This window comes from Chaetomium fimeti (assembly GCF_033439085.1).
Source record: "Chaetomium fimeti strain CBS 168.71 chromosome Unknown B0H64scaffold_4, whole genome shotgun sequence".
Classification (NCBI taxonomy): domain Eukaryota; kingdom Fungi; phylum Ascomycota; class Sordariomycetes; order Sordariales; family Chaetomiaceae; genus Chaetomium; species Chaetomium fimeti.
Window position 1 is genome coordinate 316,345 of NW_026944332.1, and position 228,695 is coordinate 545,039.

The window sequence follows — 228,695 nt, forward strand, 5'->3', positions numbered from 1 at the left end:
GCGAAGTCCGAAGCATCAGCCTCGACTTCGAAAGGCGTACTTGGATCGGGCAGCATGAGCACCGGGTCGGCGATGATCGCATCGCGGATCCGCTGGAAAGCCTGCTCGTGCTCCCGCCTCCATTGGAATGTGGCATCCTTCTTGGTAAGTTCGTGCAGAGGTCTCGCGAAGTCGCCGAAATTCTTGATGAACATTCTGACGAAGTTGGCGAATCCGATGAATCCTCTGACCTCCGTGGCGTTCGTCGGTGTCGGCCACGTCTTGACAGCTTCCAGTTTCTCAGGTTCGATCTTGACCCATCCCGGGGAGATTTCGTAACCCAGAAACACTGTCTTCTTGACATGAAACTCGCTCTTGTCCTTGTTGACTGACAATTTGTGCTCGTGCAGTGCGTCCAGCACCTGCCGCACGTGTTTCTTGTGCTCTTCGAGTGTCTTGGAGTAGATGAGAATGTCATCCAAATAACAGACTGCAAATTTATCGAGGCAATGTCGAATTGCGTGGTCGATAGCGGCTTGAAACGTCGCTGGTGCGTTGGTCAACCCAAACGGCATGACGAGGTACTCGTAGTGTCCGTAGGGTGTCCGAAAAGCCGTCTTCCATTCGTCTCCTTCCTTGATGCGGATGTGGGCGTACGCTGTTGGAAGGTCGAGACGCGTGAAGTATTGTGCCCCTGACAGCTGGTCTCGAAGCCTTGAGATCAGTGGCAGTGGGTAGCGGTTCTTCACCGTCTCGTCGTTCAACTGTCGGTAGTCCACACACATCCTGAGTTTCCCATCCTTCTTTGGAACGAAGAGGACTGGGTAGCCCGCTGGAGATGTCGATGGTCTGATGTGTCCTATCTCGAGGTTCTTTTCGAGATAGCTCCTCAACTCTGCATCTTGCTTCTCGTTGGTGTGATACACCTTGAAAAACTTCAACTGGGCTCCTTCCTTGAGTTTGATTTCGTGATCCCAAGGTCCGTGGTCTGGTAGCCCTGCAAGATGTTTTGCCGTGAACGCCGGATGTCCCTTGTAATCGTCTGGGATCTGTCCCGTTTTCGCGTTCTTCGCCGTGCCTTCGTAGTACGCGAACTTGCTGTTTCCAGGCTCGATGCTTGCTGCTTCGAGTTCCCTGACTTCTTCTGCTGCCAGCTCGATGCTTGCCGCCTCGAGTTGATTGACCCATTGTTCGTGTTTGAGCATTCCGTGCTCGTCGACTGAGACGACGGCGATGGTTCGTTCCTCCCGTGTCTGCTTCTTTCGTCGTGTGCCGCTCCTTCCGGATTCCAGAGTGCGTGGTTCTGCACTGGCTGCTTCCTGCGGTGGGCCCGTAGAGGGGGTTCGTTCTGACCCGCTGCTCTCCCGTGGCTCCTGTTCTGCGCGTTCTCCCATCAAGTTGGTCGGATGCTCCCGTTGTTCCCGCGGTCGCAGATGGCCATCTCCCTTCCAACTGATGTCTGGGTCGTAATCCTCATGCCATGGGCGTCCGAGAATCATGTCTTTCTTCGGCCCCATGTTCACGATGTCGAATACCACTTGGGTGGTTTTCCCTTCCACCTCGATGTCGAGTGGTTCTGTTTCCCGTCGTACCCATTGCGTGTCGAATGGTCCTTTGACGACGTGTGGTTGCTTCTTGATCCTCCATGGGATTCTGAGTTGATTCACAAATGTGGGCGAGATGAGATCCATCTGCGCTCCACCGTCCACTAACGCGAGGGCTTCGAATTTCCCCCATCGCGCTGTGATCCAGAGTCTATTGTCTGGTTTGGTGCTTCGTACAGCAGCTACTTCGTGTTCGTCTGCTGGGAGGTCGTTGTAAGGCTTCTGTTTGCGCCAGTTCTTCCTGTACTGCGCAGCCTGTCTCCGTTGCTGTGGAGTTAAAGACTTCCGGGCCCCCCGAAGGGCCCTGAGCCGTTTCCCAAGCTCTCGTGGTGTTTCAAGGCGTCCCTGTCCGCACCTTGGCTTGCGGCGTCAATCGTCTGGTGTTCTTGGAGCCATTGGGCCGCCCATGCCTCAACTGGGCGCCTCTCGTTCCTTCGGGACGCTCTCGTCCTTTGGTGTGGCTTCTTCTGGGATTGCTGTTCCATGTATCCCCGTATCCTCATGTCGGCGTGCACTAAGCAGTCCTCGCTGTCGCAAACGGCGAATCTCTCGTTTGCCAGACAGTGTCGGGGCCAGGCGCGCTTGGGCTTGGCCCTCAGTCTTCCGTCCTTCGTGGTTCCAACGTCCCAGAGAAACAGTGCTGGGGCGTCTCCTTGGTCGTACACCCATGTCGTGGGCTGCTCTTGACCGTTGTTGTCTTGGTTCCTGATCGGCCAGGAGCCGTTTCGCAATTTGTCTTGGAAGTGGTAGCGGCATTCGTGGGCCACGCACTGGAACCATGGGAGGTAGACGTGATCCTCCCTGCGGGTGTCCATCCTTGGGTGGTCTTTCCCCATCAACCGGAATGCACCGGCTACACCCCGCAGTCCTTGTATTTCCAGGTCCGCTGTGCATCTAGCGCGACCGATGTACTGGTGCCGTGACCAATACTTATCCCAACTGTGGGACTTCTTCCCCGTGGCCTGTGCCCGGTCCTGGGCGTAGTGGAAAAGTTGCTCGGGGTATCGTACCCCGTTCAGACACTCGTCCGTCGGCTCTGTCGGTCCGTCCCACGGTGTGTGGTGCGGAAGTACCTGGCGGATGTCGTCCTGCAAGGCCTGTGCTTCCCTTAATGTCTTTTCGACGTGATCCCCGGCCCTGTTGTTGGCCTCGGTGATCTCTTGGACTCGTTCCTTCGCAAATTCGAGCTCCGCGCAAAGTTGTCCATACTGGTCGTTCCTTTCCTGGAGTAGTCGTTCGAGCCCTTCTTTCTCTCTTGACAACTCCTCGATCCTTTGCCGTTGGCTTAGGACCCTCTGTTGTAGGAAGATGAGGTTCGGGCTGACTCCTCCTTCACCCTCGTGGGTTCGCCATTGCCCGTCCTCTTGCTGAACCAGGGTGATGCCCCAGTCCTCAGCGACTTGTCGGATGTACCGCGGGGGAGCCAGTTCTCCCTCGTCATCCGTTTCGATGAAAGCGTGATGGGCGGTGTCATTTCCCTCCTGGTGGTTGCTGCTCATCAAGTCTTCTTGATCCGAGTCGGTGAGTTCATCGTCCTGCTCGATGACTCGGTCAATGTCGATTTCGAGGTCGTCCTGCGTGTAGCTGGCGGCTGCGACCTCCAGAAATCGGGTTCTTCTTCCGACCGTGTCTTGGTCGATGGTGGCGGCTTCCTTCCCTGGAACCGGTCTCCACTCTTTCTTGCTGCGGCAGTCACGTTTGAAGTGACCCTTCTTCCCGCAGTTGTAACAGGTGATGCCTGATTTGTCCTTGGCACCATCTCTCTTTCCTGCCCATTGTGCCTGGGCAGCGCTGACGTCCATGGGTCCCGAGTGAGTGCCGTACGCCGTGCTCTGGTGCTGGCGTTTCTTTTTGTCGTTGGGTTTGTGGTAGCCTGCGGATCGCTGAGTCTCGCTGCCCTTCTTCTGTTGTTTGCGGGCGAACTGTCGGTCGTCAATCTTGACAGCCATGGCGATGTACTCGTCGAGCGTGTCAGGTCGGCTCTCCTTGTAGAGCTCGTCCTTGACCTCCTCCTTCAGTCCTCCGTAGAACAGGTGCATCAGCCCCTCGTCGTCTATCTCTGCCTTCATGGAGTCTTGTCGGAAAATCGTGGCGTAGGCGGTGGCTGACCTAGTCTGCTTCAGCCGTCCTAGCCGTTCCTGGGCGTGCAACTTCTCGTCCTTGTCGCCGAACACCTTCTGAATCTCACTCTCGAACTCGGAGTAGTTCTCGAAGACCTTTTTGGTGAAGGGTTTGTGGATTGCTCCGCCGAGGAAATCACTCAGTGTTCCCGTGAACCACTTGAGGGCCTTGTCCTTGAGTCGGGTGGCGGCGTATCTGGTCTTGGATTCCTCAGTGGCGAACTGGTGCGAGTTGTGGTCGAGATAGTTCCGCATCTCCGTGATCCAACCTGGCAAGGCTTCCTGGTCGCCCCCGTACTTCTCGGGTTGCTCCAATTTGACCTTCGTCTTGGCCGGGTCCTTGGTGTGGACCTCGGTCGCCGCAAGTCGGGCTGCCAATGCCGCGTTGCTGGCCTTGGTCTTCGCAAGCTCTTCTTCAGTTTCATCGAGTCGTTCGGTGACTCTCTGAAGTGCGGCCGTGATCTGGCCCGGCGTCGGTTGAGTTGCCATGTCGTTTTACCTTCGAGCCTGAACTGTAACAGATCAAAGGGAGTTAGCAACGTGTGACGAACCTGTCTCTGGACCCGTCCTGTTAGGGTTCAGTATCGGTCGAAGGTATTCTCTCAAGGGTGCGTAGGTTCGGTGCAGCCAAAGGGTGCACAACAAAGACTTGTCTCAACAGTAGGCTCTCGAGCTTGTAGCGAACTGTAGTTGTGATTGCTAACTGGAGAACTCCCAGAGCTCTCCAGAACGAGTGACTATATACTATCTAATTTCTGGGTGCTTAGTCTGCTCAGTTGCTGAGCACACTGAGCACACTGCTCACCCTGCTCAGTCGCTGAGCACACTGAGCACACTGCTCCCCCTGCTCAGTCGCTGAGCGCACTGAGCACACTGCTCCTTGGTCATGTTAATGATTGGTCCGGGGCGCCCCGCGCCCCACTCCTGTGCTTCCAGCTCAGTGGCCGTGACACGACGTTTTTGAATTTAACGCCCTTTCTCTCTTATTCTATTTACATTGTTAGCCCTACCCTACTCAAACTAAACGGTCCACTTTCCAATAACTTATTTATATATTAGTAGTATTGCTACCAGAATCGCCCAAGGTATTGCTGCTAGGGGCGGGGGTATTGCTAGAGCGGGCGGGGCTTAGGGGAGGCTCGCGGTCTAAGTTACCGTCGAAGTCTGCAAAGGGGTTAGATATATTTATATTAACTATTCTAGGTAAGTTATCGACCTTTTTAATATAATATACAATAATATACTAACAAATGAAGGTACCCGTAAGCGAGGGAAGTAGCGTTTAATACTATTAGTATACCCGAATTAGTACCTATACTATATACCTATATTATCCCGAAACAAGCTTATAGAAAACGGCCGGCTACTTAGAAACAGCTTAGTATAAAGATCTAACTACTTATTAGCAACGCTTATACTATAACAGCTACTACATCTACTTAATACATATAAGAATGTACCTTTACGTAGGGGGAGGCGTAGATCGTCTGAGAGCTATATAGTTAGCGTTATATAGAACTCGAACAACGCCGGTCACAGTACCCAGGCTAGTTATAGCAGCTGCCGCTTAAACCTACAACGATAACAGCACCGGCCGAAGAAATGTATATAGTCGGCCTAGACTATAACGCAAAGAGGTTAGCCCCGGTCTTTACTATCTCTACTGCTATACTAATATTCAAGTTGTATAGGTGTTAACCTACAACATATCTAACGCAATGTGACGAACCTGTCTCTGGACCCGTCCTGTTAGGGTTCAGTATCGGTCGAAGGTATTCTCTCAAGGGTGCTTAGGTTCGGTGCAGCCAAAGGGTGCACAACAAAGACTTGTCTCAACAGTAGGCTCTCGAGCTTGTAGCGAACTGTAGTTGTGATTGCTAACTGGAGAACTCCCAGAGCTCTCCAGAACGAGTGACTATATACTATCTACATCCTCAGGTACCTCTGTACCTGGATCGAAGAATATTCTCATGATCCTGCGATCCGTCCTGGATCATTAGATCGCTTCTCGATCCAATGATCCACTCCTGATTGGTCACTCCTGGATCGCGGCCAGAGCTCACGATCCAGCTCTCATTGGAGAAGGCCATTCCTTGCTGATTGGCTCGGGGCACTGCCAGCGTGCCCCGCCGGGCCGTCTGCATGCGACCATATCCGTGACACGCAAGAGGGGAGGCCTTAGTAATATCGGAACCCTATTAGTAAGCACCATAGTCAGTATCAGGTTCACTTATTTCAGTAAAGTAACAGTAACAATATACACCGATAGGAGACAGAAAGATTGAGGAGAATACTACAATACATCATTTTCTTATTAGCCCCCTATATTTTACCGGCACAACACCTCAACTTCAATTACAGTAGTACACTAGCAGCCAAGACCGACTAGACTCGGAGGACCGGGAACACATTATTATATACCAACTACCGATTAGGGGGGATAAACTATCGATAATCTACAGTACAATACAGTAAGTATTAATCTATCCAGGAATCGCAGCAATATCAGACAAAACTTAAACCAATTCAACCTTACAGGTTCCAACAGTTGGTCCAAGTTAACACTACAATTAAACTCGCAGTCTATAGGCGAACTAACCTAAGTTGGAACCGCAACCGGGTTACAGATTGGAGGGGAAAATACTACCAAACATCAACGTATTAAGTTAAACTTAGATATCAACTTACCAGGTACAATACAAAAAAAAAAGGTACAGGCAACTTCAAGCTCAATGTGACGAACCTGTCTCTGGACCCGTCCTGTTAGGGTTCAGTATCGGTCGAAGGTATTCTCTCAAGGGTGCGTAGGTTCGGTGCAGCCAAAGGGTGCACAACAAAGACTTGTCTCAACAGTAGGCTCTCGAGCTTGTAGCGAACTGTAGTTGTGATTGCTAACTGGAGAACTCCCAGAGCTCTCCAGAACGAGTGACTATATACTATCTACATCCTCAGGTACCTCTGTACCTGGATCGAAGAATATTCTCATGATCCTGCGATCCGTCCTGGATCATTAGATCGCTTCTCGATCCAATGATCCACTCCTGATTGGTCACTCCTGGATCGCGGCCAGAGCTCACGATCCAGCTCTCATTGGAGAAGGCCATTCCTTGCTGATTGGCTCGGGGCACTGCCAGCGTGCCCCGCCGGGCCGTCTGCATGCGACCATATCCGTGACACGATGCCCCTCCTCCACGTCTTCCGTCCCGGAAGACTCGCCAACCTTCCTGTTCTTAAGTAGCGCCAACAGCCCATCCTTAGGTGCGCGGCCCTTTCCCCCTTTCCGTCGTATGCGTCGGCTGACATCATGTCGTCTCGTGTAAGAAAAACAACACCGAAATCCATCGCTCCCCACCCTAAAACTGTCGATCGCGATCAGCTCCTGGCGGCAATGTTCGACTCTTCCGTCCCAGTAAAGCATCCTTGCTCTTACTGCGAGGACCATAAACTCCCCTGTGAAGCCTCCCCTTCTGACTCAAGCCGATGCCTTGAATGCGTCGCCCATAATCAATCGTTATGCGACGCGCAGGGTGTGAGTGTGCAACATCTGCGCAAGATTGCGTCCAACTTCCGTCGGCTGGAAACCGAAATGGAAGAAGCGGAGGATGAGTTGGCCGTGGTGGCCGCGAAGGTCAAGCGCCTGCGTCAGCAGAAGCGGAAGTGGTCGGAGAAGATGATTCGTGCTGTCTCTCGTGGGGTCACCTCGGTCGAAGAGCTAGAAGAGTTGGAACGTCAGGAGGCGGAGGAGGCGAGGAGACAAGAGGCGGAGGGGACTGCGGCCCAGGCTGCCGTCCCGCCGACAACGGACCCAGTCCCCGACGAGCCACTCCTCGACCCTTCCTGGATCCAGAGGTTCGTAATCCGTCCCTTCTTCCCTCACCGATTCCTGACGTATTACCTAGTTCTTCCTTCGTCGATCTCCCCGCTGGGTTCGACTGGTCTTCGATACCTCCCTTGGTCGATCCGGGTTCCTCTGGTGGAACTCCTGAAGTTTCTCGGGGCAGTTGAGATTTGTAGCTGGTTGCCATGAATTGTCTTCTGGGCCAAAATCCAGCCACTTGACCAAATACTCTAACTGTCCTTTCGTGATGCGTGAGTCTAGGACTTCCTCAACGTCCCATTCCTCCTCTTCGTCTTCTGCCTCGGCGTCCTTGTCGAGTCGTGCGTTCTTGGGCGCTGGTTCTAGAAGCGAGATGTGGAAGACGTTGGTCCGTAGTCGCATTGTCAAGGGTAACGCGAGTGCGTAGTTGTTCTCCGAAATTTTCTTGTCGACCTTGAACGGTCCGACTTTGCGAAAGTCGAGCTTCCTGCTTGGTCGTTTTGTGCGAAGATTTCGAGAAATGAGGTAAACTTTGCCCCCCTCTTCTAGGCGAGGTCCCTCGAGCCTGTTTCTGTCGTAGAACTTCTTCATCCGTGTTCGTACGAATTCGAGTTCTTCCTTGAGCATCGCGTGCAGCGAGCTCATTTTGTCGGCTTTGACTGCCGCTCTGGGCACCGAAACTTCGGGCCCTTGTCGCAAATCTGCTTCGTAGCCGAAATTCGCGAAGAATGGTGTGACCCTGGTGGTCTCCGTGACGGTGGTGTTGTAGGCGAGTTGCGCTGTCGGCAGCAGCTCGACCCAGTCATCCTGCTGGAAATTGACGTACAACCGTAGGTATTGTTCGACGACCTGGTTGAGTCGTTCCGTCTGTCCGTCCGTCTGTGGGTGGTAAGCGGTTGAGAGCTTACTTTTCGTACCCAGTCTCGTCATCAGAGCCTGCCAAAACTTTGATGCGAACTTGGTGTCTCTGTCCGTGATCCATTCCTCCGGCCAGCCGTGGACCGAGGTGATGTTGCGGTAGATCACATCTGCGAGTTGTTCTGCTGACCATGTCTCCTTGTAAGGGAGGAAGTAACTCCACTTGGTGAGTCTGTCCACCATCGTGAGGATGCTGTCGTATTCTACTCCCGTTACTGAGTCCTTGGAGGCTGGTAGTTTGGTGATGAAGTCCATCGTCACCGAACTCCATGGTCGTTCTGCGACTGGCAATGGCTGTAGTAGCCCGTACGGCTTGTGTCGTCCTGGCTTGCTCCGCTTGCAGAGGTCGCATTCCGCCCGGACCTCTTCTGCCGTCTGCTTGATTCCTGGGAAGTCGTAGTTCTGCTTGACTTTCGCAATTGTCTTGCTGATTCCCATGTGTCCTCCGAGTCTCGACTCGTGGATCTTTCGAATGAGCTCCTTTTGGTCACCCAGCCTGACATAGGCCTTGTCGTGGTACCAGAGTCTCGTTCCTTCAAGTCGCAATCCCGCGATCTTGGATTCTGGCTCTTCTTGCCATGCATCGCGTTCGTCGTCCGCGATGATTCCTTGGAAGTCTTGTTCCAATCTTTGTTCTCTGAAGGTCGCACAACATTCTACAAACGGCTGCAGAGGCCTGGCTTCGGGATCTTCCGACTGCTGCTGAAGTGCTGCGATCTCGTAGTCTTCAGTCGGTTGGGAAGCGTGCCGTAGCGATCCGTCTGTCTGTTGATGTAGCAATGGTGGTGAGGCTTCAGACGTGTTGTCGTGGTGATCCGCTCTCCTACTCAAGGCATCCGCTCGTGCGTTTTCTGAGCCTTTCTTGTAGTGGATCGTGAAGTTGAATTCGGACAGAAATTCTGCCCACCGAGTTTGTCGTCCGTTCAGCACCTTGGTGGTGGTGAAGTACCGTAAGTTCTTGTGGTCCGTGTACACCTGGACTTCGTGTGTCGTGCCGCTGAGGTATGGTCTCCATTCCTGGAATGCTTCAATGATTGCGAGAAGCTCCTTGTCGTGGATCGGGTAGTTAAGCCTTGGCCCTTCGAGTTTCTTGGAGAAGAACGCAACTGGATGAAGCTTGCCGTCCTTGTCCCTCTGACCAAGTTGTCCTCCGATCGCGAAGTCCGAAGCATCAGCCTCGACTTCGAAAGGTGTGCTTGGATCAGGCAGCATGAGCACCGGGTCGGCGATGATCGCATCGCGGATCCGCTGGAAAGCCTGCTCGTGCTCCCGCTTCCACTGGAATGTGGCATCCTTTTTGGTAAGTTCGTGCAGAGGTCTCGCGAAGTCGCCGAAATTCTTGATGAACATTCTGACGAAGTTGGCGAATCCGATAAATCCTCTGACCTCCGTGGCGTTCGTCGGTGTCGGCCACGTCTTAACAGCTTCCAGTTTCTCGGGTTCGATCTTGACCCATCCCGGGGAGATTTCGTAACCCAGAAACACTGTTTTCTTGACATGAAACTCGCTCTTGTCCTTGTTGACTGACAATTTGTGCTCGTGCAGTGCGTCCAGCACCTGCCGCACGTGTCTCTTGTGTTCTTCGAGTGTTTTGGAGTAGATGAGAATGTCATCCAAGTAACAGACTGCAAATTTATCGAGGCAATGTCGAATTGCGTGGTCGATAGCGGCTTGAAATGTCGCTGGTGCGTTGGTCAACCCGAACGGCATGACGCGGTACTCGTAGTGCCCGTAGGGTGTCCGAAAAGCCGTCTTCCATTCGTCTCCTTCCTTGATGCGGATGTGGGCGTACGCTGTCGGAAGGTCGAGACGCGTGAAGTATTGTGCCCCTGACAGCTGGTCTCGAAGCCTTGAGATCAGTGGCAGTGGGTAGCGGTTCTTCACCGTTTCGCCGTTCAACTGTCGGTAGTCCACACACATCCTGAGTTTCCCATCCTTCCTTGGAACGAAGAGGACTGGGTAGCCCGCTGGAGATGTCGATGGTCTGATGTGTCCTATCTCGAGGTTCTTTTCGAGATAGCTCCTCAACTCTGCATCTTGCTTCTCGTTGGTGTGGTACACCTTGAAAAACTTCAACTGGGCTCCTTCCTTGAGTTTGATCTCGTGATCCCAAGGTCCGTGGTCTGGTAGCCCTGCAAGATGTTTTGCCGTGAACGCCGGGTGCCCCTTGTAGTCGTCTGGGATCTGCCCCGTCTTTGCGCTCTTCGCCGTACCTTCGTAGTACGCGAACTTGTTGTTCCCAGGCTCGATGCTTGCTGCTTCGAGTTCCCTGACTTCCTCTGCTGCCAGCTCGATGCTTGCCGCTTCGAGCTGATTGACCCATTGTTCGTGTTTGAGCATTCCGTGCTCGTCGACTGAGACGACGGCGATGGTTCGTTCCTCCCGTGTCTGCTTCTTTCGTCGTGTGCCGCTTCTTCCGGACTCCAGAGTGCGTGGTTCTGCACTGGCTGCTTCCTGCGGTGGGCCCGTAGAGGGGGTTCGTTCTGACCCGCTGCTCTCCCGTGGCTCCTGTTCTGCGCGTTCTCCCATCGCGTTGGTCGGATGCTCCCGCTGTTCCCGCGGTCGCAGATGGCCATCTCCCTTCCAACTGATGTCTGGGTCGTAGTCCTTGTGCCATGGGCGTCCGAGGATCATGTCTTTCTCTGGCCCCATGTCCACAATGTCGAATACCACTTGGGTGGTTTTTCCTTCCACCTCGATGTCGAGTGGTTCTGTTTCTCGTCGTACCCATTGCGTGTCGAATGGTCCTTTGACGACGTGTGGTTGCTTCTTGATCCTCCATGGGATTCTGAGTTGATTCACAAATGTGGGCGCAATGAGATCCATCTGCGCTCCTCCATCCACTAACGCGAGGGCTTCGATCTTCCCCCATCGCGCTGTGATCCAGAGCCTGTTGTCTGGCTTGGTGCTTCGTACAGCAGCTACTTCGTGTTCGTCTGCTGGGAGGTCGTTGTAAGGCTTCTGCTTGCGCCAGTTCTTCCTGTACTGCGCAGCCTGTCTCCGTTGTTGTGGAGTTAGAGATTTCCGGGCCCCTCGGAGGGCCCTGAGCCGTTTCCCAAGCTCGCGTAGTACTTCAAGGCGTCCCTGTCCGCACCTTGGCTTGCGGCATCAATCGTCTGGTGTTCTTGGAGCCATTGGGCCGCCCATGTCTCAACTGGGCGTCTCTCGTTCCTTCGGAACGCTCTTGTCCTCTGGTGTGGCTTCCTCTGGGATTGCTGTTCCATGTATCCCCAGATTTTCTCGTCGGCGTGTGATAGGCAGTCTGCACTTCGGCATTCGTCGACTCCTACGCCTGTCATACAGCGTCGGGGCCAGGCTGCCTTGGGCTTGACCCTTAGCCTGCCCTCGTGAGTGCGTTGGGTGTCCCACAACATGCTTGCGGGAGCGTCGCCGCTGTCGTATACCCATCTGATGGGCAGGGGTTGCATTCCCTTTTCTTCTCTTGTGGGCCAGAAACTGTTGCGAAATTTGTCCTGGAAGTGGTACCGACATTCGTGCGCGATGCACTGGAACCAGGGCAGGTAGATGTGACTTTCTTTTCGTGGGTCCACCCGCTCGTGGTCTTCTGGTAACAACTGGAATCCCTCCGTGTTGTTCTCGCCCCGGAAACCCCACCATTCGAGGTCGGAGGTTTGTCGTCCGGCGCGCACGATGTGCTGATGTCGCGTCCAGTATTCTTCCCAGCTCTGCTGTTTGCTTCCTTTCGCCGCATTCTGTTCCTGTGCGTAGTCGAAAAGTTGCTCGGGGTACCGTACTCCGTTTTCGTATCCTTCCGCCTCTTCGGTGGGTCCATCCCACGGTGTGTGGTGCGGAAGTGCCTGACGGATGTCGTCCTGCAAAGCCTGTGCCTCTCTTAATGTCTTTTCGACGTGATCCCCGGCCCTGTTGTTGGCCTCGGTGATCTCTTGGACTCGTTCCTTGGCGAAATCGAGTTCCGCGCAAAGTCGTCCGTACTGGTCGTTCCTTCTCTGGAGAAGTTGCTCGAGTTCTTCTTTCTCTCTTGACAACTCCTCGATCCTTTGCCGTTGGCTTAGGACCCTCTGCTGTAGGAAGGTGAGGTTCGGGCTGACTCCTCCTTCACCCTCGTGGGTTCGCCATTGCCCGTCCTCTTGCTGAACCAGGGTGATGCCCCAGTCCTCAGCGACTTGTCGGATGTACCGCGGGGGAGCCAGTTCTCCCTCGTCATCCGTTTCGATGAAAGCGTGATGGGCGGTGTCATTTCCCTCCTGGTGGTTGCTGCTCCTCAAGTCTTCTTGATCCGAGTCGGTGAGTTCATCGTCCTGCTCGATGACTCGGTCAATGTCGATTTCGAGGTCGTCCTGCGTGTAGCTGGCGGCTGCGACCTCCAGAAACCGGGTTCTTCTTCCGACCGTGTCTTGGTCGATGGTGGCAGCTTCCTTCCCTGGAACCGGTCTCCACCCTTTCTTGCTGCGGCAGTCACGTTTGAAGTGACCCTTCCTCCCGCAGTTGTAACAGGTGATGCCTGATTTGTCCTTGGCACCATCTCTCTTTCCTGCCCACTGTGCCTGGGCAGCGCTGACGTCCATGGGTCCCGAGTGCGTGCCGTATGACGTGCTCTGGTGCTGGCGTTTCTTTTTGTCGTTGGGCTTGTGGTAGCCTGCGGATCGCTGAACCTCGCTGCCCTTCTTCTGTTGTTTGCGGGCGAACTGTCGGTCGTCAATCTTGACAGCCATGGCGATGTACTCGTCGAGTGTGTCGGGTCGGCTCTCCTTGTAGAGCTCGTCCTTGACCTCCTCCTTCAGCCCTCCGTAGAACAGGTGCATCAGCCCCTCGTCGTCTATCTCTGCCTTCATGGAGTCTTGTCGGAAAATCGTGGCGTAGGCGGTGGCTGACCTAGTCTGCTTCAGCCGTCCTAGCCGTTCCTGGGCGTGCAGCTTCTCGTCCTTGTCACCGAACACCTTCTGAATCTCACTCTCGAACTCGGAGTAGTTCTCGAAGACTTTTTTGGTGAAGGGTTTGTGGATTGCTCCGCCGAGGAAATCACTCAGTGTTCCCGTGAACCACTTGAGGGCCTTGTCCTTGAGTCGGGTGGCGGCGTATCTGGTCTTGGATTCCTCAGTGGCGAACTGGTGCGAGTTGTGGTCGAGATAGTTCCGCATCTCCGTGATCCAACCTGGCAAGGCTTCCTGGTCGCCCCCGTACTTCTCGGGTTGCTCCAATTTGACCTTTGTCTTGGCCGGGTCCTTGGTGTGGACCTCGGTCGCCGCAAGTCGGGCTGCCAATGCCGCGTTGCTGGCCTTGGTCTTCGCAAGCTCTTCTTCAGTTTCATCGAGTCGTTCGGTGACTCTCTGAAGTGCGGCCGTGATCTGGCCCGGCGTCGGTTGAGTTGCCATGTCGTTTTACCTTCGAGCCTGAACTGTAACAGATCAAAGGGAGTTAGCAACGTGTGACGAACCTGTCTCTGGACCCGTCCTGTTAGGGTTCAGTATCGGTCGAAGGTATTCTCTCAAGGGTGCGTAGGTTCGGTGCAGCCAAAGGGTGCACAACAAAGACTTGTCTCAACAGTAGGCTCTCGAGCTTGTAGCGAACTGTAGTTGTGATTGCTAACTGGAGAACTCCCAGAGCTCTCCAGAACGAGTGACTATATACTATCTACATCCTCAGGTACCTCTGTACCTGGATCGAAGAATATTCTCATGATCCTGCGATCCGTCCTGGATCATTAGATCGCTTCTCGATCCAATGATCCACTCCTGATTGGTCACTCCTGGATCGCGGCCAGAGCTCACGATCCAGCTCTCATTGGAGAAGGCCATTCCTTGCTGATTGGCTCGGGGCACTGCCAGCGTGCCCCGCCGGGCCGTCTGCATGCGACCATATCCGTGACACTCAACAAGTCAAAGAAGAAAGAGGATAAGATCGGGAGGGCGGGGTACGTTAAGCTGGTTAGCATATCGCATACAACCTAACTCCTAAGGCACCCATCTACAGATACACCATATCGCTCGCTCAATTTTTTAGGCCGCAGCTACCTACACAAATGAGCGGCTGCCCAAATAAGCGGCTTACGCATTATAAGCACTTAATAAACCCTTACGTTACAATAAGCAGCTTATAAAACACAAACAGCTCATTACAAGAAGCCGTTAGCATTAAGAAGCCAGTCCGAGGATTAAAGACTATACGTAGTATACACTAGCAATTCATTACATTCAGCTACTCAGACGATAAGCAGCTACTATAGCAAACAGCTCTTCACGAGTAAGTTCCTTGTTTATACTTCGTTGTTTTTAAGTTGCACCGTAATTCCTCAACACCCGAATCAGCTTATAGTCGCCGAAACGTCTCCCCAAGGAGCGGTTTTTATATGGCTCATACGACAAGCTACTCATATTGGAAAACGTTTACCATAACGCGCCCCTCAATTGAATCAGCGGTTGAAACTCCGCTCACACGCGATGAGCTATATAATACCAGCTTACAGAACCCCCCCTTACTCCGGTAAGTATCGAACGCAAAGTGCGGATCGGGGTGAATATCAAGAAAGGCCTCGTGGACCTCCCTTGCCTGGCTCCTCCAGAAGACGTCGATGGGTGTCTCCTCGTTGCGTTTGCGTTTGAGGACCATGGACCGTCTTATCCTCGACCCGTCCTCGTGCCTTTCCAGCTCGCGGGCAAAGTTCACCACCTGAGCTTGGAGTCCCTTGCACTCCTTGGCCCGATCGGCCAGCCGCTTCTGTGAGCTAGAGAGCTCCGCCTTGACCGTGTGGAGCTCGGCATTTGCTGCCTCGCACTGACTTCGACACTCGGCTAGTGCTTGCTGCGCCTGCCGGTGGTCGGCTTCCACCTCTGACAGCTGCGCAGCGTGCTCCCGCTCGTCGGCACTCAGCGCCAGGGTGGTGTCTTCTCGGAGGGTGTCAAACGCCTCTTCCAGTTCGAACATGCGTGTGTCCATGGAGTCTCGGTCGGCGGCCAATTGGACCACCAATGTGCTTGCCATGGTCGCAAAGTCCTGAGCTTCGAGGACAAACGCTCGCCTGAGATCCGCATGCATCCGCGTGATGCCATCATGGTCGAGCCGCACCAAGCGGGCCTGCAGTGACGCGAGAGCGTTGTTCAGTTGCTCCATTTTGTGCGTCTTGTCGTTTGGGATGTCTTGTGCACAATTTTCAGGCGAGTCCACCTGGTGCGGGACATTAGCCCTATACTGCGAGCATTGCGCCTTCCGTATCTGGCGCGTCGAGATCGAGTCTTGGTGGCTTGCCGGCCGGGCCCCGGTGTGCATCGCGACTTCCCCATTAGAGAGCCAAGCCCCTCCCAACGGGTCGACTCGACGGCTGACAATGGAGCCTGCAGTAAAAACGTGGACCTCTGTTGATGCAGTCCATTCGACATTCGACCCTGGCAACGTGGTGGACGGCAAGCTGTTGGAACTTTGCTCCGGGGAAGTGGATGACTGCCAGTGGTGGTAGGATCGGTACGCGCTTGACGAGCTGCGCGGCACACAGAGAGCTCTAGCAATACCTCCTAGCCCCCCCCTGGCAATGCTCTCCCTGGTGCATCCCTGGCAGTGGCTCTCTGACGGTGCTTATGAACGGATTGAGGGGTTCGAATTTTGGAAGTCGGCCGCGTTAATCCGGCAGTTGGTTAGCGAAAGAGAGTGGCATAATTAGAAAAGTCCTCCGTCATCGGCACTACCGGTTCCCCCGGGAGGGCCCGGGAAATCTTGTGAAGTGGGTGTCGACGGCGTGGGTTAAAACATCTCCGTCATGTTATTTGGGAGTGAAATATAACCCCTAGGGGAACGAGATCAACTGCACGTCCATCAACGACAGTAGGCTTGCACCAGCGGAGCGTGAAGATCCATCGCATAGGCATCAAGCCGGACGATATAGACGACCCAGCTTCAGCGGACCCCGCAGGTGGAGGACAGTGATATCAGGCCAGACTATTAGGGGCTTAGGGTTGTGGCCTGTCCCGGCTGTCCGCCGTTACGAGGTGGGAACACAGTCAAGACAAACGCAGGTGGAACAATGAAACTCGCAGTATATTCAACTAACTAAGACAGAGCTCGCGAACCAGGGAGCTAACCTCGTCCTGTACATTCATCTGCCACACGTTCCAGGCATTGTACATGGCCTCGGTCCGCTCCTTGACGGAACCCAGGTGCCCATCTGGGTTTGCCTTGACCCAGTGCTCCATGGCATCGCGGATGGTCGACAGATCGCTACACGCCTCGTCGACAAACTCGGTGGCGGCAGCGGGGAGGAGGGCATGAACGTAAAAGTTCACCACCGGCAGCGATGTAGGCACCATGCGGTGCAACGCGGCAATGGCCACGCGGTGCAGATATGGCTGGGGCAGCAGCAGATTCTCTGGGTTTTGCTTAACCCAGTGATCGATCGCCCCGAGCGTGCCTTCGATGCTGCCAAAGGGACCCCGGGTCCGCTCGAGAAGCCGGCGGACGACGTCGTCGACGATGGGCATGCCAATTCGGCGCTGCCTATACAGCTGTTCGATTTCCCGGGCCTCTGCTGCGTTGGGAGGGCGTCGGCCATCGATCGTGCCGTTGACGGCGTCCGAGTGCCACATCGACCAGCCAACGTTGCGATAGCGGGCTTCGTCCAAGCCCGTAGCGGCGAACTGCTCCGTGACCCACCATCCCTCGAGTCTGTTCCCGATGATATCGTAGGAGTACCCGCCCGTGTCCCGGTCCGTCGGCAACATGCCCAGAGCGCGGAATCTGTTCGCGGCGACGGCGAGCTTCTCGGCTATGCCGACCGCGCTCACTAGGCGGCGGAGGCTAGACGCGTCACGGGGGACGGCATCGGCGCGCGTCTGCGCAGCCTTGTCAATCCAGGCCGGCAAAGCAACAGGGGCGCCCGCGAGCAGGTCATAGTACCAACCCACGAGGTCCATCCATGCCTTGTGGGCGGGGGCTTTGGGCACGGCGGCGCCCGCGCGAATCCGGCAGCGCAGCTTGAGGGAGTCTCTCCCTCCCTCCCGGCCAAGAACAACAACAAAAGACCGCTGACGCCACGGCGCCGCGACGCTGTCAACGGCGCCAGGCACGAGGGTGGCGACGGGACGCCCAGCTGTAGGCGGCAGCGTGATGGTCCACTTGGTGATTCCCAAGTCCTCCAGGCCCTCGAAGCCCTGCTCGGGCCAAAACTCGTCGGGGATGTCCTCGACTTTGCCCGGCTGTTTCGCCTTGGGCTCCGTCTTGGACGCGGTCGGCTTCCCTGCAGCAGACGACTTCTTCGCCAAAACTCGCCCTCGGTATGGCTCGTACTCGGGGCAGCTGGGCCCACGCATGACCGGTGGTTCGGCATACTTCGCGCGGAAATCGGCTACTGTGCGGTCGACTAGCAGACAAATACGTTAGTTAGAAACGGGGGGTTAACAGTACATGTCGGTAGCAACTTACGATGACAACACCACAACGTTCCATCGGCCAAGAAATGCAGGCGATCGGCGTGGAGAGCGACCGCCTCTTGGTCTTCTCTCATCTTCAACGCCATCTCCTGTGCCTCCAGCAGCGTTTCTTCGAACTCTGCTTTCGAGAGCGGGCATCCCAGTTCTGTGAACTCTTTGAGGATGGCATCGCGGCGGGCGAGCGTCGCAGCAGAAGGTTGTGACGTCATCTTTGCGAGAGTCTTGGTTTTGTTTGTTTGTCGTTGCGAGAGCAGCGGGGTTGAAGATCGGGTCGAAGCGATTTTTGAGAGTCGCTCCGGTCTGGTCTCGATTTGCAGCACAGTGCGGCCAGACAGTGACAAGAGGGAGTTAGGTCCGAATATCAAATCACTTAGTCTCCGAACTGAAACTTGAACACTAAGGTAGGTAGGTACCTATCCATCGGCTGCAGCCAGGCGCTGGAAGGGTTGCGAGCTGCAGCTTACACTTAGGGATGTAGCTCCGCCTAGTTGGCTTGGACGAATGCATAGACGATATAATGAGAGGGTGTTTGACTGCACCTGCATGCCATGCCACCGCTGAACCAGAACCAATTCACGAGAGACTCCAGACCTGCTTTGCCTCCTCGCCTTGCCTTGTATCGAAGCCTCGTCTTACCTCCTTGCCTTGCCTCGCCTCGCCTCGCTTCCTCACCTTATTTCCTCGCTTCGAGGCTTCGTCCCATAGCCCCTGATGTACCGCGGTATGCTTTGCTCAAAAATACAGCTTAACGGGGACCGGTTTCCGGGTTGGGGTGCGCTCTCGGCGGGCGAGATCGGGGATGCCGCGTGGTGCCAGGGTCTCCCGTCTTGGCATCGGAGATCTGCACGAGGGAGTGGGCCGCACAGAGCCTCAGACGACCACCCGTCCCGTTTGGCGGCACGTTCGGAGTGGGTGCATTAACTCTAAGAACCTATACTCGGTTAGGCCGAGGGAGTCGGAAATAGTACCGACGCCCGTCACTGAGTAGGTACCAGAAGCTGCCTTTGGGGCCCCAAGTGCGAGCATAGTGAAAAGGTCGACCGGATAACGGGAACGGGGGATAATATTCCATGATTTCCATCTGTCGACGTCGATCAGCTCGTTTGTCGCAAATGGGTCTCGACCATTCACGAGTTCCTGCTCACGGCGCACTTTAAGGGGAGTGACACAATTGGTTGACAAACTTTATTACTAATTACAAGACACAACATCCAGACAGCCACACTGCCTACATCTCATCATCACTGTAGTCGATGAGGTCCTCCTCCTCCCTAACCCCAGCCTGAATATTGGCAGCCCCGCTCGCGCTACCCGTTCCCGCATCCTTCTCCTTATCAACGTCCATGGCGGCGGCCGCGGCCATGCTCCTTGCCACGGCTTCACTCAGGACGACTTTAGGCTTGTTACCCTTCTTGTCGCCGGCGGCATTGCCACCCTCGCCAGCAGCATCGGCCCCATTGTCACCGGCGGAATCGGCCATGACGGTGTCACCTTCCCTCCCCTCGATACGCCGGGGTTCCGGGACCGGTCGGCGGCCTCCGCGGCCTCTGGTCTGCCCGCGATTGGGAGCTAGGTGCCGGCGAGTGCCCCGGCGGCTCTCCTCCTCGGGGATGATCGACTGTACGAAGATGCCGAAAGACGACACCGACGGATTGTGGGCATTCGGGCGGGCGGCTTCCGCCATCGCGTGGATGACGGACGTGGGATGCCCCCTCGCTGCGTGCGCGCTGACGCCGTCGGCGATCTCGAACGACGTGGAAAAGTCCCGGTTCGGGTTCCGGGCGTCGACAGGGCCGTCACTAGTAAACGCAACGGCGCCCGGCGCGAGCCTCGGCAGCACCTGCGGGGCGATTTCGCGATTCCGCGATGCTTGAGCTGCCAGTTGCAACTCATTGCCGAAAAGGCCGGAACCGCTATTTGCGGCGTTGGGGCGGGCACGTTTGAACTGGCCGTTGCCAGGCTCTTCGTCGTCCTCGTCCTCGTCGTACCTGCGCTTAGGCGGGCGGTTATCACCCTGGCCTGGATGCCGGCCACCACCGACACCGAAGTTACGGGCGCCGCCGCCACGGGTGCCGCCGCTACGACGGCCACCACCACCGCCACGGCCACCGAAGTTACCGCCGCCACGGCCACCGAAGTAACCGCCGCCACGGCCACCACCACTGCCACGGCCACCGAAGTAACCGCCGCCACGGCCACCACCACCACCGCCACGGTCTCCGCCGCCACGGCCACCGCTGCCACCGAAGTCATCGGTGCGAGCGTCAGAATAGTTGCCTGTCATCTTGTCCGATGAAGCAGGCACGAAAGGTTGCGATAAAGGCTTCGATTTGAAGATTTGGGCTTGTGTTGGGCAGTTCGCCTTCACAAGTTGATCGCGTTTTTGTTTGAAGTTTTTCGAAGTCGGTCGAAGATTCGCGAAAAGCGCGGGGTATTATTATTGACGTGAATCTGGCTGAAAAGATTAACACAGTGGGAGAACGTTGTTGTGGGCATGGACACCTTCCCGGTTTCTTCGCTAGTTCCCCGGCCAAATTTAACGGAGAGTCGCTGCTCCAGGGGACTTTACCGTTCACTTGGAATATCTGACTGACATCAGTCGACGGTGACATCGGCCAGTGCCGAGCCATCGCATCTGAGCTCTGGTTCTCTAGATACAGCCTACAGTACATCACCCAAGTGCTTCCAGGGGGTGGACAGTCGAGTCAGACGCACGTCTACATAGGCGTCGTTCAGGCCCTGGCACGGCCGCCGTCACTCCAGGTTTGTTTGACGGCGCGGCATGGCGGCCCGGCTGCCCTCGCCCGCACAGGCAGTCCATCTCACCGTGGGTGATGGCTGGCGAGTGGGTTTGTTCAGGGTTGTGCAATAGGGGTAAGGGGCGTTGGGTTAACGTGGCGGTGGTGACAACCCGGGAAGGCTATCGAAAAGTAACCCAACTGGGGAGGGCGTCTAGGGTGTTACTCCGAGTTTCATTGTTCTACCTAGGCACGCACCTTTCGAATCACCATGCAGGTCATGTGTTCATGGCAACATGGAGAATTCGGATGAACGTAACCCTAACTAACCCTTCATCTAGCTCCCTGACCTGATCCCTCGAGATTCACAGCACAAACCAGCACAAGTCTGCCCACCTTACCTAGGCAAAGTTGCTGTGGTCCGAAGGCAGCGGCACTGGGTCGCCCTTGGACCACAGATCGGTTGCTTGCTTGATAAACGGGGTGCCCATCTTCCGAATGGTCTTGTAGAATTCTTGGCCGTCCGGGTTGGTCACGGCCTCGTCACTGAAAGAGTATGGTGCAGGCGAGTTCAGTCCCTTTTGGAACGCTGGCCGTTTCGCCAGCTTGTCCTTCCACGCCTCGAGATGGGGGAATTCGTGGACATCCAACCCACACCACTTGCTGGAGTGCACGAATATGAAGATGGCGATGTCGGCAATTGTCAAACGGTCACCGGCAACGAATGGACTGGTGGCCTGGGAACCGAGGGCTGAGGTTAGTTACATGTAGGGTGTTGTGTTCGTCATGAACGAGCTTGGGGAAGATGAAACGTACCAGCTGCTCGTTCAGGGCATGATGCAGCCGTCGACATTCCGACGTAAAGCGCCAGGAACCGTACGGCACAGGCTCGACTGCATACCGGTTGAAGTGGGCTGCTTGGGCCATCATCGGGCCGTAGCTCGCAACCTGCCACGTGAGCTATGTGAAGCAAGCAACCGTCAGTCGTAAGAGCCCATGTTAGAATTCCTCGGTGAGTACTTACCCAAGAAATTTGTGTCCAGTACTCAGGAGCTCCGAGCGAGTACGAGATATTTTGCTCCTTGTCAAACTCGCTGGCAAGGTAGAGCAGACACGCGCCAGATTCGAAGACGGTCTGGGTGCTGCCGTCCTCTTTGACGTGGACGATGGCTGGCGCCCGCCCATTGGGGTTCATGGCGAGGTACCAGTCGGATTTGTGATCGTTGGCGGTCAGTTCCAGGTTGATGTAGTTGTACGGGATGCTGTTCAATCATCATCATTAGCCACGCGTTTCGCCAGCTTCTAACAACAAAAGCTTAATGGGTACCTACCCAAGCTCCTCCAGGGCAATCGTCAGCTTGTATGGATTGACGGCCTGGCAGCCATAGATATTGAGGCCCGGCTTGGGCGCCTTCTCCTCTGGGGGGGCAGCCATTGTGCTGAACGTTTGACGAGACAAGATGAAGGAGACGGGATGTGAGTGAACTGCTAGCGAATTCTGCTCGCGAGAAGAAAGGAAGCAAACAACAAAAGGGGGTCGCAACTTGAAAGTCGGGGGCTCACCGAACGCAGTTGGCTCGGATAACTGCTGTTTCTGCTGCACATTGGCTGTTTGGGAAACCAATCGGATTGACGTTTCAGCACGGCGTGTTGGTGCAAGAAGCAAACATTGTACTGCGGTCAAACCAACAACACACCGCTTCGAGAGCCATAACGGGAAGGTATTACCGGCCAGGAGATGCCCTCTCGCCAGGGCAAGGGGCGGCAGTTCCGTCATTGCCCCGGATAATCCCTTGGGGTGTGCCCCTATAAAGATACCTCGGTACGTACCATTTGCAGCCGCATATCGGGGGCCTGTTGACAAACTCGGATGACCGGTGGCCTAAGGGTCTCCATATACAGAGTACTTGTCAGGTACCGCAGGCATGCATACGGCCATTGCGCCCCAAATACAGCTCCAACCACATGTAACCTTGCAGGATAACATTGAACTCGCGAGATGCTACGTACACTTAGGGATACCGAAGCCTCCTTCGCTTACACCAATCTACCGTTCAACAAGCTTGAACCTTGGGTAGCATTGAAGGAGCCGTCCGCTCCTGCCCTCTCAATTACACAGTACGTCTCTGTCCTGTACATGTAACCAGAACAGAACTTTCATGTCAAGATCGTGAGAGCAGCGACCGGATAAAGATGACTACGACACCCACCCCCACCGTCTTCGTCACGAGCGCAACCGGCAGCCAGGGCGGCGCGCTGTGCCATCTCCTCCGTGGGATGGGTTGGAGCGTTCGCGCGACGACACGGGACGCTTCCTCCCCCGCAGCGAAGGCTCTGAACGACGCCGGCGTGCATCTCACACCGGGCAGCTGGGACGACGAGGACGCCCTCCACGAAGGCCTTCGCGGTTGCGACAAGCTCTTCCTCTGCCTCCTTCCGAATCTGACCGACTTCGATCAAGCGCCGCGACGCGCCGAGCTTATTACCCGCCTTGCCCGCGAAGCCGGAGTCGACCACATCGTCGCGTCCACCACGCTCGGCTCCTTCATGGTCGAGGAGGGCCACGTTCCTCCTGTCAAAATTGGCCCGTTCTTCAGTGCCCACATTCAGAGCAAGAAGCGGGTCGAGCAGGCTGCCATCGATGGCGGCTTCCAGTATTGGACGGTGCTGCGGCCGGGCTTCTTCATGGCCAACTTCGTCGAACCCAAAATCCAGTTTGGGTACACTGAAACAAAGAAAGGCACCTGGACGAACTCCATGACGGCCGATTCGCCGCTTGGACTTGTCGATCACGTCGATATTGCCCGCTTTGCCGCAGCGGCTTTTCAGGACCCTGGCAGGTACCATGGCCGGACGCTGGGAGTCGTAAGCGAGGAACTCCCCGTTCAGGAGGCAATGGACCAGCTTGCCGAGAGTATTGGAGATGGCAGGTCAATTAAGGCTGTATTTATGACGGACGAAGAGGTTGAAAGGGAGCAGGCAAAAGGCTCATGGCTCTTCTTTTCCTCGGAGCCGTGTATCAGATACATGTCAAACTACACCGACCTGGGAGAGCTCAACCAATTTGTTCCTGAGCTCATGACATTCAGGAAGTTTTTGAGGAGGGAGGAAGAGGCCGTCAAGGAAACGTACCTGTCTTAAGGAGCAGAGAGATAGAATAGGTAGAAGAGTCGCGCGGTATACTTTGCTACGGAGAACTCGCAGCTGCCGAGCCCCGGCCTGTTCTACCACGCGCAAGAGATGCAGAACCAGTTAAAGGGGATGAAGTCAGATCTCGATCCCGTAGGATAGGGCGGGACTAGGGTGAGAGCCCATGAGCAAACAAGATAGAATCGCAGCAGGGTGCGGTCAATCTCGTTGCCAGTGGCCCGGTCCCGACTGCAACGCCAAAAAGCGGTAGCCCCCTTTCAGCTATATTGGGCCGCTGGGGCCGTCCTTTAGTCGAACGATACCTCACCACCCCCGGGCGCCTCGGCGGCACAGTCATGAGCCTATACGTGCAACGGGAGGGCAGAGTAGTGGGAAGGGCTGCGACTGTTTCGGAACCTGGCCTGCGGTAACTACCTCGAACGCAACAACGCTGCCTGCAGATGATCCATACGTCGTTACTATATTTTGAATATTAAACTATAGGACTAGCATCTCCCTTCTCGCTTCCAGTTTTCTTTTTCAAGTTCCCCTTCTTCTTCTCGCGGGTGGCTTTTCTGTTGCCTGTCGTCTTTTTCTCCTGGAAGGCAACGGCCGAACACGTTGACAAAAGGGCGGCTCAATCCCGATCTGCGTCCCAGATCACCTATAGATCACGGTCTCCTTCTCCATCCACCTAAGGTTGTCGTTCTGGTGGCTGCCTCACGCAGAGGCCGCGTGGGCGCCATGTCTCCCGCCGGGTAGAAAGACGTCAAAGCTTGTGGTCAACCTGTCATTGCCGAGCTGCACTACAGGGGGGTCCCAGCGAGACGCGATTTGGTACCTGCAATGACAACGTCCGAGAACCAGAGCTCAGACATTCGACGGCTCGGCACTGCCCAATGAGAAGGGTGCGTTTGAAGTCGGAATACAGTCACAAACCGACGACGCCACCGGGACCAGTGCCTACCTACCTACCTATACATACTCAGGGCCCCCCCTCCGACGGCAAGCCCCAAGTATCCCAGTATTTCCAATTGTCGCTAATTATCCCCATTTACATTTCACAATGAACCTTTCCAGGATTTGGCTTTCGCTCCCGCATGATATGACGGAAGAGATATTCTCCCACACCGTCGACACCCACTTCTTCGCCGACCCAGCCTACACCTGGACACAGCTCCGCCGGCTCTCGGCACACCAGAAACGCGTAATCGAGCGCCGCTTCCGGGAGTACTGGCTTCCCAAGTTGACCATCACCGTCTATGCTGGCTCCTCCCGCAGATACGATTATGCTTTCGCCGAAACTCCCACCACCCCCGAGAGCGCGGATCGTGACAGCGTCATGTTTGTCCTACAGACGCAGATCCAAACCCCACTCATAGGTCTCAATCAGGACTTGAACGTGGCCAAGAAGCATCTAAAGAAGGCCTGGCATATGTACGACCCAGCAACGTACAGGAATATCACGGTACGGCTGGGCGAGGGGGTCCTCAGCGGCGGTTGCCGAGGCGGATACACCCTCAACGACACCCACCTGCCCGGCTTGAAATTGCTAAAGTCCGGGAATATTCGGTTCAACTGGAAGGAGGCGATCAGCGAGCTACTTCGTGAGGAGATGCACATGCGCACGGCGGGAAAAGAAATGGTAAGCATTTTCTATGCTAATCTAGATGAGGCCCAGTTAGCTGGCCTTTCCCAGTTTGGCGACGCTTGCTCCAAGTGGCTCGCCGGGCATTCCGAGGTCCTGCAGTTCCCGCCCCTGGAAGTCCAGCTCGGACCCTGGCGCTGCCACGTTCAACCAGCCCGCCGCGTTGCGGCCTTCAAGGACCGGGTGGAAAAGTCCCGCGGAACAGGCCGGCCGATACAACTAAAGTTCCGCGGCCGGTCGAAGTGGTTGCATAAGCAGGAGCCGGATGATGACGATGAGATCTTCGACCATCGTTTGGGGTTCTTTGCTCTTTGTCGACGGCAACCGCCCGACATATTCGAGGTGGCGGAGGTTGAGGAGTCGGTGGTGCCGATGATGGAGGTCTCTCAGACCTGGGTTCGGCAGCAACTCCGTGGCGGTAAAGTCACCCCTGACGGGAGCGGGATCGCCAAGGGCCACGAAATTGCTGATTTATATCGCAAAGAGTGTGCCTGGCGCATCTGGATCGGAGAGTCGCTTCCACTATCACCAAAGGAAGGGCCCCCGAAGGAGCTAATCCCCGACGAGGACGAGCGTGGATTGGAGCTCGTGCTAGGCGACGAGAAAATTAGATGGGTCAAGTATTTTGGGTAGGAATAGATTAATATTTAATAATACATAATTAGAGCTGGAATTCAAATTTATTAACCTGGTCTCATCTCGTTCGAAAACCGCCAAACCTACCTACACAGGGAGAAATGTAGACGATGTCAAGTTAAAAACAAGCAGCTACAAAGCAACTTACCTGACCACCGGGTAGACTTGACGGCTTAGATAATACCTAAGAGTGGAGTAAATGAAAATAGCATGACAGACTTATAGCGTCTAGCTCCGCAGTCTGGCTGACCGCGGACATTAGGGAGATGTCCTCAGCGCCGAGCAAGGGGCGTCGGAGGAGCACCAGCATGACGGTGCCCTAGTCGGTTCGCGCATGGTGGGCTATAGCGTCTGGCGATGTGTATCCTCTCTGGTTCCCCTGTGGTGGATATCCGTCCTCTCACGGATGAGGAGCTTCACAACGTCGTGTTGAACCCATGGTACTGCCAAAGCGAGAGGGGGTGTAGTGTTGGCATTCGGTTGGTTGACGATCCCTAGGCGTGACTTTTTTGCGGACAGAACTCGGGCTTCGCAAGACCCCCATTTTGCGCCAACTCATGAATAGAGGATACGGCAGTGGTATTGCGCCCTGTCTGATGATGGCGGGTTTCAAGAAAGAAATCGCCAAATGGTATTGATCCGTCCACCCCCATACACCGGGATGACCGAAAACGGCTGAGCGGTTCTCGATGGCTAATCGGAAGCTAGCCATCGAAGGCAGCATACACTGAACAGTTTTGAATGCGGACGCATGCCTCCTTATGGTAAGCCGTCCGTATTTGGGGAGAACACCGCAACTTGGTGCATATTGTGCCGAGCTGAAAAGTGATGCCGCGAAAGACTAAGAGCTAGAAGTTAGAATGGCTAGGCTGGAAGTAGATACGTCGGCCCCAGAGTGTGTAGTTGTTTCTATCATGCTACAGAATGGTCCTCTTTTGCAAATATTACAACTCAGACCACAAGGCACAGGTTGGAACTCAGGCTACGGGCTGGGATCCAGAGCACCCAACAAGAGGCCGGGTACGGGTTGAACCTAGGGCACAGGGTACTAATCAAACCGAGAGCACCTCGTGAAAGCTAGGAGACAGGGTAGGTAGTATTTGAACCTAGGCCCAGATTGGAAAGTCAGGTCATTAGAGAGAAGCCCATAGATTTGCGGTCACCACGGAGGTTCTGCCAGCAATGACGTGTCTCCTAGAGTGTAAGCGTAGTGTCGTTCAATTCGGCCTACTAAGTTCAGGGGACAGCCGAGTCAGACGCATGTCTACATGTGCCTCGTTCAGGCCCTGCCACGGCCGCCGTCACTCCCGGGGGCTACTCCGGGTTCGACCACGCGGCACGACGGCCCGGCTGCCCTAGTCCTCATAGGCGGTCCGTCTCATCATGGGTGGCGGCTGGCAAAAAGGGATGGGGGGGGGGGGGGGGGGGGGGGGGGGGTGCGTAGAGAGGGTTGCCAGGGCTAGGTACTTAGGTGGGGTTGCATGATAGGGGTAAGGGGCGTTGGGTTGGCTTGGTGCTCGCGCCACCCGGCCGGCTATCGAAAAGCAACACAAATATGGAGGCGTCTAGGACGTTTCTTTAACCTTTATTGTTCTGCCTACCTTTGTCTTTACGTTGGTTGGGCCGTGTTCTGACTTGGTCACGGCGAACAGGCAACGATACGGGCCACTGGGTCCTGATGCAGCGGAGCCCTGATCCATTGCGGTATTGCTACCGGCTACGTTCTAGCCGAGCGCGGCACGCAGCTACAAGGGACGGTGACCGGCAGCCGTCCAAATACCTCGATGACGACGAGGGGGGAATCTCGCGTTGTACATAACATCATCAAGACTGATGGGACCTCAGCCTGGTAACTGTCGTCTTCTTGGCTCGCGCCCACGGTAAACACATCCTCATCTTCGCCGCTAAGCACGATACCAAGTTGAGGAGGCGATCAAGTGTGGAAGAGCCGTTCTGCTGCTTCTCTACGAAGATAACTCAGAACTGCCGATGCCCGGCCTCGTCTTCTACGCGTAGAGGGTGCCGGTGGTGGCAACGCGGAACTAGTTGATCGGGTTGAACGGGATGAAGTAGGATCTCGATCGGGTAGGATGGGGCGGGACTCGGGAGAGCTCATAAGCAAACAAGACAGAATTGCAGCAGGGTATGGTGAATCTCGTTGCCAGCGGTCCGGTCCTGACTGCAACACCTAAAAGGGGTAACCCCTTTTCAGCCAGACGATAGCGCCTCACCACCCCCAGGATCCCAGCAGCACAATTATGAGCCTGTACGTGCAACGGTCGAGGGCAGAGGGTGGGAAGGGCTGCATCTGTTTCGAAACCTCGCACGCGGTGGCCTCATCGAACGTACCAACGCTGTTCGCGGATTATTCGTACGTCGTTACTGTATTTTGAACATTACAATGGCACCATGTCTAGCCTTTTCCTTTCAGGATTCTATCTGGCCCTGTATTATCAGCCGTTATCCGCCATGTTCCCCCGTCTTATAACTGCAAGCCCATCTTCCTCAATCTCCCGCCGTATTTGACTAGCAGCAGCGGGACCGGAATCATCAAAACGCAGATGAACCCCAGTAACGAATTCCCCCAACCCAGGCCAAGATTCTGGTACATAGACGGCCCGGCCAGGGGCAGCAGCATACCCACCAGGCTGCGAAAAACGGTGTTGGCGGCGATGGCCGAGGCAGCATACACCGGGAAGGAGTCCACCAGGTATGTCATCAACGGCAGGAAGATGCCAATGACGCCGAAGGAAAAGGGGAACAGACCCAAGACCGGGACGATCCAGTGGGTGCGGTAGTAGGTGGACCAGCCGTACCAGAAGAAGGTGACGGGCAGGAAGAAGCTAAAGTAGATGCTCAGGGGTAGGCGCATCTCGGGTTCGAAGACGCCGTTGTTGGCCCGGGTACGCTTGACCACACCGCGGTCCGAGGTCGCCGTGATGACGGCCCACCCACTCACGTTGCCGACTCCTAGGCATATGTACACCAGCCCGGTAATGCCGACGCTCCAGCCGTACGTCTGTTGGAAGACGGTGGGGATGGTGGTGAAGAGCAGGTAGAGCGTGCCGTAGGCGAAGGCGAGGTAGAGGGAGATGAAGAAGACGGTCGGCGACAAGAAGAGCATCTTGGTCGGGCGGATCAGGCCGTTGATGAGGGTCTGGACCGGGGTCTGCTTCTCGGCGCCGGGGGTCTCGTAGCAGCTGCGCAGGTCGGTGCGGTTGAGCTCCTTCTGCAGGCGGCTGACCTTGTGCTTGATGAGGATGCGCGGGTTGGTCTCGGTAGTGAAGAGCTCGAACAGGCCGACGACGATGACCGAGATGATGAAGACGATCCAAAAATCCCAACGCCAGCCGATGGTCTGGGAGAGCCAGCCGCCGAGGACGGGACCAATGGTCGGGCCTGAGAGGGTCAGTCAACATCAGTGTCGTTTCGAAAGAGGGGCCAGCGAAGGGGAATGGGCACACATACCGATTAGCGGCCCGAGGGTGTACATCCCAATGGCGGAACCCCGTTGATCGACCCTGAACACGTCCGCGATGATACCCGCTCCGAGAGTCTTATACTGGTCAGTCCCAACTCCTCATACGCCACTCCCATTCAAACACACGTACCAGACATCCAGACCCGCCAATGCCACTAAAGAAGCGGAATACGATCAACGACTCGATCGACGGCGCCAGCGCACACCCGATCAACCACAAGCAGAAAAATACATTGGCGACGGCGAGCACTGGGCGGCGGCCGTACAGCTCGCTCAGGGGGGCGAGGAACAGTGGCCCGATGACGTATCCAAGCAAGTACACGCTGACGGTCATGGCGCCGATGACCTGGTTGGTGTTGCCAAACTCGTTGCTCAGGGCGGAGATGCCCGGGGCCAGGATGGACGAGGCGAAGGGGGTCAGCAGGGTGATACCCGACAGCAGACCGACGATGAGCCACTTCTTGCGCGCCGGGAAGTTGAGCGGCATGGCCGGGTCGTCCTGCGATTCCCAGCCGACGACGCCCTCGTCGAGGTTGGACAAGGGGATGGGCGCGTGCGGTATACGTTCGCGCTCGGCGGTGCGCTTGCGCGAGATGATGCGCGAGATGCGCGACCTGGTGCTGTTGCGCGTGTTGCTGCGGGAGAGCTCGGCGGCGCCATGGTTCTGGGGGAGTGGTGAGTGGTCTGCTTCGGGGATGGAGGAGAGAGACCAAGGGGTGGCGGTGAAGGGCGAACTCACTTGCGCGAGCTCTACGTCGAGATCGTGACCCGGGACCGCGACCTTGGTCTCTTCGTTGTCAAAGTCCGGGGGGCTGAAGCCAGCATCGGGATGTGTCGACCTAGATTGGTCATGGTCGCTGTCGGCTAGCGCGCTCTCCTTGTCGGCCTTCGCTGCACGGACTGATGCCGCCGTGGAGCTCGAATCGGAGAGCGATTGCTCGCGCTTCTCCTCCACCTTGCCCGCGTTTGTGTCCTGCCCTTCTTGGCTTTGAGGTTTCCCGTTTCCCGCCATTTCGGGCGGTTGGATGTTGTGTTGTCGAAACCGCCTTCTGCGTCTTTGGTGCTGCAGGCCGAGGTTGACCGTTGAAGCCAAGAAAGGCCAAGAGGGGGCGCGTTCTGGAGTTTTTCTGGGACAAGCGGGAACAGCAGCGGGAATGTCGAGAACCCGAGGATGGCGTGGGAGCAAGGGTTGTGGGTGATTGACGTTGCATTGAAGTCAGCCTGCAGACGGATTCAGTCAAATTCGCGTGCCGATAATGCCGAACCGGAGATAGCAGGGTAAGTCCTGAACCTGGACAGGAAGCCGTTGAAACTTGAGCCAGGGGAACGAGGTCCGCGGATACGACGGCGGAAGGGGTTTCAACCTGAGGTTAACCGAAAGGGAATGGCAGATTAGAAATGGCAGCGTCACTTCCCTTGCGAAAGTGTGCATTCGCAGGCAGGGACAGCTTGCCCTCGAGGGCGAGTGGTTCAAGTCACAGGTCGTTCCTATGGCATCCTCTCTGTCACAAGCACGCCATTAGGCCCCAGCCATGTTGGGATGAGAGAGCCCGCTTTGAGAATGCTATATTCCCATTGACACCCAGAGGATGTGAACAGAGGCCGGTGAGTGCCTTCCGTTGGGCCGCCTTCTCCAACCCGACCTCCCCGCTGATCGGCGGGAGACCAAAGTCCACAGGGACGCCGCGGACGCCCGCAGCAAGCTGCTGTTGGACGATAGTTATTGATTTAGGCAGTGGCATTCTGTAACTACACCGCTCAAGTCCGGGTTCTCGCACCAATGTCTATTCCGGAAATAACCTTCCCGAAAGGCAATGCTGATTCACCTCCATTGCACCAACTACGGCGCCCCGTGAGACAGAACCGAACAAGGAAATGTTGGTTGATGAGACATCGGAACCCCACACGATTCTGCCGTACCACATGCTCGCTACCAACCACCAACATGGTACCAGCTGTTGGCCCCGTCTGCCAGGGACCCGGGGATTAGTACCCGTGAACCTGGGGCCCGTGATGTGTGCTGCCACCGCTGTGCAACGGTTGCACGGCATTTCCAGGGTTCTACTACGACTGCCTACCGAGATAATTGTACATGATTACCGGTTTTAGTCTTCACCACGACAGGATCAACCAAGCAAAATACCAGCTATAAACTTTAGAGACTCATATTTTACCGGGAATGACTGGTCTACCGGAGTTAAGCGGCCGTTAGGGTATATAGGTACCTTTAGTGGCCTCCTTACTCTTCCGCTCGTCAGTTGGCCCCGTTGACGCTGGTTAAACGGTGGGTCTTCGGGTGTCGCCAATGGACAGCGAAGGAACAGCTACAATCGGGCGAGAATAACCCAAGTATCTTGTGGTATCAGCTCCCTAGGGCAACCCGAATTGTATTTCCTTCCCATTTTCCTTCCTGTCTTCTTTCCTCTTTCCTGTCTTCTTTCCTCTTTCCTGTCTTCTTTCTTCTTTCCTGTCTTCTTTCTTCTTCCTTCCTTCCTCTTTCTTCCTTCCTTCCTCTTTTTTTATAAAACACAACCGCATAGGTAGGTTCACAGCCACACGACTCGTCAACCTAGCTCATCCCTTCACCCCAAGAACCAAGCAATTGACATCCCCCATTCAACCGGCCTTCGCCCCCTCGGGGTCATGCGCCACCACCTCGATTTCCACCCTCATTCCGGGCACCCCCAGCCCCGCGACCGCCACGCCGGTCAGGAGGGGCCGATGGTCCTCGCCCGCCCACTTGCGCATGCACGCCGCCCACGCCGTGAAGGCCGCCTCGCTCAGCTCCGTCGTGTACAGGTTGACCTTGTACACCTGGCCCCAGCCGCGCCCGCCCGCGCTGCGCAAGCAGGCGTCTACGTTGGCGAACGCCTGCTCGATCTCGGCGGGCAGGTCAGCTGGGATGGCGCCCGTTTCGGGGTCCCACCCGCCTATAATGGCGTTAACTACTACCGAGCTTTAGGGTAAGGGGGGGCGGCTGGATCCGTACCCTGGCCGGAGCACTCGATTCGGTCCCCTAGCCGCACCGCTTGGCTGTAGTGGGACTGGTCGGAGAGGGTGCGGGTGAAGGGTGAGTAGTCAAGGTATTTGAGAGAGGACATGATGGCAGCTGAGCGTATTGCTGTTAAGGCCAGGGATGGCGTGTCGAATGGTTGATAACGGGCAGGAAGCTATTGGGTTGAATCATGAAGCTGGTGGTGATTTTCAGTGGCACAAAGTCAGGAGAATTCGACCCTTTTATACCAGCTATGCGGACTGGACTCAAGATGCTCAGTTGCCTTACAAAGATCGCAGTTCCTGCCGATCGAACCCATGTTGTCGCGGAGCAAGGCATTCTCGACTTGTACCGACTCGCTCTTGATTTGCTCGCTCGGATACTGGGTTAGAAATCAACAACAGCCAAGCTTCCTTTCGTGGGCCAGGAGCGGAGGTCATGTCTCCTTGGCGAGCCCTGGCACTGGTGATTCCGCACTCGCTTATCTGTTGTCAGCTCCGGCAATGCCATCGTTTCTTGGCTGCATTGGAATTCCTCCGTGTAGGGCTGAACTCCGGCTCGGGACTGGAGTTGCTCCGGGTACGAAGTAGTCAACGTGAGAGTGCACAGTGACACGAGTCGAGGCCTCGGACAACCATTCTTGCTTCGGGCCGATGATACGGAGGGCACGACACCCTATACCTGGGCTGAGCTAGCTTTGATAACACACCAACGATCAAGTTAACAATAATGCCCCAGCACAAAAGCCAATGACAAAATACGATGGAACGCCCTGGACGTTGGGGAGTAAGTTTCTACAAAACGACTAGCAGCGATATCTACGGGGTGATCCAATTCATTTTGGGTCATCATGGTCTATTAGTGCTGTCTAGCTAATTCCAAATAGTCAGAATCAGACAGTCCAAGCCTGAGCCGGACGTGAATACTTCGCCATGTCATACTAGGGATCTCCCCAAGTGTGAAAACCACTACCCACCCAGTATGACCGCGAGAAAGACATGAACAAGACCAATGATTCGCTACGCCGCAACCGTCAGTGCTCTCTTTGATCGTCATCGCAAGCTCTTCGGCTCGCTTGGACCTGCGTAGGGACGTCAGAGGCAGAGGTTACGCCGCGAGGCAAAACGCTCCTGTCTCATGAGCATCCGGAGCAGTGAGCTCTCATCATCCGGTTGTGCTTCGCTGTTTATACCATCAATAACAAAAGCCAAAAATCACTGCTGCCTATTTCTTCTTCCGCGTCGTGGTAGACACCAGTCTCTTCTTGACCGCCTTCGGGATCTTCTCCTTGCGCTTTTCCCGCTTCTCCTCCTTCACAGCCTGCTTGTGGGACCGCTTATCGTCCTTATCCTCATGCTTCTTCCCCCTCGGCGCGCCCTTGTCAAAAATAAACCATTCTTCGTCGCCGCTGCCTTTACCGCTTGCGGCAGCGTCGTCGACTGAGCCTTCGTCCGAGCTCTGGGACCCCTCTTCGCCGGCTTTCTTATCGGCGACGACCCGGTCTGCCAGCATGTGCTTGTACACCAACTCATCCACAGGCTTGTCGGCTTCCTTCTCGATGTCGTACAGTTCGTCTAGAGTCTGCGGGATGTACTGGTTGCGAAAGACCTCATTGTCGACCTCCATCTCGGCGACGGCCTCGTCCGTCTCTGCCGCGGCGGGACGAACTTCGTACAGACGCTCAATGGCCTTGGACAGTTCCGGCTCGCTGACGGGACCCTCGGGGACCGTGATGAAGTTGAAGATGGTGCGGTCCAGGAGCGTATCGACACCCTGGCGGCGGAAAAAGTCGTTCACGTTCTTGATGTCCATGCGTAGGAACTCAAGCGAGCGCGGGTGATCGTGCTCCACAGACTGGGATACGTCGATGATGTACAGCTGGTTGTCATTGTATAGGATGTTGTACTCGCTCAGATCGGCGTGTACCAGGCTGCAGACTTGGTAGAGGCGGCGCATGATGCCCAGCAGCTGGACGTAAAGGTTCTTCCACTGCTCGTCGACGTCGTCGCCCGTGAGACGCGCGTCCCGCAGACGTGGGAAGGCGTATCCCCGCTTGTCGCCCAGAAACTCCATCACCAGTACGTGGAGCTTAAGCCTGAGCGGTTCTGGGCAGGCGATGCCGGCGGAGTGCAGGCGACGCAGGTTGCGGAACTCCTTCTCGGCCCAGAGCTTGACCATCTTGCGGTTGTTGCCCTTCTCGGAGCCACGCTTGAAGCGGTGCTCGCCCGCGATATAACGCTCACGGTCCTTGAAGACCAAGATGGCTGTCTTGTAGACCTTGATGGCACGCTGGATGGGGGTGCTGTCGTTGTCGAGATACTGCACGGCACCGTAGACATTGGCTTCCTTGCCAGTGCTGATTGCACCGTGAATCTCACTGACCACGCCCTGGTTGATCATCTGCAGCAGGATCATGCGAGTGCGCTGGTCAAGCACCAGCTCGGCGGTGGCACGGTCCGCCTTGTCCTTGTCACGCTCCTGCGTCTGCTTGACATTGTCGAGACGGATCTTGCCGGCGTGCTTGGACAGCTCGGCGACTTGGTCGTCGACGCTGGCGAATGTGTTTGCCGTTGGCTTCTGGGTGCTGGAAGCGGGCACACCCGCGGCAACCTTGGACGCGGAGCCATGAAGCTGGGATTGGCGGTTATAGGCCTTGTTGAGATCCGAAGAGGGGTTGTGCAGCAAGTCATGGCCAGACTCATCAGCCGAGTCGAAGATGTCGTCCAGGTCTTCGTCTTCATCATGCACGTAGTCGGCAGCTGGTAGGGCGCCGACGGCCGGTGCTGTGGATTCCATGACTGGGGATGGATTGTACACGTTTCCGTCCTGGGGTCTTTGGTTGACAAGCCCTTGGCGGGCGAGGTCTCGACGATGACGCAGCTGTTGACGGCGGCGCAAGTCGTCGTTGGCACACCAAACAGGAGGCATCTTGAATTAATTTTTGGCGGGGTGTTGTCTTATCTTATCGATGCGGGGTTGGTCTGTGCTTAATTGGAGAATGAGCTAACCAGATTGGGAACTTGCGTTTCGAGGTTGAATGTCAGACTTGCAAGTTGACAAAAAAATAAATTGGACAGAAGGAGGATGCGCCAGACGAGGGCGGACTTTAGCAAACCGGCGTTGAGTTCGGACCTCCTTTGTGACTCATCCCGTGGCGAATTCGTCACCAAGTGCATTATGAGGTTATCACGAACGGACGCGTTTTGCCCGTGCGAGATGCTTGACGACTCGATGTACCGAGGTACCTCCGCGCCGATAGGCATGGATGTAGGTGCGAATCAGCATCGCGTCCGAATAACTCACCTTCGGGCTGTCTTAAATTATCGATATGCTAGAGTGATTCTGTCTCGATTCCCAAATATGTACGGGTTGGAATTTCGGATTTTGGAAATCTTGCTGCGCGGTACAGATCTGTACTTCGAAGCATGGGTGCATCTCTGCATGCAGCGGGTGAAACGAAGAGTGGGTCCGGCCTGAAGCTGGGAGCTGCAGAGCTGACCGTCTTCGCCGGCAAGGCTTCCTCAGCTTCCAGGCCCATGCCCCATTTCAAGCCTTGCATACCTCATCACGCGGTTTTGCACCGCAACATCGACAAGGATGACGTAACAGCGGTCGCAATTGCTTGCATTCCACATTCCACCGCCCATCAATGCTGCCAGCATCCTTCCATCCCGTCATCCCCCGCCCGCGATAGAGCCATGTCCAGACCAACCTCGTCCGGCGAGCCGCGCTCGCGGCCAACATCGTACCATGACCCGCCCTCCCCCGAGTTTCACGCCGATGATGTCCCAGTCGAAGTCTTGGTCCAATACCTTCTCGCCGCCAAGCAATCGCTATCGTCGATGGCGCTCGTCCTCCGCGCCAACGACCTGTCAACCAACGCCCGCCAAATACACGAGGAGTCCGTCGTGCTGAGCGCCCAGACAGGTTTCCTACGCCGACTGATTGACGATGAAGTGCGGGTGTTGCAGAAGCTCCGGCGGGGCATGGAGCGTGCGCACAAATACGGCCGGCGCGAGTTCGGGAGGCTCATCCACGCCCTCGATGTCTCCAACGAGAAGCTCGAGAACACGATGCGGATGCTGCGCGAGACGCGAGTCGACCCCGTGTTTCGCCCACCAGGGGAGGAAGGGAAATTCCTGATAGATTTCGCCGATGTGGATAGCGTCGAGGCGATGCGCGATACCCTAAAAGGGAGCATCGCCGAACTACAGGTGAGTCGCTCCGAACGACCTTGGAAACACCATTTGCTGAACGGTCTTGATGCAGGCCACCCAAACATCCTACGACGGCGACCTTTTCCGCTTCGACGAGGACCTCCGACTCCTCAATAAGAGCACGGTCGCCGCGCCCTTGGTCGACTCCCCCTCGTCTTCCGCCGCCTACCAGCCGATCCCCCACCTCCTCGCCGCTCTCGCCGACCATTCGGAGGCCATGGCACAACATTTGGCTTCCCTCACGAATCATTTCGACATGTGCGTCAAAGCGGTCCGCGCAACCGAAGGCGGTGCCGCCCTCGCCCGCCGCCGTGCAGCCGAAGCCACCGACGACGGCGAACCCGTATCGATATCCGGTTTCATCACCGAACAGGAATCGCACCTCACCGACCTTGAACCGATGGACCCGCAGGAGCTAGCCGAAATCGTACAAGTAGTCATGGAGGACGCACCCGAGGTGGACGAAGTCGTGGCCGAGATCCAGGCGGTGCTGCAACAGGCAGAGCAGGATTTCGAGACACTCAAGGAACAAGCCGACCGGATCAGGGACGCGTGGGCAGCCACGCTTGGTGCCTTCCAGGTGCTCGAGGATATCGGGACGCGGCTGCAGAGCTACGTGGCCGCCGAGCACGAGTTCGAGCAGCGCCGGGACGCTGAGAAGGACGTCATCTACGCGAAGCTCGAAGAGATGGATGGACTGAAGGTGTTTTACGAGGGGTATGCGAGAGCCTACAGCAGTCTGATGCTGGAGGCGGAGAGGCGGCGAGGCGTGGAGGCCAAGATCCGCAATACGCTGCGCAAAGCCAAGGAGAATGTGGACAACCTTGTCGAGGCGGACAAGAAGCAGCGAGAGTACTTCCGGCAGGAAGTAGGCGAGTTTCTGCCGACAGACCTCTGGGTGGGTATGAACAACCCGTTGGCGCGGTGGGAGCTGGCGCCAGTCCAGGAGGGCGGTGCTGCTTCGGGATCGCAAGACGAGCTTGTCACGCCCACGGTGGCCAGGTCAGCTAAGGGCAAGGCACCGGCACGGTGACCTAGCAGGTGGGCATTCTCATCATTTTTATCGTTTTTAGGGACAGGCTGGATGGCGGCGTTGGTTTTGGAATACTTCCTTGGGCATACCCGGGTGGGCGGTCCTGGAGCAAGTTGGAGCTGTAGTGTACTGTATTTTGGAATACCAATGTGATCCCATCTTTCCAGTTGGTTCTTGCGCCCCTTGGCTTCTATCATTTACTTGTACACAGTTGGGAACAAGTCGGCTCGGTTGGTCCCCGGAGACCACGCCGACAACATCCTGGACGCCCCGGAAATTGGAGAGATCCACACCGCCGTGCGGACCCACCCACATTCAGCTTCAAGCCAACTCTCTACCCTCAACAGCACACCACAACCACAACAACAAAAGTCCCAACTCTGACCTCACCGCCGCAAATTCCAATCTCGACTTCACACCAACCAACCGATAAAACACCCACCAAAATGCCTCCCCACACCACCACCAAATCCCCCCCGCCCGCATCCACACTCTCAACAACAACCCTCCCATCAACAATGCCCTCCTGGTCCGCCACCTCCCATGGAACCCCCCGCCAAGCACTAACCCTCCACCCCGCCCGCCCCCTCCCCTCCCTGCCCCCCAACTCCCCCTACCTCCTCCTCCGCGTCACCCACGTCGCCCTCAACCCGGCAGACCTCGTCTGCCTGAGCCTCCTGCCGGCCTGGCTGCCCTTCCGCCGGGGGGCCGTGCCGGGGCTGGATTTTGCCGGGGAGGTGGTTGCGCTGGGCGGGGGTGTGCCGACGGAGGCCGGGCTGGCAGAGGGGGATCGTGTGGCCGGCGCGGTTGGACTGACGGGTGTTGCGGCGGGGTGCGGGACGCTGGAGGGCTTTGTGGTGCTGCATTGGGGGTTGGTGGCGAAAGTGCCTGTGGGCTGGGGGGGTAAGGAGGCGGTTGGGGTTATGGGCATCGCGGGGCAGACGGCGTGTGCCATGGCGCGGAGGGTGGTTGGAGGGGTGGGGGGTTTCCGAAAGGGTGACGGGATGAAGGGGAGTAGGGTGTTGGTCAATGGGGCGAGTGGCGGCGTTGGGACGGTGCTGGTGCAAATTTGTAAGGGGATTGGCGCGGAGGTGGTAGGTATTTGTTCTGGGGCAAATGAGGCGATGGTCAAGGGGCTGGGGGTCGACGAGGTGAGTCTTGGATGTGGGAGGCCTGCGGTGGGAGAAACTAACCGGGTAGGTGATCGATTACCGGGCGCATGACCCCCTCGAGGGGCACCTCGCCGAGAGGTTTGGGGAGCAGCAGTTCGACGCGGTGCTGGACTGCGTTGGCAACCAGGCTCTCTACACACACTCACCAAGATATCTGAAGCCGGAGGGCAAGTTCATCAACATTGTGGGCGGCTGGTCACAGGGCGTGGTGCCGTTTGTCACTAACAAACTGAGGCCCTGTTTCCTTGGCGGAACACCCCGGAGCTACGAACTTTTCCTTCTTAGTGCGACAGGCGAAGCTGCGAGGGAGGCTGCGGCGCTGGTTGACCAGGGAATCATCAAGGAGGCGCTCATTGACTCGGTGTTTCCTATGAAGCAGGCGATCGAGGTGCGTCCCAAGCGTGATTCGCCTTACGGACATACTGACATCCAGCAGGCATACGAGAAACTCGCGACTGGAAGGGCTAAAGGGAAGGTCATCGTCGAAGTCGATAATAGTTGATTCCAACCAGCCACGGTGCTATTCCCGCCACTCAGGCAGACAGATGCCTCGCATCCTAGCCCCCCATCCCGTATGCGATAGCCTCTTCGCATCAGGACTTTTTGAGCGAACTATTCGCACAAGTTTGATGGCTTGTATCAGTTCCGTCTCAAGTCTGCTCATCGAGTAGGCGTCATGCTACCCAATCATCGGGTAACTCGAGGACAAAGGCGGAACTCGAACACACTGTCACTTCACATTCACGAAGCAACAACAAATACTTAGATGGAACAGATAGTTAGTAATAGAGCGGACAGTAGTTGATTGTTCGATTTGCAACGACTTGGGTTTACAAGCACTGTGTGCCGTTGTTCGGATGGACTGTATGCAGGGTTCGTCTCAGGGCGAATACCAGCGCGTCAGACAGTGTTTCTCGTTCGCTCGGGTGCTCGATTCGCACAGTCCCCGCTTTTCACCTTGAGTCCAGTTCGCATTCATTTTGGGCCCTTTGCATTGTTTCAAGCCATCAATCACCCTCAGACAACAACCGCCCCCATCAACTGATTGCCGCCCTTGGTCACGTAGCTACATATCCGACGTTACATTCAGATCCAGAAGAGCACTATTTTGATCCATATCGTGGCACAGTGCTCGACCATGGATCGAGATGCAAATGCAGCCGACAACCTTCAAGGTCAGTCACTGATAGTCAACTTGGAATCGCAGAGTGACCGTTGATCTTGCCGTTCCAAGCACACGCTCTGGGTTTCCGATAACATCACCTAACCCCAAGCCCACCGGAGGAGCAGAAACCCGCTAACTTCAACAGAGAGGAAAAACATCCTCATCGCCGAAATCATGACCTCATTTCGCGACCTCGTCAACCACGCCGCCGCCCCAGTCGACAGCACAGCCTCGACGGGCCAAACAGCCTACAGCAGCATGGCCATGGGGACCAAAATGAGCAGCATCGTGCGCGCCCTCACCCCAACCGCACCACCCCCATCCAACCCCCACTAACCGTGCTCGAGCGGGACAGATAAAATCAACCGAGGACCTCCTCTCCCTGACGCGCAAGATCCGCGAGCTCTGGGTCATTGGCGCGCTCAAGCCGCCCGGCGCCCACGACGCCGAAGCCGAGCAGGGCATGCGGCAGGACGCGGAGCAGGTCCTAACCATGCTCAACACCCTGCGCGACCGCCAGCGCCAGGCCATGCTGCAGCACGCCGCGGCCGTCGGTGGAGGCTTCACCTACGAGCAGGGCGACATCGACGGGCCCGCGCCGCCGCTCCAGCCCCAGATCCAGTCCCAGCAGGTGACGGGTGTGGCTGCTGAGGGTGGGGGTGCCCAGGCGCAATAGTTCAGTGTGCCACCGCCGTCTATGAAACAGCTTTAGGGGAGCAGATTTCTTCGGCTCGAGGCGGACTGGGCAGACTGGCCTTTGTCCGGTTCGGTGGATGTGGGGTCTGTATCGGGGAGTGGGAGCGGACTTGGAGAGCATGGGGGTTTAGAAAAGGAGGGGGGAGAGTATGATCCTGAAATTTTAGAGATGATCGCGGACGATCCGAGCTCGTTGGGTCACAACCAGACCTGAGAGAGCAAAGACGAAACCAAGGCAAAAATGGTAGTGGCGAGCGAGCGTGTACAGTTGCTGCCCGACGCGGCATAATAGGGGTATCAAGTTCGGCAACCGGCCGTCCTTCTCGCCGGAACTAGTCCTGTCCTAAGTAACGATACATCGTCCGCCAAAGCGTTGAATACATGACTTCAATTCTTTTCTCGCTATGTTCCCACTTCCTCCACACCATCGGCGTCGTCGCCCAGCTCGGCTTGCAGGGCCTTGGGCACCTTCTCCGTCCTGTCGGAACGCTCGTGCGATGCCTCGACGCCACCGGCAGTCACCCAGAGGAAGTAGTCGGTCCGGAAATTGTCGACTTGGTTGAAGAAGAGGTGAAACCTGCACAGCGTCAGCAGACAGCATCATCACAGCCCGTACGACACAAAAACTCACGAGTTCTCTTTCTCTTCCAGCTCAAACATCCGCCGATAGATGTGTTGGTCTTTAAACTCCTCAATCTTGGCTTCCCACTTGGCAAAGTCGATGGCCTCCTTGCCCAGCCCTGCTGCCTTGTTGTTGTACCCGGTAAACATGGGCCGCTCCAGCATCAGTCCCAGCCCGGGGGCCTTGGGGATGCTGATGCGCCGGGGGCCGTAGCTCTCGGTGATGGTAGACAGCGGGGCGCCGCAGCGAACAACCATGACGGCCATGGCGACCATCTTGCGGATCTGGTGCATCATGAAGGACTGCCCGTGCACCTTGAGCGAGAGCCACTCCGTGTCGCCGATCGTGATGGGCGCCGGGTTGACTTGGAACGACTTGATGTGCCGCATGGCTGAAGGGTCTTTGTGGGACTTCATGACGGTGTAGTTGTGGTAGTTGCGCGTCCCTAGGTAGGAGTTGAGGGCTTCCTGGAGCTTTTCGATGCGCGCTGGGGTGGCGCGGTACCGCCGCTTGGCCGCGACGTAGGCGGCTTTGACTTGGCGGAGGGCGAATTCGGCGGGGGTGAGGTCTTTTTCGGGCTTGAATACTTTCGGGAGGTCCTGCTCTTGCACGTCCTTCATCTCGGCATCCTTTGATACGACCCCGGGGTCGGGTTGCGTCGGTATCCCCTCGTCGGTAAGGTCCTGGTCTTGTGTGTCGTGGAGTTTCCGCAAGACCTCCGCCTTGACATCGGCATCTAGCCCCTCGAGGATCGGCTGGATGTCGTTCTTCTCAACCTCGTCCCAGAAATCCTTGACATCATCAAGGCGGGCGGTGTACTCGTCGTATACCCCTTGCTCCTTGGCCGAGCCGGCGAGCTTCTTGCCTAGAAAGCTGTGGGGCTGCGGCGGCAGGAGGGAGTAGCTGGGCATGAGATATTCGTACCAGCGCGACTCGCAGGCCTGGTAGGAGCTGAAGCCATTGCTGGTCCGATGAATTCCCCATATCCTGATCTGTTCTGGCAAGTGTTGGTTGATCTTGTCGACGATGTCTTCGTCCTCGACGATCAGCTTCAACGAGAGCACATTGCCGGCCGCATGGACTCCCTTGTCTGTTCTTGCGCACCGCACCAAGCTTGACTTCTTCGGGTCGTCCGCGTTCGCTTTCGAGATGGCGCCGGCGGCCACAAAGGCGGAGAACAGGTCGCCCTCGATCGTCTTTTCCTTGTGATTGATCTGGATTCCGTGGTATCCGGTGCCCGCATATCCGATCAGCACGGCCACCTTTCGCTTCGGGCGGCGTTCCTCGGCGGCGATCTCTTCGGGGGTGAAAGCGATGCTCATGTAGCTCTTGCCCTTGTTGTCCTCGTCGATCACCTTGCGGCGTTTCGCATCGCGGTTGTTCCGGACCTGCTGGCGCTGGTCGGGAACATCGCCCCTATGAACTCGTCAGTGTCGGCATTGAGAAGCCAGCAAGATATGGCGAGACGCGACGGCCTACTTTGCGCTCCCGAAACCGCTGTGCTTTCGCTTTTGCTTGTCGTTTCCACGGTCTCTGCCGCCACGTTTGCCACGGTGCCCATTGCTCTTGTTGGTAGCGTCGGTAGGAGGCGCCATATCGGGGGCGCTCGGGGGGTCGTCGGCCACGATGTTTGGAATCTCGTTGGCTGCCATTTTGCGATATGGCGGATTGGTTTCATGGCGGTTCGATGGAGCTGCCGCGAATGAAATTTTGGTCGCGAAAGCCGTTGCAACTTCGCCCGCACGCACCAATTGTTGCGGGGTTGAGTGGGGCCCTGCGGCCCTGGGAGGGGCCTGGCTTGCCGAGCTTCCTGCCGTGCCTGCTTGCATCGAATTTCAATACCACCCTATCCTGGAGTCCACATGTTCCATTTTCGGTTCATCGCCAGCGCCGGTCAACGGTCACATCCATTCTCCTCCAGCTTGGAGGCTCTAGTCCCTTGTCCAGAAATTGATAATTTCGCGCTCACATTTGAGTTACTGAGGTCTCTTATTCGTTCTTCTCCCGACCAACTGCTTGTGCTAAGCGTGGCCTCTTCGACCGGTGAGGAAATATTTATGGATGAATGCTGGGGACTGTCCAGCGCAACGGTCTTAGGAGTCCTGCCGGTAACAATATATTGGCGAGTATTCGTATATACGAAGTACACCGATTTATTCTGCGCCCAGATCCTTGCTGACTGACCGTGGTTCAGTTTTGACAAGCTTTGATGTGATCAAGCTTCAATTGCTGGCCAGTGTGCACCTTGACCAAGGGACCCTGTCCGGCTCCGGCCCGGGCCCGAGACGGCCGCGGAGTTGATCCACACCGACAAAAGCGTCGATCAAGCGACCGGTCTCGCCAAGTCATTCCGTCGGCGGCACAGCAGACGCAGGGGCAAGGAACCGGTTTGGCCGGTGAGTTCACTGCACGAGTGAGTGCCAGTGGATGAAAAACAATCCAACATCGCCCTGAGCACCGGCCGAGTCTTCAAGCCCCATTCCACTCTCCACTACGGCAAGCCATCGAACCAACTTGGTCCGCTGTTGTGTTCCCTTGCTCGCCTTGTCCAACCCCAGCACCCGACAACCGAGTCTCATGGAGAATGGGGCCAAGGAGATGACCGCCCGCTTCGCCCCCTGGCAGAACGGCGAACTGGCGTGCTAAACCTCTTGGCGTAGGATTCTCGATGAAACCATGCAAGGCTAGTGAAGCCCGAATCAACCAAAGATCTCCTCATGTTGCATCACACGCGGGGACCTGGCTGGGAGAAGCCCCCATCCAGTTTGGCATCTCTTTTATCCATGCGAGGCCCCGCCGGGCAAGCAAATCGATCATCGCCATTCTCCGTTGTGCATTTCTCTTCCTGTTCTCTTTCACGTGTGGTTCCAAACGGTCGGGTCGCGGTGTTCAGGTCGCCAAGCATCATTCGCTTCTTCACTGCGCAGCCTGCCACCCATGGCAGCTTCGAAAGGTCTGGGCTCGCTCGGCCTGCTCTGTGCCGCTGCTGTGTCGACGTTGCCGTCCATCTTTCTATCCGCCTCGCTCTACCCGGCCGCCGTTAGCGCGGCGACGGATGATTCCTTGCTCATCGACTGCTACCGCTGGGACGGGGCCGTCACGGCGAACAACACCAAGTGTCCCAATTCCAATGCCTGCTGCGGACCGACGGCCACGTGTCTCTCGAACCGCCTTTGCGCCAATGTCGGGGACGGGCCGAACCTCTGGGTTCGAGGGCCTTGCGCAGTGGAGGGCTGGGATGCCGATTGTGCCCAGATCTGCAAGTACAGTGAGCCTCACTAGGTGCCAGCGTCGTTGTGTTTCCCCAACCGCGTAGTAACAAGGTCCCCTTCTCCTGTAGACGAGACCACCGGAATATTCCCCCGCGTCACGCCGTGCGGTGATGGCAGCCTCTGCTGTAACGACGATCCGCAATGCTGCCAGAATGGAAACGGGATATTCCTAGACGAGAGCGGGAATAGGGCTTCTGCGAAGGCGACGGCCGCCACCACCAGCTATCCCCCAGTCAGCGACGGTCTCCAGCGCTTCACCGTGACTCCGTCGACCAGCACGACGAGCACCACCAGCACAACCAGCACATCTAGCACCAGCCCTTCCGACGAGTCATCCACAGCAGGCGCCGGGGCAGGTGCGGCAACCTCGTCCCCCTCGAACACCCCCACACCCGAGCCCTCCTCGGACTCGGACGACTCGATGGGGCTAAAAGTCGGGCTGGGTCTCGGGATCCCGCTTGCCGTCATAATAACTGCCCTCGTCGTCTATTTCATCCTGCGCAAGCGAAGGCACCGCGCCGACGAAGCCGTACCGGACCAGCAGCAGTACCCCCCCTACACGGGAGAAATGGCCCCGACAAGCGGCTACCCTGCGAGCGGCTACCCATACTCGGCGGGGACGGTCTATAGCGGCGCCACGAAGTCGCCCGCGTATCCACCGCCGCAGAAGTACCAGCCCGTGGAAATAATGGGGCACAGCGCGACGGAAATGGACGGGAGCCAGTACGGGCCGCGAGAGCGGTATGAATTGAGTTAGCGCCCTAGCGGTGTTGGTCGTAGTAATGAATAAACGGGCATTTTATCACGCGGCTGATCCCCATCGTGATGTGACGAGAGTTACTGATATGTTGTCCGTCGCCGTTGGATTCAATGAGCACCCCTTCTCAACGACATTCCCAAAACGCCGATAACTCGTGGCGCTCTTGTTCCTTTTAAGCGCTCACGTCACCCGCGTCTTGAGCAGTCGCAGCAGCGCCACAACTTCCCGACGCCCTTTGCGCCCACCAGCACTGCCCCAAGTTGGAAACATGCGGGCCCCGCCTCCAGCTGAAGTCGTTGACCGGGGTCGGAGATGAGTGAGTGGAGTGGCACCCGACGCTCACCTTTCCCGGCTCGTCCTAGGGCTGACCCCCTTGACGATTCGTGTATGTACTACCGACAACTGTCGTGCACAGTCACACAGTCAATAATGGCATTCGAATATTGCCGAGATCCAGGTAGCTGAACATTGAAGGTAACCGTAGTGCTTGTGCCGCTGGCGGGTTGCCCCGGAGGAATATCCTGATTGGTACGGTAGGGAGGCACATCAGGAAGGCATCCTCCATGGAGGTACCTCGTATTCTTGGTCATTTTCACGGCTGAATTCCCTTTCCATTGCCCCGCTCCCTTCCGATTCTTCTCCATATATTCCTGGTTTCAAAAGCTTCCCTCACACTCCACGCCGACCATGGTAATGATTCCCCAGCCCGGCGCGTTGCGGCGTGTGGTTGCCACATGTGCGGGGTTGCCTTTCATTCTATTTCTCAACACGTCGTACTCGATCGGGGCCAATGCCCAGCTCATCGACTGTTACCGTTGGGATGGTACAGCCGTGGCAAACAACACAAGATGTCCCGGCTCGAACGCATGTTGCGGGACCGGCGCCGTTTGCCTCTCAAACCGGCTCTGTACGGCAGATAGCAACCCCAACTCAAAGGCAAAACCTGTACGGGGACCTTGTGCCATACAGGTATGGGACGACAGCTGCCCTCAGATTTGCATGTATAGTAAGCCCAGTTCTCGATCCCCTCATCCACGGTCCGTATAAACCGCCACCGAAGCTCATTCAAACATCGTCTGTCTTTCAGATACAGGAAAACGATTTCCAAGGGTTGGCACTTGCCCGGACGGCAGTCTTTGCTGCGATGACGACCCAGACTGCTGCGAGAAGGGGTTGGGCATTTTCTTGGATGAGAGTGGCAATCAGGTGTCAACCAAAGCCACGGCCTACATCACGAGATATCCTCTGGTGGCCGGGGGAGTATCAAGATACACATTGATGCCATCGCCCGATGTTGCATCGACAAGTACGAGCACTTTACTTGGTGCAGAAACATCATCCGATCCCCCGGCAACCATTACCCAGGCCGACGATGTGTCAGAGACCACTCCCCCAACGCAACCCTCAGCAGCCCCCTCAAGCCCCAACGATTCGTTAGGATTTAAGCTCGGCCTCGGGCTTGGTATCCCCGCGGCGATGCTCGCCACAGCCGTGGTAGTGTACCTCTGGTTACGCCGACGGGGCTACCCCGCTGGCAGTGGTGCGGCTAGGGGCGCGGCGGAAGCGGCACCGTACCAACCGGCCAGTCCGGCCCCAGGCTTCGGTCCAGGAACCGAATACGGCGGCGCCCTACGGATGCCGCAACCAATGTACCGCATTGTTAACCCGTATCCCGTGGAGATTGGAGAGCAGGGCCCGAGCGAGCTGTTTGTTCCCAGCCCAGGGGCACACCAGCACTTCCCGGTGCCGAGTACGCCAAAGCTCCAGGAGCGGAGGTGGGAGTTTCAGTAGCGGAGGTGGGAGTTTGGTAGTGGATGAGATCAGAATTTGGGGGGTGCATAATAAGAGGATGGATCGGGAACGGAGCATAAGCTGGGTATTCATGAGCGAGGCATATCAGTGTCGACGTCGACTCCCTTCAGGCTTTGGAAAATATGGACGCTCCTGGCTATTGAACCTCGGTAGCTTTCCTATCCATCTATATCTATAACGATAGGTACCTCCTCACGCCTGGGATCCCCTTTTGCTCTCCCTTTCAAGCCGGCGCTGCACATTCCAAGTTGCTCGTAGCCCAATCCTGCACCGTCGTCTCGGCACACCCATAGCAAGCGCACAGCTAAACGCGTTGGTTAGTACCTAGATACATTCGACTTTCTTGCCGCGGCGGCACCCACCTGCTCCTCGGCCAGGGCCGCGTCCTGGTGGTTAACGCACTGGAGCACCTGCTCCTTGGTGCCCGTCCTGATGAAGGCGGCAAAGCACGCATTGGCCTGCAAGACGGGACGGCAGGTCTCGCTGGAGGCGTCACAAGGCCCGTCGCGGGCTGTGAGCGCGTGGGAAGCGGTTGCGGGAGCGCCGAGGGCGGTGGCCATCAAGGTCGTGAAAGTGGCGAGAAGGGTTGGGCAATGCATTTCGAATTGCACTTGTGTGGTCTGGGAGAGTGAATGTCGGGGCACGGTTTGGTAGAGCAACAGGTAATTAACGGTTCAAGTCAAAGATTCTGTGTACGATCTGGCTGCTTGCTCGTCGACAATACGAGAGCGCTTTTTATACTACCTCCAGCTCGATCATGAGTGGACCCAGGTTGCAATCTTGTTTCTTCCCTGGCTTCTAGAAAGCTCGTTCCGCCGATGATCAACAAGAATGTCACCCTGAAGGCGTGGAAAATGAAGCGGCTCTCCCCTGCATGAACCCGTTCTGGTGTTCTTTGAGGATTCACAGTCTTGGGGTACTCTACGGATAAACATCCAAGACCCAATCCGCCTATCATGAGGAGCAGTGGTATTGCTCGGCAATATCCAGATCATCATACACCCCACGGCAAAATTACCTCCCCTCTCCCCTCCGGACCACCCGTGGGGGGCCATCAATTAGCCAACCACGAGCCACTTCTCGTGCTTGGGGGTTTCAAGATCTTCATCGTTACCAGTGTGATATTTCCGGTTAAACTACCTGCTTACTATAGTTCCACAGCATGCTCTCTCATTTGGCAAAGCGTCAGGTCACCGTATGTGTCCCGGTCCACGGGTTTCAGGGGAAGAGGAGGCGGAGCTGTTTATGGGCCATCCCGGGGCGGCCGTAGTTGAGCACGTAGGCCGAAGCTTGATTTGCGAGTCGGAACCTGGAGCTAGGATAAAGGGCGCGACCATGATCACACGGTTGCCCTCTTAGCGAACTGCGTTCATATCAATGCAGCCCTCGGCCTGGTATTGAACGAAACGGGGAACTGAAAGTAACGGTACAAGTCGTTTGCCAGCTACGGAGATGTCACTGGCTGTTCCGGAATCAGTGTCGCGACCCAAACATCCATACTTCTCACCTTTCTAGCGCCCCCGACCGAGTCCGCTGCAGCAATAGTCGCATCCCTCGCAGATGTCAAGGCCGCCTTCACTCTCTCCTCCTTAACCTCCTTCTCTACCTCTTCCGCAAACTCCTCATCCACTACCGTGCCCGTCTCCCAGAACCCGTCCGACAGCTCAGCGCCCGGGACGACCGTCCCTTCACTCTCAACTTTCCAACCAGCTTGCCCCACAACGTCCTTTATAGCCCTTGGGCTCGCCGGCATCTGGATATTCTCCGTGCTGTCCACCCGGTGCGCCTCAAACGTCGCCCGCGCCAACGCAGCGAGCACATGGGCGACCGCAGCCGGCTCCGTCGCGTGCAGCGCCCACTCGGCGAGACACACCCGCGCCACGCGACCCCGCAGCGCCGTGAGGGTCTGCCGCAGCGTGTCTGGCGAGCGGAAATACCAGACGCAGTGCGCCAGCACGGCCACGTCCCACTGCGCGTCTGGGTTGGCGGCGAGAAAGTCCACGGGGTCGGCGCGGTGGAAGGTCAGCAGCGGACCCAGCGGCCCCGCGGAGAGGTGAGACTGCGCCTGGGCGAGCGTGAAGGGGGCGCCGTAGTCGGGTGCGCCGGGGTCTACGGCCGTGATGTGTCCCGAGCTGGCGGGGTGGTCGGGGGAGGAGACGGCCTCGGCAAGAGCTTGCGTGCAGGTACCCTGGCCGCAACCGAGCTCGAGAACGCGAGTGCCAGGGCCTATGGCGGGAGCCCAGGCGTTGATAAGGTTGATACGGTGGACGGCTTGACTGTGTTCGACGGCCAAGGAGGCCGGCGAGGGTTCGGGGCCACGGATGGCGTATGACGCGATCTTTTCCGCGGATGAGAGAGATAGTGACATCGTGATGGATGTTGTTTTGTTTTCTATTGCTAACTGGAGGAGGCCGTAGAGTTCAAGTGTCCGTTTCGGTTCGCCTGAGCCATGGACGGGCCATGACTTTTATCCTGTGTAAGCCACCCTAGTGACTTTCCGGTTTCGTATCGACCTGCTATTCTAGGACAAGCAACGTGGGGACCCCGCTGAGTGACTCAGTCCCCCGCTCGTCATAAGCCCCGGCATTACCCAGCCGCCCTGCGGTGCGACGTAAAGTCTACGCGGGAAGCCGATTTGAGGGATCTCAACGCGCGTTTACGTGCAGTAACAGGAACACGATGTGGGATGAATCTTTGTATGTACCCCTACTCCCTACCATTTATCGAAAGGTCTTGCTCCGAGACCCTCGTCCCACTATGACAGCCAAGGTGCGGTTAAGGTGCTTCCCTTACGGTTCTGAAATTACATCTAGGAGTCTTCTATCCAGGTCTATCTAAATATCCAAACAACCCCCCTTGTCTCACTCCTTCTTGCCGTTCATCTCAGCCAGTATGGCAGATGCGGCAACCTCAACACCCGGTGTCTCGCCACACAGTGCCGCCAACTCTTGGACCTTCGTCCTCATCGGCGCCGCCTTGGGTCCCAGCACCGCGTTAATGACGATCGGCGCAAGCTCTCGTGGGCTGGTAAGCGGCATGGCCTTCTTGTTGCCCCAGAGGCCAACACCCAAGAATTCGGCCCTGGAGGCAAAGTCGTAGCAATCAAGCCAGCCAGGAAGGACCACCTGGGGAACGCCAGAGCTGCAACGGGTTAGTTGACTTTCTCACCTAATTAGTGCAACGGGGTGTACGTACGTCAGGGCATCGTGGAACGAGTTCGCTCCTCCGTGGTTGATGGAGCAGATGACAGTCTTGACCTGGAGGACAGCCGACGGCTGGGGCTTCACCCAGTCGACAATCCTAACCCGGTCGGACTCGATTTCAGCCTGCAGGGCGGCGTAGACCTTGGTCCCCGGCCCAGTCCCGTACGTAGCCGCCGCGTCGAGTCTCGTCCTCTTCAGCTTCCACAGCACCTGTACCTTCCCAGGGACCCCGGCAACATCCCCCTTGTGCTCCTCCGCAGCCTCCAGCAAGTCTGTAATTACTGCTGCCATCCCCAGCGCCTCGTCCTCCTCCATGTTCCTGTGCGTTCCGAGGCTGATAAACACCGTTGGCCCGCGCTGGAGCCACGCGTCCAGCTCGGCATCGACATCGGCCACGGCCGGGACGGGGCGGATCACGGGCCCGCACGGTGTCAGGTGCTTCGGCACCTTGAGCGGATACTCGACCTCGGCCCGGTTGGAGACGAGGATCTTGAGCCCCGGCGGCGGGCTGGCCATGAGGGTTTGGAACGTGACCAGCTCCGCGCCTAGCTCCTGCTTGACGTGGGCGGCCACGGCTCCCGACTTGTTATCCCTCAGGGAGTAGTAGATCAAGGCGAAGCAGTAGAAGACGTTGGCGGGGATGGACTTCCAGGGCACGGGGAAGGAAAAGGCGGAGCCCATCCTGCGCTGCGGGTCAGCAAGCGGCGGCTCGGGGAAGGGTGTGGGGGGGGGGGGGGGGGGGGGGGGGGGGGGGGGTTGATTGCTTACACAGGGAACTTCCAGAACATAGCACCCCGCGGCTGAACGGCGGCGGAAAAGTCCTTGAGCGTGTTTGGCGAGAAGATGATGTACTTTAAGCCAAGGTGCTTGCAGGCTGTGGTGGCCGGACCGAGGAGAGAATCGACGACGACCAGGTCCGGCTGGATCTCGTCCACAATCCGCACGAAGCTCTTGTAGACCTGCACGAACTCCGGTCCGTCCCAGGGCGACATCAGACTCATAACCTTGCTAATCACCTCCAGACTGGACGAAAAGTTTGGGCGTTTCTCCAAGGCTTCTATGAGCCGGTTCGTCGCTTCGTGGGCGTCTACGGACTTCATGAAGGATGGACCGTCCAACAAATGGAAGTCCCATGGCTGTGCGCTTGGCGTAGATTGGACTGAGTACTCCGAAGCAGACGAGACATCCTTCGATATCTCACCGAATGAGACGAAGTGTATCTGGGTCTCGGGGTCGAGGGCCTGGAGGGCGTGGCCTACGGCGAGGAAGACATTGGCCTGGCCATATTCGGAGTTGACCGCCAACAAAACTTTCTTCATGGCGGCGTCAGGACAATGAGTTGTTAGTGTGGCTTCAACCTTGAACAAGGGCGTGACGCGGTGTAACCTGCGTGTGGGTAGTATTCAATATGTGCGAGAAGAATACAAGAAGCGCCCACCACGTCTCATCCTCGAGCAGTTGCACAGTCGCCTCTTATGCAACGCAGTCGGCTCTGGGTCCCCATGGCGAAATCAGCTTAGGATGCAACATCGGACTTGAGAACTTTCCGATAAGCCCGGAGATTGGCAGACGCAGCATTCGATGCTGACGCAGAGTGGGATTCTTTGGTAACGCTCTCCAGACCCCGGTGGTTGGTTGTGTGAAGCTTGGGCTGAGTGAGCGACGAACGGGCGATAACTGCCTAGGCCACACATAGAGAGATTCTTCAAAATTGGCGCTGAAAAGGGAAACCGTGCTCCAAACGAACGGAAAGCGAGGTGGGTTGCAATCAATCTTTCGGTAAAGCGAATGACGTGAGATGAGCGGCATTGGACGGGGGCCACGACCGGGCATAACCATCGTTACTTCAGGGGTCTTGGCAAATTAAGGATTCGTAAGAGCTTGGAAATTAGGGTCCCGTTAAGGGGAAGAAGTTTCGAACTTGAGTAGGCTCAATATGGAGTTGAGGGTTGGGGATCCTGGACACATCCACGTGTTGGCATACCTACATACCTACCGATGCGGTGTAGAAGAGTCGGGACGTAGGGTTACACCAGGCATCAAGTAACAGTCTCTATTCGTATTCGCATTCCTTCTTCAAGAACCGACTCATAGCTCAACCACCAACTTCTCGCCACTCACCCCCTTTCTCAACACATCCAGCCCCGTCTGCAGCCCATCCAGACCGCCATCGATAACCCTGACAGCGCCCGGAACAATATCCCCATTCTCCAACCACCCGCTCAGCAAGTTATTAAACACCAGCACCGACAAATCCCGCCTCTGGCCCCAGATTCTGAACCCCTGCACCCAAGCCGCCTCGACGTCCTCCGGCTTCGCCACGCCCTCCGGCCACTGCAGCAGATGGGCGACCTTCTTGGGGCCGTCAAACTTGGCTAGGAAATCCACTACCAAGGGCAGAGTGTCCTTCGTAGAGATGGAGTCGACAGCGAAGATGACCTTGACGCCGGCCTTCTTGGCCGCCGCCGCGAGGTCGTCGACGGCGGTGGGCGAGCGGTAGTCGACGACGGCGGTGGCGCCCAGCGAGCGCACACGCGCGTGGTGCTGCGGGCTGGCCGTGGCGAACACCTTGAGCCCCGCCAGGCGGGCGAGCTGCACCGTGCCGGCTCCCGTGGCGGACGCGGCGCCCCATACCAGGATGCCCGTGTCGGGCGAGGGCTTGGTGTCGCTGTCCGGGGTGGGTAGGTCGAGGACGTCGAACAGCGCGAGGGATCCCGTGCTGACGGCCGTGACCGTTGCGGCCCCGTCCTTGAAGGACACCGCGTCCGGAAGCTTGGCGGTCGCAGACGCTAGCAGGACAGTGTAGGTTTGGTAGGCCGCGTTGTCGGGGTTGCCCGTGCTCATGTCAGAGGCCGTGCCGATGACACGGTCGCCGGGCTGGAAAGAGGTCACCCCAGAGCCCACCTCGGTCACGACGCCGGAGATGTCCGAGCCGAGGACGGCGGGATAGGAGGAGACGGCGATGCCAAAGTCCACGCGCTTCCAGTCGATGGGGTTGAGGGCGATGGCATGGTTGCGGACCAGGATCTCATCGGGACCGGGGGAAGGGATGGCGCGTTCTTCGACGACGAGCTTGCCGCGAGCGGCGGGCAGAAGGGCCGCGAGGTTAGGGGTTGTTTGGGACATGGGGTTTGAACCGTTGAAAGGTTGATACTGGCTGGTGATGTGTGTGACTGTGTTGGTGACTTGGTGCTTTGTTTCCAATGATGGCGGATGTTAGAATGTAATGGCTTGAGCTGAAGACCGAGGTTGTGAGCTCCGGAATCCATTGACCCCTTTATACACACCGTCGTTGAAGCACGCCATGGCTTCAGTATTGTACATAGCATCAGCTATACATAGAACTATGTGTTGACGAGCTGGGCCACGATGAACGGCCACTGGTTGAAAATGCCGATGCGGACGATTAGGGGCCGTAACTCCGGTCCGCCCCCGGTTTTTACTCATCCGGTCGGCCATCGCATGGGCCGTCGCCGACAGCTTCCAGCCCCCTGGTTGGTCGAGCCTCGAGAACAGGGGGTTTTGAGAACCGAGCTGACCAGAATTTGTCAGCTGCTTTTCAATCGCACAGGCAAGATGACAATGCAGGAAACTCGCCCTGCTCTCTCTCATGTCAACTGTTGTTGAGTTAGTTACGTGCTGACCGATACCGTGACGCGTTCGAGGGAACAGGAGGCAACACGATGTAGACGTGTTCGTGCGCCACGCTCCGACCCCCGAGCGACGGGGTGCCCTCAGCGCCTCATATCACCCGTGGACGGTGAAGATGAGCTCATCTACACCATTTTACACGTGTTTTGGCCCCCAGAGGCGGGAGGCTAATTTGGCGACGGCGGGTGAATGAGTCAGGTACCGAACTGGGAGACGGTTTCCCATGGGGCTGGCCCGGTGTTGGGCATGGGCTGGAACTTTGGGTAGAACTTGGCGGTAGACAAAGGCCAGAGCACTAACGATATCGAGACCCTCGAGACCCAAAGGCAGGTGAAAGCCATATTCACATTCTTGGTAGAGATGCGGAGTTGTCCCCGAATTTAATGGTTCACTCCCAATTTGTCCTCGACGTAGCATCTCAGCGGAGCCGAATTAATCTATTATGTGCTATTTCCATCCTTTGAGTTACAATCAAGTCGATAGGCTTCGAGTTGTGCGACAGTAAGCCACGCACGCGGGGACATGTCTTAAGCCGTATCGTTGCCACCGACTCGTTCTTTGGTTCTGTCGTTTTGAGCGCATATTAACAGTTCCCGCAAACTAATCTTTAAGACGACCACACTCACAGCTATGTTTCCAATACTTCTTGGCTTTCTGGGCCTCTTCAAGTTGGTAACCGTGGCCGATCCCGTGGCGTCTGCTACCATTCTTCCCCAACTCAGCAATGTCACCATCACCTCGATTAGCGCACAAGGCACTGGCTGCCCCGAGGGCACCATGTCAACAGCCTTCAGTTCCGATCGAACCACTATAACATTTGGCTTTGACGACTTTGACACGTATATCGGTCCCGGGATGTCCCCGGCGTCCAAGAGCAAAACCTGCAACATCACGCTGACGCTCAGCCATCCCCTCGGATACAGCTTTGAGATTCTGGACGTGGTCTACCACGGATTTGCACGGCTGGATGCCGAGTCGAATGGAATAATCGTGTCTTCTTACACGATAACCGGCAACGAAGAAGGCAACGGCGTTTTCCAAACGCGATCCAACATTGCCGGGGAGCCAGTCGGGGTCTATACACGCACCAACGCCATCCCCGAACAATCGAGGCTTGCATCACGGTGCGGTGCAGGCGAAACTGGGCTGCAGATGGAGACGCGGGCCACAGTGAGTTCCGGGTCCTCGTCCAATTCGGGCGGCTGGGACGACGAGCCTCCGTTTTCCCTTACAGTTCAGCAAATTCACCTCGGATGGTCGGCGTGCAAGGAATGAACTGCGCTGGATGTAGCACGATTTACAAAGTGGTCTTCCGTACACTCCCAGAGAGCACCAAGAAGACGCAGAAACGTGTGTGAACAGAGTCCCGGCCCATCGCTCGACGTTACACGACTCGTCCTCCAGCAGGCATGGAAAAGGAGCCGCCCGCCCCAGAACTTCCGGAAAACGGCCCAACCAGTGAAGAGGGGCCGCTGTACTCGAGACCGTCCGTCATGTGGCGAGAGTGGTGACGCTTCCAGATTGGCCAGTTCGAAGGGCGGGCAGACAATCTAAATCGTGCTTCCAGACCAGGCTTCATGTTCCTGTCTCATTCTCTGCATTTGCTCGTCCCAATCTGCGTATGTGTCTTGTGACTCCTCGTGCTCCTGTCCCGCGCTGTCCCGCGCGGTCGGGTTGGTTGCGGAAATCCAAGACCGGTGGAACCTGAATGGAATTCGACGCCCAAGCAAAAGACGTCAGCCCTATGTGTGACAACAAGCTGGCCACCTGTACAATCAAAAGTTGAGTGCTGTTGGGTCCGAGTCGGAGTCGCCGCCGGGTCTGGGCCGGGTCGTCACTGAGAACCATGTGCTCATCCTCCAAAGTACGAACCACTGAAATAAAAGAAGAAACCAGTCCGTGAATTTGTTCGGCATTGATAAGCTTAAAATGCTTCAGATGACCGCCCCAGGATTTTGCCGGTCCTCCCAACTGGCTGGCCCCCTTCCCAATGGCTTGTGGAACATCAGATGACAGCCTTAATTGTGGGGGATTCTGCCTTGAGCCAACGACAGGGGTTGGAAGACGCGACCACCCAGGTCGTGCCAGGCCGCAGCTCTGCCTAGCCCTGCCACCACCACGGTCCCGAAAGGGCAGGGCCGCCGTGGGGCGTGACTCACAGGGCAGGATGCACCAATCGGGCCCTGTCTCAGCCCCCCAACACGGCGGTTGAGGCCTTGCCCGGCGCATCATGACTCCAGCATTGTCACAGATGAGGCCAATAAGCGGCCCGAAGGTCAACCCAATGCGCCCTATTGTATAAGACAATGAACCCTTCTCCCTTGTTCTGGCGTCTTCCCCTCGTTTCGGTCAGACACTTTTGACGATTTGCTCGCATCACCGGCGAGTCCTCACGCAATTAGCAGGCATGAGCAACAGGCACACACACACTGCCTCACAGTCACCGAGTTTGACCGGCGAAACACAACACCGAACACCTAAAGGCCAGGTTTACAACTTTGTGATCTAACGAGATAAAAGCCCACCATGGGGCTCCCCCTCCGAAACTCCACCTCCTTCATCTCCCCCAACCCGGGGGCCCCGTCCCTTGGCGGACCCTCCACGACCTCCGACTCCGACATAGACCCGGACCTCTCCGAACCGTTAAGTTACCACTACCACACCCGGTGCCGCCGCACCAACCGCCCTAGTCGACTCCATCCGCACCCTGCCTCCCGCCACAACCTAAAGGCGGGCTCGGAGCCGAGTCCTCACTCCCGGTCCAACCCAAACCACAACAACACCACCAACAACCACCACCGCAGACTCCACCGCCACCGCCTCCGCCAAGCCCACCACACACACCACGCAAAGCCGCGCAGCCCCTGGGCCGCCGACGCCGACGAGGGCCGCGCTCTAGCCCGGTCCGCCATCCAACTACCAGGCGAACGCAGCAGCAGTAGTAACGGCGGTGGCCGGGGAGGTGGAAGGTCGAGCAGTCGGAGCAGGAGTACCCGGAGCAGCAGTAGTAGTGGTGGTGGTGGTAGGGGTGAAGATGGAGATGGGAGTAGCAGTGCCAGCTCGGCCGCGGGGCGACGACCGCCGTCGCTGGAGCGGCAGGACGCGTTTCGCGACGAGAAGACGGCGAAGCGGAGGCGGCAACGGCAGCAACGGGAGTGGGAGGACGAGCAGGAGGATGACGGCGGTGGCCTGAGGGACGAGCAGGCCGAGGTGGCCGAGCTCTACCGCATGGGCCTGCTGTACGACGACGAGCACGAGCGGGGCGAGGGCTTCTCGCTGGACGGCATCGTCCGCGACGAGCCGGTCTACTCGCTCCGGGTGCGGCCTGCGAAGCGGGCGAGGCGGGAGGAGAGGGCGGCGGATGGTCTTTCTTTGTCGGCGGTGGATTTGGCGTTCTCGGCGTTTGGCGCGGACGAGGCTTGGGCGGGGTGGCTGCTTTCTGGTTCTGGTTCTGGCTCTGCTTCATCAGATACCCCGGCGTTGGAGGAGCCCCGGCCTTGGATGGAGACTGCGCATGATACCCCCCGGTTGACGGTCGTTTACGAGCTGGTTGATGACGCCGTTTCTGCCATGTCGGCGGATGATGATTTCCTTGATTCCATTTCTGTTTCGGAGATTTCTTTTTGTGGCGGAGAGGACAGGGATGAGATGGCTTGGGCCATGCTCGATGGAGATGGAAATGCACTGTCGGCGACGATGGACGTGGTGGAGGCGAACGAGGAAGTCGACCCCTGGGTTGTGCTGGGCCGTGACGGCTCGTAACAGGTCCGCCACAGAGATCCCCGACTGCCCTGGATTTCGGCCGCCTATGCAGCTGCGCGTTGCGATCGGACTGGCCCTCTAGGCGGCCTAGCACACCATGGGGGTGGCATGGAGTTATTTGGGGAGGTAGTCAGGCTGTGTGCTCGTGGTCATGACCGCTTGAGCTCGCTTGTTCACGGGTTGAGGGACGGTTGTCAACATTTGTACCACCATCATGATCCATCAGGAGCGGGCGATGCATTGTCAGGAGCTTTGTTTTCTTTTTCATGTCTAGATGATCTCTTTTCCACTTTACGATGTTATGAACTATTTAAGTTTCTCTCCAATAATTAATGACGACAGAGCGTGCTTTCATGATCGTCTAAATAATACCCTTTCGTTGACCCAAGGCCTAAAATGCGGTGCGAGGTTCGTTTTCCGAAACGGGCAATTTGTACTGGGTCCGGCGTGAACATCACCAGTCGCCAACCCCACGCTCAAACGCGATATCAGGCATTCTCGGCCTGGGAGCCAGAACCGCGCCCTTTGATACACAGGCTTACAAAGTCGGGAGGGCCAAGCGGGGTTCAGATGTGTCAGCAGCCCGCAGAAAGCTCCGAAGCCCGACGGGTTCACACGGTTTCTCCGAGAAGCAAGGGAAGTATAAAGTTAGCCGCCAACGACGAACGAAGAGAAACAGCCTTCCTTGATTTCCTTATATTTTAGCCCACTAAGAACTTATAGACCACCCTGTCCATCTCAACCACCATTAGCACTCTCTCAACCACCATTAGCACTCCCACTTCACAACATCAACCCCCTCACCATGACCACCCCTTCCATCACGGCCCTCGCGGCCCAAGCCAAGACCTTCAAAGCCCTCCACGTCCCCGGCAACCCCCTCCTCCTCGCCAACGTATACGACGCCACCTCAGCTCGTATCGTGGGCTCCCTTCCAGGATGCCGCGCCTTAGCATCCGCAAGCTATGCTCTCGCCAAAACCATCGGGGTGGAAGACGACGAGCTCACGCTGGAGCAGAACTTTGCGCTGCTCAAGCCCATCGCCGCCGTGGCGCACGAGTTGAATCTGCCCTTCACCATCGACATCCAGGACGGCTACGGCGACCGGCTGGAGGAGGTCATCCGCCGCGCCATCACTGAGCTGGGCGCCGTGGGCGTTAACCTAGAGGACTCGTTCCTCCGCACCGGGAAGATGATGGACGAGGCCGAGGCGCTGGAGAGGGTCCGGCGGGCCCTCAAGGTTGCGGTTGAGGTGGGCGTGCCGGACTTTGTGGTCAACGCCAGGTCGGATACTTTCCTCAAGGGCGGGGAGTTGGACGTGTCGATCGAGCGGGGAAAGAAGTTTTTGGACGCGGGGGCGACGACGGTCTACGTCTTTTGGCCCCCGGTCAAGGAGATGGTCGAGGCTGATGTGAAGCGCGTGATTGACGAGCTGGACGGGAGGACCAACATCCAGCCGCGCAAGGTCTCTCCGGTGCAGACCAAGGCGTTGACCAGCGCCGACCTTGCCAAATTAGGCACAGCGAGAGTGAGCGTTGGGCCAGGGTTGTATCTCGCTGCTGCGAAGCTGCTCTCGGCGGCAGCAAACGAGGTGTTTGCCGTTTGATTCAGGGGTGAATGTCGATGGTGGTAAATCAAAATCAGCAAAAGAGAATCATACCTCTCCCATCAAACCACGTCTAACTCGGCTCGTAACGCCTATGTCCATACTTATTGGGACTCCCACAGCAAACAGGTGGGGAGCAACCACGCCGCCCAGCGGCGTTGCCGGTATGACTCGCTACATCGACAGATGTGGGAAACAAAAAGGGGGCCAGCCAGGGTTCGAACCTGGGACCACTTGCAGAAAGGAATCTTATCCCAAAGCAAGTATGCTAACCACTGCACCACAGGCCCGAGTTGCTGCAAGAGTTCGAAAATATCGCACCAAGTAGAGCTTTATCATTGGGGTATCCGCCTCTCCACTTACAAGGTGGCACCCAATGGGAAGAGGTACCACCGAGTCCTTCGACGGCTATGTTGTATCATGCCGTGTACCTGAGCATGCTACCCATTCAAGTTGTGATTGTGAAGGTAACCCCTCCATCATGTGCCGGCCACTTACCTTAAGGTAGCAGCCCCGCGTTGAGCTCAGGGGTTGCCCACCATGTCACTCGCAAGCGATGAACTGCCCACTTCCACGTTCCAACACCGGATTCGCAGAGATCGATCATAGCATTTTCGACAAGAATCGCTTCACACGATGCCATTCTCCACATCACCTACTTTCCATCGAACTCCAACTCCCTGAAACATCCCCGAGGGTAAGGTCAGCACTGCTCCAGCGCAGTTCCGGCCTCCAACTCAGCCAGCATGTCATCGCTTGCCTTCTGCGAGATCATAAAGGTCGACACCGCCGGGAAGACACCCGGGATCCTCGCAAAGGCACTCGCGTCGATCACCCTCAGCCCGCTAACTCCCCGAACCCGGAACTTGGAGTCCAGCACCGCCATCGGGTCGTCATCCGCGCCAATCTTGTTCGTCGACGTCGGGTGGTGCCCGAAAGTCTGCTTGTGGATCCAGTCCTCGTCCTCTTTGCCACAGTACCCGTTCGCATCGGGCCCCGCGGCGCACGGCGGCTCGACGGCCGTGATGCCCACGCGCTTGTACACGGTGCGGATCCAGGCGACGGTGTCCTTCATGGCCTCGAGGTCGTACTCGGCGCCGGCGGCGTAGTGGTTGAAGTTGATCTCGGGCGTGTCCATGGGGTCGGCGCTGCGCAGCTTGACCCAGCCCTGGTTGTTGACGCTCGACCCCTTGACCATGCTCACGCCGTAGGGCTGGCGCGGGTCCGCCGGCACGCGCACCGGGTTGTCGGGCCAGAAGCCGCGGAACAGGAACCCCTGCCCGCCCATCAGGAACATGTCGCGCTCGCCGTGCGCCGGGTGCTGCGTCTTGTACATGGCCACCCCGGCCATGCCGCTGCCGCCGCTGCCGCTTCCCACGATCGGCATCTCCTGGTTGTCCATCAGGTTGCGGCCCACCCCGGGCAGGTCCTTGACGAGGGGGATGTCGAACTGGGCCAGCTCCGTCGCGTTGCCGATCCCGCTCAGGAGCAGCAGCTGCGGCGAGTTGAAGGCCCCGCCCGAGATGATGACCTCGCGCCGCGCTATGGCGGTGCGCTTGACCCCCTCCGCGTTGGCCGCCCGCCGGTTGTCGGCCTTGTACAGCGACTTGCCGAACAGGAACTCGACGCCCGTGGCCCGCGGGGTGCTGCCGTCGCCGCACTCGGACCCGGTCGTGTCGAAGAGCACCTTGGTCGCGAGCGAGGTGAGCGAGACGGTCAGGTTGGCGCCCGCCTGCACGGCCTCCTGCACGTAGTTGCGCGAGCTGTAGCGGTTGCCGTTGGCGTACTGGTGGTTGACGAGGCCGTAGATGCTCGACGTCTGGTCGCGCGTCGCGCTGATCTCGTTGGGGTCGCGGATCAGCAGGTTGGACATGGACATGGTCGATTTCCAGTCCTGAGCGTAGGCCGCCATGACGCTGTTGCCCTGCAGCGGGCCCGTCTGCTTGGACTGCTGCATCGCGCCCATCTGCGTCTGGAAGTAGCCGTTGAAGCCGTGGTTGGCCGTGCCGGCCGTGGCGTAGTTGTTCTTTTCGATCTTGGTGAAGATCTTGTGCATGTTCTCGGCCCTAGAGTAGTGAGCGTCCTGCTGCGGTTTAGAAACGTTTGTGAACGTACCTCCAGCTGTCATCTCCAGTCACTTCGGCATGGTAGTTCCAGTCACTCTCGCTCGGAAGCCAGCACACCATGGCGTTGATCATGGAGGACCCGCCAAGCGTCGCACCGCGCGGGTAGTAGACACCTAGGAGCTGGGAGCCCGCCGGCGCGCCGCTCTGGCCGACCCAGTAACGACCCTCGGGCGTGAGCCAGGTCAGATGGCTGTACTGGTTGTCGCGGGGGTCGCCCTCCGGGTAATGCTTGACGTAAAAGTCCCAAGTCACGGTCGGAGTGTAACGCCCAAAGCCCTGGCCGGGGTTGTTGTCGCCCGCCTCCAGCAAAAGGACGGAGTGTCCTGCTTTGGCGAGGTTGACTGCGACCACAGCCCCGCCTGGGCCGCTGCCCACCACGATGTAGTCGTAGACAGCACCGTCGGCAGGGGCGTTTTGCGCTACCGTCAGCGGGCTCTGGGCCAGGAGGGCCAAGGAGAGGAGAGTGCCGAGGGCACCACCTCGTTCCTGGTTTCGGAAAAACTTCATCTCGAGGACTCTTGACCGCACAAAGGTCTGTCCAAGTAAAACTGTCGAGCCGGTCCTAGGCGCGAGAGAGGCCCTGGGAGGTCACACCGTTTTGTAGCATGAACCACTGCCGCTCTTTTCTCCCTGCGGAAGAACTCGCCTCCTCCCTCCCCCTCCTCGGCAACTTGGAGCCGAACCAAATCCGCGAGGTGCCTATGCTGTGCTCGGGTTACGTTCGTAGATTATCGACAAGTTTCATCCAGGTCCGCCAAGCCCGAGACAACCACCGGGCCACTCCCGAGAGGGAGGGTGCGTGATATCAGTCGGCGGAGTGGGGAGGCAAGGAGAATTGCCGATTGGACAATAGGAGGCGCCGTAGTTGGAAACCATACTGAGTCCCTTGGCCGTCTCTGCCGGAGCAACGGCCAGCAGGGGTTATATGTGGTTCCATTGCCATGTTCTCTCTGGGGGTACGGTTTAAAGGATGCGGAGATGAGATCATGCAGAACCCGTCTTTCTCAGCAATGACAAGTTGCTCGGGCTTGACCCGTCACATGGTACCGTCCCTCGGCATGCAATCAACCGCTGTGGATTCTTTGAAAGCTTATCCAACGGCCGGGAGGAATAAGTGGGGAGAGAGTCAATTCCTTCCGGGTCTGGAGGCTTGATCCCGTCCCATGTTGCAGCGGCTTGGTTGTTCTGGGTCTGCCACTCCGAGTTAGAGTTGAAGATCCGGGGGGAAATAGCCGGGCCTCGAATGGGACTCCAAACTCCAACCCCCGGGGAATATTAACCATGCAACGAAAGTCTTGGCTTCCGCTTTGAGCAGTCGGTCTCGGGGCGAGTCGTTATTGACTGAGGAGTCGCCAAGAGAGACAGAGGATGTCTGTCGACGGAACGGGTGTGGCGCCAATACGGGCGAAGACGACCGAGGGGCTCCCTGAGTGGTGTCGTCTTGCGTCCGACCGGCAGTTGCAGCGGCGGCATGGATCGTGAAGCCCGCTTTGTCGTTTCTAACCGCATATGGGTGCTAGTGATGCCGAGGGGGCGGGGTTGTATGTACGTACGACACTCTCCTGGTCGCCACACGAGCAGGTTGGAAAGGGGGGAAAGGGAACTTCTTGTACTAAGGGTGAGTGAGCTCACCAACTCTGAGAGATCATAATAATACCTAGACTAAAGTCAAAATCAGCGTCTCAGCCATATCTCTGCCATCATCGTTTCCCAACATTGTTCGACTCCGGCTCCTATTGGTACCGTATCCCATAGACATGATGCCAACCTGGCGATTAAAAAAACGCTACAACATTGCTCGCTCCGATAAAACAGCAATCAAAAACCAGACAACGCTACTTAGCAATATTACCAAGAGCAAAAAAAGAAAAAGACGCCATCGGCGTGTGAAAATGACTGCTCAAAGATGAGATAATCCTGGCCGTTCATAATTCATCCCTAAAAGTCCGTCGATTAGGTCCATCCATGAGATGAGCAAAATAGAAAATGGGAAACGCGACCAAAATCGAAAAGCAACGTCACTCATACGGCGTCAGTCAACGTCATCACCTCTCCCTCCTCCGCCGCCATCTTCCTCACCGTCGTCCGCGTCGGGATACTCGGACCCGTCACCCTCTAGCCGCGCCATGTACTGCTTGACAAACCGCCCGTCGGGCGCCAGCCCAGCGTACATGTGGGGCGTAACCAGCAGTGCCATGCCGTCTGGCCCATTGCCCGCAACGCCCGAGGTCACCTGCGCCTTGATAAACGCGAGCTGACACCCGGCTATCTGCCAGACAAATTTGGTGCTCATCCTGTAGTACACCTTGAACGCCAGGCTCGCCTTCAGCAGCGCCCACAGGCTCGTCGCGCCCGCCCCGCGCTCAACAAGGTACGGCTGCCCCAGCAGTCCGGCCGTCTTAGAGTCGATCACGTTGGAGCCCGTGCTGCTGACCGAGGCGAGGTCGACCTCGAGCCATTTCGCGTAGACCCGCTTGACCTTGTCCGGGTACCCGAGAGTGCCGTCGCGGTTGCTCATGAGGAGCTTCCACTCACGCTCGACGCCGCAGATCGCGTTGGTTAGTGCGTCTAGCAGGCCCTTCAACGAGCGGGATGACTTGGCGAGGGTTTTGAAATGCTCATAGTGCATGGCCAGGTCTGGGTCCCACCAGTGAGCCCCTTCTCCAGACGCTTCAGCCGCGGAGCCTTTCGCGGCTGTCATGGACTCATGGAATGACTGGAGCTCACGGTCGATGGCCGGTTTGGCTATGAAGAACTTGAGGTAATCGATAATGTGGCGCGGCTCTTCTGTGCCGCCCCAGCCATCGCCCTTATACGCAGGGTCCTCGAGAAACATCTTGCCGTGGAAGTAGTCCCTCCGCAGCCGATCCCAACTCTCGGCGTTAAAGATGATGCCTTGCTTGCTCTGGTCGACCAAGTTACCCACCAGGCTGCTCAGAAGGACGGCAGCTCTGTTGTTGACGCTGTTGTTGTGGTAGCATACGCGCTCCTTGTAATTGGTGCAGATTCCCAGATAATTTGGTTGCATCGCAAACTGGAAGCTCTTGTTGATCATGTCGTAGACCGCTTCGTAGCGAGCATGGTTGCCGGTCTGCCCCGTTTGGCGCACCAGCTCCTTGAAGGTCGTCTTGTCCTTGCCCAGGTACGCGGAAAGATCCGGCTCGACCGGCATGTCGGCGTTGACAAAGTTCTCGACAATGTCCGGATCCCAACACACCCAGGCCATGTCGCCATCGTAGTCGCCTCCCGACAGCTTGTCGGCGAGCGGGATGTTTCCCTTGGCGGAGAAAACAATGACATCCTTGAGCGCGTGCAGCTCCGGCTTGAACACGGCCCTGACCTTCTGGACGTCGCTGACAAAGTGGGCTGGTGAACGAGCGACAAGGACATCGCAGTCCGCCAGGAGCGTGTATGAGATGTCATCTGATTCATCCCGGAATTTGGACGAAAAGCCGACATGCACCTCGTTCTCCTCCAAAACACCCCAAAAGTCGATCACCATGTAGATGTAGGCGGATCGGCCCACCTTGATGTTGAGCTTGGTCCGGAGAATATCACACTTTTGCTTTTGCAGGTCCCACGCCAGATCCTGCAGGTACTTTTGCGACTTTGGGTCAAATCCACTGTTTAGGAGGAAGTTCAGAACCTCGCCCTTGTTGTCGGGGAGCCCACCCAAGAATGGGACTTGTCCGTGTTTGACGCGATCCGTCCGGTTGTTGGAGTTCTCGCTGACCCACTGTCGAAACTGCAAAGGGCGCTTCAGGGCCGTCTTTTGAATCTCGAACTGCTTCTCCAAATCGTTCGTGAGCCGCTGCCCGATCGCATGCTTCATACGCCTCTTGTCTCTGGCCCTGTCCTCCAGGACGGGCAGGAATTGCAGGTTCAGACCAGCCGACTTCAGCTCCGAGGCCACACTGCGGACCTCGAGTGTCCTATGGTACGGATCGATATAATCGCAGTTCCATTTTCGTTGCGACGGGTATGTCTCGATCCAGTCGCTATCTCCGGAATCGGTCACGTCCATCAACCACATCCCCTTGGCGGAGCCCATCCGCCCTTGGAGAGCGGACGGAATGTCGCTCAGCCCGAGGGCATCTCGAACTTTCTTCGCCACGCTACGTGACATGCGGCCGATGCCGTCGTTCATGACTTTTCCGGTGGGCGACAGAATGTCCTCGGGGTGGTGGAGGATCTGTTCGGGCTCGAATTTGACGGCCGGAAACGTCTTGCTCAAGCCCAGCTGGATGCGCGAGAAGAGTTTCAAGTGGGGCTGCCACTCGTTTTGCTCTAGCTGAAGAAGCCAGTCCAACATGTGGCTAACTTTGATCTGAGCTCGCTGCTGCGCCGTGTCGGAAGGGATGTCGTGTCTCGAACGGATGGCGGTAGGGCGAAAGTTGGGGCCGTTCTCAGCGAATAAATGCACTCTTTCCTTGAATGTGGCTTTGGCGTCCGGGCCAAGCTTGAAATCCTTCGCCGGCTTTCGGTAGCCTGCGTCCTTTGAGTAAAAGGCTTGCCATTGCCGCCCAACTAAGGAGTGTGGCTTCTGAGTCAGCCATCGGATGAGCTGATCTGAACCTCCGTCCGTGTCCTTGATGATCGGAGGCGCATTCATCGCGGTGGGAGATGGGATGAGGACCTCCAGAAAGCGATCTGGGCCGAAGCGCCGTGTTAGCCTGCAGCCTTCGTCGAATCGAAGCGGCTTCATGTCCAGCAGAAACAAAGGGCCGGATTTGCTCGGGTTGAATTCCAACGCGGCCGACATTACCACGGTGTTTCCCCTCGTCTCAAAGCCCGCCAGGGCTGCCGCGAACACTTCTGCCGCTGGGCGCTCGGGGAACGACTTCCCGCGGAAGGGTTCGAGCTGGCTCAAGCTCCGCCAGATGCCGAGCATGTCCGACTTGGCCCACCCGGGATCGTACTTTACGGTGTCATCGTCAATCTCGACCTTGCAGTGGAGGCAGATCCGGGTGATCTCCCATGCGACGGCGAGGGGCGCGTCGCGGAGCCAGCGCGGGAACTTGGCTGTACGGCGTAAGAAGACGAAATCATCTCAATCACACGGTTTGGCTGACTTACGCCAAATGTTTTGCAGCCTTTTCTGTATAGGGGTGGGCTTGCTGGTATCCAGAAAATCATCCACCTGGTCCCAGGAAGGCTCCGAAGCCTTATCCAGCGAGGAACTGCTCAAGACGGACGAGTCGGAGTAGACAGTGCTCACAGTGGCAGTGGACGATCGGGGGGACGATTTCGGAGCAGTCTCGGTTAGGCCGCGGGACCCAGGTGCTTGGGGAGCAGACCGATGGGCGATACTGAACTGCGTGGAGGGGCGTGCGGGAATCGGAGTGCCGAGAGGGCGCTTCGGCTCCTGTGAGGCCCTGTCCAGAGTGGTCTGGGTCGACTGCTGCCGATCACGATTGCTAAAGATGCTCGACACCTTGCTGCTGTCGGAAGTATCACTGGAGTTGCTTCGCTCTTCGTCTGGCCGTCGCCGCTCGTCGGGCCGTCGCCGCTCGGGAGTCCAGCGCTCCGGAGGTTGGCCAAGGTGCCGGCGGGTGGGCACTTTGTCTAGGGCATGAGTGAAGGCCGATGGGGTCGGGGATGGGCCGCGGGAGCTTGCGGGTGCTTTCCCTCTTAGTCGCTTGGCGCCGTGGTCATCGTCGCTATCGTATGACCGCTTGGAGCCGGGGGACTCGGGGGATTCGGCACCCGATCTGGGTGAACCAGAGGCCCCTTCGTCACCGGACGCGAGAATTGGCGCGAGGCCAGCAACGCTAGTACTGCCATTCGGTTTCGGGACCAACAAGGTAGGCCTCATGAGAACCTTGAAGTTGTCAATGACGCTGATCAGGATGGATTGCAAGTTCCACTGCTGGCCGGCGGTTTGCGCCTTTGGGGGTGTTGTTGATGAGGGAAGCGTTCCGGGTTCGGCGCGAGGCTTGGGCACCCAGCGCAGGCTCGCTGCCTTGGCCTCGTTGAAAAAAGAGGCGAGTGCCTGGTCGAGCGTGTCGCCTCGCTGGTAGTAGAGAAACTGGATTCCGCTGCAGATGCGGTCCCACCGCGCGTACTGCTCGTCCTCTTCGCCGAGCTGCTTGCGGCGCGACGGGCTAAGAGTCGGGTCGGGAATCTCAATGCCGAGTCCGTAGTCGCTGTTCAGTTTGCGGATCTCCTTCTCGACGGCGATGTTGCCCACCATGCGCCTATTATTCGGTGTCACCGGGATCGCCGGGCCTGGAGTCGCGCCCATGACTTTCTGCGATCAATTGATCAAGCGCAATGTGAAGCAATATGTACTTGCAAGTTCCACGGGCCATGGGAGGTCTGCGCAAAGTTATACTGGTGCAGGGGAAACCCTGTAGAGAGCAGTCGAGCGGCTGCAGCGGATCGGGAGCTCGCGAGATAAATTATGTTTCATCAAAACACTTCAAGATCTGGTGGGCCTCAAGGCGAGGGTGCACGGGCCAGCCTTCTTCTCGCGAAGCCCTTCCTTTTTGGGAGGAAAGGTCAGATCAAAAGTTCAGCTCTTGGTGGTTGACACATTGGGTAAATGCCTCGCATTGGGGCTTTGCGATTGTGGTGGTCTCGAAAAGTTGCAGGCCTCGCAGGTCTTGCAGGCCTCAGCTGCAAGAGGCGCGTTCCACCGCATCGCATCCCCGCCAAGTTAGAGCACCCAGCCTTCGTGGGGGCATTTCCGCAACCGTCACATCCATTTTCGCAACCCCGAGTCGTGCTGTTGATGGCATCCCATGCAAACATAGCAACCCAAGGACGGGATTCCCTTCTCTAGTGATGATAGTCGGGTCGGTGGTTGCTAGCCTTCCAAGGTTCCCGTCCATAGGTGATGGAAGAGCGCGTTGCCCGAGGTGGGTTGGAGGAAGTTGCAGAACGCAAATTGCCGTCAGCGCTCTAGGGCACTCGGCGCCCTTTTACTCTTCTGGTGGGCCCCACAGTGGTCCCAGCTTTGAAGTCAAGCTTTGCCGCCAATCCCGAACTTCCCCACTCCCGCTCTGACCGACTGTGGTCTGTCGGCTTCTTCTTCGCCTTTTCAGACATTTCGGATTTGCATCGGTATTCAACATCCGGTGCTCGTTATCCAGGAATTCTTGTCATTCGGCTTGGTAATGCCCAACATCCTCCCCCCCAACGTCAATTAGCCCAGCGACCCTCCCTTATCGCCCTTCCAACCCCACTTCTCCAAGCGGGACAGACTCGCGTCAGTTCGACTGCCGACGGGGACTCCTCCTTCGGGCCTCACTCGGATTCCCTTCCCGGCGCCCCCATCCCCCCCATCCAACGGTCCTACCCGTCCGCTCCCCCCGTCCGACGCCCCGCCCGATCATTCTAGAAAATGTCGGACACACAAGAGAGCCCCAGTCTCGAGGATCTGACACCAGAAGAAGCAAATCGCATCATCCATTCGCATCGCAAAGTGCGCTACGGTATGTGGACCTTGCTTGTCCCCGAATACCCCGAAGCCCCGCCAGGCGGCCAGACCCCCGAGGCCAAGTGGGTTGGTTGCCATCCGAGTTATCTTAGATGTCGTTATCAGCGCTACTGGTCTCTGGGGTCGACCTGCGCCGCCGCCCAATCGGTGATAGGAATAGGTTACTCAAACTACGTCGTCGTGACAGGTACCGCGTGCTGGCCGTGCCGCCAGCGGAAAGTCAAGTGCGACAACAAGAGCCCGTGTGAGAACTGCATCAAGAGGGAGCATCCGCAGCTGTGCTCCTACAAGCCCAACAGGTCAGCCACCGGGAAGAGCATATCGAGCACGTCGGAACACCCTGCGTCTGGGAAGAAGAGGGCGCGTTCCCCCGAGGAATCGGAATCAAGGAGCCAGAGCAACGAAGCCCGGGAAGCCATAAGCGCGTACGGTGAGTGAATTTGCGCACCCGGATCGTTTAACCGCGGCCATGTCTCACCCGCCTTGTGTCCTGCGTGTAGAACCCGACAACACCGAGACGACGCGTTATGTGGGCCAGAATAGCATACCAGCCCTACTTCGAGAACAAACCTCCGCCAGCGAGCCCCAGGAGGTCAGCGGCATCCGCCAGGACATGCGCTCCCTACTCGGCCTGGACAACTCGGCGCCCTTCCCGCTGATGTCCTCGCGCCACCTGGACAGGCTGACCCTGGACATTTCGTCTGAACTGCCGTCCGACCGGGAGGTGATGAAGTGGGTGATGTTTGATTATGGGGAAGGGGTTTTGAGAACGGGGAGCGGGCTGACAAGTTGCCAGGCTCTTTCGAACATACAAGGAAATTCCGCAACCGTTCTGGGGCTTCGTTATCGACATCGACGACCTTGAATCCCGCCTCATGGTCTACCTCGAGGACCGAGCTAAGAATGCCAAATCCTCTACCAAGTCCACAAAGGCGGTATCGGCGTCCTGGTTATCGATACTGTTTGCTGTCCTTGCCGTCGGCTCCCAGTACCATGACTCGCCTTACCATGTGCGGACGAGGGATTCGCAAAAGTACATTCAGATATCGTTCCACTTCCTAAGGATTGGGAACTTTCTACTGAGGTACGCACACTCTTGATCCCATTTCGAGCTCCACTGACCCCCCCAGGCCGAATCTGGACTCCATACAAGCCCTGCTCATGACCAGCTTCGTGCTGCTCAACGACATGAAGGCCGAAGCCTCGTGGGCGTTGCTCGGCCTCACCTGCCGGCTCGCCCAGTCACTCGGCCTGCATCGGGCACAACCGCTGGATGGGCGGCAGACCCCGGATGCCGCGAGAAAGGAAGTAGCCAGGAGGAAGCTATGGTAAGCCGCCTGGACCCGACGACCCTCCTGCCGGATGCTGATGTTTCCAGGTGGACATGCCTCTGGCACGATACGCTCACGTCCTTGTCTTTCGACCGGTAAGCCCCCAGCCAGATGAACAAAGTTGGCTAGACCCCTGACGTTCGCCAGCTCTCCCATGACAAACATCCCCTGCTGCCCAATCCCGATGTCCCCATCCGCGAACACCGAAGGATGGGCGTACCTCGAAGCCATGTTCAACCTGTGCCAAATCATATCCCAGAGATTAAATCCCGATACCATCGCAAACGCCACGTACGCTGAGATTCTCGACAACTGCGAGGCGGTCGAGAATATCCGCAACAACCTGTCGATCCATCTGCGCAGCAAGGAGGCGTGCAAGTCAGCCATGGACAGGCTCCAGCACTTCGCCATACGGCTGCACACGTCGTTTATGATATCGGTGTGCTGCCGACCTGCCTTGATACGGCGAGACAGCAACCATCTCGAAGCAGGGCAGAAGAAGTTCCTCGCGGATAGGTGCAAGGCGAATCTGACCGAGACCGTGCGCATGTTCCTCGCGATGCACCAGCTGTCCGTGATACCGACCCGCTCCTGGGCATTCACCTACCACGGCCTGTCGTCGGCCGTCCTCTTGGGGATCCTGGGCGAGACGAAAGCAGACCCCGAGGTCCGACAGCTGCAAGGGGACCTCATTTCCGCCCTATCGGCGACCGCGGCCAAGGAGCAAACCTCGCCCCACCCCCAAATCCGCAAGTCGGACCTGGACATCGAGCTGTCCGGTCCGCTGTCGCGAGCCCTGGCGGCGCTCAAGAACATTTACGACCACGGGTCTGTCGTAGGTCCCCAAATCAAAAGGGAAAGGAGTATTTCCGGCACGGCGTCAGGCACACGCACGCCGCTGCCGAACCTACCGCCGACCGGGCTTCTCACCAGTGGCGGCACTATGGTCCAAGACCCGCGGTCTTTGCCGGCGAGTCTAGATCCGCATCAGAACGCAGCGCTGGCCATGACTGAGCTACAACAGCAGAGCGGCGGCTCGGTGGCTGACTTCTCTGCCGGGTACGCGTTCACAATCCACGAATGGCTCAATCGCTGCTAACGGACCACATAGCATCCCTTTCACCCAGATGCCGCCTGGGTCTGGTGCGCAGCAGCTCCCCGAAATGGCATTTGACCCAGCCAGCTACATGTCACCGATGGACCTGTATGATTCCATCTTTTGGGGTAAGTTCAGTGACTGTTCCTCTCAGTGCCCTGGCTGACATACTGAGAATCTCCCGACCCGTTCAATACCGGACTAGACTCGATGAACTTTGACTTCCTGGCCCACCCACCGCCAGGGCAGCCACCCCAGCAACAATTCTATTTTTGAGATACCTATGGAGGGATTCCTCGGCTAATATACACATCAAACAATACAATATCTAGTTCCTGATCTACACATGAACCTCCAACGCTGTTCCTCGGGCATCGGTGTTCTCTCTGGGTAGGCGTAGTGTGAACAATCTCCAGCTTGATGATTAGCCGCTAAAGATTTGACATCACCTGTCCTCTTGACTACCTACTGAGTACCCGATATCGTAGGCGTGTTTTGTTGATAATGCACCCGGTACCTAACCTGGCACCGACGATCCGATGGTTTCCAATCATCCCTCGGTCTTTCGGGCAATGACGCTCTCAGGACCGTGGGTTCGCGAGCAGGTACGACCAGGCAATCGTAACACCTCCCTCCGAAAGCTGAGTGAGAACACACGGCCCGCGTCACTTGAAACCCCCCTAGAACTACAATATTGACTTTGTGCGCTTTGCCATCGCTCTTAAATGAAGCTCTTTGCATTCCTTGGCCTTCTCAGGCTCTGCTTATCCATTCCCACTCGTTCTCCCGTAGTTAGTGATCCCCGTCGTTTCCCCGTGAACGGATGTAAGCACACCCTCCCTCAGTATCCCCAAGATTCCCGCATTCAAACCCTCTTTCAAAAAGCTTACATCAACGGCCAGCTCTCGTCTCGTCATCCTGGTTTAACAAATACCATGACTACCAAGCTCACGTTGAGTACCTCCACGACCTTTCAAAACTGCACCGTCGGCGGTCGGTCATCTTCACAGCGGGAAGGTCCTTCGAAAAGAGGAATATCTAGGGAATCCATCTTTTTGGGAAATCCGGTCCTGGTATAAAGCCTGCCGTCGTCTTCTTCGGAACTATGCATGCGCGGGAATGGATCGGCACCATGGTGACCGAGTACATCGCGCATAACCTCCTGCAGCTGTACGGTGTCGATGGGGATGTTAAGCATGCGCTCGACAGCTTCGACTTTTACATCTTCCCCGTCGTCAACCCAGACGGTGTGTCTCAACTTTCTTCTGTCTCTCTCACAACTGACCCGGCCCAGGGTTCGTCCACAGCCAAACCGCGAACCGCATGTGGCGCAAGAACCGACAAACACAGCCCGACAGCCCCTGCGTCGGCCGCGACCTCAACCGAAACTGGGACATCCATTGGGCCAGCAAAGGCGGCGCCTCGCCCCGGCCCTGCCGAAGCACGTACCGCGGCGACAAGCCCTTTGATGCGCCCGAGACGAGGGCGTTGGCGACAGAGCTAGAAGCTATAAAAGCCCGGCAAGGCATCAGGCTGTTTATAGACTGGCACGCGTTTGGGCAGCTAGTCATGTACCGTACTCACCCCAACCCCCTGAGTCCCTGAGTCCCCTCCACCCACGCCCCAAGCAAAGCCCTCTCTAATCCCACCCGCACCCAAACCACACGCACTCACTAACCAACCAACCCATCCCTCCCCCCCTCCACAGCCTACAGCTACGCCTGCGACAAGCAGCTCCCACCCTTCTCCGCCGTGCGCTGGCTCGGCGCCGAGCTGGCGGGCGCGATGGGCGCGGCGCACGGGACCGAGTACCGGGCCGGGGCGGCGTGCGAGCTGCTGTACGCGGCGTCGGGCGACAGCGCCGACTGGGCGTTCGAGGTGCTCGGGGTCGACTACGCCTACACGGTGGAGCTGCGGCCGGGGTTACGGGGTCGGGGGCCCGGTGGAGCGGCGGGCGCGGCGGGGTTCCGGCTGCCGGAGCGGCACATCCGTGGGACGGCGGAGGAGGCCTGGGCCGGGGTGAGGCATGTGCTGCGGTTTGTGCATCGGTATTGAAGTTGTGTGGGGGGAGGGGGGGGGGGGGGGTGGCTACTGGGCTCTTTACGAAACGGTCATGACGTGTACGGTCTGGGAGGGGGTAATGCCCAAAGTTGATTGATGTATGGCAACCGATTACTATTAGTCTAGGCTCCAGGTTGGTATCCTTTTCAGTTGAGACCTTCACGCTTGCTTGTCTTCCCCCGGGCGACCTTCCTTGCTCGCCCGGCTGCATGAGTCATCGCTTGACACTGGCAACGATTCAAGCACACTTGGGAAGTGATACAGAGCAATAATAATTGGTACGTTCAGTATGTCCCCGTTATGCTTTACGCGGTCGGGTCGGTGAGCTTCTCGTACTCCTGGATGAGGTACTTGAAGGTCTCTGAGAGCTCGTCGGACAGGGACTGCCAATCGTTGTTTCTCTCATCGACAAGGGCGGCAGTGTGATTGCCGAAGGCCTAATCGGGCGTCAGCTTTGTGTGTTTGAAACCGAGGCGGGGATCAGGAGGCCGCTGGCATTGCAACTGGGGTATTCCTCACCTCGTAGGCAAGCTTAAGCTTGCCAACCGCGTCAACCATCGGCGGGCCGGCAGAGGGGGTCTCCTGGAGCTCGGACGCCTTGCCCATCAGGATGTTGGAGAGGACTTGGTGCCGACGAACAAACTGGTACCGGTCAGCGATGAAAAACATGGCAAGAATATGTGAACACCCCGTACATCGCGGAGGGCGTAGAAAACATCGTCGGCTTCTTCGCCGTCGGGGATCGGGGACGATCCCTCCAGCTCGGCATCGGCGTCGTTAGTGGTCGAGGTCATTTCGGCGAAGCCTTCGAGCAGATCCTACACGAGGTCAGTTGCGACATTCCGGAGGGGATAAGCAAAACTAGTTAGGTATGTAAACTGACTTGGAGAGGGCCCTGGCGAATAAGCTGCGAAAGGGCATTGACCGGGTTAATCCTATGGGCGACCTCCTCGAGAGATTCAGCGCTCGCCTCCAGGATGTTGAAGGTCAGTTTGATATCGGCGGGCTCCATGGCTGCCATGACCGGCGCCGCGATGAGGGCGACGCCAGCGATGAGAGAGCGAAGAGAAACCATCTTGGGGAGTTGGATTTGGAGGTATACTAGTGGAGGGTAAGGGGATTGATTATGAGGATGAGGATGGACAGATACGGCTCAACCCTGAAGGGAATCGAGTCTGCCTTTTATAGACAACCGCCGCAGCCTGTCTTCCCCCGTGGCCGATCGAATCGGGATCTCCGTGCCGGGCACTGAAGATCGCTGTGACAGGAGCGCGAGACGGGACGGCAAGGGTCTCTGAGGCAAGGCTCGCCGCAATTCAAATATATTTGATTTGTTTATTCAAATTCAAATCCAAACAAACCAATTCGGCCACCCAGTCAATCAAATATCAGGGCAAAATTGATCAATTATATTTGAATTATTTGAACTAGCCACAACCAGCCCAGCCCCCGCCACAGCCACCAACCTCTGCCCTGTGTAACCTAGACCCCTGATGGCGCCACCACAACAGGGCCCGTTTGCAGGGACATTCGCATCGCTAACCAACCAACCAGCCCGCCCGGAGCCCAGAGACGGCCCAGCCAGTCAGTCAGTGGAATTTGAAACCCCCCCGCCCGCGCAAGCGTTCCCGGCGGCGCGCACCCCCCACCCACCATTGAACGCCAGATCGAGGCGTTGGGCGGTATAATTTGACTGCGTTTTGCGTTTGTTCAAGTTGATAGATTGGCGACTGCAAGTCAGGAAGGCCAAAGGCGCGGGGGAGGGTGGGGGTTAGGGTTATATATGGGGCTGGGCAATTAATTGATTCCTGTCAAACAGATCAAATCTAATTAAGCGCAATCAAATATTAACCCAATCAATTCAATTACGCCTTCAGATTTGGATTGTTTGAATTGTGGCGAGCCTTGCTCTGAGGGACATCCTGTGTACACCACCAGTGACCGCATCGCATCGAGTCGCCAGCCGGTCAGGGAAAGAGTGTCATTTGTGAGTCCCAGTCTCGAGCAGCACCAGCGAATCACGACCTCGACCTGCCATCTGACTTGGCTCGTTGAGCAGGCCCCGAAGGGACCTCTTCCGAACCAAAGGCTTGCCTTGGATATGATTCGCTCTCCCTCCACAACATGGCACCGTCTGGCCAAAAAAAGCCGAACTCGAAAGGAACCTGCAGGGTAATAAATCAAGCAAAAAGAACGAATAAAAAGAAAAGGGATATAGAAGAAAAATAAATGGAGTAAATGCTGTTCCTCTGGGCTTTAGGATGGCTTTCATTTTGTTCCTACAGTCGAGGACTTGAAATTTCCATGGTCGACATTTGCATATGGAGTTCAGCATTTTTTGTCCATGAGGTGCATGGCAACCGTGAAGGGTGCTTCCGGCGGTGTTTGAAGTTCGAGCCCCGGACACCGGGTGCTGTGCTCGGGCTGGGATCGCCCCAAAACCAGACATTCAGCTGCTCCCACCCCAGTCAAACCCCGGCTAGCTGATCGATCGGCGTCCGGGGTCAAGAGATCTCCCGCGCCGACACCGATGAGAGATCCCCTTCCCATCCGTCACCTTCACATTTCCATCACACCAGGCCATTTTGTAAGTAATCCCCCCGACGACGTTCCGAGAGACGGCTGGCAAACGAATGTCACGGTCCATCCGGGTGCACAGAAGCCGACCCGTTCCGGAAGCCATGCAACATTCACCCACCGGTATGCCACCGTCCAAGACCAGCTCGTCCAGCTCCGTGGAGCGGCCGAGCCCCCCGGTTGGCTGAACCGGCTTGGTTGGTAGTGTGGAGTTACTTACTTAATAAGGGTGAGAGAATTCGAGATATCCCAGGGTCACCTCTGACGAACAGGTCCGGGTGTCCAACTATCATGGGAGGGTGGGTATGGACGGTGACACCGAGTGGAAGGTGAGCGCGTTCACTACATACAAACTAGCGCGACACGTCGTCGAGAATGGACGAGCGTTGCGATGTCCAAAGAGAGATCGTTTAGACACAAACGCTGATCGATATCGCGGCATCACGCTCATCCCTGCGCGCCCATCACTCGCAGTCTGCAGATCCAGCTGCACCCACACCCAACCAATCCCTCGGCGCGCCACCGCGCAAGCGGTGTGAACAAACCCCCCACCTCACGCACGCAGAGGACCGACGAGACAAGAGGCGGGGGAGTGTAATTCCGACGAGACGCCCAGGCTCCTACTCGGCGAGCTTTGTCCCCCTCAGCCAGATTCCAGCGCGCACCGTGACACCATGCCCGACGTCAAAGTCTTTCTCCAACTTCATGCCTTCCGCCCCGAGAACCTCGTCGAGCTCCACCGCGACCGACCCCGTCTCGTTCTCGGCGTCCATTAGGGTGATCTTGACTGGCGCGCCGCCGCCAACCATGCCCGACTTGACCGGGAACTGGAAGCCCCGGTCGAAGGACGGGTTCTCGATATCCGTGCCGGGCGCATCCGTCTTGACGGCAGTCCTGAACAGCTGATCGCCCCACTCGACCTTGACGCTCGGCTTGAGGTCTTCGCGCCGGCCCGTGATGCCCCGGACCGACGCCACCAGCACGGTGACCAACCCGAGCACCCCGTCCTCCGTCCCCGAGAGGCTCGCGGCGTCGGGGACGAATCGATGGAACTTCCCGCTGAGCGCCAGCTTCCCATCCGTCTGCTCCTGCTTGTGCACCAACCTCAGCTCCTGCCGTCCGCCAGCAAGGAGCAGCTGCTTGACCGTCGTGGCCGCGAGGCCAATGTCGTCGTCGCTCGCCGTGTCGTCGTCCTTGACGTCCACCTCGATCGCCTGGTCGTGGTCGGCGACCAAAAAGTCCTGCGTCTCGTTCCACTCCGGGTGGTGGTTGTTCTTGACCGTCTTGGTGCGCCACTCGGGCCCGCCCGCGACGTTCACGTCGACGAAGCAGTCGGGGACGTCGTGGACGAGCTTCTTGAGGAAGTTCCGGGTCTGGCCGAGCTCCTCGCCGAAGTTGGAGCCTGACTCGACCGTGAGCCGTAACACGCCGAGAGGGTGCTGGTAGGTCTTGAAAAAGTCGTTGGCCGGGTCCAGTTTGACAAGGAACCGGTTGGGGAGAACGGCCATGGACGATATGATGCTCAGGATCACGTTGCGCAGGGCCTTGTCGAGAACACCGAGGCTGGCAATGCTGGCGGCGTCGGTGTAAGTGACTTGGAGGTCGGGCTTGTTGATGAAGGCGACTTGGAGGGCGCCGATCTGGGATATGTTAGTGGGCCAGGGTTAAGGGGGGCGGGGGACAGAAGGCAGAGGGAACAGGGCGGAGGGTCATATGGTAACTTACACAAGGGAGAACATTTGTCAAGGGGCATAGAAGGACAGACAGTCTCCCGCGAAGCTTGACGTGCTCGACTCCCTGTGGCGGCATCAGTATAGAACCACTAAAATTGTCGGTTGATCCCGAATGAATCACGGCTCACAATCTTGGGCATCATGTTGGCATCCAACTCAATGTCGCAAGTACCATCCCAGAGAAGATCCAGGTCTAGCTTGATGCCCTCGCTGTCGGAATTGTGGACATCGATGTTCTCGACGTGAATGGGAATGTGTCCCAGGTCCATCTTGAGGAAACGCAGGGTATTCAGGGGCGAGGGCAGCATCGACGCGAACATGGGCTCTGCAACACTCTTAACCGTGCGACCAATCGCGACAGCCAAGTTCGGCCATAGTTGCTTAATGAGGTCATTCACAAAGCCTAGCCACTCCTGTCAGCTATTTGTTATGGGAATTCCGAGTTTGAAAAGGGGGGAGGGGTTGTGGGTTCGGGGGATGCTGACCTGGTGATTCGGCACCGCCCGAGGCAGTCAAGGTTTCGACGAGTGAAGACATGGTGAGTTGAAAATATATTTCTCCTGATACTGCAAAGTTCCTGCTCGGTACTCCGGCAACAATTTCAACAATTTACTGTCGAAATCGAAGGAAGTTCAAGCAACTTGGAAATTCTGGCAGCGCACCACGGCGGGGTTTTTGAGCCCAATCTCTCTTGGCACCTCACGGAGGGTGATGTCATTCCTGAAACTTAGTACGCAGTAGTACAGTACCCAAAGGATGCATAGTGGCCCGATGGGCGACAATTCAACCTATCATTCTTCCCAGAGCGTGGGACGACTTCAGATTAGTTCCGTTTGTTTAACGAGCCTGGAGCGCCCGTCAAGGTCCTACCCCCACAGACCAATGAGGGACAAGAGAACGAGCAATGTGCACCGCGACATAAATAGGATTGCGGGGATGGGGATACTATGATACCGCGGGGCCGCGGAGACTCCTAAAAGAAAACAACGCCTGTGGTGCCTAGGTAGGGAGGTACTTGGGGATGAACACCCAAGCGGACCATAAGAGCAGCAAGCGATATTCAGCCTTACTCGTGCGATTGAAGCGATCCCGCACCCAGGAAAGGTTGCCGTCGGCACTCGGCAGGAGAGGGGCTAAGGCGAGCGAGTTCTCCTAGAACACATCGACGGTCTCGTACTACGTGTAAGGACGGGAAAGTCTCAAGCTCCTTGATCGACCCCGTGAACACAGATGAGAAATTTTGTAAACGAAAGGCATCCTGTTACTTGCAGCAGAACCTAATAAAGCAGAAGGAGCTCGCCGATTCCCACAGCGACTTGCTACAGCTGGTGCCCACACCAGCAAATCTTCCGTAGTATAGTGGTCAGTATGTGAGCTTGTCATCACCGACTTCGCTCGAGACCCGGGTTCAATTCCCGGCGGGAGAGATCTTTTTGGTTGTGCCGTTGTGGCTCCCAACCTTGGCTTTGCGTCTTTTGTTTCGGTTCCCGGATCAGGCGACAGCCCTGTCAAGGTTGCATCAACGTCTGGTCAGCCTGCGGCTGTTCTCGGCTTCGCCACGAGGGTCAATTCCTATCGGCCATCGGCGACTGGCGGGTTCCCTCGATGGCGGGGTCGGGGGACTCGCCCCATGTGAGCTCTGGACCTGCTTTTTAGGTGCATGCGACCGTTCGGTATCCCTGGGGTCTGTGGAGGAGACCTTCCTGTTTGGGGGTTCTTAACGGAACAACTCCATCGCCAAGTAAATTCCAGGCTGTTTTCTGGACCGAAATTCAAAGTTTGATCCGGGACTAGAACACTCACTCATCGTTCATTCACGACTCGTGAATTCCGCGGATCCAAGCAACACACTCACCTTAAGCCGACTGCGATCAGCTCACATCCAGAACCGCAAACAGCATGTCGGCGCAAGAACTATCGATGGACCTCCCGGTCATCGACCTGGACATCTTCCGCGGTCAACCCCGCGACTCGCCTGCGGTGCAGGCCGAGTGCGTCAAGGCCGCCGACGCCCTCATCGCGTACGGCGCGCTAGTGCTACACGACTCGCGCGTGTCGGAGCAAGACAACGACACCTTCCTGGACCTGCTCGAGGACTACTTTGCGCAGCCCGAGGCCGACCTCCGAAAGGACGAGCGGCCCGAGCTAGCGTACCAGATCGGCGTGACGCTCGAGAACACCGAGAAGCCCAAGTGCGCCGTCGATGAGCCTTGCCTGCAGGTCATTGAGCGGCTGGCCCCTTCGGAGCGCCCGCTCGACATCTCGGCACACTCGCCGGACCCCAAGTGCCGCTTCTTCTGGCGCATGGTCGAGCCGCCACCGTACAAGACGCAGTTCCCAACCCTAGGCGCGGACAACATCACTCCCGATGCGCCGCACATCAGGGAGCGCTGGGGGCCGGCTATGAATCAGTGGGGGACATCAATGAAGAATGCGTGAGTGGACCATGACGGACCGACCGCTCGTGAGCACCGAAGGTGAATGCTGACTGACAAACAACAGTGTTGAAGGCCTCACCCAGATGGCTGCCGTTGGCTTGGGTCTCGAGGCAGATACATTCAAAGATGCGGGCCGATACGGGTAAGGGCTCTCTCTAATCCCCCCTTTCCATGCAACGCGAATCCTAACCATGGCAGCTCCCACCTCCTCGCGCCGACCGCATCCGACCTCGCCAAGTACGGGCAAGAGGGCACGATCCTGGCGGGCTTCCACACGGACCTCAACTTCCTCACCATCCACGGCCGGTCGCGGTACCCGGGCCTGCACATCTGGGCGCGCAACACGGGCAAGCGCATCCCCGTCAAGATCCCGCCGGGCAACTACCTGCTCGTGCAGGCCGGCAAGCAGCTCGAGCACGCCACGGGCGGGCTCGTCAAGGCCGGCTACCACGAGGTCGTCGTCAACGACCGGACCGTGCGCGTCATCGAGGACCGCCGCGCCCGCCTGCCCGAGCGGCCCCTCGTCCGCATCTCGTCCACCTTCTTCTGGCACCTGTCGTCCGACCACGACCTGGCCCCCATCCCGGCGCTGGCCGAGAAGGCGAGGGCCGTCAGGGCCCAGCAGTTCAACCTAGGCAAGGACGAGGGGGAGGAGGTTCAGTATCCGCCCATGAAGGTGGGCGAGCAGGTGCAGAGGTGAGTTGTGTTTTCTTGTTCCAGGCTGTGGGTTGTAAGCTGACATGTGAGCGCAGTGAGCTCAAGCACATTGCCCTGATGGCAACAAGCTGAAGGGGTTGAAGTTCGTGGTGTCTCAGTCCCTCGTTGCACAGCATCAGTGCCGCGTCAAGGTGGGCTTGTACTGTTGGGCCCAATCAGAGAGAGAGTTGATGGGTGTAGCTGAGATATATGACGGTAATAGTGTGTCTGACTGTGGCTGGAATATGTACCTAGCGATAGCAGTGTGTGTTGTATCGATAGAAGAACTAGATGCCCCTTGAATTTCAAAGATGTTAAACCAATTCCCCTCGACTTTACACACCAAGCCTTGGTTGAATCAAGTATATGTAAAGACATGCGGGTCGAGAGACGTGTCAAGAGTTTATAATGGCTCTCTCAGCCCCTGCCTCCAACCAACCAGCAGCTACAGCAGGTGTCCACACCTGTAAATCTTCCGTAGTATAGTGGTCAGTATGTGAGCTTGTCATCACCGACTTCGCTCGAGACCCGGGTTCAATTCCCGGCGGGAGAGTTTCTTTTTCGTTCTGCGGCTCCGAGGAACTCGTAGTCGACTTTCCTTTTTCATCTCCTAAGAGCCGCGACCATGCCCAGTGTTGATAACCCATATGAGCCGGGAAACCGGTGGTTGGCTAGCAAGGAGATCCTCCAACCCCCAAGGGCCGTTGAGGGAGCGAATGTACCCAAGCAGTTTGCCGATCTCCGCAATAGTAGCGCTTGGGTACCATCTTGGGCTCCATGACCGTCGGCAGGCCATAGCCAAGAACCCTGCAACCTCCTCGATGCTTACAACACCCCTACTCGGACACCGAACGAATCGTCTCTGCCAAAGAGCGGTGCGGGGGTGCCATGGTTTCTGCAGGCGAGAAGGTTGCTAATCAGTGTAGTGGCTCGGAGACTACGTCCTCTACCGAGTGCCTGCCTAAGCCACCAATGAGATGAGGGTTCCGGTAAAACCGTATCATCCTCGACAAGGTATGATCAAGGAACGGCTAGGTAGTTCAGACCATATCACATGCGAACAAACCAGTCCAGTTTATTGGAACCGGGACACTGCAGACGAGCAGAGCATAGAAGAAGACAAACATGGCGAATAGGTGATCTAGTTGTTGCAACCGCCAAGCAGAAACCCAGGCCCAACAGCCAGAACGAGGAGTAGACGGCACTTCAGGCGAGCAGTGTTTCCTCACGTGGCCGTGGGTGTTTGGTGTCGACTGGGGAGCTCCCGCGAGAGACTAAGGACCCATTCGAGTGCCAACCGGCCGAGACGTGCCCGACTGGGGATGTTAGGGCAAAGAGATTCTACAGACCGGTGGGCCGGCGGGTGCGGCGTAGAAGATGCTAGAGGAGCAGGATGCCAGTGTGCGCTGATGTTTGGCTCGAGGCGGCAATGGGGTGGCCTTTACATCCTCACCACCGCGCCAGGTCTTTGGAAACTATAAAAAAAGGGACTCTAGAGTTCTGAAGAGGAGATGGCCTTCGGACGGCTAGCTTACTGCTTCTGTTCCGGCCACTCCTCTATTGGACTGTTGGTCCCAGGAGTACGGGTCACTCTGTCTCGCTGCAACAACAACACAACGTGCTCGTTAACTGAGCGAGTTGGTAAGCTCATTGGCCACCAACGCTTACGGCTTACCATTTGCGGCGTCGACGGCGCTGTGGCGGATCTGTGAAACATGGCAGACGAGTCCGAAACAGAGCGGGGCCCGTGGGGCCGTGAGCGGCATCGGCGATGTGGGCCCGCCGTGGCCATGGATATCCCGGCAAGACGGGACACTGGCTGGGGGATCTGCTGGTCTACCGTCGTGTCTCCTCCCAAGCGCAAGTGTCAAGATATGGTGGCCGTTGTTGGGGCGACGTGTCGTTTTTCAGTTTGCGGCCAGTATGCATCGGATCCGGTTCGAGTGTACGCTGCGGTTGCAACTCGCAGTTGCACTCGCACCGCGGATTCGCGTTCGATCTTGTGTTCCCCTGTGGGACCGGGATGCGCGAGACCGGCCTTGTGCTCCTCAACGTGACGCTGTCTCTCTGGCTAAAAGTTGATAAAAGCGGCAACCATCCCGGACTTGGGTTTCGCGGTGGTGCGGCGGGCTGCAGAAAAGCAGCGAGCCCGGGGCTGCCAGTGACAGCGCGATGAGGTTGACATCCTTGGACGGGTGGGCACGCGGGGTACGCGGTCAGCAGCGTGTGGCCGACTGCGGGAGTCACACACCCGAAGAAAAGAGATTGTCTCGGGCGTTGCAGCAGTGTCGCATTGAACCCTGATCGCCGACGAGGCCCTCTCAAATTCCACTCACACTTCCGTGGATAGGCGGCTCGGTCGGATGAAGGATGAGGCTGATAAATGGACGTCGGCATTAACGCAGGCAGACACGCCGTGAGGGCAGCCGACCCCAGGCTGCCACCCTCCATTTCGGGGCGGGTCGGGGAGTTGTCGCCGGAGCCAATCGACGCCATCCGTCAAGCCACCGCCGCGCCGAGACCCGAAACTGGGGGAGGCACGAGGGCACATCGAGAGCGAGAATGACAACCGTCAAATGCCTCGAGATCTGCAATGTTATTAATATCTCAAAACTGTTGACTCCCTGAAGAGAATAAGCGACACGGTAGTGCGGTCAAGAACGCCGCTGCGCGAGTGCCGTGGGTTGGGGACGTGGAAGAAGTCGTCAGCAGAGCGGTCTCCACGACTGTGTTGAGAACGTGGCACCGTTGCGCCAACGCGACACAATGTTGTTGAGGACTGGTTGATGAATCGGGGATTCAGACGAGAGCCTGCAGCGCTGCGCAACTTCAGGCACACGCTGGACGCACACAGGTCAGGCTCTCGATGCGGGGCGGCAGAAAAGAGCGGGTCACCTATCGCACCCGAAAACCTTCAGAGGCGAAATGTTTCAACAGCACAGAAATTTGAGGAGAGATACAAGATGCTGCGAGGGAACCGGCAATGCCTTTCTGGCTCGGACCATATCATTGCTCGAGGGACACAACATCGAGCAACATGCCACACCGTTGGCAAAGCGTCGCCGAACGCGTTCAAGATGGAGGTCGGGGTTGAGCGGTCTGACAAATGAATCGACAGCCTGAGTGGTGCACAAGATGGAAAGAGGCTGATGAAGTGGATGCTCCACTCTTGTTGTGATGGGGAGTTGGTGGGGCTGACCATCCCCGATTGTGGGGGTGGGCCGCTGCCGTTCGCTTCCGCCTTTTGCTGCCATCGACTGGAGATCGCTGTCCGCCTCACTCTTCTCACTGGAGAGAAATTGTTCCTCGCGAGCGACCGCATTCCGTTTTGTGCCGACGAAGGTCTGCTGCAGACAATCTCCGAAGGGGTGCTGCACTGATCACCGACATGGACGCATTCACTCAATCTCGACGGCAAAGTTGCGGAGTCGTTGCTTTTTCTGCCTCTTTCGCGCCACAGCCTGGTGGGCCTGGTCGGATCTCGGAGAGGCATGTTCGAGCCCAGACAGTGCGATCCGGATTCCTCCCGGCGTTTCGAAACCTGCACTTCCTTGCGTCTTGTCGATGACTCTTGCCCACATCTTGCATTCGCCGCAGCGCGGGATGAGAACCGTGAGAAGTCGGGGCCATCCTGCAACTCCGACAATCCGAATACTGTGTAAGCATTGTCATTCCATGGCGGCTCTGGGATGAGTGGTGGTTCGCGAAACCGACCTAGCGCCTCGGTGTGCCTATCTATCGACAACGTACCCATCGCGTGTCGAAATGCGGTCCTCGTCTTGGCGCGGCCGACGTGCGGCGAAGCTGCCCCTACCCGGCATCAGCTTGGACGAGGCTGGATGAGGTGGCCGTCGTGGCCGTGGTGGCTTACACGCAAAATGGGGTCTGGGCAATTCGTATATACCCAGCCGGGGCCTGCGTAGGCGTCCCATCACCGCCTTTCCTCCCCGTCCGAACGACATGTCGATGTGTTCCTCCGTGTTCCTTGTACTGTGAGTGCCACCGATCAGTTCCTGCGTTTCGTCCCGTCTATCACCGCCCTCCAATCCCGTTGGCTTGCTCCATAGGGGACTGGTCGATCGTTTCGAGAAGACATGTCTTCCCGCCACCGCTCAGACCGAGGCCGGCCTCTCGGGGAGTCCCCAACGGGCCAGCGCCGCCCCTGACCCTTATTGCCTTTCCTTTGTCGGGAGACCCTGGGAACCGTCCTGCTCACCTTGCCTCCCACCAGATAAATAATATTTCGGCTCTATATTCCGTGCCTTTGCTCGACTTCCTTCCTCTCCGACCACCGATTCCGTTTGCCAAATTCGCTCCTTCACCCCCCCTGTCCGCCTCCCCAAGACACTCGCTGGGTACCATTCACCGCCCTTTCCTGAGCGTGTTGCCGCCGCCCGTCGCCCGCCATGCACGGGTACTCGTCGTCGTCGGAGTCGGACGATGAATACAACTACCGGAAACACAAGGGGACCGTACCCGCGACCACCAACGCCAACGATGCCAACAAGAAGAAGAAGAAGCGCAAGCTGCCGCCGCAGCAGAGCATCAACCGCATCTGGAAGCGCTTCAGCAACAAGCGGTTCAACAAGGCCCTCTCCGTCTTGCCCTTCGACCCGGTCCTGCCTCCCATAATCTCGGACCGGTCCAACGAGCTGGTAAACGCCGGTTACGAGCGCGCCGTGGAAGAATGCCGGCGCAAAGTCCGAAAGATCATCCAAGAATGCCGGAGAGTGAATACACGATACCGAGACCCGGGCTGGGACCTGGTAAGTCCGTGTGCTTGCATTTGTGCGAGTGGCAAGGTTGCGCTGATACCGGACGATGCTAATGTGCCCGTAGGACTGGGACCTCAAGATGGAAAAGGGCCATTGTCTCAACAGCCTCGGCCGGACCAAGTTTGATCTCAGCATGTCGACGCTGATGAACCCGAGCGCCGTCGTGCCAAAGGCGGTCAAGCGCGTTCACGAGATCTACGAGAAGCCGACTTTCCTCGAAAACATCAGCGGCAACGACGTCAAGCAAGGGAGCCTCGGTGACTGCTGGCTGATGGCCAGCCTCTCGGGTCTGTGCAACGTCAAGGATGGCATCAAACGCATGTGTGTCGAGCACGACACCCGGATCGGCATCTACGGGTTCGTCTTTTATCGAGGTAAGTCAGACCTGAGACCTCGTGCTTAGCCGTGTCACGCGACTAACAAACTTCAGACGGAGAGTGGATCTACTCGATCGTTGACGACAAGCTCTTCCTCAAGTCGCCGTGTTGGGACTCGCCGAGCATGCAGCGCGACCTACTGCAGCAGATCGACCGCGAGGACGTCGAGCGCGTGTACCGCAAGACATATCAGACAGGCTCCAAGGCGCTGTTCTTTGCGCAGTGCAAGGATCAGAACGAGACCTGGGTGCCCCTGGTCCAAAAGGCCTACGCCAAAGCCCACGGCGACTATGCTTGCCTGGCTGGCGGCTGGATCGGCGAGGGTCTGGAAGATCTCTCTGGTGGCGTCACAACCGAGCTTCTCGCCTCTGACATCCTCGACTTGGATGGGTTCTGGGACGCCGAGCTCAGCAAGGTCAATGAAGAGTTTCTGTTTGGTTGCAGCACGGGCCTCCTCGACGGCGGCTATGGTGACCGCGACGGCATCGAGGAAGGCCACGCCTACGTCGTCATGGAGGCGCGGACCCTCAAGAGCGGCACCCGTCTCGTCAAGCTCAGGAACCCGTGGGGCAAGACCAAGAAGGGCATCTGGGAGGGTGCCTGGTCCGACGGGTCCAAAGAGTGGACGACCGAGGCGCAGGAGGAGCTCGGCCACCAGTTCGGCAGCGACAGCGTCTTCTGGATCTCGTACGAGGACCTGCTGCGAAAGTACCAGCACTTTGACCGCACTCGCCTGTTCCGCGACCCCGACTGGCGCTGCTGCCAGCGGTGGATCGGCGTCGACGTATCGTGGAAGCCGCAATACCACGAAAAGTTCCACATCAAGTTGACGCGTGAGGGGCCGCTGGTCATCGTGCTGAGCCAGCTCGACAACCGGTACTTCAAGGGCCTCCACGGCCAGTACTCGTTCCGCCTCCACTTCCGCATCCACGAGCAGGACCGGCCGGATCCCGAGGACTATATCGTTCGCAGCCACGGCAACTACCTTATGCACCGGTCCGTGACCATCGAGCTGCCGTGCATGCTTCCCGGCACCTACAGCGTATTCATCAGCGTCGCCGGTGAACGCAACACCGATGTGCCCAGCATTGAGGACGTCGTCAAGCGCGAGTGCAAAAAGCGGGTCGAGAACGAGAAGTTCGCCCAAGTCGGGTACGCCTATGACCTCGCCCACAGCAAGGCCGCGGCCCACATCGAGGCTGTCAAGAAGGCGCGCAAGAGGGCCGACCAGAAGAAGGCCAGCAACGCACGCCAAACGGAGCGTCACCGCCTGTGGGAGAAGCGGCACCTCAACCGCCAGATCACCAAGAAGCAGGGCCGCAAGAACAACCAGAAGCTCGAGGCCAAGCAGGCAGCCCGCGAGGAGAAGAGGCGCAAGGCCGAGGGGCTGAAGCCCAAGGACCAGGGCGTGCAGACCGATGAGGTCAAGGAGCAGCCTGTCGAGGCTAAGCCGGAAGACAAGAAGGCCGAAGAGGGTGCCGACAAGACCAAAGAGCCACCCAAGGTAGAAGCCAAGGCCGAGGACAAGACTGACGACAAGACAACTGGAAAGGAACCCAAGGTTGACTCCGAGCCGAAGAAAGAAGAAGCCCAGGCCGCCAACAACGCAGACGACGAGTCGTCGCCCGACGGCACGCCGATCGCCACACCTCTCGAGACTCCTACGACCGAGAATGGTTCGCAGCTGTCTATCAACTCGGGAGAGGCCCCGAAAGACGGGACGCCCAAGGATGCCTCCGCCGAAGAGGGGAAATCGGAGGACAAGTCTGAGGACAAGTCTGAGGACAAGCCCGCGTCCACGACTAGCTCCTCCACCGGCACCCCCACTCCTACTCCCAAGAGCGGTGCCTCCACCCCCAGCACCGACGGCAAGGACAAGGAGAAGGTGCCCATCCCACCCGCCGACGCCTCCAAGGTATCCGGCGGTCCGCCGCCGCCCGCCCCGCCACCGGCCAAGAAGGCGCCCAACATGTACGTGACGTCGGACGGCGAGTCGAGCGCGTCGCCGACTGAGGACTGGGAGGCGCTGTACAGCAGCGACGACATGTCGCGCAAGCCGCGGATGGCGGCGCCGCCGCCGCCCAACGCGGCGACGGTGAGCAGGTACCGCGACGACACCGAGGACGAGAACGAGCCGGACCCGTGGAACGCCATCGCCGTGGTGGGGCTGCGCGTCTACTCCAAGGACGAGGACCTCGAGCTGCGCGTCGTCATCGAGGGCGGCGAGCTCGAGGAGGGCGGCATGGGCGAGAAGGGCGGCGTCGACCTGGATAATGCCCAGGCCAACGCCGGCGGCGCCCGGACGGCGCGCGTCGAGAAGAAGGAGGGCGAGGCGCAGGACGACGACGCCGAGGCGTACGAGGGCGATAGCGAGGTGGAGAGGAAGAAGGGCCGGGCGAAGAAGGGGAAGAAGGACGGGGAGAAGAGCGATACCGAGGTGGAGAATAAGGAGAAGAAGGAGAAGGAAAAGCAGCAAGACCAAGAGGAGGAGAAAGACAAGACGGATGACGGGCTGGCGCCGTATCCAGTGATTGTCCAGAAGGGCAAGGGCGACGAGGAGTACGAGACGGCCGTGGAGTCCATGCTGGACTAGCCGCGCGTGATGAGATTTGACGACAGCATGCGGATACCCTACAACTAATGCACTAGAATGCGAGACATAGAGGAGAGCGGGACAGCGTTGGGTTGGAGTTTGGATTGGAAACAAGGTCATTGGGTTCTTGGTTACCTGTTTCTCGCCACTTATTTTGGTCGGTCTGTATACGAAAGACATGCCACTCGGTTGGATGCGTACATTCGTCTCAGTTCTAGAAATACACATTTGTTAATCTGGCGACCGGGGCACGCGGATCTAACTAAGCAGTTGCATTATGTGAATGTGCTGAAGACACTAAACTCAGACCAAGGTATCATGAACATGACGCCAACCAAGGGAAAACACGCCCGACAGAAGCCAACTCCCAAAGTAACCCTCGCGCGCGTTGGCCCGCAGGCTCAGTTGGTCTTTTTCTTGGCCCCGGCCCCATTCGTGACGGCCGGCTTGCGGGCCTGCTGTGGCTGCTGGACGAAGCGCACGTATGCGTAGCCCGCGGCGGCGAGAACGGCGAGGATGGCAGCATTTCCTGGGAGGGGTTCAGTCAGTAATCGGTCTTGTTCCATGATGCCATGACAACAAAACGCGAGACATCGTACATACCAACAACGAACTTCCCCATCCCTCCGGCCAGGTCGAACACGCCCCTGCCGATGTCGCCAACGAAGGCGAAGAAGCCTGCGAACAGGCCGAGGATGCCACTGACAAAGGAGTGGACGATGGCATAGGCGGCGCTGAGGACCGAAGATAGCAGCTCGCCGACGGACTTGACGAGGTCCGTAATAGCGCTTGTCACGGCCATTTTGGGAGGCTGAGTCTGCTCTCGGGCAGGGTTTGGTGGTGGTGACGGTGTGGTGTTGTTGGTATGTGGTTTAAGGGCGGCTGTGATGGCTGTGACGGTTGTGATGACTATGATATTTACAACTGTAGCCAGTTCAGGTTCTGGTGAGAGTACGACAATGAAAGGTATGGCACAGATGCGGACTGCGGTCTGGATCACGGGTGATTTATAGAAGCAGGTTCCGGCATGTAAGTCGGCCGTTGACGACGCGGGTGGTGAATGACGTCAACCCCTCCAACCATTAACCGGCGCGGTTCGCAACGGCTGGTAGCAGAGGTGGCTTGCCGTGCCGGCAATGCTCTGCGGCGAGGTACCCCGATCTGGGAGGACCGTAAATCTAGCACAACAATGAACAACGGGTTGGGCGACATTGTTGCAAGCTCATGCAATGACGTTGCTTCGGCAGAAGACCGCGTCACGGAAAGATCGCATCGGGAAAGAAAGTAAAGCGGCAGTAGCAGCATATACAAAAGGGTATCTCCATTAGAATTACGACTAGTACATGGTGACATTCAGATCAGTTTTCGTCCCGGTCCAAAGCCTTCCCCTTGCCCTTCGGCGATGCCGGTGCCGCAGCGCTAGACTCTGGCGCCGAGCCAAGTGCCTGCGTCTCCTGTTCTTGCGAAAGGGCAGACACAGCCACTGATGGGCGGTTTGAGTTCACGGATGCCGTGGGCTCAGGAGGCGTGATCGGCCGGGCGAGCTGCGTCCCTAGGGCTGGGAGTTGGGGCGCCGGTGTTTGTGTCTGTGCGTGTGGTTCAGCCCCCTCCTGGATGGACGGTAGAGGTCCTGGCGGCAGAATAACCGAGCCCCTGGTGTTCTGGGACATTTGCGGGTTCGTCGACGCGGCCGGCGGGGCTGGCGGGGCCTCGTCTTCCAGGCCCTCCTCGTCAACCTCCTTTGCGACTCCCTTTTTGCGACCCGAACGGGTACAGAGGATGATGCCCATGATAATGCCGGCGAGGATGAGCACGCCGAAGGTGACGCCGACGCCAATGGCAACCCTCTCCCAGTGTTCGAGCGCTGACTCGCTATCCGGGTAGCCATACCGCCCACCCGAGCCCGAACCAGAGCCCGAGCCCGAGCCCGATCCGGAGCCGCTGTCTGAGTCGCGACAGTAGCTGCTGGTGCACAACTTGGACGCGCCTGGGGTGTAATCGCCATAGCTCGCAAACGCCGCAAGATCAGACGCCGGGGCCTTGGAGCCAGAGGGAAATTTGACAGGGGCAACGGCAATCTCCTCGTTGGCTAGGTCGACAACAATGTAGCTGCGCCGGAGAAGGGAGCTGCCGAGGTTGAAGTTGTAAGACGAGGAGCTGCTCGAGGAGCTGCTCGAGGCCCACTTTTGGATGCCAAACATGCACAAGTCTGACTCCTCCACATAACTGGAACCTCCGTAGCCGTCGTAGGCACTAATCGGCAGTACGAGATCGGCCGTTTCGACGTTCAGCTTAGGTCCGCCGGTGCCACCGAGCTCAAAAACGAACTTTGTATTGTTGGTCTTGCCGGCCTCGCACGAAATCATGAAAACCTCGGCCGTTTCGTCGTAGGTTGCACCAGCCATTTCGGCAATCTGATTGGCCAGCCGCGAGGGTAGGTACGAGAAAACCTCGCCCGGGCCGACGGTGACATCGACAGGGAAGTCGTTGGATCTGATAGCTGGCATGGGATCCCCCGAGGCAGTGGTGCCGTTGATGCTGTTGACCGTGGTGACAGACCCGTACGAATAGTACGAGTAGGAGCTGGAGGACGAGACGCGCACGAGATCACCCGTGTACCTGGACCGGTCGACGGCGCCAAACAGCAGGCCGCCCGAGGTCCCCTGGGCATCGTCCAACCAGATGCTGTAGGCGGGGCTCGCAATCTTACCAGACGAGACCATGCGGTCCACGATGTTGTCGTAGCTGCCAGCCAAGGAGGAGCTATAGTAGGAGCTTGCCGAGTTGTTGGGGCCGAGGCCGAGCATGCCGATCCAGCGATAGGTGGACGAGACTAGGCCCATTGGGTAGTCGTCAAACTCGAGGCCGCCAAACGCCAGCTTGTCCGTCATGTTGTCGCCGGAAGCGCGGTTGGTGTCGATGTAGCTGGCTCTAAAACCATCGTAGCGCGAGTTCGGGGGCAGATAGGTCGAGGACAGAGTCTTGTTAAAGCTGCCCCACGTGCACTTGGCCTCGGGGATGGATGCATATTCCATATCCTCGTCGTCGTAACCATACTGTTCCCGGTAGTACCACTCGGGGGAGCATGCGCGGGTGTTTGCGTCGGGAACCCACGTGTCGCCGCTGGAGGTCGAGATCATCAGTGACACCTTTTGCGGCGGCATGCCGACCGTGGCGTCGATGACGTAGGCATATTCGGCCGACTTGAGCGTCGTCTGTTTCGAGCCGCGCGCCGAGAGATTAATGTCGTTGTTGGTGTGCTGGGAGAAAGGGAGCAGCACATGCTGGGCGGCGGCGGTTGTGGCCGCGAGTGCGCCGATCGCGAGCATGGATAAGCGAGTGTGGAGCGCCATCGCGAAGGTGGGCGCAAAAAAAAAAAGAGCGACTCAGAAACAATTAACAGACAAAAGATTGGACGCCGATTCTATCTCGACATGGCGGGCGGCAAATATATGGACAAAACAAGCGATGGCGAAAGACCGACCAGCAAAAAAAGAAGGGATTGAACACGAGAGGTGGGATTCAATGCTGTTTTTACTCTTGCCCCTTTGGTGCCTGGCTCGGGCCTGGCCCCCAATACCCCAGGGGGGAAACCGCCCGTGATGATTGGCAGCGGAAGCGAGTTTGTTTGCTCGCTGCTCTCCGAAATTGATGTCTTGGCATTCCGAACGGCCGACCCGCAAGCAATGGGAAGAGACAGAGATGGACAAGCCGAGTTAGAAATCTTGTAGACAGCGAGCGAGTAAGGACAATATGGCGGATAGCTAAGTAAAGACCCGTTGTGAAAAGAGATCAAAGACTAAGGTACCTATCTGCGAGGAATCGATTGTCTTCCGCTTTCAAATTCCTTCTCCAGGGTACCAATGCCTGCCTACCAATTATGCTGGGAACTTTTGCCAGTCATGCTAACCACAGCAAGTCCATGACTCTGCCAATAGTGCCGTTACCCGACACAGGAGATGACCCAGGTTTGCTCCTCAAGCCGCATCCACTTCGCATTCGCTTTGCGAAGAGGCGAGTTGTGCAGAATCCGTTGTTGGACTTGGGAGAGAAGTCAACATCAATCGCACTTGCAAGTACCTTGGGTAAAAATAGAAAACATCCCAACTCGCATCAGTCTGAAAGCCAATGGCTCGCAGCTCTCCCCGCTTACTCGATAGGGAAGGTGGGCCAGGCTCCCACGTTCGAGGCAGACATGGCGGGGCCCAAACAACTCTCCACGACCTGACGACCTCACGGCTTGACGTCGTTCCCGTCTTTGCTTCGAGCAGCTCCCGCTACGTCAATCAAACTACGAGGTCACGATGCAGTCCGGCATCTCTGGTGCGTGCTCGGATTCCGAAAATATAAACCTCAGGAAACTACTAACGCACCAGCTGCAGCATCGCAGGAGCTGGTCTCCCAATTCAACGACCTACTCTCGTCCGACAAACACTTCGGCCTCCTCGTGACCATCGCCTCCGAGCAGCTGCAGCCGTTGCAACTCTTGACGCCGTCGTCTCCCGCATCCTTCGATTCCAACGTCGAGTCTCTGCTGGGGCCGCACATCAAGCCCAATGAGGCCCTCTACATCATCGTCCGCAAGCACCCGTCCGCACCGGCCCTCGTGGCTGTGACATACGTGCCCGACACCGCTCCCGTGCGCCAAAAAATGTTGTTTGCGTCGACACGCCTGACCCTCGTGCGCGAGCTCGGGAGCGAGCATTTCCGCGACACCTTCTTTGCCACCATGCCCGAGGAGCTCAGCCCGGCGGGGTTCAAGAAGCACGACGCCCACAGCGCGCTGGAGGCTCCACTCACCGAGGAGGAGAGAAGTCTGGGCGAGGTCAGGCGCGCTGAGCAGGAGGCGGGCATGGGTACGGGAACGCGCGAGATCCATCTGAGCAAGAACCTGGCCACGCCAATCGCCGAGGATGCCCTGCAGGCCCTGAAAGAACTCGGCGCTGGGGATGGGCGGACATTGGTCATGCTGGTGCGTACAACACCGCTTCGTTTTCTAATGCCATGCGACTGACAGATGTGCTCTTGACTAGAAAATCAACCCGGAGTCCGAGTCTGTTGAGTTGGTCACGGATGACTCCGCCCCCACGTCAATCCCCGAGCTGGTGCAGACCATCTCACCCACAGAGCCCCGTTTCACATTCTACCGGTTTACGCACACGCACGAGGGCACCGAGTCTAGCCCGCTGCTGTTCCTCTACACGTGCCCGACCAACTTCAGCACCAAGGCCATCAAGTTCCGCATGATGTACCCTCTGATGAAACGCGCCGTTCTCACCATTGCTGAAAAGGAGGCCGGCTTGCAACCGGACAAGAAGTTCGAGGTGGAGGATGCCACTGAGGTCACGGAACAGGGCGTGATGGAGGAACTGCACCCGAGGGCTGAGGTGAAGAAAGGGTTCACCCGTCCGAAGCGGCCGGGTCGGTGAACACCTAGTGTGATAGCTTGAAACGCAAAGACCTCGTTTACCCTTGTCCCCGTGCGGTGCGTGGTATGACCAGAACTCGCCTCTTCAAAGACCTGCTGCTGTCTGCAAAGGCCTCTCGTTATATCTCCAGCCTGGTGCAGCCAGGTCCAGTGTAATTCTCGACGCCTATGGCGATTGCCTTACTGCTCCTATTTCTTGAGCAGACTGAGGCCCGCGAAGTCGCTGGTTCCGTCGCCGAAATACTGCTGCACTTCCCGCCCATCGCCACCGCCAGCTGCCCCTCATCTCTCGCCATGGGCCCCGTCAAGGTGTTGTACGGCCACCTCCTCCGGGACCTAGAAGATGACGGACTCTTCATCCGCCTCCTCGGCCGCGGGACCTCCTGCCAGACTCAGCTGATGCACAACTACACTACTAGCAGGACCTGCGTCCGGAAGACCCTCCGCCGCCCCGCCCTGCCGACCGGGTTGACCCGCGGCGCCGTTGAGCAGTTCGACCGGGACGTCCGCGTCGCTCGACTCCTCCACGCGGCCGCCGCCGAGGACGGCTTCGACCTGCGTGTGCCCGAGCTCGTGTCGGCAGCGAGCACTCCCCAGGGCTACAGGGTCTCGTACTGGGGGCTCTGCAACGGGGGCAGCGTCTCCTCCTTCCTCGAGCGGTGCTCGAAAACCGGCTCAGTCCTCCCAGTGGGCCTCGCGCTGCACATCCTAGTGCAGACGCTTGAGACCCTCGACTTTATGTACACGAAGCTGGACACGGTATGCACCCCCCCCCCGTCCCCCCCCTTGGCATACACGCAGGCCTCGAAATGGCTAACACCGTTGTCCAGCCCATCTTCCACGGCGACCTGCATGGGGATAACCTCATGCTGCACTTCACCGCTGGGCACGCCATCCCGAACGTGTACGTGATCGACTTCGGCCTCGCCACCCACTGCCCGCCCGTCCCCGGGGACCCCGCCAGCTCGACCGTCGTCCCAGACTGGGACATCACCGACGTCCTAGCCCTGCTGTGCGACCACCTCGCCCCGCTGACCCTACCGCAGGCCAAGGTCCGCGAGCTCCACGCCGCCGCCGAGACCGCCGCCACCGTCGCAGGGCACGAGCCGCCACCCCACCACACCACCATGGCGGCGTACCTCCGCCGGCCACCCGACAGTCCAGACAACGACGACAGCGACCATGCCGCCCTCCGCGCCGCCTACCGCCAGCTCCACGAGCTGCAGCGTACGTTCGACGCGCAGCAGGCGGCGGCGCTGGACACCGCGCCCAACACTCCATCCTCCAACGCGCCCAACACGGATCTCCAACAGACGACACCGACATCGACATCGACACCGACACCGACACCGCCGCGCATGTCGATCCCGTCACTCCAGCCCGCCATCGCCCACCTACGGCGGACCACCGCCACCGCGCTGCGGGACGTCGAGCACGCCGCGCAGCACGGCGCGTTCCGGGAGGGTGTGCTGCGGCCCGCGCGGGAGGGGGCGCTGGCGCTGGGCGCGGCAAGGCCGAAGCTGTGTCGGAACGTGGGCGATCTGCTGGCGTGGCTGGGCGGGCCGGATGGGGTCGGGGTCGGGATCGGGGCTGGGCCGTGGGATGTTGTTGCCGTGGAGGAGGGGCAGGAGGGGTTTGTGGTGCGTGAGGTGTTGTTGGGGCTGGTGGGGGAGGGGGAGGAGGGTTGAGGTTTGGGAGGGGGAGGAAGGTGGGTTTGCGGTTTGGTGATGGGAGTGGTTTCGGTGTTTGGGTTGATGGATGATGAAGAGGCTTTTGGGTTTGGGTTGCACTTGAGCGAGCATGATGATACCATTGACGGGAACCTAGGGCGTTTGATAGAAGAGGCCTTGGGTTTGGATATGCTTTGGTATGCCTGGGACATGATGGAAGCCTTGTTTCCAGAGAAACAAATGATGTGAGGCCGTTGGTTACCGCAGCCCCTGACCGGCGCGATGAGCCTGGAATTTTGAGTTGTGGCAGCTCGACAATCTAGTTTGGGATTTGGGCTAAAACTCAACCACAGTTAATTTACGACTTCATTTCTCGCCCTTCTCAGTCAGCGTATGTCAGGATACGTCTCCCGTTCGGCCGAGATCGATGGCGAAGAATATCAACACTAGCACACTCCCATGCGATGCTACCAGACCAGAGCCTGGAGCGAAGGACGGCTGCGGAGAACAGCTTGCTGTAACCACCAATAGGACTTATTTCCGGCCAAAGGTGGATCTCATAAGCATGGTTCCCGTCTTGGGTTCCAGCTGGGCCGCACCCCAATTGCCGAGACCGTTCTTACTCTCGTCCGGTGTTGTTGATTCATGTGGCTGTTACTGTGAAATAAGTCGCTGAAACCACACATCCCTCTTATAAGTAGTTAATGAACTGACCTCCAAATGTCACCCCCCCCATCCCTTTCATCGAATCCAATCTCAGCGCCGCCACAGAACACCAGTGATGTCATTTACACCAGGGACCCGTGCCTTGGGCTGGCCGTGAGCCTGTTGGCCCTCTGGGAAGGCATCAGCTGATCCACTCGGACCTTGAATTACAGCCCAAAGCCGAAATACATATAAAGCCGACCCCAACCCAGCCGAGGTAACCCTCCTGGCCTAGGGGGCAGGTCAACAACACCATCGGGTCATTCAACATGAGCCCAACACGCCTCCAGCCGCCGTTGCGGATCGCCATCCTGCTCAACTCGTACCGCTCGCCCTTCATCACCGAGATCCGGGACTCGTACGTGCGCTCCACCGGCGCCGTCGCCGGCGACGACGCCGAGCTCACCTTCTTCCTCCCGGCCGAGAAGCCGGACGACTTCCCGGACCCGGACGCCTTCGACCTGATCGTGGTCGGCGGCGGGAACGCCGACCCGCGCAAGAGACACCCCTGGATCCTGCGCGTCCACAAGTTCATCCTCGACGTGGTTGCCAACCACCCACGGACGAAGCTCTGCGGCATATGCTGGGGCCACCAGACCATCTCGATGCTGTTCGGTGCCGAGCTGGTGGACATGGAGACGCCCGAGGTAAAGTAGAACGCCGACCGGGAAGTTGTCACGGAGAACGATCGGCTAACGCTTCACAGTTGGGTGTCACCGACGCCAAGCTGACGCCGGTTGGCCGCCGTTTCTTTGAGAGACAGAGCGGCAACGGCGCCGTCCGGTTACAGCAGCACCACCGGCGGGGGGTTGGCACGCCTCCCAGGGGCTTCTACGAGCTGCTCGTTGGTCACCAGGCCTTCCTGAGCCACAACCGCGCGATTCTGACGCTGCAGGGGCACCCCGAGAAGGATGCCCATTGCGCTAAGCTGAGGGTGCGGGATGCCACCCGGTGGTTTGGCGTGGACGAGGGCGACAAGGCCGCTCTTTTGCAATTCGAAATGGCCATGGACAGAGAGCACGACGGCCCCGAGGTTTGGGATAGGATTTTTGAGTGGGCACGGGAAGAGCACCCTGGCCATGGGGTGCGCCTATGACCCAGAGATGAGCCATAGGAATACCAATACCAACCTTGTCACTTTAAGTCAAGGGGCAATGCATCCACTCCCAGAAACAAATCACACAACCCTACAGCATCAAACTATTCGCAAAATGGCTTGTATTGTGGGGACCAGGTGTGGTGGAAATCAAGCTTGCATTGTCACAAGCTAGCTGAACGCCGTCCCTTTTGAGTCCCATGCATCAGACCCGAACCCGAATCCCAAACCCAAATCTGACCTCGGTGCGCCAGCCCACAAACAAGCCCATCCTCCCATCTGCTCACGCCTAATACTCGGCGGCGCTGGTCTGGGGGAACTCGAAGATGACGCCGCGGCCGGTGAGACGGCGGTAGACCTCCGAGTAGGTGTCGAGCCTGTAGTCGACGCCGCCACGCTCCTTCTCGTCAAGGATGACCTTGAGCGTCTTGGAGCCGTCCTCCTTGGTGCGGAGGCGCTTGCCGACGATCTCGACGGGGAAGACGAGGTCGGTCAGGATGGCGTCGTGCACCGCGGTGAGGGTGCGCGAGCGGGGGCGCTTCTGCTTGAGGGTGTTGCGCGAGCGGCTGGAGCGCTTGGGGCGCGGCAGGATGCGGCGGGAAGCGAGGATCAGGACATGGCGATCCGAGAACTTCTTCTCGAGCTCGCGGGTGAGGCTGCACACTCATCAGTATCGGCCGTCGCTCGTGGGAGAAGGCAACTTACCGCTGCTGGACACGGTGGAAACCCTGCAGCGAAGGGACGGGGACAAAGATGACAATAGCCTTCTTGCCGTGGCCGACTTCGATCTGTTCCAGATCCAAGTCAGCATGCGAGCTCCAGGATGACACTGCAATCCTTGGACCGCTCCCGTCCTATTCCGCGTGCTGTATGGTATTTTGATGTTATGGCCGCCGAGCAGGACGGGTCGGCGCCCGAGGCCACCGCCCGCCTGCCCGCCTTCCCATTTGTGATCAATCTTCCAATGCGACGACGCCCGACGCGCGGCGATGTCTCAATCGCTCGGCAGTCGGTGGAACAGGACCCGGGCGTGGTTCGGATGTCGCAGGTGCGGGTGTGCTTCACGGGCGGATTCTCACCTCACGGGCCGAGACGAACTGCAGAGGGCGGAGGGCGACCTTGAGGTCGGCAGTGTTGGTCTCGAGATCGTACAGAGCGGTGGCGATGCCCTGCTCAAGTTCCGACGGGTTCTGGCGGCTCGGGCTGTTAGCCGCGATCTTGTTGAGGGACGGCGAGCTCATGTTGGCGGTTGTCGACGGTACCGGTGGTTGACTTCGAGGCGATTCCGAGAAAGTTGGAAGAGCTGCGCGAAAAGTCGTCCAGTTGAATTGGGCGGTTAGGGTTTGCAGCCCTCAAAGTTTTGGTGGGCCCAAGTCAGGTGGAAAAGCGGTGTGGGCAGGCCGAATGTGGGGCGTCTGCAACCCCTGTCGTTCCTGCACGGTCCCTGCTCCTCCAACTCACACCGTGAACGCGTCGCGAAGACCAGTTCGTCCGTTCCCATTCAACCCACTGCGTAACGACGACGGCGACAACGAAGCACAAGATGGCCGCCACCACTCAAGCAACCGGCACGGCCGGCTTCACGCTACCCCTACCCTACCGCCTTTTTTTCCTACTCGTTGAACCGATCGCGACCCTCGCTGGCGCGTACTCCGCCTTCTTCACTCAGCGGAGCTACCTTGAGCTGACACATGCTGCCTCCGCGCCGTCGCCCATCCCGCTAGGGACCTCGATCGCCATGTCGCAGCTTGCCAACCTCTACTTTGCGTTTGCCCTCAGCGAGGCCCTAGTGCTGCGGTCGACCTCCGACCTCCGCGTCTGGAACGCCGTGCTCTTCTGCTTGCTCGTCGCGGATCTGGGCCACCTCTACACGGTCAGCGTCCTGGGCCCACAGATCTACTGGAGCGTCCTCGAGTGGAACGCCATCGACTGGGGGAATATCGGTTTTGTCTACCTCGGGGCCTCGATGCGGATTGCGTTTCTAGCCGGGATCGGGTTTGCCGGCAAGGGCAAGCTCATGAAAGCAGCTTGAGCAGCCAATTCACGTATGGGTGCGGGAAAGCCGGCGCTGTTTTCTGCACGACCTCTTCGCTTGACCACTCGCCCGCACCGACATCAGGCCTCTGGCGGCTACCAGGGCTCGGCATCGTTGGGGAGATGCCATCCCGATGCCTCCCGCTGAGGACCCGTCGCCTTGTTGTTTCGAACTCGTGTTCTCAAGCCCCAGCGTCTCGAGGTAGGGCATTCTAAAGCTGCCGAGGGACGGGTGCTCCTTCGAGGCAAACCGATACCGGCGTGGGCGGATAAAAACGTTTGATGTAATCGCCTCTTGCTTGTCAATTCCCTCAATCTTCAGCTAGGTAGAACCCACATATTCAGAGCATAACCGGGCGGAGAAGTGTGTGAGCCCAAGATCTGCACAAGCACCCCGCCTCCTCCCTTAACCCAACCTCAAGAAACAAACATATTCTGCCCGCATCACCTTGAACTCGGCTCCGATTTAAAGTGGACGTCAGTGAGGCGCCCCTTGACCTTTTCACCTCCCACGTCCCGCGGCTCACCCATGCCGAGATTCCCGCGGCCCCGGGGCGACCGGCCGGCAAGCGCTCTGATTTGTGGGAAAACCCGGCACAAGCTCTCTCCAGAGTTCGCCCGGTCCCGCACGCGCTTCACCCCTGGCGCATGGCGGGGTACAGCGGGGATAACGGAGGGGAGCAGCATCGCCGTCCTGGCGGAAGGGGGGTTCCCCAAAACAAGCCCCAGATACGGCCAATTCACCAATTGGGCCGTTGAACGATTCCTGGATAATATCACGATGCCCCAACCTCGAGTGGGGGACGCGGGGTGCCCCTCCTCACCTGGCGTCTTGAATGGGGCCGTTTAAAACGCGAGACCCAGCTCGTGTTCCAGTTTATCCCGAAGTGAATCTGTCATATTCTTGCTCCTCTCTCGTTGCTGCTTGTTGAATTGCAAGGCTCGATCACCGCTGAATACCTCCCAAACCGCAAGCCGATTCATCATGTCGTACCCTGAGAAGTTCACCGGGTTCCAGGTCAACGGGCCCGACACCTGGCTGGAATTCAACAAGAACGAGTTCCAGCCCAAGCCGTTTGGCGACTACGACGTCGACGTCAAGATTGAGTGCTGCGGCGTTTGCGGCAGCGACCTCCATACCATCAGCGGCGGCTGGGGCGAGCAGAAGTTCCCCCTGGCTGTCGGGCACGGTAGGGCTCTCTCCTTGCTCACGAGGAGTAGTTCGGCCGCTGACAAGGCGCAGAGATCGTTGGGACGGCGGTCCGGGTGGGACCCAAGGTGACGCTGGTCAAGGAGGGGCAGCGCGTGGGCGTGGGCGCGCAGAGCTACTCCTGCCTCGACTGCCGCCAGTGCATGAACGACAACGAGACGTACTGCAAGAAGCAGCTGGACACGTACGGCGCCGTGTGGCCGGACACGGGCATCGTCTCGCAGGGCGGTTACTCTTCGCACGTGCGGACACACCAGCACTGGTCCGTCAACTATTTGCTTCTTCTCCCTCTCGTTGCCACCCCGGCGCGCGTTTGCTAACTGTACTACCAGGGTGTTCCCCATCCCCGACGGCCTCGCGAGCACCGTCGCGGCGCCCATGCTCTGCGCCGGCCTGACGGCCTACTCGCCCCTAGTGCGGAACGGGTGCGGGCCCGGGAAGAAGGTGGGCATCGTGGGCCTGGGCGGCATCGGCCACCTCGGGGTGCTGTTCGCGAAGGCACTGGGCGCCGAGGTGTGGGCGATCAGCCGGACGCATGCCAAGGAGGCGGACGCGCGCAAGCTGGGGGCGGACGGGTTCCTGGCGACGGCGGACAAGGACTGGAACGCGGCGCACGTCATGACGTTCGACCTGATCGTCAACACGGCCAACAGCTTTGACGGGTTCGACCTCGACGCCTACCTGAGCCTGCTCGACGTGCACGCCAAGTGGGTCAGCGTCGGGCTGCCCGAGGGCGACGGCATCAAGATCCGCAACCAGACCTTCATCGACAACGGCTGCTTCTTCGGCAGCTCGCATCTCGGCAGCAGGAAGGAGACGCTCGAGATGCTGCAGCTGGCGGCCGACAAGGGGATCAACACGTGGGTGGAGGAGGTGCCCATCAACGAGAAGAACCTGGCCGACATCATGCAGCGGCTGAACAAGAACGACGTCAAGTACCGATTCTGCCTGACCAACTACCAGGACCAGTTCGGGGCCTGATGGGCCTTGAGTGAGTGGTCGGCGGTGGCGGGTGTTATACATACTGTATTAGAGAGCAAGACAATACAATCCTCAACCAAACATGCATGGTACAACTTGAAATGCGAGACCATGCGATGCCAACATGACTTTTGGGGTATCTAAACTTTACTCTAGCCCTACGTATAGCATCCCAACTCCACACAGCAGCACTACGGCCGGATGCGCCCCAGCCCCAGCACGCACCAGTAGGCCAGCTCGCGCTTCTCCCTCGCCTCCCTGTCCCTCGTAGCAACAGAGCCGACCTCGTCCCCGCCGGCCTCGCCCTCCCACTCGACGCGCACAAACATGGGTATTTCCAGGATATCCTCGTCCTCGGTCAGCGGCGCGTCCCCCGGCTCGAGGCGCAGCGACGCCGGCACCACCTCGACCACGATGCTGACCCAGTTCCGGCCGCGCTCCCAGATCTTGCCCACCTCCAGCTGGTTCTGGTGGTTGATGTTGCTCTGGCTACCACCACCACCACCACCACCACCGGCGGCCCCGTCCTCGCCCCTCCGCCGCCGCCTCTCTCGTTCGCCACCACCACCACCACCAGCACCACCAGCACCACCGCCACCGCCGGCCCCGCCCTGGTTGAGCGCCTCGTCCCACACGTCCGTGTTGGCGTCGATCTCAAAGTCCGGGCACAGCACCGTCACCTTGCTGGCGAGGCGGCCCGGGGTCTTTGCCGGGGCGCCGAGCGTGACCTTGATGGTCTCGAAGATGGGGTTCTTGAAGGTCAGCAGGTAGTGCGCGGGCCGCAGCGGCTCGAGCAGGGCGCCCGGGACGGCGGGCCCGGAGGCGGAGGTGCCGCCGCCGCCGCTGCCGCTGCCGCTACCGAGGGCCAGGGGCCGGATGGCGATGCTGGGGATGTAGCTGCCCGCGACCAGGCGGATGCGGAAGCGCGTGGCCTGCACCTTGGCCTCGGGCTTGCTGATGATGTGCCGGCAGACGGGGCAGCGCTTGGAGCGCTTGGTGCGCAGGAGGTAGGGGATCGGGCGGAGCCCCGGCGTGAAGCGGCCGCGGCCGTGGAGGTGGCCCTCGCCGAGGTTCGGGGGCTGGTCGGCGAGCTGGGCGGCCGACGCGGTGCCGTCGTGGCCCTCGGACCGCAGCGCCTCGATGGCGGCCGACTCGTCTAGCCTGGCCACCTGGAAGCCCTCGTTGGCGTCCAGCGCTTCCCGCATGGCGCCGACCCGCGACTTGGCCTTCTTGTCTTGTAAGCTGCCGCCGGTGTAGATGCTCATGATGCGCGAGAGCGAGGTCGGGGAGGAGAAGCCGAGGTCGCCCAGGGCCGTGAGCCCGGTGTCGGCCGAGTTGGGGTCCACGAGCTGGCCCTGGTGGAATGCCTTTAGGTTGGCAAACTGCGTCTCGAGGTCCAGGTCCTCCGTCTCGTGCGGTGCGCCTGGGCCCTCCGTTGTGTGCTGGGAACGGTAGGACGGATCCTTACGCCGCTCTTTCCGCTCCTTGGCCGTCAACCTCGTCGCGCCCCCGTTCCGCAGCTTGGCCAGCTGGGCGTGTATGCCGTTCTGCTTCTCGAATTGGATGCCTACCTCGGCCGAGCTCCAGGCGCAGTAGGAGCAGGTCAGTGCGTACGGGCCGGCGTGGGGGGCGGCGGCGTTGTCCGGGGCGGCCAGCAGGCTCGGGTCGGGTTTCGTCTCGACGCTCGTCACTGCGAGCGGGCCGATGCATACTGGGCACTGAAAGCAGCTGCGGGTGCATCTGAAAAGCGGCTCGTTAGCTAGTCGGCCGACGACCAGGACGAAAGGCGACGGGACTGACCTGTTCCCTTCGCTCTTGAGGTTGCTGCTCGGCACCTCAAACAGGCAATTTGGGCAGTAGTAGGTCACAATCTCCTCGGCAATACAACGGGGGCATCGGATCTGGTGGCAGTCTTCGCAGTACAGTAGGTACTCGAGTGGGTAGAGGCTGTAGTTTGCACGCGGGGCACGGGGGTCAAAGGTGCGGTCGTCGTCGCCGTCGTCGTCGACCTCGGCCTCGGTGCCCGTCGGTGGGTTAGGGTCTGATGGCCGGCCGAGCGTCGAGAAATCCGAGCATGGACATTGGATATACGTGTATGGAGTCAGCGCTGCCATCGCGACTCTACATTGTTGGGGGGTGGGGGGGGGGTATGCCGTATGCCAACGATCGAGAAAGTGGGAGCTTGACGCGCCAAGTATTCCGTCCCTCATTCAACGCGCCCGCTCCCACTCTGCCACTGCACTTTATCGACCCTAACCCTGTCTGCTCCAAACGTCACGCAAGCACGCAAGCTCAAGGGGGCAAGTCATGTCGTTTTATTAGGCAGGTCGTCTACACAGTCTTGGAGTTCTGTCTAAAGTCTCCCGGGTTGTCTTTGGAGGCGGGGGGGCTCCTCTAAGAAAAAGCACCAAGTGCAAAAAAGAGGTAAAGAATGAGGTGCTCTGCCCGTTGTCAACAACTTGAACACTGCATTGTGATCCAATCCAGTCATCGGATGCCTGGAGGCCCAGCGAACTGGCTGGCTAGGTAGTGTCTTCCCCGAGCCCGCCCGTGGCGAGCCGTGTGTGTGTCTTGCTGCTACCGGTCGACCGACTGCCAAATTGTTTAGGCCAGCTGTTAATGTTCATCTCGGGCCTCGAAGAGAATTCTCCGCTAAACCTGACGCATGCCCCCGTTGATCTACCTCCGTCAAAGTCAGTTGGCGAAACTAGGAGTCCAAAATAATGGAGAAGAAGGGGGTTCACGTCGCGCCAAAGTCTATACCGATGGTAAGCCGCAACCTTCAACTTCTTCTTTTCCGGGCGTGGAGACGAAGTTGAGTCCATCATCATGATGTGCCGGCGTGTAAGCTGTGGGAGCATTCGTAACGAAGAGATATCTCCGGACACGGGCGGGGAAAGCGTTCAAAGTAAATAATAGAAGTCGCTAGAGCTGTGTTGGTCACTTTCGTTTGCTTTGAGTGAAAAAGAACTCCTCCCATTGGCTAGCATGGCTCAGATTCCAGCCGCTCCTTTGGAGGCGGGGGACCCCTTTGTTTGTCGTGGCTCCCATGTTAGCCTGTTATTATCCGTCTGTGTCGCTGCATGACCATGCCGCAACCATTGTTGCCTTGGAACTACAACGCCACGAGAACCCCAGGCCCGAGTCTCGCTGCCGCGTCCCCAAACACACCGGCAATGGCCAGGAAGCCCAAAGGCTCTAGGAAACGGGGGAGTCGTGGCCGCCAGGCTCCGTCGGCCAAGCGCAAGGCGTCATCCTCGAAAAAGAAGACACAGCACCCGGCAGCAATACCCGGCCCACCGAATACTCCCCTACCAGATGCCAGACCCGGCACGGCCGACAGCGTCGAAGTCATGATCACAGAGGGATCCTCTTCCCAACCCAATGCCGCCCCACCACTCGACGCCGCTGCGCCCGGTACAGTCGATATCAACGAGGACGTTGTAACGGAACGTTCCTCTCCCCTATCTGATGCCGCCGTACTACCTGATGCCGCTGTACCCGGCACAGCCGATAGCAACGAGGACATCATCACGGAGGGATCCTCTTCCCACCCTGATGCCGCCGTACCGCCTGATGCTGCTGCCACACTTGATACTGCTGCGCCGCCTAATACCGCTGTGCCCGGCACGGCCGACAACGATGAGGACATGATCACGGAGAGACCCTCTTCCCGACCTGATGCCGCTGCACCACCTGACGCCGCCGTACCCAGCGAGGCCAACGACAACGACAACGACAACGGCCCAATCCTCCTGGATAAACAGGAATACAATGAGTTCTGTGGGGGCAAAGGACCCGTCCTCCGCCTTAACAAGGAGCAGGACAAAAAAACGGCCCGGATTGGCCTCAACTCATGGAACGATGGCGTACTCACCGGCTTTAGCAACCCTTGGAACCATGATGCTGTCGGCACGTGCTTCGACAAGTTGCGTAACCGCATTCTCGCCCTTGCCAAGTCCATGGCCGAGGCTGTAGAATGGGTGACGCTCGACGTCGAAACTCAAGACATGCTCAAGGCCTGGGCGCCAAAGGCCAAGGGGTACCTGGAGACTTCAGGGGGGGCAGAAAGTAGGTCAAATTCCCGGAATTGTTCTTTCGGAGGCGGCGGCTGACGAACGAACCTGCTCCAGTTATCTTTCAGGGGTGGCTGTGGCGGATCGTCGTTGACGACATCGTCGATGGACCAGGCGACCAACCACACTGGAAGTCGTATCGGGAGCTCCTACGCGTGATACAGTGTGAGTACAACCCCCCCCCCCCCCACCCCGCCATCCCCCGCTTGCCGCCACGGCTGTTCTTAACGCATGGATGGCATTTGCTCAGCTCTCACCGACCTGACGCCCGACGCCCTGAGAGCGGACCAACGGGAGGCCCCCCATGTCAATCCCCTTTGGCGAACGGTGGTGGCGGACCGTCTCAAGAACCGGCACTTGCTCTGGCGCACTTTGACAGTGGAGCTTCTGAGGTCGGCCCGCGGCGGCAGAAGGTGTCGCTATAACCTCGAATCCGTGACTGGGCTTCTCCGCCAGAAGCTGGGCCGCTGGCTCCGGCCGGTCAAGAATGGAGTCCGATGGAAGACTCTAGACAGGGACGTCAACGAGCTTGCCGAGGAAGCAATCCGTCTGGACTGGTATGTTGTCTTCCCGGCCTCTGCGGGGAGCGTTCGTGGTTAACAGGGCGGCAGGTATATACATTGCGGCCAAGGAAACTGGGAATTTAGCTTCACGGACCCGGAGACAGGCCGAGCACACGGCTTCCTTTACAAAAGGCGGAAGGAAGTCAAGCCACACTTTGTCAACTGGGATCCGCGCTACCAAGAAGGCTACCCAGTGGACCTCGTCGTGACCCCGTCTCTTCGCGCCTGGGGTGATTTCATGAAGCCAGCCGGCGATTGGGGCGTTCCTGAGATGCAAGCACCCATAGAGGTGGTGATTGACATGCTGCCCAACGAAGAAGAGGAGGAAGAAGAGGAGGAGGAGGAAGAAGAGGAGGAGGAGGAAGACGCCGGGGAGTGCGGTGAGGACTTGGAGAAAAGACCTGGCGCAAATGGAGCCCAAGACGGGGTTCAAGATTAAGGGAACAGGGTGGCGGTTGGGATGGGAACTGATTAAATTGATACTGGGTACGGTTGTTTTTTTCGTGCAAAATTGTTCGATCTAATTGACTGTGAAGTTGTCGTCAGATGCACATTGACAATCCCAATGACAAGTTGGGGAAGGGGGAGAACCGTACAGATAGAATGCCTAGGTACCTACTCGGGGACCCGAGGGACTTCGTGCCGTCACTGCCGTGCACAACTACCTAGGTATGTACCTTACCCAAGGCAATACATGTCTTCAATTCTGCTTTTTTGCCGAGTTTGTTTCTTGCGTCAACCCCGTGATGATTTCTTCACCCATGCCGAAGATCATGAAAACCAGAGGCGCAACGATCCATGCACCACTATACACATCTTAGCCTGCGAGCCTACTTTGCGGCGCCTACAAAAGGTCGGGACTTACTTTGGGATAATCCACAGAAAGAAGAGGGTTGAGGCGTCGTTCTGGCCGATGTTGTCGAACCCAGAGCAATACTCAAGCAGCCCTACGTGAGTAGCCAACCCGAGTCAGCTGAGCCCTGCCACATACCAACAAACACACAAAGGCCAGACAGGAGGAAACAAACTCACAGTACAACACCGTCTTGCTAACCGTCATAACGGCAGCGCTAAAACCCAACAACACCGCCAGCGCCCCGACGCGCCCACCCACCGCGCGCCTCGCCCCGGAGGCCGGCGTGCTGCCGTAGGCATACCACAGCGCCAGGTAGGCCAGGTACAGCAGGGTCTCGGCGAGGTTCATCAGGCTCTGGGTGGCGGCGAAGGGGTTGCCGAGGTTCCACTGCTTGAAGCCGTACATGTGGTCGACCTCGCCGTAGAGCGCGTACGGCACCCACAGCGGCTCGTGCAGCCACCCGCCGGGCATCGTGTGCGGCCGCAGCAGCATGTAGGCCGTGTCCCACGCGACCAGCGGCAGCGAGACGCCCATCCAGAGGAGCGTCGCCGTCGACGGCGTGTGCGACCACCCTGTGGGGGAGGCGACGGCGGGGTTGCTGCGCGGGGCCATGGTGGAGGGTTGCAGCTTGCCGGAGGGCGGTGACCGATTGGGTGTGGGTAGCAGTTGGTGGTTTGGGCAGTACCTAGTTAATTCGATGTTGCTGGTAAAGAGGCTACGGTGAGAGGGTCTCTTGTTCGCTGTAAGTCAGAGGATCCGAGGACGCGACCGGGGCAACGTCAAGATGTGAGACCATGTCCAGTTCCGACCGGTTGCCACACCTTCAGCCTGGGTGGTGACATTCACCCCCGCTTCCCCGGCTTGGATTGGTGGTGACTGGTCAAAAGCTCAGATCGCAATCCTTGTCCTTGGTTCGGAACGACTCCCCGTGCACCCTCTGGCCAAAAAAAGCCGAACTCAAAATAAAGGTAAGTGAGAAGAATAAATCGAATAACAGAACAATGGTAAAAGAAAAAGTAAATGGGGCAAATAAAGGTTCTCTGGGCTTCAGAATAGCTTTCGTTGTGTTCCTACAGTCGGGGACTCGGGGTTTCCATTATCGACATATGCGCTTGGAGTTCGGCTTTTTTTGTCCACGAAGCGCCGTGCCCGGGCGCCGCGAATCAGGTCGAAAGTTCCGGGCTTTTTGTCGCCGGGGGATGCCCGGGAAGACGGACACCCGTTAGGATAACGTTCGCCCAACTCCTGTCTCCAAGGACACTGAGACCCCCATGCAAAGAAAATTGACTGTGCAAGTGACATCGTCCAGGCCATCGATCAAGGAGAGAGAAGCCGTTGTGGTGGCCGGGTGCCTGCCGCGTCTAGAGAGTTTAACCTGGCAGCATTTCTCATGGAACGCCGGGGAAACCGGTGACTTGGGAATTGAACGACAAGCCGCCATGTGAGCATGGCGTGGGCGGTCGCACAGGGCCGATTAAGCCACGGCCACAAGCTGCGTGATGGTTCCAGCGATCCGAAACGAATATCCATGCGCCAAGGAACAGGAACCGCGCCCGCCACATCGGCTGATGCGAGTGGTGTATTCGGCTCCTGGCAGCACTCACGACCACGGAATGATAAGGGGTTGATACAGGCTGGCTACGGTGAAATAAAAGGACAAAGCTCGCGGTGGCGTCACACAGGCTAACAAACATGCTGCGACGCACGGGGAGCATGCCTATGAGGTTCCCAAGCACGGCGAAAGAGGGCGACGGAACCGCCAAATACTGTGTATGTTGATCGGAGTGGAGTAACCTGGAGTTGAGACTGAAGTTCGAGGAGCGTGTCGTGTGTCGTCTCCTTGCGAGAATCGCTCCCAGTGATAAAACAAACATCACCAATTCCGACTGTTCACGGTGAACAGATTATGGTCCTTCTATCAACGCCATACGCCTTCCCGATGTTGAAGAAACCTGGGGGCATGAAGTTGTCTCTCTCTTACGGCACCCTCGTCTTCAGCTGAACACCATGCCACTCCTTCATCAGGTCCCCCAGCGCCGCATTGACGAGGCGCTGCTGCTTGAGCATGTTCAAGCCGCGAAACTTCTCCGAGCTGACCTCGATGCCATACATGGACCCGCAGCCTCCGGAGATGTCTTGTACCACGAGCTGCGTGGGCGCAAACTCAGCCAGCAGTATGTCCCAGATCTGGGATTCGCCTTCGGAGAGATATGTCGGCTTTTCTGGGGCGGCAGGAGAAGCGGCCGCAGGTTCTTGTGGTTCCGTCGCGGCGGAAGCAGTGGGGGCGGACGTGGAGAAGAGCTGGCGTTGGGGCCGCTGTTGGTGAAGCTGAGCCCGAGAGACGCGAGGGGCCACGGTTGCCAACTGCAGACCCGGGGCGGCCGTTGAGAGCGACCGTCTTTGCGCCGTCCGTATTAACCCTGGCGCGAGAAGAGCTTCGGAGGGGAAGACACTCCCGGCACCCCGGGCTCGCAGACAGGCTCGGCAGACCATGGTCGGGTAATTAGATGCAATTCACGGATCTGTCAGAGCTGTACGTCAGTGCCCAGCTGCGATTGATGCGGGTACGACGGACGGCGTCGGAAAGCAAGTTCTTACAGGACGAAAAAGGTCGTGATCTCGGTAGGTCGGCTTTCGCGATGCTCAACCGTTAAGGCGGTCCGGACTCTCCATCAATCCGAGCCCAGCACAAAAAGTTGGAAGCCGTGGGCCGGGTTGACAATCAGGCAGCAGGTGATTGGCTCAGTAGCGCCACTTTGTGGGGGAAATCCACATCGCATCTCGAGAATCTCTTGGCCCATGCCATCGTCCCAAAGCCGCGAGCCCGCCAAACAAGCTGCAACAGTGAAACGCCAAATCTGGACTCCGAAATTCGCATCGAGAAAACTCGCAGCAACAGCTCGCTCAGGGTAGTTGACGTCCGAGGAGGGGGGGTTGCGATCCAGCCTCGCGGGTGGGTATCATGGAGTATTTCCTACCAAGTAAATCGCAAACATTCGAACAGGCCACTCGTGTTCCCCCAAACGCCCGCGTGGTTCCATGGCGCGTGAGTTTCCTCAGATACCTTTCCGGGCGATGGGCTTTCGGGAGAGAGTCCAGACCCGTCGTTTAAGTTGGGCCGCCTCTATGTAGTTGCGCCCGGGGTTTCTCTCGTGGAACCCAAGACGGCTGGCGACTTGCAAAGGACCCTACGTGGAATGTTTGCGAGACGAGAAATCTCCCCGATGCAGCTGCAACACGCGGAGAGCCGCGTCCGGAAGGATTTTATGTGCTCTGCTGCATCGGCGGGCAGCAGCAACAGCAGAGCCACCATTTAGGCGCTGCAGCCTGGAAATGACCATAAAGTTTGGTGTCGGCATTTTTGCGGCCGGCTCATCAGGAACACGGCATCCGCTGCCGAGCCGATCTCTCGACCCAAGCTTCTTTCTGGCTTCTCTACGGTACACAATAGTTTGTGATGCGTGGCGTTCCGGATGGAGTGTTGCACAGCAGAAAACATGCGCTTCCCGGATAGATGGTTAACTAACTCGATAACTACCTACACAGTTGGTGTTGCCCAACCGCTTCGCACCAGATCAAACCTTGCACGTGCCTCGCTCCACGACCCTTCCTCAGCATGTCGCACGACCACAACGATGGTTTGGCTTTAAAAGCCCGGGGTGAGCCCTGGAGGCGGCCCCATCGGCCCTGGCGATCATCCAAGGGGAGGGGCGGTGCGGGGAGCCTCCGCCAGGAAGGTGACATCTCCCTGCAGGAACGCGTCGATGAGTCTCGTGGCATCCTGCAAGGCACCAGAAACACACGACGAGATGCGGGCTGCCTTGTCTCCGTGTCTCCTTCCGAGACCGCACAGCTGCGAGAGAGGACACTCACACGGAGTGTTCAACCCGTCGCTGACGCCATGGATCGTCGGCATTCACCCCGGCCAGGCTCGCTTGGCTGGAGACGCGCCGTCGGCTCTTGAACGACAGGGGTTCGCGGTAGTTTCACGGATTACCGAACAGAGTCCTCACACCGTTTCCAAGGACCACGAGCAGAAGCCGAGATCGGAAAGAGAAGACTGGAGGAAGAGCTCTCTCACAATAACTATTCGGACCCAGCTTCTTCCGCTCTTGGGAGCCCAAAGTTAACGAGCGTCCAAGGGCACCATCCCCGAAGGGAGCTGACCTGCCAAGCTCAGCCTAATTCGGATCATCCAGGCGCAGGGGGGTCAGCCCGCCCGCTCCGCGCATCAGCACCCGTGCGATGCCGTGGTACCGCACTTCTCTCGCGGCTGTGGTTCAAGGACAAGTACCGTGGGCCACGGCTACACAAATTAAAGACCGCTTGGCGAGAGATCTCATGCCCGACGAGGTCGCATTCCACGGTTGCGACATGGCCGACCTGCCTTCTCGAGCAAGGCCGCTGTGGGACAATCTGCTCAACTTTGCCCAATGGCGAACCCCAATTGCGCCGGTGATAAGAATTTGGGTAAATTCGGCCGCAACCTCGCCCTGACGGGCTGGCTGACGCGTGGGGAAGCGAGACAACCCCCTGAACCCTCCCGCTCCCGCGAGCAAACGGGGCTACATATAAGTGCCATCATGGCGCCAGATCGGCCTCGCGATGCCTCTTGGCCGAGTTATGGACCGTAGTTAGTGTCGAGTGCCTTTCTTTTCACTCACCAACTGCGTAGGTCCTCGTCACTCACTTGAGGTTCCGCTCCCCTCCCCGTACGGTCCCCACCGAATCCGAGTCCCACGCGGCAAGCACCATGGTCCGCCTCGACTTGGCCACCGTGCTTCTGGCCGTCACGGCCGTTGCCCGGGCCGTGACTCCGAGCACGCCTTCCATCGTCCCAGGTGCCTACATCGTCGAGTACGAAGAGGATCAGGTGGGTAGCTGCCCCTCTATGCCTAGGTCGCTCGGCGCGGCGTGCTGACCTACCAGGACTCCAATGCGTTCGTTAGCAACCTAGGAGGCAAAGCGTCGCTCCGCAAGGACCTCCGCTTCAAGCTGTTCAAGGGCGCGTCTATCCAGTTCAAGGACACCAAAAATGCGGACAGGATGATCGCCAAGGTGGCCACCATGCCAAAGATCAAGGGCGTCTACCCGGTCCGGCGTTATCCCGTACCGCACCACGTCGTTCATTCCACAGGCAGCGATGCCGTCGAGGCCGTTCTGGCCAAGCGGCAGGAGGAGGGTAACGACACGTTCACCACCCACCTGATGACACAGGTGAACAAGTTCAGGGACAGTGGTGTCACCGGCAAGGGCGTCAAAATTGGCATTATTGATACGGGTGTAAGTCAGGCGGGGTGGCGCATTCCAGCGCGTGCCGGACGTGTCACTGACGGAACAGACCGACTACCTCCACCCTGCCCTCGGTGGCTGCTTCGGCGAGGGCTGCCTGGTCTCGTACGGCACTGACTTGGTTGGCGACGACTTCAACGGCGGCAACACGCCGACCCCGGACGCGGACCCGCTCGATAACTGCAATGGCCACGGCACCCACGTCGCCGGCATCATTGCGGCCCAGGCAGACAACCCGTACGGCATTATCGGAGCCGCCCAGGACGTCACGCTTGGGTCCTACCGCGTCTTCGGCTGCACCGGCGACGTCGGCAACGACATCCTGATCGCCGCCTACAACATGGCTTACGAGGACGGCAGCGACATCATCACGGCTTCGATCGGCGGCGCGTCTGGCTGGAGCGAGGACCCGTGGGCTGCGGTCGTCTCCCGCATCGTCGAGAACGGCGTGCCCTGCGTGGTCTCGGCCGGCAACGACGGCGCGGCGGGCATCTTTTACGCGTCCACCGCTGCCAACGGCAAGAAGGTCACCGCCATCGCGTCTGTCGACAACACGGCCACGCCTGCGCTGCTCAGCAACGCCTCCTTCGCGATCAACGGGACATCGGATTTCTTCGGGTACACCGCTGGTGAGCCGGGCGTCTGGGATGATGTCCGCCTCCCTCTGTGGTCCGTCGGCTTCGACACGAGCGACCCGGCCAACGGGTGCGAGCCCTACCCCGAGTCGACCCCCGATCTTTCTGGCTACATTGTGCTCGTCCGCCGCGGCACGTGCGCGTTTGTGGACAAGGCAGCCTATGCCGCGGAAAAGGGAGCCAAGTACGTCATCTTCTACAACAACGTGGACGGGACCGTCAGCGTGGCGGCAAGCGTGGAGGGCATCACCGGCGTCGCCATGGTCACACCCCAGCAAGGCGAGACCTGGGTCCGCGCCCTCGAGGCCGGATCGGAGGTGGTGGTGCACATCACGGATCCCCTCAAGGCCGGCTCGTTCCTCAGCTACTCCGAGAACGCCCTGACGGGAGGGTTCCTGAGCGACTTCACCAGCTGGGGCCCCACGTACGAACTCGAGGTGAAGCCCCAGTTCTCGGCCCCCGGCGGCCTGATCTTGTCGACCTACCCCCGGGCTCTCGGTTCGTACGGCGTGCTCTCCGGGACCTCGATGGCGTGCCCCATGGCCGCGGCCGTCTACGCGCTGCTCATCAACAGCCGCGGCACCAAGGACCCCAAGACGCTCGAGAATCTCTTGTCCGCCACCGCACGCCCCAACGTATTCCGGCTGCAAGGTAGGTCTCTGCCAGTGCTCGCCCCCGTGGCGCAACAGGGAGCCGGCCTGCTCCAGGCCTGGGACGCCGCCCACGCGACGACCCTCCTCAGCGTGTCGAGCCTCTCGTTCAACGACACGGACAACTTCAGCCCCGTGCAGAACTTTAGCATCTCCAACACGGGCGAAAAGGCGGTGACCTACTCGCTGAGCAACATCGGCGCGGCCACGGCCTACACCTTCAGCGACGAGACCTCCATCAGCCCCTCGGCATTCCCGAACGAGCTGACGGCCGACTTTGCGTCCCTCGCGTTCAGCCCCAACAACTTCACCATCCCCGCCGGCCAGCGCAAGATCATCACCGTGACGGCGACCGCTCCCAAGGGCGTGAACGTGAAGCGGCTACCGGTCTACTCGGGCTACATTGCCATCAACGGATCCGACAGCTCGGCGCTCTCGCTCCCCTACCTCGGCGTGGCGGGCAGCATGCACTCGGCCGTGGTCCTCGACCCCCAAGGCGCCCGCGTCAGCGCCTCCCGCGACCAGAGCAACTCGCCCGTGCCCGCCAACTCCACATTCGTGCTCCCGCCCCGGGGCTTCTCCAACGACCCGTCCTACGGCAACCGCACCGAGCTGCCCAAGCTGGTCGTCATGCTGGCCATGGGCTCCGCGGTCCTGCGCGCCGACGTCGTCCCCCTCAGCAACTGCACGGCGGCGGCGCGCGTGGCCGGCACCGTCTTCGGAACCAAGACCATCGGCCAGCCCGAGGGCCTGCCCGCGCTGTGGAACCCGCGCGGCCGGTTCGAGTACCGGTGGGACGGCAAGCTCGACGACGGCACCTACGCGCCCGCGGGGCGGTACCGGTTCGCCGTCAAGGCCCTGCGCATCTTTGGCGACCGCGACGTGGCCACCGAGTACGACGCCGCCGAGACGGTCGACTTCAGGATCCAGTACCTGCCTGACCCTTTGGGCAAGGTGAGGAGGCAGGATGAAGGGTGCTAACTCACTAGTTAGCGAGGTGGAATGTTGAGGCGTTGAGGCGGCTGATGGCACGTTGCCAGGGAACGCAGGTTTATTTGTGGAGTGGACCAGAGCGTAGATGGCAATAGAGCGTGATACGAGCACTTGGCGTGTTTTGGCGGTGACTCCTTTTGACATGTTTGACGGGTGATCTCGGTTCTTCAGGGGGGCATGCCCATTTCCCAGCTTGCAGCCGGATGAGCGGCGACTCGCCTCGCTCGGGGGGTTGAGGGCCACGTGAAATGAGGTTGGATATTATCGCAGCGCCGGATAGGGGTCGGCATGCACAAATGACAGACCCGAAACCCCCGACATCCGCCGGCGAGAGGGGATCGACAGTGGTTGGGTCCCAAACCCAGAGCCTTGGGTTTCCATTTCTGGCAACCCTGCACTCCCTGGTCACTGTCACCTGAACTGGACGGTGGTGACTCGCAAAAACAGGGAAACCCTGCGGCACGCGACAAGCAAGGTGTGGGGGATCCAGGAGCAAAAGCCGCTGTCAACAGCGATCGCAGCTCGACGGTGTGGTTTGTGGGGAAAGGGGCAAATGATGGCCCCCTTCCTTCTTATCGCTTGTATCGATTATTCCAAGCGGTGAGACATTGCTTTTCGACCCAAGTCCAGACCACAACGTCGAGTGTCTAAGACACAGACGTTGGCAGAGCACAACGAAGGAATTCCAAGACAACGCGTTTGCTTTTTGTTTGGCACCGTCCTTCAGCCGCACGCAAGGAAGGGCACCCATTTGTGGCCCGCAGTTGTGCTCCCCCAATCCGAACCGTTGCGTGGTGGCTTGCATCTGGTTCCTGCGTTGGACCGCCGATCGTGATGGAGACCCATGGGAAAACCTTTCCCAACCCGTGCCTGTTTGCGTCGCACGAGCACAACGGTTGGTGTTGAGGCCCAGCTGCGAACCCGGCTGGTTTCATAACCAACGACATAACCTTGAACCAGGGGTGAATGACAGCGGAAGTTGCCATATCAGGCCTCCACTGCGCAGGGTTCCAGGCACAAGACTGCCGAAGCTTAAGAATGATCGGCGCTAACCACCCCCCTTGGCACCTGGGCACATTTGACTGCTCAGATACACTGTCACACTGTCCTTGATGCACAACAAGCTCTCTCTTGCCGGCGAGGCGGGATCCAGAGGGGCCAGGCTGGGAAAGTGCAGAAAAGGAAGGGAAAAAAAAAAGAAAGCTGGCTCTTAGTTAGTCGAGCGCTATCAAACGCACGGCGTCGCCTTTGCCAACGCAGGGAAAACGCCACAGACCATGTCCAACGCACAGCACGCCCAGCATGCCCAGCTCGCCCAACGGCGGTGCAACCAGGTTACCGCTTCGAGTCATAGGGCTGGCGATCACCCGGGTACGTGGAGCCCGGTGCAAGCTATTGGGATCTGCGTGCAACACCATGCTCAGAGCGGAGAGAATACCCCCGGCCAAGTTGGAGGGGCAATATTGAATATGCCTGGAGGCCAGGAAAACTCCCCGGCAATGCATGCCGGCCCCGGCCAGGCGGAGATGGGTGGGCGGCCATCACCATGCAGCAGTGTCAGGGCGAGGACATTGACAGCCGGAGGAGGTCAGTCGTCGACGGGTATTAATACTGCGTCGTCTCCCGTCGTTTGGACAATCTTCTCACCACCACGCTCATCATCAGCTCAGTCAGTCCTTCATTTACACCTACCTCTTACTACTTAATTACCAGACCACAGTCACTCTTTTAAGACTACCTTTTTATTCTCCAACCATCAAAATGAAGTTCTTCAGCACCGCTCTCGCCGCCTTCGCCGTTGGCTCTGCCATGGCCGTCCCCGTCCTCGAGGCCCGCACCGTCCCGACTCCCTGCCCGTGCAGCGGCAACGACAAGTCTGGCGTCGAGGTCCCCCCCGTCGACCTGCCCGGCGCGTGCAACGCGAACGGCATCAAGACCCCCATCAAGAACCACCCTTCGACCGGTGACGATGAGTCCAACGCCGGTGGCGATGAGGTCAGCGCCGGTGCCGGTGATGTCGTCGTTGTCGTCGAGACCCTTGTCACCGCTGTCATCGACGTCGAGGCCAAGGTCCACGCCAACCTCGACCTGATTGGTAAGCTTTGACCGCGATTCCATGAAAGCTCCTGCTAACCATGACTCCTAGCCTCCATCGTTGCCGACGCCAAGATCGACGCCCAGGCCCTCCTCAAGGTTATCGTCGACCTCGAGCTCAACCTCCAGGAACTCCAGGACTGCGTCCCCACCCTCGATGGCCTGGTCATCGACGCCGATGTCGTCGTCGCCGCCGACCTCGAGGTCGTCCTTGACCTGGTTGTCCGCGTCCAGGCCCTGATCGCCGAGGTTGAGGTTTGCCTCAAGGCCCTCGTCGTCCTCGATGCTGGTGAGTCCCATTCTTTCAACCGAGTCATCTGAACACCCACTAACAGAACCAGACATCCTCCTCGTCATCGGCGCCAAGCTCAACCTCTGCCTCGGCCTGATCGTCTCCATCGCCACCCCCGTTGTCGACTTCGCCCTCGCTCTCGTTGCCAAGCTCACCGTCATCGTCGACCTCAAGGTCATCCTTGGCGAGATCTCCGACTGCGCTGGCAAGATCACCAACACCTGCGACGGCCTCACCAGTCTCCTCGCTCCCGTCCTCTCCCTCCTCGGCCTCTAAGCTTCTGGTTGATTTGAGAAAATGGAGGCGTAGCGTCCGGGGGACCTGCGCGGGACAACAGAAAAAGGGGTGTATCATTCTACTGTACCTAGTTAATGTATAATGTCAGGCCGCTCGCGAGTTTGCAACATCCTAGGTGCCCAATGAAATCCTTCACCTAAAAGTTTCCTCCCGTCGTGACTCCCAACTTCTGTGACTCCCTGATCGCAAACATCGTGACATGCCCCGTGCCTCACTCTGTCCCATTCCTCTGATTGTTCCCATTACCCATTCCACATCATGTGACGAGAGCTCTGCTTCGATGCGATACCGGTTGCAGGTCCAGGCTTTTGGTACCATTACGCTTCAAGCCAGCCTGTCTGTTGTACATCAAACGTGAACCGCATAAGATTCATTTACAAATCCATTGAACCTAGAGCGCCTTGTCCCAGTCACTATTTGACAATTAACCAACATAGTTAAATACCTACTCACCATCATCAGCCCGTAAACAATCCTGCTCCTACGTCGAAGGCGTCACACCAGCCCCAACCTCGCAGTCTGTCAGTGATGCTCAGTGGGAAACATCACACGGTCAGAGTCTTGAGTGGTTCGTGGTACACCAAGACAGCTGAGACCTCACACAAAGGTTAGAGACCCTTCGGCTATGTCTGACAGATTTGTACGAAATACGACCCATGTCGGAAACCCTTGTGTTCGGACTCAGTCCCGATGTTTGCAGCTGCAGGGTTGTTTTCAAACTTGGGCGCCCCTGGAGAACAAGATACTTCGATAGGCAGATGCAACGTTCCGTCTTTTTTCCCAAGGCATTCGAAGGAACCAATCAATCTCAATGTCCGTCCATATGATATGAAGGACCAAGCAGCAATCTACCAGAACTCCAGACCCGCATCTCATCAACCTGTCATACCATAGTAAACTCCCTCGAGGTGAATCACGGTCAACCTGACATCGCATTGCCAGACTCAGACGAGTATCCTTTTCCCTCCTTCCAGAGAAGGCAATAAAATGGCAAACCATTACACATCCCCAGCCTCAGAACCAACTCTACACGAGGACACGGCTCGCCACCGACCTCTTCCCACGATTTTATTTATGACTTGTAAAAATCCGTACTGTTCTTCTCACCGTGTCTCCTTAAATTTCAACGGCATACGCACTGAGGACAATCTCTTATATCAGCTTACCCAACATTGAATGTACAGCCACGTCAGGATTCAGCGCTGATGATTCCCGCTTTCTGTTTGGCTGTCAGGCACAGTGAAAGGATCTTTGGTTGGCCAACGGCAATGCTACGTGGGATGTCGACGTCACAAAACACGAGGTATTTCAGCGGATCACTGCTGGAACCGGGCGTCCAAGTTCAGGCGGCCCGTCCGGTCTTTCCAGTCACACGGTACAATGTCACGCCGTCTGGCCGTTAAGCATCGCCCACAGCACCGAGTGGGTTATTTTAGGCATTGTCGATCCTGCATTCGTCGGGAATACGAGGACCGCCAAGCCATCTGACACAATCCTGTTCCGGGTTGCTGGCATCGCCTCCGGGGCCGTGGGTAATCGTCAAAAGTATAAATGACCAAGAAGACACGGCAGGTTGAGAAAGTCATGTTTGTCGCCAACAAGTTCAACAACGCACTTCCAACCAAAGCCAAAGCCAAACCAACCCAAACTCAACAAAACACCGCCAACATGAAGACCTTCTCCTCGGCTGTCCTCTTCCTCGCCGGCCTGGCCGCCGCCAGCCCCGTGCAGCAGCAAACCCGGCAGTCCGTCGGACCCTACCAGATCGCAGAGTTCTCCGCGAGCAAGCGGCACAACAGCGGGTACTGCGAGTGAGTCCTCCCTCTGAACCTGCCTTCCCCGGGCCGTCCTTGCGAGTACTGTAGTACATGTAGTTGCTAAACCCTCACCTCTTCCAGCTTCGCCTTCGACGTCTCGGCACCGGGCCTGGAGGGCGCCGCGCACTGCACGGCCTCCCTGGACGCCGGCTTCTCGGGCGCGACGTGGCTGGCCAACGTGTACGAGGGCGCGGGCAAGTGCGACGACAGCGCCGTCACCTGGACCTTCTTCCAGTCCCACGCCGAGGGCAGCGGCGCCTCCCTCAACGTGACCGTCAACGGCGTCAAGGGCCTGCGCGACATCCCGCCCGAGGACATCTCGGTCCGCCTCAACGACGAGGCGAACCCGTTCGACAACGACGTCGCCTACGCGGGGCCGAAGGCGTTTGAGATTACCGAGTTTGAGGAGACCGAGTGATTGGGAAGGATTGGGTTGTTCATTTGGTCGTGATTAGATATAGACGATTCTATAGAGGAGGGTTTAGCATGGGTGGTAATACCTAGTACCAAGTCTTGATTCTACAATTTGTATTGTTTTGCGCTCTTCGGGGTTATGATTTAGTACCTTACACTGCATGTAATATGACTGCGCCGACTTGGTCGCTACAATAGCCCGACCTATGTACTACTTGCAAAGTTAATGAACAGTATCAACTAGTCTAGACCATGACTAGTTGCTGAGCAATGATAATGCATCAATCAAAGTTTATCAATCGATTTGCAACAACTTGACTTGATCAAGTCTCTTCGCCTTCCAATCACTGATGTCGGTACTGACTTGGAAGCCGTCTGGTTAAATTTGTTTTTCTTTTTCTTTTTTTATTTCCTTCGCTTGTGCAACAAATGACACCAGTCACTCACAGCGAGATACATATACAGGCCACTGGTCAACCCCTTTCATGCGTTCGGGAGTGGACTGGTGCCTTCCTTACACCCATCAGCGTCCCGGCGATGTAACTGCCTCTTGAAGAAGGCCAGGTGCGGATACGGACCATCAAAGAACACGGCATCACACCGGTCACAGTGCTGGAGAGACTACGCTCAACGTGGTGGGTTTAGCAAACGCACATGCAGTACTCCCGTCCAACAGGGAGACCAGGAGAGCAGACGGCAAAGTGGATGTGGGACGGACCTTGGCGCGGTCGAGCAACTCCTGGGGAGTGTACAGGCCCCTGATATCGTACGTGTAGACTGCGTACAGTCCCATGCGCCGAGATGGCGTCCTTGTCCGGGTGGCGTTAATAGAAGGGTGGCGTGCCGTATGTTTCGTCAACCCCGTTGGCGGCGAGGAAGGCGTCGAGGACGGCGGGAGAGACTTTGAAGCCGCGGAGGATGGTGGTTGAGCCCATTGTGGTTTGTTATTTGACCATGGGGAAGGGTTAAGGAACTGGAAGGATGCACAGGGTATTTTATATATGTACACTCGGTGGTCTCCCCTCTGTGTTGTTGAGTCAAGCTGGTTAGGTAGACACCGAGGGATGAGACAACGGCTAATGGCATGTGTGCAAGTGGTGGGGGGTTCACGTCTTCGTACACGGGGTTACTTTTCGCTACAATATCGGCGGGATGTCCAAAAAAGAAAAGCTTGTTATTTTACACGACCTGGCTGGGTTACCGCGCTGAAGGCATGGGTTTAGGGCATATCAGATCCCCTACTTTCCGCTCAAGACACTCCCCCCAAGTCATGACTTCACTCAACGCAGCCGGTCCAGCTTATCAACTAACAAACCACACGTTCCCAAGGTGCTCACAGAAGAGCCGCTCCTATCAGAAGCATCACTGCGGTGACAGCAAGACTGCCAATTGGCAGACCGCTGCCCCGCGCGACCAGGGAAGGGGCCGCGCTCCCCGAGGTGGTCTCGGAAGGGCTCGGGCTGGTCGTGGTTGAGGCGTCTAGCAGGGCGGAGAGGTTCGGGTCGTCGGTGAAGGTGGCGGTCACGGACCCATTGTTGCAATCGCTGGGGGAGGCGTTGGCGCCCGAGACAAAGTTTACGGCGGCGCACTGCGATGGTCAGCAAGGAAGATGAACGGGTGGGCGGTGATGAGATGAGGACCGACCTGGAAGAGAAGGCCGTCTGGGGCAGCGCAAGCAATGCTGATGATGCCCTTCTTGCCGGCCCACGCCGTCGGGGCCTTGACGGCAGGCTGGCAGAACTCGCCGCGGCCGTCCTGCTGGATGACGGGGTACATCTCGGTCCAGTTGCCGGCGGCTTTGGAGTCGAGGGTGCCGCGAATGAGCCAATTGGCCTGGGGGTGGCCCAGGAACCAGCCCACGGCATCGCCATCGACGTGGAAATCGACGACCTCGTTTGTGCTGAGGTCGGCGACGCCACCACCACAGGGCGCGTTGGGTTCGAGGTCCTCGTTCATCTGGTCGCCCTCGAGCGAGGGCGGCTGGAGGAGCTCGAAGTGAGCATTCGCGGCCGAGAGGAAGAGCACGGCGGCGGTGAACAAAGACCGCAAGGGCGCCATGGTTGCGGTCGGGTGGGATGGATGAGAGTGGGCGATTGGGACTACGTATCTTCGAGTGTTCTACCTGGCAACAGAGCGTTTGGGATGTTCAGACGAGGGCGAGGAAAGAGAAACAAGACGGGAAGGATGGGACGGTGAAGCGAAGGAGCAACGGGGGGAGCAACGAGGGCCGTGTCTGGCGAGCGCGATGCTGGGGTCAATGGCTTTATACCTAGAGGTAAGCTAACTGCGACCGTTTTCCTGGGTCCCTACCTCAACCCAATTCGTTCATTGACGTAGCGCCAGCTCGGGTGGGAAGGGGGGTTTGCGAGCAACTTTTCCGGACGGGTTCCAGGTTGATGACTTGCTTCTGATCCAATGCGGGTTGGTCTTCCCAGGCTCTTTGGTGCCGTGCCGACTTGCAGTGACTTCCATTTGGTGTTGGTGCATTTGCGAATGCGGCTGGCCTGCATGGCTATCCCCAACGGACCTGCATCAAGTATGAGTATTTCACATGGATCGACGACCCAGACTTGCGGATTCTTGGAGACCGGGTGCAGTTGAGCCCGCTGTCGGGCGAATCGCTCGGGCATTTCTCGCGATGCAGTTTGCAACTTGAACCCCGCCGTGCCCTCAAGGTCCTCCAGCTCTCCAGCTTTCTGGGTTCCACACCTAGTTTGGTTAGCACGCTTCCCCACCCACCCCGCCATCTCCCGCGACAAGCAACGCCAAGCTTTGTTGCCAAGCGATTCAGGGCTCGAGTGTTTTTGTGATGCGACGGCATTGCAGACGGGCTCGAACAGCCAAGTTCACCCTCAAGCCATCGAGAATACGAATATATGATCAATGAGGTCCCAGGTCGTCAGCCTCCCGCTGAATCGTCAATGAGCCACCACCCAGATCGAATCGCGACCACACGTCATGAGAACCGAACCAGCGCACGGCGCCACTGATTCTGCGGGCGGCTGGCTAACCGCATGCAGCATCGTTCTTGTGCGAGCGCGGGTTTGAGCAAATTGTCGCCGCCACACCCAACTTTTCGTTCCCGCCAGCCAGTCACAACCCCGCGCTCGCCTCCAACATGCTCGAAACCGGCTCGTGGGAAGCCGCAGTGTGTTGGGGGTCCCTGGGACGCATGCTGCCACCATCGAACCTCCCAAGGACCTGTGCGGCAGCTTTGGCTTGTGGATTCCGACTGAGCAAGATGGGTTTTGTCCAGACGGGATGATGGCTGTCACCATTCCTGCCCGTCCTGCGGGCCCATTTAGCCCCGGTCGGCTTGCATTGCACTGTATATCACTCGTCTCCCATGCCGCGATGCTTTATCCGCCACGGCTAGACCTTCTTGACTGCTGACTGCTGCTGCCAATTCTCAACCAAGCTCAAAACCGCACACGGGGTCGAACTCTGGCAAGTTCCGACTCACCTTTGGATCCATCCGATCGCATATTGAGCGCACCTGAGATTTGCCGTTGCCTTGTTCCGCCAAAACCACGGCCCGTAGCGGTAGCACCGCACTTCCCGTCTCGGCCGGAGGATGACGTGGAGCCGATCGCGTCGGCCCCCGAGTTGACACTGGCCCCTCGGCGGCGCTATCGTGATTCGACATCCCAGCCAAGCGCTACGCCTTCAGGTTCACCTTGAGAGGCTGCAGCAGCAGTACTAGACCGGCAACATGGCGCATGTACATGGGACGAGCATGTTCTCCCCGCTCAACACGGACCTGGCCCGCCGATACTGGTACACCGTCGCCGGGTTCGTTGGGGCTTTCATGCTGATTCGAGGCGTCAACTTCTACAAGTCACAACAACGGTTAGTGCTGCCTCCAGTCGTGAATCACCGCTGAGGTTTCTGCTGACAGAGAACAGGCTGCGGAGAAAGGCGTCAAACTCGATTGAATCACCCACCAAGCCGAGCAACGGCTTCCTGGAGCTCTGGGCCACCTTGACCGCCGTCGTCCGCGAGGCTAGCGCGCCCCAGCTACACATTCCCCTCCGCGGGCTCTCATGGTTGACGCCGCCGCCGCTGGGCCGGATCATCGCCCTGCTGGTGTATTGGATCCTCATCATTTACATGATGACCACGGATGTCATCGTGAAAGACGCCTTCTTCTGGGAGCGCATCGGCTACCGCAACGCGTGGGTCACCATTACGCAGGTGCCGCTGCTCTACCTCCTTGCGTCCAAATGCAGCATCGTGGGCTTCCTGATCGGGACGAGCCACGAGCGGCTCAACTGGCTGCACCGATGGGTCGGACGCACCATGTTCGTCACGGCCTCTGTCCACGGCTGGCATTTCTACACCGACTGGGTGCGCGCCGACGCCGTCGAGTACCAGATCAAGATGATGCCGTCGATCAAATACGGACTCGGGGCCTGGGCCGTCCTGCTCTGGACGCAGGTCTCGGGCCTGGCGCCCTTGCGGCGGATGGCCTATGAGATTTTCGTGCTGCAGCATCTCCTCAGCGCCATATTCTTCCTCTGGCTGATCTCCGTCCACGTCCCGCCGAGCGCGCAGTACAACGTCTGGTTTGCCGTCGCCGCCCTCTCCTTTGACAGGGTTTGTCGCATTGCCCTGCTCCTCTGGCAAAACGTCAAGGTGCTCCCGGACAAGTCGAAATGTAGTGGGGGACAGCGCATCGGGCACCAGGCTCAGATGAAGGCGGTGGGCGACTCCATCACCGTGGTCACCATCAAAGACGTCCATTTCAAGTGGCGGGCCGGCCAGCACCTCTACCTCTGGATCCCTCGCGTCGGCCTAGCCGAGGCGCACCCGTACACGATTGCGTGCGCCCACCAGCTGCCGGACACGTGCATCTGCAACAGCATTCAGCTGGTCGTGCGAAAGCACGGTGGGTTCTCGCGCCGACTCCATGATTTTGCGACAAGGGCAGGGCGGAAAGAGCACTCAACTGTCTTCGTCTCGGGGCCGTATGGTGCGCCGCCCCGGTGGGATATCTACGAGACCATCATCTTGGTCTCGGCGTCGACCGGCGCCTCCTTTACGCTGCCGATCCTGGAGAGTTTGCTGCGGTCGAAAGCCACGAAATGCGTCAAGAGGGTCGACTTTTTACTAGCGGCGAGGCAGGGGGAGGAAATCGACTTTTACGTCTCTCGCCTCCACGAGCTGATTGAGCGCGCTAGGGAGGTCGGCATCGAGCTCAGCGTGCATATCGCCGTCACCCAGGGGCCCTCGCCGTTCGCCAGAGACTCGGGCGCCGATGTCAAGACCGTCGATGCCGCGTCGGCCTCGTCCTCCGGAAGCAACGTGGGGAAGCAGACGGGCGAGAAGGCCACTGCGTCGCCGGCCGATATCGAGCAGCCCGTCCCCACGGTCCAGAAGAGGGCGAGCCACGCGAGCACTGATTCGCACGTGTTCCACTCATCGGTCCGGCCGGACGTGGACGCGTTCATCCGGGGCCCGGTCGAGGAGACGGGCGGGGAGACCAGCGTGGTCGTCTGCGGCGGCCCGTCTTTGGTCGCGAGGGTGAGGAATTGCGTCGCGTCTCTGTCGGACGAGAGAGCGGTGCACAAAGGGACGGGGGCGCAGGGGATACATCTGTATGCCGAAGAGTACAGCTTTTAGTAATTAGTAAATATAGTTCAATCCAGCTTGGTCGAGAGTTGGAATGATCAAAGTGACCAGCGCGATCGAAAGTTGAAATGAACGTGAATCCCTGCACTTGGCCCATGCTCTGGTGAGTCTGGCGGGGCTCATCCGGCTCGCGAGGACCCCGCCAAGGTGCCTGAGTGAATCCGCGCTTCCTCCCCCGTCATTGGCCGGACCTGAGCTTCCTTGCCCCGCCCCCTCGAATTTTTGGTCGGGCGTTTTCTGAGTCAACAATGAAAGCCGCCTGATGAGTGCCGTCGTGTGCCGCAGGAGTCCCCAACGGGTCGGTGTCATTGAGCTGCTTGAAACGAATTGTGACTCAATAAAGGACGGAATTGGTCGAGGCAAGCCTCCCCATGACGCTTAGTCCGGCATTTAACTCTCGCTTCTTCTCTTCTCTTCGAACGTCTGTTTTATCAACCAAATCATTCTCTCGGGCTCGACGTCCTCGATTCCTTCCCCACCCCGCCTGCTACCCCTCCACTCCCGCTTTCGATTTTGTCATCCCACACGGCAGCGCCGTTCTCCAGACCAACACCCTCGGCTTCAAGTTCCAGACTCGTGCATTCGCGACCCAGATATCCTCCTCCCCGATGGAGCAGCTCGCGCAAAAGGTCGAAGGCATGAGCCTCGACGCCATCGCCGATGCCTACCCCAACTGCCACCCCGAGCTCAACCCCTTCGACTTTTACCGCGCCCACATCTCCAATATCCTCTCCGGAATCTCGGGGGTCGATCCTAAGATCATCTTCTCGGCGCTGTCCTGGACCGCGAGTCTCGACAAGGGCGACCTCATACTGGCAGCCCCAGCACTGCGTGTCAAGGGCCAAAAGCCCGACGAGCTAGCCAAACAATGGGGCGAGAAGGTGGGTGAAGGAGCTCGCATCCCATGTGCAATAACCGCTGCGCTGCATGAGAAGACTGACGGTGCCGCCTGTAGTTCCCCGACAATGACCCCCTCTTCGAGAAGCCGACCGTGGTCAACTACTTTATGGCCTTCTTCCTCAAGCCCGCCCCGGCCGTCGAGACCGTCATTCCCCTGATCCAAAAGCACGGAGCCCAGTTCGGCTGCAACAAGTTCCACGGCCTCAAGGACCCCAAGGACCCCAGCAAGGGCCAGAAGCGCATGATCGTCGAGTTCAGCTCCCCGAATATCGCGAAGCCCTTCCACGCAGGCCACTTGCGCAGCACAATCATCGGCGGTTTCTTGGCGAACCTCTACCAGGGCGCGGGATGGGACGTGGTCAGGATAAACTACCTGGGCGACTGGGGCAAGCAGTACGGTCTCCTCGCCCTGGCCTTTGAGAAGTACGGCGACGAGGAGGCCCTCACAAAGGACCCGATCAACCACCTCTTCCAGCTGTACGTGCGCATCAACAGCGAGATGTCGGCCGAGAAGGAACAGATCGAGAAGAGGAAACAAGACGGCGAGGACGTGGCCGAGCTGGAGGCCAACAGTCTCGACGAGCAGGCCCGTCGCTACTTCAAAAAGATGACCGACCGGGACCCCGTCGCGCTGGCGCAGTGGAAGCGCTTCCGTGACCTCAGCATTACCCGATACCAGGACACGTACGCCCGCCTCAACATAAAGTTTGACGAGTACAGCGGAGAGAGTCAGGTGTCGGAGGACATGATGGAGAAGATCGGCCAGGAGATGCAGGACAAGGGCATCTCCAAGGAGGACAAGGGCGCCCAGATCGTCGACTTCCAGGCCCTCGTGCCGGGCAAGGAGGGCAAGCGCCTCGAGAAGCCCATCGTCAAGAAGAGGGACGGCACCGCGCTGTACCTGACGCGCGACATCAGCGAGCTGCTCGGCCGCCACGAGAAGTACCAGTTCGACCACATGATCTACGTCGTCGCGTCCGCCCAGGACCTGCACCTGAAGCAGCTGTTCAAGATTATCGAACTGCTGGGGCACAACGAGATCGCCGCCAAGTGCCAGCACATCAACTTTGGTCTGGTCCTCGGCATGAGCACCCGCAAGGGTACCGTCAAGTTCCTCGACGACATCCTGCGCGACGTGGCCGACAAGATGCACGAGACGATGAAGAAGAACGAGACCAAATACAACCAGGTCGAGAACCCGGATGCGACGGCCGACACGCTCGGCATCAGCAGTGTCATGGTGCAGGACATGACGGGCAAGAGGTATGGTCTCTTTTCTCTCGGCCGCTCACCGGTGTCGGACTAACCCTGGCAGGATCAACAACTACACGTTCAACATGGACGCCATGACCTCGTTCGAGGGCGACACCGGCCCGTATCTGCAGTACGCCCACGCCCGCGTGTCCTCGATCCGCCGCCGCGCCGGGCTCAGCGACGAGGACATCGCCAGCGCCGACCTCTCGCTCCTGACGGAGGCCCACGCCGTCAACATCGTCCGCCTGCTCGCCCTGTGGCCCGACACGGTCCAGAACACGCTGCGGACCCTGGAGCCGACGACGGTGCTGACCTACCTGTTCAAGATGACGCACGCCCTGAGCAGCAGCTACGACCACCTGCAGGTCGTCGGCAGCGAGCGGGAGCTGATGAAGGCCCGCATGGCCCTGTACGATGCCGCGCACACCGTGCTGGGTAACGGCATGAGGTTGCTCGGGTTGAGCCCTGTTGAGCGGTGAGTCGATCCGTCCATCTTGGATTGTGCGGTGCTGATAGCTGTAGGATGTGAATGTATTCATGTGCTTGTACAAAGCCGGCCTGCGCCCGCTCTCGGATGACGGGTTCTAGTCGGCGCAATAGACTACGTCGGCCACGGCCTTCATTGAAGGATCGGTTGAGACCAAATTCCGAGTCGGATTGATGGGTGATGCACTGGTCAACCCCCCGCACGTGAAGGCTCAATGACTTGACAACAAACGCTCGATGGTCCTGGGCCTTTCCATGGCACCAGTTTGACCTCGGCAAATGGACATGATGGTTCTGCCGTGATTCCTGCCTACCAATCAAGACCCATCGTTTTCGCTGATGACTTCACCGAGGCCACACGGACATTCTGAATCGTGCCACTCAACATACCTTATATCCAATCGTAAATGACCACCCGCCACGGCCCGGCTGCCCGGCAGGCACGGGTGCAGTGGAAGCGCCTCAGATGGGTTCAAGAGTGCAACCGAGGTTCAGCTTTCTGTGTGGCATGGCATAACCACCATGATTTGCTTGTCCCTTTGTGCGTTAGACGGTAGCCTCGCGTCGCGGTGGCGAGATATATAATCCATGCGTTCGATTCCACCTCGGAATGATCACCTTGGTGATTTTGACCATCGTGGCCAGCGCCTTGGTATGGCGAAGGCTGGTACGACGGGGGCGCCGGCCGCTCCCGGGTCCGCCCGGTAGAGTGCTCCGAGTCTGGTCTTGTCGTTGACGTGTTGCTGATTTGCCTAGGCCCTCCCTACATCGGGCCCGTTCACAAGATCCCGTCCAAGACGGCGTGGACGAAGATTTACGAATGGAGCAAGGTGTATGGGCCAATATACCAGTTTCAGACCCTTGGGACGCTCCATGTTTGGATCGCCAGAGAACCGATCGCTTACGAGATTCTCTCCAAGAGGGCCCCGATCAACTCGGACCGCCCCGTTATCCCGAATCTCTCGGACAACCGCATCAGCGGCCAGTATCTCGCCCTGCTAGGACGGACAGGTAAGCAAATGCACGGCGAGCCCGGATGTCACGGACTACTTACATACGGGAAGACACATGGATACGGCAGAGGAGGCTCTGCGGCATAATGATGAGCATCAGCGACCGCGCGTCTCTCCATGCGTACCCAACCATGGAGCGCGACCGGTTCCTATACCAAATGTGCCGCGACCCGAGCAGCTACATCGAGTGGGTCGAGCAGTTCACCGCCCGCACCGTCTCGCGCCTCTCCTGGGGCACCGCCCGCTCGGCCCAGGTCCTCCGCCACGTCACGTTCGGCCTGCTCGAGACCATCAGCCCGTCCGGGTCGCTGCCCAACAAGGTCAACTTCCTCCGCTACCTGCCCGCCGCCATCAGCCCCTGGAAGAAGAGGGAGCGGGCCCGGCGCCGGATGGAGAGTCGGCTGTTCGACGCCAACGTCCGCTTCGTCATCGACAGCCGGGCCCGGGGCCGAGCGAGCCCCAGCTTCATGGGCACGTTTTTCGACATGAAGGAAACGAGGGCGGGGGACAGGAGGAGAAGGAGGAAGGAAAAGAGGAGGAAAACGAGGGAGGAGAACATCAGGAAAATGTGGGCGGAGGAGATGAGGGAACTGCGGGAGGTGATGAAAATGGGGAAGGAGAAACTTGAAATATGGGAGGAGGCCATGAGGGAAATGTTGGAAGAGTACATTAGGGAATTGTGGGAGGATGAAATGCGGAAGGAGGAACTAGCGGACAAGAAATACCAGGAGGAATACGAGGCGATGAAGGGAGAGGCTGGCAACGTCGTCGGCCTGATGGCCATCGCCGGCGCACTAACCATCGGCAGCCCCATCCAGAGTTTCCTGCTCGCCATGTGCCACCACCCGGAGTGGCAGAGCAGGACGCAGGACGAGATCGACAGTGTCCTGGAAGGTAGGTGCCCCGAGTGGGAAGATAGGGACCGGCTACCGGTGCTGCGCGCCGTCGTGAAAGAGGTGATTCGCTGGCGCCCGCCGGTGCCGACAGGTAAGCAACTCGTCCAGCCCGCGATGCCCACGGCGCTCGACCGTTAACGCGACGGCAGGAATCCCCCACGCCAGCGAAGTCGACGACGTCTACGAAGGGTTTGATATCCCAGCTAAGACCACGTTACACGCGGCCGAGTGGTAATTACTATCCCCACCCTTTCGTATCGTGCATGCTTCCGCACCACGCTAACCAGGCCAGGAGCATGACGCGTCAGGAAGACTACTACCCCGATCCGGAGATATTCGACCCGGGACGGTGGCTCGAGGGGGACTCGCCGTCGTATAGCGAGCCGCTGTGCACCTACCCCTGCCTGGCCGGCTTTTCGCAGTTCGGGTTCGGGCGGCGGACGTGCCAGGGCGTCCCCATCGTGGAGCAGGACCTGTTCCTGACCATGGGCGGCATGGCCTGGGCGTTCAACATCCACAAGATGCACGACACGGAAACCGACGCCGAGGCCCGCGTCCACTGGAACGACTACACGCCGCTGCTCATCGCCAAGCCCGTGTGGTTCCCCCTCGACGCGGCGCCGCGGTCTCGGGACAAGGTGGAATGTATGCGGGTCATGCATAGGTCGGCGAGGGAGCGGATCCAGAACGAGCAGAAGATGGGCGACGTGGACGTCAGCCAGTTTGAGCAGGAGCTGGGGGATCTGGTATATTTCGAAGACGTTGAGGACGAAGTTGTTGAGGACGAATATATATTATGAAAACGACAGCACGGATGGGGTGTTGGTGATTTGAATGGGCGACTTAGTTGCTTTATGGTTCACCTGGCACCACATGGGCAAAAAAAGTGTTTAAGCCGAACTCCAAGTGCAGATGCGACTACGGAAACCCCGAGTCCTCGAACGTAGGAACGACAGAAGCCGTCCTAGAGTCCAAAGGAACTGGATTTACTCCATAGGTATGTTACCCCTTTTTATTAACTAACGAGGTGTGTACAGGTACATACCCCTCCGAGTCATGAGAGCAAGCGATAGTGGCACAGCCACACATTATTACCGGCCCCGTCCGTAGCAATGCTAGACCTCGTCACACGGATCTCGGTGCGTTGTTAGTGTGAGACAGCGCTCAGTCTTTGGCGGTTAGTACCACGGAGAAGTACGGATTTGACTCAGGTTCTGTTTCAGGGGCTGTGAACTTGTGAACGTGTGAGCGTGTGAACGTGTTTGTGTCTCCTCTCAGTGCTATGTGCCTCGTGTGCTCTATCGTCGGCGAGGATCGTGGCAAATTCGCAGGACAGGAGGACGAGGAGGGTTGTACCGGTCTTCTCTTGCAGGTTCTACTCTTGTGATGCTCTGGGCGGTTTCGTGGAATGGCCGTTATGGAAGGGCACAGGGAGTCTGGGGCCGTGTTGCTGAGAGTGTTGCTGGGTTGTCTCGACGGTTGACCACCCCCCCCGATATTCCCCAACGTCCATCCCCCGACATCTCAGCCTCCTATGCTCCCCTCATCATCGACAATATCCACCATGGGCACCGCTCACAGCTCACTGCAGAAATGCATCGACGGAGTTGGTAACAACAGGGCCGGCTTTGCGGGTTTCCCCAACAACCCGCTTACCTACCAGCCGGTTTGGGTGCACGCATATAACCTCGACATCCCCATCACTCCCGCTGCAGTCGTCCGCCCGCAGACTGCCGCTGAAGTATCAGGTGTCATCAAGTGCGCGTCCGCACATGGTGTGAAGGTGCAGGCCAGGTCTGGCGGCCACTCGTATGGGTTGGTAGACCCCTTCCAGTTTCCGCCTGATGGTAGTCCTGACGATCCTAGGAACTATGGGCTCGGCGGCGAGGACGGAGCCCTCGTCATCGATTTAGTGAACCTCAAGCAGTTTAGTATGGACAACAGAACCTGGCAGGCCACCATTGGCGCAGGCACCAAACTAGGGGCCATGTCGAAGAGCCTACACAGGGCAGGCGGAAGGGCCATCACTCACGCTGTTTGCCCTGGCGTCGGCATCGGCGGACATGCTACTATCGTAGGGTTTCCCCAACGTTCATCCATCCTGGAGAGCTTCCTTGCTGACTGCCAACAGGGAGGCCTAGGCCCGACGGCTCGCATGTGGGGATCCACGCTGGACCATGTGGTTGAGGTCGAGGTGGTGACGGCCGACGGCGAGATCCGCCGGGCAAACAGCTCTCAAAATTCAGACCTCTTCTGGGTATCTATGCACCCGCCCGGGATTCCCCTTCTAGGGTTATGAGCTGACGTCAACAGGCACTCAGGGGCGCCGCGTCGGGGTTTGGCGTCATCACCGAGTTCGTCTTCAAGACACAACCTGAGCCGGGCAACATCGTCCAATATGAGTACAGCGTCAAGTTTGGGAACCCGGCCGAGATCGCCCCATTCTACCTGAAGTGGCAGGCCATGATCGCCGACCCGGCACTCGACCGCAGGTTCGGCACCATCTTCATCCTGCTCCCGTTCGGCGCCATCATCACCGGCGACTTCTACGGCACCAAAGACGAGTTCACGGCCACCGGTATCCCTGGTATGCTACCGCAGGCCTCGGAGAGTAGTCTTGTCATGAACGACTGGCTGGGATCGCTCGCACACGGCGCCCAGAAAGGAAACCTGTACTTGTCCAGCCTCCCGGTGCCCTTTTACTCCAAGAGCATCGGCTTCAAGAGGGAGGACGTGCCGACGGCCGACAAGATCAAGGACCTTTTCCAGTGGGTGAACGACCAGGACAAAGGGACAGTCGCCTGGGCTGTCATTTTCGATGCCACCGGCGGTGCCGTGGGCGACGTGCCGATGAATGCCACCTCCTTTGTGCACCGCGACAAGATTCTCTACTACCAGTCGTATGTCGTCGGGCTCCCGCTGTCCCAGAAATCCAAGGACTTCATCGGCAACTTCCATAACGAGATCCTGAGCAAGTGTTCGCCCAAAGCATACGGAACATACCCTGGTTATGTCGACCCGGGGCTGCCGAGCGCGCAACAGCAGTACTGGGAGTCAAACTTGCCGAGGTTGCGAGAGGTCAAGGGGATCTGGGATCCGGCTGACTTGTTTCACAATCCGCAAAGTGTTAAGAAGGCGGAATAAAGCTTTGCTGGGCTGGGATGTCGTTCGCGGAGGTTATTTTACTTTTATTTCTTTTAATACTGTCGCGTAGGGAGTTAACCCACAAGATTGATGCTAGCTACCATTTGAGTTTGATATTTATCACTTTCCAACTGCCTTCCTCACTGCGTCACGAAGAGCCCCCCCCTCGCCGATTAATGATCCTCCACATCCTCGTCCTTGCCCGGATACATAATGTCCTGCACGACGACAGCACGGACGTGGTGGCACAGCACAAACAGGTACGTCAGCACGAGCACGATGGACATGGCGGTGGCGAACCACAGGATCGGCTCGCTCTGGAAGGCCGTGCCCAGCGAGATGGTGGCGAGGGTGAAGCCCGTGTTGGGGAACACGGCCGCCCACCAGCCGAGGTGGAAGTAGCGGGGCGGGCTCTGGACGACGGCCAGCAGCGCGATGCCGAACCACCAGAAGCTCAGCGCCCACAGGAACCCGGCCCCGATCAGGCCCATGGTCTCGATGGTGGCCGCGTCGGCCAGCCCGTCCATGTCGTGGTCGAACCCTTCGGGCAGCGCCCTCGCCATGCCGAGGAAGGCGAGCGCGGTGAAGGCCGGCGGGCCCACGCACATGAACAGGCCCGTCCGGTGCTCGCGGTTCGGGAGGCCCGACTGCATCAGCCGCCCGACCATGTGCGAGTACATGAGCACCGCGACGGCGATGCCCAGCCCCTGGCACGTCAGCCCCGCCACGAGGATGGCGACCCCGGAGGACTCGGGCTGCGTCTCGGAGATGACGGACGCGATGGTGCCGGACAGCATGATGGGGAAGATGGGCAGGATCCACGTCGGCATCATGGTCTGCAGGCCGAGGCTGTGCGCCGAGAAGACGTACGAGTACTGCCCGACCGCCACGCTGGTCGTCAGCACCACGTAGGCCCAGAAGGCGATCTGGATCGCCCACATGAGCGTCCCGGCCGTCGCCCGCGCGGCCTCGGGGTCGTCGGGCACGCAGTACCGCTGCGTGCAGGTGATGAGCGTGGCGATCGACAGAAAGAAGGCCGGGAAGAAGAAGCCCTCGCGCGGGTGCGTGACGGACCGCACGAAGGTGCCGGGGAACAGACAGAAGCGGGCGAGCAGCGCCGAGGTGACCAGCACGAAGAGCAGGATGTTGATGATGAAGACGACCAGGCCGATCTGGAACAGGCCCGGGAACTGGTGCGGCTGCGAGCGGAGGAGCAGCGCCACGCCGCCCGTCGACATGGTCAGCGTGTACCATGCCCAGGTGAAGTGGGCGAGGCGCTGGCGGATGCCCAGCTTGGGCCGGGGTGCCTCGGAGCTCGCTTCGTCGGCGCCGGCTGACTTCACCTCCATACACCGCGGTTCCGAGGTCTTGTCGCGGTCGCCATGGTGGTTTCGTGTGATGGACCGCAAGATCTGAAGCCTGAGCGAGGGGACAGTATGGATGGGGAGGCTCTTCTCGATGTCATCGAGGTGGCTCTCGTTGTACTCGGTCGACGATCTGCCGGAGGAGCTTGGTGTGTCCACATACGACGACTGGCGAGGTAGGAATCCGCGTTCCCCGTCTCCAGGGCGCGGTGGGTGGTTGTGTAGGGAGCCGGGTAGCTCTGGACGCGGGTGACTTTGCTGATCGGCGAAAGGATTGGACTCTGGGCGGGAGTACACAGGGCCGTCCGGCAGCGGTGCTGACATACTCTTGACTGTAGGAAAGACCGGCCAGCGGTTGAAATCATTAATAAACGAAAGAAGGAGGGGGGGGGGGTTGGAAAGACAACGAAGGAAGCGGCTCAGACAAACTCGACGGATTCAAAGGAGATCGGGTTCAAGGCCGGCTATAGATTTAAATAGTTTGTTCCCGATCCCCTCGTCCGAATCGTTCTAGAAGCCTGGCTCGATCTCACAACTTTGCGATGCTCTCCACCATGGCGTTTCAGTAAAGGGTGATGTGGCGATCGACTCGGAGGGTTATACGCTGCTCCTGGCTGAGGCTCAACTGTTTTGGAGTTGCCACGGCGCCGTTGTCCCTGAAGATCCGAGTCAGGTTTGCCTCGGTGTCAACACGTTCCCACCCCCGAGGGACTGTGAGAGGCCAATGTCGAGTTTGACTATGACCGCAGCGAGGTAGGAACGCGTTTCCCACTCCACCGGGCAAACACAGCCTTCTGGAGTCGTGCTCAAAGTTTGATAAAACACGTCGCAGTGTCGTCAGAAGATCCGGGAGGGATATCCATGGTGACGTGATAGGGCTGGGGCATGGCAAATACCTCTTCCCCACTGCTGACTCGTCAGTTACGCGGGAGTCTGTTGGTGCACGATTCAATGCACCAATTAGTATCTTCCAAAGTCACGATTGTATGTCGTGACGTGATAGGTATAGTCCTGATGGTTGGGATGCTGGGAGATTATTTGTTCAGATAGAACTACCTAGGTATCTTGATGCATACATAGCCTCCAACCTTCCAATGCACACATGCTATGCCTTCCGTGACACCAAACGCCGGGCTTGATAGGAGAATCCTCTCCGTGACCTTGAAACACGAAACTCAAACAAAACACTGACCTAAAAATAAAATCCGTAACCACGGCAGCGGATATCACACCCGGTATCACATCATGCCCTCACCCCCGTGGCTCTCCACGCGCCTCGGGGCCTCGGCGCATTTGTTGCGCCAAAGTTGTGGAGCCGCTCGCCGATCAGATAGGCCTCGTCGCGGATGCGCACCTGCCATCTGCGGCACACGCCGACGGTGCTCCACAGGGCGAAGCCGCTGAGGATGGCGAGAGCCACCATGGGGAAGCTCATGCGGTAGATGAGCACCACGCACGCCTCGTACAGTGCTCGGTCGGGCGGGCCGTGGGCCGGCACCATGCCGTGTTCTCTCATGACGGCGTCGGCAAACCCGTCGGCGACAGCGAATCTGGCGACCAGAAGAGGGGTGACCACGGCGGCCAGCCATATCGACAAGCTGGGGACGACGAAAGCCCGGGTGAGGATGGCGGCGTCGGGATCCAGCCACCCACGACGCAGGACCGCCCTCGCGGCGTTGGACACCCGCGAGCCCCGGAACCAGGTGTTGGTGATGCGCATAGACAGCTTGAGGTAGAGTAGGCCGATGGTCCAAGTCTGGACGACCGGGACCGTGTGTACCGGAGCCGCCGGCTTGGCGGTGCCGGCGGCGAGGGCCTTGGCGAAATCCGGCTTGAGCACGGTGCCGTACATGAGCTCGTTGAGGGGCACTAGAGCATACAGCTCCATCAACGACGCCACAAGCAACGGGGCCACCACGAGGACGAAGAAATAGGCGTACAGGACCCGGGCGGCGCGAGCGACAATACCCCGCATCCGCCGGAACATGCCGTGTGCGCCATCGGCGGCAACAGCAGCCTCGACGTATGCCCTGGCCGCCTGGTAGGCCGCTGGAGCGCGGAGGAGCGCATACACTGCCGAGCCGAGGACGTGGATGCCGATGCTGAATGCGTAGATGTCGTTGGCGCGGACGTGAGCCGGGATCAGCTGGCTGAACATCCACCTCCCGAACACGAGCGGAAGGATGGTGATGCTGACACCCGTAGCAGCGGCAAAGATCCAGATGAACAGGATGAAGAGGAAGATGCGAAGGCCAAAGTCGGGAGGCAAATAGACGAACTGGTACTGCTCGGTCGAGTAGATGTCGGTCTCGGGCTGGTCTGCTAACTTGTCTCGTCTCGTGTTGTCCTCGTTCACATCGATGAACACGCCGGTTCCCTTGGGTATCTTGACCTGGTCGGAAGCCGGCGTCCGGACGAACCGCCCGTCCGGGATGAGCTGGCCGGTGAACACTAGGGCCTCCTTCTTGGTGTTGTACGACGTCATGTGCTCCGTCCTGATAGCAGGACGCTTGGTCGCGCCGCCTTCCAGGATGCCGCGCCACGACCTCGCCACAACGCGGCCGCCGGCATCCACCTCGAGGAACCACTGCCTCCAGGCAGGAAGCTTGCGGTCGGGCGAGTTGGGGGCGAGGGCGAGCCAGCCCTCCTCGTCGAGGCGCCGCTCGCCAAAGAGGAACCAGGTGATGCGCAGGGCACGGGCACAGCGGCGGAACCACCACCTGTACATGGCATGCAGCCAGTGGCTCGGCTTGAAGAAGCTGATGGCAAACGGCATGAGGAAATTGTAGAACAACAGGTCGATTGGGAACTCGAGCACCGGCTCGTTAGACGAGTTGTGGATCGGTAACACGGGGAGTGACAGGGACAACCCCCAGACCACGCCACCGAGACACACGATGACCAGGGCGCCGTAGACAAAGGCCGAGAACAAGATCTTGCGCAGCTGTGTCGTTACGCTGCGCTCCAGCACGTCTCGGATCGGGTGGAAGTCCGGGTCGTCCGGGTCGCGGATAAAGTAGAGCACGCCCTTGCGCATGATCTTGCGGCACATGGACACGAACAGCGCAAAGTGGAACATATACCCGGTGCCGATGAACCAGTGCACAAAGATGGACGTGACCGGGTAGTTGATCGTGAACATGAGCCGAGACTTGAAGGTCGTGTGCTCGAAGAGCGGGAGCAAGGCGACGTCGAGCAGCATGCCGCAGTAGAGCGGGAAGACGAGCATCTCGATGCTGATGATCAGGAGGACCTTCATGACTCCGCTGGCCTGGTTGAGCACGTCCATGAGGACCGTTTCCCACTGCTGTGCAGCCTGGTTGGTGGAGAAGGGCGTGCCGCGGCGCAGGTAGAGGGCGGCCATCATAGACGTGGCGACGTAGCCGGCGAGGATGGCCCAGAACCGGTCGGTCCCACCCCAGTACGCGAGTTCGGTGTCGATGGCGACCGTAGCCGCGGGCAGATTCAGGTTGAGGACCCAAGAGTTCGGGTCAACAACGGTGGCGGGGAAGGCCGCCAAAGACTGCCAGACAGCTGGCAAGACCTTGACGGCCACGGCGGAGGCTGCTGCACCCTTGGCGGTATAGTCGCCGCCGAGAACGAAGTCGAGAAGACGCCAAATCCCGGAGAAGGCCGCAGCGACGTAGCCCTTGAGCGTGAAGAGGGCGGCGTGGCTGATGGCGGAAAAGTTGCGCACCTCCGAGGCGGATACAAAGGGCAGTTCGGTCACGAAGCTGCCGCCGATTCGCTTGGCTGCGCCGACGGCCGTGGTCCACGACGTGTTGGCGACGCCCATCGAATGCTCGGCGACGGACGGCAGCATCAGCGCGCGGCTCACCAGGTGGACGAAATCGGACAGGATCGAGGATGCCAACCCCAGGGCAAGCAACGCGCAGTCTTGGACGAACTTGGAGAGGCTAAAGAAGATGCGCGCGATGCGCATGGGGTTCGCAAGGGCCCAGATGGTGACGCGGCCGGTATTGTAGGGGATGAAGACACCGAGGAAGATGGTGATCGAGACGAGAAAGGCGCAGAAGATTGCGTTTTGGAACAGGCCGACGACGGGGCCGCGCATGCCGACGAGCTCTAGGATGCCTTCGAGGTCTTCGGCGTCTTCGAGTGCCTCGGCATCTAGCGCTGCCGCGACGGCCGGATCGGCCGCGGCTGCGTTTTGTCCCGCCGGGTTAGGCGGCGGATTTCCGTGGCCGTCCTCCTCCGGGTCGTCTTCGGCAAAGTCACCTCGGAAGTTGACGGGAGCGAGATCTGCCTCATCGATAGCGTCCACTCGGCGCCACATGAAGTCGGCAATCCGACCAGCGACGCCGGCGGGGGCCCGTCGTGCGGGGGGTGGCGGGGGCGGGAGCACCCGGCCTAGTTCTATCTCAACCTCCAGGGGCGCTCGGTCTCGGTCCCCAGTGTCTGTTTCAACTTCCAAGGGTGCCGGATGGTCCCCGGCGGACGCCGTCGGGCTCGGGGGCCTGGCTGCCTCGGTTGGAGACTCGAGAGCAGGCCAAGCAGGCGGCCTTTCCGTGGGTGGGGTAGGGAGACCTTGCTGCGTGGGGAGAGGTGGGAAGTTTCCTTCATAGGTCCAAGGGTCGCTCCTCATGGGGTTGACGCCGATGGGGCGCGCAGGGCCCGCCCCGTCTGCAGACGCCCTTCGCTGCCGGCCGTTAGCGAGGGGCCGGTTGGCAGCTGGACGGTTAGAAGGCCCAGCTTGATTTTCGTCAAGCCCTCTGTTCTCCTGTTGGCGGGCAATGAGCTGCAACCAGTAGTCCAGTCTGTCTTCTAGACCTCGCTCGCGAGCGATCCTCATCATATGGTCCGGATCACCGCCCGCCTCGCGGTAGACGTTGAGATACTCGTGCACCGTCGCCCGGTCGAATCCCTGTGGAACCTCTCGCTGGGGACGCGTCTCAAACTCATCGGCGGTCTCGCTGGCGGAATCATCCGAGGCATCTCCTGCCCTATCAGGAATATCCTGGAGCTGGACGTGGGGCTGAACGTGGGGCTGAAGGTGCGGGCGGCCTGGCTCTGCCGGGCCCGGCTGGGGCGGGTTCTCGGCGGCGGCAAAGGCGGCGCGCATGTTGATCTCGGGCTGCTGCTGCACAACATAGTCTCTAACTAGGATGATGAGGATGAAGCAGACTATGACTAGAATCGTAATGATCTGGCCCTCGAGGACGTCGATCACGAATCGGTTGATGGACGGGTGGCGGGTAAGGTTCCGAAGGAAGGTGACGCCGCCCAACAGGGATTGAGGCGCCGAGTCCCGCAGACGAGCAGAAGCGGTCGCGTCCGCCGCGGCGGTGATGGCCGCGGACTTGTCGGCCAGGCCCACGCCGCCAAAGAGGAGCCGCAGGATGGTGGAATAAACGGGATCACTGGAGGTCAGGTTGATGCCGTAGAGACCCTTGACCAGCTTAGCCGAAGCTGGGGGGAGGTTATCGATAACGCCGCCAATCGTGGCGACCGTCGTGGTTGCGGCAAAGAGCGGACTTGACGGGCAGACGTCGGTGCCATATACCGTTCCGGCGAGGTCGAACACGTCCCCGGCTGGGCCCATGAAGGCGGGCCTGCCGCCCAGCCCCTCGTCGCTGATCCAGAACAGAAAGGCCCACACGGTCCGCATGATATACGGCAACCAGCACAGCCAGACATTGGCGACCAGGGCGGCCCTCATCCAGACGAGCAGCTTGCGGAGCACGTATTTGGTCGTGTGGCTGATGAAGACGTGGGCCGGGAGCCCCGTGGGCATGTTGGGGTCGTAGAGTTTGGTGAAGCGAAACGACGTCTTGCACAGCTCGCAGTGCTTCTTTTGCGAGTGAGACAGCCACTCCATCAGGCAGTCCTGGTGGACATACTTGATGCTCCCGCTGCACTTGCACGGGAAGAAGAGCGGCTCGTCGGCGGATCCCTCTCCACGGCATATCCGGCAGGTATCGGGGTCGAGCTTTGCAAAATGGTCGGAGGGTAAACCGCCCATCACGGCGTCGAGCGTCGAGTCGGGCGGCTGGTGGATAGGCACGCCATTGAAATTCATGACGGGGGGGATTGATTTCCCATCCGAGGGATGATTTTATGGCCGATCGCTGGGTGGCAGATAATTAGGTGATCGCGTGGTCGGTGACCGAGTGGTTGAGTGGCGATGGTTCGCGAGTATGGTAGGCAATCGAATTGACGATGGCTGTGATTGCGGAAGTGGACTACGACGAACAACTAGACAACGTTTCGATTTGTCGTGATCTACCCGGGGTAGTCAGGATGGTAAAGACGGGTTATCGGTTGGGCAAGCACAGTCGGCGATGGACAGGTGGGCTTGTCGATGGATTGTCGATGGCTTGACGGTGGCTTGTCGATGGCGAACCGATATGGGTCGCCTGTTTGATGGAGCTGGAGCTCTAACGACAGTCACTGAGCGGTCCCCAAGGTGCTGATTGTTCTCACCAATCAAATAAACGATAGTACCGATATAGTGGGGCGGTCGAGAGGGTGCACGTGCTTGATTTAGTGAAGGTTTTGAGGGACAGGAGAATTACAGATACACGTCATTGCCATGCCATGTCGTATGTGTTTCCTTCGAATACAGATTCACCTCGAGACCCCAGGGCCGTTACGGTCTGGAAGGTTCCGTGTCACCGTACGCACCGGAACCAGGATTAAACATGGTAACGACCGTGCGGGCCTGCTTGTTTTGAAACAGTCGACATTCCTCGAGCATGAAGGATTGGGATGATGTCCGAAGGAGAAAACAAGGAACACCAGAAACCCAGTACACCTGAATTCTGTCACATCTGGAAGCCAAGAGCAGCCGCAGCGGTCGAGATTGGCCCTGGGTTGGAGATGACGTCCCGGAGATGCGTGGGGCTTGCTGCGTCACGCTAAAAGACTGGAGAATCAAGCTTTGAGTTTGGTCAGCTCGTCAGATGGAAGAACAAAAGACGGGCATCAAGATCAATGTTCAATTTTTGGGGGCTCTGTTTGGCAATAAATAAAAACGTTGCATTTAATTACTTCGGACCGTGCATTGCACCACAGATTCCTCCGACCACTGTTTCGTATCTTCGTTCTCTCCCTCCAGGACATCACCCCGTGTTCTTGGCGCCAGATAAGCAGACAGCTCCCCAATCCTCCAGTTTCTTTTTTTCTTGAACCGGCCCATCCCATCCCATCTCTCTTCAGCACAAAGCCTCCCGGCCATCGCGCGACGACAAAACCGACTGTTCCGTCCCCCGGGGCGTGCCTGATCTTCAGAGACCGAGCACACGCAGCTCTCCCGCTCGACGCATTGGCGCGGCTTCCGGTTGTCAGCCTGGCGCTGAACCACGCCGCATCCGCATCTGCATCATGGCCGACGCGAATGGCACCACTGCTACCCTGAAGGGCAAGGCATCGCGGCCGGAAAATGGCATCAATGGCGCGGTAAAATCTCCGGCCAACGGCCACGCGATGAGCCCCAAGTCGAAGGAGGCGCGCCGTCGACCTAGCATGCTCGCCAGAACGTTTAGCATTGCTGCACGGTAAGCCTGCCCTCTGTTGCCTTTGGTTGTGATCTGTACGGTATACCCGCTGACTTTCCCCATAGGCTGCTGACCTGGTATTCTATCTTGTCGATCCTTTTCCGGTGCCCGGCCACCCTCGAAGCCTGCGACGACACCTCTCCGCGCATCTGCAAGCCCTACTTCCAGGTCAAACACGCCGTCGTGCCCCGCGTCGAACCCTACTATGACATCTACGCAGCTCCGTACGTCGAGCTGGTGCGGCCATACTACAACACGGTCGACCAAACCGTCATCACACCCACCTGGAGCTATGCTAAGCAGTATGGTGCCCCACACTTGCAGCAAATACAGGCACTGGGCACCGCTCAGTGGGAGAAGAGCGTCCAGCCGCAGGTCGAAAAATACCAGGCTCTCGCCAGGGCGCAGTACGACGAGAAGCTGGCACCGCACATCGACCGCGTCTCGGCCGCCTTTGGGCCGTACTACGACATTGCGCGGACCAACACGCTGCAGACTTACCACGAGCTGCTGGTGCCGACGTACCTGTACCTGCAGCCGCATCTGCACGAGGGCTACCGCGCGACTTCGGCTTTTACGAGCGGCACTGTGGTGCCGGCATTTGTCTGGACCTGGAACAAGACCTATGTCTTTTTAGACGGCACCGTTGGGCCGCAGATCAGAGCTGTCTACGTGGAAAACGTCGAGCCCCAGCTTGTTAAGATCGGCAAGCGGCTGGGCCGCTACAGCAGCACCGGCAAGAAGTCCATCCCGAAGCCACCGGCCGACTCCTCGACGAGCGCCTCGACCGAGACCACCTCCTCGTTCACCAAGCCTGCCGTCTCGGTAACTACGGCCCCCACCTCTGCGCCGTCCGTCAGTGCCGCCGAGACTGAAAAGGAGCGTGCCTCTTCCGACCCCGCCCGCTCCAGGTCAACGATGGAGCCGATTCCCCCGCCGGAAGTCGACGAGAATCTCGAAAAGGAGGACCCCACGCGCCGCGAGACTCGGGAGATCGTGGCGGCCGATCTCAAGGACTGGCAAGAGCGGTACGCCAAGGCTGCCGACGAGGCCGCCGCCGAGATTGACGACCGCGTGCAAGAAATTGCCAAGACGATGATCCAGCGGGATGCCAGAACCACGGGCAAGTCGCGCCTGGACCAACTGCGAACCACGGCCGTCTCGGAGCTTGTCAATCTCCGCCGCGCGATCCAGCAGGTCGTCGCGACCGTGAACAAGGGCGGCGCCACTGCCGAAGAGGGCCAGGAGCAGATCGTCAAGGCCGTCCGACGGGCCGGCATGGCGGTCAAGGAGAAGGGCCAGGCCGTGCGTACGTGGCGCGAGAGGTACGAGATCGAGATGCAGAGGTCCGTCACGCAAGCCGCCGAGACCCACTTCGTCATCCTCGAGAACATCCGGGACCTGGCCCTCCAGAAGATCGGCATGAAGTGGGCGTGGACCGACGGAATCACGTACAAGGACTGGGCCAAGTACCACCTCCTCAAGAGCCGCTTTGACGAATGGAAGGGTGATCTCCAAAACCACGTCACTAGCCACCCGAGTCTCGAGGCCGCCCAGATCGAGGCCGCCAACATTGAAGACGACGCGATGGGCGTTGCTTCCGCGACCGCCAAGGAGCTCGCCCGCCTGAAGCAGGTCGCCAACTGGAAGCTGACGGCCGGCGACGACACGACAGAGTTTGATAGCACCCTGATGGAACAGGCCGCCGAGGCCGCCGAGGCAGCGAGACTCGCCGCCGCCAGTGCTGCCGAGGCAGCCACGGATGTTGCTGGGGACGCGGAGGGCTCGGTGGTCGACGGCGCCGACGAAGGCATCAGCCATGCTTCTGAAGCTACCCAGGCCACTTTCGGGTCGCCGGAGGCCGAGGAACAAGATGTCATCTCGGAGGGCAGTTCCGCCTCTGGAACCTCGGACCCCTCATCCGAGTCTGCCGTCGAGGCCTCGTTAGTGCTGGAAGACTCGGAGACCAACCCGACCGACCCTGCCCGTGTCGAAGATGCCCCCGAGCCGGAAGTGGAGGAAGAAGCCGAACCTGCAGCTGAAGCCTCTGAGGAGCTCTCTACCGTCGTCGAGCCCACATCCGAGCCGACCCCCGATGCCGTTGATCAACCCGACGTCGCCTCGAGCATGATCTTTGAGACTCCCGTGGTGGTGGGCAACTTTACCGAGCAGGCGGACGAGGATAAGGCCGCACCTGTCGAGTTGCCCGTCGAGGATTCTGCAGAGGATTCCACCGAGGATTCCACCGAGCCTGAGCGTGAGGATATGCAGTCCGATGAAACCGCCCTGCCCGTCTCCGACACCGCGACCGTGAAGCCGGCGCTCTTCGGCGCCGCCGCCCAGTCTGTGCCCAACCGCAAGCCGATCCTCGACGAGGATGATGATACGCTGGACGATATTTCAGCGGCCATGGAGTCGATGCGCGAGGATCTCAAGTCGGCATACACGTCGGCCATGTCGCGTGCCAGCGACCAATACTCGCAAGCGCTCTCGATCGTGTCTGTTCAGATTCGCGGCACCCCGATGCCAGCCCACGAGCAACTACTATCATCCGTCACGGCCGCATACAGCAACGCCATGGCTTCGGCGAGTGCCCAGCTCGACAACGCCATCAAGGCCGCGTCTGGCCAGGTGTACGGCACAGAAACGACCAAGACCGGCATCCTCCCCACAAGCATCCCGGTTCCCGAGGTCCCTGGCTTTGACTGGGCCCAGATCGAGGCGATCGCCTCGGAGCGACTGCAGCAAGGCCGCGCGTGGGCCGAAAAGGAGTACGAGAGCGCCAAGACCGCCATTGGCCTGGCCACCCCGACTCCGTCCGCACCCGAGCAAGTTAGCAGGCTGCTCGACAACGCGCGCCTCAACTACTACGCCGGGATCGGCCTGGCGCATGACCGGTACTCCGAGTTCCTCGCCGCCGCCAGCTCCGCCCTGAGCTCCGCGACCGCCGCTCCCACGCCCACGGACCTAGCCGGTTCCGCCTCTTCCGCGGCTTCTGTGGCCGGCGAGTCGGCAGCTTCCGCGGCCTCGGCAGCAAGCGAGGGTGCTTCCTCTGCCCTGTCTGCTGCCGCCGCGGCCGGTCACGACACGGCTGCCGCTGCGGGGGACAAGGTCGCCGAGAGCTGGGACGTCGTCGTCTCCAAGATCAGCGTGCAGGTCTACGGCGCCCCGGCACCCACCGGCTGGTACCCGAGCGTGCTGAGCGCTGCCGGCGAGGGCGGGGCGGCCGTCACCAGCGCCGTCGACGCCTACGCCTCGGCCGGGTCCGAGGAGGTCGCCAAGCAGTACTCGGCCGCCAGCAGCATCATCTCCGAAGTGCTCGTCGGCAAGGACCCGTCCTTCTCCGAGAGCGTCATCTCGCGCCTGGGCGCCGCCTACGCCACGGCGTCGAGTGTGGCGGACGCCGCCCAAGCGACTGCTGCTTCGGCCGCGGGCCAGGCCGGCGAGGCCGCCCGGAGCGTCGGCGACAGGGTGGCCAGCGCCGCGAGCGACGCCACCGATGCCGTCAAAGACACGGCGGCCAGGGTCAAGGACGAGCTATGAGAGGAAGTGGAAGAAGGCGGATGATACGAGACATGACCATGATTCCGAGCGTTACTTGCTTCATTGGGAGACGCCGGCGGGGGGCGTGTGTGTGAGACGGAGCCAGGGGGGTTAATAAAAGTCAGGGGGGGCCGGGGGTGGCAATCAAATTGTATTTTGACTCTCCTTTGTTGTATCATCACTATCATATATACCCTCTCTTATTCGGTCTTGTTTCCTTGCCGGTTATGATGTTGTCGAGTCATGCAGGTAGCATCTATTCCCAGAGTCACAATCAAGAGTCAGAACGGTGATAGGCAGCTGAAGCAACTCATGTACATGATCGTGAATTATACGAAGCGCTATGTGATGTGATGCAAATACGCTAATTGCAAATAAAATACAATGAAATAATTATAAAAAAAAAAAGAAAACCCGTGGTATCAAGCAATCCACCTCATCATGACGTCCTGCTCCGATAGTTGCATCTCCTGGAAGTCCTTGGGCAGTTCCACCTCGACCGCCTCGTCATAAGAATCATCATCATCATCCTTGCCCACGACACTACCCCGCTGCTGTTGTTGCTGGTGCTGGTGCTGGTGCTCCTGCTCCCGCTGCTGCGCCAGATACGAGCCCCGCTGACTAAACTGCGACCGGCGGTTCGACAGCCGCTTCTGCAGCGGCGAGACCAGGCTCGGCGTCCGCTGCGACTGCTCGTCGTCCTCGTCGAGCTCCGACACCTGCTCCGACACCCTGCTGAGGCCGCTCATGCGGCTGAAGCGGCTCGACTGGGTCGACATGCGGGCGTGGGCGGGGTAGGGGCGGGCCGACTTGCGCGAGAAGATGACCTCGCCCCCCGGGAGCCGGATCTCGTTGGCCTCGAGCGTCTCGGCGATGTCCAGCATCAGCACGTCCATCGGGCAGATGTAGGCGACGCGCTTGCGCTCGCTCCACGCCAGTATGTGCCCGCACACGGCGCCCTGGTCGCGGTCCACCACCCACGCCCCGCTGTCCCCAGGGATGCCCATCGGCAGGGCGGCGCGGCCGGGCGCGGGGGCCGGTGCGGCGGGCTGCTGCGTGCCGGACACCTGGTAGATCTGGCTGGGCGAGACGCGCCCGTAGATCTTGACCGACGCGACCGCCTGCAGCACGAGCCCGCTCTGCAGGCCGCTCGTGCGCGCCATGCACTGCACCTCGAGCCCGGGCAGGCTGGACGAGGGCACGACCGAGGTGGGGTGGACGACGACGGGGTCGTCGGCGGCCTCGCTCTGCCACGAGAGGCGCCTGGGTTTGGAGGCCGGCGGGACGTTCGGGATGAGGTTGCCCTCGGGCGCGCGGTCGTCGCTGAACTCGAACAGCGCCCAGTCGATCTCGTGCAGCAGGCCGTTTTCGGTCCGCCGCCGGATCCCGCTCGATGCGTACACCTCGCCCACGGTGTAGGTGTCAAGGTGGTCTTCGTCCTCGGTCTCGGCGGACGGGTAAAAGCCGTCGGGGACGTCGTCGAGCGCGGGCTGGGTGATGATGTAGCCCTCTCCGCACCCCGGCTCGACTCCGGGGATGTCGCCGGGCTCGAACTCGTCTTCCTCCTCCTCATCGTCCGAGTAGTCGCTGGTGATGGCCGATTCGGAGAGGGTGTCGTCGGTTTCCGAATCCGAAAACTCGCAGGCGTAGTCTTCGCTGCCGCTGCTGTCGGGGTCGTCATCGCCGTGCTGGTACTGGTCTGCGTACCACGCCGCCAAGTCTGTCCTCGGGCCGGCCATGCTCCTCGGCGCGCCGTCTTTCCCCGCCGCTGCCGCCTGGTCCGGGTCATCCAGCATGTGGTGAACCGTCATCCCGTATTGCCTGTCGTCCACCGTGATGAGGCCGCCGAGGCTGACGGGAGGCAGGTGGCGGTCGCCGATCCAGGCGCCGATGCTCGCGCCGTTCTTTGGCCGTTCCTGAAAGTCCGGGTTGGCCGCCATCACTTCCTCCTGGCCGTCGTCGACGGCTTTGGCCATGCTCCGGCTCGGCTGCTTCCGCGAGCGGAGGACCTGGCCCCGGCACACCTTGAGCGCGACGCCCGCGGGCCCGTCGAAGAGGTCGCCCAGCTTCTTCTTCAAGATTGCCTTCACCTTGCCCACCGAGGTGCAGACGACGAGCACGGTCGGCTTGGTCCTCTGCGGGCTCTCGCCGATGGATTCCAGTGAAATCTCGACCGACTCGGGGTTCTTCCGGTAAAAGTGGCGCAGAGCACCGTTGATCTGCGGCATGAACACGGTGTTCCATTTCTCGATGATGTCAGGCGGCAGGGGTATTTGGGGGTAAAGCCGCGTCTTCTTGGACGGCTTCGTGGATTCGTCGACTGCGCCTGTTGTTAGTCCGGCTCGGGGGGTATGCTGATGGACGGACTTACCTTGGCTGTCGGCCCGCGCGATCTGGGTGGGAACGGCGGTCTGCTCCGGTTTGCTCTCGGCTCGCGCTTCTCGTGCCTTGTCGGATTTGCGCACTGAGGGGCCCGCCGTGATCGGCGGCGCTGGTTCCGGCCGGGGCTCGCCGAGGTCGTCGCCGAGCCGCTCCTCCAAATTGCTGACGCCGTCGAGGATGCAGCAGGCCTCGAGGTAGCGGCTCGCCTTGAGCTGGGCGCGCGACACGACCTGCTCGGTTACGAGGCCGCCGGACATCTCCTGGTCGACGGCGTTCCAGCAGGTCTGCACCGCCTTCATATACAGCGAGCCGCAGCGGATGGCGAGCGTCTCCAAGACCGACTCGGGCAGGGTGGGCGACTCCATGTTGGGCACCAGGTTCTCGAGCTTGGTCCAGAGACCGACGGACAAGAGGACCATGGCGAGCGAGTAGAGATCGAACGTTTTGGAGTCGGCATTGTTGGCCAGCGGCGATTGGGCGCTGTTTCTGGGATCGAGGGGGTGTCTGTACAGAGAGAAGGGTCTCGGGGTGTCCTGCGACAGCGGGTCGGTGAAGAGGTCGAAGGAGGAGAGCAGGGGCCGCCTGATGTCGACTTCGCCCTGGGTGATGCCGCTGACCTCGGGGTCGGTGCCGACGGCATTGCAGAACGAGATGTTGTCGCCCACGAGGTTGCCGTGGGTGATGCCGCGGGCGTGCATGTCGAAGACGGTGTTGGCGAGGTTGGCGGCGAGCCGGAACTTGGCCTCGAGCTTGGGTTCGAAGTCGGGGCGGGCCAGCAGGTCGGCCAAGGAGCACAGGTTGTAGAGCGGGTTCTGGGTGAGGTGCTCAAAGGTGACGGGGTTGAAGGTCCGCGGGAACTGGTAGACCAGGCCGAACCTCGCGTTCTCCATGTCCTCAAAGTAGCCCAGCAGGCGCGGCAGGCCCGTCCATGACCCTGGCGACCGCTGCGGCTCCGACTGCAGGCCGGCCGACACCTTCTCGAAGCGCGCCATGGGCGGCGAGATGCCCGTCACGGAGTAGATGGAGTCGAAGGCGGCGTACTCGAGCAGCAGCGGTGCGTGCGGCTGCCTCACGCCCGCGGCGGTCTGGGTGAGCTCGGCGTAGGCCTGCTTGCTCATGAAGACGATCTCGCGGGACTGCGCCTGCTCGGCCCGCTCCGTCATCGGCTCGGCCTGCATGGAGCGCAGGTTGGTGAGAGACTGGGGGTCGATCTGCTGGGGCGTCTGGATCCGGGACGACTCGAACGGGCGGAGGTCCTCCGGGGCTGGGGACGGCGCGGACAGGGTCTGCCGGACAGCGGCCGAAGCTTGCGATGACCGCGTCCTCGAGAGGTCGTAGAGCGTGTCGATGGACGTGGTCAGGTCGCGGATCAGATCTTCGAACCGGTTCTTGTCCCAGACAACCATCCGGATCTTCTCGCCCCGCCTCGGGGCAGCCTCGGGTTCAACCTTCTCGCCCGCCAGGCGGCGCGAGCTATTCCAGAGCGGCTCGGCCTCGGCAAGAATGTCCTTGATAGTCGACATGATGCTGCCGACGACCTCGCTAAGCCCGGCCTTGGAGAGCGACGAGTCGATCAGCACCTCCGCCGACTGGTTGGGGTCGGACCACTCGAGACCCCATGTCACGAGGCGGTCCTTCTGGATGCGCAGCTTGCGGTGTAGCGACTTGATCTCGGGGTCGGCCTCGGCATGGTGAACGGGATCCTTGACAAAGTCGGACGACTTCTTCGTGTCATTGTACAAGCGGCTCAGCCTGCGCTGGAAAGCGGGCGGTCGGACGCCACCCATGGGGATAAAGGCGTCCATGGTGAGGATGAAGCGGGCACCTGTCTAAGATGTTTGTTTGGTAGCGGGTTGGCCGCGCCGGGGCGGCAGTCTGAATGTCGCCAAACCAGGGGGTGGTGGTGGATGATATCAACTCATGAACTGCGAGGGGTAGGAGGGTGGAATTGGCGTGGGTTCCACTCGAGTGAGGCGTGTTCAAATCGAGTAAGGGGTCGAAACAGTGTCGCCGTCTAGTCTAATGGCTAGTTACTTCTAGGGGAAGCGACGTAAGTAAACTAGGGGCGAGCCCTGGGATGTAATGCATGCATGCAGAATGCAGAATGCAGTCGAGATGAGATGCAAGAGGGGTCGAGTCGTTCAAGTCAGACCGGACGAGTTCTCGACAACGTCTTTCGAAAGCGCGGGACCGGCTAGACAAAAGGCAGCTTCGTGCCTGGGTTTTCTTGCAAGGGGGCAATCAGCGGTGCCCCGGGCGACGCAGAGTTTTGGACCTTTTGCGAGCCATCACGACTCTCCTTTGGTGAGGCGAATTGTGATTTCGTTATTTCGGTGCCTATCGCGCCCGCCAAAATTGCCCGCCTTCGGTGACACCCCACTCCTCTTTTGCTGGTTTTGGGCGCCCCGGGATGCGAGCTGCAGGCCGGAATGCTGCTGCCTGGTCTCGGAGCCAATCCCCAGGCACCTGTTCGACCCAAACGGGGTCGTTGAAAGCCGCTGCCTTGGTCTTGGCGTGGGCCATGCACGTGATACGAGTCCGAGATCTGCACCTCGAACGCGCCCGGAGATTATGTGGGACTCCCGGCCCCTCCCGACTCCGGTGGACCCACTTATCCGGGATCCGTGGGCGGTGGCCAGGAGAGGAAGGACTCGGGAGGCGGTCGACTTAATCTGTAACAAACTATTGGAGGTCTAGTTACCAGGTTTGATAAAACGAGTATTGCATCGGATATCCCCTAAAGGCTCTGATTAAGGGCGTGGCTGCCCGACATGTATAGATTAACTAATACAGGTAGTGTTGCAAATGTTCGGACTCGCGCCCGAGGCAGACATTAGAGGACCGCGGGTGGGACAGTTCCAGTTAGCGAGCTGATGCCTATAGTTCTTTCTCCCTCTATGCATGCCTGGTCCGAGTCAAGCATACAAATCTTTTTGATTACAAAACAACCAAAGGCGATTTCCCTTTTTGTCATGTCCCGTTTCGGTGTCCGGGTTAGGACTCGGGAGTCTTGGATCAAACCACTGGCAACCTGCTTGGACATATGGGTGAATGCAGAGGTACCTAGAATTGGGTAGAGTGTCACTTTTGATAGTGAAAGGGAGAGAACATGGGAGATTGGCCGCACCTTGCCGCAATTCTGTTTTGTCTACCTACTCATAAGCTCAATCCCAAGTCCCGCTCCATCGCATTTGACATTCTATCCCGTTCCGAATCCCATCACTAGCCTCCGTCACGTCGTAGGTTGGACTGGCATAAACACCGTGTACAAGCCGCGCGGATCCGCTTCTACCAACATAGCCATGACGCGCTGTATGACGAGGGGATTGCCCCTTGCCACGAACTTGCCGGGACCCAGAGGGTCGGTCATGAATGCGCGACCCGGATTGTTGATGTCGTAGGGCCTTCCGTCCACGTCCCACCCGACTTGGTCGTCTGGGATGATGGGTGGTAGTTCTGTCGCGAGGAGTCAGCAACGAAAGCTTGGAGAAAAGCGATATTGTATACCATCCAGTACGGCCGGCCCAGGTTGAGGGTTTCTATCAGATTCGGCCATATTTATGATGTTGAAATAGTGGGTTGGATGAAAAGTGACTATTGAAGTAGGTTAGCAGGCATATTTGAAACGAAATCATGGCTCGACTTACCGTGATAGTGACTTGGGCTTATGGATGGGTTGATGGATTTTTGAATGCTTGCGGGTCTGAATTTTGAAAGTCGCCCGTATTAATCTGGTAGTTGAGCTTTGTGGATTGTTCAGTGGAAGAGGGTGGGATGATGACGGGGGCAGAGGGAAGGAACTGTTGATTTATCGAGAGGAAGGAAAATCACACAGTGTGAGGCAAGGTGTCACTCTTCGAGGTTCGGTTGGATGGACAGTCAACGATGATTATGCAAATTTATTACTAGTATATTCCACATCCCCCACACGACAGCTACTCGTCGTCTTTCCTCAGCAGAGCGTAGTTACTACGGCCCCTCCGCTTCCACCACCAGAAGCCCGCGCCCGCGAGGGATAGCAACAAGCCAATCGCACCACCAACGGCTAGGTAAAACACCGGACCCGGTCCGGCCGGGAGATCCACCAAGTTCTGATTCGTTTTCACCGGATGCAGCATCATGTTTGGCGCATAAACAGTCCCGTCCTCGCTACGCCAGAGCACGTACGGCACCTCGGCACTCGCGTTTCCGCCCCGAGGACCGCGGGACAGCCAGGCATCGTAAATTTCGTCGGGGAAGGGCGACGAGTACCAGAACGACGACGAAGTCGTGATGTAGGCGTACGGCGTGATCCGGTAGATGGCGTCGCCATGGGCCATGCCGACCATGCCCGGCTTCTGGTGCGACTCGACATCGCCGGGCCCGTTGTAGAGCTTGTACATCTTGTCGAGCGGCCACTGCGGGTTCTGGTACACGGGGTGCGGCGGCGCAACGAGCTTGAGGCCGTGCCAGAGGGCAAACGACGACAAGGTGGCCTCGGAGTGCACTGCGAGATCCTGAGCGGCCTGGGCGTGGTGGGCAGCGTGCAACAGTGTCCTGCTCGCGCGGCCCATCGCTGGCTGGCACATCCACCGGGGCGTCCTGGTGCCGGCCTTGAGCCTCTGATACCAGTTCCGCCACGCCCAGTCCACCATATACTGGACATGGGCACATGGTCCGACGGCGATGAAGTCGGCTTCCTCCCCTACACCCCACTCGAAATTGTCGTCTAAGGGGTCGTTGACGGGTGGTCGTGGTCCGAGGGGCTCAAAATCATCGATTTTCATCCCCCAGCCCAGCCCACCTTGGCCCTCCAGGGACGCGTTGACGGCCGCCAACAGGTCCGAGTAGCTGCGGTGGGACTCGGGCATATAAAACCAGGTACTGCGCTCTATGGCCTGCTTGCGCGGCTGCTCGCGTGCAAAGTCGGACATTCCCATGAGGTAGCGGCCGGCGTGCCCCGTGAATCGAAGGTCCAGCTCCAGCTGCCAGTAGTGGTCAAACTCGGGGTAAAAATGCCCAAACAGCTGCAAAGGCTGCATGACCTGGTACGTGGTGATGTGCGTCTTGATGCTGGGATACCAGCTTTGGAGGAGGGTCTCGTCGAACAGAACGGCCATGCTGCGGAACTCGGCGGGCACCAGCTCCCGGACCGCCCGTCGGTAGTTGTCCTCGCTGGCAAAGATGTCGCGGCCCTTATCCTTGACATTGACGAGGATGAAGACGGTGTACTCGCCGCCGAAACGCAGGGCGGTTTCGGCGGTGGTCGCGCGCAGGTTTATGAGGTCCTCGGTGGTGTAGTTGTATCCCTCAAAAGCGCGGAAGACGATGGCCGTCCGGGGCACATGCCGGGCCGCCTGCGGTTCGACCACTGGCAGCCTCACCTCCTCGCCCGCCTCCCGCATCCGGAATCGTTGCTTGCCAGCATCAATCGGTACCGGCTGTTTGAATCTCTGGGCATTTCGTTCCAGGCATTGGTTCTGCAGCGCCGCCCAGTCTGTCGAGTCCCATGCCACCTTCGTCTTGCCGTATGTTGGCTTGTCGTCGCCCCAGCCGTACGGTCCATAGCGCTCAGCGGCTGTCATCCAGGTTTGGCTCAACCCCATGCTCTCATGAGAGCCCACGAACGGGCGCGGATATGCTGCCATGTGTGGTTAAATACGGACCGTGCCATGACACGGCCAAAGCCGAAGAGGCGGTTCAACGTTTTGCAAACTTACGAATGTCGATGGCGTTCTCAAGCGGGTTGTCATCGTTGTCCTCCTGGCCAAGGTCTAACCCTCTCGGTCCTACACATGGTACGCGAGGCGGTGCGAGGCTCCATTGTTTGATTTCTGTTTCGAGATCCGGGGCGGTGTTGATGTTTGGTCTAGGACCGGCTTTTGGCCGCCCGTGACCCGCAGGCAGGCTCTCGAGACGCGCTTCATCACGGATTAGGAATTGTGTGCCCACGAGCCCCAGCGCCAGCGCAATGAGGACAAAGAAGAATATGCGCGTCCGAGCGGCGCCAAAACCGATCATAGTCGAGTGCGGGTTTGAGTTGCTCCCGACTCCTGCAGTCGTGTTGTGTGGCGATCAGGCCAGTGAACAAAGTCAAGAGAACCGACCGCGCTCAGGGGGGGGTTCACTTGTTCTTCATAGCTCGGGGTTCCACCCTGGCACCCCATTCTCGCCCGGTTGTTCCCTGATTCAGCTTGGGTTCGTTTGTGTGGAGAAGGGTCGAGTGGCAGATGATGGCCTTTTCGTTTCGTCTCATCCATGATCCTTGCCGATCGTCGCGTCGTTGATTTCAATGATCAATGATTAGCGGTGCAAGGCGGGTATCCACGAGCCGGGATATATTCGCTCACAGCAACGAGCCCTCTGTCTTCGGCTCACGATCTTGAGCGGCTTATTTGTTGAAGCCGTTCCTTCCTCTAAGCCAGAGGGTAACCGCTCTAGAGGGCAAGAGCGGTTGTCTAGGTATCGGCTCGATGGAAAGAGCGGGCTGTGGATCGAGCCGATTAGGGGCTCTAAGCCGGCAACGTACCGTTAGCCTCCGGCTTACTCGCCTGGGGCTGCTCTTTTTGCTCAAGCGGGGATAAATTCGCTCAAGACGTAAGCCGTCAATGGTTTTTCAGTCTCGGCATGGGGCGGTAAACTGAGTTCTCGAACGCGTTCTGCATTTTTTTTCGGTAACATGTCGTCCGACACTCATTTTTGGGGAGCCACACATGCATGTCATTTGCCCCGGATTGAGCCACGATTCCTTCGGCCGGGAGTTCGTTTGGTTAGTGGCGTCGAGTGCCGAGCTCAGGCTCCTTCAAGTCACTTTTTCGCAAGGACAAATCTTCCTTTCGCACAACCCCAACCCATGACCCAGCAAGCACAACACCTCGCCCGAAGTATACCGGCCAAGAACCCGTGCGCATTCCCGGACTCGGGCCGGCTCTGTAACGATCGCAAACAGCACCGGCAAGAGAAACCGGAAAGTATCACCTCGGTATTATACTTCGTTTATATTATAATAATTAACACTCTTGGTGACCAGAAGGCTAGGGGACCAGGATTCTCTTTTTTCCGTTTCTTCGTTCTGTTCGCCCGCCTTGCGCGTCCTTGTATTTAATGGTCGGAGGCTCGGGGCCTCTCAGGGGTCATAACATTGAAGGCAGGCAATTCTATTTCTATTTCCGCACTTGCAGAAGTGACTTTTTTTCGCGGCAACTGTGACCGCAGCCCTCTGACCAGAGGGCCACTCGCGAAGGCGAATCGTTACCTCGATCGAAGGATCCTGGATCCGTGGTGGCGATTGTTGTTCCTTGAGCCATCTCGCTTTATACTAATTAACTACATTGACACCACAGCGGGTGTGGACGTTCTCAGCATTTGTGGTGTGTGTGGTTTTGACGTGTATTACCGCTTCACTAATACTACCTAGGTACTACGACGGTATGACAATCCTCTCCCGCAGAGACCGGCGTATTGTGAACTGGAATCGTACTACCTAGTGGATAGTAAGCAGGGTTGTGCTATATTGCGGCGACTCTGTTCTCGACAAACAAAATGTTCCACGCCACTACCAACCGGTATATAGGTACCTTGTGGGGATGACGCTGTGATATAAATCATGATGAATCATGACGTACCAAGGCCCGGGGTAACAAACTCCGAGTCTGCATACGCCTGCCAACCAACCTTCTATGCTTTTTGGCCTTGTCACCCGTGTCCATGTCAACTGGTCGCCTTCAGGGTCGGTTTTAAAGACAACGAGAACATTAGTCAAATAAAGCCCTGGAAGAGATAGTCGGGAATTCAGGATCAGCAGTTCACTCTTAAAGTGATCCTTTGCAACGCTCTAGATTTTTAACCATAGCTATACTGGTACTACCAAACATTCCTGAGTGATATTGATGTCGGCTTCGTTTTGGTCACGATTGCAAGAACGGGGCCCCTTCCCCTCGGAGTTAAAAGACCTGCCCCGCATGGAATAAATACGGTATGTCGGTACACCTGGCCGGCCAAGGGCTCCAAACGGCTGGGCTGCGCCTCGGTCCTACGTCTATGTCAGCCACAGGCGTTCCCCAACAGCAGCCTGAACTCTTTTGGTTCCTTCCAGGGCCACAAAACTCGTTCGGGAAACGCCACGTTGGTAAAGCGGCTTTTGTATCCCAGGCTTACCAGTAACTCATGCAATAAGAGGCACAGATCATTTCAATCATTTCCCTTCTCCCTCACTTTGAACAAAACGAGCGGAGAGAAAGGATGGCAAAGTCAAGGAATCCGGAGGGAAAAGAAGCAGTTCCAACCGCTAGCTTTGAGTTTGAGCCCTTCGGTCGCCTCCCGGCCGAGATTCGAACAAGTATTTGGAGCGCTGCTGCCTCCCTGCCGATATGCACGCCAGGGGTCTGCTTCTTCGCCGAACGGGACAAAGCCTCGGAAGAGGAACCCCGCCTCCTCGTACAAGAACCGCGCAACAAGGCCTTGTTGGAAACGAATACCGAGGCGCGCGACGTAGCCTTGATGTCCGGGGGACCAACTCGCACCTACGACCCCGACAGGGACATACTGTACATCAGCGAAGATCAGATAGCCTTCAAGCACTTCATCAACGGCCCAGAATGGGTTACCAAGATTCGGCATCTCGCAATCGCCTTCTCATGGACGACATGGGGGTTGCACATCTCCATTGCCATGAGGAGGCTCCATTCGCTCGAGACCCTCTCCATCGTGTGGCCGGACTCGTCTGGCACCTTTGACTTCAGGGCTTCCGTCGAGCTCCCGGCCGACAAGAGCGCACCCCTCAGGCGCTTGACTGAGGAGGAGCTCAGGGGGTTGACCATCGAGGCCGACTTCATGTCCAGCACGAGTACGGGTGATTTCCAAGTTCAGTGGAGCGAAAGCGGGTTGGAGAATATGAAGCGGGTAGAGGAGCAGATGGACGTCTATTGCTCGCCGGAGGAAACGGGTGACCACCTCTCGCCTCTGTGGGATTCCGGCGCGAATCGGCTCAGGCTTCGGTACGAGGGGAGGCACTTCCAACCCGTACCCGCACAAGCCAAGTTTCAGAGCCTGAGATAGAAGAGCTGCTAGGTAGCGACCCCTTGGACCGTTTTCTATGATCTCGATAGAGTTTGATCGATCCGGCGAAAGCCCACGAGACACCCAATAATGAGGGGTCGGTTGACTCGTCCCCCGTTGCACAAAACAGCCAGCTACACCTGTGATGTCTTCGTCCTCGGAAGGGCGCATGCCTAGATCACCCACCACACCCCAATGTCGCACCCTCCTGCTAGCAACCCCCCCGGCGGATGGGCTTTTTCTTTCTTTTTTTTTTTATACCTCGGGGGGTCGACCAGGCCACTAGGAGAGGAGACCGGCGATAAAGTTGAACGTCGAGCCGGGATCCTGCCAACCTCAGTATTAAACGACCGACTGTCGTTTGCAGGGCGTAGCTTCAAGGATACGTGCGGCTCCGACACCAACGGTCGTGATGTTACAAGTAAACCATGTAGCCGAAGGTTTTTACCTCGCCGGACTAAAGGTGGGAGAGTTGAGGCCCGGGAATTCCCTCTGTACCACCTTCCCACCTCATGGACAGAAAAGGCCGAACTCCACGTGCGGATGTCGGCAATGGAAACTTCGAGTCCTCAGTTGGAGGAATATAACGAAAGTCATCCTGAAGCCCAAAGAAACTCTATTTACTCCATTTCCTTTTTTTACCCTCTTTCTTCTATTTGACTTAGTTTTCTCGATCTCTTTTCATTTGTTCTTTTGGCTTGATTTCTTACTTTCCTTTCGAGTTCGGCTTTTTTTGGCCAGAGGGTGCTTCCCCACAGGCACCCATGGGCCCGCCAAGGTTTTCTTTGGGTTCGACCCACCGAACCCGAAAAAAAACGCGTTTGGGTGGGTGAGACCGAACTAAGCGGGTCCAGAAACACGTTTTCGCCCTCCCAATGATAACGACAGCTTCTGGTCTTCGTTGTTGTTCAGAAGGTACGGTTTCCTGTCCTCATAGCTACCTACTGGTTCTGGACCCTTCTGAGCAGACACGGAACTTTTTTGGTTAGTGGCGTCGAGTGCCGAGCTCCAAGTCACTTTTTCGCTCGGAACAAAATCTCCGGAAGGAGGGGCACCGAGACTTCGGTCGTCGGTCGTCGTCGAAGCTGAATAAAAACTTGGCACGCGATGCTGCCGCCGCTCTTGGCTCCCACAAATCGCCTTAGCCTCACGACAAATCCGTCGCTGCGTACTTTCGCCGTTTCCCGCCAGCCAGCCATGTGCCCCTTTCCTAGATACGGCCTCATGATGCCGTCGATGACGGGGCCCCGCCTCCTCACATCGAGTCGCCGTCTCTGCGCTTGACACTCGTTGGGAACCCAACATCATCATCATCATGTCCGCCTCTGTGGATAACCTTGGTGCATTAGCGCCGGCACCTTGTCAGGCGAACCAAGTCGAGATATCGGAGCGTGCGAGGCAGCGCGAGATCGCAGCGTGAGTCGCGTCTTCCGGTCGGCGTCTACCCGCTCCGTCCAGTCCAACTCCGATGGGCCATGGCCATTATCGCTAACCCATGATCCCCCTCCTTCAGCTACCTCTCCGCTGCCTCGTTTCCCCCGGGCCTACCGACTGCCTTTCAGAAGACGCCGTTGCTTTGCACCGATCCCACCCTTAATGCCCTCACCCAGTTGGGCGCCCTCCGCCTCAACGTCGACCGTGCGTTCGTTTCCCTCATCGACCGCCAACACCAATATGTCATCTCCGAGGTGACCAGGACGCACTCGTTCGTCGGCATGAAGTGCGCCCCCGGCGACACCGTCGCGATAGGCGTTTGCAAGCTCCGCAACTGCGACGGCGTCTGCCCCGCAACCATGATGGCTTTTATGGACGAGACGGGGGAGTGGGTGAAGACTGGCCCGGATGTCATCGCCAACAGGACGCGCTACATCATCAACGATTTCCGGACCCACCCCGACTACAAGGACCGGCCGTACGTGACGGGCTATCCGCACTTCACATCTTATCTCGAAGTCCCGCTCCTGTCTCCGCTGGGTTATCTCCTAGGAAGCTACTGCGTTGTCGACAGCAAGCAGAACGACTTTGACAAGGACGAGCTGGTCCAGGTCATGAACGAGATTGCCGCCACTATCGTGGCCCACCTCGAAAACGTGAGGATCAAGCAGAGTCGAGACAGGTCCGAGCAATTGATCAACGGCCTAACCGGCTTTATCCGACAAGAGCCACCCATCAGCCCTGGGGCAATCATTGAGGTCGCCGCACTCGACGGAACGGGGTCGGCGCCAGACCTCTGGGACTCGGCCGCTTCGAGTAGGCCGGACAAAGACGGTCCCACTGACACAGCATCGTCTCATGGCCTGGGGAGCCTTGACCAGCGACCAAGGATGGCCTCATTGCCGTCTCAGGAGTCTGCGACTTCCAATTTGTCACTCGTTTCTCCGCAGCAGGGCCGCTCTGAGACGCCCCCGACCACCCCTCGGGATGACCCGGGCGATAATCCCTTGGAAGAACAGCTTCACGCGGCAATCGCTCAGGCAGCCGCAGAGGCCACGGCGCCAGAGCCGCCGAACGCCCCGTCCGAGGACTCGGAGCCACACGGCTTCATCAGCTCGGCCAATATCAAGACTACTTTCTTCAGGGCGGCAGCGACGATCCGGCGCTCCATGGACATGGACGGTCTCATCTTCCTCGATGCCGTACCCAGTTCCTATCTCGACCGACCGGACCAGCCATCGCTCAACTTGAGAGAACTGCCACCTAACCCGGCCGAAGGACCCTTCTGCGCGGCCATCGTCAAGTCTGTGGCGGGCCAGGGGGCCGAGACCGCGACGCATTCGACCCATATCCCGCTCCCCGAGGTGTCGCTGCAGAGGTTCATCCGAGCGTACCCCAACGGCCATGTGTTCACCGCAGACGAGCTCGGTCCGATTGATGACAGTTACGGCATCGGAAAACCCTTTGAGGCTCGGCGCAAGGCAGACCAGGAGGGCTTGCGCCTGCGAAACGACATCGCCACGCTCTTTCGCGTCTTGCCTGCCGCCAAGTATGTCATCTTCCTACCTTTGTGGCACTTTCAGCGGGAGTGTTGGTACGCCGCCACGCTCGGTTGGGTCGAGGACCCCACGCGGGCGCTCAATAGCGGCGACGTCGGCCTGGTCTCGGCATTCGGGAACTCGGTCATGGCTGAGGTGTCACGCCTGGAAGCGCTGGCTGCGAGCCGCGCCAAATCCGACTTCGTCTCGTCGCTCAGCCACGAGCTAAGGAGCCCGCTGCACGGCATCATGGCGAGCAGCGAGCTGGTTCGCGAGGGCATCTCGGACCGCCCGCTGCTGTCAACCTTGGACATGCTCGACTCATGCGCCACGACCCTACTCGACACCTTCAATAACCTGCTCGACCACGCTGTCGTCACACATTCCAGTCAAAGTGGCGGCTCCGGGGCACCTTCCATTTCGGAAATACAGGACACGGACTTGGGAATCTTGGTCGAGGATGTCGTCGACGTCGTCCGAGTCGGGCACCTATCCGGGAATGCCCTACAAATGCAGGCTTCGCCTACCCGCCACAGACTCGCCAATGCTGAACAAGGGCAGTCAGGACAATCGACTCTCATCAGCGTCCAGATCACACGGCGCCCGTGGAAGCTGCCTATCAACGTAGGCGCCTGGAAACGGATTGTCATGAACATATTTGGAAATGCCATCAAGTACACCAGCGCCGGTCGCATCGAAATCGGGCTGAAGGTCGTCAAGCGGACAAACAAGGCAGGCAACGCCTCTGATTACATCTCGTTCACGGTAGAAGACACGGGCGCTGGCATGAGTTCTGACTACATCAAGTACCGTCTGTTTACCCCCTTTTCGCAGGAAAACAGCCACGCCCCCGGCATGGGCTTGGGTCTCAGCATTGTACGGCAACTTGTCAGCGACATTGGCGGCACCGTCAGCATCAAGAGCTCGCTGGGCATTGGTACACTCGTCGAGGTCTTGGTCCCGTTCGGCGAGAATGCTCCAGCCATCACCGACCAGCAAGCCACGGACCGGGTGATGTCGGAGCTCCGTGGACGGACCTTGTGCTTCGTGGGCGCTGATGCCTGCGCGGCCATCGCCGGGGCAGAGTTCGTGGTTGGCGACAAGGCCCGGGACTGGTCAAACACCGCCGAAAAAGCCATCAGAGCCAACGCAGGAGATTTCCTCGGCATGGAGGTAGTGGTCGGAACCGGGGACTGCCCAGCGCCGAGCGCGGACGTCTACATTCTGGATAGCAGCATATTCGCCGAGGAAACGAATGAGCACCGCGATAGGATCCTGCAGGCATGGCATACGCATGTTGCGCCGTTGGTGGTGCTCTGCTCGGGGTCGTCTTCGTGTCTCAAGCAGCAGCTCACGAACGGCCATGACCATGGCCTCCACTTGCATCATCCCGTCGGCCCGAGGAAGCTCGCGGCGGTTTTCCGGTCGGCGTTGCAGGCCAGGCTCAACACGGTCAATGCCCGGGTGGAAAACCAGGTCTCATTGCCCCCGCGGCCATTACAGACCGTGAAGGAACGACCTTTACCAGCGCCTACCGCACCGTCGCTTTTCACGCCACCGCTCAATGTCGCAAACAAGCCGGATCCCACAGAAATGGGTCCTTTACAACCGCAGCCGACAAACACCTCCCATCTCCTCCTCGTCGACGACAATCCCGTCAACCTCAAACTTCTAACACAGCTCGTTCGCAAGCTGAAGCACACATTCGCAACCGCAAACAACGGCCTCGAGGCCGTGGAGCTGTACAAGAAGTCTCTCGAGGGAGATGCAAGCCCCTTCACCCTAATCTTCATGGACATCAGCATGCCCGTGATGAACGGTTTTGAGGCGACCCGAGAGATTCGGCGGATTGAGGTTGCTGTGGGGGCGACGCGATGCAAGATCGTCGCCCTGACCGGTCTCCGCAGCGACGTGAACGGGGCCGAGGCGACCGCGAGTGGTCTCGACTTGTTCTTGACGAAACCTGTCAAGTTGGATAGGATTAGACAGTTGCTGGATGAGATGCAGGCGGTGAGCGGGGGGCAGGCGGGCGTCGTTCAATAACAACCGGGTCGTTACGGATGGCTTGCCAACACGGTGGCCGTTCAAAATGTCAGTGATATTCGGTGATTATGAATGTGGCGGCCACCGGCGAAGCAGAGCAGTCCGGTTGACGAAGCGCTAATATCAATGGCAAGTGACCACACATGTATGAGGATCACGCAAGCCTGGCCTGCCATGGCTACTGCGGGGATACTCTCCTCTTGATAAGAGCCAAATCCTGGTACTTAACATCAACGAGCGGAAGTTGGTTGAACAGTGCTAGACGCAAGTCTAAATCAAGGCCTGGGGTTAATTCGGTAGAATCGTCCTTGCTATGGACGGCCCATGTGCTCGCTGCGTTGGCGCCGGGAACGTTCGAGGCGCATCGGGCGGGCAGTACGGAGCGTCCACCGTTGCGGAAATCTCGGCTTGCGAAATCGCAGCGTGTGTCGACTTTCCGGATACATAACTGACTTCTGCTAGATGAAGGCGGCGGGCTTGCGGATGGAGATATTGACGCATCGATAGAGCAAAGGGGCTGTGATCATGAGTAGAGGAATTAGATATTTGTGTTTGTTGACTATCATCCAGGCCTTCGCTCACTGCAGGTACCGCCTCGTGGTCCTCGCCCATGCACCCGACGCATGTAATAATAATGTTGCCTGCCCTGGCGCCCTCGTCTACCAGACCAGTGTTCCCACCCCTTCAGCGTGATCCTTCAACCGGCATGGACACGGCACACCGTATACCAGCCGCGCGGGTCCGCTTCTACCATAGCCATGATGCGCTGTATGGCGAGCGGATGGCCCCTTGCCACGAACTTGTCGGGACCCAGAGGGTCGGTCATCAATGCGCGATCCGGATTGTTGATAATTATGAGCTAAACGCACCCAACCACGTGCACTCTCCAGTTGAACAACGAGTACGGACGAGAGGATAGCATTGTTTTGGTGGGGGGTTCGGGCGGGCAGTTATGTGTAAGTGGTTTATCTATTTTATTTTTTCTGCACGGAAACCTTGGAATCATTTTACCTTATGGAAACACCCATTCCCTTTCCACACCGCGACAACAAGCACTCCCAAAATCAATCAACGATGGCTTCTCGTTCATGGCGTCTTATCACATCTTGGCCTCGCCGTCTCGATGCCTTACCTTGTCAAGTTGCAACCGCGATTGAAACCGCCGCTCTGACAGTTCGCATGGTCGTCGCTCAATTCAGCGATCCCGACACGGCCATTTCGGAGGTCGCAACAAGCAGTGACCCCCTCCTGCGCTTTGCGCTGCGTCACGACGATTGCGAAGAGCCCCTGTCGCCCTCTGAACAGCATAGACTGGTCCAAGAAGTGTGCAATGCACATGGACTGAACGAAGCTGAGCTATCCTTTTCGTCTCTCATGAGGAGCGACCTCACGAACCGGAGACTATGGGACATCCCGGAGCTTGACATCTTGCGCATCTTCCATCGCCGTGACGAAGACGAGCCCTGGGCTTTAGCCGAGACAACCGGCAACCCCAACGAGGCGAACGAAGTAGAATGGATGGGCGAGGGTACGTTACAAGTAGCCATCGGGGAGCGATCTGGCGAATTCAATAGGTCTGGGGACGACTTCCTCTACTTTTCCTCCGCCACCTTCCCCCCCGTTATTCGCATCATGTTCAATCCGCAAGGCGAAGCCGAAGAGACCATTCATACTCTCCGGTATGTCTTCTTTGAAGGCCTATTTCTGTGGAGAAGCAGCGAGACGGGCAAGCTCGAAGTCGGCATACGCCCGGCCGACTACATTCTCATGGGCGTCATCAGGCACAGGAGCGGAGAAGATGATAATCTTGAGCGCGTGAGGTTTTACGGCGATGGTGGTTTGTACGTCACACCGTCCCTCCCAGACGGCAAATACACTCAACGCCCGTACGTCTCCGACGGATGGGAGCTCGGAGAAGAAGGGTTTATTTACACGCTGCTGTACATTCCCAGCCGCCCGCCGCCCGAAGATACATACCATGACGAGTTCATTTCGGAAGATGTCCTGCAACAGGACGGCATGCCTTCTGAGTTATTTGCCGGCGCAGAACTTTTCCCCCGGCTGCCGGGACGCAGGGCTGGGGCTTTAGACGAGGAGGATCCTCAACCAACGAGCGCCGACTCGACGCAGCTGGATCCAATTGGTTTACAGGAGCTCCGCGCAGAGGTTAACGCAGCTCGCCAGCTCATCGCTCAGCTACACGAAGAGAACGAGCAGCTGAAGGCCGAAAACATTTCGCTACGGGAGCAAGGCCGTCGCCCATCGCCAGAGGACTACTAGGGCGGTGATGACGCCGATCTTCAAGGGAGTGCCCGGGCCGTTCATAGAAAATACTACTGTGCTATTAACCTCATTCATTGTCCTTTCCCCGTCGTGACTTTGGACGAACTGTGATAACCCTGAGTATTATATAATAATCTCCTTCGTAATTCGTGAAATTGGATGCGGAGACCCATGATCTCATCAGGATAACCAGGATCGACATCTCTGGTATCGGAACAGTTGAGACCCGCTACCTGGTCGTCCCACAGGCCCTGAAGCGCCCTCAGGAGGTACAGGGAAAGGAGCTGGAGGCTCTGAACCTTGGGGATCAGGCCGGGACTGCCGTAAGTTCGGTCTACGATCTAGAACTTGGTAGAGTACCGGTTGGTCCCAAGCGAGGCTCGCTTAGCGAGCTCAGCAAAGTCCCTAACAACTGCCCAGTTCCGCAGCCACTCGGCTGCCCCCATGCGCACTACGCTATCACGGGGGGCGGTATGACAAAGCCCAGAGGGAGCTAGCCGCTGCCCAAACCGAGGGCGGCTTCAGGTCACGGAGGCTAGGCTTGTGAGTGCCGAGGTCAAGATTGACGGCTTAGAAGAGAAGCTTAATGTTGCCAACGCGGAGAAGTCTCCCTTGCTTGAGGGTTGACGCGAGTCAACCGAAAATAGCGCAACTCATTGGCTATCTGACCGCCACTCAAGAACAGCTCGCGGATGAGCGGGTAACCTTCGATGACCAGGCAGGAACTTACCGCAGCACCATCCAAGAACTGGAGAATCAGCTGAGTGACTTGGAACCTCAGGTATCTCGGCAAACAGAGCTGGTGATGATTAAGTAGTTGTTAGATGAGATGTAGGCGGTCAGCAGGTGGTAGGCGGGCGTTGTTGAATAACCGGGTTACTAGGTACCTTACGGATTGCTCGCCAGCGCGGGTCGCTCAAAATCTCAGTGATCGTTGGTGATCGTCGCTGCGGAACTGAGTGGGTACATACATACTGGTAGTACCATGTCCTGTAATTCTCTTGTTCTTTACCAACGTGATGAGTTCGCCACTTGATAACTAGGTACCTACCTACCTAACTAACGTAGAGGATGATATTTCAGAGATACGTCAGTAGGTCAACTGAAGACTACGTAAGTCATTACATTCGAGGCAGAGCACAACTTATTAGGTTGATTGACAATCTTGAATTCAGATAACTAGTTACTTTGCGTCCCGACCACGGTGTGCATAAACACTCGAAAATGCCGAGTAAATGTCTGGCGCACCCCCCATCCGTTGGTGGATCCGACGGAGACAGCGGCCGTCGATCAGAACAGTGTTCCAGGCCCGCAGCCCCTCATCGCCGTAGATGATGTCCAACGCCGTAGCGTAGAGACCATGGTTATCGACAAGGCCCTCCATAACGATGGACTCTGTTATTGTGTCGATAAGAATGGCGTCACGGTTGGCAAAACACGTTGCCAGTCTCGTATCACCCCCGGACTGTTTCCAGCTCTTGGGGACCCAAAATAGGTTACTCAACCAAACACGTGCCAGAGCCAGCTGAACCTTGAACAACTCAGGAGGGGTGAGTGCCTTGTCCATGGAGGCGGCCGACTCAGGGGGCATGTCCATCATCTTCTCCAGGGCGACCACTCGTTTATATATGTCGTAGCCACCTTGCAGTACCCCTAGGTCAGCGGGCGCCATCAAATCACCGTGCGTGGACTCGTCAGCGAAGTTGTCTGTCCGGCGCCGCACTGCCTCCCATACCGATAACGCGACCCATAGATGCCCATAGTCGACCATTGTGGCAGCCGGGCCACAAGCCGCCGCATTGAGACCCCGCATCAATGCCCGTGTCATGGGCGGTTTAATTGCGAAGGGAACATCAGCCTCAATGATGGCCGCTAGGCGGATCAGGACGCGCTTTTCGAGATCTAGTGCAGTCTTTTCCACATACGAGAGCAGGACGGCAACACGCCAGTTGCTAGTGTGCGGAAGCCAGGATATGGCTCTGCGGCCGGGTGAGGTGATGCGCCAGCCACTCGCGGCTTGGTTATCCTCGACAAGCATGCCCATGCCTTGAAGTAAGCCGCTAGCCTCTCGCCACTTGGCATGATCCGGAACGCCGAGGTGCACCAGAGGCATTTCGTCAACGGGGATCGGCCATTTCTGGAAGGCAAGGAGGGCAAGGACCAAAAGCTCGGAACCGTATGCGTGCGGGAAGGGCACTGCTGATAGGGTTCGCTGAGGTTCCGGCCCCACCGCTAACACTTGCGGACTTGGAACATCCGGGGCTGGGACGGCGTGGCTTCGATAAACGGCGAACTCGGGTTCGCTGGACCTCACCTCTCGGCGGAGGAACAAGCCCGTGGAGCTGTCAAGCACCGGCCTCCGCGTGTCCAGGGCGTAGAACACCGCGTGGACATGGCGGAACGGCAGAGAGATGTTGATCGACGGATCAACCATGACCACCGCACATCCCTTGAGGCTGTCGATCCACTCGACGAACGACCCGTTGCGGAGGTTAGTGGTGGTAAGTCTGTACACTTCCATACTATGTTGGGTGCCGCGATAGTAGTTCGTCAGTTCTCTCATCATGTCGGAACGCAAGTCGGGAATGCCAGAGAAGACAAGCAGCACACCCCCGCCAGCGTCTTTCATGTCCATCATTATACGGAAGACGGGCTTACCCTCCAGGGATTCGATGTGACGTGGCTCAGGCGCTCTGCTGTGGCCGCCATAATGAATCACGACCGGGTTTGTGAACGGCTCGAGCTTGGTCGGATAGCGATGCTCCATGGCGCCGAGAGTGAATAGGATGAGGCGGTCGTGCCCGTTTTTGGCGCTGTATACCTGCATGGCTTTCTCGACCAGACAGGCGAGCAGGAATTCGCCGTATGCGGTTGGCCCGACATCAAGGTCTAAGCACACCACCATGTTGCCATGTAACGTCTGGGCGGGATCCAGCATCTTGGGCAGCGCATCTTCGAAGCTCCAGAGATTCAGCCGCTTATCGTCAAGGCCGTTCGCCATCGTGGTATCGCCGGACGAACGTAGAAATCTGCCGAGGAGAATCGCCTGAGCATTTGTGGGCTGAATGTACGCCATGGTAACGGACTCGTCGGACTGGATGGCGCGCCAGATGTGGGGGATCACCACCGTGCTCTTGCCGCTGCCGTGCGAGCCTTGAATGTGGGCGACGCTTGATCGACGCGTCGATGCCGCCCGGAGAAACTCGTCGATATCGGAGTTTGCCATCGTTGTGGTGCAATAAAATCGCGACGGATTATTGCGAGTCGTGGCAGGGAATTGAGAAGTCGGTGCGTGGAGGGGAAGGAGGGTCGAGTGTGGATATTGGAACCTAGATTGTAATTAATATTATTTACAGTCCAGATCCCTCAGGCACCAAGGAGCATCTCGCTGACCATCCAGGTGAAGAGCTGCCGTGCAGCGAAATCCCGCCTGCACATACCTGCCCGATTTCTCACCACGAAACGTCATGTCGGAAAACCACAGAGCGACTTTTCGACAACCACCGTGAGAAATTTGCTCTGCCTTCCTATCTCCAACCCTATTACCACAACTCAAGGCGGAGCATCGACGTGCACCACAACACAATGGCGGCACCTCCCCGACCAGACGAAATCACAGCGAGATGGCGGACGACTGCACAGCCTTCTGTTCTTCCATGTCAGGGCCCTTGGCCCCACCGCGACCGCCATCGAGACCACGACGTTAGCCATTCAGACAATCTGTAGCAGACACGATCTGGGGCTCTCGAAACATGAAGCAGCCGAGAATCCCCTTATGCGCTTGGCAATGTGTTGCGAAGACCTAGTGACGCCCTTATCACTGGCGCAACAGAAGAGCTTCTCGGCAGCGTTTGTAACGCCTATGGTGCCCTCGACAAGGATATCTCCTTCGCGGCGCTCATAGAAAGCGAGCTGATGAATCGGATTCTCTGGGACAAGCCCGAGCTCGAGTTTTCCAAGGTCTACACTCGTCCGCAACGATGACCGGCCCTGGACCTTGATCGGCGTCCGTGGCGGCACTGGTGTAGTGAGCAAGATAAACTGGCAAGGCCATGTTGCATTGGAGACAACTGTGACTAAGCTCTTCGGCCACACAGCCATCCCGGGTCGGAAGTCTCAATTTTTCATTGCTGCGGCCTTTCCCCCTGTTTTGCGCGTCGAACTTGACGCCGTTACGACCTCGCAGCCGGTTTTCGATACACTGTGCCGTTTGGGTTTCACAGCAGAGTCCCTCGAGACAAACATGAACTCGGGGAAGTTAGAGATGAAGGAGCGTGATGCGGACTACGTTCTAGTTGGTGCGGACAGACATAGAACCAGGCCTGAAGATGTCGATCTTCTACGACTTTACGGCAACAAGGGTCCATACATCACTCCATCCTTGCCGAGCGACAAGTCCGTATCTCGCCCGTTTACAAGTTCCTTCTATCATGGCATGTCCTCTAATGGATCTAACGAAACTCGGCATCGTCTCCGACCTCATTGCCTCCGAGGTCTTATTATAGTACCAACACCACCGCTTAGTCCACCCGCTCAAACCTTACCAAGACCCCCCTCACGTCAACTCCGCAATTCTCCATGCGGTAGAGCACAGCTTCCTCCTCGGCGACCTTGGCCCAGCCCGGCGGTGTCCCAAACTTGCGGTACGCAGCCATGTGGTTATAGTTCCTGAACCCCTCACCGAGGTTCTCGAGAACGTGTTGCATGTAAAAGGGGCAGAAGTCGTCGATGTCGAACATGACGCTGCGGCGCGCCAGGACAAACACGCGACTCAGCACGGCTTCGAACTGCGAAGGGTCGAGAAAATGCAGGGCGCCGAAGCAGGTGATGTGGTCGACTACCGGCCCAGCAGACAGGCCGCCGCTCTCAGCCGCTCCGGTCCGGACGGCATGTTGCAGCCAGGCCGCGTCGGGGTCCATGAGGACATCCTGAATCAAGCCCCGCTGGGTTGAGTCGTAGTAGCGCACGCACCACGGTCTGTTGAGCATGCGGGCGGAGACGTCAACGCCGTGGACGTAGACGTTGGGCCGCGTCGAGGCATCGCCCGGGCCGCCCACGTTGCCGCTCGCCGAGGATGAGTTGAGGGGTGACTGGCGGATCAGCATTCCCGCGCCCCCCGTTCCGCAGCCCAGGTCGAGAGTGAAGCCGTGATGCGGGAACCGGTTGAAGACGTCGCGCTGAAAGGTCCGCTGCCTGGTCTCCTCTGCTCCGTCTTCGTAGCTATCCGCGTAGCTATCATAGACTTGCCCGATGGTAGCCCCAGTAATCTTAGGATCGTGATATTGACCAGCGTCGTATCCGTTTTCTTGATCGTGGCTGTCACCGCGCACGTCGCCGTCACCGTGGCCGGTGAGGCGGCTTGTAAGCTCCGCGACGGCCGTCATGTTTGCGAGAGACTTTGGAAAACGACTGATGGCAATGGTCTGATGGGGCTGACGGATGGGGGATGTTGTGGGAGGGTCGCTATTCGTGTGGTGGCCGAACCTGCCTTAATTAGGTATCTATCAATCTCTTGTATCTCGAAGAAAAGCAGGGCCTCCTGTACCTCTTGAAAACTCTGCATCGGGCGTCAATTGTCGGCCCGGTGACAGACCCGCCGCCGTACGGCAACCTCCAGCCACAATCCTCCCCAGGGTTGCATGCAGGACTCGCCAGTTTCCTCCCCACATTGACTGGCCCTCGCAAATCACTCGCAGTAAACTGTTATGCTACGAGTGATTTGCGAGGGGCAGCCAATGCGGGGCGTGGCACGGGTAGGTGATGGGAGTTTGTCACGGAAAATACCACATATAGGTAGCTGGGAAGGAAGACGATGTGGTGGTTTGGTGAGAAGAAGATGCCAGAAATGTATATTGAGGTGCATCAGAACGAACCCAGGTATCTCCTGAGCTCCTTTTGTCTTGTCCTCCATGGCGCTCTTTATCCATGTTTCTGTTTCTACACGGCTTTCGGGCCAGTCCTGACCATGGCCTAGGTACCTAACCAACCTGACAAATGTTCACGCATCTTGCGGTGTAGGTCAGTGCCAGCGTCCCCTCAGCGTAGCGCACATTGCCCCCTGCCTTCCTACCAGTCCTTCCAGTCTGGACAGAGTGGGGGATACCCGGAGGTCCTCCAGATCCAGCCCATCTCGGCACTGCCTACATGTAATGACACATCTGTATCCGACGCACCCGACGCACACTTTTACCCGAGTCTGCTTCTAGAATCGGTAATGACAGCAAAGCATAATACAACAAAAGCAGACCGCCAATCCGTAAGCCCAAGAAAAACGCCAAAAGAGATTCTGTATCGTAGTCGCCATAAACAAAGACGATCTAGCGGGCGCTGTATTTTTATATAAACCCAAGCAAAGCAACTTAGAAAAGGAAGGTCCTGTTTTAGCTAGCAAAAGCCCCGCTCGTCGGCTCGCGCCTTGAGGACGGCGCGGGTGGCGAGGCGGGCGAGCTCGGCGACAAAGTCGTCGACCATCTTCATGTGGGTCATCTCGTCGCGGGCGAGGCGGCGCAGGCGCATCTCCTGGATGAGCTGCGGGGCCGAGTTGAGCAGGTCGAGGTCGGCGTCGGCCAGCGGGTCGAGCGGGTTGTGGATGATGTTGCAGAAGATGGTCCAGATGGCTGAGATGGGGTAGAAGACGGCCATCCTAAAAAGGGGGGTTAGTGGGTGAGGAAGTTGGGAAGGGGGCAGGGGGCAGGGCTACGGGACAGGGGACAGGGGAGAGGAGACAGGGGGAGGGGACAGGGGACAGTATGTAGACGGGACAGGAGACAGGGGGCAGGGGACAAACACACCAAAAGACCTCGCCCATGAGGTGGTGGACGACGGCGCGGAGATAGACCATGGTGGAGCGGCTGGCCTCGACGGCGAGGGCGAGGCTGGACCGGACGCCCTCCATGCTCTGCTGGGCGGTCCAGGAGCGGCAGCGGCCGGTGGCCTCGTGGATGGTGGCGACGAGGTGGTGGTACTCGACGTGGACCATGAAGCGCTCCATCCGGCGCGGCTCCGACAGGTCCGGCTGGGGCTGCTCCTCGCGCAGGGCGAGGGAGGGCCGGTAGCGCGCCGGCACCGACATGCGCCAGGCCTCGAGCTCGTCGTCGAGCTGCCGGATGTCGCGGATGACCTCGGCGTCCGACTTGCGCATGGCCTTGGCCGAGTAGAGCAGCGTGTAGGTGCGCGACTTGATGATGTCGAGGCGCACGTCGCCGGGCAGCAAGGGGGCGGCGGTGTCGTCGAGCAGGAGGTGCTCGAACTCCGGGATGTCGTCGACGTACTTGAAGTCGAGGTAGCCCTGGGGGAGGGTCAGGTCGCAGTCGTCGTCGTTGATGGACGGGGGCTGGCCGGTGCGCAGCGAGATCTCCTTGTCGTTGCAGTAGACCATCCAGAAGAGCTTGCGCAGCTGGTTCTTGACGCGCCAGTCGTGGCCGGCAAGGGACGACCAGGGCGGGACGACGGTGGTGTTGGCGCCGAGGGTGAACATCATGCGGCAGGCGACCGAGTGGAAGACGGCGGCCTTTTGCAGCTGGCCAAGCAGGAGGTGGTAGAGGGCCTAGGGGCGTCAGTAGGGCTCTAGACAACAGACTCGGCACGGGCGGCTCACCAGCATGAAACACGTCTGCAGCCCGTCGACCGAGGTCTCGTGGAGCACCTGGGGCAGCAGGTGCTGGGCCTGTACGGCGCACTCTTCGCTGTCGAGCGAGGGCATGGACTTGGGGTACATGTGGTGAAGCGAGAGCAGACCAAGAAAAGAAAAGATACAAGCGCGGGCGGCGACGGCCTCGAGCGAGCAGCGGCCGCCGCGGTCCTCGTAGGCGACGTCGATGGTCTCGCGGAAGAGGATGGCGTCTACGGCGGGCCAGATACGCTTGAAGGGGTTGGACATGAACATGTCCAGAGCCTCCTCGACCACGCGGCGGTCCGGAAGGGCCATGGCCTCGCTGTGGGCCGTGCTGGAGCACCAGAAAGCCGGGTGGACGCCGTGGCGGCGGGGAAGGGATATGGACAGGGCTTGAAGGGGGGCGGGCTCTCCGGTCCGGGAGGCGATCCACTTCTGGCCTTCACTTGATAAAAAGGGGATGCCGTTGTGGAGACTGATGTCACCGAGATGCCGGCCGGCGAAGTGGAGCTTACCAAAGGCCGGCCCCTGTACGGATGCGGGGGACTCGGCGCGGATCGGGGATTCCGCAAAGTGATCAGACAGCTGGTAGCTGGGCGATGTAACGAGGCTCGAGTCTGGGGACCCATAGGTCGAGGGGTTGGTGTCTGCCGTGGATGAGGGTGTAAAGGGAGCACTCCAGTTCACCGGCCCATCCGGCGGCAGGCTCAGGGGTGAGGGGATAGGATCAAAGACCACGGGCGAGTCGTCGATCTCCATCTCGGGCTGCTGCGGCTGTTGCGGCTGCTGTTGCTGCTGCCGCTGCTGCTCGACCTCGACTCGTTCTACAGAATTCCCGGGCCTAGATGGGTAGGTTGTCAGTCTTCCAGTCCCACCCTCATCTACGACTGCATCCCCCCTGGAGGCCAAAACACACTTCTTTGCCTTCCCCCTCCGCCTTGTCGATATTGGGCGGTTGAAGGTGCAGGGTAGATTATGGTGACGACACCAGTCGCAGCGTGGGCTGGCGGCATCGCATTGAATCTTCAAGCAGATGGTCAGATGGTCGGTCCCAAGACTGAGTGATGATCGATTTGATTGAATTCAGGGCGGGAATAACGTGGGTCTGCGTACCTTGCGCTGGTAGCATGAATCACAAGCCCTTTTCCTCATCCTTGTCGTGGTCGTGGATCAGTATGCACAAGATATGCTGTCTGTGGTGTTCACTAATTTCGATAGGGGTCCGCGGCCAACGAGATTTGAATTGCTCTCCTTGACCAGCAGTGGACCAGCGGTGGTGGGCCGCGTTATGGCTGAAACGTGTCGCTCGTGTCTCGCAGGAGTACCAGATGCCGGGGGAACTGTGCCGTCTTTGTAAGCGGAGAGAAGACGAGCCGTCTTTATGCCGCCGCAAACACGCAGCAAACACGCAGGCTGATGACGCAGCTCACTTTGTGACACCAACTCGGCTCACTGCCCAATCATGACCGCAGCGATTAGGTCAGCGGCATGTCAAAAAAGCCACCCGACTTCGCCTACACGCGTTATCCCGAAAGGGGGGTGGTCAGGTCCACCAAGGGGCGGGCATCGGGATATGGGATGCCGATGTAAAGGCACGCTTAGGCAGCTCAGGCAGCTCAGGGGAGCAATCAGGAAACGAGTGCGCGCTCTAAATATCCATCGCACATCCCCGATTCATCACAGCTGCTCTCTCTCTTACGAAATGTATACCATACATGTAAGCTGTCATCATCCTCCAGAAGCCAAGCCGCAACGCTGCAAGCATGCCGGGATCCAGCGGCAGCATGACAGCGTCCGAGGGGGACCAGGGATGGCCCCTTCAGACCATCCAACCAAAGGGTGACCACCTCCCCGACCCGCAGCCGCGGCGCCTGGGCATCACCTGGGAGAACCTCACCGTCAAGGCCGTGGCCGCTGATGCCACCGTCCACGACAACTTCTTGTCGCAGTACAACGTGGCCCAGAAGTTGCGCGATGTCAGGAGGAAACCGGCGCTCAAGACCATCCTCGACAGCAGCCATGGCTGCGTTAAGCCCGGCGAGATGCTCCTGGTGCTCGGCCGCCCGGGGTCGGGGTGCACGACGCTGCTCAGCACGCTGGTGAACCGGCGCCAGGGTTACTCCAGTGTCGAGGGTGACGTCCACTACGGGTCTATCCCCGCTGCCGACGCGGGTCAGTATCACAGCCAGATCGTCATGAACACTGAGGAGGAGCTCTTCTTCCCCTCCCTGACCGTCGACCAGACCATGGACTTTGCGACCCGCCTCAAGCTTCCGTTCGACCCTGCCGAGGATTCGGCCTCGCGGGAGAAGCTACGCAAAGAGACGCGTGATTTCCTGCTGGAGTCGATGGGCATCAGCCACACGCACTCCACTAAGCTCGGCAACGAATTCATCCGCGGCGTGTCGGGAGGCGAGCGCAAGCGAGTGTCAATCGTCGAGTGTATGGCTACGCGGGGGTCTGTGTTTTGCTGGGACAACAGCACGCGGGGGCTCGACGCCAGCAAGTAAGCCTTCGGTTCTCCTCACCCCTATTTTCAGAATCCCTACTAACAGTCCAGTGCCCTCGAGTGGGCCAAATCGGTCCGGACCATGACCGACGCCCTCGGGCTGGCCTCGATCGCCACTCTGTACCAGGCCGGCAACGGCATCTACAACCTCTTTGACAAGGTGCTGGTGCTCGACGGCGGCAAGCAGATCTACTACGGCCCGACCCACGAGGCCCGGCCGTTCATGGAGGCGCTCGGCTTCATCTGCCAGGAGGGCGCCAACGTGGCCGACTTCCTGACCGGCGTCACCGTCCCCACGGAGCGCAGGATCCAACCGGGACGCGAGGTCACCTTCCCCCGCACCGCCGACGAGCTCAAGGCCCAGTACGAGGCCTCGACCCTCTACCCCCGGATGCGGGAGGAGTATAGCTACCCGAAAAGCGACTTTGCCAGGGAGAATACGCGTGCCTTCCGGGAGGACGTGGCCACCGAGAAGCACCGCCTCCCCAAAGACAGCGCGTTGACAGTCAGCTTCCCGATGCAGGTCATGGCCTGCGTGGTGCGGCAGTACCAGATCGTCTGGGGCGACAAGGCGACCTTCATCCTGAAACAGGCCTTTACCATGATGCAGGCCGTCATCATGGGCTCGCTATTCTACCAAGCCCCTGAAAACTCGGGCGGCCTGTTCGTCAAGGGCGGTGCCCTGTTCTTCTCGCTGCTCTACAACTCGCTGCTGTCTATGAGCGAGGTGACGTCGTCGTTCGACGGCCGGCCGATCCTCGTCAAGCACAAGCTCTTTGGCTTCTACCACCCTGCGGCCTTTTGCATCGCTCAGATCGCCGCCGACATCCCGCTCATCCTGCTCCAAGTCTCGGGCTTCGGCGTCATCTTGTATTTCATGGTCGGCTTCACCATGACCGCGTCGGCCTTCTTCACCTACTGGATCGTTCTCGTGGCGGGGACCATGGTGAGCACTGTCACTGTCCCCAACTCTCTTCCTCCGCTGACGCCGACTTTTCTAGTGTATGACCGCCCTCTTCCGCGCCATCGGCGCCTCCTTCGCCGATTTCAACAGCGCCGCCAAGATCTCGGGCCTCTCCATCACCACGGCCATGATGTACACGGGCTACATGATCCAGAAGCCGCAGATGCACCCCTGGTTCGTGTGGCTGTACTGGATCAACCCGATCGCCTACGCGTTCGACGCGCTCCTGTCCAACGAGTTCCACGGCAGGGTGATCGAGTGCTCCGGGAATAGCTTGGTGCCCAACGGCCCCGGCTACAACGACCCGGCCCACCAGTCCTGCGCCGGAGTCACCGGGTCCACGCAGGGCCAGACCTCGCTCACTGGGGACGATTACCTCGGCGCCCTGACCTACAGCCAAACCCACATCTGGAGGAACGTGGGCATCGTCATGGCCTGGTGGGCTCTTTATGTCACCGTCACCGTGGTTGCGACCATGCGCTGGCGCGCGGCGTCCGATGCCGGTTCTACTTTGCTGATCCCGCGCGAGCGCTCCAAGCTGGTTCCCGCCGAGCTGCGGGACGAGGAGGCCGCGGCCGGGGACAAATCATCGCCGTCAGCCGTTGGTGACCCCGAGGCGGCGGAGAAGGTGCTCATCAAGAACACGTCACTCTTCACCTGGAAGGACCTGTCGTACACGGTCAAGACACCCGAGGGCGAACGACTCCTGCTCGACAACGTGCAGGGCTGGGTTAAGCCGGGCATGCTGGGCGCGCTGATGGGCTCGTCGGGGGCCGGCAAGACGACCCTGCTCGACGTGCTCGCCCAGCGCAAGACCGACGGCACCATCCGCGGCTCTATCCAGGTCGACGGCCGCCCGTTGCCCATATCCTTCCAGCGCTCGGCCGGCTACTGCGAGCAGCTCGACGTCCACGAGCCGTTTGCCACGGTACGCGAGGCCCTCGAGTTCTCGGCCCTCCTCCGCCAGCGCCGGGACGTCCCCCGCGAAGAGAAGCTCAGATATGTCGACACCATCATCGACCTCCTCGAGCTCAACGACCTGGCTGATACGCTGATCGGGCAGCCCGGCGCCGGTCTCACTATTGAGCAGCGAAAGCGAGTGACCATTGGCGTCGAGCTCGTAGCGAAGCCGAGCATCCTCATCTTCCTGGACGAACCCACCTCGGGCCTCGATGGGCAGTCGGCGTACAACACGGTGCGGTTCCTGCGCAAGCTCGCCGACGTCGGCCAGGCCGTGCTGGTCACGATTCACCAGCCGTCGGCCCAGGTCTTCTCCGTCTTTGACACGCTCCTGCTCCTAGCCGGCGGTGGTAAGACTGTCTACTTTGGCGATATAGGCGAGAGCGGCCGGACCGTCCGCGAATACTTTGACCGCTACGGCGCCCCCTGCCCCGACGAGACCAACCTGGCGGAGCACATGATCGACGTCGTGTCCGGGTCCCTCTCGCAGGGCAAGGACTGGAGCCAGGTGTGGCTGGCATCCCCCGAACACGCAGCCGTGACGGAGGAGCTCGACCAGCTCGTGGCGACGGCGGCGGCGAGCCCACCCAAGACGACCGACGACGGCTACGAATACGCCACAACGTTGTGGACGCAGCTGAAGATGGTGACGCAGCGGACGAGCGTGTCGCTGTACCGCAACACCGACTACATTAACAACAAGGTCGCGCTGCACACCTTCGGCGCGCTCTTCAACGGCTTCACCTTTTGGCAGATCGGCGACTCGGTCACAGACCTGCAGATGCGCTTGTTTACCGCCTTCAACCTCATCTTCGTGGCGCCCGGCGTCATCAACCAGCTGCAGCCGCTCTTCATCCAGCGCCGCAACATCTTTGAGACGCGCGAGAAGAAGTCCAAGATGTACTCGTGGGTGGCCTTCGTCACGGGCTTGGTCGTGTCCGAGATACCGTACCTCTGCATCTGCGCGGTCCTGTACTTCTTCTGCTGGTACTACACGGTCGGCTTCCCGCACGACACGAGCCGGGCCGGCTCCATCTTCTTCGTCCTGCTCATGTTCGAGTTCATCTACACGGGCATCGGGCAGTTCGAGGCCGCCTGCGCGCCCAACGAGCTCTTCGCCGCGCTCATCAACCCCATCGTCATCGGCACGCTCATGTCCTTCTGCGGCGTGCTCGTGCCCTACGCCCAGATCCAGGCTTTTTGGAGGTACTGGCTCTACTGGCTCAACCCCTTCAACTACCTCATGGGCAGCATCCTCGTCTTTGCCATCTGGGACACCGACGTGACTTGCTCCGCCGGCGAGCTGGCCCTGTTCGACCCCGCCGTCAACGGCACTTGTGGGGAATACCTCGCCGACTACCTGCAGGGGATGGGCCGGGGGGCTCGTCTGCTGAACCCGGACGCCACGTCCCGCTGCGAGGTGTGCCCGTACAGGGATGGTAGTGTGTACCTGCAGGCGCTGAACCTGAATGAGTATTATTACGGCTGGCGGGACGCGGGCATTGTGGTCATCTTTGCGCTCAGCTCGTACGCGTTGGTGTATCTGATGATGAAGCTGAGGACCAAGACGTCCAAGAAGGCGCAGTGATTGGTTTTTTTGTCGTTGTATTACTATCCTCTCTATTTTTATTGTGCTCTCCTCTACGGTGATCGTCATGGGCGGTTCATAGCGCGGCGTTTTTGGATTAGAGTAGACGGGGCACACGCGGTCATGGGCACATTGGTAATAAGAGTGCATTTGCATTGCTGATATCATTTTTAATGCTCGTGTAACAAGTGACCTCGCCCTTTGCTTACGTTGAAACACAACATCTATTTAAAGAGAATTCCAAATTCCAAATCCATACGAAGCTGCATTTATTTGCCTGCTCTGTGTTGAAAAAAGGGGCGGGGCCGACATATTTCAAAAAGGGGTTCGGCCTAGTCCACATCGAGACGGATCAAAGTCGCATCGCCGTATGCAATGTCACAACCTGTCAGCGTACACTTCGAATGGATGCTTTTATGTATAAGTTGGCAGGCCAAAGCAGAGCTTGACACAGCCTCAAAACTATGTACCATTCGAGACTATTATATTACGTATCCAGACTATTCACAAAGAACACAACCCGCCCTAGACCACCGTAGAGGGCCCCGCGGCTCCAACCCCAACCGCACTCCCCATTTATGCATCAGCAAGAATGGCGTCGCTGCCCTTCTGGCCAACCATAAAGGTCGGGAGGACGGGGAAGCCGCCGGGAGCCGCAGGGAAGACGCTGGCGTCGACGACGCGCAGGCCCTTGACGCCGTGGACGCGGAACTTGCTGTCGACGACGGCCATCTTGTCGCCCTTTTTGCCGATCTGGCAGGTGCCGACGGGGTGGTGGCCAAAGGTCTGCTCGTAGACGAACTTGCGGTCCTCCTCGGGGTCCTTGCAGTAGCCGTCGGCGGTCAGGCCGGCGTTGCAGGGCGGCTCCGTCGGCGTGACGGGGCCGTAGGGGGCCGGCATCGAGAGGAAGTTGCGCCGCACCCAGGCGACGGCGTCGATCATGGCGCCCATGTCGACGTCGCCGCCGACGGGGGACTCGTACTGCGCGATGTTGATGTCGGGGGTGACGGTGGGGTCGGTCGAGCGGATCCGGACGTAGCCAGCGTGGTTCTGGACGTTCATGCGCGCCAGGCTGCGCCACAGGGTGTCGGGGCTGTCCATGGGGAGCATGTTGCTGGCCGGGGGAGAAAAGCCGCGGAAGACGCCAGGGGGACTAATGGCCGGATTAGTACATCGGAATTTATGTGGATAGTTTAAAGTCCACTTACGCAAAGGTGATGACGTCGCGGTTACCGTCGGGGCTGTGGTCGGTCTTCAAAAAGGAGCACTCGCTGTTACCAGAGGGCGCGGCATAGGGACCGGTGCCGTTCTGGAACTGCGCAAGGCACGGGTCGCCCGGAGCGCCAAAGGTGCAGGTGGCCCATGCCGGATCGCGCGGCGCGGCGGTGATGTTGAGGGGGCTGAGGCCGGCGACGGGGAGTTCTTGGTTGTCGCGGAGGTTCTCGCCGACGCCGGGGAGATCGACGCGGACGGGGATGTCGAGGGAGCGCAAGAGCTTCGCGTTGCCGATGCCGCTGAGCTGGAGGAGCTGGGGCGAGTTGAAGACACCACCGCTGATGATGACCTCCTTACGAGCATAAGCACGCATCCGCTTTCCCTTGGGAGCGGTGTCCTTGTTGTACTCCCACGAGGCACCATACACGCCGGCTCCCTGAAGGTAGCTGACGCCCTTGGCCTTGGGCTTGCACCCGGACTTGCCCTCGTGGAACAGGATCTTGGTGGCCAGGGACTCGGTCTCCAACGTCAGCTTGGTCGTCTGGGCCATGGTGCTCTTGACGAGATCACGGGGAGTCCAGCGACGGCCCTTGTTGTTGTAGTGGTTCGGGAGGCCAAAAGGCTCCGCGGCCTTGTCCCTGGAGGCGCCGAGGAAGTTGGCATCACGCTCAATGTAGTCGAGCGCAGCCGCTTGGTCCACGGGGTGGCCGACGAGATCCTCCGCGAGGTGAGACAGCAGGGCAAGGCGACCCGGTTCCTGCAGGTAGTAGTTGGAGTCGCCTTGACCCATCTGCACGAAACCGTCAAAGCCATGGCCGGCGGTGGACTCATTAGGTCTGAGGTACAAGTTCTGCTCGATTTTAACGAACACTTTTCTCATCTCCTCAGCCCTGTGCCGAAGGGTTAGTTAACGTGGCTAATAGAATCAACGGGGTAGAATTAACAAATAGTAAGCCAAGCATCAACTTACGACCAAGAGTCATCACCGGCCAACTTGGCAATCTTGTTCCAGTCGGCATCGTTGGGAAGAACAGAGGCCATGGCGTTGACCATGGCACTCCCGCCAAGGGTGGCGCCACGCGGGTACCTGGGTCCTGTCAGTATGACACGAGTCGTGTATGCGCAGCGATCGGCATTGGTGCGGCACGTACCAGACACCATTCAGCTGTGCGCCAGCGGGGGCATCGGCCTTGGGACCAACCCAATAGGTGCCATCGGGCAGAGTCCAGGTGAGCAGACGGTAGCGGGCTTCGACCTCGGCGTCGCCGTGGTGCTTCACGAAGAAGGACCACTGATAGTTGGGGTTTTGGGGGTAGGAAAGGGCATTGACAGAAGTGGCAACATCGTCGCTGGCATCCGCACCGGCCTCGAGCAGCAGAACACTGTGACCGGCCAAGGCGAGGTTGCTGGCCACGATACCACCGCCGGGACCGCTACCAACGACAATGTAGTCGTACGTAGCCACCGGCTGACATTGTTTGCCCGAAGCAGAAACAGAAGCGAAACCAGAAAAGAGCGTGACGGCCAAAGCGGCCCAAAAGGAGCGACCACGGTGAGTAGAGGACAACATCTTGGCAGCCTACCGAGAACTCGAGAGGATCGCCAGTTGCTGTGGACAGAACGAACGGAGAAGGAGAGGGATGGGAGGCGTCGATCCGAGAACCGAGCAAGCGAGTTTTGCGGGAATTTGACTGGCACGAGCACCGTGGGATCCTGCTGAGTGCATGCGAAGCTGTCCACCCCCGTTCATCCATGGTCGTCGAGAAGAGGATGCGAACCCAGGTAGAATTATTGGGGACTAAAATCCCACGACGGTGGGAAATCCCCCAGAATGTTACCAAACTGTTGCCAGAATGCGACCAGAATGCGACCAGAATGCTGCTAGAATGTTACCATGAACCAACATGAACCAACAAATTGCCACAGATTGCTCGATATTGGGGCGATGGGATCCAGACGGAATGTAACACGGTGTCGCCGGGTGCTTGGATCCAATCTCGGGGACTTGGTTCAGCGCGAGAAAACCCGCCAACTAGTCCATTATGAGTTCGTGGATAAATGCCCAGCCAACCCGCCTCACGCAGTGTTACAACTCGCCGGTCTGGGTGAACACTGAACTGGTCTCGGTGGTCTCAACCAATTTCTCCGTTGTGCGGGTTCCACCACTCTGGGCCGTGCTGGAAGGAATATCGGCACCCCATTTCCGCTTCCATCGCCCAGGCTCGGCCAGGCCCTGAGCACCTGCAGAATGGAGCCATAGCTGCGAGTCACCCCTTGTTCCTGCAGCAGAGACGAACTCTCGGCAAACTCTGGGCATGCGGAATTTTTGGGGTCTCCCAGGGAAACTCGGAAAACTTGTCGCCCGTGCGCAAAGTTCAACCCGGAAATCCCACCGATTTCCCCAGTTCCACCGTGCTTCGTTCCTTCCTTTGAAACCGCTTCTTTGGTTCAGTTTCCCAACCGAGCCTAGTTGATGCACGGAGCGGTGCTCGTGTGAGCGAAGCGATCACCCTGCATCCATCCTTCGAAAACTTGAAGCCAAAATAAAAAATTGTGTGTGTTCCTGCCCTTGGCAAATCGTGTTGGATCGCTGCCAGGATGGATATAGATATCCGCAAGACCCTGTGTCCATCCCATCGGGGCCCAGAGATCTGTTCGATCTTCTCGATCTGCTCTGGGTCCGCACGCTACCATTGCGACCATTGGCAATGGCCCAGCTTTCCGGCATCCTCTCGCAAGGGTTGCTGCTGTTGGCCCGACAAGCCGGCGGGCCCGCCCCGCCCACCGACCTCCCGTCGCCGTCGCTCGACTTCTCAAGCTACCCGACCACTGGCCTGCAGCAGTTTGGCTTCTTCATTATCTTCTTCTTCCCGGCAGTCTCGGTGCTGCTCGTAGGGCTCCGTCTCTATGACCGCGCAACGACCAGGCTGTTTGGGGTTGACGATGCCTTCATCGTCCTGGCCACCGTATGATGCATTGCCGTGACCTCTTCTGCAGCGACGTAGCTAATGGGTACCTATCCAGATCCTGGCGGCCGTCGAGGCCTTCTTCTCGTTTGCCATGATGAAGATCCAGTACCTCGGTGTGCACATCTGGCAGATCCCGAAGACCCCTACCGACCCCACGATGAGTGGCATCATCAACTACATCGTGGTGATGCTCTACAATCCCGAGCTGGCGTTGGTCAAGTCGTCGGTCCTGTTCTTTTTACTCAGGCTCGGCGGCCACCAGCCCATCCTCCGCCGGTGCATTCACGTGTTGAACTGGGCAAACATTGGCCTCATGATCGCCGTTCTGTTTGCTTCCATCTTCACTTGCGTACCGGTCCACAAGTATTGGAATATGGCGGTGGCGGGGAGGTGCAACAACATGATGCTGCAGTATCTCATCACCTCGGGCTTGACAGTCCTCACCGACATCCTGGTGCTCGTCATTCCCGTCAAGATTGTGATGGGGCTTCAATTGCCGATGAAGCTCAAGGCCATCCTCATCACCCTCTTGTGTTCCGGTATCGTGTAAGTCACGCCGGCTCCTTGATCGCACTGCGCCCTAGCGTTATCCATCAACGACTGACCGGATGTGGCAAATAGTGTAACCATCTTCAGCATCCTCCGCATGCACTCGCTTTACCGGCTGTACTACCCGCCCCCGGACCCTGGCCCGGATCCGACCTACAGCATTGATTTCGTCTACTCGACCATCGAATGCAACCTGGCCATCATCACGGCGTCGATCCCGCCCCTGCACGGGCTGATGAGGAAATGGTTCCCTCGCTTCTTCGAGATGACGTCGTCCCAGAGCCGCGGGTACCGCAACGGTTACAACAACGGCTACAACAACGGCGGCGGAAGCGCGGGTTTGCAGACGATCGGGGGCTCAGGGGGGGTGGGTCTCAAGGATCTCAGGAGTCCCACGCGGTCACAGCGTGCTCGGCTCGGCAGCCTGTCCAATAGCGAAGAGGAGATTTTGGGTATCAAGAAATAGACGGGGTGATAAATGGACCTAATTGACCCAGTCCTGTCCCCGAACCAACAGTTCACTCTCGTCGACTGCATGCTTGACAGTTTGAAGAGGACACGCCGTGACCCTTATAAGCACTTGTGGCGGGTATTGCGAATTGGAAACACTGTGTGGCAGGCAGTGTGTGCATTTAGCCACGTTCTCCAGAGACCGGTTGAATTGTGCACCTGCAGTTCCGGGTTGGCCATCAGGTCGGCCCCAGAAGTATCTCATCGGCCATCACTTCCAACCACCGACAGAGGCCCGGCATGAATTCACATTGCAAGCCGGGGAATTCACATTAGAAACCAATGACGCCAAGCAACAGTGTCTATTGAGAAACGGTCATGTTCTTTTCGGTACAAGCGAGCTAATAAAATAAATGCACAACGGCAGACACAAGTACCTATGAAAAGCAGTCTAGACAACAAAAGAACAATCTAGACAGGAAAAGCCGAGGCGGCACAACTCGAAAGGCCATCTAAAGAGAAAGTGGTCTGGCCAGACAGCTTACAACCAACCAACCGCCTACAGCCCCCGTTCCCGCAGGACCCGGCGAAGGGTCTCGGCAAAGTTGGCGACGTACTCGGGGTTCAGCATGGTGTAGTGGGCGCCCTGGACGTCGTGGAACCGGACCTCGGTGCGCACAAAGTCCTTCCAGGCCGACAGGCGCGTCTCGATCCAGTCCTTGCGGTCCTTGGCCACGTGGCTCAGCGGGTCGGCCACGAAGATGTCCATCGACTTGACGTTGCCCGAGGGCTCGTAGTCGACCGCCAGCCCCTGCATGTTGCTGGCCAGGCCGACCCACAGCAGGTAGTACTCCTCGCTGAGCCCGAGCTCCTCCCACCGCGCCGCGTCCGAGTGCTGCCGCAGGTACCGGATCGCGTCCAGCCGCCGGCCCTGCTTGTTGAGCTCGCACAGCTGCGTCTTGTGCGTGTAGGCGGTGGCCTCGTCCATGAGGCCGACGAAGTAGAAGAGGTGGATGACGCACTCGTCCCACAGCAGCTCGCGCATGCGGAACTTGATGTGGGGGGGCAGGTTCCAGCTGCCGCAGTAGGCGACCTCGTCGCCCTCGGCCTCGAGCAGCTTGCCGACCTCGAAGGCGACCATGCCGCCGAACGAGTAGCCCGCGATGGCGTAGGGCCCCCGCGGCTGCCGCTTCTTGATGGAGGCGCGGTACGTCTGGAACACCTCGTCCAGCGTCTTGAAGGGCGTCTCGCCCTCGGCCGCGTTGAACCCCTTGGCGCGGAACGCGTACACGGGCCGGTCGCGGATGCGGTGCGCCAGGTTGACGAAGACGAGCACCTCGCCCACGCCCGGGTGCACGAGCCAGAGCGGCGTCTTGGAGCCGTTGGGCTGCAGCGTGACCACGGGGTCGTACTCGTGCGGCTTCTGCTCCGTGTCGACGATGGCGCCCGTCAGCTTGGCGATGCGCACCGACAGGCCCCGGATGGTCGGGTTGTTGAGCAGGTCGGTCAGCTTGATGGGGTGGCCGGCCAGGAGCGGGAGCTTGTTCATGCGGTGCATGATGGCGACCAGGTCCATCGAGGTGGCGCCCGTGGCGAGCACCGAGTCGTTGACGCCAAAGTCGTCCTCGGCCGTGAGCTCGAGCTGGTCGCGCACAATGTCGAGGATGGCCGACTCCTCGTCGTTCTCGGGCTCGCTGCGAGTGGCCAGGCGGTAGCGCTTGACGGCGGCGTCGTTGGCCGCCTGCTGGGCGGCGAAGGCGCCGCTCTCGAGGCCGGCCTTGAGCTTGGCCCGCGACAGCTTGCCGAGGGTGGACTTCGGCATGTGCTGGGCGCGCAGGGGCACGACGCGCGGGCGGGAGCGCGTGTGCAGGCTCACGACGCGCGCGATGTTGCGCTGCGTCTCGAACCGCGCCGCGTCGTCGGTCAGGTCGTACGACGGGAGGTACAGGACGGCGACCGCCTCGGTGTCCATGGAGGCGTCGCGCGTGCCAAAGCAGCAGAAGTAGCTGGGCGTGGCGCCCGGGATCTCGGCCTGCTCGAGCGAGGCGTCGAGCTCGTGCGGCAGGTACTTGACGCCGTTGATGTTGACCATCTCCTTGGTGCGGCCGTCGAGGTGCAGGCAGCGGCCGGCGTCGAGGTAGGCGAGATCGCCGGTGCGGAACCAGCCGTCGGCCGTGAAGGCCTCGGCCGTGGCCGTCTTGTTGTTGTAGTAGCCCTTGAAGAGGATCTCACCCTTGAGCTCGAGGCTGCCGCGCTCGCCGGGGGCCGCCTCGCCGGCGCCGTCGAGCCGGCTGACGCGCATCTGCACGCCGGGCATGCACTGGCCGAGCGAGGCGAACTCGCTCTTGGCCGCCTGGTCGCGGCTGGGGCACTCGGTGTTGAAGATGCAGCCGGCGCACGTCTCGGTCATGCCGAAGGACGGCTTGAAGACGTCGGCCGGGGCGCCGTAGCGGGCCAGCAGCGGCTGCAGGGCGGCGCAGACCTCGATCACGTTGGCCTCGCCGCCCGTGTCGAGGAAGAGGGTCTCGAGGTTGAGGTCGGCGTCGAGGGTGTCCGTCTTGCCGGCCTCGAGCTGCCGGCGCAGCTTGGCGAGGAGGAAGTTGGGCGCAAAGGTGCGCGACACGCGGTGGCGGCTGATGAGGTTCAAAAGCTGGGCCGGGTCGACCAGCACGTTGGCGGCCGGGACCTGGATCTGCGAGATGCCCGACACGATGGCGAAGAGGTGGCAGTGCACCAGGTTGGCGACGTGGTCCATGTTCACCCACGACATGAAGGGGCTGCCGGGGAAGGGCAGGTTGGCGGCCTCGGCCTTGCCCCGGAAGGCGGCGAACAGCTGCTCGTGGCTCAGAGGGACGGCCTTGGCGTTGCCGCTGCTCCCGGACGTGAGCATGAGTGCCACCACATCGGCGGGGGTGGGCTTGAAGACGCGGCGCGAAGAGCCGGCCGCCGGCTCGCTGTCAAAGTCCTCGACGGCGAGCGTGTCGATGCGCTTCTCCGAGGTGTGCTCCTCAAAAGGCTCGAGGAGGGCGCGCTTGGTAAGGCAGAGCGGGCCGTCAAAGGTCCTGTACAGATGGCTGAGATGCTTCTGCCGGTCGGTCTCGTTCTGGCTGAACATGGCCGGGCTGGTGACGGCGGGGATGCCGCCCGCCAGGAGGACGGACCAGTACCAGACGATGGTCTCGAGCGCATCGTCAAAGTGGACGAGCACGACGGAACCGCGCTTGATGGCCGAGAGCTTTTGGAGCTTGCCGGCGTTGGCCTCGGCCGTGTCTAGCAGCTCGCGGTACGAGACGGTGCGGGCCACGGGCGCCTCGCCGGCGCCGGCGGGGGAGTACGAGATGATGCCCTCAGTGGTATGAGCAGCAGTGTGCTTGAGGGCATCGATGATGTTGTCGAAGGGGTAGGTGACCCCTGAAACCGCGAGAGAGCCCATGATGATCAAGACTTTGTTGTTGAAAGATAGTTAAGAGCAGTCAAGGCAGTGTCAGTTGTCACTCGAGGCCCTGGGGTACATAGACTACATTCATCGCTTGGAAAGTGGACGGATCCCCCGTCTTTTAACCACAGGCGAGCCGACGGCGACGGCGACGGCGACGCTCTTGGTGAGGGCTTTGCTCTCCGTCCCCATCACTTCTGACGCAAGTTACGCAACCAGCTAGAGGTTTGGCTCTCAGCCACACGAGCGCATGAGGTCTGCTCGCCGATGTTGACGGCTCGATGCTCGATTCGCAATATCCGCCAGGTCGTTGCAGGGTAGCATTCCCAAAAGAACGCAGGGCTCCAGGCTCCCGCTGACTGCAGGTCCGCGACCCTTCTGGCCTCGTACGAGTCGTACCGCGTGTAACCCTTCAGCCTCAGATATTCTACTTGGCGAGCAGGTTGTTAGTAGTCAGCCCGCAGTTTGTACCCGGATCCTGGGGCTCGATGACCGTCGGGAAAACGTCCGAGCCGTCTGACAGGCATAAATTGCATCTTCCACTCGACTTCGGCACATTTAGAAACATGTTCGGGTCAGCACTGGGCCACTGGCGAGTACGTATCACGATGGGTTAGAGAACCCCTGTTGGTCTGGTCTCTCTGCGGCGCCGAACCAGGTCAGAGATGGGGATGGGAAGGAGCTGCCTCCAGTGGCTTGGAGGTCGACTGATTCGAGGGCAGTCGAGTGAGAGCCCGAGACCGGGTTCGATCGTCGTTCTGTGATCGCCGCTGCAGCTGCCAAGCTCTGATTAGTATGGACTTGCATCTTGGCATGCGGAGGACCATGGACGCTTGCTGCGGACTCAAAGCAGTAAAGAGAGACGAGGGGTGATACGGGTCATGATTCCGCCGTTGCCGTGGATGCCGTATTGGCCTCGGGAGCATACGTCGACTAAGAAAAGCCACCTGGATGCGGTCGGCGGTTCTTGTTGGAGAGTTGCCGACCGCGCAGGAGACTAGCGTAAGATCTCGGAGTTGAACAGGACCAAGTGGGTGCCGGTTTGGTCATTGGCTGGCCGTCGTCGGAGTGCCGTTCCAACTTGCAAGCGGCTCAGGGGCACAGCCCTCAACTGCTCACCGCGCCGAAAGGCAGTGGCAGGATTCTGAGGGGTATTCCTCCAGACGATTCGCCAAGTCAATTAAGCTTTCCGATCAGCCTCAACTTGACAGGATGCGAGTGGCACCACCTGGGAGCCTGGGAGCCTGGGAGCCCGGGACTCGCTGGGAGGCCAACCGTAAGCGAAGACGACGCTGCCGCGCTAAACGGGCCGGATCCCATGTCGGTGAAGGCGACCTCGTACGTCGGGACAATAGCTATGGCGGCGCCAAGTATCACGCCATGCAGCGGGAGGTTATCTGACGATCTCGCCCGGGGACCCCCTTTGGGGGAGGAGTGCTTCAAGCGTGGTCGCTTCGAGAAGCCCACCCGTGCCTCCATCTTGCAGATCACGCCAGGGATGGGACGGGAGGTGGAGTCTTGCAGAATACCACGACGACGCTCTCAGGGGTTTCACTGGTCCCCAGCGGTTCGGGAAGGAGGAAGGTAGTATTGGTTTAGTGATAGTCGAACTCATATGGACTCCGGCCTTTTGGGACCGAGCAGGGGCTAGGTTGGTGTCAAAGCAGTCTACGAACGCAAGCAAGTTTGAGAACAACGTGTGAATGAATTCGCTACCTGTGTACGCGAGCGAAGCTCCATCTGTAAACGTAGGGGAATCTCCAAGTTGTATCTGGCTGATTCTCCCTTGATTTGAAAAAATTGAAAAACCTGTATATCCTAGAATTCTAGGTGTATCCAAAATAACCCCTACCTAGGCCCGAGAGGCTCAATCTGAAGCATCTATCATACATCTAACGGAAAAGCTAAGCTGTAATTTTCATGGTTGTGGGGACGACGGCTTGGGCTGCCTCGGACTTTGCGCTGTTGGCAAACTCGTCCCTCCAGGCGTCGTCGACCAGCTTGGCGATGCGCCGGCAGGCTTCGTCCATATCCGGGTCGCTCACGAGGCTGTAGCTCGCACGCAGCTGGCACGCCTTGCGGGCGTTGGGCAGGAAAGCCATGCCTGGAATGGCCAGGATCTTGTTATCGATGCCCTTCTTGCTCAGGAGCTCGAAGCTGTCGGTGCCCGGCGGGAGCAGGAGCTTCATCCAGAAGAACATGCCCGCCGTCGGGACCTGCCAGGTTGCCCGCCCTTGGAGGTGGCGCTCGGCCGCGGCGGCAAAGCAGTCCCGCTTGCGCCGGTAGAACTGGGCTGCTTTGGCGCAGTGTTCGATGAAGCCGGTGTATCCCCAGTGCCGGAAGAGGGTCAGGGCCAATACCTGCGTGGTGGTCGATGGCTGGAGGCTGCGGAGGGTTAGCGTGGGCCCTGGGCGCTGAGGGGCTGGCAGTTGGTTGACCTACTTGACGTTCTCGGTGATCTTAACCACCTTCTGCACCGCCGGCGTGGGCCCCGTGAGGATACCCAACCGCATGCCCGAGCTAACAATCTTGCTCAGCGACTCGAACCGCATCACGCGGCCTGTCTCGCCGTTGACCTCCTGCTCGAGGGCGAGGTAGCTGCGTGCCCGCTTGGACTGGTCCTCCTCAAAGTTGAGGTAGTAGTACGCGTCGTCTTCAAAGATCATGAAGTTGAAGCGTTTGGCGAGAGCGAGGCTGTTTGCGTTAGCAAGATTCGACAAGAGGTTAGAGTTAACCTACATTCTCGCCTTGTTAGTCTCAGAGCAAGACCGCCCTGTGGGATTTGACCCGGTCGGGACGGTGTAAAGAACAGTCGGGCGGCGGCGGTGCTCCGGCCACGTCGAAAGGACGCGCTCGAGGTCAGAGGGATCGATACCTTCCATCCCCGAGGAGATCTCGACCAGCTCATGGCCGTCTACACGGAGGAACGACGAGACTCCGCTATGTCATGTTAGTCAACCGTGACCCGAGACAAGCAGTTCAGATAGCAAACTCACGGGTAGGCAGGCCTAGTGCTGGTTAGCAATGGTCTTTATTTTTCAAATAGATCACGACTTGACTCACGTCTCTAGCATCACCGGGTCGCCCGGGTCGGTAAAGACCTGGAAGGCCTTGTGGATCAATTCTTGGCTGCCATTGCCGACACAGCAGGTCCAGCTGTCAGAGTTGCCGACCCCATGAACAGCCTGCTGCAGTCCTTGGAACCACTGCTGGATGTTAGCTTGAACTCGATCCCCCGACCGGTGAGATACGAACCTTGAGGAATCCGGGGTGACCAGCTGGAGGGGCGTACTGGAGGGCCTCGCTCAGCGCGGCGTCCTCCAGGACGAGTGTCTTTTCCTCGGGCCCGTTCAGGGTGATGGAGATCTTGGAGAAGGGGAATGTGTCCGGATTGGGTTTGCCTGGATACCTAGTCAGTACCTAGGGGGACAACGAGAGGGGAATCCAATTTGACATACCGGCGACCAGAGAGATCATGCCCGGAATGCCCTCAAGGGGCAAGAGACTGCGAACTGCAGGTCGTCAGCATCACAGGTCGTGCATCGACGGGGCCTCTCTACTGACTGGCTCCCGGTTCCCACCGCTGCACACGTCGTGAGAAGAGCGGTGACGGGTCAAAGACCAGCGCCTCGGGTTCGTATGCCACAGACTCCATTGTTGCGTAGAAGATAGTGTACCTGCGTCGTGAGCTGCGGAGTACTTGGGCGTCCCTGTGAGTCGAAAGGGCTAAAGTGGGGGAAGCTAACAAGTTGAAGACGACGTTGGAGACTTAAAGGAAACGCGCCATGTCTCTTAGTAGTAGTCCAGTGGGCGCCTTCTAGCCTGACATCTCAGCTGCGCCTCACCTCGTCTCAGCCCGTGAGGTCACCCAGTCTCGGGGCAGAGGCGGCGGTCATCTCATCTCATCCCATGTGAGCTCACCAACCATGTGGATGTACAAGTCCTCGACCCATGCAGATTCGACTTCGATCGCATCCACGGACACTGCCATGCAGCTTACCAACTTAGCCTTCTGCGAGGTGGTTTTTCGCGGGCACAGTCACACTCCCGGTGGAGGAGTAACAACGTGCTTGCCCTCTTTAGCGGGTACATTCTCTCGTTGCCTGATCCGGAGCTCCCTGGTTAAGCACGCCGTCGGGATAGAAGCCGCCAAGCATGTGGCCTGACATGTGGCTGCATATCGCGTGAGAACTTAATCCTGCTTCGGTGTCGATTCTCGGTCGTTTCTCGTTTGTCCGGGCCTACGAGTCGTGGAGACTTAAGACTTGCGTAACTGGGCGGGAGCGGGGAGTCTTGTCAGTCCTACCAGCCAGTCCATCTGGTTGGGTGCCAGCCGGGGTGGAGCGTAGGTAGGGCTACCGGGATGGCCGTCCCCGTTTCGGGCCTCGTGTGAGTGGTGGAGAGGCCGATCCGTTGCCAAGTGTAAGAATTCGGAGGTCTCACCCGACAACTGCGGTCGCCTGCGGCCCTTCCTTTGCGGATTTGCGGAAGTGCCTTGGACGTCGGGACCGGTGAGGTGTCGGGTTCGGAGGAAAAAGAGCGAACTTTGCTGACGACCGCTATTTTGGAAGGTTTGGGAACTTTCTGCACATACTGCGTACATTGTAGGGTTGGAAATGACGCGGCGCCGAGTTGGTGGGTTCAGATTCAGGGGGGGCCCAGTCAGGGGTGGTCGAGAGGCCATATCACTGGCGCTTCGTTTTACTCTCTCTGTCTCACCACAGCACGCCCTGCAGAGATGTTGCCATCTATGGGAGTTCCACCGTACGGGAAGATGCGAAAAGACCGAGAACTAATTAACTCGGATGGTTGGGAAGGGGGGGGGAGGGTAATCTTGCCATGTGCCAAGTCGTGTGACAGCCAACGGGACAGACACCCGATGAGCTGAGGCTAAGCAATGCCAACGCGGGCTCTAACGAGATCTTCGCTGGCATTACGCTTGGCACTGTCTCGGCATACTTGGCGCCGAGTCTAAATGTTTAACTTCCCTGTCCTGGTTGCCCTCCCGCGCCACCCCTGAGAGGCGCTGCAACCCTCCATCAGACTGGCACACCATGTGTTTGCCCTGCATGCATGGGACGCATGGCGCCGGCGAGCAAACGCGAGAGGCTGCCAACCGAGAATGACAGAGCGGGCGAGACCTAGCCATCCCCGCTGCGGACGGCAGGCGATAAAAATGGTGCAAACAAACGCGAGAGTACGTCAGCTTGTTTCCTCCTTCGGCACACACATCCACGCCATCTTCCCCTTTGTTGTCCTCAACTCGAGCCCATTAAAACAGCTCGTTCGGCGGCACACCTTCTGCAAGTCAAGATGCGAGGTTTCTTGGCCAAGTCTATCTCGAGAGCAACGCGGTCTGTGTCAGCATCAGCATCACCATCAGCAGTCTCCGCCGCCCATCAGCCTGTTTCCAGAGTTGTTTCCAGAGTTGTTTCCAGAGCCGCCAACTCCAGAACCGCCAACTTTCACACCACCCAAGCACCCAACATGAAGATCGCTCGCGTTACCTCGTGGGGCTCTGCGCCCGTCTACTCCGACGGCCCTGACCTGCCCGCCCCTTCGCCGTCCCAACTCCAGGTCAAGGTCGTGGCGGTAGCTGTCCCGCCTGTGGTGCGCGGACGTGCCCTCGGGAAACACTCGAGCGCCCGTGGTGCCACTCTGCCGTACGACCCCACCGTCGACGGCGTCGTCAAGGACGAATCCACGGGCGACCTCTACTACGTCAGCCCCATGTCCGGCTCTCTCTTCGGCGAGCGCGCCAACGTGGAGCGCCACACGCTCGTCAAGCTCGCCCCAGAGGCCGACCCCATTGCCGTCGCCACGCTCGTCAACCCCGTCGGCAGCAGCTGGATGGCGTTCCGCTGCCGCGCCATCCCCGCCGGCTGCGAGGGCGCCACCGTGCTCGTCCTGGGCGCCACCAGCACCAGCGGTCGGGCCGCCGTCGCCGTGGCGCGCTCCCTGGGCGCGGCCCGAATCATCGGCATGTCCCGCAAGGAGGAGACGCTCGCTACGGTTCAGGACCTGGACGAACGCGTCGTGCTGCAGGAACCCTTCACCCTCCCGGCCGGCCTGGGCCCCATCCACATCGTCCTGGACTTTGTCGGTGGGCGGGCTGCCGTGGGCGTCCTGCAGTCGGCCGAGGTCGCGCCGGGCAAGGATGTGCAGTACATCCACGTCGGCGACCTAGCTGGCGAGGAGACTCTTGGTTTGCCTTCCCGCCTGCTCAACGCTAAGCCTATCCGCGTCACCGGATCGGGCATGGGTGCGTGGGGCAAGATGGATGTCAAGAAGGAGATCGGCGGGCTGCTCGGCGCTGTGGTCAAGATGCCCAGGCCTACCGATGTCAAGGTTGCCTCCTTTGCCGATGTGGAATCCGTCTGGGATTCCGAGGACACTAAGAGCAAGCGGCTCGTGCTGGTCCCCTGAGGATGGAGTCTGTTGGTTACTTGACCTCCTAACTTGGTGTTTTGGTTTTTATTACCGCTCTCAAATCGCATGTAGTAGTAAATAGACTAGCATTTGATTGAAATTCTATCTTTTGCCCTCTGAATAGCCACCGAGATAATTCATTTCCTCTCCTCTGGATATATTCATCTCCCTTTCCCACATATCGAACCACCATCAAAAACCTGCATCTCAAGTGTCTCGCTGAGAACAAAGGCCCGAAGGATCTGAGACCCGTTTCTGACCCCCAAGACTCCAACGCCTGCCAAGGGTCAGCACCGCCTGCGCCGCTGGCCCGCAGTTTCGCATTCTCCTTCGACCGCTGATTCAGCGGAGTGAAGACCCAGTTGGATTGGAGCTCGCCCAGGGGCCGCTGATTCAGCGGATAGAAAAGGGGGCATGCCCGCTGAATCAGCGGTTGAGACAACGGTGATCTGCGTCGGGCTGCACATGCAGAGTCAGGGGTCCCTTGCGAAATGGAATAAAGTTTCGGACGTGACGTTCGATCGGGGCTGACAGACCAGGCTCCGAACCATGGACATGGGTCCTCGCTGCTCACACTGAAATCCGGGGGTCTGAGAACCTTGCCTATCCTCTTGCGGCTGAATGGGGCTACCTATCATCAACATCCAGCCGGAGACCAGAACCAGTACCTTGGCCCGCTGACAGAGAGGACAATGGCTATTCAGAGCTGAGAACTCCTGGTCGCCTCAAAGGATGAATCGTGTTGAGCGTCGGACAGTATCTCTGGTAGCATGGATCAAGCGTTGGAAAGAAGTGCGACTGGGGCCGAATCTTTGAATAAATAGGAGAGCTGTGAGACGCGCACATCTGTCTGCATCTGGATAGAATCAGCACTCGTACCTTGTCTAGATTGTCCCTGACTGTATCCCACCTCAACCATGGCGACCGTTGACACCATCCTTGCGCAACCCCAGGCCGCGCAGACGCAGGCCGGGGGGAAGAAGACGGCCCACGAGTTCTGGTCCGACTACCTGTGCTCCATGGTTCGCCCGCTGCTCGAGGCCTCTGGCGCGTATACCCCTGAGCAGCAAGCACAGCAGCTGCGGTTCCTTGTGGACCATATCGCGCCCACCCTGGGCCCGCTCCCGTCGGAAGCGCGGGCCAAGTACACCATGACTTACGTCGACTCGCCCTTCGAGCCCAGCCTCAACCTGACGGGGACCGGCAAATGCAAGGTCCGGTACAGTCTCGAGGTCGTAAAGCCGCCCGGAGGCGCCGAGAGCCCGGACCCGTTCGGCGAGAAGCGGGCCCGCGAGGTCCTCCTGAACCTCGCCAAAGCCTCGGGTGCCGATACCAAGTGGCTCACCAGCGTCATGGACCTGTTCTACTTGACGCCCGAGGAGACGGAGGCGATGCGGAACAAGATCCCCACCTTCATGCCCAGCAGTCTGGTCGGGTTCGACCTGGATGGCGAGAAGGCCATGATGAAGGTTTACATCCTCACCATGCGCAAGGCCATCGCCTCTGGCGCCATGTCGAGCAACCAGTACACGGTGGAGGCCTTGCGCAAGCTCGAGCCTTGGGGCTACAAGATCGGGCCCGGCCTTGATGTCGTTTCCGAGTAAGTTGCCACAATCAATTTCTCCGTGTGCTCCCTAGCTGACCCGGCGGTAGTTACCTCGCCAACGCCAAGTACAATGTGACGCTCATCTTTGCGAGCCTCGACTGTCTTGACCCTTTCAAGATCACCAGCGCCCGTGTCAAAACCTACTTCCACACCAGCAGCAACTCCTTCGCTGTGGCCCGTGATGTCATGACACTTGGCGGCCGCCTCACGGACGAGACCACCCTCAAGCGCGTCGAGATTCTGCGGTCCCTCTGGCCCTTGCTCCGGAACGAGAAGCCCGGCGAGGGACCGGACCCTTCCGACAGGGACGCGTACGACGCCTGGGAGAAGCCCGAGCGAATCACAGGCACGCCCCTCTCCGGCCTGCAGTACAACGTCGAGCTGAACCCCAGCAAGCCCGGCCTCGAGATGAAGTGCTACGTCCCGCTATTCCAGCACAACGCAACCGCCCAAGAGTCCGAGGCCAACGTGGAGAAGATCCTGAGAAAGCTGCAGCACCAGTGGGGCAGCGACGGGAAGTACACCGAGGCCGTCAAGGCTGCCTAGTAAGTCACATCCCCACGACCCCTCCGCCGACTTGGGTTAACCATTCTATAGCGCTAGTAACCGTATCTCGCCGACCTTCGTGTCCTTTTCCTACTCCAAGAGCAAGGGTCCTTACATGTCGTCGTACCTCCCGGGTGTGCTTGAAGAGGGCGCAGAGCTGAAGTCGACCAACTGGAAGTATACTTAGATAGTGTTGCGTTACTGTACCGGGGTTTGCCTGCGGTTGTACAACTTTCATAGTCAATGCCAGGGGATACCGTATCGATCCATGTGTGACCGGCGATCTCAGGTTGAATAGATTAGCTTAAATTGATCTACTGGTCCAAGACACGGATAATCCTGTTCCACGTTGTATGTGTTTCACCACATGCGTACGTACCCGTGCCCCTGCCCCCCACACACTCAAGCGCAGACGGTGCTCGAGGGCAGACTGTGTCCTTGCTGCTCCGACCTGTCAGTTGCTCACAATCATGTTGAGCCCCTATCAGAAAACACTGCTATCACGGCCCCTATCTTCTCGGAGTCGCCAAGAGATTTCCCTGCTGCCCAACCAGAGGCGGCGCAGGGGTGCGGGAGGGTGACTTTGTCATGACCGTGTCAGCAGCACTAAGACTAGCTCGGCAACCGCTTGTCAGGAAAGAGCCCACGCGATCCCAAAGTTCCACACCATGCATCCTCCCGTGTTGGACAGCTCATCGGTGGGGTAAGGCAGACTCTCGATCCGGCCCCCAATGTGTAGTGTATGTATACTCACATCACTACTTATCGTACTGGCCCCCCACTGGATCCTTAAATCCTTGCCCCGATGTCCTCTCTCCTGCTGTCACATGGAGGATTTGTTGCCCGATGGAGGCACTGGCAGGGGATGAAACGGTATCGATGCTTGATGTGACCTTGGGGCCGTCAGGGCTGAAGGGGCGCATGTGCCGGCCTGCCCCATCGAATCCGGTTATAAGACCGGGTGTCGCCATCCCACGCCGCCCTGTCTCTGGGGAACTCTAACTCACCCCGGCGAGTTACGGAACTTTCCGCCCGCGTTGAGGCCTCAGGATCTAGGAGCTCGCATCAAGGACACGTCGGTTGGTACATACCGTCGTTCATATATGGCTCTATCAAGACATCCTTGACGACATCACCACTGCCACTCACTCCAGCCACCGAGGCAGCCAGCACGGGATGGACCGACAGATCACCGGCCGTTGTTGACAAGGCTCAACTACTTGAGTCCACCCCCCCTCTCACATTCCGTTCAACTACCCTCCTCTCCACATACCCCCCTTCCATTGCACCACCGCCGTCGGGACCATCGACACACCCACCAACATCCCCGCCGCAATCCCCGCCGAGGCCCCGAACCCAACCCGCTCGATCATGTGCGGGAACCAAAACGGCCCGATGAACCCCCACGTCTGCCGGACAAAGTTGATGAACACACCCACACCAGCCGCGTCCTCGCGGTAGCAGTCCACGGCGTACGTGGTGGCGACCGTCGTGACGATCTGGTTGCCCGCCGCCGCGATGCCCGTGCCCACGAGCGGCGTGACGTTCCATGTCGTCCCCGCGCGCTCGACCTGCACGAGGTAGACCACCACGCCGCAGATTGCGAGCAGGTAGCCCGGGTGGCTCAGCCATAGCCGGAACTCGGGCTGCGGCACCGGGGTGTTCTCGCCTTCTTGGGTATCGCTGTCGCTTCCGCTGCTGCCGCTGCCGCTGCTGCCACTGCCACCGGCCGCCTTGCTGTGGCGCCGCCACATCCACCAGTCGCTCAGGAAGCCGCCGATCTGCTCGCCGACGAGCGAGCCGACGATGATGCTGATGTTTTGCAGGCCGACTTGCTGCGGGTCGAACCCGAACCGCTCCGGGAACAGCGAGCCCGTCTCGACCGACATCATGATGTTGCCCCAGAGGAACACCATCGCGTAGCCGACCGTCGGGATGAGCACGCAGGGGCGGGCGGCAAAGGTTAGGGGTTGGACGAAGTCCCACGCCTTGAGGGGAGTCGGGTCGATGCGGCTGAAGGACAGGAGGTTGTGGGGGGGGGATGATTTGGTGGTTGGAGGAATCGTGGATGGGGTCGGGTGGCGGAGGTAAAGGGTTTCACGGCCGAGGAGGAAATACAGGATGAACTGGACGGCGTTGGTATAGGGGGTGGTGGTCAGCACGGCTTACACGACACGACTTTAAAAAGACTCACGATGGCGAGGATCCAGTAGATCCAGCGGTACCCGACGCGGACGGCGGCGAACCCGAGGATGAACGGCGCCATCGGCACGCCCAGCGTCACCATCATGGTCCATATCCCCATGTACCTGGCCCTCTCCTTTTTGAAGAAGGTCTCAGTGACGACGCCGCTCCCGATGGCCAGGGCGGGGGAGATGAAGAAGGCCGTGATGGCTCTGCACAGGCCCATGGTGCCGTACGACGGGCTGACGGCGCACCCGATGTTGCCGACCAGGCTGCAGAGGAGGGAGAGCAGGAAGACGGGCCGCCGGCCGTAGCGCTGCGAGAGCGGCCGCCAGAAGAGGGGGGCACCGCCGAGGACGGCGATCTGGAGCGACAGCATGTACGACGCCTGGTGGATCGGGACGTCGAGGTCGGCGGCGATCTCGGCAAACACGGACTGCACGGCGGCCGCCGTGAAGGTGCCCATCATGGCGTGGAAGGCGATCATGGCGAGGTTTAGGATTTTCTGTAGTCCGAGGTGAGTTGACGGTGACGTGACGGTTCGGACATGTTTACCTTGCTCTTTGGCCAGTTGTACGGATCAGTGTCGGTCATGTCCGGCACTGGCTCGAGATCCAAGGTGCCATGGCGCTGCAGGAGGTACTCCCGATGCTCGGCCGTCAGAGCATGGAGTTGCGTGGGTTCCTGCGTTTGTTAGCCGGTATCGTCTCGATCGGGGGCTTCGGACGCACGCTGTGCTCGACATTCTGCTCGTCGTGTGCCTCCTTGGTCATCTTGCGGTGTTTCTGACCGGCCTCCTGAAGTTTCCAAGGTGTATCGAAGAGAGAATGGGAGAATGTAAGTTACTTTAACCCGCACCAGAGCACTGGAGGGACCCTCCACACTCCCCAGACCCATATCCCCCGTTCCCCAACCTCGGGGTCCCTTCATGTCTGGGGAGTGGTCCACCGCTAGAGCCTCATGTCGGAGCTCGAACTGTTTTGGGTTTCAACAACTGCAGTCAGGAGCCAAGGGGGAGCAAGCATTTGCCAAGTGCGGACAACTCAACGTGCCGTGGTGGGACCCGGGGGGCTTCCCAGGCCGTAGTGGGGGTCGTGATGGAGAAGAACGCGAAGGGAAATGGAGGCGTGGGTCTCGTGGTGGCAACATGGCAAGTGAGTTCCAGAAAGAAACGGAACAGGATTGGGCACAGCTTGCGATGAATCAGCAACGACAGCGAGAGCAACCCGAACTCGAGCCGGGTTCAACGGAACCGAGTGGACACGCCCACATGCCGACGAGGATGCCGCTCTTCTGGCCGTGGGGCAGGGGAAATACACAGTAAACACGTCGGCAGCCTGACTCGGCTTCAGAGATTTCAAGAAGGAAAGAAAAGTAGATTAACCAATTACAATATAGGGAGTAACGCTGTTCCGGACAAACTTGAAACATTCTACATGGGCGAAAACGGCCTGATCCTCCCCGGCGAGTGCAGGGGCGGGCTCTGGACTAGGTTGGGGGTCCTGGTGATGGTGCGGCGGATCTCGGCATCGTCCTCCTCCTTCTCGTCTAGGTCCATGCTCGGCAGCTTGACAGCACGGTCCAGGGCCACGGGCAGGTCGCGGTGGCGGCCGCGGAGCATGACCAGCACCAGCACGAAGCGGCTGCCGGGGTGCCAGCCGCCGCTGAAGCTGTGCGCCGCGTTCGGCAGGCCCATGGAGACCCCGTTGTTGGCGTAGGCCGACACGATCTCGAACAGGATGTTGAACAGGCTGTAGGCGGCCGGGTCCCCGAGCGTGTGGGAGGTCTCGATGATGGTGATGAGGAAGAAGGCGAGGGCGATCCACCAGACGTCGTGCGACAGCTGGCTGCGCACGTGGTGTGAGACGAGGTCCTGCTTCGGGGGGTCGAAATCATCGGCCGAGCCGACGCTGGCGGTGCTGCTGCTGGCCGATGACTGGGGAGTCGGCTGGTTAAGCTGGGGAAGACTGAAATTGGTCTTGTGGCGCCGCATGGGCGCGGCCACGCCGACGCCCTGAAACTCGGTCATGCGCCGTTGCAGTTGCCGGCCGAGCTTGGCACCGCCCTCGCGACCGAGGTTGACGATCTTGTCGATTCCGCCGCGGGAGGCCTGGGAGAGACGCGAGAGGCGAGATGCATTGGACGTGGCCGACATGGGCGTCATGGGCGGCTGCATCCCGGTGGTTGTGCCGGGGTTGAGGAACAGACCGCCAGCCGCGGGAGCGTTCTTTTCATTCTTTCCGTCGCCTTTGTCGTCGCTGTCTTCCGGATCGTCCCCGGCGTAGATGCCGAGCGAGCGCTCCTCGTAGACGTTGGAGCCACGGACTGTGATGGACGTCGGGTATGCCGAGGCGTACATCTTAATCAACCACAGGACCTGCAGGCCATAGTACACGCCAGATATCGAGACAACGGCGAAGCCGGCGGAAAGGATGGCTGGGGACATTAGTTTCGCACCGGGTGGGGGGAACGCAAAGATGTCTACTTACAGGTCGACTGGAAAAGACCATCCATGACGCGCGGGCCCGGAGGGATGCTCTCGATGGTGGGGTTGCCGATGTTGAGGACAAAAAACATGATCCAGTCGAGAAACAGGAAGCCGCCGATCGATAGCGTGAGCATCATGGTCGGCCGCGAAGGGAACATGTTGATATACACGCGACGGGGGTACTGGAGGATGAAATCGAACGTTTCCTTCCACACGGCATGGTTCTCGTTCTTGGTCGAGAAGCGGAGCGTGCGAGAGAGCACCCAGATGATGAAACGCAAAAAGATGGGCGACGCCTGGTTGCCGGCGAGGATGAGCAGGGTGCTGACAATCAGCACAAAGTAGTAGCCCGACTGGAAGGCGGTCATGCCCGCGTCAAGCAGCGACATGCCGCCGCTGGCAAAGGCCGAGATGGCCAAGAAGATGCCGGTCCACCAGGGATTCTGGCCGTTAGTGGTCGCGATCTCGGGCTCGTTGACCGCCAGCCAGGTCCCGAGAGCGATGGCGCCGAGCAGCTGCCAAAGGACGTAGTACATGGCCACCGTGACCACCAGCACTTCGACGGCCCGGTACTCGACGCCTCCGAGATACTCGCGCTCCTTGAGGGTGAGGTTGAAGAACTCCCCGTTCCTGCCCACATTCTTCCTCTTCTCTTGCAGAAAGTTGCGGACCTCGGCGGTCCGGTCCTCCTCGGACGGGATCGTGGGCTTCTTGGCATTTCCGTTTACGCGGGGAGGGGGCTCGAGGAAAGCGATACCTTTGGCGCCAGGCAGGTTGGGCACGCCGCTTTTTGGGGCCGGGGCAAGACCGGCCTCCACGTCGTGTTCCTCCCCGTCTTTCTCCGGGCCCTGGGCTCCCGACTCGGACGGTTGACCGGGAGGAATGCGGGTTCCCAGACCCGGCAGCTTCTTGGTGGAGTCGTCCTTGGACTCGGTCTTGCCCATTGACCTCATCCGTGCCAGCGCAAGAAGATCTGAGAAGCCCGAGTACAACCAGATGGTGGAGCCCGCCTTCAGCTTCCTTGCTCGTTCCGCCTTGACGATGGCCCGAAACCGCTTCTCGAAAACGTGACGGCGGAATAGCACGGTCCAGAGCGAGATGAGGATGGGATGCCCGAGCATCAAGCTGAGGAACAAGATGATCTGCTGACCGAGCGACATCTCGCTGAGATTGACCGTGTTCATGCCCGTCGCGGTGAGCGCCGACATGGTGACGAAGAGGCTGTCGAGGTAGCCGATTTCCGGGGTCGTGGACGAGCCGCAGGCCTGGAAGATGGCCGCAAAGATCAGACAAGAGAAGATGAAGTAGGCATAGTGGAGGGTGACGAAGTTGATCGGGGGGAGGTAGGGCCGGATCTTGGCCACCCACTCGGCTGCGGGGCCCTCAGAATACCGCTCGCGGGCATCTTCGAACCGCTTCTTGATGGTGGATAAGGGCATGGTGACGAAAGCGAAGCCGTCGTCCGGTCGATATTATGCGACTGGTACGGGGATGAGGTCGCAGATGGGGCCGCGGACGGGATGGGCCCGAGATAAATATCACCGGGGCCGCGCCGCAACATCGCACTCCTGTCAGGGGCAAAGCGTACCGCCGACGCCAACTATAGTATGATGGGGGCGAGGCCGTTCTGTTGGAACAAGCCCCGGGGACTCGGTCATGGGTCAAAGATCGTCTTTAGCCCCTGGCGCGAGGAGCGTGAGACGCCGCCGAGTTTTCAAGAACCAACCGCGGCAAAGCGGTAATCCGAGTGCTTGTTTAGCGGGACTTTCAAAGCTTATTTTTGGGCTGCGCCAGTGCAATTTCGTGCATGTTGGAATCCTGCGGCGCGGGCTCACGACGTGAAACAGCTCCGCCTCGGCGGCGTCGGTTTTTGATGACAGTCGGTACTAATGGTGTGGATCAATACACCAGCCAACCGACGCCTCGTAAAGGGGATAACTTGTGACAAAATGCGCCAGGCAGCAGATCCTGTCTCAAGCGTCGACGGCGGCACATTGCCTTGATTTGGTCGCCGTACAAAACGTGCCATCGCGAACTCCTGTAATCCTGAGCCGTCTCGGAATCGGAGCCGGAGATATTAATCATATTATCTACCCGCCCAGGTGAACCGTGCCGGTCAGTGCAGAGGATGATGTTTGAGCGTCGTGATTGGGGTAGTCCCCCTTTCCACAGCAACGCAGTGAAGCCGTCGACCTAATGAATTCACTGTCGTGTATCGCGATGCAGAGGCATGTAAGGTGTTCCGGAATTTGTCGCATGCGAGTGAGCGCCTCGATACACTCATCATTCGTGTCAACACCCCGTCGGCCTTTTTCCAATCTGCGGCGAGCGGCAACGTCCTCAGTGTCCGTCGCCGATGCATGGTAAGTTGGCAGCTAGACGGGGCGCTTTCGAGCCCGAATTACCGTTGGAGCCCTGCTTCGAAGTTTTCCACGTTGGAACCGAATCCATTTCTTGACAGGAGGTCATGTTGTACAGGTCGGTGCCAAGCTTCCCTTTCCTGGAGCTGGCCCGGTAGGATGGCGCCGCTTCATTCTGGGCGAGGAACCGGTGGACTGGATGTCACTGCCGCAGAGTTACCAGTGTGGCACCCGCCGCCAAATTGTCCTACCACACCTCGGCTGGTTCTTGGAGTGCCCGAACATCGTCTCATGTACTATATCCCATGCAGGGTGGCGTCGAGAACGGCGGAGCAGCAGGGAATGTGCTTTGAAATATATTCAAAAAATATGGACATGAAGATAAACCCCAACCGCGCCCACAACCTATGCTTTAGGCACTCCAGATGGTGGCGCGCTTCGCGTTGCCCTTGCCCTTACCCTTGCCGGCGCCCGTGGTCCGGTTGGTCAGGGCCTCGACGACGCCGTCGTAGGCAGGGTGCTTGGAGAAGTCCTCGAACCACAGCAGAGCGGCGCCCTCGCCCTCGAAGACGAAGGGGACCCAGCTGAAGGGGTCGTAAAAGTCCCAGATGGTGACACCGATGCAGCCGCAGACCTGGACGCAAGCGCCGACAACCTGTGAGGGTCAGTACCAACCCGCACGCCGACCACCCGCCGGGGAAACTCACGTTCTTGTAGGCCTGCTTCTGCAGCTCGAGGTTCTCGGGGGTCGCGGGGGTCTTGAGGCGAATGTCGAGCTCGGTCAGGGCGACCTCGACGCCGAGCTTGGTGAAGCCCTTGATGGCGTCGATGTGCTGGTCCAGGGTGGGGTGGTCCTCGGCAACCAGGTGGGCCTGGAGGCCGACGCCGTCGATGCGGATATCGTCATCCTGGAGCAGCTTGACGATGCGCTGGGCGCCCTCGGTCTTGGCACTGGGCCACTCGAGGTTGTAGTCGTTGTAGTAGAGCTTGGCCTTGGGGTCGACCTTGGCGGCGGTCTCGAAGGCCAGCTTGAGGTAGTCCTCGCCGAGCACGTTGTAGAAGACGGACTCGCGGTAGGTACCGTCCTCGTTCAGGGCCTCGTTGACCACGTCCCAGGCGTAGCACTGGCCCTTGTAGTGGCCCATGACGTTGGTGATGTGGTCGACGACGACCTTGGTCAGCTCCTCGGGGGTCCACTCGGTGGACTCGACCCAGGGGGCGAGCTGGCTGTGCCAGACGAGGGCGTGGCAGCGCAGGTACATGCCGTTCTCGCGCGCCAGGGACGTGACGATGTCACCCTCGGTGAAGTTGAACTGGCCCTGGGCGGGCTCGGCAAACAGCCACTGCGAGAGGTCAGCGTGGGTTCAGAGCGTATTCACTGGCACTCTACCCAAGGTATGTACCTACCTTCTGGCCGTTGGTGGGGGTCGTCGAGCCGAACTCGCCCGACTTCCACATGATTTCGTCATACTGAGCGTACGACTCCTCGTAACCGGCGCGCTCCCGCTGGCCGGGGGAGTCGGTGGCGGCACCAAAGTACTTGAGGCCAGCGCGTTTGGCGAGGGCATCGAGGCCGGTCTTGGGACCATTGCCCTTGCCCTTGCCCGCCATGCCCAGGGGCAGGGAGGCCAGGAAGAGGAGCGACGAGGGGAGATGCATCTTGACGTGGTGTTGAAGGTCTGGGAGAGAGTGCCTGGCGAACGCAAGAGAAGCGGCGACACCGCCCTCCTATTTAATCACGGGAGGGCTGCTCGGGCAGGGCGGCGGTCCGCAATCCCCGGGTTCATGGGCCCATCCGGGGTCCTCCACCGCGATGCTGTTGTCGATGTGACCTCGGTTCTTGCGCCCCATTCCCAGGCCATCCCCAGGCGCGTAGCGTGCGGGCGTTTCCCGATATGGTGCAGCGCGGCGGGCCGGGAACCGGGCTGTTGGCGTCTGGCCCGCGAGTGTTTGGTCGAATATTTGGTTGGACCTGCACACGCGCTGCAGGGGCTCATTTCGTCAAGGCGGGAACGAGGTGTTGCAATTCAGCCGGCAGCCGTCGTGCAGTTAGTGCAGTCGACGGCAGGACCCGGTCGACGGCCAAGTCTTCCCCAAGCTTCCAGAGCATCTGAGCGTCAAAGCAAGACTGCCGGATAAAATGGGGGTCGTATTCTGCCGAGACGAGCATGCTTGGCGATTGTTGATGGTGGTTGTCGCGAACCCGATCTTTCAGCCGCATCAGCATGTTGGTTTCTTTCGTTGGCGGGTTGGGATTCAACAGAGGTGCCCTCCGTGGGACATGCGACCTGGCTCGGGCCATCATGGATGGAGATCTCGCGTGCTGTTTCTGTTTCATTGCATGTTTGCAATGCGACGCCCAAAAAGTGAATGGCGGACCACCGCCAAACCGAGTTCCAATGTTCAGCTTGGCAGGCGGGGATGCGGGGTACAACTCCACTGAAAGTTGGAGAAAACGGGTTCTGGATTCTGGAAGGGCGAGAAAGCAAACCATCAACGGAGATTCCCTCCGCGAAAGCGTCGCTCTCAGCCGGGAGTGTCTGGATGTGGCTACCTAGGTTGCGAGAAGAAAGGGAGCTTCCATTCCAGAAGAATTAGCAGGCACTCCATGGCCTGCCCCGAACAGGGACGATTTCAACCCGCGTTTTCCCGGAGAAAGCCCAGAAATTAAAGGGGTTAGGGTTTGCACTCCAGGTTCATGACATCATGATTTCTGCAACCGCCAGACTCGCATCGTCACGTCACAATCCGCCAACTTGTTGGCTGGCACGCCTTGAAATAGATGAATTGCCGTTGTATAATAAAAGCTACCAGGCATTGAGTTTCTGAGATTCCAGTATCGACTTTTAATAATTCCATTGACCCTTCGCCCACTGCGTTCCCTGACTTCCAGTTCATTTCGTCGTTTTGTCACCTTCGCATTTGCATCCGAAACCAATCGACGACAATGTTTACAGCCCGTTTCCCGTCGCGAGTAGCCCCCGCCGCCCGCAATGCCCGGGTCCTCCGAGCGCGGCAAACGCAGCGCCGCTTCCAATCCTCACAAGCCGGAGCGACCGGGCAATCCCACTTCGCATCGGGCGTCGTCGGCGGCGTCGTGGGCGCGGGGCTGCTTTACGGCATCTACCTGATGACGCCCACCGGCAAGATGGCCCGCAAGATCAATGCGGCAGCGAGGGAAACCGACAAAAAATATCAGGAGGCCGCGGCCACGATACGAGACAAGACGCCCACGACAGACGAGGCGGTCAACAAGCTCAAGCAGTTCTGCTACTCTTACGTCGCGTGGGTGCCCGGGGGCCGCCAGTATGTCGACACGGCATTCAATGACCTCGCCGCCATCCGCGAGAGCCACGGCGAGGAGGTGGACAAGATTGTCAGCGAGTCCTACCGCGAGTTTCAAGACATTGCGAGCACCGGGTTGAGTATCGAGTCGGCATCTAAGGCATACGACGCGATCGCCAACCTCGCCAAGAAGATTGCCAACCTCAGCGGCAGCGCGGCCGACCATATCCTCGAGCGTCACCCGCAGCTCAACGACAAGGTGGGCGGGCCGATCAAGCAGCTGAAGGAGATGGGCGCCCAGTACGGACCCGAAGCCAAGAGGTTGGCAGACCAGACATGGACCCAGGTCAACGACGTCATGTCGAGTGGGTTCTCGGCCGAGAACGTAGACAAGGTGCGCAAAATCGTGGAGGAGCGGACGCAGCAGATCCGCAAGATCGGCGACGGCCTCTGGGACAAGGGCCTGGAGCAAGCGCGGCCGTATCTCGACAAGAACCCGCGGCTCAAGGAGCTGGTCACGGGGAACCAAGACCTCCTCAAAAAGGAGAATGTGGCCGGTCTGTTTCAGCAGATCAAAGACCTCGGGGAGCGCGGCGACATGGGCAAGCTAGAAGACTATGTCAAGCAGACGGTCGATAAGGCCAAGGCCAAGGGCTCGGAGGCCACCGGCGGAGGCACAGGGTTTGCGGCATTAACTCAGTTGTTGGGCACGGCCTCAGACGATGCCGGTCGCAAGCTGCAGGACCACATCGGGGTGCTGAGCGAGGTCGCGAGCAAGCACTCCTCCGAGGGCAAGGAGCTGGTGGAGGAGACCAAGAACGAGCTGAGGAATTTGTTGGAGGAGAAAGCCAAGAAGGCACAAAAGATAGCAGACAGCGCCAAGAAGGAGGCCGAGTAGGTCAAGCTCGGCCGAGCAAGAGCCTTCATGGAATGGTTAATGTAGCGTTTGCACCGTGGCATGTTCGCATCGAATAAGCCCCAGACCAACCCTCATGTCTTCTCTCCCTACACTACCCACTCGCCCTAGAGGAATCAAAGCTCGACTCTAAACGTGGGCGTTACTCGTACCAAACCTAGAGTAATTACAGGTACGAAACGAAACTCATCTACCAACTACCTCAAAAGCTTGGTCCATAATTCTTTTTTTTCTTTTGTGTTTTTCTTTTTATCCTGTACTTTTAATTCATTTTCTATTGCCTGATTCTTTTTGCTCACAGTTTTCGGCCCGTGACGTAATTAACGATGATAAGACAGTCTCAACTGCCAAGTTCTGAGGCCGACCACAATTCCTTCCGTCACACACGCACCCATTGCGCCCATTGAGACTACCTAGGTAGGCAGGTAATTACCTGATCATGAACTCATCCCAGCTATAATATCATTCTAGTTGAATTGGGCTTCGCTCTCCTCCCCTCTTTGTCACTTTGGCGCCACGCAATCCCCGATTCCGATTCCCCGCCCCCACCTCGCGAAGTCAGTCACAACCACTCAACTCAGTCAACTTACCTAGTTAACTGTTACTCACTGACCATGGAACAACGGTATTTCACCATCGACCCGCCTCACCCAGCTACCATCGGCGATACCGACCAGTACCTCAAGGCCGCGCTTGAGGACATCGTCGCCAACTACCCCCCACGCAGCCGCTACCCACACGAAGCCCTCCATGGGTTGTGGAGCGGTCCCACGGGCATGGCCTACCTGCTGCTCCAGGTATCAGCCCACCGCCCGGACCTGACCATCGCCAGCCATCCGGCCATCCACTGGGCCCGCGGGTACATGGCCCCGGGCTCGCGCGGGCACAACCTCGGCCTCGGCTCGCACGGCTGCGGCATCGGCGACGAGAAGCTAGCCTACGAGGCCGTGACCTGCGCCGTGTTCGGGAGCCTGTCCGACGTGCGCCAGTTCGTCTCCTCCGTCGCCCAGCTCATGCCGGTCGAGGACTACCCGGACGAGATGCTCTACGGCCGCGCCGGCACACTGTACCTGCTCCGGCTGGTGCGCCGTTGGGTGGCCGGCAGCAACACCCTCGTCGACCCGGCCATCGCTGAAATTTCCAACACCATCCTCAACCGCGGCCCGCGCTGGAAGTGGCACGATCGTCACTACCTGGGCGCCGTCCACGGCGACATCGGCATCATCACCCAGCTAGTGCTGACGACGCCATCCCTAGCTCCCCAGGTGCAGCCCGCCGTCGAACGGCTGCTCGGCATGCAGCAGCACGACGGGAACTGGCCGAGCTCCGAGGAGAGCGGCTCGGGCGGGCGGTTGGTGCAGTTCTGCCACGGCGCCCCGGGTTTCGTCCTGTCCCTGGCTGCGCTGCGGCCGCACTTCCCGAACCTGCACCACCGCTTCGACGCTGCTGTCAGAAGGGCCAGGGAGTGCGTCCGGCTGCGGGGCATGCTCAAAAAGGAGCCGAGTTTGTGTCACGGGATATTCGGAAATGCCTTGTATGTGGTCTCCGAGAGCACGGGATTAAACCCCGCAAACACACTAACACCAGCAGGGCCCTGGCTCCCGGGCCGGAGCGCGACCGCTTCCTCGCCGTCGCCACGCCCGGGAGTGTTGCCGCCATCAAGCGCTCGGATCCTGCCGTCTTTGAACGCGCCGACTACGGCCGTTCCTGTTCTACCACTGCCAGCTACGCGCCCTCGGCCGCCTGGACGTGGCTAGTGTGCCAGGAGGAGGACGCTAAAATGCTCATCTACACTGATGTTTGAACAGGACGCAAATCAATAGACATGTTATAATTACCAAGAGCATAGCGTGGGCTGACGGCGCGTACGCACCGACCGAAGGGTGATCCTGAAGTTTGCATCCAAGGGGCCGAGACAACCGAGCGTTTTCTGTCAGGCTATGTCAAAGACTCAAAACCGCGGCTTGGGTTGCTATTGTAACTGATCTGGCTGCCATTGCTGCGACTACTTCCCCTTTTTCTTTTGACGCTGGTGAAAGATTGGGAGCTCGTGGGTAAAGTAAGTTATTCGAGAGACGAGGCAGATATCTCCTAGAACCCCGCGAATCTAATGTATCCGATTCCCAACTCTATCGACCCAGGCCAAGCTCCTTGATAAAAATATCGGCAGCCTTCTCACCAATTGCCAAGGCCGTGTTGTTCGTATTAGCAGCAACATTCCGCGGCACGATACTCATATCAGCAACCTTGAGGCCCTCAACTCCATAAACACCAAGATTCGCATCCACCACACCCTTCTCATCCCGCGGCCCCATCTTGCACGTACCGAGAGAGTGCCACGTTGTGCTAATGTTCTCCCGCAACCACTTCTCAATCACGGCATCGTCCTCGGCCGAGTACTCGATGGCCGGTGCGTCGGCGGGGAGCGGCCCATCCTCGAGACTGATGGTGGCGGCCTGCGAACCGGGCGCAAAGGGCGGGTGGCACGCGGCCACCTCGCCCCGGTAGCAGGGCATCCGCCGCATGATCTCGCGCTGCTTCTTGTAGGTCCACTGGTGCTTCTTAATGTCCAGCCCGCCGGCGTCGGCGAAGAAGCCCGTGTCGAAGTCGACCGCGTCGTCGAGCTGCGGCCCCGTGATGTGGACGTGCCCGCGCGAGAACGGGTAGACGGTGAAGACCGTCATGGTCAGCCCGGGGTCGCCGGGCTCGGCGCCCGGGTTGCCGGGGAACCCGGCAATCACCGTGAAGATGGCGGTGGGCTTCTCGGGGTGGTCCCTGAACTCCCGGTCCCATGCCTTCTGGAACTCGGGCCCGAGAGCGGCCACCTCGGCGTCGGTCGGCCGGGCCTTCCCCTGGACTTCTTGCGCGTTCCAGCCCAGCATCGGGTGCTGTTGTTTGATCAGTTCTTCCGCGCTCCCCATGCGCCCGTACGCCAGAGCGTCGAGCGTGTCGGCGGCGTCCAGGGAGTTGAGGTATGGGTAGAGAGCCAAGTGGTGGTCTTCGTAGCCGTTCCCGACACCCGGTGCCGCAGCTACTAGGGGGACGCCGGCGGCCTGCAAGATGGTTTGGTCACCGACGCCGGACCGTTCCAAGAGGGAGGGCGTGCCGCAGGCTCCGCACGATGCGACGACGAGTCTGCGGGCTTTGACGGTCTTGGTCTCGCCCGCGATGTTGCTGGCAAAGGTTGGGTTCGGCCTGTACTCGACGCCGACGGCTTTGTTGTTGTCGAACAGGATCCGCTTGACCTGCGATTGGACCAGCACGTGCAGATTGGGGTGCTTGCCGTCGCTCAGCAGAGGGTGGAGATAGCATGTTGCCGCGTCCTGTCGCTTGCCATCGGGGGAGATGTAGCGGTAGGCCCGCCCCACGGCATTCACGGTTTTCAGGTCCTGTATGTCCTCGGCTTCCGACCACCCCACCTTGGCTGCCGAGGCGATGAATTCCTCTTCGATTCTCTTTCGGTGGTATGTGCCACGGGATATATGGATCGGACCATCGTAGCCATGGACACCCTTGTCGTCCTTTCCATGGTATGTCTCGAGCTTCACAGGCTTTCAGTACCACAAGGCTCGTAGAAAGGAAAGGGGAAACTCACCTTCTTCAAGTAGGGCAGCATATCCGCGCCGGACCACCCGGGGACACCCCAGGAGTCAAAGTCGGACTTTTGCGCCCGGCTGTACGTCATGAAGTTGGTGGACGAGCCTCCCCCAAGGATGCCACCGGACGGCAAAATGAGCTCGCGGTCTGCTAGGGCGGCCGACTTGTTGGTCTTGTAGAAGAGGTTTGTTTTGCTCTCGGGCGCGAGACTGGACATAAAGTAGGCGGGGTGCGTGATGGTTGGAATGCCGGCATTGTTCTGGCCGCCTTCAATCATCAGGATCGACAGGTTCGGGTCCGCAGCCGCCAGACGCGAGGCAACAACGCAGGCAGTTGTGCCGCCTGAAAGTTAATGAGCCGTAGCGTGTTGATGGGGCATGTCGATACTTACCGCCGGCGATGATGACATCCACCTCCTGGATCTCATCGGGAAGGTTGGTGTAGAGGCCCATGATGAGAGTTTGAACCCAACCGGTTTGAAAAGAAATGAGGCTTCGTTGACACCGATGGGAGATTTTGGTACGAAGTGGCAAGGTGCCGGCCTTTATTCACAAAATTAAACGCTCAAAGCATCGATGATCGAAGGATGCCTTTCCCCGCGCCAACACGAACAGCAGAGAGCTGAGTTAAGTCAATGCGGGGCCTGCATGCCTTCCTGACAATGTTCACCAATGATGGGAATACCAAGCTCGTACTCTGCAGAGTGAGTATAACGTCAGCTTCACGTTACATCGTTGGTTCCTTGCAATAACATCTCTCGAGCCAACACACTTCCTCCATAGGTACCTATTCACGTATTCAATGTTTCCGGGCAGACTCCAACCGTTGCTCTGCTATAGGAACAGTATCCCTGCTTCAGAACGCAGCAGGTAAGGTGGTGGCCGGCCTTGCGTTACCGATATCGTTACAATTCCTTTTCGCGGTGGTAAGGACTGTACCTATTCCGCCAAAGCGCTAATTCAAAGGGCTTGGACTCAAGGTTGGTACCCAATAATCTTCTTTGGCCTCCCCTTGGCTCTTCTCCTGCAAAAAATAACCCCGACGATCAAGAGAAGCCTCTATATTGATTCGTCTATGTCGTCACGCCTTGGGCAAAGGCCGGACTCTCGGTCGGTGCCGTAGACGTCGACGAAACGTCGACTGTAAGGACGAAAAGAAAAGGCATCCAAAAGCCCGAGGAAACTGCATTCGCTCAATTTTACTTTTTATTTTACTCGATGTTTTTATTCTACGTCTTTTCTCCGCTCTCCTTCCCTTAACCTTTCTTGCTTTGTCATTTTCATTTGGAGTTCGGCTATTCTTTGTCAGAGGTGAGAGGGTGGCTGTCCATCTTCGTAAGCGTTCCTTTCTCTCGGCGCTCATCCCATTATTGTGGTTGGTCCATCAACGGCCAACCACCACAAGCCACGCCTCGTGATGCCTGTGTCCTCCCTTGGCGGCGGTGTCTAATTGTCGCCGGCCATGTTGCTTGAACGCCAACACCCCCCACGCCACGCTACCAAACCCACGCCATCACGACCCATACCCCCCATCCTGCGGCACCGGGTACCCATACCGTCCATCCCACTCCCCCCCCGCTTGAACCCCATGCCCCAGCTTCATCTGCGCCGGAGAACCCAACCTCTCCTGCGGCGCATGATACCCCGCGGTGTACGTCATGCCCTCGCCAGCCCCGAGGTGCTCCTCCACCGCCGCCGCCCGCCGATTCCGCCGCCACCGCAGCACGAAATACGCAATAGCGGCAATGACGGTGACAGCGACGACGCCAGAGCCGACGCCGATGCCGACGACGGCGCCCTTGGATAGCGCGGGGGCCGGGTCGTCGTCGACCTTGAAGCCCATGGCCCAGGCGAGGTTGACGACGGCCGAGGTGGGGAGGGTGGTGTCGGTCGGGTTGGCGGGCATGCCGACGGTGATGGGGGGCGGGGTGGCGCGGCCCGCGAGGGAGCTGAAGCAGGGGGTTTGGGAGGCGACTTGGCGGGTGAACTTGTAGTAACCGCTGCGGTGGTGATGAGTTAGGGGTTGTTTATTAAACGGAAAAGGCCGTGGATGGAAGGACATACTTGGGGCAGCACTGCCCTGAGACAGAGTAGTAGTCCTGCGGGCATCGGTCTAGACTGTCCTTGACGTTGCCCGCTGGCGCCGGGAACTCACCTGGCCGTATGGTGGCCGCGCGACTGTCGTCACCGCCGGAGCCGGGGCTATCCAGGGAGGCGTCGGTCGTGACGTTCCAGGGACAGCACTGTGGCCTGTCGCCGTTGCACCCGACAAAGGCAGCGTAGAGAACCATGTCGCCGCCATCCAGCAACGTGTATGAAGTAGATTGGCAGTCGCCTACAAGGAGCTCGGCGCCGTCGCGGAACATGGGGGTGGCAGTGGGGCGGGGCGGTTGAGAGATGGGCCCGGAGGGGATGATGGTGATGATGGTTCTGCGCTTGTTAGCGAGACTAGCGGGGGTAGCTCCTGGGGTGGCACATACTGGAGGTCAAGCTGGACGGAGGTCCTGGGCCACGTTAGTCTACCGACCTGGTAAGCCATTCCTAATGAAACTTACGGCTGAGGGAGCTGCGTCATGACGGAGCTCGGCGGTGTCGGGCATGACGACTGAAACCAGGAACGCTCGTAGGCATCCCAGTCCGGGACGCCCACAGCCCCGACACAGGTTGACGCAGCAATGGCTTCCGAGACACAGTCGAGGTACTGCATCCCATTGTTGCAGTTGCAGAAGGCCTGTTTGCTGCTAGAGAGGCAGCTACCATAATCGCCATTCGAGCTGCATGTTTGGAAGCCGTTGAACTTCTGCAATAGGCCATTAGCGATGTTTTGTCTGGCGAAGTAAGCTCCAGCTTACAGCACAATCGGATACACGGGCAGTCGTTGTGAGGGTGCTATTCTCGAACCGCCGGATGAACCGAGGGAATGGTCCCTGGGGGTTGAAGGCAGTCGAAACTGGTGTCGCTAAAGGTGCGATAGGCGCGCGGAAGAGAGTTGCTGCCATGGTGACTTTATGGATATCGTCGGTTTCTGCCCTCAGAAGAGAACCGGAGTAGATGAGCGGGGGACATCATGGCCTGGGCTGCTTGGGCAGGCATGGCTTTTGTTTGGCTTTTGTTTTGTCAATAGACATCGACTCTCCCCGCTCACTGGAGCAGTGGAGGCAGCCCGTGGCTAACTTAATGCAAGCCCCTTTCGGCACTGCCAGCTCAGCCATAGGTGCTAACTGCTTGAAAAACGAAAACGCGTGTAATGTTTCGGCGTGGCCAGAGCATTCTGGGCTGGCGTCGGCCGTCTCGTGCGGCTGAGGGAAGCCATTGTGGGGTGGGGTGGCTGATATATCGGCCTCCTGTTGGTCCCGGCAGTCTCCGTAGCCTTTCACGTTCCATGGATTCGGGACACTGAATGTGACGATAGGTAACTATGACGATTGGTTCTTCTCGGGAAGTTGTTGGCAAGTGCCATCAGTGTTGAGCGTTGTCGTGTGTTGGCTGGTCTGATATTGTCGATTGTCTACCTAGAGATTAACAGCTAGTGCCCAACCCACGCAGTTATTGCTGCCTGAAGCTGTCGCCTTTCACAACTGAGTCCAAATGAAGTTTGTTCGAACAGTCAGCTGGTCTCCGAGGGTGGCCGGAGGGGAATCCAGCTTTGTGGTTCTGGACAACAGTCGACCCCCCATGCATGGCGGTCGCGCTGCACTATTGTCTTGGCGGACGATGGCGTTGTTTTGTCCGGACGATTTAAAGTCTCAATAGCGCCGGCACGAGTGGCAGGTCCAGAAAAAAGACGCGGAAAATGGCATGCTTCAACTATCGTCCGCAGATGCCCAACATTGAACTGAGGTGGAGGGGATATTTGAGTTTCAATTCTTTTGCGCACTTCTGCGTCTTCATGGCCCCACCCAAGTTCTCGATGCACGGACTTCATAGGGCTGCATGCCAAGAGGGCCTGGGCCCTGGGTCGCCCCCACATGGTCCCCAGGCACCCTCACCATGACCGACGACATCAGTCTCGAACTCACATTCATCCCGGTATTCATTCAAAGACGAGACCAAGGCGAGAGGTAGTTCTGGACACGCTATTGTTAATAATATGAGCTTGGTTTATCGACGAATCTGTTTTGAAGGTCCCACTCTCAGATATCATTCTTTTCGGATGGATCGACTCGTAAATCTAGATGGCGGTTTAACGATTGTTCTCATCGGAGAAAAAGTCCCTCCGAGTTCCCTCTGAGATCTCCCTCATCCATCCAAGCGGGATTATGGTTTCCACATATTGAAGCTCTGGGGTGAGGTCAACCCTACCACTGTGTGTGGAGCGGGCTGAGGCACGGGGATCTGAGTGAGACCCGAGTACCGGGAGCACCGAACCCCAAGAACGATATAAGAAGGTTACGGTCTTCGCTCAACCACACCATTATGTATAGTTTAATCAACACAGAAGCAAACGCCCTGTCTAAAGCTACTACCCAGGAACCTCCCAACAGACTGCCCTACCTTCCTTGACCATGACACGCCTCGCCCTCCTCCTCGCGGCTGCCCTTCCCCTACTCCCACTCACCCTCGCCGAGATCCAATGGTGTGAATACTCAGCCCAGATCTGCGGCTATCAACTGATCGAGCAATACGGTAAGCAACCAGCCCTTCCCCCCCAGTACCCACCCCAGTACCCCATACCCCATACCCCAGACAGCATCCCACATTCCCATACGCATCCCCATATCCGTACCCCATACCCATCCCCGCACCCCATCCCCCACACACCCCATATCCACCCCCATCCACCCCACCCCACCCAAAAACCCACCCCACTCAAAACAACCACTCACCCCAACCAACCACCACCACACAGGCGCAACAGAACAAGACCTCGCAACCATCCTGCGCTCCTACAGCCAGCCAACCGACCCGTCCCACATCTACGACTCGGTCTACACCTGCTTCAAACAGAACAGCGTGGGCTGGGTGTCGTGGTGCGGCGGCCCCTACACGTGCGAGCCGACGGCCGGGTGGCCGCTGGCGCGGTGCAAGTGAGAAGTGGGACGTTTATATTGTCTGAGTGGTGGCGGGGTCTTCGTGGTGTTGGGAGGGGCGGGATGATCCGTGGGGTTCGACTACCTACCTGATGGGACGGTGTTGGGGCTCGGGTCGGGTTGAAATAAGGATGAAAAGATGGGTGGTGCAGAGCGGATCAGTTTCTACTGTACACAGTCAGGCATTCAGTTTTCTCCCAAAGATCACAAAGTTCAGAGAAACTCGAGGTCGGCCATAACCATACGTGTAGTTCTGTTGCTAGACATATCGTGGCATAATGAATAGAGGCTGATGATCCAAGCTTGCTCGCCTCCTAGGTTGATTATCCTTCCCGCCCCGTCCCAACTTCGGCTCCAGACTCTCCAAGTCTCGTCGTCTGTCGTCCCTTATACAACGTAACTCCCATAGCCAGCGGGCCCCGCAGAAACAATGTTGCGCAAGCAGGTCACCCGCTGATGATGTTTCCTGAACCGACACCTGGAACCTTGACCGAAGAAATAGCCAGGACCGTGAAAGAACCCGAAACCCATTAACTATGCATAACCGAAAACGAAACGCCTTTTCCCCTGTTGATGTCCCAACCCGTATGTGCTAGACTGCAAAACCGAAAACACAGACCGTAATACTGCAAAGAAGAAAAAGCCTAGACGCCGGAAGGACCCGAATAAGAAATATTTTACACCGCCGTTTTCATGCGTCGTCCCTGAAGGAGAGGCACCTGAAAGGCCCCCGAAAGACTGAGAATGAATGAGGAAGCATCAAGACCCGGAAGAGGTGGGTGATAACATGGAGACCGTGCTCCGGGGCGGATACAATCGTTTGTTGCCCCTGTGTCGTTTTACGAGTCACGTCTACGTTGACTCGTCGGTAGTGTGCGAGGTTTAGCCCCTAATCGCCGCCAACGCATAAGTTTCGGGCCCACGGAAGGAGAAGCGGTCATGCGGGTGCTGATATAGATATTCGTGCGGCGACGTACCGGCGAGATGGGCAAAATCCTGCGCGGTTGTCTGTGGACGGGCCGGGTTACCGGCAGTCTGTGCAGGCGATGGGCTCACCGTCTGCCCTAGACCGCGGTCGGTAGGCGAGGGCCCCATATCCCTCGGGCTCGACGACAGGTGGGAAAGGTATGGGTTTACGTCCTGCGGGTGTAGCGAATGGTGCTGCGAGCTACTATGCGAGTGGTGGTAGTTGCCCATCTGCACCGGGCTTCCATCGTAGCTTGCCGTGCTGCTATCGGAGGAGCCGGTTCGCGCCTGCGATGAAGGGGCTTTCGGCTTAGAACCGTACTGCAACGTCGAGTTAGCTTGATGCCTGTGGGGAAGCAGAGTGAAGCTTGCCTCCCATCTGTTCCTGGACGGTGGACGGGCGTAAAGCAAGGCGTGATCCGGGGAAACCTACGAAGCACCACTTGTGGATCATCTCGTCGTACGAGGTGGATGATATTCCGGCGCTCGGTGAGTCCGCAGGCGACGCCGCGGTTGCAGCACCTGTCGAGTCGAGTCTCGGGCCTGGCGCCCGTGTGGCCATGTTTTCGGTCCCCGTGTTCACGGCAATCGGCTTCTTGTTGGGCTTCATGTACAAACCGTCTGACTTTGTCGCGGTGCCGTTCTTGGCACTCTGGATGGCTCTGCTGAGGGAATTGCCAAAGTCGTACCGGAGGGCAAACTGGCCGCTGGGCCCCGACAGGCCCTTGGAAAGATTGTCGCTGGGGAGGTCGCCGGCGCTCTTAACGCCCTTGAGCCGGAGGCCTGTAGAGCCCGACTCCCCAAGATAGTCCTGGATCGACTTGTCAAAGTTGGGCTTTTGATTCCCGCCAAACTCGTCCGAAGCCAGAGATGCCTGCTTTGGCCTTTGCCCGGACCGACGATTGCTCTTGGGCAGCCCGCGGGAAGCAGCGCCGGCGAAACCCTTCTTTCCGTTCTGCGGGAGCATCTTCTTGCGGAAGTCGACCTGGAAGTTTGTGCCGTTGTTATTGTCCCAGTGCTCCTGCCCGTTCACCGTGTAGCGGATGCAGAAGTAGAGCGTTTTGGCTTCCAGGTTGGCCAGATCGGACAGCTTGATGGTGAAGTTGAACCTGTCCTGCGTGTACGGGGTGTCGATACCACGGACCTCGCAGACATACTCGGCCGCGATTTCCGACGTTGTCTTCCAGTAGTCGAGAGTGAACCGACAAGCTACCAGTTTCTGGAACGCCAGGTTGGCCACCGCGATCGACCCAATGAGCGACTTTTGATCATTCGACAGCCATACCCTCTCGAGGCGTACCGGCTGTGCCTTGCGTACCGGCGTCTCGACAGGGAAGTTGGTCATGATGATCTCCCACTCGAATGGAGGGGTTCGCCCGGTCGACCGTTCATCGCCTGAGAAGGGGTACTCGGTGTCGCTGTCATAGTTGTCGACGGGCGACGAGCCGGCGCTCACGGCGAGTGGTCGATCCACCTGGAGGAAATGTCGGACGTGTTCGAGATGCGAGTCAAAGTGAACCACCTTCGAGAACGTTGGAGTACCGGGCATGCTAGAGGGTCGCCTCCGGGATGCGGGGCGCAGGGCGGGCCTGACGAGTTCCCCCGACTTCTTGCGCACCATCTGGGGCTTCCGAAGCCCGTCCTCGTCGGAATCCTCCTCAGACCCCGTGACAGAACTAGCGGCGGACTTGCTGATGGAGATATGGGGCTCGGTGGCCGACCTCGTGTGTGTGAACCGGCGGGCCCCTCCAGCTCTGAGTTCCCCGAGCGACCCCGTGCTGAAGCTGTGATGCATACCCTCGGCTAACGCACTCGCTTGGGCCGGGAGGAGGAGCAAGTCCCCGGCGTCGGGTGCCTCCTGCCCGGCTGCGCCACTACTTGTTGGCAGGTGTGTCCTTTGCTGGGGTATTTGGCTAACCGCCTCGTGAAGCTCCTTGAGGTTCTCAATTTGCCGGCCGCGGACGTCAGGCGGGTCGTCGTCGTCACTAGCCGAGTCTGGGGGCGACATTATCGCGCCGTTGGGCATTCCGCGGGCGCCGGTCATGGGGGGCGGTGACTGCCGCACGCTGCTACTTGCCACCATGCTCTTCAGGTCTTCTGCTGTGGCTTCCGGTGACGGTTGACCCCCGCGAGGTTGTGTCGCCGACGGAGTGCGTCGATGCCTCGTGAGGTACGATGCCGAGCGGGGAAGGGTAGGCCGGGAACCGGAATTTTGTGGTTGATGGAATGATGGACGACGGCTTCCGTCAGGTGATGGGGGACCCGACGAAGCCGGCGAGCGCTGCGAGGGTGGTGTGTAAGGCATTTTTGACGCCCCGGTCTTCGCCTAAGCAAAGCCGACTCCACAGAGAGATGGGTTAAGAGAGGGAGTAGGACCAAGTGTTCCTAGTCTTTCTCAAGCCCAGGTCATGGATGGCAACGTAGATGCTCTGGTAATGATAAGTGGACGACTGTCGACCCCAATCTGTTAGCTTGAGACGCCAAAGTTTCCACGGCAGGAAGCAGAAAGCGCGAAGGATGTGTGTCGAAGTGAAGGCAGGGGGTGCGGGAAGGGAATTGGGCGGGAAGGTTCGGTGGTGTGGCCAACAATGGAACCGGATTGTGTCATCACTCAGAACTGTGGCCAACACCTACCTGTGGAAACGCCGACTTCAAGTCAGGATGGGACGAGAGCTAACTGGGCAATATTCCAGCAACAAGTTAAGCTCTCGCGGATCCTAGCAGCGAGCCCGAGTATCGGTTCGTGCAGAAGTCGCAGGTTGTCCTCGACTGGGTGCGACGAGGTTGCGGGAAAGGCGACAAGTTGGACTGGCCTTCTGTGTCGTTGGCCGTTGACAGGATCGACCGGGGAGGGTACTGGGTCCTGTTTCTAGTTCCGGCCGCGGTCGTTGGCCAATGCACCCAGGTCGGTCGCTGGAATGGCGGCCGAGGGGTGCGTGATCGAAGGCAACGGGGTCCGGCGAGCTTCGAGGTCGACGTCAGCGACGCTCTGGCTGGAGTCCTCGGGCCTTGACTGCGACCTGTCTGTCAGCAGCCTGTTCCTGGACGAGGCTAAAAAACCTCGATGGGCTTGTCGAGAGAAACAAAACACTGGGTGCTTTGGCGGCGAGAGAAGAACAAGTTGGAGCAACAGCGGCGGGGCTCAGCCGGTTTTGTATGGACGAGGGACGGGGCCGGGGAAGGGGGGTGGGGCGAATAATGGCAGGGAAAGTACCGTACTTTCTGGGGACAGCTTGGCTTCAAACGCTGTGGCGGGGACAAGCGAGTCAATCTGGGTTGATCAACAATTGTGTTTTAATGCGGCAGGGGAGAATAAAGGAGCGACACTTGTGTCCATCAGGGGGACCGTGGAAACAAGAGAACAAGAGGAAAGGAAGGAGGCAACGATAGAAATGGTGGAGGAGTCAGCATCGTTGGAAAGTTACCAAGGCAAGGGGGCGTGGTCGTAACAGATGAGCTGCTTCCTGCACCAAGCCGCACCATGCAAGGTTAGTGTGGTGGGCACTGTGCAGCATCCTCGCTCTTTTTTGGCGAGAGCGGGGCCGATGGCAAGGCGACAAGAGCCTGGCCAGAAAAGCCCCCCGCCAAACCAACCAGGCTGCGGTTCCTGCGCGCTGTGAGCGGCGCAACACCCCTGTTTGGGGGTACCCGTACGTTTATATACTGTGCGAGCGAGTCGCCAAAGCGAAATCCCAAGCCTCCAATGCTTCGATCCGATCGAACACCGATGCCGGCCGGCCCTGACGTTGGGGGTGGTAATCTCGACGGCAGCCAGGAGAAGTCGTTTTATCGCTCAATCATGACAGTAGATGACCGGAAGCGTGGGGAGAAACCGGGGCATAGTTGATCAACCTGCCCGGCGAAGCCGGAGCTCGCCATTCCAACGCCGATTGCAAGCACCGATGGCGAAAACAGGGGGCAACGAGTTGGTGGCGCCATGTTTTGAGGCTGGATCCGGCGAGACCCGCAACTCGACCTCTTCGGTTCCAAAACCAAGGTAAAAAGTGCCCAGACCTCGAAACAGGAGCCTGCCGAGCAGTCACTTGTCCGGCTTTGCTCGATACCATAGGAGTTTGTTTGGTTCAGCCATGGGCTCATCATCACTCAATGGTTATTTTGCACTGGGGTCGAGCAAAGCGGGAAAGTGACGACAAACTCTGCGATGTATTACTGTAATTACAGACAGCATCAATGACGTCGGCAGGTTGCACTTTCGTCCAACATCATCAGTTGAGGAAGCCCTGCGACAATAGAAGCGTAATCAGCGTATTTAGTTGGGGATAGGAATTGTAACGAGACATAAACACCAACATCAGAACGGACGTTTATACCAAGGCCCTTGCCCACATACAATTACGTTGCTGTCTGCCCCCAAGGCACATTGCACCACCGTTCTGTTAACCTCGATATGTCGCGTGAAATGTTCACTACGTCAAGTACCCGTTTTCTTTCACTACTTAGGATAACTAACTTTCAAGCCTACTCCCGACACATCAGTTGGTTGGAGGTTGCTTCTCTCTTCAATGTTACAAGCCTGGAAGTTTCAACTTGACCGTCACGGTCGTTTCAAAACGTACGACCCACAACTTTTCTCCCCAAGGAAAATATTTTTGGCCGAGCTTTCTTGGCAGGAAATCCCAGTTTTGTCGCATTGGTCACTCAGACCCTTGACAAATCCCAAGCACAATGTGCCGCCCCGCCCGTCTCATCTTTTGGACTGCTCTTGTTCGCGAAGGCAACTCGAAAGATTCATCGCCGGCGGCCGTTCGAGAACCGAATACTTTAAACGGCCGACGTTAGAGCGCCACGTCGATCTCCAAGTCCAAGCTTAACGGCCACAGGAAACTCCTTGCAACACCAAGCTCACCCCGCCCCAATGCTCCAGTTTCCCCTCACAGCCCGAGCCCGAATCCGGAGATGTGAAGGCGGTTTGGCCACTGGTCTGCAACGCCGCCGCCCTAAACTCGGAGGACGCTTGTTGACAAAGAGATCTCCGTGGTCCAGGAGACTGTGTAAGCGCATCTCCACCTCGTCGAGACGCCGGTACCGACAACCATGAAGCGCACGGCCGTGGTCCCCCGCGCGTCTGCCCATGAGCTTTCCACACCGGTCAGGACACAGGGTTAACCTGGTACAACTCAAAGCGAAGTCACCGCGTCTCCCTGGTGTTGCCAAAGGAGTCTCGGCCGCGAGTCCTGCACCGTTATCTCTGGGGGGACACTGATTTGTTGATGGGATTGGATGCCCAGAACCGGCGGCTCCTGGCGCGTTTCGGGTCCACAAGTGCCGCGAGCGTCCTGTGCCGGGGTCGGTCTGACTTGCATGGATCAAGACCCGGCCCCCTGGACCGTGCCATCGAACAAGCCGCCCCCATCAAAGCCAAGACACCCGAGCTGGAAATTTTTACACAAGGAGCTGGGGCAAACCGCCGAGTTTTGGCTCAGAAACCTCTTTCGCACGGACATCGTGGTGGGATTTCGCGAGCAAGCGTCCTCTTTCTTTGAGCCTCTTGCCTCCCTGGTGTCCTCTCCGCCCTGGCATTTACCCCTGTTTATGTCGGCGAGCAAACATGAAGCTCTTTTCGCATGGGCAAGAGGACATTCCAGACAGCGCAGACAAGGTTTTCTGTGTTTTTGCGATTCGCCCACTGTGGGGTGTTCGCCATGCTGACAAGGGCTTTGCGCAGCAAGAACCCCAGATTCAAGTCTGGAGTTTGCAGCGCGGGTCCCCGGTCTTCAACCAGTCCCCAGCCGCACGTCGATTCCAAGGAAATCGCACTGGGTTGGGGGAATATTTCCAAGTGGAGGAGGGGACTTCTCAGCTGGGCCTGTCTCTGTATTTTCGGCTTCCAACGCTCGTTTGATGGTTTCTGCAGAGCGGCACGGCAACGCATGACCATATCGCGGCGCAGGTCCGTTGGTTTCTCACTGACACTGGCGGATCGTTTCAGCCCTTTCAACCTCATCCGCCCAACAGCACATGACCACCACAGCCACTGCAGTGGGAGCGAGACCGTTTCATAGCTCCAAAGTATTCTCGGCCATGACATTGTGGCGTTGCGAAATTTTGAGAATGGTCTACACTAAACGAGATATCACCCCCACGAAACCAACCCGCGGGCGGTGGAAGAAAACCCTTGGGCCCGTCTCTTGGAGGAATACCGATACGAATCAAGAACCGGCGAAACCCTGTCTGGGTTATTTCCTCGCAGACAAAGAAACCCCACGCTCAGCCGCTGATGCCTGCCTTGTTGCGTGGGGCTCTCGGCTCGTCGCTTGGCCACGATGATCGAGGCGGCTGATACCTCTCCAGAATGTAACGGGGCACAAAATTCTCAGTCGCATTGCCGGTAACCAAGCAGTGCAAACTCTTCCCTTATCATGGCGGCAGTATCACCCAGACAATAAAACGAGCAGCGATTGCCCGCATGCGGAAGCAGAGATCTGCGTTTCCCAGGGCAGCATTCTTATCGCGCCATTGGCCAATCAGCCAGGCTTCTCTCCGGCTCTTCCACACGTGGGAATTCGTGTGCTTGTCAACGGCTGGCCCATGGACGGCCATGGATGGCGCTCTGACCGTGTCAGCTCGTTGCCAAGCACACTGTGCGTCGAGAACCCCCTTCACCCCCTTCCAGTGAGACACATGGGGACCACACATCGCCGGAATCCTGTCATCCAACGCTGCACGCCGCCTGGACGGAACCATCCATTCTTCGCTCACATCACCCCATACAGTAGCGCCGGACGCGCCCTTGATTACGCAATAGCATGCAGCCGTGGAGACGAAGCGCATTCAAGAAAGAAATAGTCCCTCGACCATGACGATGACGGCTTCCAAAACCAGAACTTGCATCATATTCAAGCCAAAAGCCGACATCTCCTGTGTAGTGTAAAGAAATCTTTGGCTCAACTCCCCGCTGACCATGCGCGTCAAGAGCGATAGCAATTGCAACACACTGGCGGTTGGCACCATGTTTTATTAAACCTCAATGGCAGATATTTCTGGCCGATGATGAATTTGTTCGATCGATCGCCTGCAGGTGGCCCCAACCAATCCGAGCTTCGCCCGTCGGAAGCGGTCCCATCGGACGTCGGAAGACGTCGCGCCAAGCAGGTCAACATGGCGGGCACGCCATGGATCACAGCAGGGGGCGATGCACGGGCGGGCGAAGGTCGCATCGGGAAAGCAGGCGTCCGGGCGTCTGCCCTGGCCCGGAGGCTCTTTTCCGCGGCCACGCAACACAGGCACAAGTCCACAACTGGCTCAGAGCAGCATGGCCCTGGGCAAGAGTTAAATCGCCGGTTCGAACTGGGGGGAGGGTGTTTGAGTTTGGGGGAGCGGGTAGGTAAACAAAGCACGGCATTCCCCAGGGATCACCGCCCACGGTGTTGCCAAAGCACAGAGGGTTGCTCCGCTGGCGTCGGGAGCGGCGGCAGCTTGTTCTTAACGAACTTGAACCACGAATGGAATGACCGGGAAGCGAGACATGGGGTTGTCAAAGTGGTGTGGGAATCTCACGATGCCGGTGATGCTATCTGCTATCTGAGGAGAACACGGTGCGTTTCTCCAACCGCTGACCTCCTTTGAGGTGCTTCGGCCGGCATGCAACAATATCCGGGATACGATAGTTGCAATGCATTGTCCTGCCCTCGGCAGCGACCTGCATCAATTTCTGACACCCCCGTCGTCTCCTGCCTCGATAGCGCGCGAGAAAGCCGATAGTAGTGCTATCACGGAGGTGCACATCCCCACTCGACCCAACCAAAAGTGACCATGGTGCGTCCCATTCTTGCGTTCCCTGCTCCGACTCCCCGCCGGCGAGGACGGAGGTGAGGCTGGGGTGTTCCGAGTCTCTGAACGAGAGCAAACCCGCAGAGCCAACCAACCCATCGGCGAGGATGAGAACGTAGTTGGAGAACCCCTCGGGTATGACTACGGCCATGTCAAGCATTGTTTCACCATAAACCTACATACGCAACAAGTACACTCCGGGTCGTGAACCCGGTCGGGCGGCTCGAGCGGCGAGAGTCCTGCCTGTCATGTTGCGGACCATCGCGACATCCTTCTCCGGTCTCATTTTCCCCTCTAGCATCATCTTTCCTCGCAGTATTACATACCGTCTCAACTTTATTAAAATTGACCCACAAGCCACTAAGAGTACGTACACAGCAAAGCATTTCGGTCCCGCGCGGTTGCGACTTTGAACTTTACTCTCCGGATGGGGCGGAGAACATGAGTCGATGCCGTCAACACGCCGTTATCGTGGCCAACCTTGGACTCCATCATCGCGAACTGCCCTGGTTTTAACTCCCGTGGCTTCCGTGGATGAAGACGTGGAACTAGGACATGCCCAGACGCGCCAGGCTCGCGTCCCATGCCATCTACGAATAGAGGAATGACGACTGTGACGACGCATGCAAAATCCGGCCTCCCTCACAAACTTTCTTGGCTCTGGGGTATGACGTCATTGACTACATTTTGTGATTGCATCACAACAAGATCTTTTGCTGCGCTCCGAATAACTAGCAGTACTTTGTAGCCCGTATATGCATGCCAAAAATTGCAAACAACCGTTCACCGTCCATGTCTGGACTCAACGGGAGTTTTCCACCTGAGCCGACTGGTTCGTGCGAATCGAGTTCGTCCACACCGTGTTTCCCACGCATGCTCGTTGACAAGCCCCCGTCGTCGAGAACCAATGATAAGAGCAACGCCTCATCTCTGTCTCGGACTTCTTTCAGTTCCAGGCGCAAGAAGAGGCTTGACTTTGTACCAATTGCCTACCGAGGGCTGTTTGAACTATCGAGGTGGTTGCGCGAAAGCAGCGACCGGGCCATGCTGTGGCCCCAGCGGCCGGGGTGGGGGACGCGGAGACCGGAGGGATCTGGACCGGTCGCGGTAATCTTTTGGTGATCTCCCGTGTGGGTCGTCGCAACTTGAAAAGTTTATCTCGCAATTGCTGAGTCACAATAACATCACCTCAAGCACCTCACCAAAAAGACTTTCTCCTTTTCTTCACAAAGCTATCCCACGCTCTTGGCTCAGCTGCGGCCATGCCGGGTGGCGCAAACCGTTCGACGGTTGGAACAGTCACAGCTGTGCGAGGGGCGTTCGGTCGCAGCAGCCACAGAACAGGTGATCTGCCCCCAATCAAGTGGTGGTGGTTGACCGCGGGGCACCTTGCGGGCGCGCAGTCCTAAACTCGGCATTGGCCAGTCTTCACGGTTCTCGCGGGTTGTGGTTCGGGGAATTTATTGACCAGGTTCCGATCGAACAATTGCTGGATCCAAGTGGTATTGGTGTTGCTGCTCACACGGCGGGGTGGTGGGGTGGTCAACAGTTGCATCATTCTCGACTTTCTGCCCCTCATCTTGGTGGGACAAGAGATTGGCTAATCGAACACGGAGTCCACGGCGCTGAAGCGGGATTGGCCGCCGCACACAACCAGTCGCACCGGAAACAGCGGTGAAGTTATTCTCATTTCCTCGTCACAATCCTTGCGGCGGTAGCTTCATCAAGTTCCAAGCTGCCAAGGTTAATTTTGACAGCTTTCTTCTCCCTTGCTTCACGCGGAGCCCCGCGGGATCGACAAGGGCCAGACCATCAAGTGCCCCCGCCGTCGCCTTGCTTTGCACCCACACCATCCCAGTGCGTCCCCTAGTATTCGTACGGGTGTGCGTGCTACTGCGAGCGCCGATATCGTCCGTCGCCTTCGGGTCCCAGTTCACGCAAGCTGCCGAAGTCCTCATGGAGTACGACGGGGCCGGGCCGGCTGTAGCACCGAGGTCACCACCCATCCACGGAATCGGGAACGTTTCTGCGGCTATCCGGCTCTCCTGGCGCGAATATTCGGAGCCGCTGCGCTGGGACGAACTACTGATTCCTCGGAAGTCATCTCGTTTAGGCAGGAAACTGAGATCGCGAGAATTTTACTTGTCGTCCGGCTTCCCGCAGGCCACCGTGGGAACTGCGTTCACATCCGAAGACCGTAGTGTCTCGTTCGGTTCTGCTCCCACCCAGTCACGAGTGCAAGGAACTACGAACCAGAGACCTAGAAGCCGCGCAACACCACGCAGTCGTCTCGTATCTGCCGCAATACATTCATCCCGAGGAGCGAGTGATTCCGGTTCGAGAAGGGATAGAGATCACACGAGCAGTCACGCCGTCGACTCATATGCTCCGGCTTCATGTCACGACGCGTGTCATGACGTTTGGCTTTCTTAGACTGGCAAAGGGCATTGGCCCTGACAGTGTCGCGGCTGTGGCCGCAGCACCGGTGAAGCACTTGAAGCGGCGGGTGATGGTGCGGTTATCTCGCCCATTGGCGTACCCCGCAAAGCGGCTGCTGTTGAGGCACGTTGCACAACGGATGACGAGCTACACTCTGCTTGCTGTTCGATGCCGAGCCCCGGCATTGGGTATCGAGCGTTTCCCCGCCCTCGGTTGAGCGCCGTCTGACAATGATGACCACAGTCGATGGAAACTGAAGTCCATCAAGATAAGGGTCAAACTCGAATCGCTCCGCGATATCGACATAGTCGTTGATCGGAGTGCCCCACCACCGTTGTCCCCGATAAGGTGGTGCACCCCTCGTCGGCGGATGAAACTGCAGCGCGTCCGTCTCGCACACCGCGCTAGTCGCCGCGTTCTCCCCGCATCGCCCCGTTCACATGGAAAACGAACTCCGCGGACCTCTGCGTTCACGGCCAAGGTCTGTTTTAGGTTCTGCATTGCGTCCGTCCTGCTCGTGCACACACCATCGATAACCTGGGCATTGCCAGAGCCGCGACCCCGCCTCCTCAGTGGGGGGCGTCAAACTGCACAGCTGAGTGGTTCAAACGAGAGCGCCTGGCCGAGAGCTCTGGGATGCGTTTCCTGGGATCCCTCGACAGGGAGGAAGGCCGCATCCTGATTTGTCGAGATTTAGGCCCGCTGCATCGCAAGCCAAGCACTCCAACAGAATCGCTCATGTCGCAGCAAGCGCATGCGGTAAGCGCAGGAGAAACGGTTGAACTCGGACGCCACAAGGCGCCCACGCGAGGAGGGGTTGATTGGTGCCCCTCGATTAAAATTCTTTTTCTTCGCCTACCGGTGGGTGTTTCGGGCAAGGTGCCGTCCCGCGGGCGAGGTGGCGATTTGGCGCAAAAACAGAGATTTCATGATGGGAAACAATACGAGCCGGGAATTGCGTGCGGATTCTGCGGAATCACAAAGATAGCAGCGCTAGTGCGCGTCCGTCAGAATCCGCCTGCGACCTTGCCATTGCTGATGGATCCCGGCATGGCATGTTGCAAGCGGCGGACGACTTGCAGCTCTGTCGCGATCTGGACCCGCGCGCGGTTGACCCCCCCCCCCCTCGCTCAGCCCTGGGCTGGTGCCGAAGAGCCGGACATTGGCCAAGCGGCATGGCAAAATCGATTACTCACACGCCCAGCCGCCACAGTATTGGTCATTGGCGTTTTTAAACATCTTGCTTGGCTATGATGAGCTGATTTTGACATGATCTAATATGCACAGCAGTGGGTTCGTCAGGGCTGGCCACAGGCGGAGCTCGAGTTCGAGGAGATCTCTCAGGGGGTGACGCGGGGCTGAGGTCAGGGGCTGGCCACAGAGATGAGGGAATGGCCCATGTCGAGAACAGGAGGGGGTTTCGGTGGTGGCAACGATTCGTCAATGGCTCACTCTTGACAAGCATGACAAGCCACCTCCGGCTCCGGGCCCGATAGCGGGAGCACAAACCTCGACCAGGTCGGCACGGTCCTTATCGGATCGGATAGCATTGCCTTTCGCGGCCACCAAGTCGTCCTCTCATCTCATTATCTGCGACGATCAACACCGTTTCGCTATCGCGACATTCCCACCTTGCCTCCTTACCCGTCTTCCGCCACAATCACGGCATGGAGGGGTAGCAATCAAGCGTGCTGGTTGCGTGTCCTGTGTAATTTCACATGCGCATTCTGCAAACATCCTTCCGAGAACAGCCTTGCCTCGAGCAGAGTGCTGTGCTTTAACGAACCTGCATGCCCAATGCAGCTCGAGATGGATTTTGCAAAACTATCCGATGGCCGATCCTTGCCATCCGAAATGCGATACCTACATGAGACGAGCCCTGCAACGCAACCACACCTCTCCCGGTCGGCCATGGACGAGACCGCACTCAACGGCCTTGGCCGTGCAGTAGCGCTGCAGGCCCTCTGCTTGCGTAAGCTGCCCGCTCGGCCAATCGAGACGTCGAGGGAGGGAACGGGCGGGTGTCACTCGGGGTGGTTGCAAGATTGCTGTGCAGCTTGTGTGTGTTTCCTGTCTCGCATGTCTTAGTCGTTATCCACCACCCGCACCATGTCCGACATTGAACTGCCCCTTCTGTAGCCACTAACCGTTCGCTCGGTCGTGCCCCATGTTGCCTGCCTGCGGCTAGAATTGCTTGCCGCATGCAACTCGGCTGTCGTGGTGGATCTGTGGCTCACCGGTGGGCTTTCAGGGTGGGATGGGCGGCATGTCGTACATTGCTGTCTGCAGCCGGTGAAGTGCAGTGTCAACGTCGCCCACCTTGGGTGCAAGAAGGTGTGTGTACTACCCGGCCGTTGGTGGTTGCGCCCCCGGCGTCGCACGGCGGAGATGACGAGCAGCTTCTCGAATTCCCGTCGTTCTTTCGGACACAGGAATTCGCCATCTAGTTCCTTGCCTATTGGTGATAGGATAGGGGGCTTCAGTGTCCTCGGGGTAAACCTGTCAAACGGATCGTCTCGGCCGCCGTTTCGGGTGGCCACCGGCCGGGAACCGCGGGCGGATGTT

The 228,695-nt window shown here is 58.6% G+C and overlaps 78 protein-coding genes and 3 non-coding genes across 81 annotated transcripts; 40 read left to right on the plus strand and 41 right to left on the minus strand.

Moving 5' to 3' along the window:
* Positions 1-14,848: 14,848 nt before the first annotated feature.
* B0H64DRAFT_431970 (uncharacterized protein) lies at positions 14,849-15,982 on the minus strand (the record flags this gene model as incomplete). The annotated part of the gene is made up of 2 exons (XM_062805993.1): positions 14,897-15,982; positions 14,849-14,862 (listed from the first exon to the last, which is right to left on the minus strand). The coding sequence occupies exons 1-2, from the start codon at positions 15,681-15,683 to the stop codon at positions 14,849-14,851; spliced, it is 801 nt and encodes a 266-aa protein (XP_062658685.1). The 5' UTR covers positions 15,684-15,982.
* A 471-nt stretch (positions 15,983-16,453) lies between these two features.
* Positions 16,454-18,534, minus strand: B0H64DRAFT_431971 (uncharacterized protein; the record flags this gene model as incomplete). The annotated part of the gene is made up of 2 exons (XM_062805994.1): positions 17,826-18,534; positions 16,454-17,763 (listed from the first exon to the last, which is right to left on the minus strand). The coding sequence occupies exons 1-2, from the start codon at positions 18,040-18,042 to the stop codon at positions 16,454-16,456; spliced, it is 1,527 nt and encodes a 508-aa protein (XP_062658686.1). The 5' UTR covers positions 18,043-18,534.
* Positions 18,535-19,061: 527 nt separating this feature from the next.
* Positions 19,062-20,117, minus strand: B0H64DRAFT_373435 (uncharacterized protein; the record flags this gene model as incomplete). Its single annotated transcript, XM_062802285.1, has 1 exon — positions 19,062-20,117. The coding sequence occupies one exon, from the start codon at positions 20,115-20,117 to the stop codon at positions 19,062-19,064; it is 1,056 nt and encodes a 351-aa protein (XP_062658687.1).
* An 855-nt stretch (positions 20,118-20,972) lies between these two features.
* On the minus strand, positions 20,973-22,006 carry B0H64DRAFT_373436 (glutathione S-transferase; the record flags this gene model as incomplete). The annotated part of the gene is made up of 4 exons (XM_062802286.1): positions 20,973-21,308; positions 21,388-21,531; positions 21,596-21,833; positions 21,903-22,006. 4 exons carry the CDS (start codon positions 22,004-22,006, stop codon positions 20,973-20,975), a joined length of 822 nt encoding a protein of 273 aa, XP_062658688.1.
* A 599-nt stretch (positions 22,007-22,605) lies between these two features.
* Positions 22,606-23,791, plus strand: B0H64DRAFT_141266 (NmrA family protein). Its single transcript, XM_062798270.1, has one exon. The coding sequence runs from the start codon at positions 22,765-22,767 to the stop codon at positions 23,710-23,712; it is 948 nt and encodes a 315-aa protein (XP_062658689.1). The 5' UTR covers positions 22,606-22,764; the 3' UTR covers positions 23,713-23,791.
* Positions 23,792-24,723: 932 nt separating this feature from the next.
* On the plus strand, positions 24,724-25,981 carry B0H64DRAFT_459056 (uncharacterized protein; the record flags this gene model as incomplete). Its single annotated transcript, XM_062807430.1, has 2 exons — positions 24,724-25,345; positions 25,400-25,981. The coding sequence occupies exons 1-2, from the start codon at positions 24,767-24,769 to the stop codon at positions 25,979-25,981; spliced, it is 1,161 nt and encodes a 386-aa protein (XP_062658690.1). The 5' UTR covers positions 24,724-24,766.
* A 2,230-nt stretch (positions 25,982-28,211) lies between these two features.
* Positions 28,212-30,607, minus strand: B0H64DRAFT_394537 (major facilitator superfamily domain-containing protein). Its single transcript, XM_062803689.1, has 4 exons — positions 30,205-30,607; positions 29,596-30,129; positions 29,453-29,540; positions 28,212-29,383 (listed from the first exon to the last, which is right to left on the minus strand). The coding sequence occupies exons 1-4, from the start codon at positions 30,475-30,477 to the stop codon at positions 28,467-28,469; spliced, it is 1,812 nt and encodes a 603-aa protein (XP_062658691.1). The 5' UTR covers positions 30,478-30,607; the 3' UTR covers positions 28,212-28,466.
* A 1,420-nt stretch (positions 30,608-32,027) lies between these two features.
* B0H64DRAFT_394540 (endoribonuclease L-PSP) lies at positions 32,028-32,832 on the minus strand. Its single transcript, XM_062803690.1, has 2 exons — positions 32,455-32,832; positions 32,028-32,395 (listed from the first exon to the last, which is right to left on the minus strand). Exons 1-2 carry the CDS (start codon positions 32,564-32,566, stop codon positions 32,082-32,084), a joined length of 426 nt encoding a protein of 141 aa, XP_062658692.1. The 5' UTR covers positions 32,567-32,832; the 3' UTR covers positions 32,028-32,081.
* Positions 32,833-33,294: 462 nt separating this feature from the next.
* B0H64DRAFT_394542 (RIO1 family-domain-containing protein) lies at positions 33,295-35,506 on the minus strand. The gene has a single exon (XM_062803691.1). It carries the CDS (start codon positions 35,386-35,388, stop codon positions 33,685-33,687), a length of 1,704 nt encoding a protein of 567 aa, XP_062658693.1. The 5' UTR covers positions 35,389-35,506; the 3' UTR covers positions 33,295-33,684.
* Positions 35,507-36,158: 652 nt separating this feature from the next.
* B0H64DRAFT_416976 (autophagy-related protein 17) lies at positions 36,159-37,710 on the plus strand (the record flags this gene model as incomplete). The annotated part of the gene is made up of 2 exons (XM_062805210.1): positions 36,159-36,674; positions 36,730-37,710. The coding sequence occupies 2 exons, from the start codon at positions 36,159-36,161 to the stop codon at positions 37,708-37,710; spliced, it is 1,497 nt and encodes a 498-aa protein (XP_062658694.1).
* A 518-nt stretch (positions 37,711-38,228) lies between these two features.
* B0H64DRAFT_474188 (uncharacterized protein) lies at positions 38,229-39,694 on the plus strand (the record flags this gene model as incomplete). Its single annotated transcript, XM_062808036.1, has 3 exons — positions 38,229-38,861; positions 38,911-39,270; positions 39,319-39,694. The coding sequence occupies 3 exons, from the start codon at positions 38,229-38,231 to the stop codon at positions 39,382-39,384; spliced, it is 1,059 nt and encodes a 352-aa protein (XP_062658695.1). The 3' UTR covers positions 39,385-39,694.
* Positions 39,695-40,020: 326 nt separating this feature from the next.
* On the plus strand, positions 40,021-40,723 carry B0H64DRAFT_441607 (uncharacterized protein; the record flags this gene model as incomplete). Its single annotated transcript, XM_062806582.1, has 3 exons — positions 40,021-40,057; positions 40,193-40,335; positions 40,403-40,723. 3 exons carry the CDS (start codon positions 40,021-40,023, stop codon positions 40,721-40,723), a joined length of 501 nt encoding a protein of 166 aa, XP_062658696.1.
* A 138-nt stretch (positions 40,724-40,861) lies between these two features.
* On the minus strand, positions 40,862-43,133 carry B0H64DRAFT_141326 (pseudouridine synthase). Its single transcript, XM_062798271.1, has 3 exons — positions 42,845-43,133; positions 41,375-42,781; positions 40,862-41,320 (listed from the first exon to the last, which is right to left on the minus strand). Exons 1-3 carry the CDS (start codon positions 43,015-43,017, stop codon positions 41,146-41,148), a joined length of 1,755 nt encoding a protein of 584 aa, XP_062658697.1. The 5' UTR covers positions 43,018-43,133; the 3' UTR covers positions 40,862-41,145.
* Positions 43,134-44,008: 875 nt separating this feature from the next.
* Positions 44,009-45,529, plus strand: B0H64DRAFT_141402 (uncharacterized protein). Its single transcript, XM_062798272.1, has 2 exons — positions 44,009-44,633; positions 44,706-45,529. Exons 1-2 carry the CDS (start codon positions 44,303-44,305, stop codon positions 45,392-45,394), a joined length of 1,020 nt encoding a protein of 339 aa, XP_062658698.1. The 5' UTR covers positions 44,009-44,302; the 3' UTR covers positions 45,395-45,529.
* A 561-nt stretch (positions 45,530-46,090) lies between these two features.
* Positions 46,091-47,188, plus strand: B0H64DRAFT_416980 (uncharacterized protein; the record flags this gene model as incomplete). The annotated part of the gene is made up of 2 exons (XM_062805211.1): positions 46,091-46,403; positions 46,485-47,188. The coding sequence occupies 2 exons, from the start codon at positions 46,091-46,093 to the stop codon at positions 47,186-47,188; spliced, it is 1,017 nt and encodes a 338-aa protein (XP_062658699.1).
* Positions 47,189-47,432: 244 nt separating this feature from the next.
* On the minus strand, positions 47,433-49,710 carry B0H64DRAFT_474192 (uncharacterized protein; the record flags this gene model as incomplete). Its single annotated transcript, XM_062808037.1, has 3 exons — positions 48,717-49,710; positions 47,572-47,829; positions 47,433-47,513 (listed from the first exon to the last, which is right to left on the minus strand). The coding sequence occupies exons 1-3, from the start codon at positions 49,575-49,577 to the stop codon at positions 47,433-47,435; spliced, it is 1,200 nt and encodes a 399-aa protein (XP_062658700.1). The 5' UTR covers positions 49,578-49,710.
* A 235-nt stretch (positions 49,711-49,945) lies between these two features.
* On the minus strand, positions 49,946-51,827 carry B0H64DRAFT_141427 (uncharacterized protein). Its single transcript, XM_062798273.1, has 3 exons — positions 51,181-51,827; positions 50,405-51,094; positions 49,946-50,350 (listed from the first exon to the last, which is right to left on the minus strand). The coding sequence occupies exons 1-3, from the start codon at positions 51,729-51,731 to the stop codon at positions 50,071-50,073; spliced, it is 1,521 nt and encodes a 506-aa protein (XP_062658701.1). The 5' UTR covers positions 51,732-51,827; the 3' UTR covers positions 49,946-50,070.
* Positions 51,828-52,144: 317 nt separating this feature from the next.
* B0H64DRAFT_141438 (chaperonin 10-like protein) lies at positions 52,145-53,659 on the minus strand. Its single transcript, XM_062798274.1, has one exon. The coding sequence runs from the start codon at positions 53,536-53,538 to the stop codon at positions 52,501-52,503; it is 1,038 nt and encodes a 345-aa protein (XP_062658702.1). The 5' UTR covers positions 53,539-53,659; the 3' UTR covers positions 52,145-52,500.
* A 57-nt stretch (positions 53,660-53,716) lies between these two features.
* On the plus strand, positions 53,717-55,338 carry B0H64DRAFT_416984 (uncharacterized protein; the record flags this gene model as incomplete). The annotated part of the gene is made up of 2 exons (XM_062805212.1): positions 53,717-53,725; positions 54,733-55,338. The coding sequence occupies 2 exons, from the start codon at positions 53,717-53,719 to the stop codon at positions 55,336-55,338; spliced, it is 615 nt and encodes a 204-aa protein (XP_062658703.1).
* An 808-nt stretch (positions 55,339-56,146) lies between these two features.
* B0H64DRAFT_394562 (uncharacterized protein) lies at positions 56,147-58,208 on the plus strand. Its single transcript, XM_062803692.1, has one exon. The coding sequence runs from the start codon at positions 56,590-56,592 to the stop codon at positions 57,823-57,825; it is 1,236 nt and encodes a 411-aa protein (XP_062658704.1). The 5' UTR covers positions 56,147-56,589; the 3' UTR covers positions 57,826-58,208.
* Positions 58,209-58,428: 220 nt separating this feature from the next.
* B0H64DRAFT_394563 (phosphoenolpyruvate phosphomutase-domain-containing protein) lies at positions 58,429-59,730 on the plus strand. Its single transcript, XM_062803693.1, has one exon. It carries the CDS (start codon positions 58,631-58,633, stop codon positions 59,429-59,431), a length of 801 nt encoding a protein of 266 aa, XP_062658705.1. The 5' UTR covers positions 58,429-58,630; the 3' UTR covers positions 59,432-59,730.
* On the minus strand, positions 59,635-59,721 carry B0H64DRAFT_t95. Its single transcript has one exon. It is a non-coding gene; the product is annotated as a tRNA-Pro (tRNA).
* Positions 59,731-60,000: 270 nt separating the features above from the next.
* B0H64DRAFT_141478 (uncharacterized protein) lies at positions 60,001-62,281 on the minus strand. Its single transcript, XM_062798275.1, has 2 exons — positions 61,547-62,281; positions 60,001-61,497 (listed from the first exon to the last, which is right to left on the minus strand). Exons 1-2 carry the CDS (start codon positions 62,062-62,064, stop codon positions 60,135-60,137), a joined length of 1,881 nt encoding a protein of 626 aa, XP_062658706.1. The 5' UTR covers positions 62,065-62,281; the 3' UTR covers positions 60,001-60,134.
* A 1,308-nt stretch (positions 62,282-63,589) lies between these two features.
* Positions 63,590-67,801, minus strand: B0H64DRAFT_441617 (RNA dependent RNA polymerase-domain-containing protein; the record flags this gene model as incomplete). The annotated part of the gene is made up of 2 exons (XM_062806583.1): positions 63,590-66,579; positions 66,634-67,801. The coding sequence occupies 2 exons, from the start codon at positions 67,799-67,801 to the stop codon at positions 63,590-63,592; spliced, it is 4,158 nt and encodes a 1,385-aa protein (XP_062658707.1).
* B0H64DRAFT_141495 (uncharacterized protein) lies at positions 67,711-68,819 on the plus strand. Its single transcript, XM_062798276.1, has one exon. It carries the CDS (start codon positions 67,843-67,845, stop codon positions 68,563-68,565), a length of 723 nt encoding a protein of 240 aa, XP_062658708.1. The 5' UTR covers positions 67,711-67,842; the 3' UTR covers positions 68,566-68,819.
* Positions 68,499-71,889, plus strand: B0H64DRAFT_394567 (fungal-specific transcription factor domain-containing protein). The gene is made up of 9 exons (XM_062803694.1): positions 68,499-68,993; positions 69,186-69,428; positions 69,499-69,730; positions 69,795-70,082; positions 70,129-70,326; positions 70,377-70,424; positions 70,477-71,388; positions 71,441-71,553; positions 71,601-71,889. The coding sequence occupies exons 1-9, from the start codon at positions 68,903-68,905 to the stop codon at positions 71,699-71,701; spliced, it is 2,226 nt and encodes a 741-aa protein (XP_062658709.1). The 5' UTR covers positions 68,499-68,902; the 3' UTR covers positions 71,702-71,889.
* A 108-nt stretch (positions 71,890-71,997) lies between these two features.
* On the plus strand, positions 71,998-73,480 carry B0H64DRAFT_416990 (uncharacterized protein; the record flags this gene model as incomplete). Its single annotated transcript, XM_062805213.1, has 5 exons — positions 71,998-72,014; positions 72,311-72,422; positions 72,468-72,672; positions 72,720-73,001; positions 73,134-73,480. 5 exons carry the CDS (start codon positions 71,998-72,000, stop codon positions 73,478-73,480), a joined length of 963 nt encoding a protein of 320 aa, XP_062658710.1.
* Positions 73,481-73,552: 72 nt separating this feature from the next.
* B0H64DRAFT_394573 (uncharacterized protein) lies at positions 73,553-75,010 on the minus strand. The gene is made up of 4 exons (XM_062803695.1): positions 74,370-75,010; positions 74,182-74,304; positions 74,006-74,128; positions 73,553-73,923 (listed from the first exon to the last, which is right to left on the minus strand). Exons 1-4 carry the CDS (start codon positions 74,559-74,561, stop codon positions 73,792-73,794), a joined length of 570 nt encoding a protein of 189 aa, XP_062658711.1. The 5' UTR covers positions 74,562-75,010; the 3' UTR covers positions 73,553-73,791.
* A 1,588-nt stretch (positions 75,011-76,598) lies between these two features.
* Positions 76,599-78,442, minus strand: B0H64DRAFT_141548 (uncharacterized protein). Its single transcript, XM_062798277.1, has 4 exons — positions 78,282-78,442; positions 77,925-78,199; positions 77,789-77,860; positions 76,599-77,703 (listed from the first exon to the last, which is right to left on the minus strand). The coding sequence occupies exons 1-4, from the start codon at positions 78,331-78,333 to the stop codon at positions 76,684-76,686; spliced, it is 1,419 nt and encodes a 472-aa protein (XP_062658712.1). The 5' UTR covers positions 78,334-78,442; the 3' UTR covers positions 76,599-76,683.
* A 699-nt stretch (positions 78,443-79,141) lies between these two features.
* Positions 79,142-79,223, plus strand: B0H64DRAFT_t72. Its single transcript has one exon. It is a non-coding gene; the product is annotated as a tRNA-Asp (tRNA).
* Positions 79,224-79,324: 101 nt separating this feature from the next.
* Positions 79,325-81,253, plus strand: B0H64DRAFT_394577 (uncharacterized protein). The gene is made up of 4 exons (XM_062803696.1): positions 79,325-80,231; positions 80,299-80,376; positions 80,433-80,930; positions 80,987-81,253. Exons 1-4 carry the CDS (start codon positions 79,696-79,698, stop codon positions 81,021-81,023), a joined length of 1,149 nt encoding a protein of 382 aa, XP_062658713.1. The 5' UTR covers positions 79,325-79,695; the 3' UTR covers positions 81,024-81,253.
* A 148-nt stretch (positions 81,254-81,401) lies between these two features.
* B0H64DRAFT_t73 lies at positions 81,402-81,483 on the plus strand. The gene has a single exon. It is a non-coding gene; the product is annotated as a tRNA-Asp (tRNA).
* Positions 81,484-84,933: 3,450 nt separating this feature from the next.
* B0H64DRAFT_141615 (uncharacterized protein) lies at positions 84,934-88,833 on the plus strand. Its single transcript, XM_062798278.1, has 3 exons — positions 84,934-85,696; positions 85,770-86,079; positions 86,136-88,833. Exons 1-3 carry the CDS (start codon positions 85,337-85,339, stop codon positions 88,673-88,675), a joined length of 3,210 nt encoding a protein of 1,069 aa, XP_062658714.1. The 5' UTR covers positions 84,934-85,336; the 3' UTR covers positions 88,676-88,833.
* Positions 88,834-88,921: 88 nt separating this feature from the next.
* On the minus strand, positions 88,922-89,763 carry B0H64DRAFT_394582 (uncharacterized protein). Its single transcript, XM_062803697.1, has one exon. The coding sequence runs from the start codon at positions 89,475-89,477 to the stop codon at positions 89,220-89,222; it is 258 nt and encodes an 85-aa protein (XP_062658715.1). The 5' UTR covers positions 89,478-89,763; the 3' UTR covers positions 88,922-89,219.
* Positions 89,764-89,960: 197 nt separating this feature from the next.
* B0H64DRAFT_394584 (aspartic peptidase domain-containing protein) lies at positions 89,961-92,171 on the minus strand. Its single transcript, XM_062803698.1, has one exon. The coding sequence runs from the start codon at positions 92,026-92,028 to the stop codon at positions 90,034-90,036; it is 1,995 nt and encodes a 664-aa protein (XP_062658716.1). The 5' UTR covers positions 92,029-92,171; the 3' UTR covers positions 89,961-90,033.
* Positions 92,172-92,685: 514 nt separating this feature from the next.
* B0H64DRAFT_394585 (uncharacterized protein) lies at positions 92,686-94,150 on the plus strand. The gene is made up of 3 exons (XM_062803699.1): positions 92,686-92,998; positions 93,058-93,647; positions 93,709-94,150. The coding sequence occupies exons 1-3, from the start codon at positions 92,980-92,982 to the stop codon at positions 94,102-94,104; spliced, it is 1,005 nt and encodes a 334-aa protein (XP_062658717.1). The 5' UTR covers positions 92,686-92,979; the 3' UTR covers positions 94,105-94,150.
* Positions 94,151-96,385: 2,235 nt separating this feature from the next.
* On the plus strand, positions 96,386-97,678 carry B0H64DRAFT_394589 (class I glutamine amidotransferase-like protein). Its single transcript, XM_062803700.1, has 2 exons — positions 96,386-97,125; positions 97,185-97,678. The coding sequence occupies exons 1-2, from the start codon at positions 96,748-96,750 to the stop codon at positions 97,572-97,574; spliced, it is 768 nt and encodes a 255-aa protein (XP_062658718.1). The 5' UTR covers positions 96,386-96,747; the 3' UTR covers positions 97,575-97,678.
* Positions 97,679-98,907, minus strand: B0H64DRAFT_394591 (40S ribosomal protein S7). The gene is made up of 3 exons (XM_062803701.1): positions 98,654-98,907; positions 98,280-98,362; positions 97,679-98,230 (listed from the first exon to the last, which is right to left on the minus strand). The coding sequence occupies exons 1-3, from the start codon at positions 98,813-98,815 to the stop codon at positions 97,864-97,866; spliced, it is 612 nt and encodes a 203-aa protein (XP_062658719.1). The 5' UTR covers positions 98,816-98,907; the 3' UTR covers positions 97,679-97,863.
* Positions 98,908-98,934: 27 nt separating this feature from the next.
* On the plus strand, positions 98,935-99,778 carry B0H64DRAFT_141698 (uncharacterized protein). The gene has a single exon (XM_062798279.1). It carries the CDS (start codon positions 99,118-99,120, stop codon positions 99,604-99,606), a length of 489 nt encoding a protein of 162 aa, XP_062658720.1. The 5' UTR covers positions 98,935-99,117; the 3' UTR covers positions 99,607-99,778.
* Positions 99,779-100,269: 491 nt separating this feature from the next.
* Positions 100,270-101,880, plus strand: B0H64DRAFT_394597 (chaperonin 10-like protein). The gene is made up of 3 exons (XM_062803702.1): positions 100,270-100,798; positions 100,852-101,080; positions 101,151-101,880. Exons 1-3 carry the CDS (start codon positions 100,594-100,596, stop codon positions 101,797-101,799), a joined length of 1,083 nt encoding a protein of 360 aa, XP_062658721.1. The 5' UTR covers positions 100,270-100,593; the 3' UTR covers positions 101,800-101,880.
* A 31-nt stretch (positions 101,881-101,911) lies between these two features.
* Positions 101,912-103,939, minus strand: B0H64DRAFT_340527 (dynactin subunit 4). The gene is made up of 2 exons (XM_062801230.1): positions 103,600-103,939; positions 101,912-103,539 (listed from the first exon to the last, which is right to left on the minus strand). Exons 1-2 carry the CDS (start codon positions 103,911-103,913, stop codon positions 101,991-101,993), a joined length of 1,863 nt encoding a protein of 620 aa, XP_062658722.1. The 5' UTR covers positions 103,914-103,939; the 3' UTR covers positions 101,912-101,990.
* A 760-nt stretch (positions 103,940-104,699) lies between these two features.
* On the plus strand, positions 104,700-106,050 carry B0H64DRAFT_394601 (uncharacterized protein). The gene has a single exon (XM_062803703.1). It carries the CDS (start codon positions 104,883-104,885, stop codon positions 105,912-105,914), a length of 1,032 nt encoding a protein of 343 aa, XP_062658723.1. The 5' UTR covers positions 104,700-104,882; the 3' UTR covers positions 105,915-106,050.
* A 1,088-nt stretch (positions 106,051-107,138) lies between these two features.
* Positions 107,139-107,906, minus strand: B0H64DRAFT_441633 (uncharacterized protein; the record flags this gene model as incomplete). The annotated part of the gene is made up of 3 exons (XM_062806584.1): positions 107,139-107,244; positions 107,304-107,385; positions 107,471-107,906. 3 exons carry the CDS (start codon positions 107,904-107,906, stop codon positions 107,139-107,141), a joined length of 624 nt encoding a protein of 207 aa, XP_062658724.1.
* Positions 107,907-108,939: 1,033 nt separating this feature from the next.
* On the minus strand, positions 108,940-109,935 carry B0H64DRAFT_141938 (bola protein). Its single transcript, XM_062798281.1, has 2 exons — positions 109,893-109,935; positions 108,940-109,825 (listed from the first exon to the last, which is right to left on the minus strand). Exon 2 carries the CDS (start codon positions 109,785-109,787, stop codon positions 109,272-109,274), a length of 516 nt encoding a protein of 171 aa, XP_062658725.1. The 5' UTR covers positions 109,788-109,825; positions 109,893-109,935; the 3' UTR covers positions 108,940-109,271.
* Positions 109,936-111,710: 1,775 nt separating this feature from the next.
* Positions 111,711-114,978, plus strand: B0H64DRAFT_141815 (peptidase S8/S53 domain-containing protein). Its single transcript, XM_062798280.1, has 4 exons — positions 111,711-111,764; positions 111,816-112,167; positions 112,224-112,577; positions 112,636-114,978. The coding sequence occupies exons 2-4, from the start codon at positions 112,048-112,050 to the stop codon at positions 114,850-114,852; spliced, it is 2,691 nt and encodes an 896-aa protein (XP_062658726.1). The 5' UTR covers positions 111,711-111,764; positions 111,816-112,047; the 3' UTR covers positions 114,853-114,978.
* Positions 114,979-116,625: 1,647 nt separating this feature from the next.
* B0H64DRAFT_441636 (uncharacterized protein) lies at positions 116,626-117,526 on the plus strand (the record flags this gene model as incomplete). Its single annotated transcript, XM_062806585.1, has 3 exons — positions 116,626-116,959; positions 117,011-117,247; positions 117,300-117,526. 3 exons carry the CDS (start codon positions 116,626-116,628, stop codon positions 117,524-117,526), a joined length of 798 nt encoding a protein of 265 aa, XP_062658727.1.
* A 1,689-nt stretch (positions 117,527-119,215) lies between these two features.
* Positions 119,216-119,782, plus strand: B0H64DRAFT_322969 (uncharacterized protein; the record flags this gene model as incomplete). Its single annotated transcript, XM_062800588.1, has 2 exons — positions 119,216-119,358; positions 119,446-119,782. The coding sequence occupies 2 exons, from the start codon at positions 119,216-119,218 to the stop codon at positions 119,780-119,782; spliced, it is 480 nt and encodes a 159-aa protein (XP_062658728.1).
* Positions 119,783-121,056: 1,274 nt separating this feature from the next.
* Positions 121,057-121,960, minus strand: B0H64DRAFT_142099 (uncharacterized protein). Its single transcript, XM_062798285.1, has 2 exons — positions 121,423-121,960; positions 121,057-121,366 (listed from the first exon to the last, which is right to left on the minus strand). Exons 1-2 carry the CDS (start codon positions 121,834-121,836, stop codon positions 121,112-121,114), a joined length of 669 nt encoding a protein of 222 aa, XP_062658729.1. The 5' UTR covers positions 121,837-121,960; the 3' UTR covers positions 121,057-121,111.
* Positions 121,961-123,273: 1,313 nt separating this feature from the next.
* Positions 123,274-125,578, plus strand: B0H64DRAFT_142016 (uncharacterized protein). Its single transcript, XM_062798283.1, has 2 exons — positions 123,274-123,627; positions 123,684-125,578. Exons 1-2 carry the CDS (start codon positions 123,491-123,493, stop codon positions 125,398-125,400), a joined length of 1,854 nt encoding a protein of 617 aa, XP_062658730.1. The 5' UTR covers positions 123,274-123,490; the 3' UTR covers positions 125,401-125,578.
* Positions 125,579-126,017: 439 nt separating this feature from the next.
* Positions 126,018-128,042, plus strand: B0H64DRAFT_321543 (arginyl-tRNA synthetase; the record flags this gene model as incomplete). Its single annotated transcript, XM_062800521.1, has 3 exons — positions 126,018-126,290; positions 126,365-127,572; positions 127,625-128,042. The coding sequence occupies 3 exons, from the start codon at positions 126,018-126,020 to the stop codon at positions 128,040-128,042; spliced, it is 1,899 nt and encodes a 632-aa protein (XP_062658731.1).
* Positions 128,043-128,659: 617 nt separating this feature from the next.
* B0H64DRAFT_323068 (cytochrome P450) lies at positions 128,660-130,758 on the plus strand (the record flags this gene model as incomplete). The annotated part of the gene is made up of 6 exons (XM_062800593.1): positions 128,660-128,753; positions 128,806-129,060; positions 129,114-129,537; positions 129,736-130,049; positions 130,108-130,189; positions 130,251-130,758. 6 exons carry the CDS (start codon positions 128,660-128,662, stop codon positions 130,756-130,758), a joined length of 1,677 nt encoding a protein of 558 aa, XP_062658732.1.
* A 764-nt stretch (positions 130,759-131,522) lies between these two features.
* Positions 131,523-133,102, plus strand: B0H64DRAFT_321750 (uncharacterized protein; the record flags this gene model as incomplete). The annotated part of the gene is made up of 4 exons (XM_062800532.1): positions 131,523-131,773; positions 131,825-132,032; positions 132,090-132,215; positions 132,272-133,102. 4 exons carry the CDS (start codon positions 131,523-131,525, stop codon positions 133,100-133,102), a joined length of 1,416 nt encoding a protein of 471 aa, XP_062658733.1.
* A 157-nt stretch (positions 133,103-133,259) lies between these two features.
* B0H64DRAFT_459104 (voltage-dependent anion channel-domain-containing protein) lies at positions 133,260-134,790 on the minus strand (the record flags this gene model as incomplete). The annotated part of the gene is made up of 1 exon (XM_062807431.1): positions 133,260-134,790. The coding sequence occupies one exon, from the start codon at positions 134,788-134,790 to the stop codon at positions 133,276-133,278; it is 1,515 nt and encodes a 504-aa protein (XP_062658734.1). The 3' UTR covers positions 133,260-133,275.
* An 867-nt stretch (positions 134,791-135,657) lies between these two features.
* Positions 135,658-140,763, minus strand: B0H64DRAFT_142412 (uncharacterized protein). The gene has a single exon (XM_062798287.1). It carries the CDS (start codon positions 140,504-140,506, stop codon positions 135,710-135,712), a length of 4,797 nt encoding a protein of 1,598 aa, XP_062658735.1. The 5' UTR covers positions 140,507-140,763; the 3' UTR covers positions 135,658-135,709.
* Positions 140,764-141,410: 647 nt separating this feature from the next.
* B0H64DRAFT_358672 (uncharacterized protein) lies at positions 141,411-145,849 on the plus strand. Its single transcript, XM_062801653.1, has 2 exons — positions 141,411-141,983; positions 142,049-145,849. Exons 1-2 carry the CDS (start codon positions 141,811-141,813, stop codon positions 145,524-145,526), a joined length of 3,651 nt encoding a protein of 1,216 aa, XP_062658736.1. The 5' UTR covers positions 141,411-141,810; the 3' UTR covers positions 145,527-145,849.
* On the minus strand, positions 145,738-149,851 carry B0H64DRAFT_142427 (uncharacterized protein). The gene is made up of 2 exons (XM_062798288.1): positions 147,898-149,851; positions 145,738-147,846 (listed from the first exon to the last, which is right to left on the minus strand). The coding sequence occupies exons 1-2, from the start codon at positions 149,711-149,713 to the stop codon at positions 145,949-145,951; spliced, it is 3,714 nt and encodes a 1,237-aa protein (XP_062658737.1). The 5' UTR covers positions 149,714-149,851; the 3' UTR covers positions 145,738-145,948.
* A 1,948-nt stretch (positions 149,852-151,799) lies between these two features.
* B0H64DRAFT_142450 (uncharacterized protein) lies at positions 151,800-154,237 on the minus strand. The gene is made up of 2 exons (XM_062798289.1): positions 153,608-154,237; positions 151,800-153,528 (listed from the first exon to the last, which is right to left on the minus strand). The coding sequence occupies exons 1-2, from the start codon at positions 153,906-153,908 to the stop codon at positions 151,844-151,846; spliced, it is 1,986 nt and encodes a 661-aa protein (XP_062658738.1). The 5' UTR covers positions 153,909-154,237; the 3' UTR covers positions 151,800-151,843.
* A 1,637-nt stretch (positions 154,238-155,874) lies between these two features.
* Positions 155,875-157,042, plus strand: B0H64DRAFT_142456 (uncharacterized protein). Its single transcript, XM_062798290.1, has one exon. It carries the CDS (start codon positions 156,129-156,131, stop codon positions 156,942-156,944), a length of 816 nt encoding a protein of 271 aa, XP_062658739.1. The 5' UTR covers positions 155,875-156,128; the 3' UTR covers positions 156,945-157,042.
* A 1,047-nt stretch (positions 157,043-158,089) lies between these two features.
* Positions 158,090-162,146, plus strand: B0H64DRAFT_142487 (uncharacterized protein). Its single transcript, XM_062798291.1, has 3 exons — positions 158,090-158,360; positions 158,458-162,007; positions 162,094-162,146. The coding sequence occupies exons 1-2, from the start codon at positions 158,260-158,262 to the stop codon at positions 161,957-161,959; spliced, it is 3,603 nt and encodes a 1,200-aa protein (XP_062658740.1). The 5' UTR covers positions 158,090-158,259; the 3' UTR covers positions 161,960-162,007; positions 162,094-162,146.
* A 762-nt stretch (positions 162,147-162,908) lies between these two features.
* B0H64DRAFT_394644 (uncharacterized protein) lies at positions 162,909-164,302 on the plus strand. Its single transcript, XM_062803704.1, has one exon. The coding sequence runs from the start codon at positions 162,974-162,976 to the stop codon at positions 164,237-164,239; it is 1,266 nt and encodes a 421-aa protein (XP_062658741.1). The 5' UTR covers positions 162,909-162,973; the 3' UTR covers positions 164,240-164,302.
* A 1,123-nt stretch (positions 164,303-165,425) lies between these two features.
* On the minus strand, positions 165,426-167,468 carry B0H64DRAFT_441652 (uncharacterized protein; the record flags this gene model as incomplete). Its single annotated transcript, XM_062806586.1, has 1 exon — positions 165,426-167,468. One exon carries the CDS (start codon positions 167,466-167,468, stop codon positions 165,426-165,428), a length of 2,043 nt encoding a protein of 680 aa, XP_062658742.1.
* A 1,287-nt stretch (positions 167,469-168,755) lies between these two features.
* On the minus strand, positions 168,756-169,976 carry B0H64DRAFT_142509 (uncharacterized protein). The gene has a single exon (XM_062798292.1). It carries the CDS (start codon positions 169,624-169,626, stop codon positions 168,763-168,765), a length of 864 nt encoding a protein of 287 aa, XP_062658743.1. The 5' UTR covers positions 169,627-169,976; the 3' UTR covers positions 168,756-168,762.
* A 413-nt stretch (positions 169,977-170,389) lies between these two features.
* On the minus strand, positions 170,390-173,161 carry B0H64DRAFT_142522 (uncharacterized protein). The gene is made up of 5 exons (XM_062798293.1): positions 172,968-173,161; positions 172,771-172,877; positions 171,840-172,695; positions 171,034-171,788; positions 170,390-170,885 (listed from the first exon to the last, which is right to left on the minus strand). The coding sequence occupies exons 1-5, from the start codon at positions 173,004-173,006 to the stop codon at positions 170,627-170,629; spliced, it is 2,016 nt and encodes a 671-aa protein (XP_062658744.1). The 5' UTR covers positions 173,007-173,161; the 3' UTR covers positions 170,390-170,626.
* Positions 173,162-173,580: 419 nt separating this feature from the next.
* On the plus strand, positions 173,581-178,020 carry B0H64DRAFT_340567 (brefeldin A resistance protein). The gene is made up of 3 exons (XM_062801231.1): positions 173,581-174,360; positions 174,415-175,309; positions 175,365-178,020. The coding sequence occupies exons 1-3, from the start codon at positions 173,618-173,620 to the stop codon at positions 177,873-177,875; spliced, it is 4,149 nt and encodes a 1,382-aa protein (XP_062658745.1). The 5' UTR covers positions 173,581-173,617; the 3' UTR covers positions 177,876-178,020.
* A 250-nt stretch (positions 178,021-178,270) lies between these two features.
* On the minus strand, positions 178,271-180,916 carry B0H64DRAFT_340569 (uncharacterized protein). The gene is made up of 4 exons (XM_062801232.1): positions 180,242-180,916; positions 180,061-180,177; positions 179,084-179,980; positions 178,271-179,028 (listed from the first exon to the last, which is right to left on the minus strand). Exons 1-4 carry the CDS (start codon positions 180,658-180,660, stop codon positions 178,452-178,454), a joined length of 2,010 nt encoding a protein of 669 aa, XP_062658746.1. The 5' UTR covers positions 180,661-180,916; the 3' UTR covers positions 178,271-178,451.
* Positions 180,917-181,603: 687 nt separating this feature from the next.
* Positions 181,604-183,115, plus strand: B0H64DRAFT_142545 (uncharacterized protein). The gene is made up of 3 exons (XM_062798294.1): positions 181,604-182,056; positions 182,115-182,605; positions 182,681-183,115. The coding sequence occupies exons 1-3, from the start codon at positions 181,799-181,801 to the stop codon at positions 183,072-183,074; spliced, it is 1,143 nt and encodes a 380-aa protein (XP_062658747.1). The 5' UTR covers positions 181,604-181,798; the 3' UTR covers positions 183,075-183,115.
* Positions 183,116-183,544: 429 nt separating this feature from the next.
* Positions 183,545-186,822, minus strand: B0H64DRAFT_142561 (uncharacterized protein). The gene has a single exon (XM_062798295.1). It carries the CDS (start codon positions 186,489-186,491, stop codon positions 183,618-183,620), a length of 2,874 nt encoding a protein of 957 aa, XP_062658748.1. The 5' UTR covers positions 186,492-186,822; the 3' UTR covers positions 183,545-183,617.
* Positions 186,823-188,185: 1,363 nt separating this feature from the next.
* Positions 188,186-190,284, minus strand: B0H64DRAFT_142566 (TdiD protein). Its single transcript, XM_062798296.1, has 8 exons — positions 190,059-190,284; positions 189,953-190,006; positions 189,750-189,895; positions 189,558-189,700; positions 189,491-189,502; positions 189,234-189,434; positions 188,937-189,188; positions 188,186-188,879 (listed from the first exon to the last, which is right to left on the minus strand). The coding sequence occupies exons 1-8, from the start codon at positions 190,147-190,149 to the stop codon at positions 188,399-188,401; spliced, it is 1,380 nt and encodes a 459-aa protein (XP_062658749.1). The 5' UTR covers positions 190,150-190,284; the 3' UTR covers positions 188,186-188,398.
* Positions 190,285-191,981: 1,697 nt separating this feature from the next.
* B0H64DRAFT_322541 (uncharacterized protein) lies at positions 191,982-192,920 on the plus strand (the record flags this gene model as incomplete). The annotated part of the gene is made up of 1 exon (XM_062800567.1): positions 191,982-192,920. The coding sequence occupies one exon, from the start codon at positions 191,982-191,984 to the stop codon at positions 192,918-192,920; it is 939 nt and encodes a 312-aa protein (XP_062658750.1).
* Positions 192,921-193,433: 513 nt separating this feature from the next.
* On the plus strand, positions 193,434-195,394 carry B0H64DRAFT_432027 (aromatic prenyltransferase). Its single transcript, XM_062805995.1, has 3 exons — positions 193,434-194,523; positions 194,577-195,074; positions 195,127-195,394. The coding sequence occupies exons 1-3, from the start codon at positions 193,841-193,843 to the stop codon at positions 195,260-195,262; spliced, it is 1,317 nt and encodes a 438-aa protein (XP_062658751.1). The 5' UTR covers positions 193,434-193,840; the 3' UTR covers positions 195,263-195,394.
* On the minus strand, positions 195,390-198,168 carry B0H64DRAFT_474240 (major facilitator superfamily domain-containing protein; the record flags this gene model as incomplete). Its single annotated transcript, XM_062808038.1, has 5 exons — positions 197,991-198,168; positions 197,815-197,943; positions 197,270-197,764; positions 196,399-197,201; positions 195,390-195,414 (listed from the first exon to the last, which is right to left on the minus strand). The coding sequence occupies exons 1-5, from the start codon at positions 198,030-198,032 to the stop codon at positions 195,390-195,392; spliced, it is 1,494 nt and encodes a 497-aa protein (XP_062658752.1). The 5' UTR covers positions 198,033-198,168.
* A 523-nt stretch (positions 198,169-198,691) lies between these two features.
* B0H64DRAFT_441663 (cation transport protein-domain-containing protein) lies at positions 198,692-201,186 on the minus strand (the record flags this gene model as incomplete). Its single annotated transcript, XM_062806587.1, has 2 exons — positions 198,692-199,695; positions 199,749-201,186. 2 exons carry the CDS (start codon positions 201,184-201,186, stop codon positions 198,692-198,694), a joined length of 2,442 nt encoding a protein of 813 aa, XP_062658753.1.
* Positions 201,187-202,502: 1,316 nt separating this feature from the next.
* Positions 202,503-203,933, minus strand: B0H64DRAFT_142602 (glycoside hydrolase superfamily). Its single transcript, XM_062798299.1, has 3 exons — positions 203,515-203,933; positions 202,815-203,450; positions 202,503-202,762 (listed from the first exon to the last, which is right to left on the minus strand). Exons 1-3 carry the CDS (start codon positions 203,764-203,766, stop codon positions 202,520-202,522), a joined length of 1,131 nt encoding a protein of 376 aa, XP_062658754.1. The 5' UTR covers positions 203,767-203,933; the 3' UTR covers positions 202,503-202,519.
* An 895-nt stretch (positions 203,934-204,828) lies between these two features.
* On the plus strand, positions 204,829-206,671 carry B0H64DRAFT_142681 (uncharacterized protein). Its single transcript, XM_062798300.1, has 2 exons — positions 204,829-206,480; positions 206,610-206,671. Exon 1 carries the CDS (start codon positions 205,055-205,057, stop codon positions 206,288-206,290), a length of 1,236 nt encoding a protein of 411 aa, XP_062658755.1. The 5' UTR covers positions 204,829-205,054; the 3' UTR covers positions 206,291-206,480; positions 206,610-206,671.
* On the plus strand, positions 206,580-208,275 carry B0H64DRAFT_142589 (uncharacterized protein). The gene is made up of 3 exons (XM_062798297.1): positions 206,580-206,725; positions 206,780-207,842; positions 207,899-208,275. Exons 2-3 carry the CDS (start codon positions 206,923-206,925, stop codon positions 208,110-208,112), a joined length of 1,134 nt encoding a protein of 377 aa, XP_062658756.1. The 5' UTR covers positions 206,580-206,725; positions 206,780-206,922; the 3' UTR covers positions 208,113-208,275.
* Positions 208,252-210,608, minus strand: B0H64DRAFT_142598 (GMC oxidoreductase-domain-containing protein). Its single transcript, XM_062798298.1, has 3 exons — positions 210,297-210,608; positions 209,904-210,247; positions 208,252-209,850 (listed from the first exon to the last, which is right to left on the minus strand). Exons 1-3 carry the CDS (start codon positions 210,355-210,357, stop codon positions 208,438-208,440), a joined length of 1,818 nt encoding a protein of 605 aa, XP_062658757.1. The 5' UTR covers positions 210,358-210,608; the 3' UTR covers positions 208,252-208,437.
* Positions 210,609-211,417: 809 nt separating this feature from the next.
* On the minus strand, positions 211,418-212,710 carry B0H64DRAFT_321318 (uncharacterized protein; the record flags this gene model as incomplete). The annotated part of the gene is given in 4 exon segments (XM_062800504.1): positions 211,418-211,904; positions 211,969-212,339; positions 212,354-212,408; positions 212,460-212,710. Coding segments are annotated over 4 exon segments (1,164 nt in total), but the record flags the coding sequence as incomplete, so codon positions are not given.
* A 1,221-nt stretch (positions 212,711-213,931) lies between these two features.
* B0H64DRAFT_474247 (uncharacterized protein) lies at positions 213,932-214,935 on the plus strand (the record flags this gene model as incomplete). Its single annotated transcript, XM_062808039.1, has 2 exons — positions 213,932-214,530; positions 214,754-214,935. Exons 1-2 carry the CDS (start codon positions 214,410-214,412, stop codon positions 214,933-214,935), a joined length of 303 nt encoding a protein of 100 aa, XP_062658759.1. The 5' UTR covers positions 213,932-214,409.
* A 538-nt stretch (positions 214,936-215,473) lies between these two features.
* On the minus strand, positions 215,474-218,603 carry B0H64DRAFT_142830 (putative phosphatase regulatory subunit-domain-containing protein). The gene is made up of 4 exons (XM_062798302.1): positions 218,535-218,603; positions 216,334-218,350; positions 215,912-216,221; positions 215,474-215,823 (listed from the first exon to the last, which is right to left on the minus strand). The coding sequence occupies exons 2-4, from the start codon at positions 218,203-218,205 to the stop codon at positions 215,774-215,776; spliced, it is 2,232 nt and encodes a 743-aa protein (XP_062658760.1). The 5' UTR covers positions 218,206-218,350; positions 218,535-218,603; the 3' UTR covers positions 215,474-215,773.
* Positions 218,604-221,222: 2,619 nt separating this feature from the next.
* Positions 221,223-222,113, minus strand: B0H64DRAFT_142764 (uncharacterized protein). Its single transcript, XM_062798301.1, has one exon. The coding sequence runs from the start codon at positions 221,947-221,949 to the stop codon at positions 221,452-221,454; it is 498 nt and encodes a 165-aa protein (XP_062658761.1). The 5' UTR covers positions 221,950-222,113; the 3' UTR covers positions 221,223-221,451.
* A 1,318-nt stretch (positions 222,114-223,431) lies between these two features.
* B0H64DRAFT_459142 (uncharacterized protein) lies at positions 223,432-224,120 on the minus strand (the record flags this gene model as incomplete). The annotated part of the gene is made up of 1 exon (XM_062807432.1): positions 223,432-224,120. The coding sequence occupies exon 1, from the start codon at positions 223,849-223,851 to the stop codon at positions 223,432-223,434; it is 420 nt and encodes a 139-aa protein (XP_062658762.1). The 5' UTR covers positions 223,852-224,120.
* Between the last annotated feature and the right edge of the window lie 4,575 nt (positions 224,121-228,695).

Excerpts from the sequence above, each read along its gene's own strand:
- B0H64DRAFT_141266 (XM_062798270.1), top strand. The coding sequence starts at position 22,765 with ATGACTACGACACCCACCCCCACCGTCTTCGTCACGAGCGCAACCGGC.
- B0H64DRAFT_394537 (XM_062803689.1), bottom strand. The coding sequence starts at position 30,477 with ATGGCGGGAAACGGGAAACCTCAAAGCCAAGAAGGGCAGGACACAAAC. Across the intron at positions 29,541-29,595 it reads TTGGCGGGTCTGGATGTCTG|ACTCTCGGAGCGGGTATCAT; the intron begins GTACGTGTGTTT and ends GACCAGTATAAG. Across the intron at positions 29,384-29,452 it reads CACCCTCGGGCCGCTAATCG|GCCCGACCATTGGTCCCGTC; the intron begins GTATGTGTGCCC and ends TGACCCTCTCAG.
- B0H64DRAFT_394540 (XM_062803690.1), bottom strand. The coding sequence starts at position 32,566 with ATGTCCTCTCTCAAATACCTTGACTACTCACCCTTCACCCGCACCCTC. Across the intron at positions 32,396-32,454 it reads AATCGAGTGCTCCGGCCAGG|GCGGGTGGGACCCCGAAACG; the intron begins GTACGGATCCAG and ends ACGCCATTATAG.
- B0H64DRAFT_394542 (XM_062803691.1), bottom strand. The coding sequence starts at position 35,388 with ATGCCTCCTGTTTGGTGTGCCAACGACGACTTGCGCCGCCGTCAACAG.
- B0H64DRAFT_141326 (XM_062798271.1), bottom strand. The coding sequence starts at position 43,017 with ATGGCAGCCAACGAGATTCCAAACATCGTGGCCGACGACCCCCCGAGC. Across the intron at positions 42,782-42,844 it reads AGCGGTTTCGGGAGCGCAAA|GGGCGATGTTCCCGACCAGC; the intron begins GTAGGCCGTCGC and ends ACGAGTTCATAG. Across the intron at positions 41,321-41,374 it reads CTGGAAGAGAAAGAGAACTC|GTTTCACCTCTTCTTCAACC; the intron begins GTGAGTTTTTGT and ends GACGCTGTGCAG.
- B0H64DRAFT_141402 (XM_062798272.1), top strand. The coding sequence starts at position 44,303 with ATGGCAGCTTCGAAAGGTCTGGGCTCGCTCGGCCTGCTCTGTGCCGCT. Across the intron at positions 44,634-44,705 it reads TGCCCAGATCTGCAAGTACA|ACGAGACCACCGGAATATTC; the intron begins GTGAGCCTCACT and ends CTTCTCCTGTAG.
- B0H64DRAFT_141427 (XM_062798273.1), bottom strand. The coding sequence starts at position 51,731 with ATGAAGAAAGTTTTGTTGGCGGTCAACTCCGAATATGGCCAGGCCAAT. Across the intron at positions 51,095-51,180 it reads ATGTTCTGGAAGTTCCCTGT|GATGGGCTCCGCCTTTTCCT; the intron begins GTAAGCAATCAA and ends CCCGCAGCGCAG. Across the intron at positions 50,351-50,404 it reads TCGTTCCACGATGCCCTGAC|CTCTGGCGTTCCCCAGGTGG; the intron begins GTACGTACACCC and ends AACCCGTTGCAG.
- B0H64DRAFT_141438 (XM_062798274.1), bottom strand. The coding sequence starts at position 53,538 with ATGTCCCAAACAACCCCTAACCTCGCGGCCCTTCTGCCCGCCGCTCGC.
- B0H64DRAFT_394562 (XM_062803692.1), top strand. The coding sequence starts at position 56,590 with ATGGGGCTCCCCCTCCGAAACTCCACCTCCTTCATCTCCCCCAACCCG.
- B0H64DRAFT_394563 (XM_062803693.1), top strand. The coding sequence starts at position 58,631 with ATGACCACCCCTTCCATCACGGCCCTCGCGGCCCAAGCCAAGACCTTC.
- B0H64DRAFT_141478 (XM_062798275.1), bottom strand. The coding sequence starts at position 62,064 with ATGAAGTTTTTCCGAAACCAGGAACGAGGTGGTGCCCTCGGCACTCTC. Across the intron at positions 61,498-61,546 it reads ACTGGAGATGACAGCTGGAG|GGCCGAGAACATGCACAAGA; the intron begins GTACGTTCACAA and ends TCACTACTCTAG.
- B0H64DRAFT_141495 (XM_062798276.1), top strand. The coding sequence starts at position 67,843 with ATGTACTTGCAAGTTCCACGGGCCATGGGAGGTCTGCGCAAAGTTATA.
- B0H64DRAFT_394567 (XM_062803694.1), top strand. The coding sequence starts at position 68,903 with ATGTCGGACACACAAGAGAGCCCCAGTCTCGAGGATCTGACACCAGAA. Across the intron at positions 70,327-70,376 it reads GTAGCCAGGAGGAAGCTATG|GTGGACATGCCTCTGGCACG; the intron begins GTAAGCCGCCTG and ends TGATGTTTCCAG. Across the intron at positions 71,389-71,440 it reads GTGGCTGACTTCTCTGCCGG|CATCCCTTTCACCCAGATGC; the intron begins GTACGCGTTCAC and ends CGGACCACATAG.
- B0H64DRAFT_394573 (XM_062803695.1), bottom strand. The coding sequence starts at position 74,561 with ATGGTTTCTCTTCGCTCTCTCATCGCTGGCGTCGCCCTCATCGCGGCG. Across the intron at positions 74,305-74,369 it reads TTCGCCAGGGCCCTCTCCAA|GATCTGCTCGAAGGCTTCGC; the intron begins GTCAGTTTACAT and ends GACCTCGTGTAG. Across the intron at positions 73,924-74,005 it reads AGCTTAAGCTTGCCTACGAG|GCCTTCGGCAATCACACTGC; the intron begins GTGAGGAATACC and ends ACGCCCGATTAG.
- B0H64DRAFT_141548 (XM_062798277.1), bottom strand. The coding sequence starts at position 78,333 with ATGTCTTCACTCGTCGAAACCTTGACTGCCTCGGGCGGTGCCGAATCA. Across the intron at positions 78,200-78,281 it reads GGGCGGTGCCGAATCACCAG|GCTTTGTGAATGACCTCATT; the intron begins GTCAGCATCCCC and ends AGGAGTGGCTAG. Across the intron at positions 77,704-77,788 it reads TGACAAATGTTCTCCCTTGT|ATCGGCGCCCTCCAAGTCGC; the intron begins GTAAGTTACCAT and ends AACATATCCCAG.
- B0H64DRAFT_394577 (XM_062803696.1), top strand. The coding sequence starts at position 79,696 with ATGTCGGCGCAAGAACTATCGATGGACCTCCCGGTCATCGACCTGGAC. Across the intron at positions 80,377-80,432 it reads AAAGATGCGGGCCGATACGG|CTCCCACCTCCTCGCGCCGA; the intron begins GTAAGGGCTCTC and ends TAACCATGGCAG. Across the intron at positions 80,931-80,986 it reads GTGGGCGAGCAGGTGCAGAG|TGAGCTCAAGCACATTGCCC; the intron begins GTGAGTTGTGTT and ends ATGTGAGCGCAG.
- B0H64DRAFT_141615 (XM_062798278.1), top strand. The coding sequence starts at position 85,337 with ATGCACGGGTACTCGTCGTCGTCGGAGTCGGACGATGAATACAACTAC. Across the intron at positions 85,697-85,769 it reads GAGACCCGGGCTGGGACCTG|GACTGGGACCTCAAGATGGA; the intron begins GTAAGTCCGTGT and ends ATGTGCCCGTAG. Across the intron at positions 86,080-86,135 it reads CGGGTTCGTCTTTTATCGAG|ACGGAGAGTGGATCTACTCG; the intron begins GTAAGTCAGACC and ends AACAAACTTCAG.
- B0H64DRAFT_394582 (XM_062803697.1), bottom strand. The coding sequence starts at position 89,477 with ATGGCCGTGACAAGCGCTATTACGGACCTCGTCAAGTCCGTCGGCGAG.
- B0H64DRAFT_394584 (XM_062803698.1), bottom strand. The coding sequence starts at position 92,028 with ATGGCGCTCCACACTCGCTTATCCATGCTCGCGATCGGCGCACTCGCG.
- B0H64DRAFT_394585 (XM_062803699.1), top strand. Across the intron at positions 93,648-93,708 it reads GGCGGACATTGGTCATGCTG|AAAATCAACCCGGAGTCCGA; the intron begins GTGCGTACAACA and ends GCTCTTGACTAG.
- B0H64DRAFT_394589 (XM_062803700.1), top strand. The coding sequence starts at position 96,748 with ATGAGCCCAACACGCCTCCAGCCGCCGTTGCGGATCGCCATCCTGCTC. Across the intron at positions 97,126-97,184 it reads TGGACATGGAGACGCCCGAG|TTGGGTGTCACCGACGCCAA; the intron begins GTAAAGTAGAAC and ends AACGCTTCACAG.
- B0H64DRAFT_394591 (XM_062803701.1), bottom strand. The coding sequence starts at position 98,815 with ATGAGCTCGCCGTCCCTCAACAAGATCGCGGCTAACAGCCCGAGCCGC. Across the intron at positions 98,363-98,653 it reads AGTTCGTCTCGGCCCGTGAG|ATCGAAGTCGGCCACGGCAA; the intron begins GTGAGAATCCGC and ends GATCTGGAACAG. Across the intron at positions 98,231-98,279 it reads TTCCACCGTGTCCAGCAGCG|CCTCACCCGCGAGCTCGAGA; the intron begins GTAAGTTGCCTT and ends ATGAGTGTGCAG.
- B0H64DRAFT_141698 (XM_062798279.1), top strand. The coding sequence starts at position 99,118 with ATGGCCGCCACCACTCAAGCAACCGGCACGGCCGGCTTCACGCTACCC.
- B0H64DRAFT_394597 (XM_062803702.1), top strand. The coding sequence starts at position 100,594 with ATGTCGTACCCTGAGAAGTTCACCGGGTTCCAGGTCAACGGGCCCGAC. Across the intron at positions 100,799-100,851 it reads CCCCCTGGCTGTCGGGCACG|AGATCGTTGGGACGGCGGTC; the intron begins GTAGGGCTCTCT and ends GACAAGGCGCAG. Across the intron at positions 101,081-101,150 it reads GTGCGGACACACCAGCACTG|GGTGTTCCCCATCCCCGACG; the intron begins GTCCGTCAACTA and ends CTGTACTACCAG.
- B0H64DRAFT_340527 (XM_062801230.1), bottom strand. The coding sequence starts at position 103,913 with ATGGCAGCGCTGACTCCATACACGTATATCCAATGTCCATGCTCGGAT. Across the intron at positions 103,540-103,599 it reads CTCAAGAGCGAAGGGAACAG|ATGCACCCGCAGCTGCTTTC; the intron begins GTCAGTCCCGTC and ends GCCGCTTTTCAG.
- B0H64DRAFT_394601 (XM_062803703.1), top strand. The coding sequence starts at position 104,883 with ATGACCATGCCGCAACCATTGTTGCCTTGGAACTACAACGCCACGAGA.
- B0H64DRAFT_141938 (XM_062798281.1), bottom strand. The coding sequence starts at position 109,787 with ATGGTCTGCCGAGCCTGTCTGCGAGCCCGGGGTGCCGGGAGTGTCTTC.
- B0H64DRAFT_141815 (XM_062798280.1), top strand. The coding sequence starts at position 112,048 with ATGGTCCGCCTCGACTTGGCCACCGTGCTTCTGGCCGTCACGGCCGTT. Across the intron at positions 112,168-112,223 it reads TCGAGTACGAAGAGGATCAG|GACTCCAATGCGTTCGTTAG; the intron begins GTGGGTAGCTGC and ends CTGACCTACCAG. Across the intron at positions 112,578-112,635 it reads TTGGCATTATTGATACGGGT|ACCGACTACCTCCACCCTGC; the intron begins GTAAGTCAGGCG and ends CTGACGGAACAG.
- B0H64DRAFT_142099 (XM_062798285.1), bottom strand. The coding sequence starts at position 121,836 with ATGGCGCCCTTGCGGTCTTTGTTCACCGCCGCCGTGCTCTTCCTCTCG. Across the intron at positions 121,367-121,422 it reads CAGACGGCCTTCTCTTCCAG|TGCGCCGCCGTAAACTTTGT; the intron begins GTCGGTCCTCAT and ends TGACCATCGCAG.
- B0H64DRAFT_142016 (XM_062798283.1), top strand. The coding sequence starts at position 123,491 with ATGGCGCATGTACATGGGACGAGCATGTTCTCCCCGCTCAACACGGAC. Across the intron at positions 123,628-123,683 it reads TTCTACAAGTCACAACAACG|GCTGCGGAGAAAGGCGTCAA; the intron begins GTTAGTGCTGCC and ends GACAGAGAACAG.
- B0H64DRAFT_142412 (XM_062798287.1), bottom strand. The coding sequence starts at position 140,506 with ATGAATTTCAATGGCGTGCCTATCCACCAGCCGCCCGACTCGACGCTC.
- B0H64DRAFT_358672 (XM_062801653.1), top strand. The coding sequence starts at position 141,811 with ATGGCCGACGCGAATGGCACCACTGCTACCCTGAAGGGCAAGGCATCG. Across the intron at positions 141,984-142,048 it reads ACGTTTAGCATTGCTGCACG|GCTGCTGACCTGGTATTCTA; the intron begins GTAAGCCTGCCC and ends CTTTCCCCATAG.
- B0H64DRAFT_142427 (XM_062798288.1), bottom strand. The coding sequence starts at position 149,713 with ATGGACGCCTTTATCCCCATGGGTGGCGTCCGACCGCCCGCTTTCCAG. Across the intron at positions 147,847-147,897 it reads CGCGCGGGCCGACAGCCAAG|TCGACGAATCCACGAAGCCG; the intron begins GTAAGTCCGTCC and ends CAACAGGCGCAG.
- B0H64DRAFT_142450 (XM_062798289.1), bottom strand. The coding sequence starts at position 153,908 with ATGATCGGTTTTGGCGCCGCTCGGACGCGCATATTCTTCTTTGTCCTC. Across the intron at positions 153,529-153,607 it reads TGAGAACGCCATCGACATTC|CATATCCGCGCCCGTTCGTG; the intron begins GTAAGTTTGCAA and ends CACACATGGCAG.
- B0H64DRAFT_142456 (XM_062798290.1), top strand. The coding sequence starts at position 156,129 with ATGGCAAAGTCAAGGAATCCGGAGGGAAAAGAAGCAGTTCCAACCGCT.
- B0H64DRAFT_142487 (XM_062798291.1), top strand. The coding sequence starts at position 158,260 with ATGTCCGCCTCTGTGGATAACCTTGGTGCATTAGCGCCGGCACCTTGT. Across the intron at positions 158,361-158,457 it reads AGGCAGCGCGAGATCGCAGC|CTACCTCTCCGCTGCCTCGT; the intron begins GTGAGTCGCGTC and ends CCCCTCCTTCAG.
- B0H64DRAFT_394644 (XM_062803704.1), top strand. The coding sequence starts at position 162,974 with ATGGAAACACCCATTCCCTTTCCACACCGCGACAACAAGCACTCCCAA.
- B0H64DRAFT_142509 (XM_062798292.1), bottom strand. The coding sequence starts at position 169,626 with ATGACGGCCGTCGCGGAGCTTACAAGCCGCCTCACCGGCCACGGTGAC.
- B0H64DRAFT_142522 (XM_062798293.1), bottom strand. The coding sequence starts at position 173,006 with ATGAGGAAAAGGGCTTGTGATTCATGCTACCAGCGCAAG. Across the intron at positions 171,789-171,839 it reads TGCAGACGTGTTTCATGCTG|GCCCTCTACCACCTCCTGCT; the intron begins GTGAGCCGCCCG and ends TGACGCCCCTAG. Across the intron at positions 170,886-171,033 it reads CTCATGGGCGAGGTCTTTTG|GATGGCCGTCTTCTACCCCA; the intron begins GTGTGTTTGTCC and ends CCCCCTTTTTAG.
- B0H64DRAFT_340567 (XM_062801231.1), top strand. The coding sequence starts at position 173,618 with ATGCCGGGATCCAGCGGCAGCATGACAGCGTCCGAGGGGGACCAGGGA. Across the intron at positions 174,361-174,414 it reads CGGGGGCTCGACGCCAGCAA|TGCCCTCGAGTGGGCCAAAT; the intron begins GTAAGCCTTCGG and ends CTAACAGTCCAG. Across the intron at positions 175,310-175,364 it reads TTCTCGTGGCGGGGACCATG|TGTATGACCGCCCTCTTCCG; the intron begins GTGAGCACTGTC and ends CGACTTTTCTAG.
- B0H64DRAFT_340569 (XM_062801232.1), bottom strand. The coding sequence starts at position 180,660 with ATGTTGTCCTCTACTCACCGTGGTCGCTCCTTTTGGGCCGCTTTGGCC. Across the intron at positions 180,178-180,241 it reads GCACAGCTGAATGGTGTCTG|GTACCCGCGTGGCGCCACCC; the intron begins GTACGTGCCGCA and ends GACAGGACCCAG. Across the intron at positions 179,981-180,060 it reads GCCGGTGATGACTCTTGGTC|GGCTGAGGAGATGAGAAAAG; the intron begins GTAAGTTGATGC and ends CCTTCGGCACAG.
- B0H64DRAFT_142545 (XM_062798294.1), top strand. The coding sequence starts at position 181,799 with ATGGCCCAGCTTTCCGGCATCCTCTCGCAAGGGTTGCTGCTGTTGGCC. Across the intron at positions 182,057-182,114 it reads CCTTCATCGTCCTGGCCACC|ATCCTGGCGGCCGTCGAGGC; the intron begins GTATGATGCATT and ends GTACCTATCCAG. Across the intron at positions 182,606-182,680 it reads CTCTTGTGTTCCGGTATCGT|TGTAACCATCTTCAGCATCC; the intron begins GTAAGTCACGCC and ends TGTGGCAAATAG.
- B0H64DRAFT_142561 (XM_062798295.1), bottom strand. The coding sequence starts at position 186,491 with ATGGGCTCTCTCGCGGTTTCAGGGGTCACCTACCCCTTCGACAACATC.
- B0H64DRAFT_142566 (XM_062798296.1), bottom strand. The coding sequence starts at position 190,149 with ATGGAGTCTGTGGCATACGAACCCGAGGCGCTGGTCTTTGACCCGTCA. Across the intron at positions 189,701-189,749 it reads GTCACCCCGGATTCCTCAAG|TGGTTCCAAGGACTGCAGCA; the intron begins GTTCGTATCTCA and ends AACATCCAGCAG. Across the intron at positions 188,880-188,936 it reads AAGATCACCGAGAACGTCAA|CCTCCAGCCATCGACCACCA; the intron begins GTAGGTCAACCA and ends AACCCTCCGCAG.
- B0H64DRAFT_432027 (XM_062805995.1), top strand. The coding sequence starts at position 193,841 with ATGGCGACCGTTGACACCATCCTTGCGCAACCCCAGGCCGCGCAGACG. Across the intron at positions 194,524-194,576 it reads GGCCTTGATGTCGTTTCCGA|TTACCTCGCCAACGCCAAGT; the intron begins GTAAGTTGCCAC and ends ACCCGGCGGTAG. Across the intron at positions 195,075-195,126 it reads GAGGCCGTCAAGGCTGCCTA|CGCTAGTAACCGTATCTCGC; the intron begins GTAAGTCACATC and ends ACCATTCTATAG.
- B0H64DRAFT_142602 (XM_062798299.1), bottom strand. The coding sequence starts at position 203,766 with ATGCATCTCCCCTCGTCGCTCCTCTTCCTGGCCTCCCTGCCCCTGGGC. Across the intron at positions 203,451-203,514 it reads CCCCCACCAACGGCCAGAAG|TGGCTGTTTGCCGAGCCCGC; the intron begins GTAGGTACATAC and ends GACCTCTCGCAG. Across the intron at positions 202,763-202,814 it reads AGAAGCAGGCCTACAAGAAC|GTTGTCGGCGCTTGCGTCCA; the intron begins GTGAGTTTCCCC and ends TGACCCTCACAG.
- B0H64DRAFT_142681 (XM_062798300.1), top strand. The coding sequence starts at position 205,055 with ATGTTTACAGCCCGTTTCCCGTCGCGAGTAGCCCCCGCCGCCCGCAAT.
- B0H64DRAFT_142589 (XM_062798297.1), top strand. The coding sequence starts at position 206,923 with ATGGAACAACGGTATTTCACCATCGACCCGCCTCACCCAGCTACCATC. Across the intron at positions 207,843-207,898 it reads GGGATATTCGGAAATGCCTT|GGCCCTGGCTCCCGGGCCGG; the intron begins GTATGTGGTCTC and ends TAACACCAGCAG.
- B0H64DRAFT_142598 (XM_062798298.1), bottom strand. The coding sequence starts at position 210,357 with ATGGGCCTCTACACCAACCTTCCCGATGAGATCCAGGAGGTGGATGTC. Across the intron at positions 210,248-210,296 it reads GGATGTCATCATCGCCGGCG|GCGGCACAACTGCCTGCGTT; the intron begins GTAAGTATCGAC and ends ATTAACTTTCAG. Across the intron at positions 209,851-209,903 it reads TGCTGCCCTACTTGAAGAAG|CTCGAGACATACCATGGAAA; the intron begins GTGAGTTTCCCC and ends AAGCCTGTGAAG.
- B0H64DRAFT_142830 (XM_062798302.1), bottom strand. The coding sequence starts at position 218,205 with ATGCCTTACACACCACCCTCGCAGCGCTCGCCGGCTTCGTCGGGTCCC. Across the intron at positions 216,222-216,333 it reads TGATCCACAAGTGGTGCTTC|TACGGTTCTAAGCCGAAAGC; the intron begins GTAGGTTTCCCC and ends TCGACGTTGCAG. Across the intron at positions 215,824-215,911 it reads GGATTTTGCCCATCTCGCCG|GGGCTAAACCTCGCACACTA; the intron begins GTACGTCGCCGC and ends GGCGGCGATTAG.
- B0H64DRAFT_142764 (XM_062798301.1), bottom strand. The coding sequence starts at position 221,949 with ATGTCATGGCCGAGAATACTTTGGAGCTATGAAACGGTCTCGCTCCCA.